General features: G+C 38.2%; 4 protein-coding genes and 1 long non-coding RNA gene across 5 annotated transcripts in view; 2 read left to right on the top strand and 3 right to left on the bottom strand.

Moving 5' to 3' along the window:
- Positions 1–59,328: 59,328 nt before the first annotated feature.
- Positions 59,329–73,223, bottom strand: wnt10a (wingless-type MMTV integration site family, member 10a). Its single transcript, XM_065249051.2, has 4 exons — positions 72,770–73,223; positions 71,457–71,719; positions 68,988–69,361; positions 59,329–61,530 (listed from the first exon to the last, which is right to left on the bottom strand). Exons 1-4 carry the CDS (start codon positions 72,934–72,936, stop codon positions 61,063–61,065), a joined length of 1,272 nt encoding a protein of 423 aa, XP_065105123.1. The 5' UTR covers positions 72,937–73,223; the 3' UTR covers positions 59,329–61,062.
- Positions 73,224–91,398: 18,175 nt separating this feature from the next.
- wnt6b (wingless-type MMTV integration site family, member 6b) lies at positions 91,399–112,018 on the bottom strand. The gene is made up of 4 exons (XM_065292809.2): positions 111,409–112,018; positions 105,866–106,086; positions 96,254–96,558; positions 91,399–93,378 (listed from the first exon to the last, which is right to left on the bottom strand). Exons 1-4 carry the CDS (start codon positions 111,486–111,488, stop codon positions 92,917–92,919), a joined length of 1,068 nt encoding a protein of 355 aa, XP_065148881.1. The 5' UTR covers positions 111,489–112,018; the 3' UTR covers positions 91,399–92,916.
- A 6,732-nt stretch (positions 112,019–118,750) lies between these two features.
- On the top strand, positions 118,751–135,988 carry chpfa (chondroitin polymerizing factor a). The gene is made up of 4 exons (XM_065249049.2): positions 118,751–119,212; positions 121,509–122,073; positions 130,451–130,633; positions 134,017–135,988. The coding sequence occupies exons 1-4, from the start codon at positions 118,917–118,919 to the stop codon at positions 135,277–135,279; spliced, it is 2,307 nt and encodes a 768-aa protein (XP_065105121.1). The 5' UTR covers positions 118,751–118,916; the 3' UTR covers positions 135,280–135,988.
- A 4,338-nt stretch (positions 135,989–140,326) lies between these two features.
- asic4a (acid-sensing (proton-gated) ion channel family member 4a) lies at positions 140,327–257,460 on the bottom strand. The gene is made up of 10 exons (XM_065292807.2): positions 256,421–257,460; positions 154,946–155,090; positions 154,566–154,693; positions 153,129–153,282; positions 149,743–149,796; positions 148,060–148,213; positions 146,118–146,209; positions 145,572–145,651; positions 145,223–145,342; positions 140,327–143,095 (listed from the first exon to the last, which is right to left on the bottom strand). Exons 1-10 carry the CDS (start codon positions 256,994–256,996, stop codon positions 142,979–142,981), a joined length of 1,620 nt encoding a protein of 539 aa, XP_065148879.1. The 5' UTR covers positions 256,997–257,460; the 3' UTR covers positions 140,327–142,978.
- A 14,662-nt stretch (positions 257,461–272,122) lies between these two features.
- LOC135731078 (uncharacterized) overlaps positions 272,123–273,936 on the top strand; it is a 4,358-nt gene continuing 2,544 nt past the window's right edge. Inside the window, exons 1-3 of the long non-coding RNA XR_010526183.2 lie at positions 272,123–272,688; positions 273,292–273,430; positions 273,529–273,602. This is a non-coding gene — a long non-coding RNA (uncharacterized lncRNA). The remainder of the gene's footprint in view (positions 272,689–273,291; positions 273,431–273,528; positions 273,603–273,936) is intronic.

The following is a 273,936-nucleotide window of genomic DNA, read 5'->3' as shown; positions in this document are numbered from 1 at the left end:
GTTATATATGTTTTAACAATGTAACTTTCCAGTTGAAACGTATATCTGAAATGATTTCATTTGATCACAGTATTATACTAGGACAGAAGAGGGCACCATTTACTCAGTGTCAAGAGAGCAAGTGTTTTGTAAGAGTGAAAAATTGTGAGGATAGGGAGTTGTGATGAAAGCTCTTGTCAGCAACACCCTTCAGCACCTCAGGCTTATATTTAATAATCCAAGGCAAAGCTAGCGAAATTAAACACCCATGGGTTACTATCTGTCTAATATTCTGGTTCATGACAGAATCCTGCTTTCAGCTGAGACACTGCTGCCAACAGCAAATCTGTGAACAAACGCTGACTATACCTGCCCAGCTGTTAGCAGAGGAAAAACTCTTCATATGAAGGACAACCATTTATTCAATTTGTCCACATTTAGGTGAAAATACTTAAAACAAGCACCGTGAAATTAAAAGGTGTTAAATACAAAACACTGTTTGGAATTTCTAAGTGATAACACAATATACAGTAAACACAATCCTACCACAATTCATTTTGAAACGTGTTAAAAGATATGTGGGAAAGAATTGCTTGACAAATACATGCCATTGTAATAAATAGAGGCATTTGAAGAACTCAGCTGTGACATTGTTCACAATAAGCTATGGTCAATTCATTTCTGTCTTCCCTGTAAAGCACATAGCACCGTGAAGAAGAATCTGTCCACCTCTTTGTTGTGGGTCACATCAAAAGCAAACAGAGAGATCATGTTACTGCTCTTATCACAGGGTTGTCCATCAGGACTCCAGAAAGAGCTTAGCAGCACAGCCAGGGGCAGGTGGGCGGCATAACACATCACAGATACTGCAGCTGGACAACACTGAGATAATAACACACACGCACGCACGCACGTTCTGGTTTCCATGTTTTTTGGGGACATTCCATAGACGTAATGCATTTTATTCTGTACAAACTGTATATTCTATTCCCCTTACCTGCCCCATTCCCTAACCCCAACCATCACAGGAAACTGTCTGATACCTTAGATTTTCAATAAACATCATTCTGTTTGATTTATTAGCTTGTTTCCTCATGGGGACATCAAAATGTCCCCACAAGGTCACAAAAATACTGGTATTCCTATCTTTGTGGGGACAATTGGTCCCCCCAACGTGATAATTACCCGGCCGCACACACACACACACACACACACACACAGGCCTAAAACACGCACAAATGCACGCACACATGCATGCATGCATGGACACACACACACATGCATGCACGCACGCACACAAATGCATGTACACACGCAAACACACAACAAGGGTTTAATGTTGTCAAATGAAGACACAAAGAGAGAACAGGGGAACATGATTGTTTATATGTGGAAAACAATGGAAAACAAACAAACAAAATGTTGTCTTGTGATATTAGAGACTGATAAAAGCATAGCACTGGTTAATATTAAAAGAGACTCAATATGCCAAACAGGACACTGACTGAGTTTTCTGGAACAGAGACACACCTGCCTTTGATCAAAGTTGAAAGCTATGCACAGTGCGGTGTAAGCCTGTCATGCAAACAAACCTGATGTTATATTTAACTGGGCAGCTATCGTTTGAAAGGTCTGTTTTAATCTGGAGCTAAATGACATCAGACAGCATCTGCCGCTTTAGAAACATTAGGAAATATCAAACATCCCCTAAACTAATACTATACTGACAAACAAAAACTCTGTGTTCAACCAAGATACTAATTTGAGCAAAAAAAATCTTATTATGAATAAAGCACATTTAAAGTTTTTTTTTTTTAATTACAATTATTTACTTCTTGGGGAACTAGCATCAAAATAGAAAAGAAAATGATGTAATGCTATTTTTATTATATTTCTAATTTAATAAAAAATGTGATTTAGTTATCGACAGCAAACACTAATGTCTAGGAAAGACAGTATATTTCGCAAATATTTTAAGATTACCAAAATTATGACAGAAATATATATCAGAAACAATATCTATAACTAAAAAACATAGAATTATTCAGTAACAATGTGACTCAAAGGCAAATACAAAAACCCATTCCATGGTCAATGAGAAAACGTTGGTTCCAATGGTTATTTAGCGAAGAAGGTCATATGGGTTTAGAACAACACAGAAGTAAAGTAATGATCATTTTTAGGTAAACTATTCACGCTAAAAGACCTTTCCATAATTTAAGCAGTTTAAATATTTCTGGAGATATAATGTGGAAATGTAGGTATTTAAACTCACAATAAATCAATAGAGATTTCAGAGGCTCAGTGAAAAGTTGATGTACATATTAACAAAACCATCTGAATGTTTCACTGATGTTTTTTTTTTTTGGTGATGATCTTTTGGCTGAGTTGGTGCAGGTGATGCAGAGTGAGATCACCATCTGCTGCTGTATTTATGAGTTCCTGTCTCACAGTCTAACTACTCACGATGGACTAAACTTTAAACAGCTTAGTCACATCAAGTAGAGCTCTTGCCACAATTTTTCTTAAGATCTCTGAATCTGCGCTTGACCTGACAGCCGAAGCAAGGTCAAGAAGTTCAAAAACAGATGTTTAAGGATTAGAAAAGTGTTAGAAAGGGCTTCCTTTCTGAGGGCCATGACAGGAGTCACGCATAGCTCACAAATTATTCATTGTCTTAATCCTTTAATAGGCTATTAATTCATGTTTTTCTCTTTATAATGTTTCAGTTCTGTTTGAAATGGATGACTTGGACCAAATTATGAAGAAAAAGCAGCCAGTAAGTATCCAGTATAAATGTTTACCCCTTTAATATTGTTTAAAATATGTGACCTCGAGAATCTGTTTGATAAAATGACGTGAGTACGACTTTGCAAATTACAACATAGCTTTGATTTACTTTGCATTAGATTTTATTAACATAATTCTTTACAACTGTGTCAATGCATAATTTTGATTAGTTTACTATTTTTCTAAAATAAATAAATAAATAAATAAATAAAAACTGTGTAAATGTTTTTAAACTTTAAAAATAGTACTAAACTGTAAAAGGACATTTTTAATCAACTTAAAATTTACTTCACTTGCTGGCACCTAAAAAATTAAGTTACTTTAACTTACACGTTTAAGTGAAAAACACTTTTGGGCAGTTTTGTGGACAGGGCTTATCCTAGTCATAGACTTAACTGCATTTTTGAGCTGTCTTAATTTAAATGTTTGAGCTATCTTTTTTAAAAACACCTTGTACTGACATATTTTAACATATATCAGTGCCATTATTTCGCCTCAAGATGCACGCCAGTATTGTTTTTAAAAACTACTAGTTTGTAAAAACTACTTAAATGTCCTAATATAACTAAGGCCCAGTCCTGGATTAATCTAAACCCTGCCCGGAAAACCACCCCTTTATGTTAACGTAACTTACTTTTTTTAGATATTACCAATTTAAGTATTTTTTTAAGTTGATCCAACTTTTCACTTTTTACAGTATATGTAGTAATGCATATACAATTATGAATTTTATGCTTTGCAATGCATGATTTATATAAATATATAAGGGCAGTGGAGTCAAAATTGACTTTCACCAGCAGATGGCGTTATTGTATGTTTATGGCAGCCATGAACATGCTATATATCACTAGACAGCACAGGCCATGTGTTTAGGGACAGGGTCGTGCTGAATGCTGTGCCAGAATCAACAGACGGATCCCTGATTCCATCTAAGTAATGTGGCTCATGAAAGGCCAAACCCCTGAGATAAATCCATTACACACAACTCCTGTTGTCACTGTCCCACCTCTCACTGGCCTCATAAAATAAACCCTAAAATCTTCCTCTCCCAGGGCTGGGAAACTCACTCGGACGTCCGATCAGCCAGAGAAATGTTCAACGCCTCATTTCAGGGCAAATGTATAAATACGTTTATAAGATCATCACTTGGTGTCCTGTGGTCTTTTATGACACCAATGAATGACAAAGTGAGGGCGAGAGACACAGTGAGCAGATTCCTGCGCCCCAGGCCCATTTATCAGCACGTTTGAAGTACCAGATTGACACGGAACGCACATGAAGCAGAACCACGTGTGTCCAGGAGGAAAGGAATTACGACTGCATTCCGATGTACTGTACAGTTATTAGGATGTTATTGTACACATACTTTATTTAAAAAAAAAATGCAGCCTAGCGGGTAAAGTCCTGGGCTGGTAACTGAAAGGTTGCAGGATCACATCCTGTAAACTATATAAACATTGCACCTTAAGCAAACACATTTAATCTCATGCCACTCCTGTAAGATGCATGCTTTGGATAAAAATATTGAGCTAAGTTGATAAACAGTATGAAATGTATCCAGAGTAATTTAACGGAAGATACTACATTAAGAAACATTGTCTTACATAAAACAAACAACTTTATTTTATACAGAACAAAAAGGGATCAACAAGGTTTCTGCATTCCTGCCGACAGGTGATAGAACCAACCGCTGTATTGGTGCTGGTCCCACACTAAGTTCCCTCACAGAGGGAAGACTCGTTCCCTAGTCCGCAAAGTACTTGAGACACCTGGTCCAAAATCAACAGCACATGTTGAAAAGCACCAACATCGCCCTGTTCCACGCTGGGCAATGATGTCACCTGAGCCCACCATAGTGCAACACTTTGACTTGTCAAATTAAAGAGAGAAAACCACAGAGAAGCGGACGCTTTGGAACGCAACGAGGCCTTTCTGTTTTCCTTCTGGGAAATGGAGATTGTGTCGGGAGGCCGTTTTCCAGAATCCACCTGCTGCCAAGCTTTAATGGCGTGATAAACAAAGAGAAATCGTTAGAGCGCATTAAAAACGCAGCCCGTAACTCGCATGTGACTCAGGTTTATGTGAAAGAGGCCGATCCTCTTCTTTCTAAAAGCAAAGAAGTAAGGCTTTTTATACAGTTTACTGTATATATCATTTTACAATTCATACAGGGCAGTAAAGTAGAGAAATTGCACCTTGTAAACAATTTTTTGTTTAGCATCTTTAAGCAATTGCAGGTTAGATTAAACGTTCATGTGAAAGTACCTAAAGTCATGAAACAATATAAAATAAGGCTTTGATTGAGTTTCAATTGAGTGCCAAAATTAGCATGTTCTTAATAAATATTTCCTCCAATAAGATGCTATTTTAAAGGTTAACTTTTGTAAAAAAAATCAGTTTTTGTATAAAAAAATGACAGTTTTCTTTCTACACTCTTAGAAAAAAAGGTACAAGAAGGTACAAATGGTGTCACTGGGTTGGTATCTTTTCAAAAAGTACACTTTTGTATGGAAAGATGCATATTGGTAAAGTATGTACCTTTAACACCAGTTTTTTATTATTTTACTATGTTCTTACCTCAACTTAGGCAAATTAATACATACCTGTCTTTTTTCAATGCTTACATTTAATCTTTGTACAGCGTGTCTTCAATGTGTTAGCATTTAGCCTAGCCCCATTCATTCCTTATGATCTAAACAGGGATGAATTAAGAAGCCACCAAACACTTCCATGTTTTCCCTGTTTAAAGACTGTTACATGAGTAGTTACACGTGTAAGTATGGTGGCACAAAATAAAACGTGGTGATTTTTTAATTGGATTAAATTTTAGTTTGCAGCACTACGACCTCGGGTGCAGTAATATCGACAGAAATTTGAGCAAGAGGGGGAGTAGTCAGGAGTAATGATGTTACTGCACGCCAAGGTCAAAGTACTGCAAACTAAGTGCTCTTCCACCATACAATATAGTTCTCATTTTTATCCGCTTAAAAATCTCCACATTTTATTTTGTGCCACCACTTACTCCTGTAACTACTCACGAACAGTCTTTAAACAGGGAAAACATGGAAGTGTTTGGTGACTTCTATATTCATTTGGATCCTAAGGAATGAATGGGGCTAGGCTAAATGCTAACATATTCACGATGCGCTACAAAGATTAAATGCACGCATTGAAAAAGATAGGTATGTATTAATTAGTCTAAATTGAGGTAAGATAAGATAAAATATTGAAAAACTGTGGTGTTTTCCTTTAAAGGTACATACTGGTATACCTTAAAGCTACACATCTGTACCAAAGTGGTACATACCCTTTTAAAAGGTACCTAGCTAAAAATTTTGTACTCTTTATTCTAAGATTGACAAATTTTATATTGAAATAGGACGTTTGGGTGAGACAAAGCAAAAAAAAAGTTTACTGCAAAACGAATGATCAATACTTTTATTCATATTTAAATATCTGTTTTATTTAGAGCTGGGCATAGATTAATCTAGATTAATCTCATACAAAATAATAGTATTTTTTTGCATAACATATGAGTTTGTGCCTGTAATTATTATGTATATGTAGCGCCCCCTTCAGGTATTGAGTTAAATTCACCCTCCCAATTATAGACGCTAATACCCGGATTCTGTTATTGATGTCTCTCGACGTGAACTTCTGATCTTTGACCCCTTGCTGTCTAAACTGTTTATCAAATTTTACTCTATTATTCACAAAGCACCCCTTTTTAAATGACTACTTCAGTATATCAGGTAAGTAATAACAATTTACAAAATGAAATATGTATATATACAACAGGTTTATTTTAAACCCCAAAAATAAATGAACAAAAACTAAGCACAGTGAATGTAAGTGGAACTGCGTACAAAATACAAATAAAAAGTTACTTTACTATGCAGTGTATCAGTCTCTTTTGTTTATAATACAGGCACTTCAAGGGTTAATTCAAATCAACAGTTATGCAATTACTCTCTCTTTTCTTCACATTTCTTTGGGTTCACATGAAATACACGGTGGTCATTAACAAATTATACCAATAGCATTGATATCTTTACATGAACAGTATGGAAATAACAGGAAAGGCTTTGTCAAGCCAACATAAAATCTAAAACGAAACTTCAAGCTCCAATACAAACTGTACCCCAGTGTTTAAGCACTAAAACACCATAAATAAACCACAATGCTACTTAGTAAAGAAAACTTATTGTGGGCCCACCATACCACACACTCACACACAACACACAAACCCCCCCGTTGCAGGCCTGAGCGTCGCTTGTGTGCGTAGAGGCCGATCAAAACACAACACTGGCCGCTTCACTCTATAAGAGCACAAATAAAAGAAAGGAATGTACCTGATGGTATCCGATAGGAGTCGGCGTTTTGCGTCACCCGTTAGATTGGTATGGAAATCTGTGCTCAACCGGCAAACTTTACGATCTTCCCACAGCGTCCGAGAAACTCCAACACTTTGCAATTATGTGCGTTGTTTGAACTTCACAGCGGCGGTCCTGTCTGGCTCTCACCCCATATAGTGATAGTTCATAGCAATCGCTAAATTACAAAGGATGTCCGTTACTGCGTCGGTGCAAAAGATGAACTTGATCAAAGTCCCCGCCGACCATGTAATGGCAATTCAGCGTTAAACTAACAGTTATTCTTCCAAACCGTGTCGTGCTGACTACGTTGGATTGTCACACTGACTTCACCACGGAAAAAAAACGGTGTTTAAACACTTAAATTACACGAGTTTCATTCGACTAAACATTACATATTATCGTGTTGATAACATCACATCATCCTCTCCTCCTCACTTTCTCTCTCCATCTCCCTTTACAGACCCCCGTCCAAACCAATCATCGAACTCACATCAGACAGAAGGCGGGTTTAACCCGTGTTTTAACCAATCCTATCACACTAAACACACCTTCTCACAGAAACATGTCTGAACATGTACCTTTCCATTTAAATATACTCTTATATTATAAAGCACCATATTGTCATGTTTTCCCCAAAATAAATAAATAATTAAACAAATAAATAAATAAATGAAGAAACTTAGAAAATGAACAAATGTGTATATAGAAATTAACCTGGGTCACATTCTCCCCCTTCTGAAATTCTCACGTCCCCATGAGTATACTACTTTTACATATGAATGATTAGGCTATTCTTAGAACTTGAACTTATTCTAGAACATCTTACACACTTAGATAAATGTTGATCTCTTTCTGAGGAGCAAAGTTCAATTTCGGAGGAATCTGTCAGATAGATAACTATTCCTCTGTGCACAACTGTCACAGTTCGGTCACTGGGCTTGCCTAGTTCATCATAGCTTAACTTAGACACAGGTTTCCGCTCTCTTTTAGGACGTTGTTCCATGGGTTCAGGATCCAAGTCTGAAGCACTTCCTGAGCTGTGTTCTTCCATTTCAAAACTTTCCTCTTCTCCTAATCTAGAATCACCGTTTTCACAGGTTTCCTCCACAACTTCATCTTCTCCTGAAGGTTGAGATTCACTGTCGGTTTGAGCAGTTACTTCATCCTTGTTGACCTCAAAACTATGATGAAAATCAGGAGTTAACGGTGTCCACTGTCCAGACCAGTCTGAAGAGTAGTACTCATGTCTTTCCTCATCACTCTCTGAAGAATCATCCACTGCTTCAGGACTGTCTAGTGGTCTTTTCTTCCCCGATAGTCCTTTGTGCTCTTTTGCAGCTCTAGACCTGGTCTTTGGTCTTTGAGAAACTTCTGGGCTACTTACAGGTTTTGACATCCTTACTAATTCTCCAACTGGTAAAAGATGATCCCTGTGCATTGTCCTGAGTCCACCTATCCCTTCTTCAGGTTTGAGTTTGTACACTGGCAAATTGTTAAGCTTTTCAAGAACAATATAAGGAGCTGAATTCCACTTATCCTCCAATTTGTGTTTACCAGTGAAACTCAGATTTCGAATTAGCACACGGTCACCAGGCCTTATATCTTGAAATCTCACCTTTTGATCATAGAGGCGTTTATTCCTCTGATGACTCTTCAGTGCAGTTTCAGAAGCAAGGTTATAGGCTTTCTGAAGATCTGTTTTCAAATCCTCTACATACTTCTGGTATGTCTGTCCTCGTTCCCTGACTGGAGTAGTGCCAAAACACACATCAATTGGCAAACGGGCTTCTCTCCCAAATAAAAGGAAGTAGGGTGAGTACCCTGTAGCCTCGTTTTTAGTGCAATTGTATGCATGCACTAGTTTGCTGATATACTGACTCCAGTTGTGTTTTTTAGTAGAATCCAAAGTGCCCAGCATGGAAAGCAACGTTCTATTAAATCGCTCCGGCTGTGGGTCTCCCTGAGGGTGGTAGGGTGTCGTTCTTGATTTTTTTATCCCTAGCATTCCCAAGAGTTCTTTTATCAGCCTACTTTCAAAATCTCTCCCTTGGTCCGAATGTATACGAGCTGGCAACCCGTAATACACAAAGAACTTCTCCCAGAGGATTTTTGCAACCGTTGCTGCTTTCTGATCTTTTGTCGGGTAAGCTTGAGCATAGCGCGTGAAATGGTCAGTGATGACCAGGACATTAGCTACTCCTTTGGAATCTGGCTCTATTGACAAAAAATCAATACAAATCAATTCCATAGGCCCATTACTTGTGATGTTATTTAAAGGAGCGCGTTTCCCTGGCAAAGACTTTCTGGCTATGCATCTTCCACAGTTCTTGATATATGTCTCAATCTCAGAAGTCATTTGAGGCCAGTAAAACCTATCCTTAACAAGCTCTGTAGTTCGTTCGATGCCTAAGTGTCCTGCATCATCATGTAGAGAGTACATTACTTGTTGATGGAACTGTTGAGGTAACACAAGTTGTTTTTTCTCTTCACTACAGGAATTGCTGGACACTCTGTACAGTAGCTTATCTTGGATGATCAACTTGGAGCCCTGTCTCTGCAATAAAGTCACCCGTGGGTTGGAACTTGTGCCAGAGGTAAGTACTTGTCCTTTTTCCACAGCTAGCTTCACAGGCCCAATGACTGGATCATTGTCTTGAGCAATCTGAAGTTCACCACAAGTCAGCTGTTTCAAATTCCCTGATTCTAACTGTGTAAGGCAAGCATAAATGGGCGGAACCATACTTGCATCAGCACCCAATTGATCAACCAATCTGGCGACATGTTCCTCATTTTTGTCGCTTGCTACTCTTTGACAGATTGCTCCTGATTGGGGTATTTCCATCCATTCAACAGGTGACTCCTCTGACAAAGGATAGCGAGACAGCACATCAGCGTCTATATTATGACGTCCTGGCTTATACTGAACACTAAAGTCATATGTGGATAAAGCAGCCAGCCAGCGATGTCCTGTGGCATTCAACTTTGCTGTAGTGAGCACATAAGTTAGCGGGTTATTGTCAGTTCTTACTACAAATTTCACTCCATAAAGATAATCATGAAATTTGTCGACTACCGCCCACTTCAATGCCAAAAACTCAAGCTGATGAGTAGGATATCTCTGTTCAGTTGTACTTAGTTTCCTGCTGGCATATGCAACTGGGCGGAGCCCTTCAGGATACTCTTGGTTCAGTACTGCCCCTAAGCCATTCAAGCTTGCATCCACATGTAGAACATAAGCCCTCGTAGGGTCAGCAAAGGCCAGGACAGGTGCATGAGTGAGACAGTATATTATGGTTTTGAAGGCCTCAGTACAGTCTTCATTCCACCGCTCACCAAATGGCTCTGACTCTTTAAAGTACTTCCCCTCTGTTGTCCGTTTTCCATCTCCTCTAGCCAAAGGATACCCTTTGGTGAGTTCAGTCAGGGGTCGCACGATTGCGGAGTAATTCTTGACAAACCTTCGATAAAACCCACAAAATCCCAAGAAGGATCTTAAGGTCTTCAGATCTGTGGGCATCTTCCATTTAGAAACGGCTTCTATCTTCTCCGGATCAGGAGCAACACCATTAGCGGAGACAATATGGCCCACATACTTAACCTGGGGCATGCAGAGTTGGCATTTATCAAGTGAGATTTTCAAACCGTACTCCTCCAACCGTGTTAAGACTTTAAGCAGCCTCTCCTCATGTTCTTCTAGGGTGGACCCGAAAACAATAATATCATCAAGATACACTATAACCTCCAACAGATGCATGTCTCCGACTGCACGCTCCATGAGCCTCTGGAATGTCGCAGGGGCCCCACTAACACCCTGTGGCATTCGTTCAAACTCATAGAATCCCAAGGGACATATGAAGGCAGTTTTCTCCTTATCCTCATCAGCCATGGCTATTTGATAATAGCCGCTCCGAAGATCTAAGACGGAGAACCACTTGCTTCCAGCGAGACAGTCCAAAGCATCATCAATGCGTGGAGTAGTGTACTGGTCTGGCAGAGTTCTGCTATTCAATGTGCGATAATCCACACACATACGTATTGCTCCACTCTTTTTACGGACAATCACGATTGGGGAAGCGTAAGGGCTTCAGGATTCTTTAATAATCCCCGCCGCCAACAGGTCCTTGAGGTGTCGTCGGACATCGTCAATGTCAGCTGGAGCAATACGTCGGGATCGTTCTCTAAATGGTCTAGGGTCACTTAGCCGGATCCGATGTTTGACATCCCTTGCTAATCCCACGTCCCATTCTTCAAGAGAAAACACATTCCCTTTTTCAGACAATTTCTGCCGAAGTCGATCTTCCCACTCTTTTGGAATGGTGGATTTTCTGAAATCAAACAGCTTTGGATCAATGCATTTAGACTTTGTTTGTATGTCAGATGCCACGGTCACTGTATCTGTAGGGAATACATGAGCCACAACTGTCCCGATTGGGATAGTTACATCTTTGCATGTCTCATTTTTGATTAACACTTTGCACTTGTTCTCCTCCACAGCAGAAGAATGTAGTACGACTGGAACAATGAAAAGTCCAGCAGGCAACACATCCCGCGATGGAGTTTCTACAAGGAAAATGTCCTTCTCCAATGGATTTTGCGATTCCACTGTACAAACAGCACACATTTCTCCCCTAGAGGGAATAACACAAGCACCTGGGCCAGCCCATTTCACTCTCCCAGCAGGTAGATCAACAGGCTTCTCACCTACACTTTTTATAGGTGATGTCACTTCCAGATTGTGTAGTTGAATTCTTAACATGTGTGCTACATCTGTTTCATGATCTTCTGTGCAGATCCCTATCAGACGTTTGAAAAAACTTGCATTGGTGCCAATGATTACAGGTACTTGTTCGGGACCTTCAGGATCAGGACAAATCAGTGCAAGGACAGAAACATTCTCTTCAACGCCCATGACCGAAGCAGGAAATTTAACATCTACCAAAACATATCCTTTGTAGGGATAGCTGGCTGTGCTAAGACCCCAAATGGACAAACCAGAGAGAGGCTGAATGGGTGCAGAGGATAGATATTTAGCGTACCACGACTCAAAGATGATAGTGACTTGAGACCCACTATCTAGTAAGGCTTCACAGGGCTGCCCATTAACCTTCATATTGATTGTTAGGATTGGACCTACTAACCCTACAGGAAGACTATTTTCCTCAACCACAACGGTCTGACTTTTCCGTGAAAAACTGGTTTTATCATCCTTACTGCTACTTTGGTCCATTTTGGTACTTTTGGCTTGCCGTAATGACCGCACCAGCTTCTGTATCACGCGAGCATAATCCTCAGGACCTTGGCACTTCGGGGCAATGTGGCCATCCTCCCCACATTTGTAACAAAAGTAATCTTCCTTAGTCTTCTCAGATCTAGCTTTAACAGAAACATCAGCCTGCTTTAGAGGTTGTGCATCTCTTGTCACTTGTGAAGATTGTCTGACACTCAGCGAAGACAACTGCTCTTCAAGTCTTTGTACCTGTTTCTTCAATGATTGAAGCTCTGAATCTCCCCCTGTGTCACCCCCTCTCCTTCCTGGTAAACGCTTTGACTCCAACACCACCTCTGACTCAGGTACTGTAGTAGGTCTGTCCATTACTTTTGTACGGAGCTCTTGAATTTCAGCTTTTAATTCTCTCACCCCAGCCAAACTGAATGATTTCTCTCGCAACTTGGCAGCAGACTTGGTAGTGAACCCCAGAGTTTGCCTGGCTGCTTCGCTTTCTTCAGCCTCCCTTATCTCATTAAGGAGAGCTAGAAAAGTAGGTGGGTTTTCACGCCTTTCTCTCAACCTTAGCTGAAGCAACATCAAATCAGACTCAACAGCTCCTCGAATTAGCTGCTCGACTCTTGCTTGGTCCACATTCCTCCCGAGCAGTCCACCTTTTTGCACCACTTTAGTCAAAGACTTTTCCTGCCTCTTCAAAAAATCAGAGAGAGCTTCTCCAACATTCTGCCTTAACAACCTGAAAGCGAAATATAAGTCTTCGCCTGTTTCAGGTGTTCCAAAAGCACCCTCCAGAGCTTCAAGATACTGTAGGGACGTTGCCTCTGGGTTGGAAAATCTGACAGCCTTCACTACATCTAGAGCTGAACCCTTTAAGCTTTCAATGATGCGTCGGCGTTTCTCTTTCTCCGAGCATTCACACTCCACAACCATCATTCTAGCTTGATCCATCCAGCTCTCCAACCCCTCTTCACTCGCCGGAACAGGGATAGCCCCTGAAAATATCCTTAAGCGTCGGTATGCACTTCCATCACTGACAGGTTTGGCAGTCTTTTCCAGCAGTTCCCCAACTGCACGAATGATCGATTCTGGGGACCCTGCATTTGGGTTGGGTGGAGTAAACATAGCTTGAAGATCAGAAAAGGACTTCCCTTCTTGCTTTAGCAGCTGTGATAGCTTCGCAGCAAACCCAGAAGTTGGTGATTCATCACTGTCTGCTACTATCATTTTCCATGGTTTCCTGCCTCCTTCAGGTATGACTTCTGCAGGGATGCGGGAAGGATCAATCACTTCTTTGCACTCACATAGCACAAGTACAAACCCTGGTTTTGTCCCTGCTTTACAATCTCGAACTCTCACCCTTCCTAACACTTTGACTGTTTGAACAGTCTCTTCAATTCTTGCCACCTCAATGTCTGAAGGCACTCCCAATAACAGCACTGCATGTTTTCGATCAATTACTGCCTGCTGACACCAATCATCAAGCTCAGCTTGCCAAACTGAATCACCAGTTTCCATGATTGCTTGCCCTAGGTGAGTAGAAACTATGAAAATCTTTCTCTAGTACATTGCATATGTTCCAGCAGTTTACCAGCAAGAACACAAGGATCCTGGACGAGCCCCCACTTATGTAGCGCCCCCTTCAGGTATTGAGTTAAATTCACCCTCCCAATTATAGACGCTAATACCCGGATTCTGTTATTGATGTCTCTCGACGTGAACTTCTGATCTTTGACCCCTTGCTGTCTAAACTGTTTATCAAATTTTACTCTATTATTCACAAAGCACCCCTTTTTAAATGACTACTTCAGTATATCAGGTAAGTAATAACAATTTACAAAATGAAATATGTATATATACAACAGGTTTATTTTAAACCCCAAAAATAAATGAACAAAAACTAAGCACAGTGAATGTAAGTGGAACTGCGTACAAAATACAAATAAAAAGTTACTTTACTATGCAGTGTATCAGTCTCTTTTGTTTATAATACAGGCACTTCAAGGGTTAATTCAAATCAACAGTTATGCAATTACTCTCTCTTTTCTTCACATTTCTTTGGGTTCACATGAAATACACGGTGGTCATTAACAAATTATACCAATAACATTGATATCTTTACATGAACAGTATGGAAATAACAGGAAAGGCTTTGTCAAGCCAACATAAAATCTAAAACGAAACTTCAAGCTCCAATACAAACTGTACCCCAGTGTTTAAGCACTAAAACACCATAAATAAACCACAATGCTACTTAGTAAAGAAAACTTATTGTGGGCCCACCATACCACACACTCACACACAACACACAAACCCCCCCGTTGCAGGCCTGAGCGTCGCTTGTGTGCGTAGAGGCCGATCAAAACACAACACTGGCCGCTTCACTCTATAAGAGCACAAATAAAAGAAAGGAATGTACCTGATGGTATCCGATAGGAGTCGGCGTTTTGCGTCACCCGTTAGATTGGTATGGAAATCTGTGCTCAACCGGCAAACTTTACGATCTTCCCACAGCGTCCGAGAAACTCCAACACTTTGCAATTATGTGCGTTGTTTGAACTTCACAGCGGCGGTCCTGTCTGGCTCTCACCCCATATAGTGATAGTTCATAGCAATCGCTAAATTACAAAGGATGTCCGTTACTGCGTCGGTGCAAAAGATGAACTTGATCAAAGTCCCCGCCGACCATGTAATGGCAATTCAGCGTTAAACTAACAGTTATTCTTCCAAACCGTGTCGTGCTGACTACGTTGGATTGTCACACTGACTTCACCACGGAAAAAAAACGGTGTTTAAACACTTAAATTACACGAGTTTCATTCGACTAAACATTACATATTATCGTGTTGATAACATCACATCATCCTCTCCTCCTCACTTTCTCTCTCCATCTCCCTTTACAGACCCCCGTCCAAACCAATCATCGAACTCACATCAGACAGAAGGCGGGTTTAACCCGTGTTTTAACCAATCCTATCACACTAAACACACCTTCTCACAGAAACATGTCTGAACATGTACCTTTCCATTTAAATATACTCTTATATTATAAAGCACCATATTGTCATGTTTTCCCCAAAATAAATAAATAATTAAACAAATAAATAAATAAATGAAGAAACTTAGAAAATGAACAAATGTGTATATAGAAATTAACCTGGGTCACATATATATAAATACACACATATTCATGTATGTATCTAAGAAACATTTATATGTGTATATATATATTTATTTATATATTTATTTATTCCATATTATATGTAAATAAAAAATAATATATAAATAAAACATTTCTTAAATGCAAAAAATACTTTTATTTTGTATGAGATTAATCTAGATTAATCTATGCCCAGCCCTAGTTTTATTTTTTTCAATAGCGTGTCAAGTTTGCCTCAAAGCTAACAGACATGACCCTAAAAGTGGACTGTATTGATTTCATCGGGTCTTTAATAATTCTCCAACAGAGGGCAACACAGGATTCTATATCAGATATAAATGCATAAACCTGTTTATTTTACCCGTATGTAATAAGTCAGTCTCTACAATGCCCTAACAAGAACATCTTAGTGTCAATCACCTCTTATTTCTACCCATTCTCAGTCACAAATATGCATGAAGAACAGCACACCATAGACATGTTCGCCATCAAAACGTGATCCGTGTCAAGTGTACGATATTAAATAAACCCAATAATTTCAGCATCTGTTCTCATTATGGATAAATGGAGAGTAATTGTTTTAAAATTTGAAAAATGTGGCGATGGAGCTCCGAGCTACTGCTAATGTTTCTGTTGTTATTTCGGCGAGACCCAGAGGAGTATTTAGGCAGCTGCCGAGGCCTCCAGCCCAGCCCTGGTATCATCTCCCCATCAGGCGCTCCTTGAAGTGGTTTTATAAGACATGACGAGGGAGCTCGGGCCGAAAGTGATCAGCGGGCGACGCACATCTGAAACCCATTTCCCACAATTAAAGGGGAGAGACTATCAGCTCTAAACATCGCCTGTTTCCACGGTATCGGTTCAAACATTCGCCTCGCACACACATTCCCATAAACAGTGACAGAACATTTCCAAATATATTTGTTTAGAGAAAAAACAGAGTAGCCGTCCCATCTGGGGCTGAGGAGGGGTTCTGTGGATCAATACAGGTCTGTTTTTGACAGGCTTTTGAGAACTGTCCCATCATCCACACCAGGGGTGCAACATATTCAGTGACATGAGCGTGCTTTGTCCAGTTCAACGTGTACTTTCCACTTCGATCCCAGTACTGGTATTTTTTTTTATTTGGATGCTCATCAGACTTCAAACACAATTAAACAAATACCAGACATGCAGCGAGTGGTATGGCAGACCTGATTGCTATCAGAAAATGCAATCAAGCCAACTTGAAAATGCATTGTTATAATTCCAACACGCAAAGATATAGTAAACAACTTTGACTTTTTATTGTTTGGTTCACTGCTGAGATCTAAAAATACTTTGACTCAAAGCATATAAGCATAACTTTTCTGTGATGATAAGAAGAAAGTATCGACAGGTTTGCTAGATGTTCATTGTAATTGTAAATGGGTTTGAGATTGTAGCAAAAAAGCACTTCTGTACCTTACATCACAGACTTTTACATAGTTTGTAACAAGTCCAGTGACTTCTGTGATCCAGCTGTTCTCCGTATTGGTCCGAATTAAGGCGTTTGTGTGTGGGTGCATAATGTGTCATAAGGGGCAGAGAGAGAGGGGGGTGGTTCAGATCTCACATTGCACAAAAGGTTTATTATGTAATAGACAATCAGAAACTAAATTAATAGTAAAGAGGAAACAGAAAAACTTAAAAAAGTCAAAGCATATCATCAGTGGAAATGGGTTTAGTAACCTTCCACTTTTTGTTTCTTGGCAGCAGTTTTGAAAAACCTTTTCATGAAAAATTTAAGATTTAAATAAAAGACAAGTTCACTTAAATGTTTAAGTTAGGGTTTGCGCTATTTCAACTTGAATGAATAAGCAGATGTGCAAAGTATTCAAGTATTTTAATTTATTAAAGTACATTTTTTAAGTATTTGCACTTTATCAGGGTGTTTTTCTTTCACTTTAATAAATTTTAAAGCATCAAACTTTTCATTCCACTACATTTCAAAATAAATATATTTTAATACTAAGTAACATAAAATTCTAGTACCTGAGAATTTTACATTATACATAAGTTAGTACTAGATTTTAATGTATTTAACTTGATAGTCGAGTAAAAAGTATAAAGTTATGCATCAGAATGTAGTAAAGAAAAACTCACTGATAAAGTACACATACTTGAAAAATAAAATAAACAAAGTTGTAATAACTTAAGTCCTTAAAACGTTATTTATTTATTTTTTTTATTTATACCAACTCCTCACTAGTCAAAGAAGTTAAAATTACTTTGTAACTTACTTGTACTTGTCAAGTTGTTTAAACTTAAAAATTTAAGTGCAACAAGGAATTTTTTACAGTGTAGTTTAATATTAAGATTAATTTGTTTTCATGTATAGTATATCATAAACATGTCAATTATAGTAATTTGTATTATAAACATGACAATAATAGTACAGTATATGAGAAATTTTAAATCAATGCAGATTTGTAACTTTTATTGTGTATAAATGAAAATCCATTGTGTCAGTCCCATTCTAATAAAACGCCGAACAAAAGAGTGCACATGGCGTACTTCAGAAGGAAAATCTGAAAAGTTTCTTTCTTTTTCTTTTTCTTTCTTTTTTAATATAATGTAACAGAACAGGGCCTCCCCAAGTATAACAATTCAATCAGTGGATCAAACTTGTGGTTGTAGGACATTAAAGCACTTATAAACAAAAACACAAACTAAACCAATCTGACATGAAAATCGCATAAGTGATTAAATTCATCCTCATTGCTTCAGTCATTTAGATTGAGCATATTTGAAACTTTAGGGCATTTGGGATTGTAAAATCAAGCAGTGCCAGAATATTAGGCGAAGGGAAGTTATTGAGGATCGCTCGGGTCTGGATATGAACTCAGCAAGAGGCTTAAGCTCAGTCATATGAAACAGATTTCCCTGTGGTCAGACATGCTCTCCTCCGTGGAGAGCAGATGTCTCTGTGGACTAAACCACTTGATACTAAGAGACAGAAATGTCAAAAGCACAAATGTCACAGGCAGATGATCCTGGTTCATCTTTGGGGCAAATTTCGCCTGTATGTCTCTCACAAATAGCAGGAGGCGTTCGTTCTTCCGCTACCTACAGCAGATGTACTGTATCCCTTGACACTGTGATGAGCTAGAATGCAGAGAGGATTCCAGGCTATGGTTGCCAATACCACTAATACACTTACATACAAGGATTTCTAAGGCTTGACAGCTTTAAACTAAACTTTCTTTGTGAAGATGTCATGTTTGCTTTGCAGCAGTTGTCATGTATCTCCTGCCATGAATAGGTGAAGCGAAGCTATGAGTTGGAATGTGTATCATGCAAATAAAGATTTGCAATTTTTAACCTAGAAACACAAATCACATTTTTTATATCCATGCATACACATTTACATAAAACTTGAAAAAATTGAGTAAAAATTGTTGTGTCAACTTATATTTTTAAGTTGAATTAACTCATATAAAGCAACCAGGTAACCATCTTTTTGGACAGTAACATACATACACTAGCGAATAGAGAATGAGACGTGGTCTGGTAACCACATGCTCATTTTCTCGTATTTGAGGCGTGGTTTACGAATGTCTAGAGACGTTTATTGTGCGCTACGAATGTCTATCAAACGCATCTGTACGTAGCTCTTAGCCAATCGTTTCAATTATACCAGATGACGTATGTAGAGCGACATAAATTCAAGCTTTAACAATTTTTATCGAGTATGTGTGCACACAGCTGAAAGCTATGCAACTAAACCAGTAGCTGTATATTGATATTGAAAAGCAACACAATTTAGTGGCACTGTGACAACCACAGTAGGTAGGCTACAGGCATAATGACAATATAATATTAATAAATACCACTTACCATTTATAAGTTAAATGGACTTCGTTGACAACGATGCCTAGCAGGTTGATCCTATAACATGTCTTGCCATATCCAAACATCTTTCTTGGACATGAAACGCCAAAAGTTGCTCTTTTTTTAAAAATAAACTTGCATTCAAAACTACTTAGAACACTATCTAAGGCTGCATCAAAAAGCAACTTCGCGTCTCCTGCCGTGTTGGTTAAACAAAACTGCTTCGGTGTGACGCATAGACGTCGTCATCGTCTTGCTGCCCTCTCCCCGTTCTGTGATTGGTTCCCTATTTCAGGGGTAAAATTGGTCCATGGTTTCCATGCTAGACTTGCAGCATGAATACATTTGTGTGCAAGGCAGCATGGGGAAACCCAGGCTATACATACACTGTAAAAATTCCTTGTTGCATTTAATTTTTAAAGTTTAATTAATTTAAAAAGACAATTAATTCGAACTCTCTTGACAGAGTTGTTATAAATTATAAAAATAAAGTTGAAATAACTTGAGCTAATTCAAATTATTATTATTTTTAAATATTTTTTAGCAACTCTTCACTGGTCAAGAATGTTAAAATAAATTGTAAATTCAAGTTGATTAAACTTAACAGCAACAATTAATTTTTTACAGTTTACAGACAGACGGACATATTCTACATTCATTCTTGTGATGTTTGCACCTAAACGACTCAATAAGACACTGTTAAGCTTCTTGGACGACATAAACTGTGCCAACATTAACCTATAAACCGGCCATCACCGAGGCCTCCGGTCGCTGTAAGGCAATATGAGCATCTCAGCAAGAGCCTGCTAGACTCATCCATCTCTGTCCACCAGCATTGTCTGCCTGCTGGCTGGATCTGCATCTGTTGTCACTGTCTCTGGCTGAGTCTGCCTGCAGTCCCATAAACATACTAATCATTAACACAACCTGTTTTAGCCAAGAGTATTACACTCCCACAGCTGCCCAGAGCATTAAAGACCAACATAAATCTGTCCTATGTGAACCAAAAAGGCGACACACTCTCTGGTGGGCACAGGGATAAAGGGCATTTGTTTGGTGTTGGTTACCGGGCTGTGAGAGTTGGGTGCCTCGTTGGGCCATATGGTTTCATGTGTTTATGCTTACATTGAACTTTCCAATGAGTTGCCGAGCCTATCTGTTCCAGACCAAAAATTTGGAATGATACATGTCTTTAAAATACACGCAGATGCTCCAGATGTTGATTATTTTCGTGCTGGACTAAATGATGAAAAATGGGTCAAGGGTAATGCTGCATTTTGCCCCACTGAGAATTACTCGACGCTTTCCCGTTATTTAACTGTGTCCCGTATTTTCAACACCATCACATCCTGTGCCATGCTGGGAAGCCAAACCATCCGGGTAAGGAGCATTGTAGATGCCTAGAGGGAAGAAGAAACACTGAATGGAGATACATAACGGCAAATTATTAACTGCTGGAGAATTGCAAAACAGTGGTCAGGTGGATGATGGTCTGACAGATGTTTTCATGATTTCTGCTGGGAATTGAAATCTATAGTTTCCTTAAAGGAAATAAAGACCACAATCTCTTTGATGCCTCAATTGTTGCTCCTAGACAGCAATGAGATTATATGGTGAACAACGTGAATAAAACAATAAAATAAATATATATATTTTTACAGTAGGTCAGTAGAAAATCACTTGCATGATTTGAGTCTCTAATGCGCTGTGGGAAGCTCTTGTTATTAGATGGAATATAAACTATACCAAGGAATATGTTTCATTCAATGTTTCCAATCTCGACAGCATGCATCAAATATTCACCCAAGTTTAGCTGCTCAGTATTTTTGTATCTAATTTGTCTCACCACACTGTCAGAAAAAAGGTCAAAATATGTACCCCAATGGGACTGTGCCCTTTCAAAAAGTACAACTTTCCACCTATAGAGACACCAAAGAGAGTTATTAGTACCTCAAAGTATCTCAGTATCTCAAAGGTACATAGCCTATACTGATACCAAATGTATATATGTCTGTACGTACTAGGACCTTTTTAAAGGGTAGTGACAGCAGAAAAAAACAGTGCAACATAAACTTTGTTTGCTGAAATTAAAATGTCTCTAAGACCGTGTGTCTAAAATACAATTATACGTTTTTGCAATGTAATGATATTTATGTCCTGTAGAGGGAGCACTTCCAAAAGCTCATTCAAATGATTTTGAAACCCACCTGCCAGCCAGATGTCACTGTGCTTGCATTACATGATTCCTAGAGCTTGTGCTTTTATATTCTCTTTCTACCCTAAACATTGGTGGTATTTATTTTGCCCTCATATATGTTTACAGAAGTGTAGATAACCTTGAAGGAGGTAGCCTCAGGTAAGGTGAGGGAAACATCTCTTGACAGGAGAACTTGGGGGAGTCCCATATGCGTCACTCACACAAGGCTATGTGGTTATGCTACATCAAACTAACCACATCTTAAAACTTTACATACCTAACATCTAAACATGTTGGGTTACTTGTGTATCTTACAGGTTTTAAATCACACCCAACTTGAATATGAAATTTGGAGGTGATCCAAGTGTTATTTTCTTAAGCAGTTACATGAATACTGATAACTAAACATGTAGGGTAACGGTATTTCCCGCTACTGTATGCCTGTGGAGGTGAAAAACAATTTTGTTCTCGTTGGTTGAAGCACAAAGAACAAGCTTAGCGTAATTATCCAATGTTTTCTTACGGAGTCAGCACACAGGCTTTGAAGAACGGCAGGGTAATCCAAGGGTAATATAACTTCCAGCTAGAAGGCACTGCACTATAATTGCTTGCTTACTGTCAAGGAAACATGACAAACAATGCTAAGTTAATTACCTGTGTTAACTTGAAGTTTGTTAGCGCGCAATAAACAGACAAACTGGGAGCCAGGTTTATGGACCGTTAATTGTTATGTAAATGTTATGGAGAACATCATGTTTTGGGGCATATTATGTAGAAATGTTAGTCAGCACGGGCACAATTCCATTTCGAACAAGCATGCTAATGCAAATTTTTGGTGCATTTCAAAAGAGAAAGAAAAGGCTAAAATAATAAATAAAACATGGAAAAGCAGAGGAAAGTCTTTGTGCAGCTGGTAAACAGAACATCTGCATGTTTTCTTGTGTATTTTGAGATTTCACTAGATATTAAATGTTAAAATGTATGAGTCCACGGCAGTTGTTATTTACTTAACCGCAAACTGGCAGGCCTAGAAAGAGCAGCCCTGTCCCTACGAAAGGACCGGTCTTTAATATTTGTCGAGAAAGCCGCAGCAAGGGTGTTCCCCCGCATCGGTGCCCAGCTGTGGTGGCTGGATCCTATAGGCTCTTTGATCCTTGAGCCGGATTCCCTGGTAAAGCTGAACTTCCATCTCCATCCAGAGTTCAAATGCTCCGGGTCGCCTGCTGGAAACGTTAAGGTTCCGTCAGCGGCGGAACAGGCCAGCTGCTCGTGGGTCACCGCTGCCAGAACCACGCCAGATACTCGACATGTGTCATAGCCACAATTTACAGAGAGCAGTGTTGTGTAACAGATATATGATACCACAGTGCTTATACAGTTATTTTTAACACGGTCAGTTTCATGCCAGCTGCAATTAAGTACATCACATCTATGGGAAGCCTGAAGGCCCGCAGTGGCTGATGGGATTGCTGCTGGGAGTCGAAATGGGATGTTTTTGATGACTCAAAAGATGTCTGCTTTCATTTTGGGACAAACAAATGTTTTTCTCGCCCACCCCCATCCGACCGGTTCTACCCTCAAGTAAACACATAATGGGATCCACGTTCCTTCCTCATGTTCCTTTTTCAGCCAATCCCGTGCAATGCATCGCAAGTTTCTTTGTCAACAAACAGTGTTTTTGTTGTTTTTCAGAATCTTGATCGAAAGTTGCAGATAACACGCAATGGGTCAGTGAATGTGGATAGATCCTTTTCAGCGCTGCGTGACGCATGGGGAACAAACACCGTCTATTTACAGATTGTAATTCTTCACCTAAATTAAGGCAAGCTGTATCTTGGGACTGTCTGAGCGTAGAGATTAAGCAAAACAACAACTGAGTAAATTAAAGGAAATTATGTAAGGCTTATAATCGTATGGGAAAGTTTATCGATTGCATCCTGTACTGCGTAGATTATATTTCAATATTACATTGTAAATAGTAAAAAAAAAAACAACAACAACATGACACATGCCAATCGAATACCTCTCTTAAAGAGGAGTTTAGCAAGAAAGGCTGGTCGTCTACACACGGGGCTCTATAGGAAGTGAATCATCCGCTGCAGACCACAGAGCATCTCACAGCGATGAGTGTGTACGCCGCCCCCCTCGTGTTCCCAGTCATCCTCACACAATCTCAGGCCATAGACGTGTGTGCAAGCAGTGCGCTACCACATCACTCTTGGCCCGATCCAGGCTGCCCACATTCCCCTGACACACACACACGAATGAAAGCTGGACGCCCCACCCAGCTGAAGACCAGAAGCAGTAACTGCAGCACACTGTATGCAGCCATAGGAAGTTACAAAAAGCAGCGCTTGTGTCGTGTAGGGTGGGGGCTAAACTGTCTGTCTGTAAAGTAACATAACTGACGATGTCATGGTCTGAGTGTAATATCACAACAGTGTAACTGAACTGATGAAAGCATGGCGACAAACTGAGATGCCGTCTAGCACCTCGTCAGTAGGACACGTCTTGTTGCCAAATTCCACGGGTGATAGTAAACGACAGATCATGAATCGCTGGTTGTTTAGAGGTATAATGATGTGAGAGAGCACATATCATCAGTACAACTCAGATCTTAAGAGCGTACAGCATTCTGGTGTTACTCTCATTTATTAGGCTTGACATTTTGATTCTGGAATGCTTCATTCTGGGACAAGACATGGTAAACAGTTGCAAAATCACTAAATATGCAACTAGAAACATTGCAAATGATAAAAGACAAAATTGAAAAGGTAGAAATGAAGAAACATTAGGGGGCGCTGTGATGCATGTAGCTGCCACATTCGATTTGTGTTCAGGCCCAAGTATTCACAAAAGATTTAAGTTTGAATGTGATCCACGATCGTTTCACATTCATTTTCTGTGCACTTTGAGGACTTTTCTGAAAAATCAACATGGCATTTAACTGATTCTGCCAACAAAGCAGTATTCTGAATGGCCTGAGGCTGGGATTAATTAAGAGGATTTAAAGCGAAAGTATTTGATAAACATGTAATACGTGCTGAAATTATTTGGTTAACTTAATATCTATATCTTATTTTTGATGGAGATGGCATTTAGCGGCTTTTACATCTGAGCTATATATATGTAAATAATCTGGCTTTCTTTAAATGTGATGACAAAATATCTGAGTTAATATTAACGTTTTAAATAGATTTGACTTTAAATTGCAGACGTGACAAATCTCAGTCCTTCCAAAAGAACGCAATGTTTTTTTTTATGATTGTTGCTGGCAAAAATCCTTGATCTTGCGGCACGGTTTCTTAAAAAATGTGATGGAATATGCGGGATATTTATGCAATTTTATGCGATGAAATTGCGGGGAACTTGCAAAAACTGTAAGAACTTGAAAACTGTTTGCAGCTTTAATCACATCACTTCATAAATTTCCCATTGCAACAGGGTACATGGCTGCGCTTGTGTGAAGTAAATGCAAAATTTTTCAACTTTCTGCAAAGATATATGTGATTTTTGCTCTGAAATGCGGGGATTATGAAATCATGCAGGCCCCACATATTTTGTGCACGGAAATCTGCAATTTATGCTGTGAAAGTGCGGCGTATTTGAAAAAATGCTGTCCCCCAATAAATATGCAATAACTTTGGCTGATTATGCTTTGAATCATGCGTTGGAATCATTGTGTTTTCTGGAGAGACTAAAATCTGAGCTCAGCTTGAGCTCCTTTCAAAATGTCCTAATATACTACACTATTTAGGTACAGATATTGGTACAAATGTACCTTTAAGGTATTAATAAGACCTTTTTGGGTCCAATAGCTTTCAGGTTTACAAATATGAACTATTTAGATGCTATTTTGAGCCTTTTCTCTTTATTCAGACAGAACAGTGAAGAGTGAGTAGAGACATTGTTTTTTTGTGTGTGTGTTTTTTTTTTAAATTTGTTATGTACCAGTGAAATACCTAAAGTGACAAATTACTGACTAATAACTTTTTCATTAAAGTGAAATTATTGAACCTACTGTAAATATAAGAGACTGGGAAAAAATGCCATTTTACGAGAAAACAGATGGTTTTGACATGACAGTATGGCTACTTCCTGTATAACTGGTCAATGGTAAACATAACCAGTTAAATAAAGCAATGACTTTATGCTTGAACGGACCTATAAGATTAGCACAATAATGACCAAAGGAGTATCCAGAATGAAATATGTCACTTCAAAGTAGTTGGGGAAACGTGTGTTTCTGGATGTATGTGTTTGTGAAAAAGAATGTCAATTAAATGAACTTCAGAAGAATGATGAACCTCTCTTGAACTCTTTAAGAACAATAGATTTGTTTTTTAAGAAAAAGTTTTGGCAGATTTGTAGTTTGTAATTAAAGTTATATATTACCAACTCAGTCCAACTTAGTGTTAATAGGTATTTTATGAGGCAATAACATGCAGGTGTGCTCTCTGGAGTCTGACAGAATGACACTTTCGAAAAGACTTCTCCTCTCAACTCTTCCCTCATTACGCTTCTGCATGGAGACCTGCCAGCATCGAGACAGCAAACCAAACCGCGAATAATCGTGACAGAGACCATAAATTAAAACTTAATTAACATTAACGTGACAGTCACTTAATTAAATAGAAGAATGCCTCAGACAAAAAGCTGAGCCACGCCATTGTTGCTTTCCTTAAGTCTCTTATGCCCTCTTGATCTGAGACTTTCCTTCATTCAAACAGGTCTGCCCTTAAATGTCCCGCTCTGAGCACAAAGCGCTGCCTTCATTTGATCTTTCTCTACTTCAGACATGACAAAGGAGCTGTATGGTTGTAATTAGTCTGAGGAGGAGAGGACAAACCTCCCTGGCTTTGCTTCACCCCCCAGCTGCCGTCCAGGAGCTTAGATGAAAGCCTGGTTTCAGTGATTCATATCTAAGTGATGTGGTCCAAAGCGGCATTAACAGCGGCAACAACAGCAGGTTCACATACCGGCCCTATAAATTGGCACCAAAGTGCATATGGAGCGTGGCGCTGACTGATGAGTTATAAAAGGCCCCGCTTATCATCTGGATACAATTGTATCATTACAGCGCACTGCTGTCCATGAGTGTGGGCACGGCTAAATATCCAGCCGATAGTGGCCCACATAGACAAAAGGGGTCACACAAGAGCCACACAAGACGGGGATTCGTGGGAAAACGGATCCGTATCGTGAGCCCGCAGGGCGACCTCTCGCGACCTCCACTTCGCCTGTCGAGCGGCTTCGAAATGACAAAATAATTCACACGAACGGTTACCGTAAAATCCACACCCTCCTTCCCCTCCACTGCTAATTGAAGAAAGAGGGAAGTCATTCGCCTCTAATTATGTTTGGACAGTGATTGAAAAGGTGGAGATTGGATTACAGCTGGAATCACATTATTAGTACAGGGACATTTTTGCAAGCATATAAGACAAAGTCTCCACAGAATATTTGACTTTAACATAAAGCAAAATAATGTGAAATTTTATGTTTTATACAAAGAAATCATAGAGAGGCAAAAGTTACAGATTGCAGCTTTAACTTGGGAATGTAGTCAAATAAATTGGTTGATATCATAACTTTATAAAACTTACTGAAAATATGATTCTCTTAAATTAAAGTTATATGGAATAATTGACGACAGGCCATTGAATTATTAAAAAATATTGCACACCCAAGAAAATATTGCATACCCAAGGACGCGAAGCGGAGTCAAATAATTGAACGGCCCGTTGTAATTTATTCTGCTTATACCGTGGTTACCACAGACATTGATCTGGTGGTTATTTTAAGACATTTGACAGGTCAGGTGTGCGTTTATCGTAAAATAATGCATACTCCTAGGACATTTCTCAACCAATCAAAATAAAGCATTTAACAGCCCTGTGATATAAGGGATTATAATGTACAATGCTCATTTATTTCAGCTGAAATCATTTTAGTCTGTGACTCTGTAAAAATAAACATTAAAACTTTTTAAACCGAGCCACTGCATAGCTAGAGTAAAAATTACTTTGGTGTTATTTAAAGGAACAGTATGTAGGATTGTGGCCAAAACTGGTATTGCAATCACAAAACATGTGGCTAAAACTGGTACTGTAATCACACAGCTGTGGCCAATACACAACATGACAACATAAACATCAGTTGAGGGCTGCAACTCCACTTTTTAAATGACAATATCCTGGCCAGACCACTTTTGTCAGTGATATAAGTATTTGAAATGAAAATGAATTTTTAATGTCTAGTGACATATCAGGGCCATTTTATGATTAATTGATATAAATTTCTTACATACTGTTCCTTTAAGGTTTTTAATAGTCTGACTGCTAAGAAGTAAGATTCAGACCGGTGTGACCTTCTTCCCTCAAATGTTTCAAGTGCAGGCTAGAGAAATATCATCTGTTTCATTTTTTATTCTGCTTGGAGAGTTTTAGGTTTCAATTAATGTCAAACTATTATCTTCTAAGCCTGTAGTGTGTAATGATAGTCGTATTACTCTTGCAGTGCTGTGGTTAGGAATCTCACCTGAGCTCAAGTTTTTGTAGGCATTACTTCATCTCAATATACTCGGCTCACATGAGTCACATAGTCACTCATCTTTCCCTGCTACAGTAGTTTGAAACTATTTATTTAGCACCCAGGCTGTCATTTAGACAAGCAAATTCCCTCTCTAAACCAACCTCAATTTAACTAAGACGCTAGGTTGCGGTCGCCATTTGGCTTAATATCAAAGTCTTAGGCTATTGAGGACAACTGACCCTGTTTTTTCATGCAATGACACCTTACCTGTGAAGTCTTAGAGCAGTTATTTACAGTATTTTTAGTGTATTTGTCTCAGCTCAGTTTATTTTAGGACAGAAGGAAGTCTGTGACAAAAAGTTTAATGAGACAACGATTGTGTAGTCTGAATGTCTCATACTGAAGACCTAAAGATTATGTCTCAAAAATTGCAGTGAGATGTTTAAAAAGACTGTTGCTTTTCTTTAGGGTAGAGGAATTCTGTGTGAGCTGACATGTATTTTCTTTCAACAAACTTATCTATTTGTCATTCAGTATATTGACAGACTTGCTTTAACTGATGCTTTTATCCAAGCAATGTAAGGCAGCCTTATTAAAGGACAGTGCTCTTGCTTGGATTACACCTTCAAAGTTTCTGCAAAGCCAAAATGCCACAATTGCAAATGTGGCCAGATTAGACTTTTCTGTTGGACATTAGACTGGATTCACTTTCAGTAATAATAATGTGAACACGAAACACAAGAAAAGGCAAGTGCTGACCTCTGCTGTGTACCAAAGGTCAACGTTGGTTAAATTTGTCATAATTCTTGAATGTAGGACATTCTCTTACTGGAAGGGGCAAGATATTCCAGAGTTTACCACCTATTATTGATAATACATTTTGTCCAGAAGTGGTGCGCCTAACTGATATCACACAGTCCCCGTTTACAGAGGTTTGTGTACTACCTCTGCTGTTAAGTCTTTGGAAGAAAACTTGCAGCAGAGGAGGGGCAAGATTATGAACCAATTTATATACCAAACAAGTATATTTGAAACATTTAAAATTATCAAACTTAAGAATTTATATCTGTCTGAGATACCGCAATGGTGAAATGACAATGCCTTTTTATTAAACATTTTTTATGTCTTTCTTAAATGGAGATTTAATACTTTTAAGAGTAGTTATGCTAGTTAATGAACAGTTTATAAAACAATACTCAAAATGTGAAAAGATATTATTTAGGAAAAACTTAGTGTTAAGAAATTGCCAAATTTTTTTACTTGACGTTTGAATGTTAGGATATCATATTATTATAGCACTTAAGGATAAAATCCACCCTCTCATAGGCTGTAACTTTGAATAATAACAGTGTTACATTCTGAAATCATTAGTTTGATTCTTCACAGGTTTATAAGAGATATTTCTCAATAGTCATGCAGTTCCCTTTCAATACGGTTCACTTCGCATTGCGTCAGTTTGCTGACGCTATGGGGGGAAACTCCTGACCAATGACGTTTGAGCCCGCGCGGGGGCGTGGCACACGTCCCTATATAAGCCGGTGAAATACGTCAAGAGCTCATTACTTTTCTCCTTCAGCGCGAACCTTCTCGCTGCTCCGAAGAAGAAGCCCTTACTCGCCGTCGATCCAAGCACTGCAGCGGACTACAACACATCAGCGTGTTCCCCTGCCGCTTTCCGGTGAGACTAAAAAGAGTTATCTAAAAGAGCAGAAGCGCGTTGAGATAATGTCGCTTCGGCATTGCGGCTCCTGCCGAGCCCCTTTGCCTGTGGAGGATTTCCACAAGGAGTGCGTCATCTGTCTGGGTCCTGCCCACGCCGAGGCCGTACTCGCTGAGGCGGGCTGCGCCCACTGCGAGCTCCTTCCTATCGCGGTGCTGCGCTCCCGCCTCGAGATCTTTAAACGGAAGGCTTCCCGTGCTCTCCCGCCTAAACAGCAGCGGAGCCGTGAAGCTGGAAGACGCCCTGAGACCGAGTCCACGCCGGCTCATCCCCCGCGTGCTCTGTCTCCCCGCCGTCACCCTGTCACCTTCGCCCATGAGGACCTACGCCCCCTGCCGAGTGCTAGCGGCATGGTTTCCTTTGGGTCCGGTGACAACTTGGAAGTGATGTCATCCTCTGAGGAGTTAGAGGATTGGGCGGCTTCGGATGACGACGCCCACGCAGCCGCCGCTGATGAACCTACCGAGTCGCGTCCTCACGACTCTGAGCTCATCCGCATCTTGACGCAAGCTACGGCGGAGCTCAACATTAAGTGGTCGCCGCCGTCAGAGCCTCAACTCAGCCGGTTGGACGAATGGTTTCTGCAGCCCGGGCGCCGTCAATCGTCCCGCCAACGGCAGGCGCCGTTTTTCCCTGAGGTTCACCAGGAGCTCACCAAATCTTGGCGTGCTCCCCACTCCACCCGAGCTCAGAGCGCCGTCTCCCACGTCCTCTCCGTAGTGGACGGCGCCGACGAACACGGCTACTCCAAGATGCCGCCGCTCGAGGAAACTGTCGCCGCCCATCTCTGCCCGTCTTCAGCCGGCGGATGGAGGGCGAAGTTGAACCACCCATCAAAGCCCTGTCGCCTGACATCGACCCTGGCGTCGAAATCCTACGCCGCCGACGGCCACGCTGCATCCGCTCTCCATACGATGGCGGTGCTGCAGGTATACCAGGCAAAACTCCTCCGTGACATGGACGAGGCAGGTCCGGACCCGTCGACCTTTCAGAACCTGCGCAGCGCGACTGATCTGGCCCTTCGCGCCACTAAAGTCGCCACTCAGGCTGTAGGAAGAGCCATGGCCAGCCTGGTTGTTCTGGAGAGACATCTGTGGCTGAACTTGACGGAGATAAAGGACACGGATCGGGTTGCCCTTCTTGACTCGCCCGTGTCACCGTCGGGGCTCTTCGGCTCCGCTGTGGAGGGGTTCACCCAGCGCTTCACTGAGGCACAGAAATCGTCGCAGGCTATGCGGCATTTTCTACCAAAACGATCTGCCTCAGCGTCTGAGACCGGCCGCCCAAAACCGCCGCCAGCTCAACGCCCTAAGCCAGCACCAGCTCAGCCCCAGCAGAGAGCTGAACCGGAGGTCAAGCGCCAGCGTCCTGCACGACCGGCTGGCCCGCCTCGACGCAGCGGTCCCCGTCCTCGGATTACGCTGGACCCGACGCCGGCGCCGCCTCCCTGAAGAGAGTCTGAGGAGGAAAAGAGGCTCTGGTCCCGCTTCGGCCGGCCCGCCCTCAAAAGTTCTGCGTGTTTCAGTCCCCTCGGGCGCTGGACACACCCTCGCTGTAACAGCGAAACAAAATTTTTTACCTTTTCACAAAAAGAGCAAATTTCCTCCTCTGTACACACAAACACACACACACGGCTTAACGTCCATAAGCATATCGACGCTCGCCGTCAAATTTCACGTTTGGCAATCCACCCCCGGTATGCCGGGCTGGATTCTAAACGTAATCCAACACGGTTATTCACTTCAATTCGCCCGGAGACCACCCCGGTTTCGCGGCGTTCTCTACACCACTGTCCCAGACGATCGTGTACAGATCCTCAGGGAAGAGGTGCGTTCTTTATTACTAAAAGACGCGATAGAGACGGTCCCGGCGGATCAAAGCGAATCAGGCTTTTACAGTCGTTATTTTCTCGTTCCGAAGAAAGACGGCGGCCTCAGACCGATATTGGATCTACGCGTTTTGAATCGCGCTCTTGCCAAACGGCCGTTCAAAATGCTTACAGCCAGACGAATCATGGCGTTAATTCGACCGGGCGATTGGTTCATATCAGTGGATCTGAAAGACGCTTACTTTCACATTCCGATAGCGCCACGTCACAGGCCGTTCCTAAGATTCGCGTTCGACGGGACAGCATACCAGTACAAAGTCCTGCCCTTCGGATTATCTCTGGCACCACGCACATTTACCAAATGTGCGGATGCGGCTCTCGCCCCTCTCAGACAGAGCGGCATCCGCATATTGAATTACCTCGACGATTGGCTTATTCTAGCACAGTCAGAGAGGGAAATTACTGCGCACAAGACCGTTGTACTCCAGCATTTGGAGAATTTGGGGTTCAAAATCAACCTCCAGAAGAGTTTGCTCACCCCCACGCAGCGAATCGCGTTCTTAGGCACGACGCTCGACTCATTAAAGATGCGGGCATGGCTTACACAGGAACGCGCGCTCACGGTCAGACGCGAGGCGGCATCGTTCAAAGCGGGTTCACATCTCCCTCTCAAACGATTCCAAAAAATGCTGGGTCTGATGGCAGCAGCATCCCCACTAATACCGTTGGGAATGCTGTTCATGAGGCCGCTTCAGTTTTGGTTGAAAGCGAAAGTTCCGCCCCGTGCTTGGTTGTCGGGCCGCTTATTAATCAAAATCACGTACAGCTGCGTGAAAGCGCTTTCGATATGGACATCCCCTCACCTTTTACTCTCGGGCACGGAGCTCGGCTTCGTGAGCAGGAGGAAAGTGGTGACTACGGATGCGTCTGCGACGGGTTGGGGCGCTCACTGCGACGGCGAGCTCGCCTTCGGTGCGTGGAACAACCAGTTGTCTCAGCTACATATCAACCACCTCGAGATGTGGGCGGTTATCTTGGCGCTACGACATTTTCGACCGAAACTCCAACATCAACACGTTCTAGTGCGGTCGGACAGTATGACGGTGGTTTCGTTCATAAACCACCAAGGAGGGCTGAGATCTCGCTCCCTATCCAGGCTGGCGAAACGGCTTTTATTATGGGCTCACGCGAACGTACGTTCGTTAAAGGCGACTCACGTACCGGGTGTAGCCAATACGGGTGCAGACATTCTCTCGCGCAACGGTCCGCCGCCGGGAGAATGGAGACTGCATCCTCAGACGGTCGAGAGAATATGGACCGTCTTCGGCCGGGCGGAGGTCGATCTGTTTGCATCAGACGAGAACGCGCATTGCCCGATCTTCTTCTCGAGACATCACGATGCCCTGTCGCAAGCATGGCCGGCGTGTTTTCTGTATGCTTTTCCTCCGGTGGCTCTGTTACCACAGGTCCTTCAGAGGATAAGAGAGACGAAATGCGCGATAATTCTGGTCGCCCCGTTTTGGCACAATCAACCGTGGCTCCCCGACCTATGGCAGCTGAAAACATCAGCACCATGGCCAGTACCGCTGAGGAAAGACCTCCTATCTCAGGCGAGAGGGACGATATGGCATCCACAGCCGGAGCTATGGAATCTACACGTTTGGTATCTGAACGGCAACCATCACGCCTTTCAGGACGAGTGTTAAATACTCTAACTGAAGCTAGGGCCCCATCTACCAGGCGCCTTTACGCTCAAAAGTGGTCTATTTTTTCTGACTGGTGCACGACGAAAGACTTAAACCCAAACACCTGTGAAGTGGAGCATATTCTCTCCTTTCTGCAGGAAATGCTGGACAGCGGTCGCGCGCCCTCGACGCTTAAAGTGTATGTGGCGGCGATAACGGCGAATCACGCCCTTATCGCCGGTCGCACCGTGGGAAAACATGATCTCATCATTAAATTCCTCAGAGGCGCTCGCAGACTAAACCCACCGCGACCTAACACGGTCCCGTCTTGGGATCTGTCCACGGTCCTGAAAGCGCTGCGCGGTCCCCCTTTCGAGCCCCTCGAACAGGCTGACCTGCGCGCTCTCTCGTTTAAAACCGCTCTCCTCCTGGCGTTGGCATCGGTTAAACGAGTGGGCGATTTACACGCGTTTTCAATTGACCCGTCGTGTCTGGAATTCGGTCCTAACGATAGCAAAGTGATCCTTAGACCGAGAGCGGGATACATTCCTAAAGTTTTGACCACGCCATTTAGAGTTCAGGTGGTTTCACTTCTCGCCCTTCCGACGGCGGACGGCGAACAAACCCCGAACACGCTCTGCCCCGTCAGAGCGTTAAGAATATACACGGACCGTTCTGCCTCATACCGCAAGTCAGGTCAGCTGTTCGTAAGCTTCGCGCAACATTCCTTAGGTATGCCGCTCACTAAACAGAGGCTATCTAAATGGATCGTCGAAGCCATTGCGTTGGCTTACGCCTCCCTGAATGAACATTGTCCAGTTGGTTTAAAAGCTCACTCCACGAGAGGTATGGCTTCATCTTGGGCTTGGTCTACGGGGATTTCTATCGTTGACATTTGTAACGCGGCCGGCTGGTCCTCGCCGTCTACGTTTGTCAGATTTTATAGCCTGGATGTCCCTGCCTTACAAGCACAGGTCTTATCGGCTTAATGATTCACGCGACTGCGTTTCTGTATGCCTTCACGGTGCGTTGTTAGCTCACCGTCATGGCTACCTATTAATAATTCATGCACAGCTCGCGGCGCGCTCAGAGAACCCGCCGTCTTGTGCTCTATTGTATATGCATCATGGTGCGTTTAGAAACTTCACTGTATGCGTATTACTGTCTCATATATGGTGCTTACACTTGCGCTCGCTAGAGCTATGTATATGCTGGGTTAGGGCCACATGCAGTGTCTCTCCGGTAAGGGCACCTCAGTCCGTTGTGTATGCACGGCGGGATGGGATTACGTTCCCCCATAGCGTCAGCAAACTGACGCAATGCGAAGTGAACCGTATTGAAAGGGAACGCTTAGGTTACTCACGTAACCCCGGTTCCCTGAAATAACGGGAACGAAGCATTGCGTCGCTGGCCGTGCTACAAACGTCTACGCAGCGAGTGTTATTCGGCTGCGCGCTTCAGTCGAATAATAATGAGCTCTTGACGTATTTCACCGGCTTATATAGGGACGTGTGCCACGCCCCCGCGCGGGCTCAAACGTCATTGGTCAGGAGTTTCCCCCCATAGCGTCAGCAAACTGACGCAATGCTTCGTTCCCGTTATTTCAGGGAACCGGGGTTACGTGAGTAACCTAAGCGTTTTGTTGTTTGGGATGGTTACATTTATACACAAGTGAGACAGCTTAACAGTTCACATGTGAGTTCCAGTATTTCTTTCGTAACATGTCTAGTTTAATCGAACCAAACAGACTTGAATCATTTTAATCTCATAAGTTTTAAATTGTTTTGTATCTCATGCGTATCTTTGCATGCACATGTGCCGGATGCTAATTGGCTCAGATCGGAGCTTCTCTAAACCTGGCCGAATGAGGGTATAAGACCACATAGGGACCACAGAGTTCTCTTAGGGGCCTGATGCAGTCATCATCATGGGCTTTCAGAACGCAGAGAGACGGGTGACCTCAAGAGCAGATGTTCCTGCTGCCCGGCTGTGGTCACCCATATTGATGAGAGCATCCGTAACCAAAGTTTTATTGCTTTATTTAGACCTGTGTGAATCCAGCGTACAGTAGCTTCAAAGTCTGCATACATACTAAATCTGATTAGAAATGTAACGCATAGTTTAACATCAAAGACGGTTAGACACGAGTCCAAGAGACATTGTTTCGCAAGTCAAAGTAAACCTTTGAGGTCTAAATCAATCTTGGATAATGATAAGGTCTGGTTCTGAATTTAGACGAAAGCTTTGTTGTTAAGTCTTTCTAATAAATTAGAAATGAACAACATAACATTATAATGTCATAACCTTTAATGTCATAAACTGCAAACCTTAAGCTGTGTCTCTGAAAATAGATAACATTTATATAAAGCTGTAAAAAGATAACTAATTATAGCAGAGTCAAGACGTTTTAGTTCGCAGTTACAATAATTACCACAGTAATTGCAATAACATTAAAGCTGAATCTCAAGTTTTCTGATATTTCCCAAGTCAGAAGTAACCAACGTCAGGTCTAAATCAAGAACAGAAGCCTTTGCAAAGAAAATATACCTTCTGTAAGGCATTTAAGTATGATCCTTTAACATCCCTGTTTTCTATATATTACTGGCTATTTTCTTATACATTTTATATAACATTTTGTTTTTGTGATTGAAATATTAGTAGAGATTTTAGGTTTAACGTCAACAGTATACTAACTTTTTTACTGCCACTTTCCCTGTCTTTCATTCTATGCCTATTCAGAATCTAACCTTTGTTGTCCTTATGATTTTGCCTTAAAGGAATATTCAATTTTCTTAAAAGAAAAATCCAGATAATTTACTCACCACCATGTCATGCAAAACGTTGATGTCTTTCTTTGTTCAGTCGAGAAGAAATTATGTTTTTTGAGGAAAACATTGCAGGATTTTTCTCATTTTAATGGACTTTAATAGACACCAACAATTAACATTTAACTCAACACGTAACAGTTTTTTTCAATGGAGTTTCAAAGGACTCTTAACGATCCCAAACGAGGCATAAAGGGCGATTTATAGTCGTGCGTAGGTCCTACGGCGTAGCTACGGCGTAGGCTATCCGTAGCCTGTGCGTAGCTCTGCGTAGCCTGACGCGCACCTCACAAAATTCCTAACAGCGCGTCGGCTCTACGCGGACCGCAAGCACTGTGATTGGTCCACCAGAACCCCTCCCGTCAGGTAAAAAAACTGCGTCATAGGTATTTCCGGTTGAGACGGTGAAAACAAAGAAAGTTGAGGAGTGATTTAACTCAAACTGCAACATAAGTCGCTGTTTATTTACTTCCATCATTGCTGGTCTTCTCAAATTATACACAACAAGTTGCTATTTCTTCTTCGTTTGTGGGTTAACTTGCTTAGCTTCTTCTTCTCTGACGACTTCTGCTGCTACTGTGGTTACACGCGTGATTACTGCCAACCAGCGGTTTCGCGTGTGTTTGCACGTCGACGCGGACGGCGACGCACAAGTATAAATGAAAACCGACGCGGAACCTACGCCGTAGCTGCTACGCCGTAGGACCTACGCACGACTATAAATCGCCCTTAAGGGTCTTATCTAGCAAAACGATTGTCATTTTTGACAATAAAAATAACAAATATACACTTTTAAAGCACAACTTCTTGTCTAGATCCGGTCGTGATGCGCCAGCGTGACCTCACGCAATACGTCATGAGGTCACAGAGGACGAACGCGAAACTCCGCCCCAGTGTTTACAAGTGTTGAGAAAGAGGACCGTTCCTACGTTGTTGTATGTCAACTGATACTAATTAATGTCTTTGTGTCAGTTTATTGTTTACAATGGTCTGCAAATGTGCGTTTTATATATGTAACACGAGACCTCCCTACGTCACTACGCTTTTATGTTAGGTAGCGCTGGACCGGATCTAGACGAGAAGTTGTGCTTTAAAAGTTTATATTTGTTATTTTTATTGTCAAAAATGACAATCGTTTTGCTAGATAAGACCCTTATGCCTCGTTTGGGATCGTTAAGAGTCCTTTGAAACTCTGTTGAAAAAAAACTGTTACGTGTTGAGTTAAGTGTTAATTGTTGGTGTCTATTAAAGTCCATTAAAATGAGAAAAATCCTGCAATGTTTTCCTCAAAAAATATAATTTCTTCACGACTGAACAAAGAAAGACATCAACATTTTGGATGACATGGTGGTGAGTAAATTATCTGGATCTTTCTTTTTAGAAAATGGAATATTCCTTTAAGGCCGACCACACATTTGAAGATTTTGGGCGTGATTTGAACTACCCAGTAGTCAAGGTTTTTAAATAAATATTAAATCTGCAGATTTTAGATACTGATAGATCCTGATAGTTTTGCTTTTAACACCTTGTTTTAAAGTATTATCTTGTGAAATACCAAAAGCACTGATTGCAAATCTGTTTTCATTGTTTAACAATTCAAAATAATCACACAGTATGAGTTTTGATGTGTTTTTCCACCCCATTTACTTGCCAGGAAATAATCTGCCCTGATCATTAGATGATTTTAAACAATTGTCCGATGTCCGATGGGGGGCGGTTACCTGCCTATAACAATTATAGGCCGATGCATTGGTGCATCCTTAATAAATATATATTTAGTATTCATTTTGCTACCCCTGACTGAGTTTGGGCCTCCCCAGTCCCGAACTGTATTTTGTCCAGGCTGCCTCTGTCACAATACCAGCAATAGCCAATGACAGTGAGCAAGCTTCAACTGGATGTTGCATGCTTTTTTAGCTGAAATATGACCACAATCATGTCAAGAAAGTTGAGTATTGAGCACACCTCAAACTTTCCTTATGTTTGTGATCTTCCAGGGTTTAAACAACGCTTAAGATTTTTAAATCGTCTAGCGTGTCCCATGCCTAAACCACAGTGTTGTATTGTATCTGTCCTTGGTGTAAGAAATCACTTGAGTCACGGTCTAAATTCTGTTGGGCTATTTTTAACCCAGTGCTGGGTAAATATAATGTTGGGTTATAAATAAACCTATGCTGAGTTGAAACATCCCAGCATTGCATTGATACAACCCAGCTTATTTATAACCCAACATGTTATGTCGAATATTTGCATAGGAATTGGGTTAAAAATAACCCAGCAGAATTTAAAATGCACTAACCATCTGTCCCTGGAGACTGATAAAAATCTAACAGCAAGAGATTAAATAGAAAATGATGGAATAACACAGAGATTGAGTTAGCTTGTGTCAAAACATCTAAACAAGTTAAGCAAAATATTTAAGTGATAAAATAAAACCAGTCTGATGAAGGACTGCTACAGGCGTTATCAGCACTGCCAGAGGTCTTACAGTTAGGAACAAAATAAGTAGTTAGAACATTTCTCAAAGCTTTCGTCATACCACAACCTTAACCTGTTTGAACTCTTTCGCTCTCTTTCATTTTGGTCTTTCAACTCTTTCAAGTGAAAGGATTTAGAAATGCAGCTAGTAACTAAATCAGCTTCCTTTTAAAAACAGTTGGCTGTTTCTTACACCAACCACCTGACTGCAGAATTCCACATTGATTGTTTACTTCAACCACTTTAACCAAACTCATTCATCATCTAATCAAATGTAGGCTAATTGCATTTTTGGACTTCTGTAAACATAAATTATGATGTGCATAAACTAACAGTGGTACGATCACATTCCCCTTGTCTGAGTTATAAGAACTCGGCCTCGGGGAGAAATGTATGAGTCATTAAACTTGTGAATGCTCCATCGCTGCTATTGTTACATGACACACTCCATTTCATTATCACAAAACATTAAATGTGCATGGTCAATCAGCTGCCTGTCATAGCTTTGCTTTATAAAGCTGATCATTTGTCTCAGCAGTAGTCTCTCTCTTTCTGTCAGCGCGTGTGCTGTTCTGTCATGAGATGTGTTTACAATACACCACAGAAACATAACAGAGCATGTCAGGAAGCCCTCGCTTTTGTTAAACTGTCCTCTCTTCGGTTTTTCTCAACTTTCTGCGAATTTTTCCTCTACTTACTCTCTCCTTTTCTGCTTTCTTAAGGCTTTCCCGCTTGTCTCTCACTTTCCTTTTTAAGTATATGTACTAGGCTTAAACCACTTCTTGCCATATTTGAACTATTGTTTTTAGGTTTTTGGGAAAGTTGCACATTCACTGATTTGATTTTGGGGGCTGGATGTAACAGAAATCAAATATTTAAATGTATAACGTGAACCTGTCTGTGAAATCCAGGCTAAAGTCTCATAATCGAATTCATCAAAGTTTGATTTCAGTCATTGATTTTACATTGATTTTAATCTTTGACATTACCTTACTCAGTCAATATTAAAGGGGCCATTGCATGAAAATCTGACTTTTTCCATGTTTAAGTGCTATAATTGGCTTCCCAGTGCTTCTATTAAAACAGAAAACTTGCAAAAGAACAACCCAGTAACTTTGTTTGGGTATGTTATTCTTTGCAAGCATGTGAAAAATTAGGTTGTTCAGATTTCGGCTGTTTTGTAAGGTATGTAGCTGGCCAATTACAATAATACTGCCCCTGTGAAGGAAAAATGCCGGCTGTTGCTTGATCTCACATGACAGCATCAAGCTTCTGTCATGCTAACACATTGACCCCAGGGGATCTTATGAAAAACTTTTCATTATTTTACTCAAAGTCAACAAAAATCGAGCAGGACCAAAAAATTTGACAGCTGATCGATGTCAAAAAAGTTCAGCGACGACGTCCCAAGAATGACAGCAGCAATGACTTTGATTAATGTCATTAATGTTTTGATTTTGAATAAGTGTATACCACTAGTCAACTAAATGAATATAACATGGAAAAGATGAATGCACATTTATATATTGATTCTACAGATTATAGCATTTTGAAAAAAAACCTTTTATTGCATTTTTTATTTCATTTTTCGGAAAAAATATACTTTTTTATAATAATTATTTGAAAATCAAATTATGGATAAAATTTTTTTATGTTATCATAACCTAAAGATGCTATGTGAAAGTTTGTAACAGAAAATAGTGGTTTTCATCTGGGCACTTTCTTGGTTTAGAAAACACATTTTTACCAAAATTAGTCAACATGGATTTATTGCGTTTTAGAACCAAACTCTTCAAATATACCCGTGCGACTTACGGTTTTGTGGTCCAGGGTCCAATATGTTTTTATGTTACTTTAACTTACCAAATTAAGTTAAACAATTTCAACTTGTTTTTCTAAGTTATGTCAACTTATCATAAGTCAAAATTTCAAAAAAGAACAGTGAAAAACAGTGTATTTGGTATAATACAATGTGGTTTATGGTTAAAAAACACATTATTTTCCACATACCAGACAATTTTGTAGCTCCAGATTTCACTCTCTTCTTGAAATGCATGGATTTGAAAAACTTTGTGTCCCTGATTGGCCAGCTAATCTGTATGTTGTGATTGGCCTGAATACCTCTGACATCAGCCGGAAATGTGACGCTCCTTAACATATTTGAAAGATTTACTCACAATGCAATGCAATGCTAAGAGGAGTTAACTTAGAGGCTGTTTACACTTGGCATTAACATGCGTTTTCGTCGATCGGATCACAAGTGGACGACGTTAATGCCAGGTGTAAACGGTGTTCAAAACGCTTTGAACGCGTCCACTTTCACCACTTTCAACCACATTCAGAGGTAGTCGAAACCACTTTCGATCGGATCGCTTTGGAGTTGCGGAACGCAAATGTGGTTGAATGTGTTCGAACAGCCACACGCGACCGCTTTCTCTCCGCACATTTATCTAATCTGAGGTATTAAACACTAATTTTACGTCTTTTTTTGACTTCTGCCGTGAACATACGGTGAACAGCGCTATTTTTAGCCTTTCATTGAAAAAACTACTGCGGGTGTTCTCGTAGTTTCGTTTTGAAAGCGTGAAAGTTGCGCGATCCTATTTCATCAATTGCGCTGAAAATTCAGAGAAAGCTCCAACATATAAACGTACAAAACACTGTGCAGCATATATACTTGCTAAACAAGCAGCGGGCTCTGAGCCTCCGACATAATATAAGTTTGCGTCCATATAAACTCATAATTACTCCCGCTCGCGTTTGAATGACAGTAGAGAGATTCGCCCACTGTCTCACAGACCACCCCCTCACAGTATTCCAGACAGATGCGGTCGAAAGTGGACAAAAGAGACGGATTTAAATACCAGGTGTAAACGTAATGCGTCTCTCTCGTCCACTTGTGATCCGATCGATGAAAACACATCTTAAAACCAAGTGTAAACAGCCCCTTACAGACTGTTGAGTAAAAGCAGGAGGAATTATGATAATGTTGGTCTTTACTACATCATTTATCCCAGGAAGTAAACGGTTGCCTACAATCCGTGTGTTTGTTGTAGTCCAAGAAAATAGATTTACATTGGAGATGATAACTCACATCATTGTTTACTTTGGGGTATGTACCTTAGCATATCAAAGGTCTTGTCACACACGCGCATCTCTGTGCAGCTTCCAAACCATACTTAAGCACGGACACATATGCAGTACAAATTATTTCTCATACAATAGATTACTTTACCATAACTGAGACATTTTTTTTTGTATTACAAGTTTTAATTGATTTAAATAAAAATTGCTAAAATAAAATCTCTCTCTCTCTCTCTCTCTCTCTCTCTCTCTCTCCAGTGGAAAGTCCCCTGTGCATTGGGAGTTATGGGGTCAAGGCACGCCACTTGCAGCTGTGTGACCACATGAGAGAGAGCAGAGTGGAGGAGTGAGGAGATAATGAGAACCTCTGCGCTGTCAAATGCAGCCAGCTGCTGCAGCCAGATTATAGACCAGCTTTACAGCTCTCCACACTGCTCCGTATTTCACACTGCTGCTACTGCTGGACTCACTCGTTCATTCATTAACTCTTACTCATCTGCTTATTGATTCATTCGCTTTCCTAAATTCACCCTACATTCATGTTACCCCTCTCCTATTTACAGTACTCACTTATTCACTCACTAAAGATTTGCTTTTATCATTTGCTGATATAATCCACGTCGCTGCATTCAAACACACTCCCCATAATTCAGCAGTTCACTCACTGACTCACTCTTTTATGTCAGTGCGGGAAGCCCCGAGCATCCATCACTCACGGTTCTTTACTGCAGTTCCTGCATGTCTGCTCCGACTCAGTCGTAATTAAACACATTCCAATCCAAGTAATGTTTTCTCCCCTGCGTCAGCATCATATCGAGTCAAATCGAGTCAACTGTAATATTCAGAGAGAAAGGAGGAATGCCGGGACATGTCGTGCTTTGCGGGATGCCAAATATCCTCACAATTCATTTTCCAATACCCGCGATTTAAATCTTCAAATAAAAGTCAGCCACTCCTCACGTTTAATCACGGTCTCATGCAGGCAGGACGTCATTACTGTCTGTTTCTTACCGAACATCCGAAGCATGCACAGTGACTCACTTGTCTTCATGTTCAACCACCGTGCTGGCACGGGAAAACAGAGAGAAAGCATAAAAAAGGGAGGCATCCCCCTCACAAGAAGATTGGACAATTAGCTATTATTGGCAGGCCCTTGCTCTGTAATGGTTTCGGGGGTGGAGAGGCTTTCCATTTTTTAGCACATCATCTGAACAGTTAATAACAGTCATTTCCATGTGTCCAAACCGCTAGATGATGAAACCTGTCGGTGCTGAAGAAAATCGTAGGGGAATTTCTCCTTTCAAGGATCCTCCGTAATAAAATACCAGGGGTGACTTCACCGCCAAGCCCTCTAGACAAAATGCAAAAATGTCAATTAAAACTAAGCGTATCCCATCAGTCAAAAGGACATGGATGATATCTGTGTGCTCAGTTGTGGTTGACACCTGAGGATGAAGCGTATACCTGTGTCACAGTCTGTTTGTAACGCCTTCAAGCTAACCTTTTCTTTTCCTTTGTGCTCTGTTTATCTGTGTAAATGAATACCCTGATGTCATAACCCTTATAGGTGCAGCTGGCCCTCATACATTGTTTCAAAATGCACAGCTCATCTAGTTGGCAGCAATTTTAAGGGAGGAGAAGATCAGGTCAGACTTAAAAAGAAAACAACTTTTTATGTGTTTATCATTTAGGAAAAATTGTTGACCATGGCCTAGGTTAAGAATGATGTCATAATTTTTCACGTTTATGTTATTCCAAACCTGCTTCTTTCTTCTGGTGAATAGAAAATATTAATTCTTAATAAAAAAAGATTACTTCTTCACAGTAACCCTGCCTGTGATTTTGTTATTTACTGTTTTCTACATTCGCCCTACAGTACTTAATGCAAAGAACATTCTGTGAAAATAAAACCTAGATACCTTTAATATTATTCGAGTAAGGCCGGGTCAAAGATTAAAATCAATGAGTGACATCAAACTTTAATGCCGTAATTTTTGATTGCCTATTAATTTTAATAATTAGATTATAAAACTTTAGACTGGATTTCACAAGGTCATACATTTTTTGTGTAATGTTTAAGCACAGCTGCAAAATTACAAAAGAATCATCAACGTATTACATTGGTTGTCTGAACCATAGACATGTAAACATAACTAGATCGCTCATTGGCCGCCGTGGTCAGCTGCTGCGATGGGTCAGTGGCAGTGGGAAGACTAGCCTGCAAACAAATGAGAGTAAATAGGGGGCTGCAAGTTTTTTATATTTAAAACACTATAACTTTTACTTTACTCAACTGATTTCATGATCGGATACATTTGTCCCTAATGTAATATAGCTAAATGTACATAAAATGAAATCAGTTCTTCCCACTACAAATATCGCTTTTTGTATTGTTAACCCCAAGTATTTAGTTTTCTTGGGCTTTCAACAAAATCAGCAAATTCAATTTAAAGAGTGACCATCTGCATTTGTTTTTATAGCACTAAAATTATATCATACATGTACTATAGCATATATGGAAAACAACGATTAAAGAGCACCAATTATCAGATTCACGATTTTACATTTCCTTTGGTATGTAAAGGGTTAATCACACCAAACGTGCTTTAAACGCTTGAAAATGTGGCTTTTTATATTGCTAGGCAACCACCGAGTCAGCAGTCTTGTCAATCAAATATTGAAGGCCCGCCTCTCCCCTCATTCGATTGGACAATGGAAAGACGCAAATGACGTCGGCTGCTTTTCCGCTCTCAGCGCTCCTTCAAAAACGCGTGCTGTGACCGATGATAAAAAACGCAAGGCGTTCGGCACGCATAAACAGCGTGCATATGCTCACTGCCCATAGATTATCATTCAAAAAAGGTGCCTGCAACTGCCATAAACGTGTTTGGTGTGATTGGTCCCTTAGTGGGTATTAATACATGTTAACAATATGCAAAAGGTAAATACCCCAAAGTAAATGATGACGAGAGTTATCTTCTCCAACGCAAATCTATTTTCTTGGACTACAACAAACTCATGGATTGTTCTTCCCGGGATTGGCGATGTAGACAAGACCAACATTATCATAATTCCTCACAGGAGCTTAACATTTCCAGGAGCGTCACATTTCCAGCTGACATCAGAGGTATTCAGGCCAATCACAACATACAGATTAGCTTGCCAATCAGGGACAAATCGATGAGTTTTGTACAAAATCAGTGTGTTTCAGGAAGAAAGGGATAACTGGAGCTACAAAAATGTACAATATGTGGAAAATAATGTGTTTTTTTAACCATGTTTTGAAAATTTTATTATACCAAATACAAAAAATAACTTTATTTTTAGCAATGAAATAGGTGCACTTTAATGTTGTCTTTACACCAACCGTGTTTCAGGTGTCAAAATCGCATCTACCATGCCTAGTTTGCCGCTTGAACAGTTTGAAAGCATTTGCACGTTTAGAGCGAAGTAGACGCGCGGAAAAAGCAAGCATTTGACGCGCGTCAGAAGCCAAATGCGCTTCTTGTGGGAGGGGCAAGTGCAATCGGTTGTCTGTTTAATAAACAGCGCGGGTCGATAAACGTCACGTGACTCAAAAGTGAAATGTGTATTTACAACTTACCAGGTTGCCCAATGCCCGCCAAACGCCTCATCTGCGCCGCGAGACCTCCAGATGCGCGTCAACGCGTCTTCACATTGACTTAACATTGAAATCACTCACACTTCATGCCTCTACCGCAGCTGGTGTAAACGCAGTATAAAAACGTTAGGATTATTTGATGATTTATTTGAGGAAAACTCTTCTCTTCCAATAGGAAGGGTAAGCACATTTTTCTTGAATGTTTCTTGAATTTAGTGTTTAAGAAAAAATTCTAGATTGTTTTGCTTACCCCATTGGCAGATTTTTTTGTTTGTTTTATGCAAAAAAACACTTAAATTTGATATTTTTGGTCTAAAAACTAGACTTATTTTCTTGGGTCGTTTTGCGGCATCTTAATTTAAGAAATTTTAGATATTTTTTACTGAAAACAAGACAAAAATACTAAGATTTTTTTTCTTGAAAATCATTTTTTGCAGTGTATGTTTCTTATAAGGAAACCTAAGTTAGCTAACCAGCAAACTATGATAAGACGGACAATTTAATATAACGCTAATACAATTTATGATACATTTTATTAAAATAATAATAATAATAAAATGTAAACATTGTCAATTATCATTAAGTATCAACATTGATATCTAAATAGTGATATCTATCTCTACTATTAATATTCTTTCTCCATTTGGCCACTCTTTAGTAAAACAGAACTGAGACTAGTTTTAAGGTGTGTGATGCTTTTTAGACCCTCAAACTGCACACGACTGAGACATTTTTAGCTCCAGTTGCTATGAGATTAATGGAGAAGTTGCCACTACCAATATGGTGGCATAGTGACCCAAGATCCAGCAGCCAACGCACGGTTTACTTATTTCTTCTAAACCATAAATGTGCCATATTCCAGGTTTTCTCAAGTCATGCAACAGCTTTGTGTGATTAACTAATTTTCATTAGGTAAAAATAGTGAGCCAAGACATTTAAAAAATTTACTTTGAAAAGTCATACAAGTTTGGATCAACATGATCAAAAGATCACAGCTGATTTTTGTGTAAACTATTTATTTAACTTACGCTGGTTCTGTTTCTGAATCCTAAATTAGGTTATAGATTTTAAGAGCTTTTGAATAGAGAAATATTTAAGATCAGGCAGGTTATAACATTAAAGAACAGTGAGGTACCGGCACTTCCCTTAAGACATGTTCCAATTTGCCTCTTCCTCACCCTTTTTGCTCTCCCTCTTCTTTATATTTCTCTCTCCTTCCAGTTTTTTTGCAGCACAAGATTTAAAGTCTTGAAGAAAAGGTTTGATGTGACACACACATCCTAGTACAGCTCCATAGTGAACTGGGGTCCAGAAGGGTTGCTTGAGTCAGTGGGGAAAGTTAAGCACATTCCATGCTAACCCACATGTAGATAATGATAGGACTAGCTAATGTTTGTGGCCATTTTACCTCTGTCAAAGTGGCAGTTGTATACATGTATACATTTACTGCATTCTTTAAATATAAAGCTACACATAACAGCATCCCATTTGTTTCATTTTCCTTGATCAAATACTGTATGTATTTGATTTTTTTTTTTCATGTTGACCTTGAAAGATTTTCAGCTTTCATCAAAGACTATGTGAAATATTGCTTTTCACAATTAAACAGAACAGTAGGCAGTTTTCAGGTGACTCAAAAAGCAGTAGGAAAAATGCCAGGAATGATTCCGTACGGCAGGTCCGTGCACGGCGCACAAAACTTCTGTTTGCACGAGCTGAAATTGCCCTGAGGCTCCTGATATATTTCCTTATCGAAAAGCTAAAAGTGTAACTGATACCATATATCTGTGAGTTTTCACATTCAGCATTGAACTTTTTAAAGTGTTGGATAAACACACAGTTTTATTAGTGTAATAAAAAACTAAACAGTAAACAATCATCTGACCAAATACTTGCACAAATATTGACTTTATTTTCAATTTGCTACTCTGTAATAGAATAAAAAAATATACAAAGTGAAAATGAAAGAAAAATTTATTTTGACGTTGTAATGTCATTTAATTTCTCAGTAATACTTCAGGGAATTGCACAATGAGTTTTTTTATGAGATCCAAACAAAATAATACCAACCCATCTTGCTTGATGTTATCACAAATGCAGGAACTTTTTAATTTACATGTAAATGTGGCATTTGGCTAAAGGGGCAAATATTTTCTTACAAAGACATCAAGATTTTTCATTTCATTCCTTGCTATCTAGTTATACTTATCACTGCAAACGGGACATTATTGTTTTATTTGGAAGGTAACTGAGGCTTTATTGGATATAAATACATGCTTAATATAGTGCAAATATAAAGAAATTATTAATATTGGGTGTATTGCTTTTAAACATCATTTCATTTATTTATGCTCTCCGAGGCCCTGAAGGACCAGTTCTTTGTTTTAGTTTTCTCTTCTTTATCCCCAGTTGTATGTTGACCTTTGCCCTCTTGACTATCAATAAAACCACTCAGATGCTCTGATCTAATGTAGGCCTGCAGTAAAGCATGACTTGTGACTTGTTTTTGGTAAAAAAAAAATGGACAGAGGACGAAAGAAAAGAGAAAAAACAATTGTGGAATGTAAGATTAAAGGGTAAGGTTGCTTCTACTTTTTATGTTATTAATGTTGGAATTGCAAATTATACTCTTTAGAAGTTTTGAAGGTTGGTTGATGATGCAGCAATTTAGCTCATTTACTGTAGATAACTTTGATCAAAGCCGTAGAGCTCAGGGTCACTGGAAGAGGGTCGAAGCTTAGAGGTAAATCAAGGGGCATAGACAACAGGACTTGATTTTCAGGATGACCATGCATAAACATTTTGAAAGACTGCATTTAAATATGTCAGAATGTGGTGAGATGGTGGGAGGCCCAATTTTCCCAGCTGTCTGCATGCTAACCTCAGAAAAACACCAGATAGATGGATGAAAATATGCGGCTGGGTTGTGATAAAGGTCTGTTTACTGATTTTAGGTCCTTTTGGCACATTATTTGGTATTTTAGGTATTTTAGGCATTAAAGAGCAATCATGGGTGAAATTGTTCAAGCTAAAGGCTTTTGTGGAAGGAACAAAAGAAAGATGAACCTTTAATCTTGCACATTGTAATGATATTTTCTTTGATTAAAAAAGCTTTAAATATAAAGGGGTAAAAATGTGATTACTTTAATTCATCTGGAAAGTTAAGTCTTCAATCGATGGTGAGTTTGTCTACATCTTAGTACACTTTAACAAAATGCAGCAATGCCATAGAAGAACTATTGTTGGGTGCCCAAAAAACTTTTAGTTATTGGTTCTTACCAATTTATTCTTACATTTTTATAGTCTTTATAGTGCTGTTTTCATAACAAAAATAAATATTTTGTGCAATAAAAAGGTTATTTAGATGTTAAACATTCATTATAAAAGCATACAAAATGACAAAGAGCCTTGGAGGATATGAAGAGTTTGGCCATGAAATTTTATATGCAAAATTATTGGTTACTCCCAGGTAATTTTTCTTGCCACCTCATACATATCCATTAACTCTGCACACAATGAAAATCTCAGTCCTAACCCTCTGCCTCCCCAGCACCACCTGTCTTGATCTGCTACACTGCAAAAATGACTTTCTTTCTTAGTATTTTTTCTTGATTTCAGTAGAAATATCTAAAACTTCTTATATCAAATTTTATCAGCAAAATGACCTTAGAAAAAAAATCTAGTTTTAGACAAAAAAATATTTTTTAAATACATTTTAAATTCAATTTGTGCTTAAAACCAGCAAAAATCTGCCAATGGGGTGAGAAAAATATCTTGAAATAAGTGTACCTTGTTCTTTAACATTTAATTTAAAAAAATGTATATAAATTGTATATTTTGGCACATTTTGCTCCTAAAGAAAATAAATCTTGATTAAAGGTTTTTTAGATATTTCTACTGAAAACAAGACAAAAATACTAAGTAAGAAAGTTTTTTTTTTGTTTGTTTTGCAGTGTAGTGGGGTCTACAGCAGCATGTTTTCACTTTTTCATGTCCTGCGCATCTACACTCTTAAAACAAACGGTGCTTAATAGCACTTAAAGTGGTTCACTGGCTAGTAGGGGAACCATTTAATGTTCCATATAGCACCTATGTAGTACCTATGTAGAACCATATTGTGCTATATAGAACCATCTGGTGCTATAGTGGTGCTATATGAGCCCTGGATGGTTCTTCATACTGTAGGTGCTTTATAGGTGCTATACAGCACTAAAAATGGTTCCCCTATGATTACGAGCTTTTACTGCTATATAGCACCAATTTTTTATAGAGTTTAGCAAAAGTGAGAGTAGCAGTGTAGCAGATCTAGTATGTTAAGACCAAACCAATGTCTATTCTATTTTTACCTGAATAAATATGTTTAATAAACTATAAACTATCCTGAGAGTTGTCATGACTGAACCTTTATTTTAAAGTGCGTAAATCTTGTTCCTTCATTCACTTACAAAATATGGAAAGAGTTGACATACTGATGTAAAAATGAAGATGAGGAACTCAAAAAATGAATACCTTAGTAAGCTTGCAACCTGCTGTGTTACATAAAACATGGTTGGATAGCCTAAACTTTGAAACAAACATGTCCCTAGTTTGTAGAAAAAAATGTCCTTTCTTCAAAAACATGGCCTGGTTTGAATTCTGTTCTTTCAGTTAACAATTTAGTTCCATGACAAATGTTCACTGATATTCTATTGTGTGGGTGTAAGAAATATTTGGTCAATAAAATAAAGGCTTTTATTATAATTTTGTACCAGAGTAGGAAGTAAACTTGTAAGAAAAAACTTAAACAATGTAAAATAAATCTTTGGTGTCCCCAGAGTACATAAGTGAAGTTTTAGTTTAGTTTAGGTTTAGTTTAATTTAGCTCATTATTATAAGATGTTAAAATTGCCACTTTGTAGGTGTGTGCTTTTAAATGCCAATGAGCTAACCTCTGCACTAAATAGCAGTGCCATGGTTGGATAGTGCAGATTATGGGGTGGTATTATCCCCCTTCTGACATCACAAGGGAGCCAGATTTCAATGATCTATTTTTTCACATGCTTCCAGAGAATGGTTTACCAAAACTAAGTTACCCGGTTGATCTTTTTCACATTTTCTAGGTTGATAGAAGCACTGGGGACCCAGTTATAACACTTTAAGATTTTTATGAAATGTCCCCTTTAATTCATGAAATGTGGGTTTCCCTTTAATGAGTTATATGTTATTTCACAGTTAATAGTTGATCCCAATAAACCCCACAGCTACTATTTTAATAGTATGGCAGGCAACTTTGGTTAAGACCTTGAGAAAAAACTGTTTGGGTATCTGTCAGGTCTCAGCTCCCCCACTGTGAGTCTGAGGAACATGATGTTCTTCAAGATGTGCAACAAGTGACTTAAGAAGCCCATCTGAAACAGAGCTCATGCAGTATTCACTAGGACTTAATACAGAGTGGGGCACTTAAATAAAGTCCAGATTTGCTGTAAGGACAGGCAAAGGAACTGAAGAGTAGGAACAGGAGTGGACAGACCGTAAGCTAAAGGTTTTATGCAGGGGACTGAAACCAGACCATTGCTTCCAGATAAGGTCAATTTATAGCAAAAGCAAGTGGAAAATATATTACCCCATCGATCAATATTTCAAAAGAAGGCTTCCAGTGTCATTCCCCATCTCTGTACTTGTGAGGCAACTGTCACAGAGCCTAATCTAAAGTAAAGTGGAGCATTCACCAGGGAATGTGTCACTTCACATCTTCCTATTTCGAAAATAGAAGTGAATCACTGGCAATGTTGCCTAAGGTCACCCCAAACATGTTGCAGATGGTGTTAAAAGCATGTACTTGCTGGCCCGCGTTCAATATTTCATACATACTGTGCAAAAAATATTTCTCTTGCTGCCTCAGAAGCCTTCCATGCTGATGCCTATTAAAATAATGATAAAGATCAAACTGTGATGTTAGTACAGATCAAGTATTTGTAAAAAACTGACAGAATGAGGTATGAAGCCTCTGGCGAAGAGATGCACATGGCACAGTGTGGAGTTTTCCTTCATAGTTGTTGTTTAATGAAATTGGCAGATTTCGGATTCACACCCTTGTTGCCTATGTCAGCACCGTGGCTTTGTTCCTGGTTACAACAAATTCAGGAAGAAAGGTATCTTAAAATTGGAAAAGAAACATGGTTTAGAAGCTCCAGCAGAAGATGATTGCACAGAGCGGTATGGTGAACTTAGAACAAAGCACAACTCAAGTTTTTGAGGCATATTGAAGTGAGTTATTACCCAGTAATCCTGATGTATAAGTCAGGGCTTATATGATTAAGATGTGGCGTGTGTGAGTTCTCTTCTGATCATACCATGACGGCTTGATCGGTTCTGACTGTGGCTTATCTCAGAGCTCTTCATCCAAACCTGAACTCTTCTAATCACTCTCAACTGGATCAGGTGCTTTAATTTGCTACAGTCCATTACTAGACACTGTCAACTTTTTGTAATATTACAATTATTATGATTATTGTTACAATTGTTTTACCTTAGTGTCGATTTAGTGGTCGTCTTATAGGGTCTACTGTTAGTCTTTTCATTTGCACCAAACATTTCTTTCTTTTCTTTCTACTAGAAAAATAAATATTCTTATGATGTGAAATGTTCTTTATGGAATCATACAGTCAAAAATAGTTCTTCTATAGCATCGTGAAGCACTTTTATTTTGAAGAGTAAACACTGTTAAAAAGTTGAGCAATTTTTTAACCCAATGACTGGGTTAAGCTGATTAGGTTATTTTATTGGGTTATTTTTTCAGTGTTGGGTTACCCAGCTCGCTGGGTTAGAGGTTGGGTCATTTTCACTGACGGTTGAAAAGGTAAAGTGAATCTTTTAGAAATTAGCCAATAAAAAAAGAAGAAATGCCAATTAGGTGCATTTCCATCAAGTTGTTTGAGCAAATGATGGTGGTACTGGTAACCTAGTAACCAGTAAATAAACAAGGTACGCGTGGAAAACGCGTGGAGACAGGACTGCATGTAGTCACGATGGGGCAAGTTATTCATTTATTAAAAGTACAGCTTGTAATTGCCAAACTGAATAATGTGCACAGAAGAAGGAATGGAGCATTTTGATGCAGGCACTAGCAGCAAGGACATTGCAACGACGTCGAGCCCCATACATGGTAAAGACAAAATCAGCAGAAACAGCTAGAAGATCATTCACGTGGGTTTAATGTTTGCTACGTCAGAATTGATTCGGCAAATGCGTTTCCATCTCCGTTTATGCCCTTTACTCTTTTTCGCAAAAATCAAACTACCTTAAGCGAGCTTAAAATTTTTTAGCGAATTAAGGGTTTTTAATGGAAATTTGTATTTCCATCACTTCTTTTTGATGTGATACTTCAAAATGCACATAAAATCAGTGTGAAGGAAACATGGCTAGTGACGCAGAACCCAGTCTCACAGAATTGCGTATAAGTAGCACGAAGTGTGAAAATCGTGCAATACATACGCCAAATTCAAATTCGCATCTTTTTTTGTCGTTTCTCAATGTTTTTGCTTTTTTTAACATGTTCGCTTGGGTTTAGGGTTAGAACAACTTTTTGTTATATAAAAATGACATCCTAAACCAAACCCCAATTCTAACCCCAACTCCAAGCGACCATGGCTTAAATATAGACAAAAACATGGAGAAAATAAAAAAACAGAAAAAAATTGAGAAACCAATAAATAAAACAAAAAAAAAATGCCCCAGAGGACTGGCGTTTCATATGCATGCCAAATTGTAATTTGGCGTATGTATTGCACGATTTTCACACTTCTTGCTATTTATACGCATCTACTTGAGACTGTGTAGGGACGCATCAATTTGACTTGAGGACAAAGGTAAGATAAAATATACAAAGTTCCCTTCTTTGGATAAAAAATGGTTGGTTTTATTTTGGAGAAACAAGGTTTGTATCAATATTTTAAATCTATCATCTATGTTGTTGCTCTTTACTTCAAACTGTTAAGGAAATAACAATGACTGTGATGAGACAGCAGAGACTCCGTCTCTGGATCAGATCCGCATCGGATCCATTCCGGACCTGCCGACTTCCGGCCTGCAGTCATCTGCAGTCTTGGTCAGATCTTTTAATGCATTGGAAAAATAAAAACTATTTATACTGTAAAACACTTAAGGAACTAATACCACTTCTACTGTAGAATGAGTGATTTCAAATGCTGAATTAATTAATTTAAATTAATTTAAAGATAAAACTGATAGACTTTGCATTGAATGCTAAAATATTTGTATAAAGTGGACTGCTCTTAAAAATAAAGGCTTCCTAAAAGGTTCTCTGGCAGGCTTTATGCTTCCATAAACAACCTCTACCACCCACAAAAATTTTCTGTTGCACAAGGTTTCTTGGAAGGTTTTTTAGACTGTTAAAAGATAAGAAATAAATGGTTATTTTTAAGAGCACCAATTATCCGATTCACGATTTTACATTTCCTTTGGTGTGTAAGTGTGTATTAGTACATGTTAACCACATGCAAAAGGTAAAAACCACAAAGTAAACGATGATGTGAGTTATCATCTCCAACGTAAATCTCTTTTCTTGGACTACAACAAACACACAGATTGTAATCAACAGTTTACTTCCTGGGATTGGTGATGTAGACAAGACCGACATTATCACATAATTCCTCCCGCTTGGACTCACAGCCTGTAAGTTAACTCCTGTCAGCATTGCATTGTCAGCGAATCTTTCAAACATGGTAGGGAGCGTCACATCAGTGACACAGCTCTTTTCAAATCGATGAGTTTTGTACATGAATCAGTCTGTTTCAGGAAGAGAGGGAAATCTGGAGCTACAGAAATGTACAGTATGTGGAAAATAATGTGTTTTTAACCATAAACTACGCAAACATATTGTACAAATACACAAAATAACATTGTTTTTAAGCAATGAAATAGGTGCACTTTAAAAACCTTTACCTAAAATGTTCTTTGGGAAACCAAAAATAGTTATTTTAGGGCATCACTGAGAAGAACTGTATAATTTCCATGATTTGTTGTGCAAAGTATAAATATATCTAAATTTATAAATAAATCTAATTAAATCCAACAACTTCTAAGAAGTCTTCCTTGTTTCTTATTGTGCATCATGTTACAATGCAAATCAAATGAGTCTCTCTCTGAGGTTTTTTTAGGCCTGTTAGTGGTTTATCTGTTTTAGAGATTCTGAAAACCTTTATAGACACCATTAGAGAGACGAGAAATATTTACAGGCATTATGAAAAGTCCCTTTTCAGACGACACTGTTAAAACTAAAGACAAATTACAAGTATTGTTATGAGCGAATGACAACAGCAGATTATAGCCCAAAAGAGGATAGTGATGGGAGGTTGTGCTATACAATAAGGAAAAATCTTAAACAAGCTCTATCCTGCCTCTCCGTTTTCAATGTTCACAAAATGACATGCATCGCAAAACCACATATTTTTTTTGGGGGGGGCTGCATGCAGAAACTGACAATCAAAGGCTGGTAGCAAACTTTTTTTTAAATTAAAAAAATATATATTTTGATTGATATAGTTGATAAAAGAGGAATATGACTGATGTCCTCTCCATTTTGAAGTCATGGACACAGCAATAATCATGTTGACAGCAATGTCAAAGCATTTCAATGATAACTTCTAAGTTATTGCATGCTATTTCATTGGTTTTAAAACAGCCAGTGCGCCCACCGTATCTCTAATCTGTTTAGGAACGGAACATTGGCATTGGAAGAACAGGAAATCAAAATAGCATGATTGACATACAGCTGTAAAATAAACCGCCACCCAGAGCCGGCTGCAATATTCATCCGCATGAACGCATCTTTTCAGGCTAAATTCCTTCCGTACGTTCAAACTGACACCTACTAAAACATTCATGTGTGGTCTTTCAACATATAAAGAAGGTCAAAGTTCACTTGTGTTTGCAAACAGGTAATTAAATGAGCTTTTGAGACCAAAGTCTTACAGAATCATAATTCCTTTAGCACGGTCAAGCAACCATGGCCAAATCGTGCATAGGCCTCAATACACACTCCACGGTCTCCGCCTCTCTCGTGTCATGCTTTTGATTCGGCTGAGAAAATAATAATGACTTATCGCCGACTGCAATAAAAACTGTGTCATTCTGAGCTTTGCGTGGTGTGTACAGTGTCTCTGTCTGTTCTGCTCTGTGCTTGTAGAGACTGGCCCATCATATTGGTTTGACGTGATCCGCCCTTGGGGAAAAAACACAGAACATTTATTTCACATAAGGCATTGGCGCTGAGGTGCTTGTTTTCCATTGGCTGCTTCTGGCCTTTTCTTTCTGCATGTCTTTACTGCACTTCATTAAAGTAGAGCGTATGACGGGTGCCGCACAGGGTATTGTTGATGTATACAATAGGGTACAATATGCAAATAATCTTTCTTGGACACAGCTTGATTTAATCTCTTTTCGTTTGCATACATTTGATGACTGATTACAAAAGAAAGCAAATTACAGGATGAACATAAATCTGTAGACATGTCATATTAATGCGTTTTTTATTTGCTTATGTTTTGTTTTCATTATATTGGACTGGTTATACAACTAATACTCCGATTCATTACCAGGTGTACCTATGCAGGTTTGGTTTAAAGGGACACTCCACTTTTTTTGAAAATAGGCTCATTTTCCAGCTCCTCTAAACATTTGATTTTTGCCGTATTGGAATCCATTCAGCTGATCTCTGGGTCTGGTGGTACGACTTTTAGATTAGCTTAGCACAATTCATTGAATCTGAATAGACCATTAGCATCACACTCAAAAATAGCCAAAGAGTTTTGATATTTTTCCTATTTAAAACTTGACTCTTCTGTAGCTACAAAGTGTATTAAGACAGACGAAAAAAATAAAAGTTGTGATTTTCTAGGCCGATATGGCTAGGAACTATACTCTCATTCTGGCGCAATAATCAAGGACTTTGCTGCCATGACGTGGCTGCAGCAGTCGCAATAATAGTTCCTAGCCACATCGGCCTAGAAAATTGCAACTTTTATTTTACGTTGGTCTAAGTACATGATGTAATTATAGAAGTGTCAAGTTTTACATAGAAAAATATTGAAACTCTTTGGTTATTTTTGAGCGTGATGCTAATGGTCTAATCAGATTTAATGGATTATGCTAAGCTATGCTAATAGTGGTACCGCCAGACCCGGAGATCGGCTCGTTTTGGATTCCAAAATGGTAAAAATCAAATGTTTAACTCTAGGGGAGCTAGAAACGGAGCCTATATTCAAAAAAAGTGGAGTGTCCCTTTAACACATAAGTCTTAAGGCCGAAGTATGTCCCATTTTTTAGGTGTACACAATTTTCATCAGAAGAGTGTACAAGTACTGTACTGTTGTAATGCGCATACGTTGAAGATCTGTGCACACGTACGAGTCAAATAAACTATATCTTGCAAGGCTGTGCTTGTAAAATGTATGTAGAAAATGTATGTAAAATATAAGTTTTGTAAATTTACTTAAAAGTGTTCTTATGTTGATCTCAAACTACAGTGAACTTTTAGCCAATCAAAGTAATGTTAAACTAAACCAATTATACATTCTAAAAACAAACGGTGCTATATAGCACCAAAAGTGGTTCTTTGCTCGTAATCATAGAAGAACCATTTTTAGTGCCATATAGCACCGGTGAAGCACCTGTGTAGAACCATATAGGGCTTTGTAGAACCATATGTGGTGCTATATGGCCCCTATATGGTTCTACAGAGGTGCTACACAGGTGCTTCACCGGTGTTATATGGCACTAAAAATGGTTCTTCTATGGTTACGATCCAAAGCAACATAGCACCGTTTGTTTTTTTTAGAGTGTACAAGATGATTGAATTGTTACTAAATTGTTCAGCTTACTTTCAGTGTTAATTTTTTTATGTAGATGTAAAAACTTTATAGCAATATTTTTTAAATACTAAATTCAATAATATACAACATTATTACTAAATAATAATTATTATTGTTGTTACTACATTATTATTACCAGTGGTGCTCAAAATCTGAACTAAAAGAAGCACATTTCTGGTATGTAGTATGTTGCTTTGGTGATCACCATTTTTTTTTTAACTACTTGCACATTATAAAATGTATTATGCCATGTTAATCAAAATATATTATACTGGATCTTTGTTGAATAGTCTTACCCCCAAACATCTAGGCATTAGTTCAATGCAATTGTCAACTAATGCAAAATGGTTGAATCTGTTGTCATAATCATAAAGCATAATTCATAAACATTTCTATAGGCTTTGATAAGGCCATTGATCCAACAAGGACTAGGAGTTTGCATAGGGTTTGCATTTACTGTAAGAAACTCAGATCCTAATACCATCCAGTCATAAAAGACATAGCATCACCTCATTAAATACCATTTACAAGGATCCCATACCTGATGATGGGAGAAGTCAGTTTCAAGATGATTTACTAAAGTAGTGTGTTGCAATTTGGGATATGGTTAGTTTTTATTGCATTGCAAGGGAGGATTTTCCCGACTTCACAGTGATTCCCCATACAGCACTGCATACAGTTCTGCCTACGGGCTATTTCCTATGTTTACCTGTATGATTTTTCCAAGGTACTGGAAAGGTACTGCCTTTTTCTTTTTTGCTCCACAGTTACATTGTACTGTAATTTGTTGACAGACAACAGTAAAAACATCTCTTGCAAAAAAAAAAGAAACTTTATACTTTTGAAACTTTTTTAAACTTTGAAAAAGTGCAGACTTGTGGATTTTCAGTCAATAAGAAAACTGAGACATGTAACAGTGTACTCTTTTTATATTAACCACATGTTTATGCATTTTGACTGCCTTGCTCGTGAGCAGTAACACAAGGACTTGTCATCCTGATGGCACTGACAGAAATATTTACTTTTGAGCAGATTTTAAATAGTTAGGGTTTTGCAGACAGGCTATATACAAATTGTTTTGAGAAGTGTGCTTTCTATGCAAATACTTTATTAAGGATGAAACCAAAAATAAAAAAAACTGAACATTTTTTTAATTATGTTCCCACTTTATTATGGGAAAATAATAAGTTAATGGAAGCTAACAAGAGCATATGATCAGTATGTCATGTGTGAGCTCATGCTGCAAAGTGGAAAGTTTCAGATTCTGCAGCAATATTTGTTTATTTATGCAGAAACATCAAAATATTGATGTATTTTTATCAAAACTGTTCACAGATAATCTTGTTTAAATACTCTCGCCCTGTGTTTATTTGACACATATTAATATGTTTGTCTGGTAGCCATTATTTTGAAAGCAGTGTGTGCTTTAATAATTAATTTGTGCAACGCTTATCTATCAGCAAAATGTCTCTAATGTGTTTTTTACGAAAGACAATTAAAATGTGAATTTGTGCCACAGCATGTTTATTTAATAGCAGAGGTGATCAGTTCTGCTACTGTATACACAACAAGCTGTCAGTTACGCTGCCTGATTCCCTGGGGGAATCTCTCTGCAGGCTCCAACAACATACACGTCCTCATACTTTTGCAATACTCAATGAAAAAAAAGTTGATTGCTTTTGCCAGAGAACAGAGAAGATGATACTTTTTAATCTCTCTGTCTATTTCTGCTTCTTTGTGAATGTTTACATAAGATTATTCCTTATGTAAGAAATGAAATGTAATTTTGCTTAATGGGTGCCACTTAAGTCTTTCATGTACATACTTTAATAGAATATTTTTGTACATGTTTCTATTGTTTACTTTGGCTGGTTCATATCCCTGCCTTTAATTTCAGCTACTGTATAGCGCATATGCCGGTTTTGGTGGATAAAGCATTACTGCCTAATGTAATACAAAAATCTTACAGAAATCTACTTTAAAAATCTCAGGATTTATAGAATGATTTATGAAACGAACCAACATATAAAATGTTGAAATTTTGTGCATTGTAAAAGTGAAATATAAACACTTGTGTCAAGAAATGTTAACACTCTTCAACTGATTAAAATTAATTTCTTTATTGTTTTACAAATATTAAGTTATCCACAAAATAAAATAACTTATATATTTAAACTTAAAAAATTATACCATTTAAAATAAAAAAATGCTTATTATCGCATTCACCCACACAGTGTTTCCTGTCAGTCTTTTCTCCAGGATATAATTGGTCTAAATGTGCAAACAATCAAATCGAATTGAATGAAACTTTTCTCTGTTAAGCACACCGCAATAGGAACTCTATGAAACTGACAAATGCAAATGACTCAGTATTGATTTACAGATGAATCTTTGATGCGTGTTATATATTGAACATAATGAAAACCTCACACAAATAAATAAATAAACAAGAAAGAAATAACAGAACCAAACCAACTTATCAGATAAAAAACAGACAAGCAAATGAAATTTATTCTTCTTTCATTATGGGACAGACATAAAAATTGCTGGCGTTCCCTTTTAAAATCTTTTGACATGAATGCTGATTTTCTATCATACACTAATAAAAGACGGTATAGATGAGCAAAAGTGTTAAAAAGCTTACTGTAAGATTTCATTTGGTCAAAAGATGTGCAGAAAAAAGCAGAGTAAGTTTATGAAAGTGACTAGTATTCTTAGAAAAACAAATAACATGAAACTTATATGGTAAGTTTCTTACACTGGCCTTGGAGAGTTTTTATTTTATTACTTTAAAATACCTACTACTGTAACTACTGATGGAACAGAGTTAAGTTACTTTAAGGCTTTGAGCAATCTGAAAAGATGTTAAAACATAAATAAAGTGATGCTTTAATGTTAATAGTCACATCGCGCTAGCTGTGTCTCTTCTGGTTGGTCTTGAATTAAAAAAATCTTATTATGACTTTTTTATAACATTTGGTGTTTTATACTGTAGCTACCACATTATAGCTGTGGTGATTAGATATGATGATATAACCAGACGTGCTGATATATTTGCCTAAATATCTGCTGACAAGATCTTGTGAATACATTCCTGTTACAGTGAACAACAGAGACAGACTGCAGGGTAATGTCATACACACAAAACTGTAGAGGTTTTATCCAACTTTTCCCATATATTCAATTTATCTGACCTTTTATGCCCTTGTGCATAATAAATGTCCATATTCATGTAACACGATGTTCTCAGCTAGTCACCAGACATTGATCTATGGCTTGCACATGACTGTAGTCCATTCATCTGGATGTGCTCTTCTCAACATCAAGCCTTTGAATGCCAGTATACATTTTTATTTATAACTCAGATTTGCTGGCCTTTTTTAATTGATATTGGCTGGTATATGATACCGTTTTAAAACTTAAGAGTTTATCTGGCAAACTCTTTGGACAATGGCTCTGTGCAAACATATATGAAACATCATGGATGTACATATTTCTCTTCTTAAAGTACCGGAATCCCACGCAGCTGTTATTAAAATACAACCAGCCATTGATTTAATTGAAAACCAAAATGAAAACGTTGTGTCTCTGTTGACGATATACTCCACAATATATTCATATTCTTAATTTATTAAATTAAAAATACTTTCCGAAATTATACGCAGTGCAAGTCCAAAATCAGTCTGAAATCGTGCGCTTGGACCCGTGCACACATCTGAATTCATCTCAGTCCGCATTTGTGCTTTCCATTCTAATCTTGGAATCGGCAGTCCACTGCATAAGGGTTTTTCTCCCTACATTTATTGTCTTTGATACATTTAATACATAATTGCTTATATCATTTGCAAACGCTCACCCATTCTGTTATCCTGCACTCCTCGCACACTACGTAACAGCACCAGTGGAACTTGCAATTGCAGCGCTCGCTGCGAGTCTGCTGTAAAATGTTGTGACCCCGCCCACAGCACAGGCTCTCACAGTTGTCCATCCCATGGCTGGTCTTGTTACAGATCCGACCCTGCGTCCCGGCAGAGTCCGACCCCAGGTCTCTCTCGCAGAAATCCGGGGACTTCTCGAAGTAGACCAGATCGTGCGCATTGGCCCTCCGCCGGTGGGTGGGGTGTGCATGTTCAACCTGACCTGTGTTTCTGTTGTGGGCTTTGATTAATGTGGCGGCGTTAAAGCGGTCCTTAAGTAGCGAGCCCACCGCCCTGAACTCTGGAGTCACCTGCCAGCAGGTCTTAAGCTGACAGCTTCCCGACGTTCCATGGCATTTGCATTTTCTCCTCATGTGGTCCACCACAACCTGTGGAGTAGCAAAACAGACAAAGAAACTGTTAAAAACTGGAAACCGCAGCACATCTGGACCAGAGCTGCCAATCTGGGCTGAGGAAATTTATGACTAAAGCTATGGTATTAACAAAAAATAACCAAGTCTGTAATTATAAGCTGAATCATGTGTGTTGAAAGGTGCAAAACTGCGACTGCAATCATACAAGCATTAGGTATAGATTTACAGTAAGGCAGCATTTTATAGTTGAGGTATTTGAGCTTCTGACATGTCAAACATTGGTTGTAAAAGATGATGCCCAACTCAGAAGCTCAGACCTCCCATTTTCTCAACAATGTGCTTGTCTGTCATCCGTGTCTATAAACTTTTAGATCCAATTACCGAGAGGAAGAAGGGCCACCCTCACTACTGACAGATGCCCCAGCACCCACCCATATCAACAATACAAGCACAAACATTAAGCTTTAGCAATCCCACATTTCACACCGTCTCAGGGTTCCCAGAGCTCACCGCGGGACAAAACACAGTTTGAAAGTCTTTGGAGATAAGCTGAGTTTTGTCTGTCAAAACTCCGCGGATTGGGTTTCTCCGTACGTGCAGTCATCGCTAAACAAGACGAAACCGCAATATTTCATGTCACTCAGCCACGGCTTGGCTCGTGTTTTCTCTACTGTTTTTCCCTTTCTCTTCTGATAGGTTCGGAAATGAGTCAAAACTACTAGCGACACAGGGGTCACTTTCAGCAGACTTCTGGCGTGCCTGAAGATCGTGAATTCTTCAGGCTACGGTTTGCATGTCGGTGGTTTCTATTTCAGGCCCCTGTAGGTGCACATGCAAATGGTGGAGCTCGGTGTAACATGAATGAACTCAAAGAGTAGAGAGATAGATATCGCACGCTCACCGAGGCCAAAGATAATAACAGTCAATCACAACAATACGCCCACAGTTGCGAATCACGTACTAGAAAATCTTCACTGCTTTTGCAAACATAAACACCAAAATCTCAATCTGATCTCGCTGTGGCTCAGGTGAACACCATGATACTGGTATTAACCCTTTACAGTCTCAATATTTGCATAATCAGCACAAATCGTTTTATAAGACAGCAGACTTCCGAGGGAAAGCCAAATCAGTACCCTGAAGGCTGACGGGATTCGGGGATAGACAAATAAGGATAGTCAAATATTTTCGCTTTGTGTGTTGAGGACCTGACGGGTATTTAAATCTCTGACCTCCAGCGCTGAGGATGTGAACCTGTCTGCTCTTGCCATGTGTGGCCTCTGCTGAGGAAGCTTTATGATGAGATGAAAGATTGGAGGATCTGATTGTCCTCTTTCCTCCGCATGTATTCAATAGCACCTGAGGGTCGGAATGGTCTGGGTGCGTGGCGACAAAGGAAGTGTGAGGAGCAGACAGGAAGCAAGCTTTTGGAAACTGCCACCCAACGTAAGTGACAACAGGATAATGAGTGGAAAGGCGGGGCATCTGTGCCTGGCAAACTGTCTAGCCTGAGGAGCTACGAAATGATGTGCAGGAAGCTGAGCTCATTCCTGTGTCTGCCATGAACCGATTAACATCTTTAAAAGTGAAGCCTGTCAACTCAGAGCTCTCTGGTGGCACAGAATGAGAAACAATAGGCTTTATCATCACATTAGTTTTTATTCAATGTATCCTTTAGTTTCCATAGCCATGGAGATTGTAAGAATCGTAGGATGTATTGAAAATCTAAAGAGGGTGTCAGGAGAAATCGAACCCAAAGACACCTACATTTCGACCGTGAAAAGAACAAGTCTTTCAAAGAAACTTTGGCAGCAACAGATGTACAGACGTAGACATGAAGTGTTGAAGTTATCCATCAGCTTTTGATGTGCATGGAAACATGTGCTGATTTAAAACCTACAGTAACAGAGCAGAAGCCACTATATAAATGGGTTTGCAAGCAAAACATATCAGGGCCTATAAATCTGCACGTTTTCTTTTCAAATGCACAGTAGATGAGGATGTTTTGAAGGGTGTGCTGTGATCTCATTGGTGGAGAGTAAACTAAGAGGCACATCTGGGCCACTGTAATTGAAGAGAAGTGAGACAGGCTTGCCCATAAACTGGCACCAGACTGAGATCAAGCAAAGCACATTGGTAACACATTTGGACCACAGGCAGTACACAACAAAACAGCCGTTGATCTACAGTCCCCATTAACACACGCACACTGAATCAACGATGTAAAACTACACAGTACAGAAAATAAAACAGAAAAACAATGAAAAGTTTCATTTGAATAGTCAAACAGGTTCCAGAGTTCCTGCGGCAATAAGTATATTGCAATTCTTTTTTAGACCACTTTTAATTCAAATTATAATGAAACAATTCAAGTTTAACTTCTTTAACTCTGGGACCCTGTACCGGGTCCAAAATTATCTTATTTTGACTTAATATAAAATATTCCTGTAATTTGAAATGATCTATCATGGACCCAGTACCACATATGAGATACTGTTTGAACGCTTAGAGTCTTAACTTTCTGCAGATATGCATCACTTTGAGATATGTTTTACTGTAAAAAAGTTATTTACACTTAATTAACACTATCACCCCCCCCACAATTTTTTATATGATTTAATATTCACGTATTTCATATTTTTCAAGTATGACAAACATGGGCAAGTCTTATATCAAATGAAAGCTCTCACTCTCCGGAATAAGGCTACAGCGTGATTTTTGTTATATTATTATCACATATTCAACAACCGTCAAATGAATAATGAGGTAAAAAATTGTCTTTTGTAGACATATGGGAAACTTGAGTGTGAAGTGCCTCAGATAGCACAGATAGCCACAAATGATACACCATCTTTTATTTTAGGTCCTACTCTAAAAAATGAGTCCATTCACAACATTTTCTTTGGTTGTGTGCATAATTAATCCCTTGCTATTTATTATATGTGCAAAACAATGTCGCTTAGGGTTGGGGTTAGATTTGGGGTTTGGGTTAGGATGTACTTTTGTGTATTGGTTTCTGCATGTTTTTATTCTGCTTTTAAAACTATTCTCACCTGGAGTTGGGGTCTCATCTCCACTATTTTGTGTGCAGTATGTTGCAGCAGTATTACAACTGAGGTACGCTGGTAAAGTATAAGTGGAAGGTCCACATAAGGTCTTGGACAACATGATGACAGGTTGTCTGACAACATGATCCCGCGTCTAATGGGCTTTGATGAATTGCTGAATGAGAATTGTGCTGTTCCTTTGATGTTTCAGAGGAGGCGTTCCACCAAAACCTCAACGTACCAACACACATCTTCATTAAAGTCTCTGATAGATGTGTGACCAGTCTCTGATCTGCTTCCTCATTTAGGCATGTTTATATAAGATATATACTTAAATTTAAATTATATCTAGTGTCAGGCTGAGGAATCAAGCAAATGCTTCTAATATCCCGATGTTAAAACGATGTCCATACAAACTGTGTCTCTTGCCTTTTCGCTTGCCCTGCTCTAAAAGTAGAAACCTTTCCTGGCTTCCCAGTCAGCCTTCATTGAGTAAAAGCTGCTCCAATGAAAACATGCAAAAAATAATTTACAACCCAACTAAATGTTACCATGTAATCGGCAACTACGGCAAGCATAAAAACATGCCCTGTTTTTTACGCCCTGCCTGTCCACATGATGTGCCCATAAGCAGTGGATGGCGAAAACTAAAACAATACACTTAAATCGATTCTCTTTGTGCAGTTTCCTTTCCCCCCGTGTGTTGCTTTTCAGTGACAGACTGTTTAAAAGTTGTATTTGGGGAAGGAAGGGCGAACGTCTTTCGACTTCCCGCTCTGTTTGATGTCTAAAATCTTTTGCTGGCTTTAAACATCTGTTTCCAAATAGCCAGCAGCCACTAATTAGAGCTTTTAACAAGACTGAGCGTCGTGAGAAACAGAGGGTGGGCATGAGGCGACATGTATATATCCCAGTAAAGTCACTACATTCCTCCACAAGCGACTGCCGTTCCCGGGGAGGGAGTAGTAGGGAGGTGAGGGGATATCGGGTCTTGTTCTGCCCCTTAAATTGTCTTTGGTCTTCAAGCGAGTTATAGTGACACATAGTTATGAAGTCAGTAAGTTTAATTAACAAATGTGTCATTTTGTAACACCACCTGGAGAAAATGTGTCAAAGTTAACATATTTTGCTAGCTACAAAGTTTCTTCATAATTTTTCACAGATAATCTGGTTTGGATTGCCAAACAGCCTTACTTTCCTCTCTCACCAATCTCGCACTCGTTGGCAGCCTGATCAAACACCACACCTCCTTAACCAGCTTCTCAGAAAAAAACCTGAAGTTCCACCATCCTTTATATATCATCCAACATAAATAGCAATTAATCTGTTTGGAAACTGATAACAACACGAATCCTTTGAAGTGTCTACTTTCTAAACGGATAGTGGTAATTATTTTACAAAAATGACACATTAACAGAGAATTAGGAAATATGTCACATTAACAGCCTCTACAAGAATGTACAATGGCAGATGGATCAAACCACCTGCTACAGCTGGAGTTTACCATATGAGCAAAACAGTATGACGTTGGGCATGAGAACTATCTTAAGCACTTCAGATGAAAAACACGGCTATTATCTGTTACTTTTTTTGGCGAGTGTGTTTTGTCTCAATAATCAAGAGAACCAGAAATAAACTGATGAAACGATACAGAGACAAATTGATGAAGAGGAAGCACTAAACAATGAACAATTTGCAACTCTGTTTGTGTGAACCTGCCAGTGATGGTCCATCTCAGCTCTGTGCCGTCCTGATAAAGAGTGATAACAGATCCATCAGGATATCTTACAACCTACGTCAAGAGCGCACACCGCATGAGCTGTCATCATGTGAGAAACAGTATCAAAACATTGCATAGTACATAGTACATACAGTAAGAGCAAAAGTAGGGGGTTAAAGTAGTACATGACTATATATAAAGGTATGTACAATGCCGAGTTTATATGGTATATACTTACCCTAAAGGTGGCTTATCTAAAGCACTTTGCAAGTATAACATATCTATTTTATATAGGTATTTAGATATTATGTTATGCTTGCAAAGTGCTTACATATATTTATAAACAGGTAATAAATTGCTTGTACTGTATCCTCTATTTTATTCTCACCATCATGTTGTGAACTATACCTTTAGCTTGCTGTATAATTCACAAACTTCTGTTTCTTATCTTCATACTTTCAAATAGCATCATCTTCAAAAAAGTGAACATGTGACCATTAACATTTACATTTTCTTCTCTTCCATATCAGTTTAATTATACTTATTTAACATTTTCCCAGTTACACAATGTTTTAAAGGAAAACACCACCATTTTTTTTTATATTTTACTGTTTTTACCTCAAATTAGATGAATTAATACATACCTACCTTTATTCAATTGTAATCTTTGTACAGCGCTTCGTGAATGTGTTAGCATTTAGCCTAGCCCCATTCAATCCTATGGCTCCAAAAAGGGATGAATTTAGAAGCCACCAAACACTTCCATGTTTTTCTTATTTAAAGACTGATGAGTAGTTACACGAGTAAGTATGGTGGCACAAAATAAAACTTTTGTTTGGAGCCATAGGAATGAATGGGGCTAGGCTAAATGCTAAAACATTCAAGAAGCGCTGTACAAAGATTAAAAGTGCACGCATTGAAAAAAATGTATGTATTAATTCATCTAAGTTGAGGTAAGAACATAGTCAAATCTTGAAAAACAGTGGTGTTTTTCTTTAAAGGACAAGTTCGGTATTTTACACTTAAAGCCCTGTTTTCAGATTGTTTATGGTGAAATAGAACGGTTTTGACTGAAATTTCGACATATGCGGCTGCCCTGAGAATTTTCGGATGTTTGTGTTTCACCTCACACCTCTACAATGGGTTTAATGGTGCACTGGAACAATCCTTTCTAAAATTCATTAAACTTTCGTTTACAAAGACGTGAAACTCACTGAGTGGTCAGGGGTGTTCACTGATATGCTCACACAAAAATCACTGCAAAAGATGCTTTCCAACAGCTGTTTTAGCATTCGTTGTTAACTTGTGGACCTATTTTTCCAAACGCCTCACACCGCTGAGAGCTTGAATAATAAACACTCCAGCCCAGGTGGTGGCGCTAATCCGCCATTGCCAATTGCAAGAATAGAAACAAAGTTCCCGGCGCGGAGTAATACCGTACCTCACAGCACAACTAATACAAGTCAATGGAGTTGGCAAAAACTACAATAAAACCTGTTGGAATGCGTATTTTGCAGCGATTTGTTTTGTGTGAGCATACCAGTGAACACCCCTGACCACTCTGTAAGTTTTACGTCTTTGTAAATGAAAGTTTAATGCATTTTGGGAAGGATTGTTCCAGTGCACCATTAAACCCATTGTAAAGGTGGGAGGTGAAACACAAACCCCCCAAAATTCTCGGGGCAGCCGCATATGTCCAAATTTCAGTCAAAACCGTTCTATTTCATCATAAACAATCTGAAAACAGGGCTTTAAGTGTAAAATACCGAACTTGTCCTTTGAGGCACCTTTTCTACATAGCTTACATTTCAGTACAATGTCTTATTATCCATAGGTCCACTTTCACTTAAACCTAAAAGAAAATGATACCTTAAAATATTTGTCAGTAAAGACTAAACTATTTTCTTCTCTGCGGTGCCACTAACCTGCCTCTTATTATCCAATTTGTCCAATACGGGCAAACCGACAACACCCCCATCACATCACACATCACCACCAGCAGAGACTCACTGATCAAAGGACACACCAGGGAAGGCATATTTTGATAAAGCCTAAATGCCTTTTAAACAATCCCAACTCCAAAGATAACAGGTTTCAGAGCATCATGTGTTTGCTTTTGCTTGAGTAGAGTTATTGCTCATATAAGTGTTTTGGTGTTGGTAGGTGGTTTGGGGGGTGGAGAACAAGAAAGATTCATGAGTGCGCGTAATTAAGCGTGGACGGGGCACAGGCGTATGCGTTTGCGTGCAGGCGGGAGCTCGGGCAAAAAGTTCACAAAAACTTTCAAGATGCCATGGCCTCTCTTTTATCAAACCGACAAACACAGGGAATGTACAGACCAAAATGTTAAGCTTGGCAACGTAATCGGGGACGAAGCTTTCAAGAGTGCAGCTGCAACACGAGCATCCTTTCATGCTTAGACAACGTTCGGAACGAATCTGTTGCTTCTGGGTACATCAAAAGGAGGATCTCGACTGCTGTTGTCTCCTTCAGTAAATGTGACACGGTTATAGTATCTCAGTAGAAAAGAAGCGCTCATCTTTGAACACCACTGTTTAACACACCTTAAAAGGGAAAGTTGATCTCCTTTGCACTCTCCGAAAATGTAATCCAACACTCTGGTTCGTTCCAGCTTAGTGTCACCCACCCTTTGCTCATCACACACAGTTAGCATTTAACACAGCAAGCACAACGCTGTCTCTCACCTGCCTGCCAACTCTGTTGTTATGAAGTCTCATCCTGGAGTGAATGTCTCTGTACATCTCACGGGAGTCCAGGAACTCCTTGGAGAAGCGCTCCCCAAACTCCACATTCGGGCTGCAACCTCCCCATTCCCAGGAGTCTTGGGGGCCAAGAGCTTCGGCAGGAAAGTGCTCCATTACTCCGTGGACCATCCCTTTACCCCGGTTCATGGCCTCCAGTTGCAGACGGTTGAGTTTGACCCTAAAAGCCTCTTCGTCTCCCCTTCGTTTCTCATCGCAGCCGCAGGCCTTCAGCTTGCCCATGGCGCAGGCATTGGACACGGCATGCACCACGCCGGCCGCCGCGATGGCGTATGCGAATGCGCTTTCCCTAAAACCTGTCAAGGAGACAACAGGGATTATTCAGACAAGCCTCTTTAAAACCCAGTTCATCCACCACACGTTTGCCCCGGATTTATTGTCTCTGTGCTTTGTGGAGAAGATCGCTATCACGCTCAGCACAGGGGAAACCGCAAGTGCCCTGATCCTTGCGTGCCATTGACAGCAGCACTACTCCTTCCACACAACAAACAGAGAGACCTCACAAGCGAAAAAACTACAACAACAAATCTAGTTAACACTCAACATGCATTCAACACTCAACGCAGAGAAGGTGTGGAGGTTTCTGGCTAACTTGGCTAAGCACAGACATGTGCTCAGCTGTAGACAAGTCCCAGTGCTGAGCTCAAAAACGTGGCTGCAATTAACCTGGCTACTGTTAGTAGTCGTTTGATCTGTGCTAATCACATGGCGCATAGATGAAGTCATCTGGATTTCAGCTCTCATCCACCACGCTTTATCGGAGCTGAAGTGTGGCGGACTTTAAGGCTTTCCGACAACATTTAAGAAATTCCTCAGCAAATAGGGTCGGACACATGAGAGCCACATGTGGAGCGTATCGGTAGCGAGTTGCGCCATTGCCGTTGTATAAGAATATTTAATGACTATGTTTTTTATTTCTTTGGACTTTCCAGGGTAAAGAAGGTTCCTCACCAGAGGTGCCGGCATGCGCCGTAGCCGTCTTGGGAGCTAATGACCTCAAACAATAATAAACTGAGGTCTCATAAAAGCAGACTCCCCTGAATCACTTTCAGGGACAGATGGGAATTAAAAAAGGCCATGCTCAAAAACATGAAAGAGCTGAGGGCGAAACGGTTTATAGTTCCCTGTGCCTCTTAAAATCAAAGTGCACTACTTTAGCATAAAACAGACCCTATTATACATATAAAACTCTTATTTTTTGTATTTAAATTATAAAAAAACTTCCTCAGGCTGGTAATTAAGATTTCTTTTTCAGGATATGGCAAACTGTATGAGGTTTACACCACTGAATTTTCATGCATTCTTTTGACCACTGAAGACCTTTAGATAATTTTAAATGATACTTCTACTGAAACAGAAAGTTTCATGTTTGAACAAGTTTTAAACTAGACATGACCCCATGTCTACCACTAAAAAAGCATGTTTAATGCAGATTGGGGCTTGTCTTGTTTGGCCTGTGAATACAGACCTGCCTCACCTCACCCTTGTGTCCTGTTTTGTCCATCTTCAGTTATTACCAATGACTAATGAGGCTCAAAGACTTAAATCAGGTGTGAACCAATCAGTGTCTTAAATTCACTGAATTCGCTTGGCAGCAGAGCAGCTCATGGGACTGAGATAGTTGAACAACGTTCAATTGATCATTTCAAAACACACACAGAAACTCACACTTACAGTACAAACCCAGCCACCCACAATGACATACACGCTTAAGCAAAAGAGACCTGCATGCAGAAATACACACACATGCACACATAGCCGGTGCAGCTTTTTCCTGCTATCCTCTCATGATTCTATGGGGGGCAAACGGCACTTAGGCAGAAGACACGGACATGGAAATGCTGTTTAGGATTTCCTTCCGAGCGAATGAAAATCCTGGAAGAAATCAATCTAACAAATAATTTAAAGTGAGAGGCACGCCCGGCTGCGCTGATGGGGCAGGAAGTGGGAAAATGAATTAAAGATTGAAGGAAACTGTCACTTTGGGTTACAGAAACTAACTAAACAGGTTTATGCTTTTGCCACCGAAGGTTGGGAAAATGCTGAAAGCTAATTCACAGCACTTGAACTGGCACAAAGTAAAAAGCATTAGCTGGCCGGGGAAGCCCCCTTGCAGGATATTTACATTCGTAATGATATGCCTGATTGATAAAGCATTCATAATATTAAACGTTCACGTGTGTTTGCAGTGTACAAACCTCAGGCAATCATTTTTATGAGCCATCTGCACTCCGTGTCATCTCTGCAATTACTTAAGCATGTTATGAACTTTTCGAGAGTCATTTATCTATTTCTGTCTCTGTCCCAAGTACAAAACATCACATGTACAGTACAGTATGCTCATCTCTCAACTCAAACGAAATATAAATGTAGATTTATTTTGTTGCTTACCCCTGCTAAAGACAATACTTTCATAGGGGATTTTGTTTCTGGTCTCCAGGCTAGAGCAGTTCCAGCGATGTCCTCGAAACTGATGCTGGCACTCGTGGATGGCGATCTGGATGCCCTGTATGGCAGAGGCTGTCACATCTGGATGTCTCATACAAACATCCAGCTGTTTCTTTGTCAGGCCGGGTAGAGTCAAACACACCGTGTTGGCATTCAGAATAGGGTCAAAGGGGATCTTTAGTCCCAGGATTTCATTTGAATCTGCCCTAGAAGAGAAAATAGAGCCCTATCAAGTATTCAACATAAATCTGCCCTAATGCATAATAAAATTATGCATTATATAGAAATACAGAAATACAGTTCTCTGGGGTTTTCTGTTTTGGTTTTATATTAAAGATGCTTTAAGTTTTGAAATGACTTACTACTGTATATATCATAACTTAAAATATAGAAACATTACTTATACATTATTATGTGTGCTGGAAAACGATAACATATACAGCACAGAGAACATGATATATTTTTTTCTAAATATTTATGTCAAATAGCAGATGAAGTGTTTCTTTTCTTTAGAGTTGTTTTTTCATATAAACGTTACAAAACTACGTTTGGGAATAGTAAACTACAAACAAACAGTACTATACATACAAATACTACAATATAGAAATACAACAGCATATGGGAACAAAAACGAAAATATATAGCATCATTTAATATACTTAATATAATTCTTTTTCAACCCCTGACATTGCTGACATTGGCTTAACTTAACACTCTCTTCTATACCTTACATTATTACTACGCTCACTAGTACTTAATCTACTTTGCTGCTTATGTTGTACAAAAAAACTATTTTTTTCTGTGTTTTCTCCTGCATTTATTAATGGAAAGCTGCTTTGAAACAATTAAACAATTGTGAAAAGCGCTATATAAAATAAAATAAAATAAATTGAAATAAAAAAATGAAATGGGTCAGAACTTTAATTATCATTTTCTGGCACTTTAAAATGGTAATTTTTAAACTGTTATTAACACTCCACATGTACAAAGTAGTAAAAGCAAACCTTTTTAATTCAAAACTTCACGTTGTACTACTTTTTCAAAGATGCAACCAACAAAAACTGTGCAAAAGTTGTACAAAGAAATTTATATGAAGATGCACGAGAATCTAACTGCATAAACACGTTGCTTAATTGCAATCCCGAATTTTATTTACTTCAATTGGCAATCAACGCGCAGAAGAGAGTCAACGATATTTTTGTGTGCAACGACATTGTGCATGCAAACAAAAAGTATAACTCAAAGCAAACTCTTACCTTTGAACAAGAAGCGAAACCAAAGCCAACGCACAGAAGACTCGAAATATAAAGTAATCCATACTGTTGTACAACTCTATCACAGCTGCGATCCGCTTCAGATCCTCCACATCTGATATCAAATAAAATGATGCTGGATAGTGCCAACCGATTTCGTGATACCTCATTCATAAACCGGACAGTTTCAGCCAGGTGCGACGATTCCCCGATCACTTCACAACTTTTCTTCCAGAGCTTTCAGTTTGAAGGGGAATGAATGAACATCTGCACAGACAGGATGAAGATCCGCTGAGATATCATCTGTCAGAGGACACTGATCAGTACGCAGACTGAGCTGTCTACTCTCTTTAGTGCTTGTGATGTTTGTCTTATCTTGATGGCACTCAGACTACTCCACTTAACTCTCTGCCAGCCCACCTCTACGTCAGCACACACACACACGCTCACCCATACAGGCGCGAGCGCGCGCTAACACACACAGGACAAGTGCTTCATTACAGAGATCCAGACTGAAAGGATCAAGTGGAAAGTTGGGACAGTACTCCTCATGGAGATGTGTGGGATTGCTGGACATGGTGCAGTATGTACATGTGTGTGGAAGTGATTATTCATGCAGGTAACATGGGTAATGTAAAGACAATTTTATATACAGTAGTCAATATAAAGTCAGACAGACAATATTTCAACACTCTTGCTGAATGCTGATAGTTATTTTTACATATTTGCTGAAAAACAGAACGACAGAACGACAGACAGAACAAATGTGAAATTTTTGATGACAGCTATTATAAAATTTTAGCTGATAGTCAGTCAGACAGACAGACAGATAATATTTTAACATTTTTGCAGGTGGATAGATAGATTGCAAATTCACAAAGATTATCTCACTACTGTTGTGGTTATGTCTTAAACAATTTAAATAATTTAAATAGTTTTGATTCTTTGTAATGTATACTTTATACACTTTATCTTCAGTCTTACATCACCTGGAAAGTCAATTAGAGAAACTTTATTTAAAACAAACCCATGACAAACACAAAATACAACCACATCTTACAGTACATGCTGAGAAAAAAGTCAAGATAAACCCACAGCTTTTTTAATGTTTAAATTCCATGCTCCTTTGTAATTCTTAATTTTAGGACTTAAATAAAGAGTTGTGTAATTGTATCAATAAAGCAAACCACAGAGCGTTACTTCACTGCTGCAGAGAGGTTTTAGTCACAGTGAGGTCACAGGAAGGAGTCGATACAGTTTATAACATCAACCGTAAGTGAGGGTTAATGGCCCCGCTGACTCCAAATGAATTGATAATCATCTGTCTTCAATTAGGCACCCGACTCCACTAAGTTTTTTATTGCTAGTTCAATACAAGTTAGAAACATTTCAATGGGCATATTTCCACAGAAATGGTTAACAGTGAGATGTCGCAACCGTCAGAAAAACAATATTCTGCTTCCATCTGGTTTGTGGTCCTTGCCAAGAAATCTGTGGTGAAGAATTTAACACATGCTGATTTTAATTGGGCCCTATTGTCAACTGGGGAAGCCCTTTCTCTATGATCTATTTAATGATGAAACATTAAGGTAATTTAGCAACATTTATTCACACTTCTGATCATTAGTTGAGTTTCTGAGAAAGAGAGAACATAAGAACATAATGGTAAAAAGGCAAAATCATTACAGTAATTTTGCATTTATTAATCATTTAGCAATTTCAGGTTTTTGATGTAATGACTCATAAAGAGTAAAAGAGTAGTGATAATCAAAAGAGCCCCAAGGCAAAAGATAATGTTGAATTGAAATTTCCCACGATAAAGAGGTGTGCTGAGAGAAGTGTGCACTTTGCCTTGGCAAAACGGCATTGTACATGGTAATAGCTTGTCCTTGTCCAAGTGGCCCCACCAGGGACATTTGTATTATTCACAGTCTGTTAGTTTCATGGTTGATTCAGTGCAGGCAGAGATGTTATGTCACACAAATAGAGAAAGATACAAATATGTACCCACATTTGATGTTTTGATTTTAAAAAGAAATTACAGCCTCATTTCATTAAAAAAGTCATTATTTGTATAAATTGTTCAGTGTGAATGATATAAAAATACACAATTATTAGTAAAAAGCCACAATGAAGTCCGACCCCGCACACTCAATGTCACTGGGATAAAAGCAGGTTAAATTAAATGTCTTATAATCACTACATATATCTTATGACAATTTATAATGAGACAACCTAGCTTCTGTTACTTTACTTAAAGCCGTCAAAGCATTGTGGATTTTTGTAAGATTTAGCATTTTTCACTTTACTTAAAACATTAAAAGACCACTTATACAATGTAGTAAGATATTTTGCAATGTCAAGATATGAAACCTGTATAGTAGCTGTACTTGCACCTATAATACATCATAACTATGGTACCTGGTTCATCATGTGTTACAAATCATCAAACTTCTAAAAGTTATAGTCACACATGATCAATTATAATGTATTGTAACTGTTGTTATGATTATTTATTAGACAATATAACATATTATAACGTTTATTATGACTGCATTATAATGCATTATAAATAGGGGCTTCATAATTTTTTTTTACCACAGAGGGAACTACTTAAACATATAAGACTGAGCGAATTAATATGAATTAGACACCTTGTAAACCGTACGATTGTGTTGGAAATTGTGAAATGATCACAAAAAGAAATTCTGTTAGAAAACGTCCATAAACAAACTATAATTTGTTTCAATCTATACTAATTTTTTATTTACAGCATTACTGAAATTTTTTAATAGTTTTATTCATAGTTTTTTTTTTCATGTTTTTAAAGAGAAGCACAATATTATAGGTTAAACCAGGGATGTCCAATCCTGCTCCTGGAGGGCCGGTGTCTCTGCAGAGTTTTATTCCAACCCTAATTAAACACACCTGATCCAGCTAATCAAGGTCTTACTAGGCAGACTAGATACTTTGAGGCAGGTGTGGTGAGGGAAGTTTTAGCTAAACTCTGCAGGACGCCGGCCCTCCAGGACCGACTTTGGACACCCCTGGGTTAAACCATCCCATGTCTTCCTTTAGTTACTTGCTATTTAAATTAAAGGTCAAATGCTTGAAAAGAAACAGAATCGAGGGTTGAAAAGATTGACAGTGCACTTACTCCAGTTACTAGGGAGGTTTTTGAAAGAATTAGAAGGTTCAATCCCCTGCTGTGGAGCACTGACACATCTGTGAAGAAATTCGTTTTTTGCAGGAAAACCATAGAGGACAAAAAAGATAAGTATTAAACATTCCGGTTTCCAACAGGAAATCCGATATTTTGTCATTACAGTGTACTACGGTAGGAAAGAGCTTTTGGACTGGCATAATGTAGCTGTTGTTGGCTAATCACTGTAAAACATTTGCTGTAATTATGCAGCTGGTTGCCAGTAACTTACTGTAGAAGATAAAGACTGAACATTTTTAATGTTCATTTAACTTTGAACAAACTGTTGCCAGTAAATAAAATGAATGTTAAATCTACAGTAAGTTATTGCCAAGCTAGTTGCCAGTAATACCCAGTAATACTGTAATTTCTACAGAATTTTTTAAAGCTTTCAAAGAATAGCAAAAACTAATGTAAGCATTGCATGAAACTACACAAACAGCTACGAAACACTGCTGCTCTCTGATCTGCTTCTTGATTTGTGGAGATGGTAATCATTGTAATCAATTACTTGTTCATTATGTTGAATCAAAACAATTGGGTGGTTGGAGAAGTTTTGTTGTTGACTGTTTTAGCAACCCAAACAAGGATTGTCATGCACTGTTTAAGAAATTTCCTAAATTGTCTGCAAAAGATCTTTATAGGCCATGGAACACTGCGGTCTGTTTTGATCACAGTTACAGTCATATGCAAAAGTTTGGGCACCCCTGACAATTTCCATGATTTTCATTTATAAATATTTGGGTGTTTGGATCAGCAATTTCATTTTGATCCATCAAATAACTGAAGGACACAGTAATATTTCAGTAGTGAAGTGAGGTTTATTGGATTAACAGAAAATGTGCAATATGCATCAAAACGAAAATAGACAGGTGCATAAATTTGGGCACCCTTGTCTTTTTGTTGATTTAAATACCTGTAACTACTTAGCACTGATTAATTGGAACACACAACTGGTTTGGGGAGCTCATTAAGCCTTGAACTTCATAGATAGGTGCATCCAATCATACATTTTTTTTATTTAAGGTGGCCAATTGCACGTTGTTGTTCTCTTTGACTTTCCTCTGAAGAGTGACAACATGGAGGCCTCAAAACAACTCTCAAATGACCTAAAATCAAAAATTGTTCAACATTATAGTTTAGGGAAAGGCTAAAAAAAGTTATCGCAGAGATATAAGCTGTCAGTGTCCACTGTGAGGAACATAGTGAGGAAATGGAAGACAACAGGCACAGAAGTGGCAGGCCACGTAAAATATAAGAGAGGCAAAGGCGAAGAATGGTGAGGAAGGTTAAAAACAGCCCACAGACCACTTCCAAAGACCTGCAAGATCAACTTTCTGCAGATGGTGTCACTGTGCATTGTTAAAAAATTCAGCGCACTTTGCACTTTGATGCAAAAGAAGCCTTTTCTGCACACAGTGGCTTGAGGTATGCAGGCATTTGGACAAGCCAGCTTCATTTTGGAATAAGGGGTTGTGGACTGATGAAACAAAGATTGAGTTATTTGGTCATAACAAGGGGCGTTATGCACGCCGGCAAAATAACACAGCGTTCCAAGAAAAACACTTGTTACCCACAGTAAAATTTGGTGGAGGTTCCATCATGCTGTGGGGCTGTGTGGCCAGGGCTGGTACTGGAAATCTGGTTAAAGTTGAGGGTCACATGGATTCCACTCAATATCAACAGATTCTTGAGAATAATGTTGAGGAATCAGTCTCAAAGTTGAAGGAACGCCGTGGCTAGATATTTCAACAAGACAAAGACCCAAAACACTGCTCAAAATACTTGGGCATTTATGCAGAGGACCGAGTACATTCTGATATGCTCTGGAATGGCCATCCTAGTTCCAAACCTGAATATCATTGACATCTGTGGGGTGGTTTGAAGTCTGCTGTCCATGCTAACCTGGCGATGTTTTGTTGAGGAATAGTCCAAAATACATTAATTCAGAATCCAGACACTCATTACAGATTATAGGAAGCGTCAGGGGTAAGCAACTTCAGTCCTGGAGTGCCAATGTCCTGAAGTGTTTAGCTCCAGCTCTAAGCACACCTGAACAACTAATGATAGTCTAAAGATTCACCTGAAAAGGTTTTATCAGGGTTGGAACTAAAATCTGCAGGACGTCGGTACTCCATGCGATTTTCCTGTTTGGGGTGCTCAAATTTATGCACCTGTCTGATTTTGTTTCGATGCCTATTGCACATTTTCTGTTAATCCAATTAACCTCAATTCACTGTAATATTGCTGCTGCCCTTTGGTTATTTGATAGATCAAAATAAAATTGCTGATCCAAAGCACACACAAATATTTATAAATGAAAATCATGGAAATTGTCAGGGGTGCCCAAGCTTTTGCATACCACTGTACATGATTTGTGAAATTGTTCATTTGCAGCGTGGTATTAGTGGTTATTCATGTACACCATACTGTAGCTGTTTGACTTAAAAACATGCAAATTAAGTTTCAAAGAGCTAGACAGGAAGTCTTTCCTTTGACGGAAGCACTGAGTTAATTATGAAACTTAAATTTTCATAGTTATTCAACAGCTGAAGTTGATTTCTTATAAATAAACACATCTATCAGTGACTGCGGATGCAATTGCTAATGGTTTACAGTTTACTGATTATTCAAATATTTACTTTAAAGCATTAAACGCTTTTGCAAAATGTGTGTTTTATCTGATCATGAACTCTGTGACATTAACTTAAAGTTGTTTTAATTCACAAATCCTAATTAGGTGGAAAACCACATTTTAAGTCAAAGTAAATGCATAAAGACTGCAGCATAACCTGTTTATGTATACTGATGTGCAAATAATTAAATTCAATTAATGTTTTATCAGATTTGAAAAGCGATATCTGATGCTTTCTCTAATTGGCCGCAGGAGCATCCTGCTCACATTGTTTTTCTAGCACGAAGGTTCATGAAGGTACAAAAGTTATCACTGGGGTGGTACCTTTTCCAAAAGTACACTTTTGTACAGAAAATCTCTACCATAGTTTCATGTAAGTAACCAATTTCGATTTATATTGAGAGATAGCTGAGCGATCAGGGTCAACCACTCATATTGAAAAACAGCAGAGCATTGATTGTTTTTCTAACTGCTTGGCTTACTTTTTGGTATTGGTAATTGAGAAGAATGACACCCGTTTTCTTGTATTGGTGCTTAGAAAATGTTTGGGTTACTGTGACAGATGATATGAGCTTCAAGGTATGTGGACTACAGTATTAGAGATAAGAATGGTTTTGCCATTTGACAGAAATATGCTCAGGGTGTGAAGTGGTATTCTTGATAATAATCACAAAAGCACAACAGTGCAAAAACTATATTTTGTGTCTTTCTTTTCTTTTTTACACTGAACTTTCTTTTACAACTTATACTGTCAGCAGACAAACATTAAGGGGCGTTTTCCAAGACCGGGATTAGACTAGTCCTAGACTAAAATAAATGTAAGAGTTGTCCAAACTGAAAACAACTTGCACTGACATATCTTAAAATACATCAGTGCCCTTTGTTTTGCCTCAAAATGCACACAGGCAATGTTTTTAGTGAGGCATGTTTGTTAAAACTAATTATATTTCCTAATTTAACTAAAGCCTAGTCCTGGCTTAAGCTAATCCCTGTCCGGGAAACCACCCCTAATAAGTGTAAAGTTCCACATTAATATTTATGTATTTGGCAAAGGCTTTTACCCAAAGCAACTTGCAGTGCCTTCAAGCTTTACATTTTATCAGTATGTGTGTTTGCCACATGACCTGTGTGTTTAATGCAATGCTCTATTCGGGGTTCAGGAAGATATTATACTCCAATATTAAAACTGAATGTGTTCACAACAAGCTGCTAAACTGTTGGTTACTTCACATTTTTCACGGGCCGGTCTGAGTATTTTCCTATCTGCTCAGTTACTGGAATTTTCATGCACAATAATTTCTAGGGTTCACAAAGAATGGTGTGAAAAGGGAAAAACATCCAGTATGCAGCAGTCCTGTGGGCGAAAATGCCTTGTTGATGCTAGAGGTCAGAGGAGAATGGACCGACAGATTCAAGCTAATAGAACAGCGACTTTGACTGAAATAACCACTCGTTACAAACGAGGTATGCAGCAAAGCATTTATGAATCCACAACACGCACACCCTTGAGGCGGCTGGGCTACAACAGCAGAAGACCCCACCGGGGACCACTCATCTCCACTACAAATAGGAAAAAGAGGCTACAATTTGCACAAGCTCACCGAAATTGGACCGTTGAAGACTGGAAAAATGTTGCCTGGTCTGATGAGTCTTGATTTCTTTTGAGACATTCAGATGGTAGAGTCAGAATTTGGAGTAAACAGAATGAGAACATGGATCCATCATACCTTGTTACCACTGTGCAGGCTGGTGGTGTAGTGGTGTGGGGGATGTTTTCATGGCACACTTTAGGCCCCTTAGTGCCAATTAGGCATCGTTTAAATGCCACAGCCTACCTGTGGCATTGTTTCTGACCATGTCCATGCCTTTATGACCACCATGTACCCATCCTCTGATGGCTACTTCCAGCAGGATAATGCACCATGTCACAAAGCTCGAATCATTTCAAATTGGTTTCTTGAACATGAAAATGAGTTCACTGTACTAAAATGGCCCCCACAGTCACCAGATCTCGTGGTGGAACGGGGCTTCGTGCCCTGGATGTGCATCCCACAAATCTCCATCAACTGCAATATGCTATCCTATCAATACGGGCCAACATTTCTAAAGAATGCTTTCAGCACCTTGTTGAATCAATTGCACGTAGAATTAAGGCAGTTCTGAAGGCGAAAGGGGGTCAAACACAGTATTAGTATGGTGTTCCTAATAATCCTTAAGGTGAGTTTATGCTTTTCCATTTTTTTAACATTATAATATTTGTATATTTAGAATTTTTAAACTCAAATCTTTCTGATAATTTCGAGTTGAAACTATTGAATTCTAGGTTTGTGGTCTAAAAATGTATATACAGTATGTGTATAGATAGACATTATAATAAACTCTATATGAAGTATTGTCTATAGCGGCCATTCCCAAACTGTGGTCCGCGGACCACTAGTGGTCCGTGAGGGTACTGCAGGTGGTCCGTGTAAAGGCAAAATAAGAATATGTATATTTTGAGAATATGCTGTGTTGTGCTTGAACGAGTTCATTGAACAAAAGTTAAACGTGATCTGAACGTACTGTATTACAGCCTGATGAATGTTACTGTGAACTCGTTGATTCTGGTGCCTGTGAACGGCACGCTCTTTCAGTTTAACGTCGTTCAATAGGGTGCCAGATTTCTGTATTCTTCCAGGCGAAAACCCGACTAAAACACACTGTAAACAGGCCTAAATGTGTAGCGGAAAAAACACCCAATCTGGCAACACCGCCACCAGTCAGTGTTCACCAGTCACGCTGCATGCGTAATCAAAACAACACAGACGCTGTTGATATTCCTGCTGTGCCACTCAAATAGTTTAACATTAAATAACATCATATTTGTCTTAAATTGTTAACGATTAACATGCTAACGCATATTCTGGATCTTGAAATAGACTCTGACTAGCTCACGCTACTTAACGTGCACGTGCGGTTTGCGGTACCTGAGAGTTGTCATACACGCAATGCCTCGCAGCAGCCGGCTAGCCTTTCAAGGTATGTGCAAGCAAATACAAAAATTAAAAGACAGTCAATGCTTATGTAAACCCTGGTTGGATAAGGATTTAAAGTTGGACATGAAGATGAAATCTGACGCATTTAGCTTCAGTGTTAAAACTGATGAAATAATTGCTGTCTGTGGTTCTATATGGGCTATAAAGGCAATCTTTTTTTATAATATGGGAAAAAAGAACTAATTAGTTCATTTTTGGAACTGTGAACTAGTTCAAAATTTTGAAATATGAACTGAACTAGTTCATTTAAAAATTTGTAAACTGTGAACTGAAGTAGTTCATGTAGAAAGTGAACTTTCCCAACACTGAGAATATGGATATAAATAATATTGATATAAGAATATTGATATACATTTTTAATTAAATTGTCAAGTTATTGTGTGATTACTAAAGTAGGCCAGTGGCACTCTGCCGTGACATTCAAGTTCAGTACATACAAAATGGATTGCTGTATGAATATGTGGCAGCTGTTTTGAGCAGAAAACTTTCTTTTAAGAAACATGTTGTACTGATGTGATGACAAGTTATAGTTTTAGTGCTAGTAAGATTATTTAGATGTGCAGATTAATTCAGGACTTTGTGTAGACATATTTTATAATGAGTATTATGAGGTGGTCCGCGAAAATTCTTGATTACAAATAGTGGTCCACACACACAAAAAGTTTGAAAACCCCTGGTCTATAGTGTTGGTTGTCACAGGAGATTTCCTCTTATGCTGGGGCACAGATCCCTGTTTCTGCACAGATGCCTGCTTCTGTTATTCATTCATGTGCAAACCATTTATCCAGAATGTATGAAACCGCCATTCCATGATTTGTGCATGCTGGTGGTTTGTGGAGAGAGAAAAAAAAACATACAATGGAAGACAAAGAGAGAAAGAGATGGCGAGAATGGGGGGTGGAATTAAACTGAACAAGTATAAAACTGTGGGAGAAGTTTCACCTGTGAATTGAGGTTATTTAGATGGTGAAGATAACAAAAGACAGAATTATACAGAGGACATTCACTAAGAACAGCTGGACATTGTGAAACCTTCCAGGATGTCTACAACATGACTAAACGGCCAATGATGCTCTGCATCTAACAAATACACAACAAATAAATCTATCCAAAAGGACTCGGAAGGTGCTGAGTCCAACAAACTAAATGCCATTATGGACAGTAAATCATTACACAGCTGAAAAGCTCATTCATCAGAATTAAAGTGTAGCTTCTGGACAGACATTTTACAAAGTACCCTGAAATCATCTATAACAGTTTGGCAGATATAGCGCTGATGCTAAAAGTCTAAAAACTGGATACCAGATGCAGATGTCCAATAGTACATTCTCTCTACAATAAAAAAAATTGAATAATCTAAAATAATCTATGATCTCTTTTATCCATCTCTGCATCAGTTCTTCCAGCTTTTCCCCCTGGAATGTGCTACAAAACCCTACCCACAAAGACCACCGGCCTGGACAGGGTTTATTCACTACTTGCACAAGCTGTAAACTGTCAGTACTAATATCATGTGAACATTTGAGAGCTGTTGCTTTGTGTTTGCAACTAACAACTGTGACTTCTCTGTCTCATCCATTGTATGCACTGTACCGATTGGAAAAATAGTGTTAAACATTATGTTGCCTACATGGCTTGTTACCCTGCAAACACTGCTTTACAGTATAATGCTTGTATATTACTGTATATATACCAAATTTTCATTATTCTTATATGAAGTAGTGAATAATTCATTAATGGGGATCCAAATATTTACTATTTACTATATTATTTATCAAAACAAGTAATGCACCTACAGTAAGTAGTAAGATTTTTATTCCTAGTGATTTGTTGCTTTTTTAAGCACAAGCATGTGAGTTGCATTTTTTTATAAAAATTATAATAAATATTAAAATATAAAAATAATAAATATAGTTGCATTGTTTTATCATTTGCTATTTTATTAACATATATTTACAGGAAAAGCCCACCCAAATATGAAAATAAATTCTCTCTTAATTTACCCACGTTACTGACATTACAGATGACCCAGATGTATAGGACATTTTTATAATTAAAATAAACAGAAACACCCACGTATAGCCTATTTCTCTAAATGAGCTCAAAATATAACTTTTTCCAACAAATTGTTTCACTTCAGAAGACATTTATTAACCTACTGATTCATTTAGATCACTTTAATGATGGATATATATGAGCCTGCATTTCACAGGTACTGTAGGGTCACATATGTGCTTTTTGCAGCTTCAACATGTTGTACCCAATTTACGAAGATAACATGATGACAACTGAATATAAATGAATAATTTTTTCTCAGTCATAATTATTCGAAAGTCATATACTGTACATCTGGAATAGCATAAGAAACTTAAAAACTACTTTAACTTTAGGTACAGTAACACTCTTTTCATAGCTAACATAACTTAGCTGTGTATCTACTGATCGACCGATAAACACAAAGTCAATCAAAGAGGCTTGAAAACCTTTTATTCAGTGACACAACAGCATCTAAGGGTTGTCTCTTAAGCATACAGACATAAATTGAGACCTCCCTGTTCAAACAGCTCCATCTTGTGTTAAGCAGCAGAAAGTGTGTTTTACACTTGTGTGAGCGTGTATGTGCGTGCAGGGGCTGGCGTCGCCCCTTCAGACCTCATGCCTGCAAACCACAAATCCATAAACACTTTGCAAATCATTTGGAAAAGGCAATCCTGATCTTACTGAGGACAAAGGCTCAATTTCCATCTGGCAATTTCAGTGTGGAGAGCACGCAAACAACATGGTTTATTGACATGATCTCTGTTACTAAGTCGGTCCAAAAAGACAAAATGAGTCAGCTCTCTCATGGAGATATTATCAGCACTTAAACTCCTGACATGGGAGGTTAATAACCCTCTGAAAGCACTAAACTTGGTTTATTCACAGAAAGAAATGGTGCAGGTAATTTTGTTATTTACCGAGCAAAGCCTTGAGATGAGTTTGTCTCGGCCCTCCTCCGAGCTCCTGAACTTCTGTGCCCACACATAAATTTCGTACTTCAATCCCATCATGCACCACACAGACTCGAGTCTAAGTTGTAATTAGACAGATTACCTCCAGATAAAATCTCATGTGAGGCTTCAGAGTCTTTATTCACAGGTGGACTTTTATGACTATGTCTTCCCAAAGTAAGCATTTCTATTTAGATAAAGACTGGTTGTCAGGACAAGGCGGACATGTGGCGGTATTACATTACTGTTAACATTTTATTCACCCAAGCTATCTACCACACACGTGCCCCTGTATACACATGCACAGGCATACACACACACCCAAACTATTTCCTTTCTGTTCATCCCTAGTGGATTTTTACGATAAGATACTTATAGTTTACTGTGAGACTTTGCTATACACTGATATAAATCCTCCAACAAATGCTCCATTACTGCAGCACATAAGGGCACAAAAGTTGAATCATAAATTTATTATTCAAGTGCTAAACTTTCACCTTGGAGTTGAGCAATTCTTAGCAAAAGCAGGAGACTTAAAGGGATAGTTCATCTAAAACCAAAACTTCGGTCATCTTGTAGTCATGTTGTTCGGGAATGTTGTCCATGATTCTTCTTGTACTGTAGCTCAGTGGTAGTGTATTGTGTTAGCAGTGAGGAAAGGAGTCGTGGGTTAGATCCACACATGCTGATAAAATGGATAGCTTGAATTTACTGTAAATCGTTTGTATAAAAGCATCTGCATGAATTCAAATCCATAAATGTAAATGAATGTTGATGCTGTTAGCTTTGTAGGATAGGCTGGTATTAAAATGTTAAATGCGCTCTCAAATTGCTTTGGATAGAAGTGTCTGCTAAATGAATAAATGTAAATGTAACTTAATGCAATCTCACTCTGTTAGTCACAAACATTTTGCATTACATGTCCTTTATATTTACGCATTCAGTAGATGTGTTTATTTAACCTTACTTACAGTGAATTCTAGGTATACATTTGTTCCCTTGGTATATGAACCCATGACCTTAACATATAAGTTGTTCTAACAACAATTTTAAGTTGAATAGACTTAATGTTTTAATTTCTTCTAATATTCCTGCACTCTTAACCCAGATTAGTTGACATTACTAGAAATTTGCAAGGAAACACGTTGCATATAACTTTAGTTTTTACCACTTTATATTACTTTTGATGTTATAAATGTAACACAAAATTAATGCTTGAGTTAAAGTCAATCATGAATAAACGTGATTCTCCACAGAAACACACACAAAACTGTGTTTTTGACATACATTGTCAGTACTGTGAAGAGAAATACAAGTTCTGAACAGGGTTCATGTACGGAAACACTGATCACCTTAACGGGACTTCATAAAATTATGATTTACAACAAAACAACATCAATAATATAAGAGCTTGAACCCATATGACATTTTATTAACAAATATTTAAGTAGTGAAAGATTTTATCAGTTTTTATTCTGTGAAAAAGCAGAAAATAGCCAAAATGTTCGGGCGCAAAGGATTATGGGTATCCATTACAACATGAACTAATCATTTTAAGTTCATTTTAATTGAATGCTTTAGTTTAATGGATTTTGTAAGCTTAAAAGTTAAATCAACAAAATGTTTTCAAGCTTTGGCTTCAAAACACAAAATATTAAGTGATGATTACCTAATTTGTTTAAGTAAAGACAATATCTGGGTTAACAATGAATGCTCTACCGGCTTAGCGTAAGGGATATTCTTGTTAGTTTTTTTGCTAAAGAAAGAAAACTATTGAAACACATAAAGCAACATGACGCTAAGCAAATCATCAGAAGATTGGGGCTCATTCACTAAGCATGAGTACACACAAATTTGTTCGTAAAATGTTTGTACAGACATTTTTACTAACAAATCATGATTCAACAAAAACTTTCATACTAAAATTTATTTTAAATGTATGCAAAAACGTAAGAACAACTTAGACCACACATACGCATTTTATAAAAAAGATATAACACAGATATATTTTATAGGGTTCTTTTTCCTTGTTCATGATTATTGCATACTTGTGGTCTAAGTTGTTTTTAGATTATTGCAAACATTTAGAGGAAATTTTAGTATAAAAGTGTGCGTATGCATGCTTAGTGAATGAGACCCATTCATTTTTGGATGAGCCACCAGAATAGCATTTTACCACCTGTGAATAGGTGACTCTGGTTAATTAATTTGTGATGTAATACAACCAGGACCACTGCTGGCCAAGTGGGTGCCCTAAGCGGACTTTTACTGTGGTGCCCCATTTAGTTAAAAAACAACAAAATCACACACAACTATATTATGTGTGAGAAAAAAACTTTATTAAAATGATATTGTTTTCATTTAGAATTGTATTTTGACAGCAACACAAACTACATTTATACAAATATGCAATTATATATTATAGCCTATATTTCTGCATCTGTAGTTAATGGACTTTAGCTTAATCTAATGTGACAAAGCTAATCTTACATGTCAGTATAAACCCAAACAATTTTGGAGTATTGCTAAATGTCTTTCTTCTAAGTAAATTAAAAGTCAGCTTTAGGAAAACAGCAGATGTCTATTAGCAAAAGTAAAAGTTGGTATGTGGTTTTCTCAATAATACAGGTTTTGATTGATTCTACACTCTAGCATTTTTAAGATTAACAACAGTAACATATTTTTGAAAGGCATTTATATATTTATGTATTTATATATAAAATGGAATATTCCATTTTCTTAAAAGAAAAATCCAGATAATTTACTCACCACCATGTCATCCAAAATGTTGATGCCTTTCTTTGTTCAGTTGAGAAGAAATTATGTTTTTTGAGGAAACATTGCAGGATTTTTCTCATTTTAATGGACTTTAATAGAGCCCACCACTTAACACTTAACGCAACACTTAACAGTTTTTTTCAACTGAGTTTCAAAGGACTCTAAACGATCCCAAACGAGGCATAAGGGTCTTATCTAGCGAAGCGATTTTCATTTTTGACAATAAAAATTACAAATATACACTTTTAAAGCACAACTTCTCGTCTAAATCCGGTCCAGCGCGACCTAACGTAAATGCGTAGTGACGTAGGGAGGTCACGTGTTACATATATAAAACGCACATTTGCAGACCATTGTAAACAATAAACTGACACAAAGACAGTCCTCCTTCTCAACACTTGTAAACACTGGGGCGGAGTTTCGCGTTCGTCCTCTGTGACCTCTTGACGTCATAACGTATTGCGTGGGGTCACGTTGGCGCGTCACGACCGGATATAAACGAGAAGTTGTGGTTTAAAAGTGTATATTTGTTATTTTTCTTGTCAAAATGAAAATCGTTTTGCTAGATAAGACCCTTATGCCTCGTTTGGGATCGTTTAGAGTCCTTTGAAACTCAGTTGAAAAAAACTGTTAAGTGTTGCGTTAAGTGTTAAGTGGTGGGATCTATTAAAGTCCATTAAAATTAGAAAAATCCTGCAATGTTTTCCTCAAAAAACATAATTTCTTCTCGACTGAACAAAGAAAGACATCAACATTTTGGATGACATGGTGGTGAGTAAATTATCTGCATTTTTCTTTTAAGAAAATGGAATATTCCTTTAAGTAAAGCAAAGGTTTCAACCTCAACACACAAATCTCAATAAGGGGGAAGATGAGCTCTTAACTTCATCACAAAAATAATAACCAACAATTATAACAAAAACACCTGCAGTATAAATAAAGACAAAAAACAACACTCATAACAGTAACAGTTAATGTATGCATTGTGCAATGCATAATGGGTAAAATGTTCAAATTCAGAGATTTAAATAGATAAAATAAATTGATTCAACTCAAAATTCCTTGTTTAATAAGATATATCATGCAATTTGTGAAATAAACTGAAACAATTGAGTAATGCAGGAAATATTTTATGGTTAAGGATTAAGTGTAGGCTATTATTCATTTGGATAAATATACAATCAGGGTTATAATCCTAACAAATATAATTTCAATTTCAAAGGCAGGATTCTTCTCCTAATGTAAATGCAGATCAGTTTTGAACTTTCAACATTTATGCTTCACTTTTTTGCTTAAAGATATGATAAGCACCTGTGCACTTATCTAGAGTTCACGGCCTCTCATCATCTGAATCATCAGATGAGAATTGCGAGAGTATCCCAACATGCTGTGCATCCACCTCCAGTGGCTGGCCTTTATTAGTGCCCTATGTGTTTTACTATCAGCAGGCAAAGACAGAACAATCACTTTATCCAGCACATTCCACAGACAATATGTGCGTGTGTTAAAGTAAACACTACAATACAGACACAGCAGCCTTATTGTATCATATACTTTATTTTTGCTTCCTTAAATCTTTTGACTGTCTGTGTCTGTTTTTTCTGTCAATCATTCTCTCTCTCTCTCTCTCTCTCTCTCTCTCTCTCTCTCTCTCTCTCTCTCTCTCTCTCTCCCCTCTCTCTCTCTCTCTCTCTCTCTCTCTCTCTCTCTCTCTCTCTCTCTCTCTCTCTCTCTCTGCAATGCTCCTGGCAAATTCCCTGTCTCCATCTTCTCTATCTTCAACACTGTTGGCTAGGCAGCTTAAATTCCTGGAAAATATGAACTTGTGCTGACTTGCAGGACTCATACTAATACAAAGGGAGTCTTTTCCAACTGCGTAAATAACTCATAACAACATATTTTTTGCTGAGTGTCAAAACAATTGAAGCTGAGGTGCAAAAGAAATCTCTACAAATGCCCTGCTGAGAGAGCGAGATGAAATGCATTGACCCCTGCGTGAAGTGAGACAGTTAGTACAATATTCATGCGATTTGTTTAGAGTCAATGACAGGAAAGTGTGACACAGGTTTCATTAGGCTGTCTGTATAAATATGTCAGCCTGAAATTGGATCATGTCTCCTAGTCAAAACTCCAAGTGAGAATTAAAACATTCAGTTATCATTCAGTTCAACTGGGAGTTGTTTACAAAAAGAGACCATTGATTGAAACTGTTAACAGATTATTTAGTAATAAAATCTTTCCATGTCACGTATATTAAAACAAAAAAAGGTTAGACAGGTAGACAACAGTAGAATCTTTATTTGTACATTTTGTACTTAATCTCACTTTGTCAATTAAAACCAACATGTTGTAACCCTACTGAAAAGACCAGCATAAGCTGGTGAGCTGGTTTTAGCTGGTCTCCCAGCTTGGTTTTAGCTGGTTTTGCTGGTGAAGGAAGCTGGTTTTGCTGGGGTAGCAAGCTGGTCTAGCTGTGTTTTGGTCACTTTTTAAGCTGATCTGGACTTAGCTGGTCAGGCTGAAAAACCAGCTGACCCACCAGCATGACCAGCTTTGTCAGGCTGGAAGGACCAGCGTAAACCATCTAGTGCCCCCTTAAACCAACTAAAACCGGCTACCAGCTTATGCTGGTCTTAGCTGGATTTTTCAGTAGGGAATTTATTTGTTTGTAACACTTTGCAATAAGGTTGTATTCGTCAACATTAGTTAATGCATTAGCTAACATGAACTAACAATAAACAATGATTTTACAGCATTTATTTTTCTAAATTCATGTTAATTACAGCATTTACTAATACATTTGTAAAATCAAACGTTGTCACTGTTAACATTAGTTATTACGCGGCTCTTTGGAATGCTTGAATCTGATTGGCCAGTCGCAACATTTGCAGGTTTGCTATTGTGAGATTACAACCGATTAAAACAAATAATATTATTATTGTTTAATATTACACAAAAATTAAATATAAATATGTCTTTTAATAACATATATGACATTATATTAACAAATTATTAAACCAAATAGTGTGTTGATCTTAAAACAAGGTTTTCTTGAGGAAGGTCCGTATTCATTAAAAATAGGGATGCACCGATGCCACTTTTTTGAATACGAGTACAAGTACGAGTACTTGCATTTCAGTACTTGCCGATACCGACTACTTAAAAAAAACATGATTTAAATTTACAGGTAACAGCTTTAGTCATATAATTAAAAAACAACAACAAAGGACTAGTTTTCCAGTTTGTTGTAAACTCTGCCGCTTTGGACAACACAAGAGGCATTAACCCCTTACACGCCGCTCAAACATAGACATTTCTCAGACCGTGGTATCGATCCCCGGTATCCGGGGACTTTTAACGAGTACGAGTACTTTAGAAAATGTGGTATCGAGGCCGATACCCGATACCATATCGGTATCGGTGCATCCCTAATTAAAAACGAATAAGTAAAATATTTCTAATCAATATTCAATTTTCCTTACCTTACTTATGAGGTAAACAGACTAATAAACGGGCTAATGTAAAGGCAGCCAGTTGTTATCATGAAATAAGACACTTCAGTGTGATACAAGATCGCAGCCTGATCACACTGTCTAGACTTATTTCTGCAAAAACAACAGGCTGCCTATACATTAGCCCTTAATTAACGTACACTAAATTAATTTGAGTAATGGTATTGGCATGCACTTAATAAATGCTGAGAAACTATTTTGCTCACTATTAGTTCATCATAATGTATTAAGTTATGCTAACAAATACAACCTTATTGTAAAGTGTTACCCATTTGTTTAAGATTAATAATGTGCTTCTCTAATAGCAAATAAAATATTAAATAGAAAATCATAATTAATAATAAAGAATAACAGAAAAAATATTTTATTTTATTCATTCATGAGCAGATGTCGGACTCAGTTCCAGTCTCTTTAATTTTAATATCTGAATGAACTTCCTTTCAAATGCATTAAGGTTATAAATATAAAAATACACAAATCTGAAAGGAATAAATGCAAAATGACTTTATAAACAGTTGTTTTATGAGAAATATATATCTTTTCACATATTCCACAAGAAAGACGACCTACACATTTGAATGAAAAGTTTATAACAGGAATTGGATACTGCAATAGTCAAACCGTTTTGTTTTAATATCAAGTACATATATTTTTTAGGATCATTTAAAAAATGCATATGAGTTCACAAAATGAATTATTCCCTTATTAAGGAATTCTATTCCAGAAAGAAAGGGTGTTTGAGATGAAATGATTATTGAAATTCTCACGGCTAATCCTTAGCTGATAAAACGTAATATTTTTAAACATAATGCATGTGTGTGAGAAACTGAATATATTAAAAATGACACTGAAAAGTCCTGAAATTGCTCCATTTTTGAACATGCAGTGATTTGCTGAGCTATAGATACCACAAACATATCGAATGAGACACGTGGACAGGCCTGTGAAGAGTCCTGGTTACCACAGAAACCATATTACAATATTTGTTAACTCTCCATCAAAAGGATGGTAATGTTGAAAAATCATAATGTTAAAATTCATGTACATATACCGTATGTGGTTAATGATCAGTAGGTCTGAGCAGTGTTAGCATACTGAAAGGCATTTCATAGCATATACAATATGCAAGAACTCTTTAATCTAAGAACAAGCAACCAAAACTGAAACAAACCACTGAAAACGTGTTTTACTATAGAGGAAACTAATGAACAAGAGTGATTGGTATCAGTAGAAGTGCATTGAAGCCCTGTAGATTAAATAATAGACACATAAAAGGTTATTTTTACATTTGCTTCTCTTGCATTTGCTTACCTTTGAAAAGTTTAAGAGTGAAATGGTATGTTACTCTTTATGCTCAATAAGGTTCTCATATTCAAAGTGCTTTCGACAGCAAACGACAGGGCATAGGTTAATTCATTACAAGTAGTCATCTTATTAAAATGCTTATAAATAAGAGTCTTTGTTTTGTATCAAGATGTTCATTTTATAGAGCACTAATCAAAATATCCTTTCTTAATGCTTCAGTCTCTTCAGACAGCATATGCATGCACAGCCAATATAGGCACATGCAGAAATCATGTGACCTTGCTTCTCTTATCTCACAACATGGCTGTTGTCCCTGTGTGTTCACAGAAGTGTCTCTGTGAATCGGCTCTGTGCTCACCCCATCAGAGGATATAACCATTTATAGCAATGAACTAACAGAATATATAGGGCTGATCTAAAAAAAAAAAAAACACAGATACTCAAGAGCCCTCTTCACTTTGCTGATAGGAATTTGCAAATGTTTCGACTTCACAGCTGAAAAACCCCCAGTGGTTCTTGTTATTCAAACACTCCTACAGTCTTTTCCAAAGCCTCAGGGTTTGAAGTGTTTGCATGTCGTGCAGTACATTCTGGAGTCAATCTGGAGTCACCCTAGATACTCTTGTTTTTAGTCAGTGCTCTAGTATGACTTCCAGATTTGTTGCTTTGAACCCAGACTTCTCAGTCTCTGGATCAGTGACACAAACTCAGTTCCTTCCTAACAGAGCACTTTTTACACTGCACCACGCAACACCAGTGGAAACGGCAGAGACAGTTTTCCTCCAGAACCACAGTTTCTTGCCGATGACCCCTCTCGCAACACAGCAGGTCACATCCGCTTACGTCCAGAGCCGTGCTGTTGCACATTCGGCCCCGCGTGCCCAGAGACCCCGTCTTCCTGTTGGGCAGGCAGAAGTCCGGCGACTCTGCTAAGTAGATCAGGTCCTGCTTGTCTGGAGGTTTGATGTTTTGGCCCACCGGGATGACAGTTTTACCGTCGTTCCCACCCATCACTTTAGAGGCCCCGTTGAAGCGCTCGAGCAAGCGGTTGCCCACCTCACGGAAGTGAGGCATTTTTTTCCAGCAGGTCCGTAAAGTGCAAGAGCCAGACAGCCCGTGACACTTGCATTCAGTTCTCATATAATTCTTCACCGCCTGCAGTTCAAGACACAAAGATAGTCAAGTGAGATAAAAGGAGAAGCTATTTAGAAGGAATTTACCCTTGTCTCTTCCCTCCCTCTCTCCTCTGTAGCCTCCGGCCGTCCGAAAAGAACATGAAAACAGAGTTTCGTACAGTTCTATACCTGTTTAAATTAATATTGGATAAATACAGCGTTAACACTTTTCTCGCTTCGATTCAAAACAAGTCACTGCGGGGGTTTTAAAGAGTCGTTTTTGAGTAGTCACTGACCGAGAAAAATCTGGCAAACATCTCTATTTGCCCCCAACTCAATACCTGATTTACCTGTGATTGACCCCGTACTTTCCAAACCTAAGGCTATGACGCAGTGACCCTTGTAAGGTGAAGCACTAGAGAACAGCTAATGTGATGATTTGGCCAGTGGATGAAGATGTGTAATATGTATTATTTACTACAGGAGATTTCTGTACATCTTAAGGATACTGAATAAAATAAATAAAAATAAATGTTTTAACCCCTTAAAGTTCCAATGTACAATGGCTGAACATTGTTTTCTTTGACAGTAAAGTTCATGACATACAACGACTCAAAAACAAAAAGCTAAACATGTCACATATATCTTTGGACAGCTAAGAGATTCTTGTGATTTGAAGATACACAGCAGGTACCGCAGGTCCTTTGTTTTAATTTTTCAGGAATGCTAAGGGGATAAAAAACTCAACCTAATCTCATAAAAAAACATGTGTTTTATATGGTGGCAATTTGAATGGGAATGTTCAAAAACATATGAATATCAGGAAAAAAACACCCTTAACCCTAGCGTCACTAAGCCAAAAGCTGGTCATACTATGAATGAGATCATACAAATCATATGAATTTCGGGGCAATTTACACAGTGTTGGGGGCCTTGAAAACAGCGTTTTCGAACAATAATGGCACATTTTTTTGCAAATACACAGATCTGTGAAAACGGTGATATTATGTATATGCACATTTTTTCAATAAAGCACAATAGTATAATCATTGTCGTGTAAATGTGCCCTTAGACACCTTGTAAAATAGATAGACAAAACCGGGAAGCAAGTTAGCATTTTAACACTTCGGTTCCATTGTCAAAGTCAGTGGGTCTCATTCACTAAGCATCCGTACGCACAAATTTGTGCTTGATATTTGCGTATGAATGTTATAACGAACAAATCGTGATTCAACAAAAACGTTTGAATCAAAATGTCTTCTAAATGTATGCAAAACCTAAAATAAAACTACTCGTATGCTATAATCAATTACTCGGCTATAGGTATAATGTGTATGATAATGCTGATATATAAAATGTACATGATTATATTTTATATTATAAAATTTTCTGTATTATATATTATTATACATGATCTATATTATTAGTATATACATTAAATTATACATTATTATAGCCTACTTATTTTTTATACACATATAAAGAAGATGCGTGTAATGAAAAATCTTCATGCTTTCCTTCCTCCCTTTTTAAATCTCTATATGAAAGCGTCTGCTTAATGTCTAATGTAAACGTCATGTAATGCCAAGCCAATCACTTGATCTCCGGTCTGTTTTATTTTAGATACAGAGGCGCGTCTCTGTCATATTAATTAAATGTCATATTTGTTAATGCATCCAATACTTATTTAATGTTACTGGTGTCCTTAAAAGGTTAAAGTAGTTGTTAACAAGTTGCTACATGGGACTACAGATTTTGTCAGGGACTTTAAACGTCATCACGCATGAAGATCTTAAAAACAATTCAACATGGGCACAATTCCCAACAAACATTCATCCACAGAGTATTTCCTTTTCAGGTACCTTGATATTATATGTGTTAAATAAAGTTTGAAAGAGCTGTCAGAAGCTTGGTGGTGATAAAGTTGATGTCGAGAGACTGTGGTGTAGCTTTTTATTTCTAGTAAATGCATTTAGACTTTAAAATTCATAAAAGTTGTGTTCATCTGTGAAGATTATCTGGTTGAACAAAAACAGTGTCATAATCTTTTGTCAAACACAGAGCTTTTTTGCGATAATCCAAAAGTTTGAGGCCTACAAAAAAAGTCATCATGCAGCATTCTATTGCCATGAAATTGTGTAAAATTGTGTAGAAGTAATTGCATACAGTAGCCTTTTAAGCCTTTTTCTAACATATCTAACACAGATTTCCATTGTACAGTATTAAAAGTACATTCTGTTAAAAGTAAAAGAGAGTCAAAGAGAGTGATGTTTGAGAACTAGTCTCAACTCAGTCCGGTGTCTTCTTCAGCCTTTTGCCAAGTATAATTTCATAACATTTCCGAGCTCTTCCATGCTGGGGCTTTTGAACTGCGCCATCTGCTCATTTGAGCTTGACTATCTCTGAAGGGTTGTACAGGCAAAACAGCACACGACTGTGCTTGTAACATCCATGCATTGATGCAAAAAATCTATCTACCGTGATATCTCACCAGGAACATGAAACAACAATCATCTATCCCAAACCTGCATTCAAACATGAGGGCAACAGGTACTGACTAAGGTTTCAGTAAGTCAGCATGACCCGATGTTTATAATGCATGTCATGGTCTTGTTACAGTATGAATGAATCTGATGTATTTTATTAGAAAAAATTCTTCCTTACATTAAATAAAAATGTAGTAATTTGCTATTTTTCTCTACAGTAAACTCTCAAAAAAAAAAAAAAGGTATAGAAGTTGTCACTGTGTACAGTACTTTTTAAAAAGGTCCTGATTTAGGTACAGATTTTTTCCTCCGAGGTACCAATTTGTACCTCCGTGGTACCAATGTGTACTTTTTGAAAAGGTACTGCTCCAGAAAAAAAAGGTTTATTTAGTACATTTGTGTCAAAAACGTATTTCTTAAACAACCTACCAATCGTCCAGCTTCGTTATTGTGAAGGTCTATCAGGGTTCGAATGTCGCTCTTGCCCTTCCTCCGCCTGGCGTCCATAAACTGCTTAGATTTCTCATAGCCGAACTCCACGTCGTCCCCGCAGCCCCCCCACTCCCACTTGACTCCTTCCGTTGGGCCGATATTTGCTAAGCGAGGTGGTGGCCCTCTGCTCCGCGTGGCCTCACAGCCACACTGCAGCAGCTCCCCCATGCTGCAGGCCTGGGTCACTGCATGCGTCACACCCGCTGCGGTGATGGCGTACACGAATGCTGTTTCTCGGATGTCTGCAAAGACACAAACATCAGTGACATCAGAGAGAGAGCCTTCAACTGATGACAACCAGACTGGGTTATACTGGACTCTGATAACCACGGCACTTAAGATATCCCACAGTTGCATAGGCTATTTCTGTGGTAAGGTACACAGCTTACCCACAACCAGAGCACCATTGACAATGTCATAATATAAGTCATATAAATGTGTTACAGAGCAAATACAATAATAAGCAAAACATTCAATTTGTAATAAACTAAAATAGGGTGACGTTTGCACCTCTTACTCAACACAATCTCATGGCAACTATTTTAAAAGTGGTAATTCATATGAATTGTACAATCTCCTTCATATGTTTTAGTACAATCTGCTTTCGCCCATGAAACTGGGTTTGGGGCTTCATTATTGCTTTTTCTAATAATTGTACATACACGAAATCGCCACCCTGTAAAATACTTAAGTTTTCCTTTGAGATCGGCTTGATATGCTTGACAGTAGAGGAATTGTAAAGAATAACTTTTGTCCTGTGTAAATGCTGGACGCAGCGAGCGTGCAGTCACTCTTCAGCTCAGTGCCAATTCTATATAGCATGATTCGGTGAATGGGTTTCATTAAAGCCATTGAAATTGAATCAGTGCTCTGCAAGAGCGACACACACGAAAACACACACATGCATGGATATTAATCCCAGCTGTCCCCTCGCACACCCACTGACTTCTTTATACTGTGAAGAAGTGTGTGTGTTGTTGTGTTCTTGTGACTGTGTGTGGGCATGTGTGGTTGACAGAACCACACCTGAAGACACCTGTAGGTTTTTGAACCGAACAACAGTCCATATAAATGAACACAATGCTGTTCTCTGCATCACTGTCCAAACATGCAGTGTCCTCTAAGAATGAAGAGAACCAGCCACCCTGTGGCACACGTACAGATACTCACATGGATACTTATAAAAATTAGAAACTTCATGACCCCTACATAAAGCTCTCTGCTGGTATACTGTTAAGAGTTGTTGGACTGTTGTGCATTAGTAGATGTATGCAGGATCTGGATTCTGTTCAGGACGCCGCATGTCTGACAAGCTGAATGTGTGCTACAAAAATCGATGTCGCTGTTTGCTCATGAACAATATATAAACTTTATACGGTTTTATCGGATGCATGTGCGGTGACGCGATACGCGTCTGGTTCGAACTTACTTCCAGATTCATTTTTGTTAATGATCTGACTAGTTGCTAATCTGAATTCTTGAACAAATACCTTGTCGAAAATAACAAATATTTTGGTTTCCTAGGTAATCTATGTGTTGTTTATTTTGCTTGTTATATAAATAAAATACATTTATACCATGGTCTGTTTAAATACTCGATTCTGATTGGCTGGAAGGTGTACATTAAAACCGTTTAATGCACAGGTAGTTCCAGTCAGTTTGATTACAGTTAGAAATTAATCCGCTACTATAAACTAATTGGTAAAAAAACTTGATTTAAAAGGTTAACATAGGCTATTGTCTGGTTTCATATTTGTCAGTCAACTTTTCAAAATACATTCAGGGCTAAACTCAAAACATTCGGGGCTGAAGCCCCGGGAAAATCACCTGGCGACGCCCCTGTGCTTAAGAAGAGACGCACACAGCCACAGGTAACTCGCGCACGCATCTCTCTCTCTTTCTCTTTCTCTCTCTCTCTCCCTCGGGTCCTTCACTTTCAGTTCTCTGTCTCTCTCTTTTAATAATGAATTTGAATAAATGTGATAATTCATTTAAATAAAAGCAATACAATGGCACTACTTTATTTAAAGCAGACGGAGTGCGAGCCTTAACTTAAGAAAATGACCGTCATTTTTACCCGTCTGTTAAAAAATTACACTGTAAACATTAATTACAGCTTTAAGCAAGGTATAAGCGGAATAATCCACGGCTAGCCATGCATTAAAGGGTTTTAATACACTTCGCAGAGTGCAATAAAACGCTACGCGTCAGGTGGTTCTTCGCCTCTACGTCGTGCATTAATATCCCACAGTTGCATGGGCTATTTCTGTGGTAAGGTATACACAGCTTACCCACAACCAGAGCATCATTGACAATGTCATAATATAAGTCATATAAATGTGTTACTGAGCAAATACAATCAATCACGCTTTAATGCATGCCTAGCCGTGGATTATCCCTTACTTAAAGTACTTTGATGTTATTATTTCTTATTTATAGCCCTAGTTAAAAATTGTATCATGTAAACACCCAATAAATGAAAAAAATAAATAAAAAAATTGTGCTACTGAATGTAATCACAAACTTGTTTTATTTATTTGCTGCATGATTTGGATACGATAGACGGTTTCAGCAGTAAAAACATAAACAAGCAGCTTTCGTGGTTAACGCGTAACGCATAACTTTATACATTTTGCATTTGTATAAACGCACAAGTGCATAAAAACTTATCCTGTTTACAGTTAAAATCGATTTTGTTTCAAAGGTCACTAAAAATGAAAACTAAAGTGCAAACATTGTAAACAATACCGTTATGTAAACTACAAAAAACGCAGATTTGCAAAAACGGTCTTGCGCATGCGCATTACGTGTTCAGACATTGTGTGATGTTGACAAATACTGGCCTGGCATGCATAATACTTTTTTTATTGTTTTGTATAAACAAAGATCATTTTGACAACATTGTTGACTGTATAAACACTTCAAACTTGAAACACAAAGTATTTTTTTTTCATTTTTTAGTCCATCTTTGTAATGTACTTTAAAAGGACCCTTAAGCCAAACTTAAAATCTACTTTATACATGTATTTCCATTAAATAGTAAGTAGCTATTTCACAAAACATTTACAGTTTTAAATTATAAAAAAGATATGATATTTAAAGTAATCCAAATCAGTGACGGCTCGTGACTGCTCATCCGAGGGGCGCAAATTCAAAATAAAGGGTTTGAAGTGTCATGTGTGTTGCTTATGTTTTCAAAATATGTGTTTGTTGCCATGTGCATCACGTGTCTTGTCAAAATAAGTGCCTGCTGCACAAGCGTCAAAACCGTTTATGATAAAAGAGACGCTTACGTTCACAAAATACACGCAAGACACTCCCTTAAAAGTAAACTCTGATTACACATAAGATTATGCGAGTATCTGGCAAACGGGAGCGTCTCTTTTATCCTAAACCCTTTAGACGGGCACTTATTTTGACAAAACACGTGATGCATATAGGATCTCTCGATGCACAGAACACATTACGAACCACACACATCACGGGCTACATACATGTTGTGACGAACTTCGCATCGAGCGCCCTCGAAAAAAGAAGTCACCGGCCACCACTGATACAAATGTATTAAGATGCTCTGTGTGAATGTTTATGAAACATTTATAGGTACACTCTTAAAAAAAAATGCTAAATAGCACTTAAACTGGTTCACTGGCTCGTAATCATAGGGGAACCATTTTATGTGCTATATAGCACCTATGTAGCACCTGTGTAGAACCATAATATTCTATATAGAACCATATCTGGTGCTATAGTGGTGCTATTTCACCCCCTGGATGGTTCTTTATAGGTGCTATATAAAGCCCTAAAAATGGTTCCCCTGTGATTAAGAGCTTTTAGTGCTATTTAGCACAATTCTGTACTCTATTAAGTGTAATGTGATGAACTACCTGTTTTCAGGTGCTTAACACCTGTGTGACTTCAACTACTGTCAGCATTTTTCAAATGGCATTTGTGCACCCGCTATAGGCCTCTCCACGAAGGGCCCTTCCAAAAGTCTTTTATTGAAATTTACATGCCATGGTCACTTCAAGTTCTGTTTGTGATCACGTGGTCTTGGGTTATGAGTTGCCGCGATGCATTTTGAAGAAAAAATAGTGAGGGGATTTGACTTTACACACAAATCTAAGTAGAATTATTCAGTTTATTTTTATTTTAATATAATACCCAATAATGATCTGAGGTTAAAAGTAAGTAAAGACTTTGTAATAAAGCGATTAATAGTATCTGCTGTGTTTATTAACTAGCTGTATCTACTTTTAAAGCAAAGCAAAACAAATCAGTTTGAAATAAGACAAACATAAACAACATTTGATAAGAAATATTACAAATAATATTTGCAAAAACTAAATCCATGCGCACATGCATCGTTGTCAAGGTAACATTGGCCTGACTCAAACATGAGATGATAAATCCCCTACACCATTCAAAGAGCTCACTTTAAGGACTTTGATTGGCCTAGGGCATAGGGATGCTCACTTCTGTTTGATGCCCTTTCCAAAAGTAAAGTATACACATTACTGTATATACTTATTTGAGCTGATGTAATGTACATCAAATCATATCATCACTTATATCTAACCAGTCCTTACCAGGTGAGAGATAACACCAGTTAAAGCCAGTCATGGTGCTAGAGATAGATTCCACAATTAGGTGAGTGGTGATTTTATAAGTAAGTGAAGATGCAAAGTGTTCGAAACCAAGTGAGACCTATCATGATCAGACAATATTTTGTAAACAATGTAATGTCCTACATTTGAACTATTACATAGACAAAATTGGCCCCTTTAGATCCACTGTAATCTAATCCAATACATTCATAAAACAGAGGCTGTCATGACAGACGGAGGGTAAAATTCACTTGATTTCACCTCCCTCTCTTATTTTTTTCTCCAAGACACAAATTCCAAACAAATTTTGTGCAGCTGTCTGTGTCCGGGCCTGCCTGGGAAAGAGAGCAAGAACTTAATGCCAGAAGGGGCTTCTGTAAGAATTAGCAAATATTTTTTTAATACTCAATCTTTAAGTCAATGAAGCATAGGGCTACAGGATGAAAAGAGATGTGAAGGTAGAGTCCCTCCAGTGCTGACGGGCGGGAATAATTTTGATTGATTTATTTTGCCACCATGTGCTGTCTGCATGCAGAGATGGTTGAGACAATCTCTGACTGCACGGATCTTGTTGCATACCTGGGATCCACTTTTGTCAACTCGAGGCAACCGCATAAATTCACACACCCGTGCACATGATTGGATACTGAGTTATTCTCAAATAAGGACAACATGGTTAGTTTTGTGAGTAGAGGAGAAGCATTAAGGCAGGGCTGACTGCCGCTTTAAACGATAACACGTATTTAAACAGTTCTTCATGCTGAGAACACAGACCTCTGACCTGTTCCAACAGCGGGCTTGGAGATAGAAAGTTTTGGAACGGCATTAAAGAGTGCTGCCTTTACGGGCGTGAAACAAGATTAAGTAGATTCAAATAAGTGCGCATATAATCTTAATGCTTGCAAAAATGGTCTGCCTCCGGGCTCGGGCTTGGAGATGTATTGTAGCGTTGTCTGTTATCTGACACAAGCGCACCATTCTGTCTTTCACTTCATTATCTTTAACTTTTATCAAAAGCACACACACACACACACACACACACACACACACTTACATGCTGAGTTCAAATGTGAGTTCACGATCGCTACGACCAGAATACTGAAGATACCAAACACATCTGCTGAACAAATGGTCGATGTGAAGAAAACAAGAATGTAATTTTTTAATAGCAACTCAACCTCTATATACAGTCTGATATACTTGTGAATAGCAAATTGTGAATTGGTTACTTGATTATCAATTTCATTATAAACTTATTTCTGTTATTACAAACCTGCTAAATTGAATTTAGTCTGTTTACTGTATGTGTGCAAGTTTGGTCTATATTTCCGATTCAAATTTTAGACTCAAAACCCTCTAAAGGGGATCGCACACCAGCCGCGCCGCGCAGCGCCGCGTCGCGTCGCGCCTAGCAGAACTCGGAGGTATTGTAAACCGGAAGTGGACATTAAATAGCGCAAGCTTCGTCAGATAGCGTCTACTTCAAAATGCAAAATATACGTTAGCAGCCAATGTTAATCCTTAATGATTTGGGGCAAATATGATGTTATTTAATGTTAAGCTATGTGAGTGGCGCTGTGTGGCGCGACAGGGATTTGAACAACTTCCTAGTCACAGCTGGGCGGCGCGGACAGGCGCCACCTGGCGGCGCCGGTGTGCGTACACTCATAGAAAACAATGTGTTCAGTTGATTTAGAACGGCGCGGCGCTGAGCGGCGCGGCCGGTGTGCGATCCCCTTTAGTGTCTGCATGTTTTCTTGAATGATCATTTTTTTCAGGCTCTTAAGTTTAGGTTTAGCAATTTCACTTTAATTGCAATGAAAAAGGACTTAGTCATGCCTTATTTTCACAAATTTTACTTTAGTTATTTCATTGGTAGGAGACATATCATGTAAATCTGACTTTTTTCATGTTTAAGTGTTATAATTGGGTATCCAGTGCTTCTATTAAATGTGAAAGAGAACAACCCAGCAAGTTAAAGGTACACTCCACTTTTTATTTCCCAGCTCTTCTAGAGTTTAACATCTGAGGTATACCATTTTGGAATCCATTTAGCCGATCTCAGGGTCTGGCGGTACCCTTTTTTTAGCATAGCTTAGCATAATTCATTGAATCTGATTAGACCATTAGCATCACCTTTAAACATATCTAAAGAGTTTCGATATTTATCAAATTTAAAACTTGACTCTTCCGTAGTTACATCGTGTACTAAGAACAAACAAAAATTAAAAGTTGTGATTTTTCTAGGCCAATATGACTAGGAACTATACTCTCATTCTGGCGTAATAATCAAGGACTTTGCTGCTGTAACATGGCTGCAGCAGGCGCAATAATATTACACAGTGCCCAAAATCGGCTAAATAGATACCAAAACAGGAAAATTCAATTGTTTAACTCTAGGGGAGCTGGAAGATAAGCCTATTTTCAAAAATTGGCAAATCATTCTCTGCAAGCATATAAAAAACAGGTAATTGAAACTTGGCTTCCCTTGTGATGTCAGAAGGGGATCTTATTATAATAATACCACCCCTTAATCTGCAATTTTCCAACCACGGCAATGCCATTTAGTGCAGAGAGAGAGAAAATAATTTACAGCACAATTGAGTTTCAATTATAACAGATCATCATTATGGCGATTAGTGTTTGAATTTCTTCAGCTCATTTGCATTTATGTCCCCTTGTGTCTTGTGAAATGTCCCCTTTTGCATATTTGACTGTCTTTCACTGCAAAACCCTCTAAGTAGCTGCAAGGCTCAAATGTAAAAACTCAGTAACTGAAATCTAATCTACTGGTATGTTTGCCATCCATGCAATTCTTCAGTGCACCTGGAGGACTTTCTGAATGGCCTGATGTTGGATTTAGGCAGATCTTAAGGGAAAGTATATGAAAGTATGTTGAGAGCATTTGGTTAATATCATTGTGGCATTTAGTTGCTTTTGCATTTGAGCTCTTATATAAATTGCTGACCTACTGTATAGAGCAATACAACTTATGTTGTACTTATGTAACAATACTCGCAGGAAAAAAATTATACAGAGAGACAAACTTAGGCCAAAGGTCTTCATAAGCTCTCCCTTTCACCTTAGTGGTGTCTAAGTCAGACAATTAAATGAGATATTGCATAGATTGGCACTTTTCTTATCATTCTAATATCTGTACCCAAGGGGTAACGTGAGTAACCCGTGTACAGCAGACAATGCACCATCACAATGATTGACGCAAGAGTTCTCGACACCAAAAATAATGAGGCGCATTCCTGAGGCAGCAGGTCGAATTACGCACCCACTGCAGCCTTATCATTTCTGGGTTGTCTAATTGACCGCATATTGTCTCTGAGCAGTTTTATCGACTTAATTACAACCTCAGAGACAATGTGTATAAGCAGCCGGCAGCATTTCCAGCGAATTCTGGCATTAAAAGGCCACTCCCCTGGGCCAAGAAAACAATCTCTGGTTTACATGTTTGAATAGGGGAAGAAAATAGCCCCCAGTTATTAAGCAATGAAAGAAATATGTGAGACACTCGGTACAACCCTGTTGCACGGTACAGGAAGTGAACCTGCCTTAGCACGGCTCTCAGTCCTGACACATGGTCATTAGAGTCGAGACTCACGGTAATTGTGGTAAATGCTTGAAAACAGAAGAGCACTTAAGCCTCACCTATAGACACATAGGAATTTATGATTAATTTCCATTTTCTTAGGCAGCCTCCAGTGCTCGGTCTCAGATAGGTCGATGCAGACAGAGGAATCATGTTGCAATCCGTGTGTGAACACGTCCACACTGGAGGCCAAATCCTGAACTCAGCTTCAGACCTGAGTATGACAAGCCTGCATCTCTCTATATCAATGTGATATGGGCGCATTTCAAGACTGGTGAATTTAAGGGAAATGTTTTACTGACCATCTATACAGGTGGCTCTGGGCAGAGTATGGGGAGCCAAAACGATGCCCTCTACTGGTGAAAACCAACGAAACACAGCAAAGCAGGACAACATGCAGAATTCAAAATTTACATCTAAAACTTGCATCATCTTTCATTTATTTGCTAATGCATTGTTTAAGATAAAGACTAATGTACAGTAAGTAGTTGCATCTGTTAATTCTTTTATATATAAAAAAATTATACTATTGTATTATTAAAAATCATGTTTACTGACATCCTGTCATATCATCAGCATTAATGATGGGATTATCTGAAGTGAGGTGTCATGTTAAGATCACAAGACTTAATACTTATCGTTGCTTACTCTACTATAATCAAGTATTATAGTAAGTCTGACTGTCAATAGTGCATTTCTACAATGGCTTTAGTTACCAAAAACTATTGCTTTTGAACAATGCTCTATCCACAGTGCAAGTGCATGTCCAAGACGACAATGATACTGACCAGCCCAACATAAAACATCTTCACAAAAGAATGTTGTGTTCTTTGGTGGACTCTTTGGATAGCTTGTCAGGTAGTTTGGGTAGTTCATCAGATCTTTTTAAGAAAATGTTTACAAAATATCATATAATGACAGTTACTTTAGCATCCACACCTTTGTTGTGGGCTACAGTAATGGCCTTTAATGAACAAGTTTATCAAATGTAGGGTAGGGTGGAGGTGAACCCTAAAAGAAAAGCTTAATAATTGTAGAGGCTACATTAGTTTATTACTCTTCAAAGGACTAAAAAAATGTGGCAGATCAAGGCAATTTGGGGAACATTTTTAGAGAGCAATTTAACACAGAAGAAAGCCACTGAAGTGAAAAAAAAAATACAACCGCTGTCCTTGTTCTCTCCTGAACTTGGATCAAACATGTCGAAATGAGGGCACAGGTCTCTGGGTCTGAGGGCCAAAGTTCATACCCTCAGAGAGACGTTGATGACCCATAATCGAGACATAGATTGATTAAGTTTGAGAGAGTGGATTCTTTCACTCAGTCAGGACAAAGACTCACCTTGCTGGAGGACTTTGCCAAAGTACTTGTTCTGGCTGGTACAGTTCCAGCGTCGAAAGCGAAACTGGTATTGGCATTCTCGCACACCCAGCTTTGCACCCTTAGCAACTTCGTTTACGATCTCCGGCTGGTTCTGGCATAGCTCGGCCTGCTTGCCCGCCAGGCGTTTTGTCTTCCTGCAGATGCTGTTTGGGTCCATAACCAACGGACTCCCCACTGCCCTAAGACAGACAAAATGAAACGTTTCATCAGATGACTCATTTGAACCACACAAAGTATCAGAAGACAAAGTGCGATTATCTTTGCAAACTGCGCGGCACGCGAACCACTTTACATGATGTAAAGCGTTATAAATTTAACGTTTGGTGAGGTTCACTTTAAGGTCTAAGCAGATCCTCGTTCATTTAAGGTTTTTCCTCAGTTTGAAGTGTACACGTTGTTCCTAGCAAATGACAAAGAAAATATACAGAAAAAAGACAACTACTTGAGTCAGACACACTATAATGTCGGCGGTAATCGTATTACCCCCTTTGATAATAAACAGATAACGTTTAAAGAAAAATGCTGCATCTTAATTGCTCGGTTTCGTCAACAGCGATGACAGATGTGTGTTTACACTTGAATAAATTGTTTATTTCAACCGCTAATGGGAAAGGAGGTCTGGGGTCCAGAGCATGGAGGGCTCTGCCAGAGCTTCCCGTGACAGTCGCTATGACGTAATGTGAGAAAGCCACAATCCTCTGATTCTTTCTTTTTAATAACTCTCGCTATATCGAAGGAAAGTTCAGCGGCCGTGATCCGTGCAGCTGAAGTCGGTTTTTATCATTACGTTGCCGTCTGGGGGAGCAGATCTTTGTGAGAATACCTCATTGCTTTTCATTCACCCCTGTCAAAGCTAATCTTTCAGTCTAATAACATTCATCTGCCGTGCGAGTTTGTTTTAAAAAGTCAAACTAACGCTCCTGCCAGTCGCCTTCCATGGCGGTCCGATAAGAAATATGAGAGGGGAGATAACAGGCTTTACAAGTGATGCATCCCATCTTGATAGGCCTAATATTTCATTTGCATACGTCTGTTCAACAGAGGTTTTAAGATGCTCTGCAGCGTGCGTTTGTTTCAGACTCCTTTCATTTCCACATTGCAGAATGGGATATCCTATAGCTAATGTTTTGCAGTGGCAGAGAGTGGAAGTTTTACTATTAGTAAGCTGATACGAAACACTACCGCCATATATTATCTTTACATTTATGCATTTGTCAAATGCTTTAATACACTTTACCTGAGATTGAACCCATTAGCTTTTGCTCTGCTAAAATACTCTACTAGTTGAGCTACAGGAACATTGTACAGTATTATACACTGTCAGAAAAAAGGTACCGAACTGTACCTTTGTTGCTGGGGTGGTACCCCAAGGTACCGTTTTGTACCTTTACAGGTATATAAACATAATACAATGTTGTACCTTTTGAGGTACATTACTGTTCCTTAAGGATCTATTGTGTACCTTTAAAGGTACAGTTAACTGTTTTGTACCCCTAAAATTTAACTGGTACAACATTGTTCCTTAAGGTGCACAATTGGTCCTTATGGTATAATATTGTACCACATAAGGTACAACATTTCAATGTGTTGTACACCCCTTAAAGGTACAAAAGATACCATATTTGAAAACCATGAATCCGCACTCTCTCGCTAATCTCAAAGTATTGCAGTACCCTTATTTGCTGGTAAGTGCCCCCCCAAACTCCACCCATTTTTTTATATTGATTGACAAATGCATCACTGCTCAAACTAGGCAGAACTTGTGGGTAATGTAATAGTGGCTGACCTATGCCGATCCAGAAAACATATTGCTTACATTTGCATCCACCAATGTGGATAAAATCGGTCACATTGATGATAGCACTTTCTATCTATCCTATCCTTAAAATTTTAATTTGGGTTCGGCAGGTGGTCCACAGGTTGACCAGCCCGCCAATAAAAATGACTACCATTGTTTCCATGATGACAGAAAGAGGTTGATAACATTGCATTGATGTCTCTATTATAAACTCCAACAGATGTGGATCTTAGATACACCCCTACATGTATGCAACTATGATGTGCAGATATAATGTTTACAGACCGCCTGCTCTCCTGCAGTCTTTGATTATCTACAAACCCTTGACCTTCTCAGTCCCAGGATCAGGTCTCAAATAATGGAACCACATTTTACAGCAGGAGGTGTAGACTCGTAAAAATGCAAGACTCTATCTTTCCAAATCCTATTTTACTGTCAGAAGGGATGAGGCCAAGCACTGAAGAAAAGTATCATTAAAGTGGTCATAATATGGTTTGGGTGATATAGAGAAGAAGGTATTTGACTGTGTCTGATCAACAATCGCTTTCTTAATCGAAACCAGCCAGAGTCAAAGACATAATAGCAGACAATAGCAGACAAAGAAAAGTCGATGCTGATGTTGTGCTGACTAATCTAACATCATTTTTGCCATATCTCATGCAATGATTCATGTAAAATTTCCGTTGGGGGACACTGATCCTAGGTCAGCTCATGAGGATGATATCTAACCAAGCAACTACACAAAAGAGAATGCCACTCTTTCCTCCTTTATCTAGTGAGACTCTTAAATACGATAAGAGAGAGATGGGGCCCAATCATAACATGGAAAAGGATGTACCCAAGTCATGCAATCAGGAATATCCAAAAACACAGCCACACCATGATGTACGAGCAAGATAATACTGACGGGGAACAGGGGGAAACTGTGATTAAGAGAAGTTATCCAAATAATCAGTGCGAACATACGCATGCACATTTATCTTTTTTTTGTCCCGTAGAGACCTCAGGTTACATTATGAATTGCATGGTTACAGATAAGTCTCTTTGCTTTTTTTTCACTTCGTAAAGAGCGAAATTCATCCCTACTTAATCCCTCAAGTATGCTGGATATGAAGTCAATCACGACAGGGCTGGAACAGCACAGAGTGGCTCGGGTTCACTTCTGTGGTGCGTGGCGCTGAGCCATGGCACAATCTCATTTTGGAGCGCCGCACTAAATCAAGTGAGTGAAACCTCAGCGGTGCGCGACTCTATCACGGCGACCCTGTCTGTCACATGCAGGCGAAGACAGGAGAGGGACAGAACCAGGGACAAGAAACCTCTCCCTGAACGTCTGGAGCACGGTGGACGCAGACACAAGCTTGGAGGTGCGTGGCCGGACCAGCCAAGCGGTTGTCATCCATTCGTTATCTGATCCATCTCTCAAGGCCTCTTGATTGGATATCTCTCCATTCTCCAAATGAGATTCACTTCTCCCAGACTCTGTGCGAACATTTGACATTGTGTAGTCTGGGACACACTCGTATAAGTTACATCGGTTAGGTTGATGAAGACATTTGTGAGTGAGAATGACAGGGGTGCACTGCACACACACACAGAGGTCACATTTTAAAATGTTACCTTGTTAAATTGATATTTATGCACGACCCCATGGGTTTTCAAACCATTCATTGACATTTATGCATTTGGCAGGCACTTGTATCCAAAGCAACCATTCAGGCTATACATTTTATCAGTATGTGTGTTCCAATGGGTTCGAACCCATGACCTTTGCATTGTTAATTCCTTTCCAGAATTGCACATTTTGAATGTCTAACTTATTTGACACACCCAAGTCATGGAGTTTTTCAATAAGCAAATGATGTGTTAATTCAGGTGTGTTAAATATGACAGACATCAGAATGCAGAACAAGAGAGGCTTTTAAAAGCCCGGGGTGTAACTTAATGTTGGTTAATTTAGGCACATTATACAATACACTATACAGCATACAGTATTTTCTTCAAGCTCAATAAGTAGAGCATTAAGTAGCAGTGTTAAAGGTCACAAGTTCGATTCCAGTCGAAACATACTGATGTGTAACTTGAATACAATGTAAGTCACTTTGGATAAAAGCATCTTATAAAAAGCATATATGTAAAATAACATTACAGTACAAGTATGGCAGCACACAAACATGCTGTACACTAATAATATAAGCAGTGTATGCAGATTTGTTGCAGGTGGGATTTCGCACACACACACACACACACACGGTTGAAGGTGGATGAGAGGTCACAATAGGCGTTTAAAAGCTAAAATGTCCAAAGCTAAAACAGACTGTCTTTTAATAAATACAGTTCAAATTAAATGGAAATGACACAAAGTTGCCTGAGAGTCTCACACAGATGCACACATTAAAGGGAAAGGGTACGGCGCGTGCACAGACACACCTGTCCGACAGACTGCTGGCGGGCTGCCAGGCCATGACCCCAAAGCCTCTCTTCCTCAAGCACTCAGCTCTCAGCCCTGAATCAGAGCACAATCAGAGTCCTGAGAGCCAGTTTATCTCCCTCTGTTTCATCTCCTCTCAGCCTCACCATGTGAATGGCCCGACGTCTGTCAGAGCCCCCCGGCTCATCCCAGCAACAGACGAGAGGTTTGTGATGGCATGCCTCGTGCCCCAAAGAAAGCATCATTGTCTTTTGGATTTTTTTGGCTCCCAGGTGTATCAGCGCGTATGTGTGTGCATGAGGGGAGCTTTGGGAAAACAGCGTGCTGACCTTGTGGATACAAATGAGGTGAAAATTTGGAAATGGGAGAAGGTAAACAACCCCCTTGTTAAAGGTAATTTGGCTTTAATTGGATTGCCACTGTTTATCAAACAATCTGAGGCTTGTCAAACTCGTGCATTTCACAGTGTTAAGCAAAAGCGACGTTTATGATGACACCCACAGCCTGGAGGTCCACCTCAAATTCCAACTCTGACCCCCAATGTTTCTACCTTTGAAACTTTAGCTTAACCCTTGGTAAACTTCCCATAATGAAAACCAGCACTGATAATGTACTAGAATAATAGTTATATATAATTGGCATTGCGATAAGCTAAATGTGTGTGCCCAGATTTCAATTTGAACAATTAAAGTGAGCCTTTATATTTTTTTCTAAAACACCATTTAAAAACAGATGCACCATTATAAAAAATAACCATGGCTTTATTATAATAAAAGTGCCATGTAACCATATTTTGATTTTGGCTGATTGATTACCATAGTTCAGATTTGTGTAAGCATAGTTTTACTGAAAATAACACGGTTAAACTAGGCTATATATTTTCTGTAGTGTGACATCGGTACATTGTGGTTACATGGTTTAATTAAAAATACCACAGTATGATTACTGTTATTAAATCATGGTTCATTTTCGTTAGGGTATTAGCCAGTTATATTATTAAATACAGTATATAAATGAAATATATCACACACATCATTCCTGTGAATAACTCTTATTGCATTTTAATTTCCTGAACAGTATTTAGTGGAAATTTATGGTTAAATAGTTCACATGGGCGTTCGCGCATTATTTTTACATATCTGATGTCCCGGACAGTTTTATGATAGTCAATCTTATTCATAGGAAAATCTGACATATATTTTCCTACTCTATGACACAAAGTTCCCACTGATCAGAGCTGTAAATAGATATCACTCCTGATGTATCACTTACCACCAGAGCCCGATGATATTGACCGGACAAAGCAGAATAAAGAAGAGGGCAAGTTGCGTTCTGGAAAGTGGGATCGACATGGTGAGATGCCTTTCAAAGTAAAACCAAAAAAATAAGTAAAATAAAACAATTAACTAGTCCAAGGATGAGGATGGCTTGTCCTGCGAGAAACTTTGTAAATTTGTAAGATTCAGCACCCCTAAACGATAAAGCGCATCATCATCTGTGAGGAGGGTCGCAAAATCCGCTTGGACAGGAGTCAGCAGTTTCAATCTTTGAGAACTTCATTCAACCAGATAAAACAATCCAATAACGCGGCGATTTCAGTCCTGCAGAAGAACATTTATCCTGAGGTTGATGGAATGCGGTCAGACCTTCTAAACTAATGAAACAGTTTGGCTTTAGGAATGCAAAAATCCCGTTTTTCTTTTAACTACTAACTGTTCCTTTGAATGCCATGTGTTGAACCTGTGCGCGCGCTCCCGGGCTCCTCCGAGTGCTCATGATGTTCCACGCAGGTAGAAGACGCTTCATGCTTTTTCCCAGCCTTCTGCTGTAAGACACAGCTTATCAGGCACTCAGTGACGCCGCCCGGGGCTTGAGTGAGGAACCTTGTCATACAGGAATAAAGGTTATAATTTACCTCTGCCACATGATCAGGTAGTTCACAGCACATCTTGAATGATGTATGTTAAGCGGTTTATTTGGGATAATTGTTTGTTTGTAAAGCCCGCCTTTGAGATTGAGAGAGAATGAATTGTGAAGTATTGAACTAGCCATGCACTCTGAAAAAAAGCGTTTCCAAACAGAACAAAAAAACATCCTTATTATGATGAGATGCTTTAAGATTCATAAAAAGCATTCACTGTTTATGATGGGCCTAAACTAATATACTAACAATCCAAATTTGAAGGACATGCAGAAAATAACAAGAACTGTATAAAACACTGTACTATTAAAAATTATTTCTGCACCTAACCAAATCCCTTTTGGATACATATGTTGTTTTTAAGAATGTAGCACACTAAAGATTTTGATATTTAATGTTTTGCACATGCCCTACTATTTTTTGTTTTGTTTTGTTTAGTATGTCCCCTGTATTAATAAAAAGGTTGACACTGTTAAATACATGGTCCACCTTTTACTACAATACAAAAAATGTGTTCATGCACTTGGTCTTGGAGTACAAACATGTTTTACACAGTCCAGATTAGGTAAACAAAAGGGGCCTCGTTTTACTCTCTTTTTACATTACTATGTATAAACACTTTCAGTTCCCACTTATCTTATAAATTTTCTTGTACACTCCAAGTAACTCGCTGTCATGCAAAAGAAATATTGTCAAATATTTTCAGATTTATTTTGTTGAATAAAGTCAACCTGAAAATTGAGGTTAAATTCCATTCAGCTTGTGTTTTTGTGTTCCAGCCCCCATTGTTTAAATAAGGATTTATTAAGACATCAAACCATCAAAACACATTCAGATTTAACCTGTAGTGCATTTAAAACAAACCTATATATCTTATACATTTGGCTTGTAATAGGTGTCCTCTCATCTATCATACTAAGATCTGCAATATCACCCTCACTGACTGTCCTCCCAATGTAATTTGTGACTCTCCAGACAGTTCTTCAGTTTGATGTCTTCATTCGCTGCTCTACCTCATCCTGAAGATAGCCAGAGGGTCCAGAACTGAAATTCAAGACCTCCTTGCTTAAGTCTCCTACTAATTTACTATTGTATTCCGATACGGTGATCTGTAAGTCACTTTATAGTCAAAAACATGCAGGTAAAATCAAAGATGTCTGTTTTCATAACTGGAAGCTGAAAGAGATGTGATAGCCTATATCTGTTATCTTATAAGGTCAGGTCTCTTTGATTTTCACTCTTTGTTTTCCCCCTCAGCTTCAAAGCAGCAAATAGAAGAGTCTGAGATGCAGGTGTATAACAGTAGTAAATTTTCAATTTATCATTACATAAAAGAGAGGAGATAACCCGTCTTTGTACTAAGATAGGTTAATTGCAGAGGAACACCAATCACGTAATTTCTAGTCTAAACACAAATAAATGTTGATATAGGCACTTATTACCCTATATTATTTTTTTTAGGATAAATACCCTATACTAATGGTTTATGTTATTTCAAACCTGGTTCCATATGGTGTACATACTGTAGTATGTTTATTCTAGAATGTGAAATGAAAATCAGATGTACTTTCTTTCAATAAATACCATCTAATTGCACATACTAAGACAGGGGTGATCCCGGTCCTCCAGCAGTTATGCGAGATGAAGAGTCTTCTTTATATTAAAGAACTTTATGAAAACTACTTTATCACATCCTATCTATATATAACTTCTGCATTGTTGAAAACATGGCTTTGACGAACCAGACTGGGTTATGCTGTCTTCTTTCTCCTTTATACATATGTGTGCCTTTGTGTGTGTTTTGTTTGGGAGGAGCGATTCTTCATACTTGGCTTAAACTTTATGGACAATAAAGATCCCATTTCAAAGTACAGCAGGGTGTTGAGCCTGGGGTCTTGGCTGAACGTTCCTGGGAACAGCCCTCTCAAGACAAGAAGAATATCTTCAGTTGACACACCGCGCTGAAAATCCCCATGCAGAAGATGTGTATCCACCACCCAAGCTCTCTCTTACAGGATTAATTTATTCTGCACTGAATACACACATAATCTGTCAGGTAAAACTTGGGACCGTGCTACCTAAATCAAAATGCGTTGTCCAGATATGCTTTTAGTGATCGCCCTTCTTTGTCCCTATTGTTTAACATTCTGATGTCAAACAGGGAGGGAGACTACTCCCAGTTACGTTAGCATCCAATACGATTAGAAGTCCCATTGCACACAATATTCTTTAAGCATAGTTAAAAATTACGACTAAATCAAAACCACATGACGCTTATTTGCCATAACCTTTATAAACAAGCCACAGTCGTTTCTGGAATCCCCACGAGAAGTCAAGTTTATGAAATTCCTTCATCACTGACAGTAGAGTTTGTGTTATAAAATGTCAATATTGCCACACGCTTCTGTGTGTCTGTATTAAGAAAGAATAGTGTCAAGTCATAAAATGACCTAAACAACAGAGAATTAGATGGGATTCGGTGTGAATGAACCACACGTTAGGGGAGAGTAATCACAGCATATTTCATAATAAGCCATTTATTGCTTGTGGTATTATAATTTATGCAAGAAAAAAGGATGCTCACCGATATTTGACCTATTGTTGATTCTAAATGTTTGTTTTTTTCTCTCTTGGTGCATGTGCATTTCACAGTTAAAAATTTCAGCCTATCAGCAATAAGCGTTTCCGCTCAGAATCAAGCCAAGACATAAAAATAATTAATTCCAGAATCACATTCTTCATATGCATCACTGTTATTAATATTTCACTTGTAAATTCAGCTTCATTATCAGCTTTGGTTCAGGGGATGGTGGTAGTATTGTTTTTTTTTTTTTTTTTTAGAAATGAAAGCCCACTGATTTGACTCCACGGGGAGCCATGAATAAAAAAAATAAAATAAAAAAACATTAAAAGCATTCTGATGAGTTTACCAAGTACTCTGATTCATTTATTAAACTTAACAAGACAAACAGTTGAGTGATGGGACATTTAAAGGGACACTCCACTTTTTTTGAAAATATGTTCATTTTCCAGCTTCCCTAGAGTTAAACATTTAAATCTTACCGTTTTGGAATCCATTCAGCTGATCTCCGGGTCTGGCGCTAGCACTTTTAGCATAGCTTAGCACAATCCATTCAATCTGATTAGACCATTAGCATCACGTAAAAAAAAATAACCAAAGAGTTTCAATAATAATCAAGGACTTTGCTGCTGTAACATGGCTGCAGCGGGCGTAGTGATATTACGCAGTGCCTAAAAATAGTCCCCTGCTATTTAAAGTAACCAAGGGGACTTTCGGGCATTGCGTAATATCACTACGCCTGCTGCAGCCATGTTACAGCAGCAAAGTCCTTGATTATTACGCCAGTTTGAGAGTATAGTTCCTAGCCTATCTGCTAAGAAAATCACAACTTTTAATTTTCTGTCGGTCTTAGTACACGTTGTAACTACATCAGTCAAGTTTTAAATAGGAAAAATATTGAAACTCTTTGGTTATTTTTTAGCGCGATGCTAATGTTCTAATCAGATTTAATAGATTGTTCTAAGCTATGCTAAAAGTGCTAGCGCCATACCCGGAGATCAGGTGAATGGATTCCAAAACTGTAAGATTCAAATGTTTAAATGTTAGGGGAGCTGGAAAATTTGCATATTTGTGGAATGTCCCTTTAAGCCATTCAGGACTGATTAATAAACACTAAAGGATTTATTTATAAATGAACCCAATATATAAAAATGCAGCATTTTTGTCAAATCAACATATATTTTTATGTTATTTTAAAAATTAAGTTAAACAATTTCAACCTGTTTTTATAAGTTATATCAACTTATCACAGGACAAAATTTAAAATAGTAGGTTGAATTGACTTGCAAAACCAAGTTGTTCTGCATTCTGCATTTTTTTACAGAGTGTGTTATTTGTGTATATTAAAAGGAATAGCTTTAGATTTTTGTTATCCTTAAGATCCTTATTAGCAGAGTACAGTATAAATCGGTTTATATTCACTAAACATGATTTGTGTCATTAAAATGACACATTGTTAAATTGGAGTAATGCAGCATGGAAAAATGTAGTCCTTGCACGGTCAAAAGTTAGGCTTTCTGGTGAGATACACATTTGCAAGGAGATGAGCCGAGGAGATATGGGCCACACACTGATTACTGATGTGATAAACTCTCTGCATGCTGTTTGAATCAGCAACTCTTTATCATAGCGCTTGAGTAGCTTTTCATCTGATTCACTATCCTGATGTTTACTCAGCTTATAAACGTCATCAAAAGGAAAATGAGAAGATTTAAAAAGAAACATTTATTGAAAACTATAAGCAATTTTGAGCCTCTTGGTAGAGATAAATATGATGACATGAGACAGATCATATCCCTGAAACATCCTATTTATTTTATATGCACATTGTGGTAGGAAACAAAATCCTACAGCTGGATGTGATTTCAATAAGCCATACATTTTAGAGGGAGAATGTTGAACTTTTGAATATCGAATTATGGAATGTGTAAGCGTGTAGCGCCATCATGTGTTACGGGGTAGGTTATTTTTTATGCCAGATTTTGTCACAGTTTGTTGATTTGGCTCGAGTTTCAGGGATTAGATGAGTGTGTTGAAAACTGAGCATTATGTTAATTCAGTATAGTTCGGTTTAGTATTCAGTTTAGTTGATTTTGAGATGAAGCCATCAAAATGAATGTACTTGTTTAAATCACACCTGTTTGCACTAATAGAAACACATGCCAACTCTTAAACATTTCCAGTAGTAATAACAATCGAATTTAGCCAAGGAACACCTGTTGAAAGAAAATGTCAACCGTTTCACACAACCATTGCAGTTATTCCAGCTGCTTGACATGAATATGTTCTAATAAAATATCATTGCTATTTGCAAAATCTACGCAGCCTGCCTATGCAGGCAGTAGTGGGAGGCATTTTTCTTTATGTATTAAAGCATAAAGACACTTCTCAATTGTATTTTTTAAATTATGCCTTTGTTTTATTTTTGATCATGGTGTACAATCCAGTGTTTGCAGTTTAGCAGTTAAAAGTGTCTAATAGAGCATGTTTTTCAACTTTAATATTATTTTTAGCCATGCATATTATAGTTGGTAAATATTTGCTTGGTTACAAATTAAGCCCCGGTTTTTGGTGTTTCAGGCTGTCTGAAATCAGTCTGCTTAGGAGATGCCTACACATACAAAAATGTCCCAACATTTGTCATTGACCCAAATAGGCAGTAAGAAAGACAGCCCACGACTGACACAACTTTTTACTTTCCAGTTTCTATAATACAGGAATAAACAGCAATCACCAAATATTCAATACCATAACAACTGAACTGTTACAATAAATGACATTTAAATTAAATAATCACTAAATTCTAATTTAAAATGAAAGTCTCTCCCTCAACAAAAATTGCCACATGTTACTTATTTCACATCTAAAATGTCCCTTCAAAGTTGCATAGAAAGAGTAGAAATGCCAACATGTCCTTGCAGAGACTTGATAGGTTTAATCTGGACTAGGCTGATCATGTTTCTTACTCAGATCAGCAGAACTAGGTGAAGTATTGTAATTCCAGTGGTAAAAGCTTTCGTTGTGAAGTGCTGTCCTTAGGTAAACATGCAAATATGCTTTATAGCATCTCATAAACCCATGATTTATTAGAAGAGCTCAGGGCAGAAAATATGCCCTTCGGGGTTACTATAAAGGACCATAAAGAAATTACATTCACTTGTGTCAGTTTATGTGTGATTTGATAGATTCAGATAAATATTCTCAAAACTCAAACTATTTTAAATAATGGGAATTTAAAAAAATACTGTACTTACCAGTAATTATTAGAAATAACAGAAATGCATAGCAAACATGAAAGTTTGTTAATTTCAGATTCTTCTTTTTTCTTTCAGTTAGCTAAGACAGACAGTTGTGTAACCATTTAACAGTTAAAATCGTGCAGTCATGAAGCAATTATGTCACTGCTGGTAAAGCTGCATTACGTCAGAGGAAATCATGGGGCACAGTTTTTTGGAACAGACAGATCTTTCCTTCAAAGTAGGATTAAAATACATGTGCAACCTCAAATGTCAATGTATTTATGAAAATTAGCTTAATGACTTGTTCCGTGGCAATTATATTTCTTATTCTTATGACTGGCCTTCAACTGCTTTTCAAAATCACGGGAAAGCTATGCTCCCCAAATGAGTGTCATAAAGTCAGTTATCATTTAATACGAGCACACATCGCCCTCTAGTGAACAAAATAGCATTCGTGTAATAAACTGTACACATACTAAACATTAAAACTGTACATAATATGTTTATGACAAAAAATTAAATCAGCGAGTGTTTAGACAGTAATTTTATATAGTCAGTAAAAGGGAAATTTACATTTTATTGAGGGTTTAACTGTAGTTTTATGAAAACCCTACGCCCACAAAGACAGCTGCGTCCAATTTCATTGGCGCTTTAACGGATCCGTTCCGCCCACAAACAGTTAAAACGCCCCTTGTTCGACTTTATGTGGCGCCGCAAGAACTGACAGGCGGATGATGTCAAAGTACCGCGAGAGCGATTCGAGAAATCACACGGAGAAGTCTATTTCGACTCGTTATCGCGATACTTTACGTCATCTTTTGCAATGACGTTTTCTGGTGGGCGGAGCGCTAGTTTGAGTGGGCGGATCGACAAAGCCACTGACACGTACGAATGCTTCAATAATTCCGAGGAAGGTGAAGCGATAATGCGATACATCCAATCCAGGTTACGTTAGTATTAAAACTGCTTTTTTAATGTGCGCCTTTCTCTTCAAATCACGCTTAAAGTGTGCGGTTTATACACCAATAGTCGGAATACGATGAGGTTTTCTATGTTGATCGGTCTGTTAAGGCCAATCGGGCCGGTTGTTATCGGGATCTCTTTGGGATTTACTCTGAGTTTGTTGAGTGTGAGCTGGATAGAGGAAAGCTGTGAAATAAACACTGTAGGAGATGAAGGAATGATTTTATCCCAGGATGGAAATCTGAAAGGAGCACGGAAACCCAACTCCATCTCCACTGGAAGCGATGGTGAAGAAGATGAGGAGCAAGATTTTCAGCCGAGAATTATCCCGTACAAACCAGTAAAACAGACTCAGCCCAAGAAACTTTTCAGGTAAGTAGACAGACCATTCTGCCTGCTTCATCTAAAGTTAACTTTATGTCTCTCGATGGTGTTCATGTGTGCCGTGGTTCACTCCAAAGATATGTCTCTAAGCTAAAACCTAAACTATAATTATCATAGGCCATTTTTTTCCGTTTACTGCACGTGAGTGAATTCATGTAACTGTAAAATTTGAATAACTTAACAGTTACATGTATTTTTTAATCAGGGGTCCCACTGCCCACTTAATGTATATGTTGTGAAGACGACTGAAAAACGTCTGGCGTTACAAGGGAAATAAATAATTAATAGTAATAATCTATATTAAACAATAAATAATTTCCTAATTAAAATCTAATGGGATTATGGTAACGTCCCAATGCTACCTCCCAAAACGAAACGCACAAAACAGGGTTTTTTTATTCTTTATGAACCAGTTAGGTGCTATAGGTTAAAGAAGCTTGTTTTTATGAATTTAATTTACCTTTATATTGTATATATATTTATATTTTTAATTTTTTAGAAGTTTATCAATAATGTTTGCATATTTCCCCAGTTTCTCAATTAGTGTACATTTATATAATAAAAATAATAATACATATTTCTCGCTGTCAAGATGAGAGACATATTTAGTAGTTTGCCATCAGGCTTATTTAGTAGTAAGCCTTGTTTAACCCAGGTTTTTAAAGTTTTACTCTGTTTTAATCAAGGTTTTTTTTTATTCTCACAGTGCCACTGTTACTGTAACTCAAAGCTTTGAGATCTGTTTCAGCTAAAACTGTATTAACATGTAAGACACAAACATCAAGACCTTATATTAATGGTTGTTTGGTCTTGGACCATTGTAGATAAACGAAACATTCGCTTTTGCCATTGCACAAACATGTACTTGATAAGAGTCAAGGCGCCTGGCTCTTTGCTGTTTTACGTACATTGAAAAATATTTTCAAATATAGATGGAGCCTAAAGCTGTAACTTGCTTTTCTCCCTACAAATAAAACTTTGATATCTTTAAAGTTTGTTCACATGGGGCTACTTTCTCCATTTCAGTTAAGCAGGAGAGTTTATTTTAGAGGGGTTAAGAAGTACTATTAATAATTCGCTGAAATGAAAGGGTCAGTTATCTTCTGTTATCAGTTAAGTTCACTTCAGCCTCATACTATATAGACGGTTTTAGCAGTAACAACATAAACAAGCGGCTGTCGTGGTCCGCACGTAACTTCTGGTAAACTCCGCTTAGAATAAATAGCAACAAAGTTCTTTAAACGTAGTTTATTTATATAACAAGCAAAAAAAAACAATACATAGATTACCTAGGAAACCAAAACATTTGTTATTTTAGACGAGGCATTTGTTCAAGAGATCAGTTTAGCCAGTTTATCACTAGTCAGACCATTAAAAAAAAAAAACGAAACCGGAAGTAAAGTTTGGATCGAGTGTATCACGTCAGCGCACGTGCGTCCGATGAAACCGTCTATAGCCTTATCCTCACAGACTGTTGGCTAAACATCTGATGCATAAGGCACACAAAATTGGAAACAATTTAATGTGATTGGTTGAAGTCTACAGGATATCCGGGAGATGAGTATGTTGTGTTCTTTAATGGTCTGCCTGAAACCTTTTCAACCAATCATCTTAGTTGTTTTGTGAATAAGTCTCTTTGCACCTCTAAACTTGATCCTGAACAAAACAAACCATCATTGGCAGCTTTACATGCCAGCCAGATGCCCCCTTGTTCAATCCTTGGCCAAAAAAAACTGCTCTGGAGTCCTTTTACCATCACTCTGGAGGTCTGTCTACACAAGACTAGTCTCATGTTAGCCTTTCAAATCTTGACTGAATTAATTAGGTTGTTGTTATGCCTACACCCAGGCATACCTCTGGATCTATTGGATTTGGTATCTGGTTTTAGTATACACCAATAGTCGGACTAATGCCAGGCTGCAAAATTTAACTGTTTGATGTCGCTTAACGAGAGGTAGCGAAAATTGGTTAAACAATTCTGCTCTTTAAATATCTGTTATGTGCCACGTTTTCTGTGTTGTCATGGCTTCCCAAAGTTCCGTTTCCTATGGGAGAAGTTAAACTCATGCATTTACACTTGACTTGACAGAATCTTATCATGTATACAGTAAAATCTTGACTTACATTTACATTAATGCATCTAGCACAGGCTTTTTAACAGGCTAAAGTGATTCACAACAGTGAAGTGATTCATCTTAAGGAGGCAATAATATGAGAATTGTTAAAGTTTCAACAATTGCTAGAGAAAATCATGTACTGATTATTTCCCTATCTGTTCCAACAGGGCAAAATACATCAGCACAGAGCTGGGAATTCGAGAGCGTCTTTTTGTGGGAATACTTACCTCCAAAAGCACCATCAACACTCTGGGTGTGGCCGTCAACCGCACCATCAGCCATCATCTGGACAATGTTGTCTTCTTCACCGGCACCCGAAGCCGCAAGACGCCCCATGGCATGTTTGTGGTCACCCACGGTGATGAGCGCCTCATCTGGAACATGTTCCAAACCATCAAGTACATTCTAGAACACTACATCACAGAGTACGATTGGTTCTACCTCGCTCAGGATGACACGTACACACAGGCAGATCGGATCAAGGCTCTGGTGGATCACTTAAGTATGGACCGGGTGCTCTACATGGGCAGCCCGGAGGAGTTCATAGGTGGTGAGATGCAGGGGCAGTATTGCTACGGGGGTTTCGGATACCTGCTGTCTCGCAGTCTTTTGCTAAGGCTACAGCCCTTCCTGGAGAACTGCAGGAATGACATCCTCAGTGCCAGACATGACGAATGGCTTGGGCGATGCATCATTGACTATGCTGATACCAACTGTGTGGAGGAATTTGAGGTGAGATTTTCATTTGTTGGAAGTGTACATAGAAAGGGGATCATGCTTACGAAAAAATTTATACAGTAGAGTTGCAATTGCGGTAAGTACATTGTACTTATGTTTATGATATCTGCATATATTTACACTCTTGACCCCACCCCTAAAACTACCCCGATCAACACACATATTCAAAATAAGTACAATGTATGAGCTGAATGTTTCTTATGTAACTACACAGTAGTAAAAACATCTAATACAAGAGGGCCAGTAGAGGTAAAGGAAAAGTTATACTTTTTTTGTATTTTACTATACACAACAACATCCAATGCTGTGTTGGGTTTATGGTCTGGTGCAGTTCATAGTGAACTACTACTACTGCCACTGTGTTTGATATGTCCTGTTTAAAAAAAAGCTTTGGTTTACAGATTGAACAAGCTAAGTCCTTTCTGTTATTTCCATAACTTAAATGAAAGAAGTAAATTCTGCTTGTGGTAAACTTGCTTTGTATGATGACAGGGGACTTGATACAAGTAATGTGTTTCATTTTGACAGCGAAAGACCCCAAAGAGCTTTACTATGATGAAACTAAATCTCACTGCCTTTCAACTTACCATCATACGAGTACATCAACAAAAAACGAGATTCAGATGCCTGCTTTGAAGTTTGGTGTCGTTCACCAATTAAAGGGAAGGTCTCCAGTCTGGTGCTTTACTCTGTAAAGCTAGGGCCACACCAAAAGATTTTTTTAAATATTAACAGATTTTTAAAATGTGAGAGACATGATGAAACATAATAGAAGATTTAACATTATTGTTCCTATATTGTGTGTAGTGCCGCTATGTGGTCATGACAGCACACCACACACCATCAGATTAACTTCACAAACAACGTCTCCATTGTGAACACAGGAAATTTTGCGGAGGTCTCACAATGTCTTTAGCGGACAAACTTGGCTTCAAAGTAAACAAACATAGCAAACAACGGGCATAAAGATATGGCATTAATACAAATGGACTGCTTTTTTGCATATCTGATGTCTATCTCACTTTGGACTGTGCCTGCAGCGCCATGACTGTAGTTGTTATGGTATCGTCTTCATCAGCTTGCTTTCTGATTGGGTATCGTTTCGTTTCATGTGACAATCTACAGCGTGTGTGTTTATGTTGTCCTCGATTTCCACCCCCACAACAGAATTTCTGATTTGCGATCGGAGCGGCCATGGTGGGCTTCAGAGCAGATTCAAACACTCTTACACACCGCACACCACAGGAAAATCTGATAAGATAATCCGTTTAACCACAAAGATAATCGGGATACCTAGCAGTGTTGGGGGTAACGCATTACAAGCAACGTGCATTACGTAATAATATTACTTTTCTGAAGTAACGAGTAAAGTATTAACGCATTACTTTATAAATGTACTCATTAATATTTGAGTTACTTTAAAAAAAAAAAGTATAGCGAGATATACAGTTTAATTATTTCAATTTTAAAATAAAATAATGTACTGAGTTAAACTGAACACATTAACGTAGAATTACACACTCTGTGCGGGAACAGTTTGAGTCAGAAACAGAGATAGCAGGTCAGAGCTTGACATTTTTGCGATCATAAAAACACCTGCAAGGCCTGAAAGAGATCAAGTAAGAAAGAGCCTCAGCCAAGTAAGAAAAAGTAACGCAAAAGTAACTTTAAAGTAACGTAAGCATTACTTTTCATGAAAAGTAACTAAGTAACGCAATTAGTTACTTTTTTGGGGAGTAACTTAATATTGTAATGCATTACTTTTAAAAGTAACTTTCCCCAACACTGATACCTAGGATTGTCATAAGAGGCAAAAGAGGCCCAAATTCAGCCTGAGTATCTTTTGGTGTATACCAGTACAATGTCTGAGGTTTATTATGCCTTTATTCAGATCTTTACAGTTGTCACTTTTGAGATTAAAGATGGTCTTTCCGCTGTCATTGGTTTTTCCAATAAAAATAATTTGGCACACCAGTGTCTCTCCTACCTGAAGTAACTTTAACTCTTTAAAAAAGTTTGCCAGCCAGCGTCAGCATTTTTTATGATTTTCACAAAAGGTTGATTTCCAGAAAATGTTCTTCTTTAAATATATAAACATACAATCAGTGTTTCCCATACGTTGATTTACTCGTGGCGCACCGCCACAGAATCAGCGCTGGCCGCCACAAATAGATTTTTCATGATCCCCATTTATATTTTACTGTTTAAAAACGTCTTAATTCATTGTTGCAAGCACCCAGCGCGCCCTCCCTTTCTATGTTGCATGCAGCGCGCGCCCCTCTCTCTCTCTCTCTCACATGAGCATGAAAAGGTGGCGGTGTTTCAATGTCCGTTCCTCCGTATACTTTCTTTTTCGCATAAACGTCAACAGTCACAGATTTTACTGACAGAGAAGACGGCGATAACTTGACGAAAGGTTAGCATTAGTGTTTCCCACACACACACACACCCGTTCTCTCACTCTCTTTATGATGCGGTATGCCAGCGCACGTGTTTTGTAGTAACTTTGTGTAACAGTTACTGTGTATTCTCATATTTCTGAATTTGCACCCAATTGTCTGCGCTATACGCGACAATAAAACTCACATTTAAATAAAAAGGGGCTCATAACAAGACATTGATGAGAAGAGCAACAGCAGTAAGACTTCAATGTAAATGTATGGTGATTTATATACCACCTGTAAACATACACGTACGTTTCGTAATTTCCTGTTATTTTGCGGGTTTCTTTCAAATATAAAAGCGCTTAAAGTGTGTGTTGCAGGTTCTTTTTTTTACGAATTTGTGCAACTTGCTTGTGTGTAATAACCATTTAAAGTGTTATCCATTGTATTTTATGTTGTTGGGTATCACAAAACCCGAAAAAGTATTTGCAATGATTCTCCTTTCCCCCACAACGCACTGTATGACGTCACGCTGGGGAGAGAATTTACCAAAGCCGCATTGAGAGCATTGAGAATGACTATAGAAAGACGAGTAAAGTACAGTTCTGATAGCGCAGATTATAGATAAATAGATAGATAGACAGACAGACAGACAGACAGACAGACAGACAGACAGACAGACAGACAGACAGACAGATGGATAGGCTAGTATAGAGAGATAGGCAGACAGCCAGATAGCATAACGTTAGCATATCTTCGTGTAGAAAGTAAACAAACAATTAACATACTCGTGCATGCTGGCTTGAGGGGGTCCATGATCCTGCCTGAAATGGGTGTAACTTTATGCGATCTTCAGCACAAACAGTTTTGGCAGCATGTCTCTAATCCAGGAAGGTGAGTGAGGCACGTCACATCTGTTCGCGGGGACCAGCGACCCAAACGCAACCACTTTCTTACAGCCAGTAGCGGAATGGCAATCGAGAGAGTCGGGACTTTCCCGGTGGGTCGATCTGATAATAGTTATACATTTCGAGTTAACAACACCGTCTGGCGGCGTGATGTGCGCCGGTTCCCGCAGCCCGCTGGTCAAAGTGCAGCCTCTCTGCTCAACAAAGTATATGAAAGTGCTCAACCTGTTCGGCAGGTCCAAACATGTACAGGATTTATAAAAATACGGTGATCAATGAGCGGTTCCTCCTCAAATGGCATAGTCTGTCGTGATGTAAAAAGCCGCCGAACGCCTGTTTATTACAGTATGTATGCGGTCGGATCCGAGTGTGCTGCAGCTGCTGACTGCTGCGTATAAAATGATCGTGTGATTCGTTATAATCGCATAAACAATATAACAAAGCATCCTTTTATTTCACAAAACAATATATTTGAGATATTATTTGATAGACTAGTAAGTGTGGATAAAGGATGTTTAAAAATCTCTAGCCTGGTGGTCAGGACATGAATGGATCAAATCAGCAGATTTGCGAAGTTTTATTTATCTCCACAGATATCATAAATAATAATTAGCATGGTATCTTTGCAGTATAACACATTATATATTTCCTACGATGTATATATGATTTCCAAATTGTATACGCAAGTATTAAACAGCAATAAATGTCTCATCTATCTCTATGGCTCTGGCTGAGGCTTTCTCCACTTCTCCCCAGCGTGACGTCATCGCAGAATTGCGTAAAAAACCGTTAATACCAAAAACGTTAAAAAAAGTGTTCTTTAAGACCATTTTTGAGACATTTTAAAAATTATACACATATCTTGAGTGATTTATGTACCCATTAATCGACAGTGGTGGTTAACCTGCAACACGCCCTTTAAGCATTTACTTGAATTCTAGGCGAAAAAACAAGTCAGTGGCAAGTCAGTTCCTGAATACCACGACACAAACTTTAAAAAGTCAAATTCACTTCTCAGAGGCACAGAACTGTTCCTGAAACTGACGTTCTCCCCAAACTGAAATTAAACACAGTGTTTCGAGTTTTTCTCGTCTGTGTCATGTTGATATCAAGAAGCAACGTGCACATGACGACGAGAGAGGTGACCTGCTGCGCAATCGAGTTACCCCTCCCACTTCTGAATGTTTAACTGAGATTTCTAATCCCGTCCGAATTGACCATCAATATTACAGACGTCCTGTGGTAAAATTACATTACGCCATCTACAACCGTAAAACTAATCCCATCCGAATAGGGCTATAGTCTACTCATTTTATGTCTGACAACAGAGCTGATAATATGTAAATAATAGCAATCAGTTGTGTTAAAATGCAATATAACGTGACAGATCAAAGAATAGAAGTGAAACATATTTCAGGTGCCAACACTCGATCAAACCGGATCAAACGCAAACACGTGATGACGTCACATATATGCTAATTAGAGTGTGACGTCATCACCGCCACAAGTCTCTCAAAATCCTGTGGGAAACACTGCATACAATATATCAAATGAAAGAACAGACCCTCTGCTTTCAAAAAAAAGTTTTATCCTACCCTCATTTGATCTCTTTTTATCACCTCTTAAATATGGGTGTTTTTTTTCAAAAACGCCAAATTTTGAGCAAAAGGCTGAGATTTTGGTAAGCATTTTTGTGAGGAACTTTCACAAAAATGATTATTTAACACGATTACTAACTGATTACACGCACATTCTGGTTTCCACGTTTTGTCGGAACATTCCATAGAGGTAATGCGTTTTATACTGTACAAACTGAATATTTTATTTCCTTTCCCTAACCCAAACCCTAACCCCAACCATCACAGAAAACTTTATTGTACCTTAGATTTTCAATAAACAACATTCTGTTTGATTTATAAGCCTTTTTTCCTCATGGGGACCTCAGAATGTCCCCACGAGGTCACAAATTTACTGGTATTCCTATCTTTGTGGGGACAATTGGTCCCCACAACGTGATAATTACCAGGTACACACACACACACACACAATTTAATGCACAAAACTTAACAAATACATAAGGAATACTACTTTGTGTTCGGACTTTGGACAGATGCGAGACCACTTGCAATAGAGAGAGAGCAAGACAGACAGAGAGATAGAGAGAGCAAGAGAGAGAGGCGCGCAGCTGCATTTAACCCGCTGGATTTATAAAAGCCTGTGTGACAAAGTCTAGGAAAATTACCACAAGGCTTGATGAAGTAGTTCATTATAACCGCACCAGGCCTTAAACCCAACACATGTACTTTCTATACAATGTACATTTGAGTTATTAGGAGTTTTTGGATGTTTATGTGGCTGTGATTTCAATGCAAATCGAGACGGTAGCGTACTGCTATCTTGTTCTTTTAATAGCATGATTAGATTAGATTCACTTTTCTTTGACTGCAGTTTAATCGGCTCAAGTGCTTAGTGACTGCACCTCACCAGCCATTACCATCCAGATAACAGTTCAACACTGGATTGTCTTTATATTTTACTGCCGTTATTAAGCAGCAAGTAATATAAAGCAATAGCCACGAGAGGTCATTACAGTGATTCACAATCTCTTGTGGCTTGTTGCAGTATAAAATGGGGGAGCAACAGCAGTATGATTAAAAAACACCAACATTCTAGGTTTAGGTAGTTAGTAAAAGCTAGGTTTGGTTGTTATAATAAAAATTACCTGAATAAACAATTCTGGAGGAAGTTTTGACGCATCCAGCTGTTAATTTCATCAATGCTCTGATGTAGGGAGTCAGGTGGGCTGTAGTCGATGGGTGACAGGGCTAAGTATATCTGGGTGTCAGCTGCATAGCTGTGGTAAGCAATTTGGTTCTTTTTCATTATTTGACCAAGTGGCAGCATATACAAATTAAACAGAAGCGGTACAAGAAGAGAACCCTGTGGTACTCCACTTGTCATGAATGTCCTCTCAGACTTATTATTACCGATAGTAAACTCTCCCTTTTAGGTATAGCTTAAACCATGTAAGGACCATCCCAGGGAGCCCTACCAAGTTTTCCAGTCTATGTAGGAGTATGGTGTGATCTACTGTGATCAAAGGCAGCACTAATATCTAGTAGCATCAGCACTGCTATTTTGCCTAAATCAGAGTTTAATAGAATATCATTTATTATAAGCACTGTCTCTGTGCTGTGATGCTAACTGAAACTTTAATGTTACATAAGAGAGTTGGGCAGAAAAATGTATAAAAGCACTATTCGTAATTGCATAGCAAGCTACATAATGATATATGAGATCCTAGCATACTACATTATATACATATATAATACTCATAAGAGACGAGTGTCATAGCTGCATACATACTTTTTATCTTTGCAGGTTTATTATCTTTCCCTTTTTCTAACCTGTTCACCTAATGGCTTAAGCCTATTTTTCTCATCTGAAATTCAGTTTGTGTTGCATTACATCTCTCACTCTCCCTCACTACCTGGTGACAATGATATGATTTGACGCGAGGTACAGATGAGCGATTTAAATCCAGTCAGGCATTTTGTTTTCCTCACTGTCCAGGAGAGTGTGGCTCATGGTTGCTTGGCTACGAAAGACGCCACAGGAGCGCACTTCGGAAGGAAGAAGCGTGATGTGATGTAAACGGCCCATGGGATGCTGTTATGTTTATTGAAATATATGAAACGTGTTTAGAAACCCTATGACCATTATTGAAAAAAATATATACAACGAAATATATTGATTTTGAATTATTGTCCAGCCCTAAATTTAAGATAACGTGTTATAAAAAACTTTCTTTTGGCTGTTTTTTCTCTGTTTTATTGAGCTGTGGTGCATTGACCCGGGCAGAATCGCAGCTCAGAATTGATTCTTGCTTTTAGAGACTAAACCATATATCACACTTGTTTGGAGAGGTCTGGGGTGCTTCGTTTAATCTGTTCTTGAAACAGGTACTGAGACCTCTATTAATCCATCAGAATAGCATTAGATGGATGTCATTCCGAAAGGTACTGGGAAGGAGTCAGTGAATCAGATTCACTAGACATGATGTACTGTCTTCGTTTTGACATTTTATCCCATTATAAATCCACTTTTGCCATTACTGTCAAAGCACTTTCTCTCTTTTAATGGAACAGTTGTAGTGCAGGCCTGAAAGCGGAATCATTTACTTAGCTTTTTTCACCCAAAAAGACAATTCTGTCACTCACCCAAATGGTGTTGGAAACATGAATCACATCCCCCTGTTGATTACAGAGGGTATATTTTTGAAGAATGTCATGGCCACCCTTTTGAATGTAATTAAAGTGAAAGAGAAGCGTGCCTGTCGAGTTCCACAGTATTTACAAAAAGCATAAACGGCACCATAAAAGTATCATAAAAGGGATTTATACTGTGTAATGTACATTTCATCTTCTCAATTCGTATTACGTGTGAAGAACAGACCAAGTTATAAGTGAAGTATATTCTCCTTGGCACATTCATGAGAAAAGAACCAACGTCAGTTTCATAAATGGCTTGAATCTGTATTAATCCAGTTTATTATTTATCTTTTATAAATCTTGTACTCATTGATGATCCGATCGCAGTGGTTAGCAGCAGACTGTAGAGAAAGATTGTTCTTCTCTAGCTACAGTATCATGTTTCTTCAGATAGAAATTCAATTCTTACTGCCATTCTAGTTCACCTAACCTACATGTCTTTGAACTGTGAGAAGAAACCGGAGTATCCGGGTCCTAGATAGAGTAAACCGTAGATAGATCTTCTGACCCAGCTAAAGCTCAAACCGAGGACTTTGTTGCTGTGAGGCAACAGTGCTATCCACTTAGCCACTGTGCTGCCCCAATGGACATTGTATAGTGTACATATATGGGTCATTTGAATCACTTTATGATGGTGCTGTCTTATAACGTTGAAGCCCAAGTACTTATTATTTATGAAGAAAGACACTTTTATGACAATGTTTATGTTTTGACGACTTTCTTCTTTTAAACAAAAAGTAGAAATCACTGAACCATTAAACATTTCTCCAAGAACTGCCTAAACGCCTTGTATATGTATTTATTTCAGGGGATGAAGTATGACTATTATGAAATGGGCAAAAATTCTGACCCCAGTAAGGAAGATAATGAGGATTTTAACAATGCCCTGACCGTCCACCCAGTGTCTGATCCTGAACAGATGTACAGACTACACAAACACTTCACCGAGATCGAGCTGCAGAAGACATACCAGGAGATTGAAAAACTGCAGGTAAGGTTTTTAAAGAATGTTCAGACTAATAGAATAGCTACATTAATGGTTTCTCTTGACCTTTTGAGTGTGATAAGAATAATTCATTATTAGTAGTACATTTGGAAAGAGAATGTGAAATTGCTAGCTTTTATTATCTCTGTACTCTTTTAAGTACTCTGGTTAATATGCAGTGTCAAGAATTTTCAGATACAGAAAATGTCTGCTCATCAAATAATAGGGGCGCATCGATAAATGCCGATATGCACTAATAATATGTGGCCGATAACTATTCTGAATTTCACAACCGATATTATTCACAGCTATTTCATGTACGATGGCTTTTGATCAGTAAGTCCCTATCGATCTGAAATCACTGTTAGTTTGAGTTAGGGCTGGGCGATATGACTCAAAAAATTATCGAGAAAATGTTTTCCATATCAGTCGATATCGATAATTATCATGATAAATAACAAATCTTTACTCCTGTCAAATTTTAAGGCAGATTTTTGCTCCTGAATGAAAATTGTAAAAACCAGACAGTTAATAATGGTTTTAAACTACTTTTTATTCAGAACATGACAAATACAAAAACTAAAATCTTGTTTTAATGCATCTGTATTAAATGTAAATCTATTTGTTATGAAATCAACACATTTCTGACACAAAAAGCAGCAGACTACTGTCACTTTAAGACCCAAGACAGACTGCTTTAAGTTTCAATATACTGAGTAACAGCTGTTTATGTTCACTTAAACAAGAAAGAAAACTTAGTTCAGTGATCACGCGTGGCGTGTGTTATACATATACGAGCTATACACGCTGATAAATGGATGTCAAGGGTGTCACTTTGCTGTGGGAGCGCACATACCCAAACACTATATTCACTGCAGTGGTGGATCTGCTGCTTTTCCTCAGTTTCCTGAATTTGTGAATGTCCTGTAAATATACTTTTAAAGCTGGGCGGACGTGTGCATGCGCAAGGCGGACGCTGAATGAAAGTAAAGTATACTGCACGCACCTGTGTCTGCTGTGTTTGACGAACCCTGTTTGCGCGTCCAACATTACACACAAGAAAATGTTTCCGCGCATTTGGATTCCGTGATTCCGTCCGCGTTATCCGCATCGCGAAAATCATAGGTCTCTACTAATAAATAAATAACTTGCCTCATCTTCCACTCCTTCAAGTCTGACTGTCACTGTGATTGTAAACCAAGAGCGCGTGCCGCATCCGGAAGTGCTCGCGCAACATTACGCACAGTGCTTAAACATTATCGATCACTTATCGAACTGTCCTTATCGTTTTATCGAAAAAGTTTATATCGGTAAAATTATCGTTATCGAATTATCGCCCAGCCCTAGTTTGAGTAATTTATAACATGCATTTGAAAAAAGCAACACTTGTCAAATATAATCATTATACATATTCTTTATTATTATGAAAATATCAAAAAAAAAAAAAAAGGTTTGAAGAACAGCAATATAAATATATCCTTAAGCCAGTTACTAGAGCTGTGTGTCATAGCTGCGTGTGTATGGTTCTTCGTCTCCAGCGCATATTGCGTTTCTGCACGAGAGCGCCCTCTGGCTTTTGGATGTAGCGGCATTTCACCGTATTTCATTGAGAAGCATAGCAGGCATCATCGGCCGATATATCGGTGCACCCCTATCAAATACATTAAGGAAATATTTAGCACAGAAGTACCTGTGCACATTGACTCAAGCACTTAAACCAGCTGTTGCACTAGCGATTGCACGCAAATTCATACACGATTTAACGCAGCGTATGCAAGCGCTGGATTTAAACAACAGTTGCATCTAATTCAAAAGTGAAAGTAAAATGCGCACGTCTGTATGTGCATTTATAAGCCCCTCCCACCCGGTGAAACCGGTATCACCAGGTTTGTCACGTGCTGATTAACCGGTGGGAAAATTCTGTCACGCAACAACCCTAATAAGTGTACTCCCATCAGGATTTTTGTGGACGATCACTGGAAGCAGTATCGGTCAATAGCAACCACTGATTACCGATCAAAGAGTCTTTTTAAAGCAAAATATATTTATGATGTGGCATGATTTTTTTTTTATAAGTTTTTAAAAACAAAGTATTATTAAATATTAAAAAATAAAAGAAGCATGATTTGAAAACTGTTTATTTATTGGCAGGCAACATGTGCAACATATTTCGCTCCCTCTCTTATATAAACAACTTAAACCATAGCAGCCTATGCTTGGTTATTTGGAACAGCTTAGATATTAACAAATACAGCTTCTGTCACTTCTCAGTGCAAGACTAACAAACCAAACCCACTTCATATTCACTTCTGGTATGTTAAGAAATGAAGCTGACACTTCAATTTTACAATTTACTAATGCTATGAGATGTAATGTTAAATTATTGGAAATGATCATTAAAAATCTATTATAAAAAAAATTATAATAAATTGAATGTAATTTCATAAATGTATATAAATGATAAAGCAAAGCATCATCAGGAGTGTCTTTAAACTGAGGTGGCTCAGAGGAGCATTTCAGATGAAAATAAGCATTCAATACAGCTCAAGAATCACAGCAAAAATCATTGTTGATCATTTCCCTTCATATTGTATGTAATTAATGTCATAGTTATTAATGTCAAATAACAGAATAATAGAATGTGTGTGTATATATATATATATATATATATATATATATATATATATATATATATATATATGAAAATATATTTCTTTTTTTTTTTCTTTTTTTTCTTTTACACAAACAAAACTGCCAGATCTCACGTGAATTCATTCATATTTTAGGAGTTGGTTGATTTGTATGAATCCGTGCAATGTTAAACGTGCAAAAACATACAATTATCTTAAAAAAGCAATAACTAAACCCCACCCTAAACTAAACTTTTTTTACATTTTTTTTTAAATGTGGTCGTACAAATTAACCAACTTTGTTGTTTATGATGAAAACGTGAGTGCGCACTTTTATCAAAACACCGGGGTGTTTAGCGGACTGCTCTGGTGATTTATTAAAACGCATCTGATTGGCCATTCCATTCCTACACTGAAAAAATAAAGGCTGGATTTACTTAAAAATATAGTGCATCATTTTTGCATCCACTTTTTTAAGTAAATCCAGAATAATATTAGACAAATATCTGATGCGATTTGAGAAATCTAAATGTGTAATGCTGTAACTACCATGTTTTGTCCACTTTCACAATTTATTGAAATCACATAATAGGTCAGATTTGAAACTTGATCAGTGATTTTGTTGACCTTTCCCACCCTGCTTGCTTTGAAAACTGCTTGTATTCCTTTACGTGACTAACCTTCAAATTTCTAAAATAAAATTTAAATTCGTATTTGGGCAGCAGAATCCATAAACACCTTGTTTCTACTTTTTACCAGGCTGAAATAAAAAACGTGAGTCTGGTGGCTTTTGAGGGCAACCGTAGTGCCATGTGGCCTGTTGGAATTAATCCTCCCTTCGAGCCCAAAACACGTTTTGAGGTTCTCCGGTGGGATTACTTCACTGAGGATGAGGTATTTTCTTGCACTGATGGGTCGCCGAAGTGCGAGCTCCGTGGAATTGATAAACTGGACGTAGCCGATGTCATCGAGACGGCTATGGGTGAGCTGAACAAGAAGTACAAGCCTGTTCTACATCTAAAGAAACAGCAACTAATTAATGGATACAGGCGCTTTGACCCGACCAGAGGGATGGAGTACACACTGGATCTACAGCTGGAGGTGGTGAACCAGAAAGGACACAGTCGATCCATCACCAAAAGGGTGCACTTGGTGAGGCCACTTAGTCGCATTGAGATCATCCCAATGCCTTATGTTACCGAGGCAACCAGGGTCCACATCATCTTACCTGTTACTCATCAAGACAGAGAGCTTGTTCACCAGTTTTTGGAAGTGTACGCCCAAAATGCCTTTGAGACCAGTGAAAATGCAATCTTAACGTTTCTTTTTATCTACGATCCAATCGAGGCCCAGCAGGTCAACCAGAATGACATCTTTGCCAGCATCAAAGCGCAAATCAACGCCTATGAGCACAGATATCCCACAGTTAAAGTCCCCTGGATCAGCGTTAAAAGCGAAAGTCCCTCTCAAATCAAGTTAATGGACATCATCTCCAAGAAGCACCCGGTTGACACTCTGTTCTTTATCGCCACTGTGCAAACCAACATCAACTCTGAGTTCCTCAATCGCTGTCGGATGAACTCCATTAACAACTGGCAGGTGTTTTTTCCCATCCACTTCCAATACTTCAATCCCAGCATCGCTTATCATAACCAGCCTCGTCCCAACACGGTTGATCTGATCAAGGAGACTGGTCACTTCGATCGTAGCTCCTTCAACGAGGCGTGTTTTTACAACTCAGACTACATGGCAGCACGGACACGCATGTCCTCGGATGTCCAGGAGAATGAGGAGATCCTGGAGAGCCTGGATATATATGACATGTTCATAAAATACTCTAACCTGCACGTTTTCCGAGCGGTTGAGCCGGCCCTTCACGAGAAATATAGTTACCAGCCTTGTAATCCACGTCTGAGTGAAGATATCTACCAGAGGTGTGTACAGAGCACCCTGGACAGCCTCGGATCACGCTCTCAGCTCGCCATGCTGTTGTTTGAACAAGAGCAGGGCAACAGTACTTAACACCAAAACTCAAATATTGAGCGAGTACTAGGAGGTGATAACTCCTCCACCTCATACAATGGACTGAAACTTGAGTGGAATTTGCTCTGAGTCAGAAATACTTTTGGTACCAAAGAGCGGCTGAAGAGTTACATTATTGTTTATAATTGTTTTTTGTTTGATTTGCAGCAACTCGCTTTGTCTTGGCTTTTAAACCAGACTGTTTAAAAGATCACTCCCGTAACATACCATAACACAGTGCTTCCCAATCCTGGTCCTCGGGGCCCCCCTGCCAGAAAGTTTTAGATGTCTCCTTATTTAAAACACCTTATTTAAAACATCTTTCCAAAATGGTTAACATGTCTCCCTAACAAGCTGATGAGTTAAATCAGGTGTGTTAAATAAGGAGACATCTAAAACTTTCCGGGAGGAGTGCCTCGAGGACCAGTAATGGGAAGCACTGCCTTAACACATCACTGTGCCTTTAAAGTCAACTCTTATGCCGTGTTCTTGTTGTCATAGATGGTACACATTTGCTTGTTTGTTTAAGTTAGCTATTTTATCTATGTTAAAAATGTTAAAATTAATGTATATTTAATATAGCAGGGTTATTACGAGAGAGAAGGAACCATAGCCAGATTCTGTGTTATTCCAGTGAGTTTGTTGTTTTTATAAAGCGTTGTAAATGCTTCATACACAATTTATGAACCCTGTTAGTGTTAAAAAAGTACTTTTAAGATACTATTAAAAAGAAGAAAAAAAATTGGGGGCCAAGTAACAAATTTATTTTGTAAACTTTTTTACAAATATTTTAACCAGGATAGCTGTATTATTAATTTATGCTTTGTTGTGATTTGTTTTGAACATGGATACCTTTACAAATACATGCACATGTAAATATTTATCATTAAAACAGCCTCAAAGAGATTTTTCAGATGAAGCAAAGTTTTTTAAAGTCTTGCACTAATAATTTCATCGGACATCTGCCTTACGTCAAAATTTTTTTATGTTTCAGTATACTTTTTGCACACATTTTCACAAGAAATAAGAAATAATTTAGGGTGAGTTACATGGGTTTAGTTAGTTTCTGTGCTCAGGAGCTCAGTACCAGTGCAACACTTTACAGATTTAGTCTGCTTAAAGCCTGCTGAGGGAAACATCCCTAATGAGTATAATGCTGAATAAAACACTGTAAAATATTCCTTGTTGCACTTAACATTTTTAAGTTTAATAAAAAAATGATTCATTCAATTTACTCAATTTTTAAGTGGTTGCTATCAATTTATTTAAGCTACATTTAAACAAATGTTTTTTATTTTATTTTATTTTACTAATTTTTTGTTTAAATGTAGCTTAAATAAATTGATTGCAACCATTTACCTTAAAAAATGTAGTAAATTGAATGAATCGTTTTTTCAGTGTAAATGAAAAAAAATGTTTACTTAAGCTAATTCAACTTTATTTTTATAACTTATAGCAAATCATCACATGTCAAAAATGATGAATGAATTGTGAAGTTGATTAAACTTAAAAATTTAAGTGCTACAAGGATTTTTACAGTGTAGGTTTCAAATATCTAAGATGCACTCACCCGTTATGTTTCACTACTCATTTAAACACTTTTTCTGTGGCAACACTATGGGCTGTATACAGTTAGATTATTAAGAGAGATGTTTGCTTGTTTGTGGTACATGTGTTTACTATATTTATGTTGTGTTAAGAGATTTTAATTTAAATCAGTCATAAATGCAGTACACTGACTAGGATAGTGTTATTCAATATTACAATGCTGGAGATGAAAAAGTGCTGTGAAATAGGTTTTAAAACTTGATGTTTTGTATCTTTATAAAAACGATACATGCACATTATGAGATTGAATGCACAGAGTGTCACAGACTGAGCGCAGATTGAAGCAGCTACTGGCCTTTAGGGGTCAGCAAAGGATCATGGGATTTTGCCTGCTCTCCGATGCTTTCACAGTACTGTTACTTAACCTCACCTTTGATATTTTCTTGATGAATATTCTCTATAAATTTACTGTATTTTGTTCTGATATTATTGTACAAATGTTTAATAAAGACGTTGTATGTTATAGCTCAGATAAATGTGTAGCAGCCTTTTCTTTTGCTATCTTTTACTTACACAGCATATCCTCTCCTGGACGGCCACCGTTCTGCAAAGTTTGGATTCAACCTTAATAAAACACATCTGAACTAACTGACCCAAGGTGGTTGGGTTTACTTAACATTTTTAGATAGGTTTGTAAGGGCAGGGTTAGGGTGAAACCTCCAGAAGCGGATTTGAATACAGCTGTATATTGCATTTGCATTGGCATTTATTTTTGGGTCACTGCAGCATGAATCAAAGGCTAGCCAATAAGATGTAGATTAAATGTCAGTCTTAATGAGAAGCTGTAAATTTTGTGGCATTTCATGGGCATGGTTTATTGGTTGTTCACCTCTATTTATATGCCCTCTTTTTTAAAGCTCTTAACCACACATGCTGGCTTTGGGCACAAAGTGAGCCCACATAAGTACCAGTCAGCCAAAGTCAGCAGTATCTAATTATACTGAAGTCATTTAATACTGCTACATTTGTATGGGATCTGAATGTATCCTCAGCAGATCACTCTATCATTTTTTATACAGCTTGAATCGTTTTAATTTCAAGCAAGTACTGCACAGTAGTTGTAATATATCACTATTAGTGGGAAACTGGCAGACTTTACTGAACAAGATTTATACAGTAGACGTTCTGTGGTATTGACTTAATGTTGAACGTTGTCCACAGTAATACCACACATATCTACGTAAACCTTTCCCGGACATGGCTTATCCTATTCCCAGACTAAAATGCATGTTTGAGATGCCTTAATTTAAAAACACCCTAACATATATCAGTGCCATTGTTTTGTCTCTCAATATGCACACCGGTTTTGTTTTTTTAAGGTTTGTTTGTTAAAAGGACTGAAATGTCCTTAACTAAGGCCTAATCCTGAATTAATCTAAAACCTTTTTGGCGAAATCACACCCAATTTGATGCTGTATATTTCCGATTTCAATGGATAGTTTACCCAAAAATAAAAATTTTGTCATGATTTACTCACCTTCAAGTATAAATTTCTATGTTCTGCTGAACCATAAAAAATACAACAATAGAAAGATATTTGTAATCAAGCCGGAAACAGGAGCGCTATTGACTTTCAAAGTATACGGACAGAATACTATAGAAGTTAATTGTGCTCAAAAACGGTTTGGTTACAAACATTGCTCAAAATATCTTCCTTTGTGTTTAGCAAAACAAAGAAATGTATCCAGGTTTTAACAACTTGAGGATGAGAAAATGATAACAGACTTTTTATTTTTGGATGCACTATACATTTAACATTTGTTATAACAGCATATTTGTTCATAGCAATGTCATTGCAATGTATTTCTGGTTGTTATAATAGAATAACAGGCAAGTCAGTGTTATATTCTGCGATATTCATATACATGAGCTTATAAAGTTTATACAGTACACACAGCTTGTCTCAAAGTCGTGCCACAAGGCCGTGTTTGTGACGCCTCTGGACAATTACATCAGTAATGCAAGATTAAATTCCTATGTACTTGAATGGAAAAAGTCAGAAATTTCTAAAATCTTCTGCTAAAATCAACATATTTAACATATTTTATAAATATCACATCAACTGTACCTCAACTTTTGTTTTTTTAGGCTCAAGTTGCACTAAAAACACCTTTTGATGTTGTTTTGTTTACTACAAAGAAAAAATTCTTTGCTGCCTTATGCTGGGTACACACCAAAAGATAATCATGCTGATTTTGGGACGATTTCCCCCCTTCCGACGATCCTAGCTGTTTCCCGATTATCTTGATGGTTCTACGGATTATCTTATCAATGGTCCCGTTGTGTGAGGTGTGTTAAGAGTGTCCGAACCTGATCGGAAGAACATCGGAGCCGCCAGATTGCGAATCGAAAATATTAAACATCTTTAATATTTATGATCAGAAATCCTGATGTGTGAGGGGAACCCAGAGGACAAACGCATGCATGCTCTTGAGATTATCCATGAAATGAAACAATATCCAATCAGAAAGCAAGATGATGAAAGACGGAAGCAGTCATGGAGCAGCACAAAGTTGATACAAAGTAAACTTGTACAGACCATGTTCCCGCTGTCTCCACGACTTCACCCAAACCCTTTTCTTATTTTCCCTTGAATTTTCTGTGAAAATGATTCCAAACACTATTGAAATTAATTCCTGCATATCGTCCACCATGCTTATTCTGAAGTCTTGCGAGATTATGAAAGATTTCCTGTGTTCACAGTCGAGTCTCTGGTTGAAAATCTGTTTGTAAGTGGTGTGCTGTCTTTGACACATCATGGCACACCACACAGCAAAACGTTTAAATCTAGAATTTTTATCCTCATGTTTGTGGTCTATCACATTTTGAAAATCTTATAAGATGTAAAAAATCTTTTGGTGTGTACCCAGCATTACATTTTTAAGTTGAGCAACTCAGATTTACAAGTCATTTTAACTTACTATTATTTATCTTGACTAGAGATGAGTTGCTATAACCTCATAAAACAAAGTTGACTTATATCAACTATATTTTATGTTATAATAACGCATCTCTAGTCAAGATAAATAATAGTAAGTAAAATGACTTGTAAATCTGAGTTGCTCAACTAAAAAAATGAAGGCAGCAAAGACATTGAGCACCTAACGTGACTATAAAAATCCCTCTTCTTGAGAATCATCAGTCTTTACTGATTTTATGATAGGGCCTTTTAACTGGAAGCGGGACTTCCGTTGCCAAAGCGGTCATATTCAAAGAGTTGTATTGTCCTCTATTCACAGCATTAGCAGTGCTTAATCTTGTTATATCCAATATCTTTGCTTATCTTCAACCGGAAAGGTTCTTTTAATATGTCTTATAGGCACTCACTGAGAAAATCAAATGATGTCAAATGCACGGTGTGAGCGTGCTTTTCTCATTACCACGAAATGAACAAAGCCAATGCAGTTAATTTATCAAGATTTTATTATAGGACTTCAGTACGTACCATCGTTACATTTATAAAATGTGTTCTAACGGAAACCACGGTCATAACAGCAGACCTTTGTACAAACTGTATTATGTGTTGTAGTCTTGTGCACAGTCCATTAGGCTCTGGAGTGTAATGGGTAATTAGCCTGATTAGTCCTGATGCCTTTAATCGTGTGGAAATCTCAACAGTCTGTTTACACTATACGCTGCTTCCGTGCTTCATTTTACGGCCCCCTCTTGGAGCTAAATGGTGGTCCGACTGCCAAAATCGGGTGGAAATGAGCAGCACTTCAAAGCTGTAACAATTTTTAAAATACACACAAAGCTAAACATCGCTTTGAGTATTAAACTGGAGTTTGAATCTTAAACAGTAGAGGTGAAGGAATTTTAATTGATATAAGTCAACTGAGAATTAAAATTATTTTAGAAGCATGTGTGAGCATTTATTTGGGCAGTGTAATTTTAATGAAAAGTATCTGAATTCACCGTTTGATAAATTGCACAAAATTTCTGGCATGTACTTTGTTGAAAACACTGTTTCCAGAGAGTACAAATATAGTCCTTTTTAAAGGACCTCCGAGTTGTGCAAACGCAATTGCATTTCAACATTCGCAGGAATCCCTTCTGCACATGTAAGATAGGCCACAAGTGCAGAAATATACGACTGTACTGCATGAGGTTGATAGATAATGCCAAATCAAATCTGAGTGATTTGTTCCACTGCAGTTCTTTGACATGCACTGGTATGTCAGCTATTTTGCATTCACCGCTGAGAGCAGAGTTATTTATGACAGTAAACTGTATTATTATGCATAACCGACTCAGGGTACCATCAGACTCTGACTGGGAACCTTTAAAAATGTCACTGTGATGCAATTTTATGAACGTTTAAAGCCTGTATTAGCCATGATTACTTTGTGACTATGAGTGCATGGTTTTGATATCCATAAATGAAATGCATTCTTGCAAAATGCACTGAAAAAGAGTCTTTCTTGCTCATTGTATCTACTAAAAAAGTATACAGTACGTATCTGTTTCACTAAGACTTATAATACTGTAGTGCCACATTTATAAAATTTAACATGGGAGAGGAAATGAAAACATGTTCTATATAGCAAAAATGTATATAACGCATTTACTTATAAAGAAATTGACATAAATATATGGTTTTACTGATTTTTGTTTTTAAATCGTACACATATTATAAATATGAATCAGACAAACATACTATTGTCATTACTACACTTCAAATGTCTGACTACAAAATTAAATTTGTTCGTTGAAACCACTGCCAATTCCACTTGTAAGCATTGCTTATGGATCGAATATGCTGGAAATACATTTTTGAAAAATGTGCATAACTATTTGGAATGTTGGCCAAGACCGTGCATGGAATTTCTGGAGGTGCTACACGGTTCACTCATGGCAATATAAAAAATATATTTGTAAACACAAATGCATTACTGACATTAGATGATATGGTTATACCGGCAGCACATGGGAAAAGTGAAATATGTCAGTGCTTGCTTATTTTCATACACAGAAAAATTGTAAGCTCCTCATTAATATGCTTCTCACATCTGGCTTTTTGTCAGAGATAGTGCTGCACCTTTGACTACTAATACAGAGGAAAAACAAAACTCAATGACTAACTTTCAAACATCTAGCGATTACTCACAGTTCGAAAGTGTGTTGAGCAAACATCGTATACCATTCTCCGTGGGGCTGTTTAACTCGGTCTCATTCATAAGATAAACTAGGAACATGAGGTCAGTTTTATTAAACATATTTGGGAGGTCTGGGAAAGTGAATCCATCAGCCGTTGGATGGTTGAAATAAACATTGTCCATATGGTTACCACCATGTCATCTGGGTTTTACTGTACACATTCTGCTCTCCAAAGAGAAATAACCTTACAAAAAGATTATGTTGTTGCTGCTAATGACACCCATTACCACTCACATGTATCTCTATAAATAACATTACAAAATTAGTGGACTATTCAATATACTTTAAGTTAAATAAATCACAAATCATTTGAGATAAACAAAGCATTTACCAGACATACCCAATACCCAATTGGATACATTTGACTTTTTCTGACACTCACTATTCTACACCTTTCTCATGATTTACTTTATGAGAATAAAGCGATTGGATTCTAAGGGTTGATAGCCATGATTCAAAATACATCATTTACATTTGTAGATTAATTTGTATTATAATATTTCACAAGATGAGAATTCACTTAAGAAAAATCTTAACAGCTGACAAAATATAAAAAATGTAATGTTTAAACAGTATCTGAAGAATAAATAAAGTGGATCTATGTCATGCAATCTATGCCTTGATATTACAGAGGACCAATACCAAAGTATTCAATTTAAAAATCTAAGATTTGTCAGTGATGTCACTTCCATTGAGAGGAGGGGTAGAGAAGGTGGTGTCAGACAGGTCTCCCGCCGGAACGCAATGTGTTGTCCGATCCGTGCCTGCGTTCGGTTAGAAGCAAGGGTTTCGAGTTCGACTTTGGCTGTAGCTTTAACTGGTGACAGTAAAAGAGATCAGCGCTGAGGTCTGAGGGTCTATCACTGAGCCCAAACTCAGTACACAGAGACTCTTTCTGTAGTCGTCAACAGCACTAGAGCTGCCGGGCAGGTTCCTAGCAGGCAAAGTCTTCAAACACTCTGCGATGGGTACGATGTTGATGATGATGATTTGGGAGGACGGTGTTCGCGTAAGCACCCTCCGAGTGACTCCGACTCATCTCGCCAGAGTCCTGACAGGAACAACGAGAGTTAGATGGTTTCTACAAGGATTTTTTTTAAACTCTCACATCTTACACACGGCTCTATTCTGAAAAAAATGCCTTGAAGGAATGTGACAGAATGTGACTCACTGTGATAACGCATAATTAATGCATATGGCGAATTTGCTATGGTTGGTTGCAGACAAACTCCCCAAACTACAGTTTGGCTAAAACTGAACCTCTGGTATGTGGTCTGGCTTATTGCTTGCATTAAATGATGCAACAGCAAAATAATTATGATCACCAATTAGTAAATAAATAAAAATCATACAAAATTATTTTGAATGCTGTTAATTAAAACTGTAAGCTTAGCTTATGTTCTTCATACACAGCCAATGAATTAGACCACTCCCATGCTTTCAACAACTTGCCCACTCTGTAAACTAAAGACCCCACCTATAGAGGTTTAAGCAGTAACAACCTAAACAAACGGCTTTCGTAGAACAAATTTAACTTTTGGAAATCTCTGCAAAGAATCAAAAACAATAGAGTCCTTTAAGAGTAGTTTATTTCTTTTAACAAGCAAAATAAATAATAAGTAGATTATCTTAGTTCAAATCATAGCTAAAGTGTATCAAAAACTATACTGAGCTAACGTCGCTGTGTAAAATTAATGCATACAATTAGGGATTCTTAACGATTAATCGCGATTAATCGTTAGCAGAATAAAATATTTTGTTTACATCATATATGTGTGTGAATTGTGTATAATAACTTTGTATAAATAAATGTACACACATGCATGTATATGTTTTAGAAATGTTTACATGTGTGTAAAAACTTTTATTCTGCTAACGATTAATTGCGATTAATTGTTTAGCATCCCTACATACAATGTTACAGTGGCGGCCGGTGACTTCTTTTTTTCTGGGGGCGCTCGATGCGAAGTTTGTCACAACATGTATGTAGCCCGTCATGTGTGTAGTTCCTTTTTTAAAATATGTGTTCTGCGCATCGAGAGATCCTGTGTGCATCACGTGTATTGTCAAAATAAGTGCCTGCTGCAGATGCGTCATTTGCATAAAGCTTTGTATAGTTAGAACCCCAGCATGTTTTGAATAGTTGTGCATCATTTCCTCAGTTTCCGCTGAGACAGGAGAAATACAGATTTCAGTGTTGCACTTCCTTCTTTCAATGATGTAAAAATCATTGAAAGAAGGAAGTCCAATATCTTTGTTGAGGGAGTGAGACTACAAACACCCCTTTTTGCGGTCCAATATGCACCAAATTCTAAATGCATGTTACATTTTGAATACAAATATGACACACTTTCAATAAAGATTAATGTTTCTACGGGTGAAATGCTCCTTTAAGGGTTTATGATAAAAGAGGCACTCGCGTTTGCCAGATACTCGCATAATCTCATGCGTAATCAGAGTTTACTGTTAAGGGAGTGTCTTGCGTGTATTTTGTGAACGTGAGCGTCTCTTTTATTATAAACAGTTTTGACGCTTGTGGAGCAGGCACTTATTTTGACAAAACACATAATGCACATTATTTACATGACGCAACAAACAAATATTTTGAAAACGCAAACAACACACATGACACTCCAAACACTTATTTTGAATTAGCGCCCCCGGATGAGCAGTAACGAGCCGTCACTGCAATGTTAACTACAGACTGGCTGCCAAACCTCCCTTCGCCAAATATTAATCCATGATCACCGTCTCCCCTCGTCTTTAGGAAACCAAAAAATATGTTATTTACGATGAGGTATTTCTTCTAGTATTCAGTTTAGCCACTAGCCAAACATTAAACAAACAGAGACTAGAAGTTAAGTTCGATGAAACCATCTATACCCATAATCATTGAACATTCTTAAAAACTATTTTGGACCATTTGCTATAAATAAATAATTAAAAAATCAGAATAATACTGTAATTTTTAAGAATAAAGCATAGTCATGAACAATTTCCCATGAATTGAACTCTTAATCCATAATTGACATTTTTATCAGTATGTGTATGTTGGGATTTGAACCCACAACCTTAATGTTGCTTATACAATGCTCTACCAGCTGAATTACTCTTTTTTTATTTCTTTTCACATATTTAATCTATGCTGTCACTGTTGTTAGATTAACATGTTGCTCACCTTAGCTTTCATTTCCTCAAGATTTACTGTGGCGACCGTGCTGGCCTGTTGCTGCGGTTGGTTGTGTTTCTTGTCTTCTCGCTGTGGTCTGAGTAAACGCTTCATCCTGTGTTTGATCAACTAAGGAAGCAAGCAGAGGAAAAGGGCAGAAGGACAAATGAGGGGTATAAAGTGAGTTTTGCAGTCTCAGCTCTTATGTGGCTCAGCTCACTGTATCTGCTCTTATCCAGAAATACTCTTTACAATGTAGAAAGAGAATACAGAGCCTGCCTGGGCTTCCTTCAGAACTATTGGGTGAAAATAAATGCACACAGGACAGATGCAGTAGGTGAAAACAATACACGATTACCTCGTATACGTAGTCCAGAATCTCCAATATGGTGAGAATACTAGCCCCTATAAAAAGACCCATCTGTCCACCAATGTCACCTGAAAACAAACAAGACAAAGCGGTTAACAACTGTTCTTCCATTCTCAAAGTCGTTTTCTAGGATAGAGATGAAAAGCATTTTTATGTACAGAAATACTATTTTATTGGTAACACTTTACAAAAAGGTTCATTAGTTAACATTAGTTAGCTACATTAGTTAACATGAACTAAAAATGAACTGCACTTATACAGCATTTATTCATCTTTGTTAATGTTAATTTTAACAATTACTAATACTTTATTAAAATCTTGTTAACATTAGTTAATGCACTCTGAACTAACATGAACAAACAATTAAAGCTTACATTTTTATTAACTAACATTAACAAAGATGAATAAATAATGTAACAAATGTATTGCTCATGGTTTGTTCAAGTTAGTTAATACATTAACTACTGTAAACTAATGAACCTTATTGTAAAGTGTTACCATTTTATTTATATAATTAATTACTAGATGACTCACCTAATAATCCTGCAACGTCGTATGCTTTTTTCTGTTCTATTGTTTCATAGTTTAGAGCTTCAAAGAATATGTCCAAGACAAGAAAGTTGTCTCTAAAATTAAACAATAAGACTAAGTTAAGCAGAAAACTTATTAATAAAATATGTTTGTGAATATTATACAATAGATTTAAATCTATTTTAACCTAAAACAAAAGCTTCTTTTAACTCAAATACACTGTCAAAAAAAAAAATAAAAAAAATAAAAATAAACTTTTCCCAGACTGTTACTGGGGCAGTACCCTTTTAAAACGTCCTAAGCTCTACATGTTAATATTGAGACATTTTTTATCGGACTCACGTGCGTTGCCATGGTTATGCGCCTGATCCAAAGTTAACTTCTAGTCTGTGCTTGTTTATTGGTCTGACTAGCAACTAAATTGACCTCTGGAATACATTGTGAAAACAATTGTTAAGGTTAAGGTTTCCAAAAGACGAGAGGAGACAGTAAGCATGAATCACATAGAGACCTGGATTTGGCAGCCAGGCAAGAATTTAAGGATCTGTAGCTAAAATTGTATACATTAAATTACACAATAACGTAAGCTCAGTGTAATGGTTGATACGCTTTAGTTATGATTTAAACTAAGTTCATTTACTTGTTAATTATTTGTTATAATGCTTGTTATTAAAAAATAATCTACTCTAAGGATCCTGTTGTTATTGATTCAATGTGTAAGTCTACCGAAAGATAAGTTTGTGCCACAAAAGCTGATGGTTTATGTTGTTGCTGCTGAATAGTCTATATAGTTGGTACCAATATGTACCTTTAAGGAATTAATATATACCTTTGAAGTACTAATATGCATTATTTAGGTGCAAATGTGTACTTTTTGAAAGGGTACCATCCAGTGACAGCTAGAGACCATTTTTTGCAAGATTCAAATTTGAATATTCTCAAATGATACTGGAATGACATGGATTTTCAGGTTTTACAAATATATGCCATCCATGCCAGCCTTATTGTACTGTACACTCTTTTAAAGTGTTTTCTTCACAGTGATGGCATTAAATAAAGTCTATTGAATCTTTCTTAAAGGGGACATTTCACAAGACTTTTTTAAGATGTCAAATAAATCTTTGGCGTTTCCCTAAGAGTACGTATGTAAAGTTTTAGCTCAAACTATCATATAGATCATTTATTATAGCATGTTAAAATTGCCACTTTGCAGGTGTGAGCAGAAATGTGCCGTTTTTGGGTGTGTCCTTAAAAATGCAAGTGAGCTGATCTCTGCACTAAATGGCAGTGCCGTGGATGGATAATGCGGATTAAGGGGCGGTATTATCCCCTTCTGACATCACAAGAGGAGCCAAATTTCAATGACCTGTTTTTTCACATGCTTGCAGAGAATGGTTTACCAAAACTAAGTTACTGGGTTGATCTTTTTCACATTTTTTAGGTTGATGGAAGTACTGGGAACCCAATTATAGCACTTAAACTTTAAAACTTTTTTCATGATATGTTCCCTTTAAAAACTGTGGATTCTTTATGAAACCATACAGCCAGACAAAACCTTTATTTTTAAGAGTTTTAAGCTGTAATTGAAGTATACATATGTTTATTTACATTTTGTAGTTTACATGTAGTCTGTCTTAATATGTCGTTTTGAACCTTTCAAATAAATTATATTTTTCAGTACAGAATAAAAAAAATAAAGGGGCTGAAAAGTTCTTTACAGCTTGCCATAAAAAAAAATTGGATCCTCAAAGAACCAATTTTTCCATGCTTTTTCTAATCTAAAGAACCATTTATCACTACAAGGAAACTTTAATGAAACAGAAAGATGTTAGAGGTTCAGATGTTAAAAGTTGTTTATGGAACCATACAGACAAAAACTGTTCTGCATCGTGAAGCACCTTTGTTTTTAAGAGTGTGTATATGTCAGGTGGAAAGGCTTACAGACCTGATATACTCTTCTGACTTGTCGTATTTCCTGGATAGGTAGCGGGCAGAGCCTTTGCTGGGGATTTTGACCATGGAAAGCTCTTTACCATAACGTGTAAGGTTACATGGAGTTTCACAGGAGCATGTGTCACCTGAACTTTTCTGTAACAGCGCTGTAACACAGACAGAGGACACAGAAGATCAGATTAAAGCAGAAGATTTAGACGAACAGTGTGTGTGTGTGTGTGTGTGTGTGTGTGTGTCGGTTGGTCTTTGTGGTTTACGAGGACTTGAATAGTGTATAATAACATGTTTATTATGCTATAAAGGTGGTTTACGGGGACACAGAGAGTGTCCTCATAAACGGAAAAGCTAAAAAAACATACTAAATGATAGTTTTTCATAGATTAAAGACTGGCAACAGGTTTTTGTGACATTGGGGTTAGGGATTGGGGTAGGTAAGGGGAATAGAATATAACAGTTTGGACAGTATAAAATGCATTGCGTCTATGGAGATGTCCCCGTAAACCACATACACCAACATGTGTGTGTGTGTGTGTGTGTGTGTGTGTGTGTGTGTGTGTGTGTGTGTGTGTGTGTGTGTGTGTGTGTGTGTGTGTGTGTGTGTGTGTGTGTGTGTGTGTGTGTGTGTGTGTGTGTGTGTGTGTGTGTGTGTGTGTGTGTGTGTGTGTGTGTGTGTGTGAGAGAGAGAGAGAGAGAGAGAGAGATCAGGTGCTCTGGCCCACACCTGCACACATATTCTTCATTCATCAAACTAATGTGGAGAGATAACATCAACGCTAAACAATCATTCATAAGACGCTTGAAACACACTCGGCGTGTTGTTCAGATTTAATTTAGTTTCTGAAGGGCATCCAGAAAAGAGCACACACACAAATATGCAGACATGCTGAGAGGAAAGACACAAATTGCATTAAACATTTAGCTGGCGTTCCCTTCTTTTGGATGAATATGTTCACTCTAACCAATCAGTTAAACCACTTTTAGTATTAAATAAATGTCAACTTGTGAATGAACATGTTTATTTTTGTATGCATGGATAAGTTTGGTTGATTTGTGTGAAAAAGACTCATTCCACCATGAAATGGAATTAAATCACTAATGTTACCAATAAAGATGAAGAATTTAGTTATTTTATTTGAATAGGCCAATACAATGTAAGTACTGTATAAACCCTTCTGTAAAGATACATCTAGATTTAGTTCAACTACCCGTTAAATGGGGTCAGGGCTGGGGAGATAATTACATTTCTGCCTTATTAGATAAGGACTATAATATTTGTAACAATACATCTCTCATCATCAACTTTTCATGAGCCGCTCCATTTACGAGCATCATAAAATCAGTGGAACAAGACACCTTCAGCATGTGATAACGCTGTGAGGATATCAGCGGCTAATGCACCGCGGGGATCTCCAGCTTAATGCTGTTCCATAAAGGATGTCAAGGTTCTGTGAATGCGCCGGAGAAAAGACCAGAAACATCATTCTCATTCATGAACTGAGTCTACAGCTCCCATGAAAGAGAAATAATCACCGGTGTAATTCTGCCTCTCCTACCCAGCCGTCCCCCAAACCATGCACAGAAATGTCTGTTTATCTGGTATTTAATTATTGGTGTCCACTAACTCCAGAGATATTACACTCTGGGGTGTTTGCAAAAATGAAAAATGCTTGCTTACCAAGTGCTTTGTCCACACATTTGATTTTGCTGGGAGTACAGATATCGGCATCTCCTGAGAAACAAAACACATAATGACTCTGATCAATCAAAAGCCAAAAATGATTACTGGCTTTTTACAGCCAGCTGAGGATGAAAAGGCTTGAGAGAAAAAAGCAGTGCATTAAAATAACAGCTCAGCTTTGTTATTCATCCCGAAATGATGGAGGGCAGCGTGTGCTTGCGGAAGTGGTGTTCCATTTTCTTACGCCTTCCTCGTGACCATAAGTCTGGATCTAATTGCACCCAAAACGGACAGATCCTGGCCCTCCCCGAAGATGCATTTAGAATGCCTTAAAACCCAATTCCCATCAACACAATGCCACATGAGGTCCAACTCGCCATCCGAATCCATCAAAAGAACAACCGGTCTTAAGAAATATGTGTGGCAACTAAGTGAAAATGGCCTTTGAGTAAATGCTTCTGGAACAGCCTCTCTTTTCAATTTGCATTATGGGAGATTGATTTGGAAACATTAAAGGAGAAAGGCAGAGGTGCAGAGCTTCCATTAGAGCTCGACCACCGACAGTCAGACGTACACGGGAAAGCCTTATAACAACTCAGGTCTGGTGAAAATAATTAGAAAAGAGGTTTCTGGGGAAAGAGAACGTCCCTCAATCCACAAGTTGTTGGTTTTCCAAGAGAGGGCATCAATAGAGAGAATAAATACTCTGACAGCGTATTTTGGTTTTGCGGTTGGGGAGTGTTAGCTACGATATTGGCAGGTGCTGGGTCATCATATCTTTCATATATTTAAAGGGACACTCCACTTTTCTTTTTTTTAAATATGCTCATTTTCCAGCTCCCCTAGAGTTAAACATTTGATTCTTACAATCCATTGAATCTGATTAAAGCATTTGCATCGCGCTAAAAATAACCAAAGAGTTTCAATATTTTTCCTATTTTAAACATGACTCTTCTGTAGTTATATTGTGTATTAAGACTGACTGACTTTGCTGCCATAACATGGCTGCAGGAGGCGCAATGATATTACGTAGTGCCTGAAAATATTTCCCTGCTTTTGAAAGTAACCAAGGGGACTATTTTCGGCTGCTGCGTAATATCATTGCGCCTGCTGCAGCCATGTTACAGCAGCAAAGTCAGTCGGTCTAAGTACACAATGTAACTACAGAAGAGTCAAGTTTTAAATAGGAAAAATTTTGAAACTCTTTGGTTATTTTTGAGCGTGATGCTAATGGTCTAATCAGATTCAATGGATTGTGCTGAGCTATGCTAAAAGTGGTAGTGCCAGACCCGGAGATGGGCTTAATGGATTTCAAAACTTTAAGATTCAAATGTTTAACTCTAGGGGAGCTGCATGGAAAATAAGCATATTTTTAAAAATGTTTCTTAAAGGGATACTGTATGAGAGATTGATCTGTTCCTTTAGCTCAATTGGTACACTCACAAAAATTAATATCCCTGTCGGAGCCGATGGTGTAGTGGACGGTGCTCCGACACATGGTGCAGACGCACTTCTGGCGACCCGAGTTCGAATCCCGGCTCGAGGTCCTTTGCCAATCCCATACCCCTCTCTTCACCCTATACTTTCCTGTCGTCTCCTTAATTACTATCCAATAAAGGCAAAAATGGCCCAAAAAATATCTTTAAAAAAAAAAAAAAAAAATTAATATCCCTAAAAGGTTCTTTGTCAGGCTGTATGGTTCTATATGGAACCTTTAAGATCCACAGAACATTTATGTTGCACAAAAGTTTCTTTGTAGTGGACAAAGGTTTTACAGACTAAAAGGTAAAAAGAGATGCTTCTTTTAAGTGCCATTCATGTAAAGCTTTTGTGGAACACCAAAAATGGTTCTTCCATATGTAACCAGCCCTACTCGAACCCGCCCCAAGTGGGACTCAAACTGGCGATTGGTCCAGCATGGGGGTCGGGACCTTTAACAAGGAGACTACAGGCCATGGCATCTAGTGTCTGTCACTAAAGCACCTCTTCAGATTGGAGAGTGAGGTTTACTAACTCCACAGCTCTCTCACACAAGCTACCCATCATTACACTCACCCCCTAAACCTTACTCCCACCCCGGGTCACGGCACCACTTTTATTTCCAATCTTACTTTCAACCGCCCTGAGTGCGACTCATATTTTCCATCAGTCCTACAGTATGGGAGTTGGGCGCTCTAGAAAGGAGGATAAAGGCCTCTAGCGTCTGTCGTTAGAGCACCTCTTTCAGGTCGGGAGTGAGGTTTACTTATGCCGAGTTCAGACTGCATGATTTTCAAAGTAGTCGGGTCACAGATCTTTTCATACTGCATGACTATCTGGGGTAGCATTCAGTCACTGCTGTTTTTACACTTCACAACAGATCGGCGACAGGGGGTTTCACACAGCATGACTTTACCATAGTAAGAATCGCCGACAACTTTGTCCTGTTCCGCAAACTACGTCTCACAGCCAAACGCACGTGAGAAGTGACAAGGAAACAACGCGAGGTCGCGCGTGCAAGGCCGGAGTTCTCACGTGATTCTGCGGATTATTATTAAAAATGGTAGCCCGCAGGAAGCTTGCCATACAAATTGCATGTGCGCTCATTTGTAGCAAAAAGAAAAAGAAAAGAAGCCCTTTTCTTAACCAAATCCATGCTTGCTGATATTATGGGATGTACCTTCATAACTCCTCCCTGAACTTTATGCTGCTCTCTCATTGGTTGTAGGTCATCGCCAATGTTATTTTCAGTCAAAACAGGTCCAGATATCTCACGGGTGTCGGCGACTTGTCTGCAATTCTCTCCGATCACGTTTTTGATAATTCACAACGTGTGATTGTCACTTGCGTGCACGAGCACCGATTTGCCTGTGATTTCGGGCATTTGTCGGCGATTTTTCAAAACCTGTCGGCGAGTCAAAATCAGGGCTAAAATCTTGCAGTCTGAACTCTGCATTACTGTTTGCACAGCTCTCTCACACTAGCTGGCCTCCGTTACATGTCATCGCTGCAAACAACCTTTCATAGCACCTTTATTCTTAAGAGTGTAGAGCAAAGGTCATGGGTTCGATTCACAAAAAAATACAAGTTATATAGTAAGTGCACTGTATTGCTTTGGAAAAAAGTAATGTATGTAACACATAAATGTAATTTAATATTCGAGGGAGGCCTGTCAAATCATGATTATCTAAATTTGACCTCCAGTCACTTAATGAACAGAGTTCCTCATATTGTGTGACTAGATAGTAAGTTAATTTAGAGACCTGCGTTAAGCTTTCAGCTCCACTGCCTGGAGCAAATTAGATGAAGAAAAGTTTATTCATTTAGTATTTTGGCAATTAGCAGAATACATTAGCGCACTGATTAGGTTGAGTTGGGAATTGAATGCAGCGGTGTTGAGTTACCCGGCATGTGCACCATCCTGCACTTGCACTCACGCAGAACCTCGAGAGTCTCGCAGCGCAGGCGGCAGGCGCTGATACTGTAGGTATCGTAACCTGGAATCATCTGCTCGCTGGTGGAGCGGCAGTTCCCCCAGGGCTGGGGCAGGTAGGTCAACTACAGAGAGAAAGAGAGTAATAAATGGAGAGAAAGTGTGTGTGTGTGTGGGGGGGGGGGCGTGCAGTAAAAAGAGAGGCAGAGTTTGTAGGAGAAGGAGATACAAAACCAAAGAAAATATGATAAGGAAAAAAACATGCTTTTCATTTCATGCATAGTATCAATAATATTGCAAACAGTGGTTCTAGAGATGGTGCCAGGGTGGCCCCAGTTTTTATGACATTTTTTAAAATACATTATTTTATCATAACTTCAGTACAATTAAGCCTCACATAAATAGACCATCAGCTCTATGTGTCCTTTATTGTTCTAAGTTTGAGTTTTTTTTTGTGAAATGATGCACCCTACACAAGGGGTGTAAATGCCCAAAATCGTGAAAACCACTGATGTAACAGAAGTGTAGGAAGCAGTGAGAGTTTTTATTACCTCTAATTTTGAAAAATTTCATATTTGTCTAACGTGCAGATTTTGCATTGCATATTGCTGTTATTCAAACTTGCATTGGTACTAATGCGCATAACAACAATAGCAAAATAATAATCTCACAAAACAAACTAATGCACTTGGCTTCCTGCTTCCCATGTGCAAAATAATTGACAGACCGAAAGCATTTTTATTGGCTAAACAGGTCTGGGATTTACTCCACCCTTTTCAGAATTTCAATAGAGATGGTTCTAGTGTCACAGACAGACAAACAGTTTGGAGCTTGGATAGGTTTAAGTTTGGCCTGACAGTATGAGTAGTCAGCTAGTGATGGTTAGTTAGGAAGATTTGAGTGAATGCAGACATCAAATATGCATTATTATGTGATATATCTAGCTTTTGCATGCAAGGTAACTTTCCAACTGCTTGGCACTTAAAAGACTCTAATTGAGTTTTATAATTGCAAAGAATTTCCACTAATTGGCTCATTTATTGGGACCTATTTTTATTTACTATTATTTATTTCTTACTTAAAATAACAAAGAACAGCATGTTTTTCTTAAAATGAAGTATGAAATGTTGTAAAAGTTTTCAAAAATTAAAATATTCTGATCAAGACAATACTTGACAAATTTACACAAACAAGGTATAATTTGTTAATGCTCTGCAGAAATAGGGGAATAGCCTCAATCAAATAAAACTGGTATTTACGTTGTTTATAGTTCTAATGGATCTTAAAATATTTATATTTGTTTATTGCTGAGAAAATATGAAAAAACATTTAGACGAATATAGTCAATATAATTATTTGTCTTGGCTTTAAAAATTTGAGCCACTGATATCTCAGGGATGGGTCATACCCTTTGCTCCTGACAGGAAACAAAAGTCTGAAATCCTGGAGAAACTCCAAAGCCCAGCTGATGGATGTAGGGCGGCTCATCCTGACTGTGGATCTGAACACGTATTCCTGCCTCTAGAGATGTTTCATCTGCACAAAACAACAGAATATTAACACAACAGGTGTGTAAGGGAGCACAACATAAAATGTGAATGTGAAGATAAACCTCACATATCCCTCCATCATTACAAATGGGAAAACACAACATTGGAAATAACACTGGAATAGAATTTTTTTATCTAAACAGATACAAAGCATGCACACGTTTGAACCAGATAATAAGGAGATAATATGGGATTATGTTGCACTTGCAACTCATCTCTATGATGCATTATAACTCACTCGTCTCCTTCCAGATGGGCAGATATTCATCCTGTTGGATATCCAGCATAATCTCGAGCCCGTTTCCCATCCCTCCTTGCTTCGTCTTCCTGGAGTTTGTTTTATTCCCATTGAAAGTATAACATTTCCCATACCTTGTATAAACCTATGAGAAAAGAGCTATCATTAAAACAAACACACTAGAATCACTGGAAGCCATAATCTTTGTTTCTCTAAAATTTTATATTTAAAGGTGAACCTTTTGATCCCTCAAAGAGATGCCTTTTAAGACATTACTTTTAGGCTCACACAGGCAAAGGTTACATTAAACATCAAAAGTTTTAAGTCTTCTTTAAACTTAGCTTTCGTATGAAAAGATAAAGACACATTGTTAAAAAAATACTGTGTATTAGTCTAACATGAGCATTTGTATTCTGTGGCATTGCAAACAACGCTTTCTCATCTTATTCGTGTCATATTTATTTGACAAAAGAGTGCAACATTTTGGTCTGTGCTACGTTATCATGAAAAATGTTTATTCTTTATACAAGAGGAATATCAGTAGTGCTCATCCACAGAAACATCTGCTTCCACCACAAAATGATCACATCAAAATAATTGCACCACATGGGGATTATTGATAAAAGAAGACAAAATCTAAAGCAATAACGTTTAAATTTGGACTTGAAATATGAACTATTCTTCCATAAAACACAACTAATGAAAAAATAAAAGGTAGGCCTATGCTGTTTATTGTTTAGAGTCCTTGTCTCCTTTCAAGTTAAAGTGACTAAAAGACCATTATTCACATCCTCTGTTGCATGACGCAGAGTACTCTGTAATGAAATACTCACAACAAAAACAATTGTGACAAATAAATGTCAGGAGGGAATAGATCAGCAATAATGACAGGTAGATGATACAATAATAACAAGAACTTTAAATGGGTGTCCTGCATCCATGAAAACAGACAAACAAATCCAATAAATTCAGTCATTGTTGAAAGGTTATGGATTTTGTACTCTAGTTTTAGAGGTCTTTTTTATGATCTTTTATTCTGAATGCTTTAATTAACATTGCGCTTTTAGTTGCCATACAGTAAAAACACACAAGCTTTATTTGTTGAAATACTGACAGTTCAGAATTGGAAACAAAGACATGGGTGACCTTAAAATATAAGACCCACCCACTTTTTAAGACCAATGATATTGGACCCATTCACTTTTACTGTGTTTAATTCCGCGCATATGCCTGTTCACTTATTAAACTTCATTTCACATTTTAACTACACACTGCGGATTCCTCATATCCATTCCACTTGGCTCATTCAGAATAGAGGTCTTCTCCGGTGCAAAGAAATGTGCCCGACCCAAAATTATCCAAATCACTTTTTACCCGAACCCGGCGTGCATAAAAGACCCGACTTGAGACAAATAGTCAAACAGTGGCATTTTTTTTTACCCGGCTGAACCCGAATGTAAACGGCACAGACATGTGTGCAGTCTGAAACCCTGGTGGCCTCCCAACCAAATTAGTCCTCTGCTCTTTTTTTGTTATCTGACAATGACACCAAGGTAACCGCTTACAGTGTGTATTTAAAATTTATTGACAGGTCTGACTTAAAGCAACACTATGTAGTTTTTTTAACCTTTAAATAATGTCTCTAAAATTATTTCAGTGATAGAACAACTTTTAAGTGGACAAATTGTACTGTTGCTGCAACCTGAGCAGCCTCCTAGCTGCTACAAGCACACTCTGAAAGTGACGGTGGAGGGTAGGAAACACAGCCCCTCCCCTCACCCTGCCTGCAGAAGAGTGTCTGATACCAGGCACTGTTGCACTTTTTAACCACATGGGGGAGCTGTAAGTCATTTTTACATGGAACTACATAGTGTTGCTTTAACAAAAATTAACTTACCGCCAGCCAAATGTTGTCAGAAACTTTCTTGGCAAACGGGGACGGGGGTTGGGGGGTTGGAAAAGGACTTGATGCACACATGCGAGATAGTTTGGGTCTTCTTGGGTCTGTTCAGCAAAAACACATTAACTCTTTCCCCCTTCATTGACCAGTTATCTCGTCAATTAACTCTTTCGCCGCCATTGACGAGATATCTCGTCAATCAAGAGAAAACGTTTCCCTGCCAATGACGAGATTTTCCGTCTTTCCGCAATACCGCTATTATCCGCTATTACCGCAACTTTTTAAACCCGGAAGTATTGCCCTATGGCAAGCTGCTGCATGTCCGTGTCTGTTTTAAAGATCGCTCTGAATGGGATCTCTATGAAAAGTCCATCAAAAAAATGGAATTATCTCTTTTTTTGCTCAAAATGTGGTGTTTTTGCAGAAACCTACCCATATTCAAAAGCTGATTACAAAAGAACAACTGATGGTAGTATGAAACGTTTTTTTTTTTTTTTTTTTTTGAAAGCAGAGGGTCTGTTCTTTCATTTGGTATATTGTATGTTTATTTATTTAATGGAAGGCATTAAACTTTGGTGAAAATCATGAAAAACGCTGGCGCTGGCTGGCAACTTTTTAAAAAAAACGCTGGCGGTGAAAGAGTTAAGAGAAAAAGCTTTCCTGCCAATGACAAGAATTTTCGGCTTTCCGCAAATCTATTATCCACTTTTTATACAACCCAAAAGTAATGCCTCACGTGAAAGAGAAAGAACTCTGTGTATGTTTTAGATCGCTCTGAATCTGATCTCTATGAGAAGTCTGTCGCAAAAATTTAATTATCTCAGCGTTTTAAAAAATTTTTTGTGTTTTTGAAGAAACCTTCATATATTTGAGAGGTGATAAAAAGAAAACTAATGAAGGTAGGATTTTTTTTTTGAAAGCAGAGGGTCTGTTCTTTCATTTGATATATTGTATGTTTATAAAGAAGAACATTTTCTAGAAGGCATTGAACTTTTGTGAAAATCATAAAAAATGTTGGCACTGGCTGGAAACTTTTTTTTAAAACGCTGGAGGGAAAATAGTTAATTTTAAATTACCCAAGACCCGAGGCCGCTAATATTATACCCGACCTGGTCCCAGGCACACGTGAAACTTTTAGACCTAAACCTGCTAGGGTCTCGGTACAGACCTCTGGTTTTCTGATCTAAGTGGACCTCTGAAAACCTCTTATCAATGTTCATGTAAATTAAACTCTATTTCATGTTTTCATTACTGTACTGTCCTGAATTTTAGTGATACAACAAGATATATTCATGCAGCTTCACCGTAACTGATAAACAGTATGATTATAGCGATCCACCAGCTACACCTGCACCAGCACAAAACCAGCATAGACCAGTGTAGACCACCGTATACATGCTGACCTAAGATGATTTATTTTAGCGTGGTGACAGACATAAAAAATGGCTGTTATAAATCAAGCAAATCTCTTGGTGATGAAGAGGGCCTTTGAGGGGTCATACTGTTCATTTAGCAGTGTGTGTGGAGTCTGATCTCAGCTGGCTCTGTGCAGAATCAAAGCACGACTCTCTGTACAATATAGGCGTGCTGTAATTGCCAGCTGCAGCACACCACACAGCTGTAATTACGGTTGAAGACAGACAGCGTTTTCATAAACAGGATGGTGGTCAAACAGGATAAAAGAATGAATAAATGTAAACTTCAATTTATATAATCAGACTGTAAATACACAAGCACACCAGCACTTGTCATGGCAATTCGTAACTGTTAACAAAGTGGATAATTCACATTAATGTGTGCTATCTTGTTCGAAACATTTTAGTACAATGTGCTTTTGCCGCAGTGATGTTGGATTTAGGGGTGGATTTCTAAGATTTACTTTGTGCAAATTTTAACAAAATTGTTACATTTTCATGTATATCTATTGGCACAGATGTGTAGGATTAAATACAGATGAAGTGCAGCAAATGGCTAAACAAATCATCGGAATGAGTACTGTTTAATTACTTAAAATTTTTATGCACGTAATAGCACTAAATATAACATTCATATTACAATAATACAGTCAATTAGTATTGCAAATATGCAATAGCACTGCCGTAGATCAGGATCACACTGTAGATCACTGATTTGCACACTAACACACTTAGTATGCATAAAAACTACCTGTTTGACTGACACTAGTGAAAAGGGCTTACAGCAGCAACCTCAGAGATAGTGGTACAGAAACAATCGATTCGGTCCTGTTTATCATGATGTGTTTAAGTTACCATTGCTGCTCTAATCTGATCCAATAGGAAATCAGAGGAACTTCAAAATAAAGTCGACCAGTGGGAAAGAGCCAAATTACGAAAACATCCCACAGTTCTGCTACAAAACTTCCAGGGGACAGACGGCTTTTGTGTTCGCAAATGATGTTTCAGAGGGGAAATGCAAGCTTTCCCATCATGCAGCAGTGCAAGTGGCTCCTGGCACAGTCTCCTCTGCCTCATTTCTCTGCTGTAGAGCCCAGAGCGACTCTGATTGATGGACCATTTTCTCTACCATCTCCCCCAAAGTCAGCAAAGGTAAACAGTCCAACTTTTGTCTGTTCCCAGATGGAGTGTTACTACAGTAAATCTACCAGGCGCACACAAGGCTTTGCCTGATGATGAGTTATGGGGTTTACATTTTTTTCTGAAGAACTAAATCTGTACATATGAATATACAAATAAACCAACAGTATCTTACACCAACCAGTAATCTTTAAATATAATGCTTCAGTAAATAAAAATAACAGAAAATCAATTGCAAATGCACACCTTTGCATCATCTCTAAATCGTGAATGCAATGAATTTGCTGAAATTACAGTAATGTTGCACATTTCTGCCTGTAGGAAGAAAAGAGTAATTTTATTGTCGCAAATGTAATATTTGCTTGCCTTTGAAAACCTATCATGGTGGACCCCTAACACGGCAGCTTTCAGCCGCAACCTTTATTGGAGCAACGCCTGACTGCAAAGCTTATGAATAAATCTTCTGTTTCCACTAACATCCAACTTAATTGGGCTTAATGTCTAGCCATTAGCTGTCCTCAGCGAGTTTTTTCGCTCCAAATTGCTTTGTTTCTTTAGCCTTCCACTCAGTTTGATGTGTCTTTCACCGCACTGGATTTCTGAAGTAAAACCCGGAGCATCTCATTTACTGCAGGCGTCTTGTGAAATCCACCATATGCTGTTTCTCAATTATCCAGGGAGGCTGCATGAGAACTTCAGTTCTTTAACATGCAGTCTATGAGCTCCTTAAACACTCCTAATATAAAAAGCACTGGTTGATAAGGAGTTGAGCACCGGTGTTTGAAGGATTTGAACTAACTGCCTCATAAGGATTTTCAGGCCATTCCCTGATCCTGAAAATTGTGTTGTGGTTAAATGTGATGCTTTTACTGATGGGATGGTGATTTAATAATTTTGTATAACCAATCAACATGATCTCATGGAAATCCATATTATAGTCACGGAAAATGTGTTCACTTTATCCGTGTCCATGTCACAGAATTCAGCTTTTCCCGTTCCGGGGGCACAGATGTCTTTTCTGTGTCACTCCTACGGATTTCTCGTGTCATTTTATGTATTGTTTTTACATAGTTTTTTCCTATTTTCAAATCATTGTCGCCTAGGTTTGGGTTAGGACCGTGTCGGCGGGTGACTTATTTTTTCAAGGGTGCACGATGCGAAGTTTGTCACAACATGTATGTAGCCCGTCATGTGTGTGCATTGTAATTTCAAAATGTGTTCTGCGCATCGAGAGATCCTTTGTGCATCACATGTCTTTTCAAAATAAGTGCCTGCTGCAGACGCGTCTAAAGGGTTTTTATGATAAAAGAGACGCTCGCGTTTGCCATTTACTCGCATAATCTCATGCGTAATCAGCAACAAACACATATTTTGAAAACACGAGCAACACACATGACACTCCAAACACATATTTTGAATTTGCGCCCCTCGGAAGAACAGTCACCAGCCGCCACTGGTTAGGATGTACTTTTATGTATTGGTTGCTACAACGCTTGGAGTTGGGGTTATAGTTGGGGTTTTGGTTAGGATGTCTAAAAATATAGCAGAAAGTGATTCTAACCCCAACCCCAAGCAACAATTGTAAGAAATCAGGAAAAAACAATGAGAAAACAATACATAAAATGACCCAAGAAATCAGTGGGAGTGACATCCAAGGAAAAGATATCCGTGCTCCCGGCACAGAAAAAAGCTAAATTCCGTGACATGGACACAAATAAACTGATCAAATTTTCCATGACCATATCACAGATTTTTGTACAATAGCGTCTACCTCCCCCCCAAAAATGACAAACATTTTCTTATGTATAAACCAAAATAAAACTTTCATATTGAAAAATGTGCACTATTTTTTTTATGTTTCAGTCTCGGTAATAGCTTTAAGTGCTTTCTTTTGCTAACATATAATAATGTTCTTTGTAACACCTGAGACTCTTAAACAGTCAAACTAAACAGTTTAGGCAGAAAGTAAGTGCCGCACAGCCTTATGCTCCATTAGTTCAGCTCTCGTGGGCAGACACTCAACCCTGTATCTACGGTGTTTCTTTGGCAGGCTATCAAACACATTGCATGTATTGTATCAAGTCTTGACTTCATTAAACAACTGACTGGCAGTATCCTTTCATAAGTAGCTTATCCCTCATGCATGCCATTCAGATAAATGGGTCATGTCTCAATCGCTGCTCTCCTACACTTGTTTCGAGGGGATTATCAGAGTTCTTTATCTTGCTACATTCATCTGAGATAGAAACGCTCACAGATCTGACACTCGGCTGGGTAGAAGGACAAAAGCATTCTCTCTGGTGAGAATACCCCCTCTGTTATGGCTCTTCATAAACTGAACAATATGACAGAAATATATTAAGTAATTACAAAATAAAAGAGTAATCAGTCAGGTGTCCATGGGAGCATGGAAGTGTGATGAGAATAAAATGAGACAATCCCTCAAAGACAACATCAAAGATTTCCATTAACTTCATTGGAAATACTGGCCCTGTGCATGTGAAGTGTGTATGACTGGCATACAGCCAACAACAATTTATTTAGCAATCAATTTCATGAATCTGTTTAAAGTATTATATAGTTAGAGGCCTGCATGAAAATGTTTTTGCATTTAAAATAGTATATACAGTACACTCTAACTCACTAAAAGTGTTTCACTGGCTTGTAATTATAAGAAATAACATTAAGTGCTATATAGCACCTATGGAAAACCATATGGTGTAGAACAAGCCTACAGTACTACAAGCTATGGTTTTGAGTCATGCCTTAGTTTATAAAAACAATACATTGCACTAACATTACTTGCAATGCTATGTCTATGGGGCAAGATGTTCCGTCATGTTTGAAAGAAGATAAAATTATATCGTATTTTGGTGAAATTATATGAAATATATGAAGAGTTTGGTTCCAAAACGCGATAAACGCCATTTTTTTTATTAGTAACCACCAAAATCAGTATTGTATCAGGTAAGTTTTAAAATGTAAAATCTCAACAGAGATGAGTTGTCACAACTTAAATATAGTTGAGAAAAGTCAACTTAATTTTATAAGTTATAAAAACTCACCTGTAGTTAGAACAACTCATCTATAGTCAAGATAAATAATAGTAAGTTGAAATGACTTGTAAATCCGAGTTGATTCAACAAAAAAAGTTTAAGGCAGCAAAGTATTTTTTACAGTGTAGTTTTCTTCATCTACTTTGTACTTTGTGATCAACAAACAAACAAAAACAAAATAATACTTTTGATGAACCTGTGGTGGTTTTCTGTGGCGGAGAAGAAACGTAAGCCACTCGGGCGATGGAAAAATGCCGGCTGTTGCTTGTTCTCCCGACAGCATCAAGTTTCTATCATGCTAACACATTGACCCCTGGGGATCTTATGAAAAACGTTCTATTATTTTAATCGAAGTCAACAAAAATCGAGCAGGACCAAGGCATTTTACAGTGACAATGTCCCAATTACAACAGCAGCAATGACAGTGTTATATAATGCATATTGCATTTTGTTTTTATAATAAATCTTCTAAATCAAATAATGGATTTGAATTTTTAATGTTATTATAACCTAAAGATGCTACTTGAAAGTTTGTAACAGAAAATAGTGGTTGTCATCTCGTCACTTTCTTGGTATAGAAAACATGTTTTTACCGAAATTAGTCAAAATTGATTTATTGCATTTTGGAACCAAACCCTTTATATAATGACAATGTGTGTTATTCAAACTGTAAGCTTGTCTAACCAATCCTTAGAGTAGTGGGACTACTGTTATTCTGTCAGGGTGACAGGGTTTAACTGCTTCACTAACAGGAGATAAATATTAGATGTGTAATGTGTAATGTTTATGTCTATACTTTGTTTAAAGTGTATATTTATTTCAGTGCTTTATCCCATTGATTTTCATGTTTTCATGCTTTGCCCCATTGATTTCCTTTGCAGTATGCACAGTTTTGCTATAAACACAAACAAACTGAGGGATGATCTGAAACTATTATCTGTGCAAATCGACAACATGCCACGGATGCTGTAGACGGAGCTTAACTTGTATTGAGCCCAGACAATGAACACATTTTAAACTCTAGCTTAAAGCCCACTCATTTTGTTGCCTCCCGTGTATTCTTAATGCAGAGGGCAAATGTCATGTACAGTGAATGTCTGTGTCACACAGTTCACAGCTAGCAGATATGAGTCATATCATATGACTACTCTACAGTGGAATTACATGTGTTTTGTGCCCTCCTTGTTTGACTCCAGCACTCTTGTTCAAGGTGGCATGTCATCACAGCTTATTCTCAAACTGTCGTTGCCCTTCTCAACAGCATCGTTCAAGCCTCAAGAGGGACAGAAAGAGAATAAATGAAAGAGCGAAGCCATCGCTCTGTGCTGTCGTACCATTAAAAGTCACGTACTGATAATCTCAAGAGAACTCCAGGTGAGGAAAGTGCCCCCTGTGCCTCTCTCTCTCTCTCTCTCTCTCTCTCTCTCTCTCTCTCCATGTTGGAACATCTCAGTCTGTGATAGAGTTGTGGATGGCAGCAGTATTTCTAACCCTTAAAAACAAATATAAACTAAAATTGATTTCATACCAGCAAGACCAGCATATGGTGACCACCAGCTAAACCAGCACCAAACCAGCATGGGATTTATGCTGGTCTATGCTGAATTTTTCAGCAGGGGCTAGCCTCATGTTAATTTCAATCTAAATCATGCTGGCTTTTTCATGTGACATTCGACAAAAAGCCAATTGACATTCATATTTTTATTAACCGTCCGCAATGTTGGCCTGTTTCATTAAAAGTTGACTGCACCTGCAAAAACTGGAGCTACATCAAATGCCCCACCTGCTATCCGGACAAATGTTTGGAACCTACTTTCTCATTTCAGTTTTAATTAAGGTGCCTTATTAATCAAGGTAAGCTAATTATTCCTGCTCTGTCAGTATTCTTTCTGGACAAGCATTATGTCAACAAATTTCAGTCCCATGTCCATGTTTGACTCCACAGTGCACAGATCATCTGTATTCCCTGCATAGTTGTGTGCTCCTTACCTGCGATGCCTGAGATATAGCCAAAAAACACATTTTTTAAAAGCCAAATAACTTCTATCAGCAGTAAACCATGACCTCATTAAAAAGGATTAAAAATTAAATACCCGGGGTGTTCATGGTTTGATTGCTTCTGGAATCAAACAGCGTGCCAAACACTACACAAACAATTTGAACTTTATCTCGCCTACAGTGTTTTGGAAGTGCTCCCGCACCAAACCCATGTGATGGAGTCATGAGTGTCATGTGCATAAATAAATGATGCATGCGGCACTTGATTTATTCACAAGGTGGTGCAGTAGTCACAAAATAACATACAGACACAACAAAAACAAAAAGCTTACACTCTTAAAAAAAATGCACAAATGGGTCGCAGTGATGCCATTGAAGCAAAAAACAGTTGCCACTATATAAAGAAACTTGTGAAACAGAAAGGTTTTGTAAATGTTGAAGGTTTTTTATAGACCCATCCAGCAAGACAAGGATGCTTTATTTTTCAAGAGTACCAAATGTAATCAAGAGTAACAGGTGAAACATAAAACATGGCCTTATATGACTTATAGTTTTAAAAACCTTTAAAGTGAAATTTCACAAGACTTTTTTAAGATATCAAATAAATGTCCCCAGAGTATGTGAAGCTCTAGCTCAAAATACCTCACAGATAATTTATTATAACATGTTAAAATTGCCACTTTGTAGGGGTGATCAAAAATGTGCCATTTTTGGGTGTGTCCTTTTAAAGGATAATTCCGTTATTTAACACTTTGAGTCTCATTTCTGGTTTGTTTTGGATGAACTACAGTGATGGACACTGAAATTTTGACAATGGGTCATGTCTTGAATTTTTGACTCGTTTAGAAGCGTCTCTTGACTGCTTCAGAATGGAAGTCAATGACCATGCACAAACATGTCATTAAAACAACACTTAACATTCATTTTCAAAACTGTACTACTCACCGAGTGGTTCGTGGTGTTCGTTGATGATTAAAAACAAATATATTGGCGCAATGTATGATTTCAATCCGTGTTATTTGCTATAGTGGAACTATTTTTTCAGATACCTCACATCCGCTTATATACTTCCGCTCTATATTTGAGTCTGAAGCGTTAGCACACTCCCGACCACTTGATGGCGACAACCACTTTGCCATACAAGTACGCTCTGTGTCTAGCGTATAGACAGTCACAACTGAGCTCAACTTCAAACCTAAGGCTGGTCACTGAGCCATCAAATATGGGAAAAATTTATTTAAACCGAGCGAAAAAACTACAACCACATGTAAACAGACCCCTTTTCCGTTTCCAGCGGCGGAGTGATATATCAGCGAGCAATGAGTCTTCCAAGAGTAGTCAATGGAATTTTACAAAATGCCAAATGTCAAAATTTCAGTGTCCATCACTGTAGTTCATCCAAAACAAACCAGAAATGAGACTCAAAGTGTTAAATACCGGAATAATCCTTTAACATGCAAATGAGCTGATCTCTGCACTAAATGGCAGTACCGTGGTTGGATAGTGCAGATTAAGGGGTGGTATTATCCCCTTCTGACATCACAAGGGGAGCTAAATTTCAATTACCTATTTGTTCACGTGCTTGCCGAGAATGGTTTACCAAAACTAAGTTACTGGGTTGATCTTTTTCACATTTTCTAGATTGATAGAAGCACTGGGGACCCAATTATAGCACTTAAACATGGAAAACGTCACATCTTCATTATATGTCCACTTTAAAATATCAACAACAACCTGTCTAATCAATTATTATATTATTCAGTGTTGGGAAATACCACTGTACATTCTCTTTTTTTTCTTTTTTTTTTAAAAGAGTGTATTATCTAGAACTGTTGTATATTATTAGAAGTGTAGCAGAGCCGTCCTTATAGATATTTGACATGTGGACTTTAGGCTTGCCAAATTGGGATTATAAAACAGCAGGGAACTCCAGCGAGGCCACTCCGACTAGCCAACATCGAAAGTGGAGGGTCAATACTTTCCCTCCATAAAGAGCAACTAACAAGCTCAGCTCTCTGCAAAACACGTATACAAGTTCCACACTGCTGACTTGCAGCCTCCTAATTTGCTATTTTAATTACAAAACATGTTTAAATAGTTTCCCCCTCTCCTGCTGAATGACTGGCAGATGTAATATGGGTGTGTAAGGGTGTACTGACATTATGTGAACTGTACCCATGTACGTTTGACCCCAAAGTATGATTTGTATGGCTAGTGGGAACGCTATACTGTAGGGTGCGGTACGCTTAAGGGTGTTCTTACATTATGTGGACTGTACCATACCCGGGTGTGTTTGACCTCAAAGTATGTTTAGTTGGGCAAGTGTGATCGTGTACCAGGGTGAGGTGCGCTTAGGGTGTGCTCACATCATCCTTAACCCAACCGAACTGCACCCAGATACGATCGGCCCCATGATTTCAAACACACCAAATAAACCATACCTTATAATGAACTCCATTGCGCTTATCTTCAAGTTTTATTCAAAACAATTGCATCTCTTAATGACGTAAACGTACTCGGGTATGTATCAGAAAATGTAGTGTGAATGCAGTGGAGTGCGGACATTCGTACTTGGGTCAGTCCAGTTGGGTCCTTTAAGAGCTAAAGTGCAAGACTCTGCATCAGGGCCTCTTACAATATTACAAGTATATTAAGCAATTAATAGATGCTTGCTGAATGTATAACAAAAATGGAAGATAAAGTTTGTATTGTGTTCTTTATCTTATTTGCTTACAATATCAATCTGCAGTAAACTAAATTCTCATTAAATTAATGTAAACGCAGCAACAGAAACTTTTCAAACAGGTTTCAAAACTTGTTTTTCAAAAACATTTACTATTTCTTCTCTTTTAACAGTGTCAAAACTCATCGCTACTCCAGTCAAACCCACGTTTGATTAACATGTGGTGAACTATCTCTTGTGGGGAGGGTATCAAATAATGGGCATCTGGAAAAATTGCCTGTTGCTTGGCATTTGCATTCAGCACAAACATCATTTGAATTTTTCATTTTCTGAAGGTTCTTTATGATTTTGCATTTGCAATCTGAAAGTTAAATTAATTTCCTGGCCTGGTTAGCCCTGACTCTAGCTGTGCCCTGACCTATCTGAAGGTGTAAGAGTGACACAAATGCCTTCACTGATAACATCGACCCATCTCCTGAATCATTTTTTATATGTAAATACAAATTTAATGGGTACGTAAATAAATTGATTCACCTAACAGGTCCCAAAGAAACATGTTTTAATATCTGCCCTTTCATCTGGACCGAATTAAATTAAGTCTTTATAAATTAAGCTGACGCGCCACTCATATTTATAGTTGTGAGTCATGTCCATATTGAATTCCAGGGTCTGATTTTGTTTTGATTATTTTTTTTCAATCAAATCTCAAGGTCGTGAAACAGGGGGCAGGAGAAATGGAAATGCATCCGCTGGTACTCACTACCCACAGCTGATGGATTTTCGTTTTGGCTATTCACAAAGCGGAACCTAATCACATCAAAATACAAAGTATTGCATTTCTTCACTAAATACATTAAGAATTCCCAGTGATGCACATTTTATATGTAAACAGCTAAGGGTGCTGGTGGTGAGATAAGAAAGCGCTGCAAGTTAATGCTTTGAGATTGTTATCTTGATACAGGTTCATTATATGTAAATACCAAGGGCATGCATTTGTAAGCCAGGGGTGTTTTGTACAAGTAGCTATTTTGTAGTTGTAAAATGTTTAACCATATCAATTAGTCTCTGGTGAATCTCTTTCTCTGTATTCTTCTGGATCTGTTTTGACTGGTGAATAAACACAGGACTGTGGTCTGGATATCCATAAAAATGTGATTTAGGAAGCGAGACAAATAAATTACCAAGCTGTCAGACAGATGTAGGCTCTTCTCTTTACTGACCCCCCCTCTCTCTCTCTCTCTCTCTCGGTGTGCATGCTTTCCTGTAAAAATGTAGCAGGCAGAATATCGCGAAATGACAGTACTGAATTAAGTAAAAACTATGAAAGATAAAAAATCTTTGCCATCTGAGACACCAAGAAAGTTCACCTTGCAGGCTTAAAATGTTAGTTAATTATGCATTTGAGCAGAAATGCTTTATTGAAAAGGTGCCACATTAATGTTATTGTTATAAAGATAGACATGTCTACAAAAAAACAAGATTTTGCATTAGCCTTCACTTCCAGAAGAGCAACAAAATAAAAGAGATTAATAAAATGTGTTTAATCTGTTCAATGTTTTCTACTGTTCAGCAAATGCAACTATACACTTTTATTTTATTTACAAGACATGTACGAATAAAGAAGTTTAGTGCAATATCTTTAATTTACTAGAGCCAAAAACAGGTTAATTTACTTCCTCAAAGTCACAATGAAATTAAAATGATAAAAACTTACATGGTTTGAAATATTGTGGTATATTTTTTACAAATGACTTATCTGTGAGCGTCAATTTCTATTTTCATTGCCAATAAAAAATACGGCCAATGGAAAGTTTGCATAAACTCCCATATATCACCAAATAAGACAATCTCTACTTTAGTTTCATTGTGACTTTAAAGGGACAGTAGTAGGGTTTTAAGTGTTTTATTAATCAAAATCAATGTCTTAATTCATAAATATGTCCTTGTTGGTATCAAACGACCTCTGCCAGTGATCTGACTTTTCTTTGTAAGCTTAAGATTTCTTCTCTCGCATTTCCACAACGCGTTTTCATTCAGAACAAGTGAACCAGCTGAAACGGACAATGAGATCAGTGAGTACATAACAGTTACTGTAGTTGTTACATGCATTTGGAAAAGCGAGGCGCTAGAGAGCACTGTTCGTTTGAATGCAAAATACAATTTCACCACTAGATGGGGGTAAATCCTACTTATTGTCCCTCTTAGTCAAATTAAGATATTTTTTGATCAATGTCTGTTTTTTTTTTTTTTGCTTTTTTGTCTTTTTGGTAAAATATTTGTTTGTGAGGTAAAATTTTCAATTTTGTTTACATTTGCAGAACGTACATCTCACATTGTTGTTTAAATAGGATGGCATGCTGGCTTGTTGTGTGAAACACAATGTAAAATCGCATTAAAAAGCAAATGAAGATTTGTTGTTTTAGTGTGGTTTAGATTTGTCATAGTGAAGTAACATTTCTTAAGGAACAATGAATCTAAGAGGGCCACATTTGGATATATCAGCCACTGTGATATATTGTCTACTGCTACAAAAAAAAATCCTTATCTTTGCAATTCAGTTTGCCCACACTAGTGGCACAAAATGACACACTTCCACTTTAAAACCGCCAATCATCTAATGTAGATGTAGACTGCACAATGAGGCTATTACAGAACCTATAGCTTCAGAGGATGTGTGTCTATTGATGTTGTGTGTTTGTTGGGTGGTCGGCTGTGGGAGATGGTGAATATATAAATCAATGAGGTTAGATTTTCTGAGCTGCTCTTTGTCTGGTGGCAATGCTTTGTGCAGAGTTGGCAACTCCAGGCTTGCTCCAACCCAGGGGGGTAAAGCCAGACATCAGATACTAATGTCCAGGAGCTGTGCTGAGCCCAGTGATAAGTGTACCAGAGCAATGTTACAGGATTTTTCAAGCAACCACCTTCCCCAGCCAGCCACCCTCAGATCTGCTTGATGGGTCATTTTTAAACACAGCAGGGCCCAAAAAATACCAGTGAGACCACCTTTGTTCCATCCATCATTTACACACACATTCTCTTGCTTAGCAATAAATCCTAAATCATCCCCTGATGTTTCGAAGTTTATCTTAATTACTATCCATCTGTTATGACCACATTTGTAAATTTGTAAACTTTTTTGTAATGTATAAAATGCAATAAGTGTAAAGAACAATTTATTTGTTTGTAAATTTCAATTCACAGGTATCTATTATAATCGGCACAATGCCACTACTGTCTTATACTCATTCTGCAGTTTATAGTGATAACCACAGAAAAAGTTGCATCAGTCTTACATTCTGAAAATGTTAAGTTTGACCCTTCTAGGGAAATCTTCAGAAAGGAAATTAACTTACAAAAGAACAGGTTCGAACAAGCTCTTTCCCCTTTTAAGACATCTGTGAGATTTCAAAGAAAATGAGTGGTAAATTGGATAAGAGATCACAGACCGCCTTCATGGATTTTCTGTTCATTCAGACAGTAAGCCAACATGAACAGAATCTCATCATCCAAATATCAGTTTATATCTCATACAACATTATCCAAACCACCTGCATCACTTTCCAATCACAATCATTCATTAAATTCATTTTGTATCAATTATTCTGGCAGGTATCAGTGAATGTAACAGATTGTAACCTGCTATTAGCCTACTGGCACAGTTTTTTGTAGGGGAATTTCTATTGAATGTGCAGTTGTGCTGTTCATTTTGCAATGACCTCTCACATTAGCACTGAGCAAATCTCTGTAAGCAGATCAGACTTGAACCTGAACCCTTCAAAATCCCAGTTTAATTAAAACTCAGTCTGTCATACAGTAATTCAAAGTTCTTTATTAAAAAAATGGCAATCTAATGAAACATTTTAAAAAATGACCTCTCTTGAGAGTCCTCCAGTCAGTGGGAAACTGTTCGCAACAATACAGCTTAATTTCCCACGAGACCTTGGGCCTAGCACGTATTTAACAAAAGGAGGGACAAACCTACAATGTGTAAGCAAAAGGTAAGGTCTTTTTACCTCCCTTCCGTCACCTGAGAGCCATCTCTGTGTTTTACTGCTGGATTGCACTTTTGTTGACACCTGACTGTTATAAGCACTTTCGTACAATACAAGCCTTGTCCCAACTTTAATCTAATGGGATCCTTTTTCTTGGGGCACAGAGCACAAAATCAATCTGTTCTGCTTTCTAAAACATGCGCAGTGTGCAAATTTGCTAATGTGTGTGTGTGAAATCGCCTCCTCTGTGCTCCTTACCAACCCATATGTGGTCAGAGTAAACATAGGCTTTATGTGGGGAAAATGTAACATGGGGAAATAAGTTCTTATAAAATACATAAAATATGCAGCAAGGCTTTGCACCTCATGCACAATGGATCCTTTCAAGACCTGACAGAGTCTGAGAAATAGACTAGAGGGGTGACTTTGTGCCCAATATTATTGTAATGAACAAATTGACAAAGATCCATTTTTGTATCTACTGTATATTGGCACACACACATTGAAATGTTATACCTTTTGGTGTACAATATTATACCCTAAGGACCTACCAGTTAAATTTTAGGGGTACAAAAACTTAACTGCACCTTTAAGATGCACAATAGATCCTTAAGGTACAGTAAATTACCCAAAAGATACAACATTGTATTATGTTTCGAATACCTGTATCAGAACATTACAAAACATTAGGGTACCACCCCAGGGACAGGAAAAGTACAGCTTTGAACCTTTTTTTCTTATAGTAGCAGCCAGATTTGCACAAAACGTATGTAATATTTTCTAAATGTCGATAAAAACCTTTTGTGAAATGAATGTTGATAAGTCATTCCAAACATCACATCCACTGATGTTGGTACGTTTACTTATATATCACATTCACTGCACAACCTATTATTTTTAACCGAAGGAGATGTGGGAGTGTTATCCAAACATTATTACTAAGTAAAAGTGAATAAACTGTTTCCATTGCAGTTTTGCGAAATACACCTTTTCCGAATTGCCTAAAAAAACACCCCATGCAATTTGAAGGGAGATGGAAACGCAGCTTGTGTACATAGATAAACAACGTTTTCACAAGTGACTTGTTTGTGCTGTGACTTGGTTGTTCGCACCTGCATCTAGTTTTCTGCTATACGGTGTTGGATTGTCACATGGGCTTTATTACACACATGTAGGTCTGTTGTGAGGTTGTAGACCCCTGTCACTATTGATCTGGTGCTGAGAGTTGGTTCTCGTGTTTGGTGATTAGTGTCTGTGCGCTTTCTCAGTTCTGTCATTTCTAGCCACTGGAGGGATTTTCTAGTGTCAGTCACTTTTGCTATCGGGGTCTCACCATGACACCTCATGTTCTTCCCTGCCTTCACTCACCAGATCTTCATTTAAGGTGAAATTCACTCAAACGTTTACCTTCTTTGATCATTTAGTCTCTCTATTTCATATTTTTCTAAACCCACATGAGTTTCTTTTTCTTTGGAATAAAGAGGAGAATTTTTAACCCTGTCTGTATATCTTTGAAATGACCTTACTAAGTCAATATTAAAGATATCAAGGTTATATTTTCACAGAATATTTTTTTTACATTATGCGTGATAATTTATGTAAAACAAAAAAGCACACACAAAAAGAGTTAGCTGGGTTTTCACACATTGGTTTAGATATTTTTACTTGTTGCTTTTTTATGCAAAAACAGTAAACTTGTACTTTTATGAATTTATTTTATAAACCGGAGGCACTTTTAGAAACAAATTCAGGCTAGAGCTTTGGGAAAGATTAATGACTTAAATTATTTTCTTCACAAAAACCCACTGAATAGTTTTGGCAGTAATAAAACACTCCAGTCGTATTGTCCGCTTTATGGTACTTTTTTTGGTTTCTTTTTGCATTTCTAAAAGTCCCTGCACTTGATAATTTTACCCAGTATTTAAAAGTGTGGTCATTATATGGTGTAGTAAGAGATACCTATGTGATTAAAAACCTACTGTATTGGTTTAAAATTATATATTGGTATACTCTTAACTTATCTCGTCAATAAGAGATTTGCATAAAAAGTGTTCCTGAATTTTTATGTTAATCTGTAATACCGCATTTATGCACTAGATGGCACTTACCCAATTTATAAAAAAATGAAGCCAAAACGTTATTTACTCATTTTGAACTCTGTGTATGTTTTGAAAGTTGTTCTGAATCTGATCTCTAACAAAATTCCTTCACAAAAATGTAATTATTATATTTTTATGCTAAACAAAATTTTATTTATAAAACGGGCAGTTCTGGTTCTTCATTCTGATTGGTTGAAACGCGTTCTAAGCCGTGATAAAATACACCGGTAACCTCACGGTTCAGACCACATTACATAAGTATCACTGCACCACTGTTGCTGCGTACTGATTTATGAAAATAAACACCACAGTCTTTAATCATATTTTTAGTTTGTCTACAATTGCACAATTAATGGCGATATCCAGATAAATGTCAATAAATATTGTTGAGTCATCTCGTCGATAAAGAGAAAACGTTGTCTGAGGAGTTTATAATTCAAGTTCATACGTCCGCTATTATCCACTGGGTGGCGATCTTACCCAACTTAAACACTGACGCATTCACTCAACACTGAAAACAGCGTGTAAGTTTTGATGGCTCAATCTGATCTCTTACAAATGTTATTCACAAATATGGAATTATCTCCGCTTTTAGCTAAAAAATTTGAGAGGTGATAAGAGAACAATGAAGGTAGGATGAATGAAAGTTTTTTTGTTTGTATTTGTTTGAAAGCAGATGGTCTGTTATTTCATTTGATATTTTATGTTTATTTAAAGAAGATAATTTTTCTGCAAGGCATTAAACTAAAACTGGGTGGCAACTTAAAAAAAAAAACGCTGACGGGGAAAGAGTTCAGCATGCTTCCAAACATATTTGATCATCACTTCAACAGCACAATATAAATGTTAATGTATAAATTAGATAAATAACAACTGCGCTCTGTTTCAGTCACACTTGATTCTGAGGAACTACTTTGTTTGGCGGAAGAGTAATATTTGTACTAATATAATTACAACTTATTTGTGTTTTATTTTATAAAATCCCGCTAACGTTATGCATATGAAGTAACCGTTTTATAAACGCAATAAACCCCTTGAAGCGTTGGGTTACCAGTGCATTTTATAACAGCTAAGGGGGTTTTAGGCACTCCGCGAAGCTGTTATAAAATGCACTGGTAACCCACTGCTTCTCGGGGTTTATTGCTTTATTAAAAAATACCCATATTTAAGAGTTAATAAGCAGATAAAAATATAGATAGGAAGTAAAAAAAAATCCTGTTTTGTTTGTTTATTGTTTGTTTGTTTGAAAGTTTGTTTGTCTGTCCTTTCATTTGATATATTTGTATGTTTATATTTTTTAGAAAAAAAATTCCTGGCATTCCAAGGCATTTTGTGAAACTTTTGTAAAAATCACAAAAAATGACCCTTTAACATCCAAAATAACCTTCTGTTTCATAAAATGTTCTTTGTATAGAAAAATGTTCTCTAGACTATAAAAAGGTAAGAAAGAAATGTTTTCTAAAAAATCTTGGACTAAATGGTTCTTTGAGGAACCCAAAATGGTTCTTCTATGGCATTGCTGTGAATAACCTTTTAAGCACCTTTATATTTAAGAGTCTAAATATGTAGCGGTACATTCACATGGGGCGTAAGCGTTAACGCTTCCCATTAACTTTGAATGGGTGACGTCATGCATTGCCGAACTGAATTGTGGATCCATCAGTGTTGCGACACTGCTGTTGCTCGCGGCAGAAGTTGAACATTTCTCAACTTTTCAAGCGCCAACGGGTGCATCAGCCAATCAGATCGGGGTATGCAAATAAACTGCAAAGCCAGCCAATTACGTTTATGCAAGACCAGAGAACAGAGGAGCCTGTGTTGCGGCCACTGTGATTGGCTGTTGGTATTTTGGCAGGTTTTTAGTCAGAGTAAAAACATGAAAAACACTCAAAGTAGCATTTAGGTGCTAAAAGAACAAGTTATTTCCTACCGTTATCTAGTCTAAACACATTTTTCCACTACAGAGAACCATTTGTGAAACAGAAACGTTATTTGTATGTTAAAGGTTCTTCATGGAACCATACAATGTTAATTGAAAATCAGCTAATGTACGGGGCAGGAGGGGGTTTGATGTTTAATACTTAGATTTGAAATCTATCTTCATTAAGCAAGAAGAACATCTTGTAAGATAAAATACCAAGCTGAGTGCAATATCAGCCCTTCAGGAGAAATATTGTTTTATTTAGAGTGGCAAAAGCTTTTTGTTAGATGCATCAATTTGATGAAGAGGGCTGGACTCCTCTGGGCCTCCTCTGCTTCTGTTGAACAGAACGGTCAATTATGAAAGACTCAGCCTGGTGCATTTTTTATTAATGCGCAGGAGCAAATATCAAAGTAAATCGATCAAAAGGCCTGCGTCAAATGCAAACAAAACTTCATAGATTGAGCCTTTTGAAGACTTCCTGCAGGCTTTCAGCGCAGAGATGTGTGAAAGATACAAGCTAAAATTCAGGGAATTTGCAGAAGAAAGCTTGACCGCGCAATATCTTTGCTTTTCATGTAGCAGTTGTGTTTTGATTCATCCTTTCGATTTTGTCTATTGACAAACAGCAAAGAGGAAGATATTAAGCACTTTATCCATTCAATGTGGATCTTTGGTAAGAGATCAGGGGATTAGTGCCGCAACCATATCTGACAAAAAAGATGATCTTGCAAAATATATCTGAAACCTGTAAATGTTTGATCCTTTCTTTATAGTCCCTTTCAAACAGAGATTACAGAAAATGCATGGAAAATGCATCCGGGATTTGTTCTGGGTCGTTTGAGTTTTGGTTCATACACACCCCCAATGATTTTCAGGAATCTGTGCGTGATTTCACACACATACCGTAAAAATCCTGTAAAAACTCATGACGTATTTAAAGTCTTGCAACTGGTAGGTTTTTTCCACATTGTCTGAAGTTTGCTAAATATCCGTGATTTCTGTCTTGAGAGACCACGCCCGTGCATGTTTCTTAATAAGAGATTATAAGGAGCGTGTGATGCACTTTTCTGTCATGATGGTGAATGATCGGATAGTAAGTGATAACCTGATCTCTGCTTCAGTCCAGTTTGCCGACTTTACTAGTCATGAATGTTGATCTGCGTTTAAATCAGGCCCGGTACTAGGCTTGCTGGACTGGGGGGGCAGTCAGGATTTTTGGGTGGGCAGCCATTTCTCGACTAAAATGATTCATACACTAAAATTATGGATGTTTCAATCCAATATTACTTTGCATGTCTTATAATAAAAGGGTATTTATATGTCATTTTGCACGTTCACATTTTAAAAGTAGATGCAATTAGATTAATGATTTATAATGTTATAATGATTACACTAGTTTGACACATTTAGTCACAGTTAATGAAATCAGGCAAGCAGGTGATATAAATATAAAGCTGTACATATAGCTATATTTTATTAATGTTTACACTGCATTTAATCTATTATTTTACTTATAGATAAATTAAAGCCATTCTTATACCTACCCTACCCAACATATGCCTTTATTCTAAATAAACACTTGTTAGTAACTTTATTTCCACTTCTCAAACATTTTCTTCATGTAAAATAATGTATTTTCAATGTGATAAGCTGTATTGTCATTAATTCCTGACCCTATCATTGCTGCTGCAGCAACCTCAAATATCACAACAAAGCACAATGCTTTAAATAATATATTGTTGCATCATGTAAGCAATTTGACATGCATGACAAATTCGTCAAAGGTTATCCTGTTTGCCTATAACAGCACCAGACAAAAGCACAAGCCCTAAAATACTGTAAGTGTGATTTGCGACGAGACCAAAGATAAATCACACTGCTTTGTTTATAACACAGTAGGGTTGCCGCGGTGACAGAATTTTCCCACCGGTTAATCGGCGCGTCACAAAGCCGGTGATCCCGGTTTCACCGTGTGGGAGGGGCTTATAAATGCGCATTCAGATGTGCACATTTTACTTTCACTTTTGAATTACGCAACTGTTTAAATGCAGCGCTTGCGTAAGCTGCGTTAAATCGCGTATGCATTTGCATGCAATGTGAGTGCAACAGCTGGTTTAATTAAGTGCTTGAGTCAATGTGGGCAGGTAATTCTCACAGAACCTGCCAGTCCCAAGCAGAGCAACCGGCTACTTCTCCATAAAGCGCGGCTTGAATGATGGGTTTATTATTTTTCTTGATGAAAAACACAACAACAAAAATGATCTCGCTTATATTAAACATCATATATGTATATTATAACAAAAACGAGTAAGCACGCGGCTTCTGTCATCATCTGGTCAGTCAGCTTGTCTCGCAAACTCTGACAGAAATAAATGAAATCTGACACCTGCTGCTCTGTGACGTGATGCGCGTTCAGCTTCGCTAAATTCAGACAACAGACACATTCAGTTGTAAGTGTTTGCTCTCTCTAACGAAACTAAATGATTTAATTACACGAAAATATCAAAACGACGGTGAAAGACGGTGTCGCGGTGGGCAAGTGATCTAACCGGTGAGAGGCTGAAGCACCGGTTATCACCGTTTCACCGACTATCGCGGCAAGCCTATAACACAGCAAATTAGATATTATAATACAACGCAACATTATAAAATACAACGTTTTACCTTACGATGACCTTGCGGAGTGAAAGCTCCTCTTGAACTTAAAAGTCTGTAGATTTTTGCGTGTGAAGTTTTTCTCAAACGCGAGCTGAATGAGCTGATGAATGACGATGACAAAACCGCTAAAATTTGATTTTAAAACTGCACTGCACGCGATGCTCAGCTGTTACAATACTGTATATTTACTGTATAACCATCTTATATCATTTATATCTACTATATAGTATGCCACAACCAAACTGCATATTCTAATTTTAATAAACAGAACTACGTCTAAAACAAACACATTAAATGCTGCTGGAGACTTGCCATTGGCTGTTGTATTTGCATGAATAAATAATGAGGTGAGTCTAAGAAAGGATAAGGGGCTGTTTTGGGCATGTTTTACTATAAAAAAAGTTTTAATTTAATATGTGTTGGGTTATTACGTTTATGTAATACTAAATTGCATTGTTTTTGATATATATTTTAAAGATGCGTTTTTTTTAGTTACCGTCATAGAGAACAGTAGTACTTTTCCTATGACTTAAATACTGCTGAAAAGACCCCCAATGTTTGAGTAAGCTAATCAGACGTTAGTGGGCGGGAGCTGTAAACGCTAGCACTTGCCTAAAGAAGACGTTTTTTGTGTAAAGAGACTCCGTTATTTTAAGGTTGGCTGGACATTTTTGGGGGGGCACAAGGAAAATCTGGGGGGGGCAATCCCCCTGTAGACCCGGCCCTGGTTTAAATCCAAGAGCTGAAAAATGATTTCTGGTTGCAATGACATACACGTCCTCACTACGGCATGACCCTTACGGCATTGTTTCTGTGACTTTTTTACACACAATGCTTTCCATGTATGTTACAAAAATGTCTTTCCGGGAGCAATCCCAGAACATTTACAGGACGTGATTGAAGACAGAAGCCTGCCTGCCAATTTTACAAAACTTTTCTAGGACCAAAGTGCTGTGTAAATGAGGTTTAAGTCAAATGATGAATAGGATGTTTACCTATAGGGAATGGTGGTGGCAAAGCAAACCAGCAGTGCATAACAAGGAAATGGTTATGTTTAAGCAGAGACAGCCATTAAGTTTCACATAAGATTCAGTAAGTATTTTACATGTTGTTAAAAAAATATATGCTGAAAATTGTTTGTTTATTCTGTCTTAATGTTGTGCCTTGGCAAAATGACTATCCTTAAGAAAGAAAGAAATCCTGAATTATTACAAACATAAAATGTCATCATTTGTTTTATTACGCTTGTTTATTTTTTAACACGCAGGTGCAATGTTTGTGTAAATGTGAAATCAATTCAAACAAGAAACCCTTTGAATTTGTTTTACCTGATGCTGTTACCAATCACTATGTTTAACACTCTCTGGTTTCTCTTTCCTGCTTGTATATTTACTCAAAAGTCATTGGCAGAAAAGGTCTTAATCTATGTGTAATATACTGTGTGCTGTTAGCATTGACATTAATCAATACGTTCTTATAGCACATTCTAATCCTTAAATATCCAGTGGGGCATTTATCCTGACGCTTTCTCTCTCACCGGCATGTGCCAGTGACTATAGAGTGGACATCTCACTCCCTTCAGCTGTAAAGAGGGATTAAGTTATAGATTTAGAGCCTTTACAAGCCCAGCCAAAGGATCTGGAGCAAAACGAGACAAAAACAGTTTTGCGCTGTTCACTGACATTTCCGAAAACAACACAGAGGTGAAAAAAACACGCAGTGTTGGAGAAAACATACTGTATGCTAGATGAAAAGCCATCTGTTAATGCTGAAGTTTTCCGATTGCTGTTAATATTAGAAATTCTACTTCTGTTTGTGCACCTGAATTCATGACAACAATCTGTCACAGGATGTGAAGAGGCGACACAACTGACTTTAATTCCTGCATAACATCTGCACCTTTACAGTAACTCTGCCAGTCATAACTATCTATCTTTCAATGCCTTATAATGTTCAAACTGATAATTATTATGCAGCTCACATCAAAACTTTTTCTTGTGTATAGCAAAGAGGTGCATTTCATATGTTATTAATGTGAAAGTATTGTGTAATACTAATGAGCAACTTTTTTGCTTTATTGCTATTGCAGTTAATTATATTTGTAACATAGACACTATAGTGTGTTTTGATACTAAAAAAATTAAAAAATGCCAAATAGAGATAACATTAATTAGACAACAAATAAACAGCTCAGATGCAAAAGCCGCTTAATGCCACTTCTGTCAAAAACTAAATATTAATTTTAACAGAATGCTCTCTATACTTATTATGCGTTCATCAAACACTTTAGTTTCAAACCTATTAAACCCGGCCTCACCCCTTATTTACACTGCATGTGTCAACATCACGTTATGGGTCCGACGCAGTTTTGTCTTCAAGCGGTGCCCACTCACACCAGAAGCATTTCAGGAGCGAAGCAACATGAATCGCGAGACAACATGATTTGCCTTTCCCATACTTAAAGGTCTACCCTTTTGCGATATTAAACTATATTATTACCTCAACCTAGACGAATTAATACATACATATCTTTTTTCAATGCGTGCACTGTACAGCGCGTTGTGAATGTGTTAGCATTTAGCCTAGCCCCATTCATTCCTATGGTACCAAAAAAAGTTTTATTTTGTGGCACCATACTTATGTATAACTGGTATAACTCCTCATGTAACAGTCTTTAAATAGGGAAAACACAGAAGTGTTTGGTGGCCTCCCTGTTTGGTACCATAGGAATGAATGGGGCTAGGCTAAATGGTAACACATTCACGACGCGCTGTACAGTGCACGCATTGAAAAAAGATAGATATGTATTAATTCGTCTAAGTTGAGGTAATAATTAGTTTAATATGGCAAAAGGGTAGACTAGAGGCGTCATGCCCATTCAAACTGAGGGGGCACGTGCCCCCTTGGTTTTTTGGAGCCAAATGGATTTTGCATGCAACCTGAAAATCAAGCGTCCATCAATCGGTAACTTGTCTTTTAATCTGTTTAATATGCACAATATTATTAATTATATGCTCCATCCTTGTCACTTTTCAGAGATTTTTGCCATTATGATAGTGTTTTGAACATGTTACATTACTTTCTGGCGGCAGGCGCTGCAGTCAGCGCAGCCACAGACGTCATCAGCGTGAGCGCGCTCACGAGCTTTCATGTTGCTGCTGCATTTGGCTATCTGAGGAATTAAAACGTGCAAGAAACGCTCACAACATTTTCAAACCCCAGTACGGTAATGTGCAGTTAACCTCCTCTGTGTAGAAAATGTATGGTTTAAAATGTGACCGTCTCGACGTTATATTAGTAGAAATTTGTAGATTCATCTTCTTGGCACAACGCCAAAGTTCACTCTGGCCAGAGTTCACGTGGGCGCGGGATCACACATGCTCACATGTGAGGTAAAATTTAATGCAAAAATTCATTCCTCCAATCATTTTATCTAATCATATTTTTAAAATCATTATTGAACATTAAAATCAATCACGTTGATATAGCTTATGTCATTTTCGTTGTTTATATACTTTATGGATTTAAAATGACATTAATTTCATAATGCAGTTGTTGTGCAAAATGCATTAATGACACAATTAAACAAAACTTAAATAAATAAAACATGTCGTTTCTGTTTTAAATATGATAATATCATGTCATTATTCCGATTGAATAGTATTTGATATGAAAGCGAGTCAACACTTTTATTTTGGAGTTTTTTGCATGAAGGCAGGGGCGCTCATATTGTTAGAAATGTAAGTGCCATGGAAAAGACTGAAAGCTCTATGATATAATTTGTTTGATGTGTATACACAAATTTCTGTGAACTGTGCACACTCTGCCCCCTTAAAAAAAATTGGTGCATGACGCCCCTGGGGTAGACTATTCCTTTAAGTTGGCCAAATATTAATGTTTTGTTCGGATAAATTCTGTTCATTGTTTTGTTTTTTTGCTATGTCGTATTTTCTACCCTGTCTCAAGAAATCATACCTATATTCACGTACCTTTTTATTCTTTTTTGTGATACTGTCACGAATTTCTGCGTTTTTCGTGATCGTATCACAACTTTCTGTTTACGTGTCATTGTCACGTATTGGTTACTCAACTGCTTTTTCCTATTTTCAAACCATTGTTGCTTGGGTTTAGGGTTAGATTTAGTGTTTGCATTAGGATGTCACTTTAAGTATTAGTTTATACTATTTATATTTTTAGTGGGGTGGTGATGTTGCACTGGATAAGACACATGCCTTTGGTGTGAGAGACCCGGTTTCGAATCCACTGCGACACACCATTGTGTCCCTGAGCAAGAAACTTAACCCCTAGTTGCTCCAGAGGCGTGCAACATCTTACATATATAGCAATTGTAAGTCGCTTTGGATAAAAGCGTCAGCTAAATGAATAAATGTTAATGTTTTTTCAGATTTTTTTTATATTTTCTGATTTTTAAACCATGGTCGTCTGGCATTAAGGTTAGAGTTGGGTTGGGTTAGGATGTCACTTTTTGTAAATCTAACCCTAAACCGAAGCGACAATGGTAAGAAAATAGGACAAAAATGACACATAAACAGAAATTTGTGATACTTTGTTGTTCTGTTCACAACAAAGTTAATCAACTTAAAAGTTCAGCTATGAAGGACAAATAAACATTTGTAGCTGTGCATATTCGTCTAAAACACATACTAATTTTTTTTATTTCACATACAGTGTCTATGACCAAGATGATGTGAAATACGGTAGTTGCACGGGCTGTTTATTTTAAAAATGAAAGGATATTTGAGTTTAAAATAGACTAGGTGTAAATGTTGCAATAGTAATGCTCAATGTACATCAGGGTAATTGTAAATTTATAGTTCAGCATGGAATTGGACAGCTTTAAACTATGTCCTAAAGTTAAAATCCCAAGTCCTACATTTCTCAAGAAAAACATGAGACGAATGGGTCGAGGGACATTGTCGAGGGAAAAATGGGTAAAATGCGTGTAAAAATTTCATTTCTCTGAGTGTACTCAGTAATGGACAGGCAATGATGAAAATGTAGCCTTTTCCTAGATGGATAGGGCTTGAGTTGGGCATTACACCCCACTCATTTTGCGTCAGTAATCCTCTTAGGAGCACTTATGCCACATTAGTCCTGTTTTCAGCCCAGGAAACCCAACCTACCAGCTCCTTCATTTCTCTTCTATTTCAAGAAACCTAAAAAGGACAGAAAAATAAAAGACAATGAGCGACATTGCATTATTTCTCCATCTGAACACCATGATTTTAGGGCGCAATGACTCAACAGTGAACTATTTGTGGGAAAAATGAGTGGCAAATAATTAAATCCAAATGCACGAAGCATCTCCGGATTGCATTTAGAAACTACTCCAATCCTGCAGAATTGTAAGCAAGTCACGACCCTGGCAAACCCTAAGTGCTGTCCAACGTCAAATCCTGGTTGCCTGCTTGTGTGTCTTTCTGTCACAAGCAATCCAAATTCCCCAATCAGCCGGGTGGCAAACGACATGATCCCTGACAACTTTTCGCATCAGTCGGGGATTAGGGAAGAGGGGTTTACGCTGGCCTTGCCAAAATCAAGTATAACATTTTTTGATTCAGCAATTTAAACTAATTTCAAGGCTGGCTCCGCAGCAATTTTCTGGATCAATGGGATGTCATAGTTGGCTTGGTCACTAGCCCTCTTATCGCAGGTGACTGCAAGAGAGCTTGCTTATACTAATAGCTGACGTTTAGATAGTGAAGTGTGGTGTATTTAGCGCAACACAAATTGTCCCGATTCGAAGAAGCAGAAATTTGAAACTGTTTTAAATTATGTCGGGAAAGATTATTCCAATCTTTTTAACCAAAATATATTAATAATGAAAGCCTATGCACAGCTGTGTTTAGATTTTTCATTTCTGTGATTGCCATTTTGAAACTAATTACGTATACATATATTCAGCATAATTTTGCGCAATTGGGATGTCTGTTAATCGCTGGCACAGTTCACAGTAAGCTGCTCTAAATATCCAACTGGAAATAATTTTCTCATTAAGAGCATTTAAAAATTATAAACACTCAGAACCTGTGCAAGCTAATGTTAAACAAGTTACAAAGTCTTGACCAATGAATGGTCTGAATGAGATGAATGGGAAGAAAAAAATGCTATTCACTTTGATATTTTCCAACATCCAACAGTTAAATGCTTCTACTGTGGCTCTTTGTGGCAGAAGCACAGACTTCCTAGGGCAACCTCTGAAACTGAACCATGTAAATAACAAAACTTCATTTGAACGAATGCATTTACTTCAGATAACATTTTGCATAGCGGAGACAAGAGTGAATATTTTTTGAAAAAGGTTGAGGGTATGGTGGAGAGCCTTGAGGCTGTAAAATAAATAAATATCTACAAATCATTTCAGTTGAGTGGCTTCGGGGTGGTACAGCTGAGGACAGTGTTATAACATTCTCAATTTACTGGAGCTGCAGGCACCTTCATTACTTTGAACATGAATAACTCAAACGTTCGGCAAAATCTTCCAAGTTATTGCATTCTGTGTATGCGGAGTCGCGGACGCAAGATATCGCTCCATTGTAATTTGGTAATGTGTCATTTTAGATTCATCATCTGTTGTCCAAGTAAATTTTCCCCCTAGAAAGAAATTGAATAATTTTTACTTTTAAACAGCACATGGTTATGAATAATTCGGACCTTTTTTAGGACTTAGTTTTAGATCAAATTAATGCATATTAGCAATTGAAGAACACATTTTTAGCAGCATTATATTGATATCATTAACAGTAACAGTAACATTTTTAAGCATTAAACGCTTCAGTTATTTTGTAAAGATAAACATGATATGATCATATAAGATCAAATCATATACAGTGGTGTTAAAAAGTGTTGGCCCCCTTCCTGATTGTTTTTTTTTTTTTTGCATGTTTGTCACACTTTAAAGTTTCAGATCATGAAACAAATTAAAATATTAATCAAAGATAACGCAAGTAAACACAGTTTGCAGTTTTTAAATGAGGGTTTTTATTATGAAGGTGAAAAATCCAAACCCACATGGCCCTGAGTAAAAAAGTTATTTCCCCCCATTAAAACACAACTTAAATGTGGTTTATCACACCCAAGTTCAGTTTCTCTAGCCAGGCCTGATTGCTGCCACACGTGTTTACAAACAAGAAATCACTTAAACAGGACATGCTTGACAAAGTAAAGTTGACCAAAAGATCCTCAAAAGCTATTTGTCGTGTTGAGATCCAAAGAAATTCAGAAACAAATGAAAAAGAAAGTAATTGTAAAGAGTCTGGAACGGGTTATAAACCATTTCTAAAGCTTTTGGACTCCAGCAAACCACAGTGAGAGCTATTAACGCAGCTTGGGTTCTGCACCAGGACAGTGATCCAAAACACACCAGCAAGTGCACCTCTGAATGGCTGAAGAAAAACAAAATGAAGACTTTGGAGTAGCCTAGTCACGTCCTGACCTCAATCTTCTGGCATGACCTTAAAAAGCCGATTCATGCTCGAAAACCCTTCAATGTGGCTGAATTAGAACAATTCTGTAAAGACTTCTCCACAGCGCTGTAACAGACTCATTGCAAATGCTTGATTGCAGTTGTTGCTGCTAAGGGTGGGTAAACCAGTTATTAGGTTTTTAACCTTAATTTAAAAACACTGAGTGTTTAATTGTGTTATATTTGATTCATATTTATATTTTATACCATGGGGCTTTTGAATGCTGTATTTTTATTGGCTGAGAAATGTTCCGGAGGTATGCATTAATTTCTGAAAACCGCACACCTAACTTGTCAAATGTCTTAAAAATAGGCAGCAGAGCAATGTTTGTGTTAACCGTGGTATAAGAGGAAAAATTGACTCCGGTCCTTTGAATTATTTGAAAATAATGCACACCCACGGTGTAACCTTGTGTGTGCATTATTGTCTTGTATTTCAATGGCCCGTCGTCAATTATTCCTTACATCATATATTATATTATAATAATATATATAATATACTATATTTAATTTTACACTTTTTCACACTACTGTATATTTATATTTGTATATATGCCAAATGCCCCCACAAAGATAGGAATACTAGTAATTTTTGAAAGGTCCCCATGAGAAAACAAGCTTGTAAATCAAACAAAAGGATGTTTCTTGAAAATCTAAGGTAGCAGAAAGTTTTCTGTTATGGTCGGGGTTAGGGTTTGGTTTAGGGCAATGGATTACGCCTATGGAATGTCCCCACAAAACATGGAAACCTGTATGTGTGTGTGTGTGTATATATATGTATATAAATATATATATATATATATATATATATATATATATATATATATATATATATATATATATATAGAAAGTGACGTTTTATAAAAGCAATAAAGTAGGCTATTACTGTATTGTGAATGTCATGAAGGGGTTGCAGTAGACTTCATTTTAGAGCCCTGCATTTTAGCCAGATCCCGACGGGCTCTGACTTTTTTTGCCCCTCAGGCCGCGCTTTGGGACAATTTTAATGTCATATCTCAAATGCAAACTGGGCCTCTGGGTTGTTTTAGGCTTCTCCTTCTTTTTATGTTTTAGACATTGTTTCATATAAAAACTTTGAAGCTGATAATTGTGAAACAAATATAGGAAGACATTTTATTAGAAATGAGTCTGCTATGCACACATGCACAGTGGCACATATACATATCAATGATTCACAATTGCGCCTGTTGTCACAGTGTTTAGGGTCTCTGCAAGCAGCAGGAGAAGTGGGAAGAATTAAAAAAAGATGACTGGAATAAAACCTTGGATGTCATGTTTTCTTCATGATAATCTACAGTAGAAGAGACTGTTCTTCTGTCTATAGCAATGTTAGATGGCTGTGTTATTTTTTCCTAAGTTTAACTGTTGGAAACAAGAATGGCATGTTTTGTGGTGAGGCTTTTAATAAAAAAAAATGTATGCATAGTGTAGGTGTAAGGTAAGGCAATGTTCATTTTGTTTCATTTTTTTATAACATTGCATGCTTTATAGGATCTGAGAGAATGGGAGCTGTGAATATTACAAAACATATATTTTAATTTAGACTTACAGTACAGATGCAGTAAGTCTCTGAATACACCAAATAAAATAAGTACTTTGAGGTAAACTAAACCAACATGAACCAACAAATAATGTGTCAGGACCATAGAGTTACATTTTGTATATAAAATGAAATAAATTATTGTTTAAAGCAATAATGAAAATGCTTGTATCAATACATTTTTATGATGAATTAGATGTGTTTCAGGATAATTTCATCAGTTTAACAACACAATGTAAATATATATTTAAACCTACCAAGACCATTCATTTTGTAAACAAATTTAAAATGATCAAGCACTGACTGTCACGTCACAAAGTAAACAGAGATATAATATCTGTAGACCTGGATTCTGTGTTGGTCTGGTAATGGTAAAGTCAGACTCTGGCCGGACTCGAGCTGAGAATTCTGATAAGGTGTCGGACAAGGACCGGGCTAGGGCTTAAAGGATTACTCCACTTTCATAAAAAAATCCTGATATTTACTCACCCCCATGTCATCCAAGATGTTTAGGCTTTTCTTTGTGCATTTGGGAAGAAATTACGTTTTTTGAAGAAAACATTTCAGGATTTTTCTCTATTTAATGAACCTCAACAGTTTACAGTTTCAATGCAGTTTAAAATTGCAGTTTCAATGCAGCTTTAAAGGGCTCTAGACAATCCCAAAAAAGGCATAAGGGTCTAATCTAGCAAACCGATTGTTACTGTATTTTTGGCCAAAAAATACACATATACGCATTAGCCTTGTGACGTCCCAACGTGACCTTACATATTACGTATTTATGTCGAAAGGTGACGCATGACGTATGTGAGACTACCACTCCAGTGTTTACAAGTGTGCAGAAAGAGGACCATTCCGGCCTTGTTATATGTGGAATTATACAAATTAATGTTTTTTGTCAGTTTATTGTTTAAAATCGTCTGCAGGTGTGCCTTTTTACATATGTGACACGTGACCTTTTGATGTGATAACATAATACGTAGGGTCATGCTGGACCTTCTCGACTGAACAAAGAAATGCATAAACATCTTCGAGGACATTGGGATGAGTAAATTATACTGATTTTTTTAATGAAAGTGGAGTAATAATTTAGGCACCTTGGGCTAGGGCCTAGATTTCAGGCCCGTGCTGGGCTCTACTTCGCTTTGCATCATGTCTAACAACGCGTAAAATCTTTCGCGTTGCTCACGTGAAACTATCGCCTCCCCCATGGGTCAACACAATTGTATATATCTTGCATAGTATCTAATACAAATAATGTAACATAGTGCCATCTAGAGGCTGTTTTATAAATAGCAAATCACACTAACACATGGGCACACGAAAGGTTTCTCGTGTGCAAGCAATAGTCTTCGATTTTTTTATTTTCACAATAGGGCCCCTCCATGGCTCTGATGCCTTCCCTACCTTATGGCATATTTATAGTTACAATAAGGGTTAGTGTTCATGACATTATGACAGAAATTTTAGCTACCATGGCAACTGTTTGGCAAGAAAGACACAGATGAGCAGATTTGATTGTATTCAGTACTGTAAAAGTGATATTTTTGAAATGCCAATTTTCACATTTCTATAGTTATTTTAGTTTTTAATTAATACCTCAACAATTTGATAGAATAAACAAAAAAATGAGAACGAATGCTTCACATATTAGATGAGGTACGCACACAAATTCATTTGGAGCTTAAAACAAGTTTAAAGCAAAAAGGCACACACATAGGGTAAGTGTGGCGTGGGCCTGACAACCTGGGTTTCTGTGTATAATGCTTTTTGTAATGCATTATACACTAGTTGACGTAAACATGTTCTAAGTATAACAATGAAATCAGGCATAAAAACGCAGACAGGGTAAGCATCCCGGTCGGGATGGGTATGGATTTTGGGCCCCTGGGCCCCGCAGCACCTCACCTTGATAGCCTGTTGCAACATGATGCTGGCGGGAGTCTATCCTATGCCATGGCCATGAGGGGGATCTATTATTGAGGGGGACCTCAAAATGTCCCCACAAGGTCACAAAAATACTGGTATTCCTAGGACAATTGATCCCCATAACGTGATAATAACCAGGTACACACACACACAGACAAATCTTACTGGCTGTTTTGTATGTTTTTTTCTGTAAATTTTGTAATTGTTTGTTTGCATAATAAAAAAAATGAGAATAAATGAATAAATCTTAAACAGCATAACTTTGCCCATCATTTCGTCTGTTTAAATGTTGGATGGCAAATGTTGGAGCACAGAGGTGAGGGGCAGATAAGGACTGGTGGAGGAAGGAGAGGTTAATCCCCCAGTTTAATCTGTAAGGGTATGGGGAGCTCTTATCTCCTTTTTTCTGGTGCCGACACACACTTTCTGCTCACTGTGCCTGACTGGCTTCGATCACCCAGCAGAGAGGCAGGGGAGGGCTGACGGCCAACCCTCATGATAAACCACACCATGAACAACCACACCACTGATGCTATCGGCTGCCCCGCAGGCTAAAAGCATGGTGTATCTCTCTCGGGCTGTTTGTTTTTTAGTAGGAATGATGAGGCAGTATCTCAGGAGGTTTCTGACATTCTATCAGCTCGCACGTTGACTCCAGCAGACAGAAATCAGAGAGAAGAATTAAGCAGCTGCTGCTGGATGATACAACGGAAACCCTTTCCGAAACAGAAGTGTATAGCCCGTCAATTTAAAGCTTACAGAATGACAATTTCAGCTCATTCATTTAGTGGCATTTTGTGGTCTCTAATGAACAGTTCCACTCAACGCATAAATGGTAATGCCAAGAAAAGGCGTTGCGGCATTTTTTCTTCCGGTTATATCCTGGAACGGGAGAGGGGAATACATTCATCTCCCCAATGAGATAAAAACAAAGTTTGTGTTGGAAAAGAAATACTCAGTAGGTGGAAAAATGAGCTTCAATTCGCCGTGTACCTGTTCATTTGTTTTCATCTAAGGAAAGCGTTCCACACTGACGCTAACCTTACAACTTTGATTAGTGGATGAGTATGAAATATGAGCACAACAGTGAGAGGGAGATAAGGATATAGGGAGGGAAAGCTTGAAAGGAGAAAATAAATAAAAAGAGGAGAAAAATGGAAGTGTGTGTGCATTTGGTTTGCTCATCAGGTTAATACAGTAGATAGCCTGAGAGAAAATGTCACATTAATTCCCCAGGAAAGTCTAATAAGGTGAGTATTACTGTAACAACTGCTAAAACCAATACCGCTGTGACGATCGCATTGAGACATTCCACTTGGCAGTCTTCTATTGTCACAGGTTTGATGCCAAACACATAAGTTAACTATATGGTTATTTCTTGGTTTAATAATCAAAGGAATAGTTCACATAAAATAAAAATTCTGTCCTCATTTTCTCACCCTTAAGTTGTTCCAAACCTTTTAAAAAATTACTTTGTTCTGCAGAATACAAAGTAAGATATTATAAAGAATGCTTGCAACCAAACAGATCAGGAGCACCATTCACTTCCATAGTATGGATAGTGTGGATAATATTTTTCCTACTACAAAAGTCAGTGGTGCCCCAGATATGAAAGCCCTAGCACAAGTTCTGCCAGTAAGACTTATGGCGCTTTTCCATTGCATAGTACCCCACGGTTTGGGTCAGCTTACTTTTGTGAGCTTTTCCACTGGGTGCAGTGTAGTACCCATTACTTTTTTAGTACCACCTCGTCGGGGTTCCAATTAGCAACCCGAGCTGATACCAACACGTGACGCGAAAACACCGTAGATCACTGATTGGTCTGAGAGAATCGTCACTACCAGCGTCATTGCTATAATGTAAAACATTAGCTTTACCTTCATGCTAGCTCGCGCTGTCTCGAGCAAACATGTTGTCATCTGTGCTCTGCTGTGAGTTCCCAAACTCCCTTTAACCGATGAAAAACGTCTACAGGTTGAAAATCAGGAACTCCATACCAATTTTTTTCCAGACTTGCAGTTTGTTGCGGCAACTTAAATGAGGCTCAGCGGAGCGCATCAACTGACACCACGGGTGTTTGTACAGAAACTGTCATGTAAGACAGAGGTAGTGATAACGCGATGTGCAAACATCTATTTGTGATGGTCAAATTTAAATTTGTGGCGGACTGAGAAATAAATAAATGTATGGGAATGTACAACCACACTCTCAGTAGTATGATGTCACATCAGTAGGCAGCGCAAATATAACTTCACCCCTATAAACCCTCCCACTCCAAAGTGTTACTAAACTCGATGGAAAAGCTAACCAAGCCAAAGTGAGGTGAGCTGACCTAACCTGACCTAAACCAAACCGTGAGTTACTATGTGATGGAAAAGCGCCATTTATACTACGTCATAGACCTTTTACGCACTTCCGCATTTTTCGACTGGAAATACGTCAACAAAGTGTATGGCAACTTCCTGTTATCGTAGCGGCAGATACGAAAAATAGCAGAGTCAACGAGTCGCCGTTTCTGTAGTGTTCAAGGCTGTTCGTCTTCCAACCAGAAACAGCCCTACCTTTATAATAGTTTATAATAGTATATAATAGTAACAGTAAGTGAAAAAAAGTTCTGCAGCAAGAAGAGTGAACACGCAAGAACGGGAAACTTTTGCCAACCGGCATTCTGTCTATATTAAAACCTCAGTTTGTGAGGCTCCTCACTCTCTCTCATTGACCTGAAGCATCTACCTCTCACTACTACCTGTCCCTGTAGTATATTTGTTACTTAAACCGCATGTAGCAAGGAAACATTGCATGTTATCTCATGTAGAAATACACAACTTTGCAGCAGACTGCTAGTAACATTTACCTAGTACAGCAGCTACACCAAATTACTGGTTGTTATGTTAACCTCATGTCATCTCACTTAAACATAACTTACACACGACATATTCACTGCGATGTGTTAAATCTTATATTACAAATTCACAACCCCTAGATTTACAATTAACGTAAACGGAGTTATAGCCGGTTTTGTAGCTAAAGCTTACCTTGATAATTGTGGATAAACTCCGCGCGGAAGAATTTATATCCCTTATCCAGTTTGTTCCCTTTAGTGGACGAGTGTATACCCACACTCTTCACCACATCGGCGCTGGTGAACTTCGGTAGACAAGTTAGGAAAGTCGGAAACACTCTAGCTGCCATTTCTCCACCAACAACAAAGCTTATACCGGAATTGCGTTTACGCGTTGTTTACGTATTTCCGGTTTTTGCGTAAATGGTCTATTCATTACCTTTCAATCTAGCCAATCATCACTTGATTGTTGGAGTATTTAGGCACCCTACTCAACCTCTTTTTGCAGATTCTGACCCTGACCTCCTGAAGGACCACAATCCTCCTGCTCTGAGCCATGGGGGTTGCCTTCGTCTCAGGCAGGAGCAGCAAGGATCTACAGCCCTCCGGCTTTGAGCTATGGACTGGGTCTAGGCCAAAGAACTATATCATCACTACTATCTTTTTGCTGACGAATTGTAAAATAAATACCATTCTAATGTAATTTGCCACCTGAGTCTTTCTGGTAGAACTGCTAACATTCTTCAATCTTGCGTTGTGTTTTCGGAACAACTTAATTTTAATAGATTTAGAACAACTTAAGGTTGAATAAATGATGACAACATTTTATTTTTTGTGAACTATTCCCTTAAGTTATACTAAATTATAGACAGTATACTGTATCTGCAAAGTTGGCAAGGTAAAGTCATGCATAAAACACGCAAGAGTCAATGTCATTTCACATCACTGATGTCAAACCTGCCTCGATGCACCTCAAGGCAGTGCCACACTTAAAAATATTGTATGGCTTGAGAAGACTAGAAGAGTTCAGATGCAAAACCTGCCAAGTACATCTGAAATGATTTTTGTTAATTTGCATTTTTTACCACACTGTTAATAGATTTCTGTATACTGTGGCCTAAGAGCGCGATTACATGGATTTGATGTGGAAGAATTCGATGAAAAACAGTATATGCTGATTAGATTACAATCATTATCTCATTTTTGCCCGAGAGGGCATTTGCATCTGAACTCTTAATTTATTTACATTTATATAAAATACATTTACATTTATGTATTTGGTTTTTATTCAAAGTGACTTGCAGTGCCTTTAAATATACATTTTAACACAATGCTCTACCAATTGAGCCACACACACACACAAAAAAACATAAAACTGTATACGATTACAGAAGAATTAAAACTACAGTGCTATAAACATTACAATAAGCATAATCCCAGCAGGCAATTTGGGCTAAAACCAGGCTAAATTTGGGCTGTCAGTGAAAATCTAATAGACGTCTACCATAGCCCAAGAATAGACGATACGTATAAGTTTAAAACAAATGAAAGCAAACACCTTGAACACCTGTTGACTTTGCCTACATGTTGGAATATCATACATCTTCAAGTTATTTTGGCAAAAATGGCATGTAACCAAATTCAAGGCTATTTAGGGTAGAAGTGGGTTACTCATAGCCGGTCTATATTGGGTCTATAGTTAGCCGTCATTTCAATGTCTTGGTTTTTGCTTGCTGGGATGTATGTCACATAATAAGCATATCTCAATGGGAAAACATTTATGCTCTTATTTGGACAATGAGTTCCAACAAGCCACCTGCTTTGTGAAAAGCAAACAGCGAGTAAATCAGGTTTGGATTTGGTTGGATGCTAATGAATTTTGATAATGAATTACTTGATATGCTCAGTAGCTCAATTTAAATGAGCTGAGAAAATTGTTCCCAGTTAAGCTAAAATAGCACGCTATTAACTTTAAAAGGGAAATGTGTAAAATAAAAGGAGGAATAAAATTATCCCCTTAACCTAAATCAAATATAATGCAACATTAAGCCAAAGCAAACGTCAAAGACGCCTTTACTCATCACAACTTAAGTCCTCAGTTAACCCCAAAAAATGAGTTTCTTTATTCTGTTTATTCTTTTGTGTTGAACAGAATAAAGAATCTCAAACAGGTTTAAAGCAACATGATTGTGAGTGAACTCTCTCATCACTCCATATTTAACATATGGAATAGAAATCTGGGGGAATACTTATAAAGTTAGAACTACTCCAGTTTTTCTACTACAAAAAAAGGTTATCAGAATAATTACACATTCTTCATGTAATACTCCAACGAATCCTTTGTTTATTCAGTTAAAAACATTAAAATTCTATGATTTGGTAGATTTGTATACAGCTAAACTTGTGTATAAGGCAAGACAACATACTCTCCCTCAGTCCTTGCCAGCTATGTTTAGCTTGAGAGACAGTATTTATGATCTAAGAGGGGCTTACATGTTTAATATACCATATTGTAGAACAAATTTAAGAAGAAACTGTCCATCAAATAAAGGTGTTCAGCTTTGGAATAGCTTCCCGGATGAGTTAAAAAAGGCCAGGTCATTAATACAATTTAAAATACTTTATAAAGGATTGGAATTGAAAAGATATATTGAATAACGATGATAAAATTAATAGTGAAAATAATAACAATAATAATGATAATGCATGTACTTCTAAATATATACTGAAAATATTTTATTTCGCCATATTAAATAATAAAAATTACTGCTGCTTGTATGGAGTTAAGGGTGGGCTTAATAAGCTTTTGCTTCAGCCTACACCTTTTGGTCAATAAAAGTGTAATGGAATTTTTTATTTTTTATTTTTTTGTATTAATATTCTTTTTTTTTCTTTTTGAATGATTTTGTATGTGTATATGCATAATTGTATGTATGTACTTATACGTTTTTATGTTTTCATGTGCAAAATGATGCAAATGGAATTTTTTTGTTGACCAAAAAATCTAATAAATAAATAAACTACCCCTTAAAGCATCTGCCCTGTAAGTAAACGTCTTCGGTATTCCTCAAGAATCCCGGGCAATTACTCTTAACACACCCACAAAGCCTAATGGCTGACATATTAAGTGATCATAAGCTTTTAATGGCCATTTAGTTTCAAAGACTTGGAGAGATCATCTATTTAAAATGAGCAGCCAGAAATAGCTCGAACAGCTGTCATCTTGCCAATCTGAGAGACAGCCATAAAACTCTAAGACCAAATCTCTGCACTTCCAAATAATTTACGTTATTAATACAAATATGAAACAGTATGATTGTTTAATGTGAGGCACTAACACAAAGCTCAGCTGTGGACAATACACGACTTATTATTTAAAATCACATCTGTTCTGCAGACTGTGCCAAACATAGATGAATCATTAGTACTAAACAGCATTTGGATTGGTTTGGATTTACGAGGGTTGTTAACATACACTGTTAGGCAAGCACTTGTTTGTGTCTCCTCCTGTGAAAGACAACACTTCCTTAATCTCAAAGGTCTCATCAGATGAAGAGACTTAAACTGAACACACGCCTACATACAGTAGTGTAAGTTCAGCACCCCCTGTTGAGAACTGTGTGGATTACTGTCTCTCACTTACCCATCATGCACTGCAGCAGACTTCAAAACCGATTTCTGCAACCGATTTAAGCTACAAATGCTTTGGATAGACAGGATATTTGAGAGAACGAGTTCAAGGACTTTGAATAATATAAACATTACAGCATCCATTTTCTTGTCATTTGAGTAACAAATTCAATACAAACAAAGAATAGAAGAATGAAATGGCTTAGTCTATACAGTAGCTAGTTTGTCTATAATGCATATGTAGGCTAGTTAAGGATTTTTGTAAAAGTGCTCACTCACTTTTGTCCACCCTCTTGATACATAAATAAAGAGAATAGGACATGGCTGCCCTTTTAGATCTAGCACTAAACCATGTTAAGCTGTTTGGATTATGATAAACAAGACTCAAAGCGTTCGGGAATCAGGACACAGAACGTTTTTCTGATTCATTTGGCACCGGTCGCAGTTGCTGAGACCTGTTCAAGACTAGCAAGGTTTCTGGGGCAGAATCCCATCTTGTGACTTTCAGCTGTCAATATGCTTACTTTCCTGAATCAATTCATTTCCTTTTTCTTGGCCACTTCACACATTTCATCAAGCCTCATTTTAAATGCCAGTGGTTTCATTGATTTCCAATAGGGTGACTCATGTCTCTTGGCCAGAGTCTGGGCTGGAAAATTTTAACATTCACTCCTAACACACTCCATTGCACTCAGATATGCCACAACTGTACACAGCCCTGCCAGGTGTTTAATTTAACGGTTACACGCTGTCTGGTATAAAAAAGTCCCACAAACAACCTCCAGAAAATCAAAGGGTCGGATGTGAAGGAGGTTTAACCATCTTGGTGATCTAATATCTTTTCATGTCAATAAAATCTTGCCCTTCAACCTCCTGGCGCTGTCTGGATGAAGCAGTCATCATAAGACATGTGGAGTGCGGGGTCAATCTTATGATGAGCGCTCGACACAGAAGCTCACCCGACGGCTCTCAGAGCGGAGGCCGTGTCCACGGGACATACTTGGGTGTCAAACTGGATCACATCATAGTAAGTAAGAGAAGGTCAGTCATTGCGCGAGCATCCAGATGCGAATGTCTGCGTTAACTGGGAGGGGTTTCAACGAATGGACTAAGCCAAAACAATCAGTCTGGATGATTAGAGAGTGTTAAAATAGCCAGCAGATCTCACCCCAGATCCATCAGACCCTTAGTGGAGAGACTTCTGTGCCACTGCCTCAATATAATAGACAAAGCTTCCCACACCATTGATGTAATTGTCAGATTGAGAGCTTTACCGTAATTGGCCAGTTGGCTACAAATTTTCAATAGAGTCATCAAAGCTGCTGATTATTGTGTTATGGTCAAATGTTGCCATGGCACATGAACATAGGAAACAGTGTCTTAATGCTGTCTCCATAGCAACTAACATGATAATATAGATCATCTCATTGTCTGCTTTTTTCTACTCAAGTTGCTCATTTAAAATGGTTATTTGAGAACTTAGGGGTGGTTTCCTGGATGGGGCTTATCCTAGTCTTGGACTAAAATTCATGTTTAAGCACAAAGACTGCTTAGCACAGAGACTGGAAGTGAATGGCTCCAGCTTGAAAACTGCTCCCAATAAGTGACAAAATAACACAAAAATTTTCCTATTTATGTGTTGTGGTTTGAATAGTCACACCATGTACAAATAACAAGGTCATATGAGACACAGCCATCTTTTAACAGTATACATACTGGGAACTATATTCTCAGAATGCGAAGCTGTTAATACTGTGAATAAGCTAAATTCCACAAATGTGACCAGTCGTGGAAAGTATGGACACAAGTCAGATTTGGGCCATTTTGAGTTATTCACAGATTTTGAAAGTGCAGTTTCTAAGCTTTCCAACGATGTGTAACATATGGAAATCTGATAAGATTTGGAGAAGTTGTGGCCATTTGAATTTAGGAACTCAAAAAAAAAAAAAAAAAAAAAAACTCAAACCGAGAAAACAGTGACGAAAGGGACTCTCTTTTTTTTCAGCTGGGGGAGACAATAGGGCTCATTTACATTTCATTTAGCTAAGCCATACCCCCTGTAAAGCCGTTTTGAGATATACCTGTTATAGCATCATATGTAGTATTTTGTGACAGAAGGCCGGATGACAACATGCAAAAATAAACATGACTTTTTACCTTCTTGTTGATCACAAGTTGAATCCAGTCTGTTTCAGATGTGTGAATCATCCAATGACCATTTTTGTCCACAAATGCGTATAATCCGTGAAATATAGATATATAGTATATTGTTTACATCAGATTTCGCATGAACGTCTGGTAATAGAATATAATGTACAATCTAAGGACTATTTCCATCGTAACATGTAAGGGTATATCAGATTACACTCCGTTAATTTACGTTCCGTTAAACACATGAACCCGCCTTCAAAGTTTGTATTTAAAATAGGGAGGTAACTTAGTATAATAGATAATCCAAACAGCGCCTTCGAAAACGTGACGTCCTTTACGGATGTAACCAATCGCTCGCTCGTTCCTTTATCAGCCAATGACTTCATGGAAAATATTGATAGACAAAACATTATATGTGTTTGACTTCATGCTGCGCTGCAAGAACTGACAGACAGATGACGTCAAAGTACCGCGAGAGCGAGTCGAAATTAAACTACTCCGTAGGATTTCTTGAAGAGCTCTACTTTGACGTCATCCGACTGCAGAGCTGCATAAAGTCGAGCAAGCCAGTGACGCGGCTGACGTACGACGTGGCTGACTGTTATCTGTTCCGCCCTAGATTCAGATTCTTTTTTCCTTTTGTTTTGTGCGCCCGAGTTCGTGTACATTCTGGGGAGACGCACGCTGTAAATTTGAAAAAAAAAAAAACTTAGCAAACATGTCTGAGGGACAGGTCAGCCACGTCCTTACAGTCACGTGACTTCACGCGGTTCACAATAGAACCGAAAGAGAAGACCATGCTGAATAAAGTCGTAATTCTTGCTATTTTTGGACCAAAATGTATTTTCGATGCTTCAACACATTCAAGCTGACCCACTGATGTCACATGTACTACTTTGATGATGTTTTTATTAACTTTCTGGACATGGAAACCGTAACTAGATTTTCAATGGTTGGGACAAATGCTCTCGGACTAAATCTAACGTTAAAACATCTTAAACTGTGTATATGTAAATATACACAGACAATGACGCCCTCCGCTGCACGCTAGAATCTCCGGAAAAACAAGCCGATTTCAACCACAAAATTTACGCTTTTAAATCTACAAAAACTGCTCTCTCAACATGGAGAGGCTTCTTCGTGATCTCAACTAACAGATTCTGCAATAAAACAAAAATCACAAATTTTGAAAAAAAACTTTCTTTCTCATTTTCTCGAAAGTTGTGCTGCCGACTTGTGTCACTGGTTTCCGTGACGGGTCACAAATGTGGGCGTGTTCCTTTAAAAACACGTTTTTATTTCCTGTCAGACATGACTGTAAGACTATACCCCAATAAGTCATGTTTAAATGCTGTTTTCAAAACTGTTAACCAACTGTGAAGCAACTCTCAAGATTGAGTTCAGCTGAAGGTGGGAGGTGTGTGCTGTTTTTTGTTTCCCATGTGAAAAGCAGCTTGCGTGGTGTCTCCTGCATCTGCCATGCTATCTTTTAACTGGCTGAAGCTAGCTAAGTTAAAGGAGGTTGACTCGCAGCAATCAACACGTTTTTTTCCCGCTTGGCAAGCCGACCAAACGTGACTTGGGGGAGTGACAGCATCGATGATTTCATTTTTGTATTCAAAGTTCGAGGTTGTGACTGAATTTCGATCAATTTCGATTTAAAATCACAATCTTGACACCCTTATTAATATAAATCAACTATGCTGATTTATGCCAATTTGGTGTGTTACTTTTTATGAATTATGTTCAGTCGTTGATTTCTTGGTAAACCTCATGTAAGCCAAATCTGCACAGTTTTAGCATAAATGCTCATCATAGTGATCGTGGCCTTTATTGCGCGGCATCTGCGCATCTCTGGCTGGCTTGAACACACCCGTCACATTGCACACAAAAAAAAAACTTCTTGACATCGGTTGCACATGATTGAATAAGGTTTTCTTAAAATTAAATTAAAATTATTTAAAATTAATTTCATTTTAAGAAAACTTTACATAATTAAATTACGTAGATCCAACAACTTAAAAAGAAAACTTAATTCAGTCATCTGCAACCGGAGATTTTTTTTCAGTGAACAAACAACAGTGCACTAGACTTGAATATAATAGTGTGGAGATTAGCTGCGGTTAGTAACGTGAATGGCTTGACTCCACAACTATGATGTATTGTGAGGATTGCCGGACATATGCATTGGAAAAGTTTGTTTTGATGTTTTGTTTGATGTTCATTGTGTGTTGATTTGTTCACCTAAAAGACATTTTTTGGTGAAAAAGACATGGATGAAAGAGGAAGGGAGGAGATGCCAGCATGACAGATTTTTTTTTGAATAATACGAAATTAAGATTTTATAATAAATAATATATACAGTCTTGTTCAAAATAATAGCAGTACAATGTGACTTACCAGAATAATCAAGGTTTTTAGTATATTTTTTATTGCTACGTGGCAAACAAGTTACCAGTAGGTTCAGTAGATTCTCAGAAAACAAACAAGACCCAGCATTCATGATATGCACGCTCTTAAGGCTGTGCAATTGGGCAATTAGTTGAATAAGTTGAAAGGGGTGTGTTCAAAAAAATAGCAGTGTCTACCTTTGACTGTACAAACTCAAAACTATTTTGTACAAACATTTTTTTTTTCTGGGATTTAGCAATCCTGAGAATCACTTAACTAATATTTAGTTGTATGACCACAGTTTTTTAAAACTGCTTGACATCTGTGTGGCATGGAGTCAACCAACTTGTGGCACCTCTCAGCTGTTATTCCACTCCATGATTCTTTAACAACATTCCACAATTCATTCACATTTCTTGGCTTTGCTTCAGAAACAGCATTTTTGATATCACCCCACAAGTTCTCAATTGGATTAAGGTCTGGAGATTGGGCTGGCCACTCCATAACATTAATTTTGTTGGTTTGGAACCAAGACTTTGCCCGTTTACTAGTGTGTTTTGGGTCATTGTCTTGTTGAAACAACCATTACAAGGGCATGTCCTCTTCAGCATAGGGCAACATGACCTCTTCAAGTATTTTAACATATGCAAACTGATCCATGATCCCTGGTATGCGATAAATAGGCCCAACACCATAGTAGGAGAAACATGCCCATATCATGATGCTTGCACCTCCATGCTTCACTGTGTACTGTGGCTTGAATTCAGAGTTTGGGGGTCGTCTCACAAACTGCCTGTGGCCCTTGGACCCAAAAAGAACAATTTTACTCTCATCAGTCCACAAAATGTTCCTCCATTTCTCTTTAGGCCAGTTGATGTGTTCTTTGGCAAATTGTAACCTCTTCTGCACATGCCTTTTTTTAACAGAGGGACTTTGCGGGGGATTCTTGAAAATAGATTAGCTTCACACAGACGTCTTCTAACGGTCACAGTACTTACAGGTAACTCCAGACTGTCTTTGATCATCCTGGAGGTGATCATTGGCTGAGCCTTTGCCATTCTGGTTATTCTTCTATCCATTTTGATGGTTGTCTTCCGTTTTCTTCCACGTCTCTCTGGTTTTGCTCTCCATTTTAAGGCATTGGAGATCATTTTAGCTGAACAGCCTATCATTTTTTGCACCTCTTTATAGGTTTTCCCCTCTCCAATCAACTTTTTAATCAAAGTACGCTGTTCTTCTGAACAATGTCTTGAACGACCCATTTTCCTCAGCTTTCAAATGCATGTTCAACAAGTGTTGGCTTCATCCTTAAATAGGGGCCACCTGATTCACACCTGTTTCTTCACAAAATTGATGACCTCAGTGATTGAATGCCACACTGCTATTTTTTTGAACACACCCCTTTCAACTAATTCAACTAATTGCCCAATTGCACAGCCTTAAGAGCGTGCATATCATGAATGCTGGGTCTCATTTGTTTTCTGAGAATCTACTGAACCTACTGGTAACTTGTTTGCCACGTAGCAATAAAAAATATACTAAAAACCTTGATTATTCTGGTTAGTCACATTGTACTGCTATTATTTTGAACCAGACTGTATATATATAGATATATATATATATATGTTTATAAATTAAGATGTGACATGGTTAATTGGGTGACTAGTAGAAGTTCTGTAATGGCCAGTCATTTAAAAATGTAGTAGCCAAATTGGCAAGGGGGAGTGGAAAAGTTAATTTAAAACCCTGCACACCAGTATTAGTTTTTGTAAGGTATATAATAAATCGCCATCAGCTGCATTGAGATGGAGCGGCATTTACTACACAGAGCCATTCACTGACAAGCGGGGAAATATCGCATTCATAATCGCAGATGAATCGCCTGCGATTATGAATGCGATTTAATGCAGCCCTACTGACATCTGATATATTTAACTGAGCATGAAAAGTAGCTCGTTTTTAAAAACATCTAATGTGTAAATGAAATAGAGCCGCTCATCGAATAGTCTATTTTAGTTTGACCTTTTGAGGTTTATTAAAAATTTTCTCCCAATTACAAGTGGGCTCCAATGTACTGCCCATTTGTTGAAAGATGTTACTTTTAATGAGTTTTATGGCCCAATTTTACTCTCTCCATCAAATTACTGTACATCTGCATTATAAAAAAATGCATCTTTGAATTTGATCTTCTTATCGCCTGTGTTAAACATTACACCCATGTAATGCAAACAGTGATGAAAAGCAATCATAAATGAAAAGTAATCCAAAACTGCCGAATTTTATAAATGCTCAAACTGAGGGTGTAAAATGTGCTGACTGATTCCAAATGATATAATATCATTAACAATAAAGCATCTGTCATATGAATGAGAACTGGACAGTTTTGGCATACCTATGCACCTGCTAGGGCTGCTGAAGTGACACAGATGCTGACGTTACCCTCAAGAGAATCCTCGTCACGGCTTTGCCTGAAATGCAACGGTATAAGCAGAACCTTGCTCGTGTCAGCAGGAACTGACCAATCCTAACACATCATGTAGAGATTGGATGAAAAGCTGGCTTATTACGGATGGTGCCTTTCTCTTTGAGTCAGCTGGTTCATGTTATGATGTTTTGGGAATAATTGTGTGAAAGATAAAGACTGTGAGTTAATGATGAGAGTGAGCATTCCAGCTGCTGCAGCTAATAAAATATTATTGATTTTACAATAAACACATCATAAAGCAAGCAAACGGATCAAAGATTCAAAACACAAGCATTAAAGGGTTGTGATGATCTTTTCCCTTGAGAACTGTATGATAAAATATAGATTTTTGAGTTGATTTTATCTTAGGGAGCACATAATCACATCCCAATGCATTTACACAAACAATTAGAAATGCTCTCCTGATGAAAACATTGCTCTTTATGTGAGAAGCCCAACCAGCCAAGAGCAACATTAGCTGACCCAGTGGTCCTGAAACGTTTTCACCGTGAGGCCCCCCTTGTGTACGGTGCATCCCTTCATGCCCCCCCCCCCCCCCCCGAAAGAAAATGTATAACATAAAACATTCCAAAGCTTAATATTTCAATTAAATAAAACATTAAATTATACAATGTAGTGGTGTTGGTTAATAGTCTTATTTTTTTAATTACACAGAAATTATAATAAATGAATGTATTTTATAAAAAGTCATTAAACTGGGGCCCCCCTGGCACCATCTTAGGGAACCCCATGGTGCCACGGCCCCCAGTTTGAGAACCACTGGCTTAACCAAAAGAAGGAGTTTGGGGCAGGACTGACCAATAACATAGGGGTACATAATATGTATGTATGTATGTATATATGTATGTATAAAGAGTTACCTCACAAATAATTTTGTAGATTACCTGACCTACTACAGTGGCGGAGCCAGAGGGCAAATTGGGTGGCAATTGCCACCCCAGACGAAGTCCTTGCCACCCCTGTTGCCACCCCGCTGAAAACATTACACTGTTTGATTTTTACGAAAATTTCTCCAATCTCCCAGCAGACGTGAATGCGCGGCACGCACAAGCGTGCTGTTGCTGCTACACTTTTCATTAGGCTTGTTTGACTTCATGCAGGGCCACAAGAACTGACAGCCGGTGACGTCAAAGTTCCACGAGAGCGACTTAACAGCAAACTCCTCCGTATGATTTCGCGAATCGCTCTCGCGGTACTTTGACGTAATCCAGCTGTCGATTCTTGCGGCGCCGCATGAAGTCGAACAAGCCTATTGGTTAAGCTGACACGCAGCTCCCTCGTGCTCCAAAACATAACGCGGCAGCACACACAGGATCGATGAAGAGCGTTTTGCTGGTATGTACGGCTTTTATTGGTATTAAATTAAACAATGTACTGGTTTAACGGCGAGTAAGGGAGACGTTGCACTGTAGTGCTTAGCATTGATACTTCAATGAGCATTACTAATCTTGTGAAACTGACTAATACTGTCACGCCTGCGTGAAGATGCTTAAAACAATAAAAACATGTCGTTAGCAAATGTTCAGCAACAATCACAGACATTAGGTAGGCTTATTCATATTGGCACGTGTAATGCAGCATATTGAACTTAATGAAACCATCGTGGACATAGTACAGGGATGTAAACAGCGCGCTTTTTGGCGCCTCACTATTTTTTCACGCCAGTTTGGGTGACTTGGGTCTAAGAGGGTTGGATTATAATTTCACAAAGTCATCTGAAGCCATCAGTGTTCGAATTATGTCAAAGCTTATGGGGGGTCCCCTACCTAAGCCCCACCCCCTGGCCAAGCCCCACCCCCCTCATTATAGGGTCGCTGTGATTTGACAAGGTAAGATGTGATCCTGGATCAACAATAATCTGATCCTGGTTTTAATCAAAGAAACCCCAAATTACCCTTAACTCAAACCCTAAACGTTTTTTACCCCTCACATTAGTGTGAAACACTGGCAAGGCGAGACATTTTAAACAGAATGGGGTAAAATAGGGTGGACCTCAATGCCTACCCTCAAATTACATATTTTTACTAGTAGTGGTTAAATGGATTACATTGCGTTTTTTAAATCATAGAGCGAATAATTTTCGGATCAGCAAAATTGGGCTATGAAAATAAAATAAGAACAAATTAAGAAATGATGAGCATATAAAAATAGAAAAGAACAAAGTTACAAATAAAGTAAGATCTAACAGTAGTATTTAGGTATAAATAGAATCAAATAAACATTAACACTGTCTTCTTTATTATATAAATTAAATATAATTAATCTTTTTAAAGATACAGAAGTGATTTTCCTTTGTTTTCTGTTGTTTAATTAATATAAATTACAGAAACAAGCAGATAAGAACTGCTGCTTTCAGACCAACACAAAGATTTGATTTCTTTCTGAACTATTTGCACTCACTTTAATACATAACTGAATGTTTTTATTAGAATAGGTGCGTGTGGTATTTCAAAATAATTTTGTGTTTGCATGCTTTAGAATCGCGCGTCTCCGTGCGTCCGCTTATTGCCTGTGCACACACAAAACAGCTCACTTTAACATCTTGCGCTCAAATTGTTTAAAATCGCTTGCATGTTAACATTTGCAAGGTTATAAACCACACATGCAAAAGATAAGCTTTCTATAAATAGTTATTTATTTCTGAATTATGCGTATTTGAGCGATTCGACTATAGGCTTATTTATTATCATTTATGCGTGATTTCTTCTGCTTTCCCAATAAAATATTTTGTGTTTCTTTTGACTTGGTGGACCAGCTGTCAATTTGTGTGTGTAGCCTCGCCACTCTTAATAAAAAAATTAAAAAGCCCTAACCCTAAAGATTACTAAACATTCTTACCGTCACTGAGGTGAATATAATCCACACAACACACAGACAGAGACATTAGTCCCTTTCACACATACAGTCTTTACTGGTAATTTACTGGTAAATTGCAGTTAACAGATCATGTGTGAACAGAACCTTTCCGGTAAATCAGTGCTCCCAATTTACCAGTAAGACAGGTTGTAAGATTACCAGTAATTTACCGGTAAGCGCTATGTGTGAACGAAAAATATAGGATTACCGGCATTTAGAACGGACGACGTCAGACCGCGCTGACAGCTTCGGGCCAATCATAATGATTTAAAACAGATGACGCGTTTACGCCCAGATTGTTTACGGACGTTTCCACACATGCGGTGCTTGAAAGTCGAGCACACCTGAAGTTTACGTCCACATTTCTTCACCAAAGTTGTTTAAAACATCTTACCACCTACTTGTCGAATTGCCGACGTCCTTAGCACGCCCTATGTGAAGCCTATTGTGCAAAAAGTACTGTTGTTTAAAACGCCATCGGTTTGACGTCGCCTCATGCAATGTTGTTTGGTCATGAGCAACTTCGCGACTGTCAGAGTTTACCACAGACGTGAAAACAACAAAATACGGACCGTGGATATGAACGACGTGGATTGTTTACAAATACAACACTGAGCTCGCCGCGCGCCACAGGTACTTCCGCTTTCTCAACGAATTTACCGGTATTTTGATACTGATGTGTGAATGATGTCTTACTGGTAAAAAGACGGAATGTCACTGCGTGTGTGAACAGCAGATTTTTGTATTTACTGGTAAATTCATTCTGTTAAATTCATGGTAATTTACCAGTATTACTGTGTGAAAGAGGCTATTAACTCGTCTGTCAATTCCTCCAGAAAACAGCGGGAGGCGCACTTGCGAGTTTTTTATATTTATTTTAGACTGAAATCATTTGAATGAGTTTATTGCAAAATTGGAACAAATAACGGACAGCAGCCTATTGCTTTGTGACAGCGCAACATGAGAATTTTAAATTCATGTTGTATTTTAATTTTAATAAAAACCAGGGGACCCCCCTAATTTATATTTTTGTGGTTTATGGGGGGTCCCTCGAGGCTTATAGCAGGTCCGGGACCCCCCCAGACCCCCTTCAATTCGAACACTGGAAGCCATTCCATAGCTTAATGTGAGGGACAGAAGTCTATTTACATCATTAAATTAATGATTAAATTAAAATAATCATTAAATTAATCCCTTCTCCCTTAACATAACATGTCTAGACGTCTTTAAGCAATTTTCCTTGTGTTGTCAAATAGGCTAGACCTCAATACTCAGATCTTCGTAATGTATTACTTTAGTATTTGTATTATTCGTATCGGTGTACTTATGGTAAATAGAAACAAGCAAATTGTTCCAAATTTTGGTTTCTTCATGAGGTGTGTAAACAAGTTTTCCTTTAGGGACAGCAGAATGAAGAGAAAAAGCGATATTACCAACTTCTTTCTAAAGAAGCAAAAGTCAGGTACAGATCAGGGCCAAACAGACCCCAGTTGTTCTATTTTTGCTGTATACTTAATACATTTAGGCTATAATTGTGTACATTTAGGAAAATAAACAACTTTAATTTAATCTACATACATTTTGTGGAAAATAATTTATTTTTATTGTAATTGAACACTTTGTATATTGACCCCCCAAAATAATACCTTGCCACCCCTTTGCCACCCCTGTTTTAAAAGTCTAGCTCCGCCACTGACCTACTACTTTTAAACATAAGCTTAAAAAATGGCTGGATTATTTTTAACCCATAATGGGTAAATATTGGTCAGAACACATGCTCGGTTAAAAATGACCTGCTGTCATTGGGGTGTATACGTGTTTAGAAGAACTTCAAATAAATAAAATACACTTGCTCACTGAATGTTAAGTGTGACCTTTTGAGGTCTGTTAAACATTTTCTGAAGCTTATATGCACCTCCTTTTACTGACCATTTATTACAAAATCAATAAAAGTTTTAGGCCTCATTTAAAGCATATTTTAAATTATACCAAATTATAAGCATCTTTCCAAATAATATTTATAGAAATATTAAATGTCTCTCTTATTTTTTAGATTTTTGACTGTTGTGCATTATATCTGTATCAGCATCGTTCACAAAGGTTACAAAGGAAAAAGTCCCCTTTCTGGTCCCTCCTCATGCCACTGATCTTGGAAAACAGATCTAATTTAAAGTAGAAACACACTTCATTAAATTGTGTCACAAATATAAGTTAAAATGTGTTACATTTGACAAAAGAAAATTAACTACACAACATTTTTTTCTGCTAAATAGCACTAAAAGCTCCTAATCATAGGCAAACTATTTTTAGTGTTATATAGCACATATATAGCACCACCATAGCACGCATATGGTTCTACATAGCACAATATGGTGCTACATAGGTGCTACATGTACTGTAAAGCGTGTTTCCAACCGGGGGTCGCGGCCCACAGGGGAACCTCAGCAGATTTCCTAGGGGGCTTAAATAAAGTTGTTTCTAAAGCAAAAATAAAGTTGTTTCTAATTTTAAGTAGTGAATATACATTTGTCTAGTCTTTCCAAGTTTTATTTAAGTTTATGTGGAAATCAATTAAGTGAGTAGGGGGCCTTCAAATATTGTTGTAGGCAGCTAGGGGGCCTTGAAGTGAAAAAGGTTGGGAACCACTGCTACTGTATATGGCACTAAAAATTGCTAGTGATTTTTAGGCTTGGCAGTATGGTAAAAGCCCATATGTGGCTCCCATTTATTATTACATTTATGAATTGAACTTGAAATAAATGTGCTTATTGTTTACATTATAAAATAATCTTTATTTATATTCTGAGATGAAGGGGCTGGTTAATGTTATAGACAGAGGGAGGGGGGCTGGGGACTTGCACTTGTACTCTCAAGGCATTTCAATAGCTTTCTCATCGTTCACAGATCCACCGGCCAAACACAGCAGCCAGTGGAAGCAAATGTTAATTAGCGCTTGTCAGCAAAGGCTTGCCTGTAAAAGGGGCCATGGAAAAGGTCAATGTATTACATTATTATTTCTTCTGCTTTGTGACACGGGAACTTTCCTCACGAGTTTACGAGTTAGTAATGATCTAGCGAGCCATACCAGTATTTCGCTGTCCAATTAGCTAAACTCACATGGCCATATGGCGCACGTGGCTATTAGAGACGTACAATTGAGGTTCTTTGGTGTGATCTTTGTGTGCTGAGAGTTATGAAGCTAAAAGTAAATCTTAGTTTAGGAATTTGGCAACACAAGTGTCCTCAGAGATAAATCAAATGTATAATATCATCTTCTACTTTTAGCTGACCTTTAGAAGTCTCTCGTATAGGCTTAACATCAAAAGTGAAACATTTTAGCTTCAGTAATCTCAGTGTATTTGTGTCCATGTGTGTTCATAGGTGTGTGTGTGTGATACTACCGGCTCCATTAAGATAAACTCTCTCTTCCCAGCTGCATTACAGTGAAAACGAAATTAGATCCATATGGAACAGGTGTTCAAATTCAACACTACGCCAAACAGAAGAAAAAACATGTGCCTTAATGCATTTATCAGATTTACAAACCAGCCGGGATCTTAAAGATTCCAAATTGCTACATTTATCTAATTTTGAAGTTGTCAACTGAATTATGTGAGTCCTGTTTCACCATACATTCTCATTTTAATGTCATAACATCAATGTCTCTTAAACCTCTGGTGTGTTTCATGATAAGAGTAGGGGACATGGTTTCACTTAAGGTACCTGGATGAGTTCTTGTTTTACATGCTATATTCATACAATGTGTCTATTTGAGCTCCAGCAGTCACCCCAAAGACATTGTTTTGCATCAAATACACTTGAAGATAAATAAATAGTGTATGACATTATTTTAACATCTGGCCAAATAAACATGTTTTTGGGTGCCTTTTGATGTTTTAAAACAACGCGGCAGCACAAACATGTAAAGAGGCAATGGCATGAAAATCTGTCTTTTTCCATGTTTCAGTGCCATCATTTGGGTTCCCATGCTTCTATCAATCTAGAAAATGTGAAAATGATCAACCCAGTAACTTACTTTTGGTAAACCATTCTCTGCAAGCATGTGAAAAATTAGGTAATAACAACTTTCTACTGGCTGTAAAATATTGTCTACGCTGATCCAAGACTTATATATGCAATACTAAGGGTGCACTCACACTATCCGAACCAAACCGCGCTCGGGCACGTTTGACCCCCAAAGCCTGGTTTGTTTGACTAGTGTGATCGCTCTGTTCCGCGCCCGGGCGCGGATTGGTTAATCGCGCCGCGGCCGGGTTGCAGAGGTGGGCCGGAGCGCCATTCACTTGGGCTCAGGCGCGGAAGGCTGTGGTGTGAGCGCAATCTCGCCTGAGCGCGATTCAAAAGGTGAAGACGTCAGTTACAGACTTGAGGCTGTAATTGCTGCCAAATGTGCTTCAACTAAGTACTGAGAAAAAGGTCTGAATACGTATGCTAATGTGATATTTCAGTATTTCCTTTTTCATACATTTGCAAAAATTTCTTACATTTTTCATGGGGTGCTGAGCGTAGACTTTTAAGAAAAAGAATGAAGTTAAATGATTGAGGTATCAGGCTGCAACATACACTGCAAAAAAAAAAGACTTATTAGGGATCAAGCACCGAAGGTGCTGAGACACCTATTGGAATTGTTAGTATTATTATTATTATTCTGCCGTTTCTTAGTCATAGGCGTCTATGGCAGCCCTATGAACCGTACATAGGAAAATGATGAAATTTGGCACAGTTGTAGAGGTGGTCATAAATAGTCATGTGACCAAAAATGGGGTCTTTAGCAGTAACTCTATAGCGCCACCAGTAGTCCAAAAATTCAATGTTCAAACTGTTATAACTGGTGAACCATTTGATCTATGAAAATTCTACTTAGTACACGTGATTGCTCTCATCCAGCTTATTGAATTTGATACTTTACAGTAAGACTCCACCCATTACAGTAACGGCCATTTTGAAATGTACAGTATTTAGTTTTTTCGCTACTCCTCCTTCAAATGTGGTTCAATTCTTATGAGATTTGGCACAGGTGATCTTTGGAGTGAGCCGCATAAAAATGACTGAACAGAATTTTGATATTTATCTTTGTTCAAAAGTAATAAATGCGCAAACTTAACGAGGTTGACGCAAAAATGGTTCTGAAGCTGTAGCTCGGTCATTCTTTGATCAATTGAAATGAAATTTGGTACACTTCATGTCGACCATGAACTTGGGGTCCATGCCAAATTTGGTGACAGCGCCACCTATGGGTAATGAGATAGGAAAATAGGCTATTTTTGCCCATAACTTCTGAACTGTTTGTCAGAAAATTATGATCTTGATGTCTATGGATTGCTTACCTCATGCCGCATCTGTCGATGTGTATTATGCCGGGTTTGACCAAACCGCCTGTCCGCCATTTTGAAATTTGACATAAATTGTTATATTTTTTGAACTATTGGACATATCTGCGCAAAAATTGATAAGGAGCTTTGACATGATATCCTGAAGGTACCTGAGAAGTCAGAATACAGCGCCACCTAGGGTTTATAAACTAATTTGACATATGTTAATCCTTGTAGCTTTCTAATCTCTTTTCTGCTGCCTCATGAGCTGTGTCATCTGAGTGGCGCATCAAGTTAATCATATGTATTGAGATTCTGAGTTCCTGGGTTTGAATCCCACCTGAGTCAGGTATTTTGTTCTTCCTCATCAGTTCTTCTCAACCTGTCTGTAGTTCAAATGTGTTCTATTTTTCCATGTTTGCTGTTGTTGCTCTGCATTGTGGTGGTTCTTGCTGTGCTTTCTGTGCTTTGTGTGCTTTGTGTGCATGCTGTACTTTGGGAGTTTGCTGTGCTTTGTGTGCTGGTTGTGCTTTGTGAGCTTGCTGTGCTTTGTGAGCTTGCTGTGCTTTGTGTGCTTGCAGTGCTTTTTTTGTTGCTATGCTTTGTGTGCTTGCTGTGCTTTGTGTGCTTACTGTGCTTTGTGTGCTTGCTGTGCTTTGTGAGCTTGCTGTGCTTTGTGAGCTTGCTGTGCTTTGTGAGTTTGCTGTGCTTTGTGAGCTTGCTGTGCTTTGTGAGCTTGCTGTGCTTTGTGTGCTTGCTGTGCTTTGTGAGTTTGCTGTGCTTTGTGAGCTTGCTGTGCTTTGTGAGCTTGCTGTGCTTTGTGTGCTTACTGTGCTTTGTGAGTTTGCTATGCTTTGTGAGATTACTGTGCTTTGTGTGCTTGCTGTGCTTTGCGTGCTTGCTGTGCTTTGTGTGCTTGCTGTGCTTTGCGAGCTTGCTGTGCTTTGTGTAATTGCTGTGCTTTGTGTGCTTGCTGTGCATTGTGAGCTTGCTGTGCTTTGTGTGCTTGCTGTGCATTGTGAGCTTGCTGTGCTTTGTGTGCTTGCTGTGCTTTGTGTGCTTGCTGTGATTTGTGTGCTTGCTGTGCTTTGTGAGCTTGCTGTGCTTTGTGTGCCTGCTGTGATTTGTGTAATTGCTGTGCTTTGTGTGCTTGCTGTGCATTGTGAATTTGCTGTGCTTTGTGTGCTTGCTGTGCTGTGTGTGCATTGCGCCGAAGGTGCTTGACCCCGTGTTGCTGCTTGCAGCTATATTTTTGTCTTGTTTTCAGTAGAAATATCTAAAAATTCTTAAATCAAGATGTATTTTCTTGATGAGCAAATGACCTAAGAAAATAACTCTAGTTTTTAGACAAAACATATCAAATTTAAATAATAAAATTTTGTTTCTTGAATTTACTTAATAAATTTACTTAAAAAATATTTTTTTATTCTATTGGCAGGGTTTTTTGCTTGTTTTAGGCACAAATTTGCTTAAGTTTGATATGTTCTGTCTAAAAACTAGACATATTTTCTTAGGTCATTTGCTCATCAAGAAAATACATCTTGATTTAAGAATTTTTAGAGATTTCTACTGAAAACAAGACAAAAATACTTAGTAAGAAAGTCATTTTTCGCAGTGTAACAAAATTGAAAAAAAGTGAAGGGGATCTGAATACTTTCTAAATGCACTGTACACTGCAAAAAATTATTTTCAAGAAAAAACATTCTTAGTATTTTTGTCTTGTTCTCAGTAAAAATCTCAAAAAATTCTTAAATAAAGATTCTTTTTCTTGATAAGCAAAACGACCCAAGAAAATAAGTCTAGTTTTTAGACCAAAAACATCAAATTTAAGTGATTTTGTGCATAAAACAAGCATAAAAAAAAATCTGCCAATGGGGTAAGCAAAAAAATCTTGAAAATTTTTCTTTAACACTAAATTCAAGAAAAACTCAAGAAAATTTAGCTTACCCCATTGGCAGATTTTTTTGCTTGTTTTATGCACAAAATCACTTAAATTTGATATTTTTGGTCTGAAAACTAGACTCGAATTTTTTTATATTTTTACTGAAAACAAAACAAAAGTACTAAGAAATGTTTTTTCTTGAAATTTTTTTTTTGCAGTGTATAAACAATGAACAAAAGTCACTGCATCACAAACCATAAACAAACAAACTATAAGTACAATGTCTTTCTTCTTTGGTGAAAAAAATCTTTCGGCAGTCTTTATTTCATAGTGGCTCATTAATCAGGTATCACTCTTGTTCAATAGCAGCCAAATAGGAGGGCAGAGATTATGCAGTATTATCGTCTCCACCTTCATCATCGTGACATTTGTTACGCCTCACATAAGGGGAGCAAATATTCCTTTGATGTGATGCAATGCTTCAAAATCAACTTGCTTAAAGAGAAAAAGGCTCATGCGGCATTGATGGGTGGCTGGCGTAGAGCCGCGTCATTGCTGTTTAAAAGTTGCCCATGCACTGAGAGAGGTGGGGGTGGTGGTTTATTACCATGTCAATGGCAACCAAAACAGCCATGCTTTATATTCACTGCATCCACTTGGCCCAAACACAGAACTCCTTAACTCTCCCTTTAACCCGTCCACACATTGGACCGATCATGGGTCATATATCCACAGTGTCACACTTTTGAAAATGACATTTCTAATCTGCTGCCTCAAGCCAGGTGGGATGATATACAGTACTGGGAGTCTACATGATGGAACATTACATAAATCTGTGATGGGATAAATATAATAAATCTGACTGGCTCATAACTTATGAACAAACACGTGTAACTCATCTGGTGAAGCGTCTCTAATTTTCACAGGGGCATCTTTCAGTTTGTATTTTATAATTACAATACGTACAATATTAGAGTATATACTACAGTGTTTTGCAAAGTATTGCCACCCCTATATTTGACGTTTGTGTGTGTAATCATTTGTGTGTTTCGGATACAAGACAGACCAACTGCAAGAACATAACACATAGTGGTGAATAATTGTGCTGGTAGAAGTGAAATGGTTTACAAAAATGCCTAAAAAACACAAATATTTAATGTCATTTTCATTATATTGACTTGACAGACCTTCAACCTATAAAGTACTGAAATGTTTAATCGACCTTGCAAGCTTTAATTTAATAATCAGTTACATTCCTTCTCTTTATTTTATTTTGTTTATTTTGTCAAAAACTTGAAACAAAATACAGTTACATGATCAGCAAAAATGCATAAAATGTTTTAAAAAGGCAGCTTCATAATGAAGGAACAAAACTTTATCTTCCGTATTTTGCATATTGTAATTAACGTTTAACATTTTTTTTTTCATTTGATATGTTGTAACATACTACTGTTTTGTGATATTTTATATTACTTTTTGTTCCGTAGCTGTATCCTATTGCTTAAAGTAAGTCTAAAGAGATTTCAAGTTGTGTGTTGATCCTTTAATCTCTTGAATTAATAAATTCATGAAACTATGTCTGTAATAAATATGCTATGAAACATCATCTCTTTAAGTGCACCTATTTCATTGCTAAAAAACATTATTGTGTTTATTTGGTATTATACAATGTGTTGGTGTGGTTTATGGTTAAAAAAAACATTATTTCCCACATACCGTACATTTTTTAGCTCCAGATTTCATTTTGCTAAGGAAAGGCATGGATTTTGTATAAAACTCTTTAATTTGAAAAGCGCCGTGTGTCCCTGATTGACCAGCTAATCTGTACGTTGTGATTGGCCTGAAACACAGCCGGAAAAATGATGCTCTTTACCATGTTTGAAAGATTCAGTCACAATGGAATGCTGACAGGAGTTAACTTACAGGCTGTTTGTCCGAAGTGAGAGGAATTATGAATAATGTCCGTCTTTGACACGTTACCAATCCTAGGAAGTAAACTGTTGCCTACAGTCCATGTGTTTTTTTTAGTCCAAGAAAAATATGCATAATTAAATATAATATAATTAAAAATAATATAATTAAAATATGCACTTTTAAACCACAACTTCTCGTCTATCTACGGTCCTGTGATGTGCCAGCGCGATCTTAATCCGTCATCGCGTCAAGAGGTAATGGATGACGTATGCGAAACTACGCCCCAGTGTTTACAAGTGTGGAGAAAGAGGACCGTTCTGACGTTGTTGTACTTGGACTGATACAAATTTTTGTCTTTGTGTCAGTTTATTGTTTAAAATGATCCGCAAATGTGCATTTCATATATGTAACACGTGACCTTTCCACGGCATTACGCAATTCTGTGAGGTCGCGCTTGCACTTTACAGGACCGGAGATAGACGAGAAGATGTGGTTTAAATATGCATTTTTTTTTGTAAAAAATGTCAATCGTTTCGCTAGATAAGACCCTTATGCCTTGTTTGGAATCATTTAGAGTCCTTTGAAACTCTGTTGAAACTGCAATTTTAAACTGCATTGAAGTCCATTAAAATGAGAAAAATCCTGGAATGTTTTCCTCAAAAAACATAATTTCTTCTCGAATGAACAAAGAAAGACATCAACATTTGGTTGACATGGTGGTGAGTAAATTATCTGGATTTTTTTTTAAGAAAATTGACTAATCCTTTAACATGTACTAATACACACTTACACACCAAAAGGAAATGTAAAATCGTGAATCAAACCATAGGTGATCTTTAATAAAACAGGCAAAAGGGCAAAAAGGTATCTGAATCCTATTTAAAGTACTACACCTCTGAGCGTGCTGGATTCCTTTTCAGCCAGTTAGTCATTACAGGCAGCAGATGGCTAATTTAAGGTGCATGCTGTGATGGTTGTAGAGTATGTAATGGATCATGAGTACAGGCTAGGATCGAGGGGACGACCGTGGTGTAGCAGATTCATGCTGTTACACGGAGCCCAGGCACACTTGAAGGAATCTTCCCTTGGGACTCAAGAAGAAAGTCATTTACACCTCCATCGTTCTGAGTGTCACACTGAGTACCTCCACTATACACATATCATGCATTAGGGCATATATATGCAGCTGCAGTGGCCCTCTCCTCACCCCAGAGAGACCTTCATTGCCACTCAGAGATTAGTACACATCCTTCTCCTCATACCACACAACCTGCACGAAAGTGACGGATACATGCAGCGCTAGCAGCTTACGAACACCCTGTATACACCCAGTGTTAAGATCAGATCACAGACAGTCGGCCAGCACTAAATAAGGTCATTGAATCACTCAAATATTATTTAGAGATGGTTTAACTTTTACACATAGTTTAACATTACAGTTGTTGTGTAAATGTTAACGTCTTGATTGGCTTCATCCACTATGCTAAAATGCTAAAATACTGCATGCTGCTCTAAATGCCATTGACAGAAAAGTGCAAACAAAAGTTTTTTATTTCTTAAATGCTTAACAAACATACAGTGATATGTGTGTGTGCCATCATTTGAATGGACTCTTAAAATAATCCACATTGCTAATCAGCCCAGCGATAGGTTACATTAGACAATAAGCCTTGACAAAATTGCCAAAACCACCCGAAAGGAATTCATATGTTGTCTAGGAAATATCCAAAACCTGGTTAAAATACAAGTTTATTTACAAAAAAAATAGCTGTCACTGAATCTTCTTCTGCATACATGTTTAATTAAATCCCTCCTAAAACGTGCTAGCTTACGCTTGTCAACATTGCGTCCACCCCTCTTTTTGCCTCCAGCTAAGCCCCACCCATCCGGAGATGTTGCAATGTTTACAAACTTTTAGGGGTCTATCAATCATTAAACCAGAGCTGCCTCATTAGACATGCTGTTTTGGTTCTCTTGTTAATATCACATCACAGTGATAAAGCACCACCCACAGCCACTGACTGACTGGTTAACTTTACCCAAAAACGTTTCAAAATGTGTTTGTTAGAACATTGTAGAACTAATGCAGCTAGTGCTACTAGATACTACTGTCCCAAACTGTATTTACAAAAATCTGATTATATATTTTTAACCGAAAGCAGTAGCTCATTTGCATTTAAATGTACAGAACTTTTTTGCTCCCTCCCAAATAGGGGCATTTTGGGCATGACTTAATAAATTATCTGTGGGGTATTTTGAGCTGAAACTTCACAGACAAATTCTAGGCACACCTGAGACTTACATTACATTTTGCAAAAATGGCATAATTTTGGCCCTTTAATACAGTAAATGATTACATTGATGCTTAAATTTAAAGGTACCATTTTGTACAGGTATACACAACATAACCCTAACCCAACATCTTAAGGATCTATTGCATAGCTTTAAAGGTACAGTTAACTAAAATTTTAATCTGTTTTCGCTTTAGTGATTCTGGGTTTAGGGGCGGAGCTTCATAATCTTTTATTTCTAATAATCATACAAATGTGTAGATATTTCTATAATACAATAGCACGGCGCATAAAAGATGAAGCTACTGTACTGTACAAAATAAGACACCATTCATTCAAAAGTTGAACACAAGTAGTCAAATTTTATATGGTAAACAATGATGTGTCTTGATAGACTATATGTAAGCACATCACCCTTATACCAAGATTAAACAGAGCCAAGAAAATCTGCGACCACCCAAGAAAGATTGACCAGAATCCCCATCATCCAATATAAATCCTAAAAAAGATATCACATCTACTCAGTAGGCAGCTGTGTTAAAATGGCCATCGGGTTGCCGAGGCACATGTGGCTGCGCCAGGTCAGAAGCGGGTGGAGGTTGTGCTATGTACAGTAATCTGTTCTATGCTACTAGTAAAGGTCAGGCGTGTTTGTGATGTGCACTTTATCTGTCTCACAGGCCGGCTTTTCTTAAATTACCTCATTATGTTCATGACAATATCAAGTGAGCCCAGGAGCCCCATGTGCTGTGCTACAGATGATGTTGCCACCTTGCTTATGCACGCTCACACATTTCACCTGCTGTGCATTACAGCCGATAAGAGAGCTGGGTCACGGGGCCTTGCGGCCGTCAGCACGTAGCGCTGTGAGCTTCTTAAATCTCTACCATTTGCATCATCCCTGTTTTATTTCATAAGATGTGTTCGTAGGAAAAGCTTTCCAAGTGGGAGAAATTCGATAGGACGGAATTAAACCTTTTGGGGGAAGTGTAATTTAAATTATGCACACTGAATGTATGACTAAAGGTCGGCAAAGCAAATTTGTTTAATTAATAATGCATAATGAATAAAATGATGTGGGAACTTAAGGGAGGAATTTAAAACGCTACCGGCGATCTGTTTAAATAAGCAAAAAACTAATTGACACCATTTAGACGAAACCATGTGCACAATAAATAGTAGGTCTGTAGCTGCATGCACTACAAAAAAGTCCACATTAGTATGCATTTTGTGTCAATAAAGCGTGGATTTTAAACAAGATGTAGTGTATTATAACAAAACAGAAATGTAAAAGCCTTTCAGGAAAACATGACTTGCCTCAGAAGTCATTTCCACACATGTTCTGCTCTATGAGAAACGGATACACAGCCTTATTTATGGTATTTGAATCAATTCAAAGGCTGAAAATACGAAAGCACCTCCTGAGAGTTAAGACAAGATTTTACAAAAACATCAATACAGAGGCCATTGATTTTTTTCAGGCGAAAAATTGGCTCTATTATTTCAATATAGGATTATTGTGTTTGCAGCCAAGTTCCTTTATGCCTGAAATGGTGCAAAACACAGATGCTCTTGACCTATGAAAACACAAAGAGATCATCTAACCACCCCAGAGAACAAGCAATAATTACAAGGAGCAAGAGTCCAAACAACAGCTCACTAAAATCTTATCAGCAAGTGATGTTAACTACCACTCATGCAATGATTATCCTCTCCATGACCCGCATTCAGCACCACAAACCAAGGGAATCTGGAGGATTAACATCATATTTATACATGATATGTGTCAGAAATCGATCAAATCTTTCATGTAAGAATTTAAAATGTTAGTATGACAGTAGGTCTTAGTAACCACACATCAACCTCAGCATTTTAAAACTAACTGTATGACGCAAACCTTTCACGTTAATTACATTTCAAAACGTCAGATGCTTTTGATGATCTACTCGAATGCATTAAAGATTTAAGCACTAGCAATATGAGCATCTGCAAAAACAAATGCAAACCACTTCATGGTCAAAAATAGGTTTTAAGGGACTATGAGAAAATGCAAACAGCTCATAATTAACAGTTTCACTGGGATTATGATTAAAACGCCAGACCACCCACCCACACCTGTGAGAGGTATCATTCTCACACCAACCTATCAATCTATTTCACACTACATGTCATTATAAAACACCCACTGGCAGGTCCTATACATAATTGCGAACAAATATATCTAAACTTAAAATGCTCTATAGTGTTTTTTAATCTTACAACCCTAAACAGAGTGAGAGATGTTATGTTTTTTGTTTATTGTACAGTAGGTGGGAGTTTTATAATGTTTGAAGAATATCTTATAGCCTGTAAAGGTTTTTAGTTTGTAATAAAAGCAGAGCAAGACTACTGATCCCTAGACTAGAAAACTTTTTAGGGTTATTAAAGAGCACCTATGGTCCAATTTCACGATTTTACGTTTCCTTTGGTGTGTAAGTGTGTATTAGTACATGTTAACCATATGCAAAAGGTACAAACCCCAAAGTAAACGATGATGCAAGTTATCGTCTCCAACATAAATCTTTTATACGGATTGTAGGCATCAGTTTACTTACTGAGATTGGTGATGTAGACAAAACCGACATTATCATAATTCCTCCCGCTTCAGACTCACAGCCTGTAAGTTAACTCCTGTTAGCATTGCATTGTGAGCAAATCTTTCAAACATGGTAAGGAGCGTCACATTTCAGGCTGAGGTATTCAGGCCATTCACAACGTACAGATTAGCAGGCCAATCAGGGACACAGCGCTTTTCAAATTGATGCGTTTTGTGTGAAATCTGGAGCTACAAAAATGTACTATATGTGGAAAATAATGTGTTTTTTAAACCAGGCGAACACATAGCATACCAAGAACACAAAATAACGTTATTTTTAGCAATGAGTTAGGTGCACTTTTAAATTATTGCTCATAACACAAATTTTGAATATTAATAAAATGCAAGCTAAATACTGCAGACTAATACTGAGTAAAATTGACTCACACAGGTACGCTTTAAAAGATTGACGCACATGATGTCAATAACAGTGCGTGACCTCTTCAGTTCTTATTAAAGGATAAAATACATCTACAACACAGTGTGAAGAACAAACCTTCAGTCACAGCACGAAACAAACAGTTTTTTTGTGAGCAGTTGCCAATAACAACCATCTTGTTTTTAAAGCAGAATGTCTAATATATCAGAGAATCTTATTGTTGCCATCTTTAGACTGTCAATTAGCTATATTACTTTTTTCAGCTGTCTTTTTCCATTGCATACCCCACGGGTCAGGTCGTGTCAGCTCACCTTACTTTGGCATAGTTAGCTTTTCCATTTAGCACTTCGCAGTGGGAGGGATTATAGGCGTGTCATTATATTTGCGCTGCCTATTGCTGTGACATCATGGGAGCGAGCATCAATAGAATGCAGTGTTTCCCATACATTCATTTATTTGTCAGTCGCCAACAAAATCAAAATTGACAACCACAAATAGATGTTTGCACATCCCATTTTTCACTACCTCTGTCTCACATGACATTTTTTGAACAAACAGTGTGGCGTCAGTCGACGTGCTGCCACAAACTGCAAGGTAAATACTGGTATGGTGTTTCTGATTCTCAGTCTCTGGATGTTTTTTTACTTACTTACTTATTCATTTAGCTGACGCTTTTATCCAAAGCGACTTACAATTGCTATATATGTCAGAGGTTGCACACCTCTGGAGCAACTAGGGGTTAAGTGTCTTGCTCAGGGACACAATGGCTTGTCACAGTGGATTCGAACCCGGGTCTCTCACACCAAAGGCATGTGTCTTATCCACTGCGCCATCACCTCCCCTTTTTACCTTTAAAAGGGAGTTTGGGAACTTACAACAAAGCACAGATGATAATCTAGCGTTTACAGTGAAGCTGGTAGTGACGATTCTCACAGACCAATCAGTGATCGACAGTGTTTTAACATCACGTTTTAGTATCAGCTCAGCTGGCTTGAAACCCCAACCAAGGTGGTACTAAAAAAAGGTTCGGGTACTACGTACTGTACCGTACCCAGTGGGAAAGCCCCTAAAAGTAAGCTGACCCGACTCAACCAGTGGTGTACTATGCAATGGAAAAGCGCCATTTGAGACCTCTCTTATTTACACAGGGCAGCAGCAACAAAGCTGTTCTTACTGTGTAATGTGCATTTTGTTTCTCCATTTAATCTTTTTTCTTTCAGCTCTCCATCCCATTGACTATAAACCAGATTCAAATAAAAACAAGACTGTCATGGGTTTTGTTTACAACCATGGAGATCTAATATTTCTGTCAGCTTTGGAAAATCTATACTCTTTGACACTGACATCATCATATACATCTAAATCAACAGCATGTAACTGAAAGGGCTGGCTTAATATGCTATGAACAGGAGAACAGTCTAGCCAGAATATCTGGTTGAAAGCTAAATCTGACCCTGCATGAAGCAAAAAAACATGAGAGACGGTCTGAGCGCATATGCATCAGTCTGGGATTCTCAGAGAGAGGTTATTTAACTGAACTCGCTCCCTTCTACCCCATGGCGTTTCTAGCGTGTGTGGTTTGCCTAGGGCCAGCAGTACCAGAACAGTCCAAAGTTGCTAAAAATTGTGTCAGAAATGACTGATGCCATGAATAGGTCAGACTGGTCTCCCTAGACATCTGCAGATGTCCCTGGAGTCGCTGGTTTCTGAACTACGCAGTGGTCAAAGCTGAAACTGCAGAACATGACGCATCATCCAAGTTTTAAAGACACTCAAACGTTAACTGAATTTAACATCTGACTAGTAATTACATTAATATACTTTCTTCTTGGGAATAACTCATATGACTCATATGAAATAAAAAGGGATATGAAAAACACAGCACAGCCAGATATCCACAGCCTTGTGGTTAATGCACAAAAGTACTGTACAAAATTTTGGATCATTAAAATTTGTAGCCAATTTGTACCTAATTTACCTAAAGGTTATGTTACAATGTCTATTTTTAAAAACAAAAACATGCCATATCGACACAATATTTGGCCAGTTCTCCTAGATGTCTTAAGATGTCTTACAGCAAAGGTAAGTGCATACATTTTTAACCATAGTGAGGTTAGGATGTCATAGTATCATTAGCTATAGCATCAATAGCACTAATCAAACAGCTCAGTTAAAATGTCTGCAACATGTAAAGAAAAGACAAATGTACAAATATCCTCTTATAATTTCAGTTTTAGGTGTTTTATAAGTCTCCACAATGAACTGATCAAATATCATAAATGTTAAATGTAGTTTAGATGTTTTGTAAATATTTTGGAGCTTTGCTTAAAACATATATCAAACTTGTCACTTTTGGCATAATCTTCTTCCATAAAGAAATAAATAAAACCTTTAAAGGAATCTTGTCCATTTCCGATCTTTCTCCTCCCATAGACCCTAATCTTAAATGTGTCTCAAACTGTTTGGCCAATTTATAAAAGTATAATAGGTAAGTAAATATCCTAAATCGGCGCTGCCCAGGTAACTAACAACTAGATTACAGTTTTATGACTGCTATAAATCATATTATGCTTTGTGTGTGTGCTTAATGGAATCCTGAGAGTCTAAGCTTTCAAACGATGTGCCTCATGACTGTATATTGTGAAGATTTAACTAATATTAACTTTAATCAATAGATTATCAACATTGATTAATCATTTGTAATGCTAGTTAATACCAAAACAATTGTTTATTGGTTCATTGTGCATTAACTAATGTTTTTTATAATGTATTAGTAAATACTGAAAACAATACTAAAATAACTAAATTGATTAAATGTGTAGAAGTATTGTTCATTGTTAGTTTAGGTTAGCTAATGCATTAACTAATGTTAACAAATAAAACCTTATTACAGCCTTAGTGTTACCATCATATCTAATAAATGCTTTTGTTATTGTTATTTTTTAGGCAAAATAAGTTTTAATCAAGGTGAAACTGAAACTCAAGGCATGTCAACACAAATTCTCCCCACATTATTGAAATTAAACATTACATTATGTAACTGCATAACTTAACGCCAGTTTACAACCTACCAAACACATTCTTCCTTAAGAATGAGTTACAAACTATTTTCATTCAAATTTAAATAAATAAACAAATTAAAAGTTTTTAAACAACTTTAAAGAACCCACATCACATTTTTTTCCTAATTTATACAGAAATCCAGATAAATCCAACAGTTCACATGCTTATTCTTGCAGCTCCTGTAAAGGTGTAAAACTGTCTCCCCTTATTGTTTGATATTCTAGTTGAGAGTGGCATCTCAGTAAACACATCAAAAGCCGCAGTTAAAGTCGCCTCATGCCCGTGCTCAGTGACTGACAGCGTGGTGACAAGATACAAATTCGAGCGTTCATCACTCTGGGCACACATATAAACACTTGCCACCCTCAGGCTGCACTTTGAATTGCTAATTCATTTGCCATAAAAAAAGGATGAGACATATTCGGAGGGGGACAGACATCATTTTAAACTGCTTGCATTTGCACACACCCTACAATGTCATGAGTTTGGGTTGTTTTACGCTGACTTGCTGCCAACAGGAGGACGGTCAACCATTAGCTGTGGGTTTGATAAGCTTCAGTTTTGCACAGTCAGTAATGAGAGAAAGGATGATGATCAGTTCGAGATGTGAAGCAAGGTACACTGCAGAGAGACTTTGATTGACTTTCCACCAGGAACGCAACGCAAACTGTGTTTGAGTTGAACAGTGCTTTCAGCATTGCTTTAAGTAAACCAGGGGAGATTTATGATTAGAAAAATACTTTTAAAGAGGTAAAGTGGCTTTGTTTAGTGTTAAATATGGACAGGATTCAGTCAAAGGAAACATGGAAACACAAGCCAAACTCCTGCTAGGACCTAAAATTCAACTCTCTTCATTTTTACATTTTGAATAGCACAAAAATGTTTTCATTTGCCAGTAAAAATATTTTTTTATTTAACAGGAAACAACTTTGGATAGGCTACAGTAGGACATTGTTTCATCCATAAGGAATTGACTGCATTGATGTGCAGTATTAAAGATTAATATAATTTTTTTCACCTGTGCAGCCTTGGTTACTAGCCTGACTACGTCAGACTTTGTAAGTTCCGCTAAATTTCATTACGCTTCTGTACTCAGTCTGAGATACCTCCCATTCAAACCGTTTTCCTACGGTCTCAAAACGCCGGTCCAATCAACAAACAGAGGGTGGGCTGAGAGCCGTGACGTAGACGCTAAACGCGAATGTACGGTTGTTGTTTGTGGACATGGAGGCACAGAAAGCTATTTGCTCTGTTGTGGAGAACCGGCACTTTCCAACTTAAACCCGAACAAGAAGAGTGTTTGTTAAACATTTTGAATGGACATTATGTTGTTGCCCTACTCCAGACAGGTTTTGGTAAAAGTTTAATTTATCAACTATTACCGATCGTCAGCGAGAAACTGTGTGCAGCACTGCTTGATGTGCACAACGATCGAGAAATCATGGAAGGGAATTTCGTTGTTCACAGTTAATGGTGGAGGACGCGTGGGCAAACATTCTTTGGTGACGTTCCTGATTAACCAGAAAATAAGGTAGGAAGATTTAATTTACATATGGTTATGGCTGTTTGGTGGAAGAGTTTGAGCGGAGAGAGGGGCGTTCCTCCACTTAGACGTTAGTGGAAAGACACTGTAAGGATCGTGTTCTAGCTCTGGCCCGATTGACTTTACATAATCTGCAAAAGTCGTTCATAACCATGTTAACTCCGGTATTTCGCTCGATGGGTTTGTTTTCACATCATACGTGTGTTTACTGCAGAAATTCGATCCGGCTGAGTCGGCGCATACTGTAACGCACATCATGTCCAAACGTTATGTGATTGACTTACGTTTAGACCAATGATTTTAAACTTCAGAAAAGCCCCTCCCACGAGAAGGAAAACGATTGTCAATTATGCCCAGCCAGACTCTGTCTATGAAGCGAAGCAAAATAGCAGAGGATGGTATTACCAGGCTACTTGGTTACATTATCAGAGACGTAATTTTAAAGATGAATTCAGTGTATATATTTTGACGAAATATTATGAAATCAAAACTTTTTTTTATCATAAATAAGATTAACAAGTAAATTGGCAAGTTGATAATACAAAGGCAATGCATACAGAAAAAGCAATCTGTTCAATTCTTGAATCTTTTCACTTTGTGCTGTACACGTGTTGAAACAAGATTTTATAATTGATGCAATACCTACATGTGTACGTTTGAAAACAGATGGCTTCCGATAGTCTGAAATAGATCATATTAGCCAGAAAGCAGACTTTTCCTTTATGAAGAGATCTTTGTTTTCTGGCCAGGGTCTGTCTGGGGACTTTTTCCTTGGCTTGTGGGGGTAACAGATGGGTTTGCCCATCTGATCCGCACCCATGCAAAATTGGCTCATATAAATCTATTCATCTTTTAAACAAGTTTGGTAAAAAATCAATTTCGGGCAATTCAGTAATAAAATGGTTGGGTCAGGAAATAAAGATATGAATTGGATGTTAATTTGCTGAAAGGCCTTTTGTGCGCTGCATCAATAGCGCATGGCATGAACTTCTGAAATGAGCCGAGCTACAAGGGTTTGGTATTTTGCATTAATAAACGTCTGGTCATCAGAATCCCCATCCATTCAAAGAACAGCTTCGTCGACATGGACCGTTTCAAGCATGTGTCTGAGAAATTTATGAAGGAGAGATTTTCATCTGCTTGCCAGTTGTGTTCTTCATCGTGGGTCCTTCTTGCGCTGTACAACATGCAGTGATAATGCATAAATGATAGACTCAAAAGCCTGACAAGAGAACAAAGCATATTAGATATGACTTTATTGCCAATTTGTACCAGACGTTCCTGGTAAAGCATGACACTAGGATTGACAAGGTCATAGTTTGACCCCAAGGGAATGTTTGTTCTAAAAAATCAAGTCTGAATGCACTTTAAGTAAAAAAAAGCCCTAAATGCATAGAAATGTAACGTAAAATGCCCATACAATGGTGTGGCCCAAAAGACTATGATAGTTTGTTTGATGCAAGACAGATTAAATAAGGTGACCATACGTGCCATTCTTCCCGGACGCGTCCTGGCCAGGATTTTGGGTGTGTCTTCAAAAAGTAGTATTTGTTGACTGCATACGCTATCAAGGTTCTTACAGTTCAGTTAAAAACATAAGACATACAATCGTAGTTTCATTCTTACCTTAAAATGTAATGGATGCTTTTCTGAAATAGAACCTGTAATAAAAAACCTCAATGACGTAAGTAGTCGACATATATGACTTCCGGAAGACGCACCCAAAATTCTGACCAGGACGCGTCCGGGAAGAATGGCATGTATGGTCACCCTAAATTAAAGGGACATTCCACTTTTTTAGAAAGTATGCTCATTTTTCAGCTCCCCTAGAGTTAAACATTAGAATCTTACCATTTGGGAATCCACTTAGCTGATCTAAGCACTTTTGCATTGCTTAGCACAATCCATTGAATCTGATTAGACCATTAGCATTGCGCTAAAAAATAACGAAAGAGTTTTGATATTTTTCCTATTTAAAACTTGACTCTTCTGTAGTTACATCGTGTACTAAGACCGACGGAAAATTAAAAGTTGCAATTTTCTAGGCAGATATGGTTAGGAACTATACTCTCAAACTGGCGTAATAATCAAGGACTTTGCTGCTGTAACATGGCTGCAGCGCAGGCGTAGTGATATTACGGACTGCCCGAAAATAGTCCCCTTGGTTACTTTCAATAGCAGAGGATCTTCTGTTGTGCTAAGCTATGCTAAAAGTTCTAGCACAAGACCCGGAGATCAGCTGAATGGATTCCCAAACTGTAAGATTCAAATGTTTAACTCCAGGGGAGCTTGAAAATGAGCATATTTTCAAAAAAAGTGGAATGTCCCTTTAAAAAAATCCCCAATAGCCACTCATAAAGTCTGGGAAATATGATATAGGAAACATTATCCTGCACCTAGAGATCACATTTTACCGACAGGGATTACGGACTCTACTATAGATCACATATGTGTACCCTGTGATAAACTAAAACTCAACATTTAAGAGCCACTGACAGGCTTTAAAGCATTTTAAGCAACTGCAGGCATGGTCTGAGATCCTACAGAGAATGCAAAATGATGAGCCCTGCTCACACACTCCATAATCTCCATGACTCGCCATGCTAAAGCTGATAAATTGTATTAGATTTAGCTTTAATGCACAGGGCCGAGCCAGTCTCTGAAGTTTGGGCACATCGCTTTTCCCCCGATGAAGCATCTGCGGTGACATGAAAAATTTAACTCAACCTCTGATGGGAACACACCAATCAGTTAGATATATTACAGGCTTGTCTTGATCAAGAGATTCTGCACAAAGCCGTTCTCAACATCCAATTTCTATTAAGTGTTTTTTTACACTGACACATGGTTCTCGCCCTTTCAATCTATGGATGAAGGAAGACTTTTGTGTTGTGGATTTTTCATAGCCACAAAAAGGCAGGTTTACTTTTGCGAAGGTTTACAATGATTCAACGAGCACACTCCGTTCAGCACAGACAAGATACAGAGGACGGCACAACATCTCTCAAGTGCATCTATGTCCACTAACAGGTAAGCTGATGAAATTCAAAGCAGGTTCCAGGCGAGCTCGGAGTCAGCCGAGACGCTGCTTAACATTCAAATCATGAGGCTTCTGGCTAGTTTTAAAAAAGAAATGTCAGGTCATTATAGATTGCAATTTTTGCCTGAGTAAAATGAATACATGAAATCTTTATTACCCACCAGACATCGAGGAGGGGTGGAGCGACAGCTTCAGAATAACTCGCCTTCGTTTCTGTGCTGCCGTCCCTGGGCACATCAGAGAAAGTTTCCCCGTGCTTCTTTTACAAGTTCCCCGGTCTGTCATGTCAGGGTCAGTCTCTAATCACGAAAGGGCTTGATCAAAGCACCAGGAGTGAGGGAAAGAACACAGAGCCTAATTTCTCACAGGGCAGGAATTAATATCGTTCCCCTGTCAGATCAGAACCCCAGCCCACCCCTTTCAGCCTCTCTACCCAATCTCACCGGGCCTGACGGCTCTCGCACCTGTTGTTATCTGGAAGATTAAGTATATAAGAAGAGTCCTGAATATACTCTCTTCAGATAACGGATAGAGGTGAGCTTGTACTCCCCGTGTGTATAGGGAAACTGATTAAAACGCTTCTAAAGTTTGGGACCGTCTGGAATACGGTTTCTCTAAATCCCTAAATCAGTATGTTACGGATCACACTCTTTTATCTTGTCTTGCGAGCTCAGGAATGAGGACCTTTATCGGTGTTGTGAACGACTTGTGGAAACCTGCCAGGCATGATTCAACAAAAGTAGAAACTAAACTGTTAAGCACTAAATTAAAGCAATCTTGAAAGAAGAAAAAAATCTAGCCATGTCCAGGCATGCAAACAGCAAAAATAGTAGCTTACAAGACCTACAATTCACAATGTTCCTAGATTTTTTATTTATTTTTAGTATTCGCAGTGGAAGCCTTTTGTTGTTATCCACACAATTCTTTGCATGCTACATTAGCCAACAGATTTGGTATTTTGTAAGGCAGCAAGTGCATATTTAACAAAAAGGGTTGATTAAAGGGTTGAGCTAAAATATAGTTTCTGCAAGAACAGATCTATTTGTGACAAACACTAAAGACTATGTCAAGTACACATAAATATAGAAATTTAAATAAAATGTATACTTATAAAAGTGTTAACCTCCTAAGATCTGGAAGTCCACATACGTGGACATTAATTTTTTTGTTGTTTGCACCATAATACTTAATTCACAAACACAAACAAACATGTACACAAACATGGACAAATACACTGCTACATGTTCAAAGAAAAATATTTGGTTATTATATTTATTGGTTCTTCATAACCCCAAAATAGCTGTTGGAAAAAGAAAAAAATCTGGAGACAGACAAACCAAAACCCGGGTCTTTTTATTCATTTTAAATATGGGGGCAGTTCTGTAAATCTCATGATCACAAATAAACTTGTTTTTGTGGGATATTTTAAAGCTGCAAGCATATGTGTCAGAGTGAACGAGCCATAAGGGTAGGCACACATTGTAAACATAACAGATAATCCCTATTCATTCTTTATAAATATTTGAAAAAGTAAATCCTTGATGAAAGCAAAATCAATTAGAACTACATTAAACATTTATTTTAATTTTATTTTAAAAATAATAAAAATAAAACATTGGTAATAGGGACTTCTCCGATTTAGTTATACTTCAGAAATGAAAGCCATGCTCGAAAAACTGTTGTGTAGTAATTTTGCAAAAATGCTAAGAAGCAGGATGTACACTACTGGACTGTAAACAATTGGCAATTCTATAGGAACGAACACGACGGAAATCCACAAGTATGTATATGTTTCTGCAGAAGAAATTTTATTACAAGTGAAAACATGCAAATAAATAAATGATAAATGTCACCAAATAATTCCTAATGCAGTTCACATTAACTGCATCTGCCATATCAAGCATTTAATGGAAAATATGATGCTCTGTAAGTCAGTGATATTTTTGTAATGATTATTTATATTCATGATCTTTCCCAACCACTCAACATTATGAGAGGAACGCAGCAGGATAAATCGACCACATGTCAGAAAACATGTTTGGGAAAGTGCATTATTATCTCTTGATTCACCGTAAAAATTCTTTGCTGCCTTATATTTTTATGTTGAATTAACTCAGATTTACAAATCATTTCAACTTACTATTATATATCTTAACAAGAGCTGAGTTGCTACAACTTATAAAATGAAGTTTTTACTATATTTTATAAGTTATAACATCTCATCTGTACTGTATCTCTTTTAAAGATAAATAGGTCACAGTGTAAAAAAATTCTTCTTTTTTGTGCTAACCAACATCACACATCAAACAAGAGCTCACAGCTGACAATCAGAAAAGTGAGAAACTATGTGTTGTTTTGTTTGTTTCAGCATTACTTTGTCATTACACTTCTTAATGTGCCTCAAGTTTTTACAGAACTTGGGAAAACTGCATTTTCCTACCACATGCTGTGGGCATGTAATAATAATAGATATATTTGTGTCTATTGTTGAGTTTAAATGCATTATAAGAGAGTCTGTGATGTTTCATTTAAATTTTTATTGTGTAATTATTTATAGTAAAATGTACGTATTGTATTGTCTTACTGTAAAATTGTGTTGGCTGCTACCTTGGCCAGGTGGTCTCTCTTGTAAAATAAGTTTTAATCGCAATGAAACTTCTAAGTAAACTAGATATGCAATTCCCAAGGAATTACCAGTGCATGAAAATGCAAAAAGTTGATTGCCAGAAATGTAAAAGAAATTTAGTCTAGTAGTTTACCTGGCTGTTGACATGTTTTAGTGTGAAGCTAGCATGATTTAAAAAAGTTATCATGACGAAATATGATGTTAGCATGATTAGCATGATTCAGCATGACGTTAGCATGATGCTAGCATGATTAGCATGAAGCTAGCATGAAGCTAGCATGACTAGCATGAAGCTAGCATGATGCTAGCATGACTAGCATGAAGCTAGCATGATTAGCATGAAGCTAGCATGATTAGCATGAAGCTAACATGATGTTAGCATGATTAGCATGAAGCTAGCATGATGCTAGCATGATTAGCATGAAGCTAGCATGATGCTAGCATGATTAGCATGAAGCTAGCATGATGCTAGCATGATTAGCATGAAGCTAGCATGATGTTAGCATGATTAGCATGAAGCTAGCATGATGCTAACATGATTAGCATGATGTTAGCATGATTAGCATGATGCTAGCATGAAGTTAGCACGATGTTAGCATGAAGCTAGCACGATGCTAGCATGATTAGCATGAAGCTAGCACGATGCTAGCATGATTAGCATGAAGCTAGCACGATGCTAGCATGATTAGCATGAAGCTAGCACGATGCTAGCATGATTAGCATGAAACTAGCACGATGCTAGCATGATTAGCATAAAGCTATCACGATACTAGCATTATTAGCATGAAGCTAGCACATTGCTAGCATGATTAGCATGAAGCTAGCACGATGCTAGCATGATTAGCATGAAGCTAGCACAATGTTATCATGATAAACACGAAGCTAGCATGATTAGCATGAAGTTAACACGATGCTAGCATGATTACCATGAAGCTAGCATGAAGCTAGCATGACTAGCATGAAGCTAGCATGATGCTAGCATGATTAGCATGAAGCTAGCATGATGCTAGCATGATTAGCATGAAGCTAGCACAATGCTAGCATGATTAGCATGAAGCTAGCATGATTAGCATGACGTTAGCATGATGCTAGCATGATTAGCATGACGTTAGCATGATGCTAGCATGATTAGCATGAAGCTAGCATGAAGCTAGCATGACTAGCATGAAGCTAGCATGATGTTAGCATGATTAGCATGAAGCTAGCATGATGCTAGCATGACTAGCATGAAGCTAGCACGATGTTAGCATGATTAGCATGAAGCTAGCACAATGCTAGCATGATTAGCATGAAGCTAGCACGATGCTAGCATGATTAGCATGAAGCTAGCACGATCCTAGCATGATTAACATGAAGCTAGCACGATGCTAGCATGATTAGCATTAAGCTAGCACGATGCTAGCATGATTAGCATTAAGCTAGCACGATGCTAGCATGATTAGCATTAAGCTAGCACGATGTTAGCATGACTAGCATGAAGCTAGCACGATGCTAGCATGATTAGCATGAAGCTAGCACGATGCTAGCATGATTAGCATGAAGCTAGCACGATGCTAGTATGATTAGCATGAAGCTAGCACGATGCTATCATGATTAGCATGAAGCTAACACGATGTTAGTATGATTAGCATGAAGCTAGCACGATGTTATCATGATTAGCATAAAGCTAACATGATGTTAGTATGATTAGCATGAAGCTAGCATAATTTGCATGAAGCTAGCATGATGCTAGCATGATAACCATGAAGTTAGCATGAATTTAGCATGAAATTAGCATGATCCTAGCATTATTAGCATGATGCTAGCATGATTAAGATGATGCTAGCATGATTAGCATGAAGGTAGCATGATTTAGCATGAAGCTAACAAGATTTAACATGAAGCTAGCATGATTTAACATTAAGTTAGCAAGATTTATTATAAAATTAGCATAAAGCTAGCATGAAACTAGCACGAAGCTAGCATGACTTAGCATGAAGCTAGCATGAAGCTAATATGACCCAAAGACCCGACCCCCATGTCTCTATGATGTCCGGATCCAGAGATATAAGGCTTTGTTTATTATGTTGCTAGGCTGCTCATATTTGGTTGCTAGGGGCGTGGCTTACTACCTCAATAAGGATGGTGAGAGACTGATTGGATGCCTGAGTAAAATGAGCCCACCCCCATGTCTCTGTGACACTGTGCTGCAAAGATATCCATCTGGGCATTTTATAATGGCAGTCTATGGGAGATGTTGCTAGGGTGCCCAAAATGGTTGCTAGGGGCGTGGCTTGATAGCTCAATAAGGATCCTAAGGGACTGATTGGATGCCTGAGTAAAATGAGCCCACCCCCATGTCTCTATGACACTGCGCTGCAAAGATATCCCATCCGGGACGTTTTTAGTTCCTTATATGGGCATGATTCCTGCCCCATTATAAGTCTATGGGGAAATTTGGGGACCTCTTACACCCCAGGGGTACAGCTTACACTCCATTGTGAGGTATGTTCTTACAGAGCCTGCCAGCCTCTTCAAATGTGGCAAGTCACAAGTTTCTGTGAAATCCTAGGTCTGAGCTACGACTCGTCAAAGTTTGTCGCAATGTTAAGTCTATGGGATTTTTCGGCTGCTTTTTCGCCCCTGGGGCGAAGACCGTACCCCCGATCGCTTATAAAAGTCATAGCACACTATTCCCGAATAGTCCGCACGTTTGAGAGTTTGAATGAAGTTTCTAAGTTAAACGGTTCGAGCCGTATTAATTGCGGAAATTTGGTTGGAAGAATAATAATAATAATAATAATAATAATAATAATAATAAAAAGCCCAGTAAGAACAGTACAGCGCATTTTCAATGCACTGTAATAAATAAATAGATTATTGTACAGTATTATTTTAGAGGACACCCCACATTGATTTGACAAAGTAAAGGAGTTGATACTGCCAATAGCTGGACAAATCCACTATTACACACTCCATCATGCTTTATTAATACAGACATCTCAAAATAGCCACACTGGAGGGACACATCATTGTTTGGCTGGTCAGCATAGCTAAGCAGTCCAGTGAGTAACTATCTAGAAACAAATAGGAACAATCTTCGATATCCATTCTAAGAATATTTTATAATATGGGCTTCTTTAAGCGTACATAGTTTTAGCCGTCTACTTTCATGTCACAATTCAGGGCAGTTGCTTGTGAAGGGTTTAAAATTGCTTTTGTTCTTTTGGTGCCAATCAGCTTTGTCTAGAACATTATTGTCCTGTCATTTTGAGCAGGTTGACAACTTCCATTGGGCAAATCATTAAACAAGAACTATTAGTAAAAGCAAAAAGCCACTTATTCCACCAGCTGTAGAAAGAAACACTACATCTACAGAATCCACAAATTTGATTGCTGAATGCTATATTAAATCCAGAACTCTAATGATGGGCAGCTTACTGGATCCTTCTGAACGTACATACTATACAACAATGTCAACAAGCGCCTGGACTCTTTTCGTTTACTGCTCCATTGAGCAGCCACACTTATCAGTAAGAAATGAAACTGAGGGTAATTGCATGTTCAAGACAGAAACACACTCTACCAGACAGCGGGACGCTCTTTTCTTTGGCCAAATTATCCCGCTAACAGTCTGTTTCCAACTTGCTCTTTTTACTATGTCTAAAAAAGACTTTCCTCACAATGACTTTACAATTTAATATGAACCTCACTCTTATTATGTATAATACTCTCGCCCTCTCTTTTCTTTATTCTATTTTACGAACAGACAGTAAACAAACACAGACACCCAAACTACTCCTACGGAAATATGCACAAAACACAGCCACCGGCAATAAAATACTTCAGATCTTCTACCAAAAACGTATTAATAACACAAACCCAGAACAAGCTAAAGTTAATTTTCTGATTCAGGAACCTGATGGACATCCCTAAACATACCAGAGGTTGTGTTTCTATTCAGTGTGAGGTAAAGACACGGCATGTTTAATTCATGGTGAGCTTTTCAAACCCGAGTTCACGAGCTCTTACATATTCCAAGCAGGAAAACCACCGTGGTACCACTTTTGCTCTGTGTTTCGCACCTTTTGTCTGCAAACCATCACACTTCCATTGTAATGAAATGCTAATCCCAGGCAAGTTATTCTACTGTTTGGGTTGGAAATGCTTTTATTTATGCAACATCAAAGTACATGTTCTGTCTACAGAGATCAGGCTCCTCACTCCAAGAGCTGCATTCATAAAAATAGCAAAAAGAGGAATAGAAAGAGATTGAAAGATTTGGGAAGAGAGAGAAAGGTGACCTCTTCTGAGCTTCATAACACCTGCCGTATTGCCGCCTTTTCAAGTATAAGCTTTTCACAGACTTATATCAGAACGGTTTCATTATTTGTTCAAAATGTGTGAAAGGACTTTGTGAATGCTAAGTGACATGTAAATGCAGCCTGAAATCTATTTTCCACAGTATAAACTGACAGAGAAATTTGCAGTGGCCTTCAGGCTCAGAAAGCATGGTAAATATATCTCTGGCATTGGCCTGAGGTTCATTTGATTTATACTACAGAGAAGATGTTGTGATCTGCATAAAGATGGGGCAAACTCGTGTTCAATAAACAATTAAAATCCCAGAGAAGTTGAGAAAACTTCTCTAAAAAAAAAAACATTTTTGAGTTTTAGTCTATGTTTGTTTGCTTTGAACATTTTTACGTGCGTGTGCTCCTAGAAAATTACTTAAATAAACATTTAAAATGTACAGAATTTAGTAATAAATAATATTGTTGAGTCATACTGCACTTTTACACATTCTGTCCAATGATGCTCTGATGAATAAGAATTCATGAATGAATGATGAATGAGAGCCCCTCCTCCTATTATAAACTATTTCTGAGAAGAAGTAGGTAATATCCGAGTGTGCCTCATACATCTTGAAAAGTGAAGCTGCTGGCTCTTTGATCGCCCTTTGGTGGCATGGCTGCAGTACAAGTCATACAGTAAACCCCGCCCTCTCCATGCAAACAAATGACTTGAGTCAAAATAAATAAAAACGTAAACTTCCAATAAAATCTTCCAAAAGATGTTTTTGGTCCATTAAGGTGGTTGTTAAAACGCTGATATATTTTCAAATGTTCATTTTTCTGATTCGTTTCATTTTAGCTAGTAATTTGATGCTATAGAAACATGGCGTGTCGTTATGATTGACAGCTTCTCTGAGCGGACTCTCTGAGCTTTGAGGGAAGATTGAAGTAAAATATAACTACATTACTAATTATTAATTTTCAATTTCTATGATATTTCACACCAACAAAATTAGTTGTATTTAACTTATCTTATTTTAGCCAAGCCAGAGGGGTGGTTGAATTGGGCAAGCGCTTGGATGGAAGTTTGCTACCGCAGCTCCAACTCCGGCACTGACGTTTTTGCGTAACGTGTCAGCACCCATCGTCTGAAATTTTATGTTCAGTTCTTTAAAATGGAAGGAAGTTGCGTCACGGCTTTCATCTTTTTTTACAGTCTATGTTAATATTACAATAGACCATTCCTTTTAACTTCCTATTTCAATCAGAAATACAAGAAAACTGCATTTGTCATGCCAGCTGTTGAGATTAACAGTTTCTATTCCTACAATTCCAATTCCTACAATTCAAGCCTGAAGCCAAGGACCAGCTCACAATTATATCAACGATTCCTATTCCTACAATTCCAATTCCTACAATACAAGCCGGAAGCCAGGGTCCTAATGCGGATTGTTCAGCTCACATTGTGGAACCAGACTGCCGTGCTATAATATATTACCTTCAGAAAACAAGCACCCGCTTTGTACTTGGCAAATGGGATTTTTGGGGCCCTTTCAAGGAGCTTATGCATATAAACGAAATGTTAACATGTTCTTCATTTTCCCAAGAATAGGCCACGAAGGTCAAAAAGGTAGAAAAGGGATGAAAAAATTGCTCTGTGATTTGTGACTGCACAGCTGTGACATTTATTCCTGGACTTAACGGATTTTTCCTGAGGTGCTCCATTAGCTGTCCTTTAATCCCGACTTGAATGTCAAGGGCAATTGTAAACACCAGTTCACGTTCTATCCCTCATTAATAGAAGTATTTAGCCTAAATTATGCCCTTATCGTACCCGGTGAAATGACATGGAGGAAAATATAAATTGAGGGAGAGACATCGTTTCAGTTTTCTTGCTCTGGATTTTTTCATTGAATATGAAGACTGGAAGCATACACATAATAAAAATGCTTGGGAAAATAAGCAACATGTACTGTATGATGCACTTCCATTCTGGCATCTTTATGTGACCAAGCATGCAAATCTAATCAAAATGGCACTTATGCGGCACTCTGTATTAAATGGGCAGAAAGACAACATTTCATAACTTCGGTAAGTGGAATTAAGCAGCCAATTTAAATAAATCTAATTAAGGACTAGACGTCTTTTGTTTATATGATTTCAAACTGTAGAGTAAACAGCTTTACAATAATTAAAACAACTATAAAATCCATGCATTTCTTTTGATTACCACAGACATGGCAAAAAAGACCAACTCCTGATACATTTATGCTGTTTGCTTGAGCCGAGCAGCTGTTTGCAAACTTTAACTTTTTATATAGAGCTCATAAACGTAGCTCATTTCGCTGGGAAAGGCCAAGAACATCTGACGATATTAATAGCCCAGCATCACCCCCTCCCTCGCTCTCCCGGGACAGAAGTGTTAATCGGAGCCATCAGGTCTTTCCTGCTGGATCAATGTCAGCACAAATTTCAGATTGCTTTCCTGATGCACGCCAACTTATCTGTGATTCAACTTTAATAGGTTATTGAACGGCACCAGCATTTAGGGAGCAGGGCCGTATTTCAAGTTATTGACAATCAAATCCACACAACTTTCTCATTACCATACATTAGGACAAACAGAATTAATCTTTGAGGGCACTGTCAGGTTAAAGGATAACAGTATGATTGAAAGAGGTCAAATACCTGGCTGAGAGAAAATAAATGGCTAACCCTAAATATCCAGTTTGTAAGATGATATCTTTCTAACAGTCTTGCAAATACAAGCTGTCTATTTTATTTTATATTTACATTGACTCCAAAAGACAGGGACCACATCGAAAATCGAAAGCGAAGGTAAACCTGGAAATAAGCAGAAAGTTTAGGATTTTAAAACAAGAAAGGGAATCTGTGATTATTAACCATGTTAACTTGTTTTCTTGCAACCACTGAAGCACGCAACATGCCTTTTGGAAGATTGTCAAATCATGCTGGGATAACATGGATCATCAGGTTTTGCACAAATTTGTGGATCCCATGCCATCTGGAGTGCATGTTGTCAGAGCAAATACTTTAAATACGGCATCAGTTTTTTTTCTTTTTTTGCATTGATAAAAATGTGAACTAAAACAGATTTATTCGAGATTCAGACTATACAGTACTGTGCAAAAGTCTTAGGCCACCACCACCAGACTTGTTGTTTTAGAAGTTTAAATGTCCATCCATATTTATTTTTAAATTTATTTTATTAAGATACAAACAGAAAATTCAGGATATATGTACAAATATAAAAAAATAATTTTCAGGACTAAATGTCTTAAGCATCATCAGTGCTGACCTCTCTTGGCACTAAACACATCTTGAGCATTTTTGAGAAGAATGAATTAAAAAGTTTTAGCAGTTTTCTGCTATTGCTCAAGTGGAAAGGGGAGTTAACACAAAAAAACTTGACACATCAGTTTACATGTTATACAGTTTTCAATACTATATACACATTTCCTGTATTTTCTGGATGTATTCTATTAAATAGACTAAGAAACAATTATATATGATCACTATATCATTACAAAAACAACAAATCTAATTCTGTCATGGTGGCCTAAGACTTTTGCACAGCACTGTTTATATTGTAGATATACCATTCATAGTATATATCCACACAGCAAAATCACCAGTGTTAAATCAACACTGCTGGGGTATATATGGGGACCACCAGGTCTGGTGTTACTCATATAAACATCAGCAGTGTTGATTTAACGTTTTATCAGACTATTATGTTTAGGTTCAGTATTTCCATTTAAATATTGACTGTCTTTCGCTGCAAAACCCTCTAAGTGCATGCATCTTTGTACAAGAGAGTTGCAAAATCACAAAAGATGCAACTAGAAATATTGCAAATTATAACAGAATGTAAAAATAAAGAAACTGAACCACACATTAGGGGGCGCTGTGATACATGTCACTGCCACATTCGAGTTGTATTCAGGTCCAAGGTCTCACAAGGGAAACAAGTTTGGATGTGACCCATGGTTGTTTTGCACGCTGTCATTCATCCAATTCATCTTCTGTGCACTTAGGGCACTTTGCTAAAAACAACGTGGTATTTCTGAATGGCCTGAGGCTGTGAGTATGTGGATATTATTATATTAATAATTATTATACGTGGCGAGAGCATTTGGTTAATGACTTAGGTGGCGTTTAGCAGCTTCTGCATCTGAGCTTTTCAATGCTGCACTGCAAAAAAAATGACTTTCTTACTTAGTATTTTTGTCTTGTTTTCAGTAAAATTATCTCAAAATTCTTAAATTAAAAAGATGGATTTTCTTGATGAGCAAAATGACCTAGGAAAATAAATCTAGTTTTTAGACAAAAAATATAAAATGTAAGTAAATTAGTGCCCAAAACAAGCAAAAAAATCTGCCAATGGAATTAATTTTTGTTTTACTTTTTTCATAAACACTTAATTTAATATATATTTTTCTATTATCTTCTTATTCTATTGGCAGATTTTTAAGCACACTGCAAAAAATTATTTACAAGAAAACATTTCTTGGTATTTTTGTCTTGTTTTCACATAAAAATATCTTAAAATTCTTAAATTAAGATGCTTTTTCTTGATGAGCAAAACGACCCAAGAAAATAAGTCTAGTTTTTCAACCAAAAATATCAAATTTAAGTGATTTAGTGCATAAAACAAGCAAAAAAATCTGCCAGTGGGGTAAGCAAATTTTTCTTGAATTTAGTGTTTAAGAAAAATGTTCAAGATTTTTTTGCTTACCCCATTGGCAGATTTTTTTGCTTGTTTTATGCACAAAATCACTTAAATTTGATATTTTTGGTCAAAAACTAGACATATCTTCTCGGGTCGTTTTGCTCATCAAGAAAAGCATTTTAAATTAAGAATTTTTTCATATTTTTACTGAAAACAAGACAAAAATACTAAGTAAGAAAGTAATTTTTTGCAGTGTGAAAAAAGGTACTTCAACTAAATAAAGGATGTGAATACTTATGAAAATGTCATATTTTATATTTTTCCTTTTATATACATTTACAGACATTCCTAAATTACTGTTTTCATTTTGTCATTATGAGGTACTGAGTGTAGATTAATGACAAGAAAGTGATTTCATAACGATTGCAAAATAACAAGATTGAAAAAAGTATATGGGTCTAATTACTTTTTGAAAGCATTGTATATAGAGTCTGATCTTTCTGTCTGGCTGTCTTTCTCGTGTTTCTGTCTGTGTACTTGGTCTATAAACATACCAAATGTCTCCACAACATTTCATAAAAGTATAGTATAAAAAATCTTGATGTCTATGGATTGTCCCCACAAAGTACAGTATAGAAATCTACTCTAAGTGCGTGTGTGTGTGTGTGTGTGTGTGTGTGTGTGTGTGTGTGTGTGTGTGTGTGCGTGCGTGCGTGCGTGCGTGCGTGTGTGTGTGTGTGTGTGTGTGTGTGTGTGTGTGTGTGTGTGTGCGTGTGTGGCGCGTGCGTGTGTAGACATTGGAGTCGAGAAGAGACTAGCTGAATATCAAAAAGTTTCAACATTGAAAAATGTTCTCTTTGTTGCTTATAAATGTGTCAGACACACAGGGTGGCCGTTCAGTGGGTCTCAGCAGTTCTTACACTGCAAATGGCCTTGAATCACACAGAGGAAGTTTCACATCAAAAGCAACAGACTTCAGATGCAGGTACCCAACTGAAGGTGCTCTCTGCACTGAGGCAGAATGTGGGAAACCTCATTCTCACAGGGAGAACAGTACATCAGGGTAGAAAATCCACTCTCATTCCTGAAAGAAAAATGTAGTAGTACAAATATATTACCCATTCCTTCGCACTCTGTCAAGATTGGTTGAATGCTAAGAGAAAGAAAATAGGATATGGTAGGTACCCACAATTATGATGTACATATTCACATCAAAGCTCTGTTCAGCACAAACAGCTTTTGCCTACGGCATGAATGTGACTACAGCTTACTACAGTACAGCACCTTTAGCCATTAGTGCTCTAAGGTCATAAAAATTTCACTCAGTATGTCAGCTCCCTTATTATCAACACTTTTAAACAAACCACAGTGAAATCCTGCCAGCCGCTAACTCTATCCTAAAGGTCCATTATATGCCCAGTCACTCTAATAACTAAAATCATAACTCGCCTTTTCGAAAATACGAGCTGAAAACATAAAAGACGGCCGTTCGGGAGGCTGCAGAGGTACCGGGCTGACCCTCCTTTGTTTATTCTGCTAAATTACAAAGCAATTATGCCCAATGAGGGCCACGTCTCATTTCCAATGCAAAGTCATGCATTTTTCATACGATGGGCCTTTAAAGAACAACGCTGAATAAATAGACGCTGCATCGCATTTCACTTCACGGCATGATGCAAAGTAATCTTGCCCTTTCTAGTGGCTTCATTACAGTCTAATATGTTCCTCAGGACACTTCATAACAGAAATGTACTTGGATGGGAAAATGAGGGGTGGTGCATCAAGCAGAGCTTGATGAATTAGATGACATTTCCATGCATCTGAAGGTCGAGTGGTTTTTCAACAACATCGACGAAACCTTGAGATGAATGACTGCCTAATGTGATGCATACCTTGGTGTGGTTGCTGCGGACGTCATTGTTACATTGTTCGCCCTGATGAATCCTTATAGGGAGCTTTAATGAGGAAAATTGAAAGTGGAATTAATATTGTGTGAATGTTTTGCTGTGTATTGTATGTGTTGCATAGGATTTTTTCCAAGTGTCGATTCGAAACTCATAATGCGGGACCATAATATGATATCAATTGTGACCCAGTCTGTGTAAACCCAGCTAAAGGTGTCTTTTTTATTTAATGTTTTTTATATAATGTAAAGAACATTTTGTGAAAATATAACCTTGATATTTTGTTTTATATTGACTGAGTAGGGTCATGTCAAAGATTGAAATCAATAATCAAACTTTGATGCTCTTAATGTTATTATGAGTTTATAAGACTTTACCCTGCACAGGCAGGGTCACATTTATACATGAAAGTGTGGCTTATTCTAACAAATACACCTGCTGAATAAAATTACTGCAGAGACACTGTACTGCAGCTAAGTTTACGATCCCCATGCCGAATTGCTAAGAGACCCTTAACAAATATCCAGAAGATCTATCTATCAAATACCTCTTAAACTCTTCTACCCATGGACCAATGAAAGTCCACGAAAGCTAAAATTATTGTTAATTAGCCGTATTATTTTTTGTTAATCCAAAACGTAAGCATTTCATTGCAGCTCTTATGAAAACAAAACCACACTCCCTTCAGCAAGCTTATGTTCAAGAGCCTTCAGCTTTGCTATCTGTGTTGAAGAGAGGGAGGGTGCAGAGGTGCAGCATTCTGCTTCAGTCTCCTGAGGGAAGGATTAAAGCAAAGAGGTTTGCTGCTCAAAACCGAAATGAACATATTTGCTCTTTGTTTGACTACAGAAAATTTAGATTTATTGCGGAAGCTCAAGACAGATATGTAAATATTCACTGTTTATTTGACTGCGGCAGACTTGGATTCAATGTCTAAGTTTTTGATGAATATTTTGGTAGAGTGGTCAAAATTTTATAGTGATCTTGTAGTGTCACTAGCAATGTCATAGTATCAAGCAATGTCAGTGATCCTGTATAGTTTAGTGGTACAGCATCAAAGTCCCTTTAGGGAAGTCGAGCCACCAGGCGGCCATGTTTGCAATGCCTTCAGGCAGTTATTTCAGTCATGAAAAACTAAAGTCTTGTCTACTTGAATGGGGAAAAACTGAAATTTCTAAAATCATGTGCTAAAATCACAATTAAACAACAAATTTATGACTAACAATTAAACCTGATATCAACTAACTTTAGTTTCTCCCTGCTGAAAAAAGACAGCATCAACTTAAAAAAATAATTCAATTTACTAAAATGTTTGTGTATCATATGTGTGAAAATACACACATACATAACAGCGGACCAGCCACTTTTTAGTGTTTGTTCCTCCTTTGAAATGTAAACAATATATGCGAATCTCGTCCACGCGTCAGCTTGTACAGTCTAAATGTTGCTCACTGCCCAGCTCCATGCACAGAGGGAAGACGCACATTTCACCGGGACAGCGACATCCGGCACTCATGGCCGTGGGTCAGTACAATCGACACACTAGCCTATCTGTACAGATGTGAAGCCAAGATTCATCCAAACAGTCGCTAAGTTTGGCTAAATGGGTCTAAAAGTCGCTAGATGTAGCAATATGGTCGCTAAGTTGGCAACACAGTCCCTGAGTTGGCAACATTGCTTCAGCCAATCCCCTTTTTTTGAGCAAGTAAACCCCACCCACTGATTAACATTGAATTTGCATACAAGTTGAAAATAAAAAATGAACATGAAAATTAAAATGAAAACCAAAAAAAAGAGAACATAAAATTAAAACTGAACTTTACATTTTAATTTTGTCCCTATTATTGCTTGGGCATGAATAAAAAGCCTTTTAAAAATGTATTTACAGATTCCTTTTCAAGTTTACCTTTTTATTTTAATATTGGCTGTCTTGCCTCAAGATTATATGGAAAATTAAATGTCAAATCATCAATTTAATTTAATTTTTCAATTTGGCCAGAATGATGCTTCATCATGTTGAAAATGAAATAATTTAATTTAATTTAATGTTTAAATTTTTATTTTAGCATTTAATTTTCGAATTTGGGACATATTTTGCGATATATTTTTAATTTTATCATTTAATTAATTAATTTAAAAAAGACCAAAAATACCTTCCATATAAAGGTAGCTTAAATAGTTTGATTGCAACCACTTACCTAAAAAAAAAATGAGTAAATTGAATATTTTTTTCAGTATATACCAACATAATTCCCATGCTGGATTGGTGATAGTTTAGTTGGTGGTCACCAGCATACCAACACCAAAACACAACATATGCTGGTCTTGCTGGTTTGACCAGCATGGAATGCTGGTGCTGGTAAGCTGATGACCACCCGCTAAACCAGCACCAAACCAGCATGGGCCAGCGTTGAGCAGCAGCAAACCAGCACCAAAACACAACATATGCGGAGTCGCATATTTGTCCCAAATCATTAACGATTAACATTGGCTGCTAACATATATTTTGCATTTTGAAGTAGATGCTATCTGACGAAGCTTGCACTATTTAATGTGCACTTCCGGTTTACTATACCACAGAGTTGTCCTAGAGGCGAAGCGGCGCGACGCTGATCTGCGCGGCCGGTGTGCGATCCCCTTTAAGAAGAGAAAGCAAAACTTGTAGAGAGGATTTTAGATGCATTTGAAAATTTATGAAATATGTAATTTAATAAAGCTAACTAAAAATTTTTGATATTATCAGGTTTTATTTACCAGTTCAGGTGTATCTGGAGCAGGGCTCCAGACTAACTTTATTCACTAGGAGCACAGTGGCCCCAACAGAAAATTTTAGGGGCGCACCCAGAAAATTTAGGGGCACATACCGTAAATCAACATGTTAACCAAATATTCACATTTCTACTAAGTAATACACTGTATTAATAAATACTTTGATGATAGATGCAGAAAGTACAATATGCTGTTTTAAATTCAGTGTCACATCACAAAGAAAAAGGTCAAATTAACTGGTCGCACATGTGCGACTGGATGTAAAATTCAGTGGCAAAATGCCACCATTTGGTGGCAAAATGCCACCATTTGGTGGCAGTCTGGAGCCCTGTGGAGTTACAACTTGAAACACATTTCTCAAATCTCGATATTTCCTTTTAAACCTGAATGTACAGAAAGCTCTAAGTCTCAACAAAAATGTGATGAAACAGAACACTCAGCTCCATAATGCATGCAAGTGTACAAACAAACCCCAAAGATCAGCAAAAGCAGGCGCCAAGTGTGTGACATTCGACATAATTCAGAGCCCTGGCTAATCGTCCAACCAAGCGCATTCGCCAGCCCTTCATGCTTTGCTGGCCCGCAGACCCAGATACAGCGAATGACATTTATGTTCTTTTATTTCTGCTTTTATGTTGCTTTACCCTCTCAGCAGTGACATTTCCATGCACTAACCAGAACAAAGATTTTCACTCGCGAGATCCATTTGATATTTAAGCATATGCTGCTTTTTCACACGGTAATTAAACGATGGCAGTAGAGACCGGAGTGAAACACGCATATATTAACCGACCCGGTCCAGTCGCAAGGCCTGATAAATTTTTTACGTGTGTTTGTGGTGATGTATGCGACGCACGGCTTGGAAACTGGTCAAAGTATATCACCGGTACCCAGATTAAAATCCAGTCAGATAGTAAAGACGGACGACTGCTGTGCTTCTCTTCTGGGCTTATCGTCTTCTTATTGCCTGTAAGCCATGGGAAGAGGAAGTTTGGAATGAAAAATAAGCTTGAACCAAATTTCTAGCAGCATATGTAAACAGTATATTCATCTTGTGGTATTCCACTGCATAAGAAAAATTGCATTGCATTAGCTTACTTTATTGGTGAGACTGCATTAAGCTACAGCTCTACTTGCATACTATTTTTTTTTTTTAAACAAGAAGGGTCATATAGTTGCTTTTTGAACATTATAATTCAATTTACACATTATTATTATTATTCTGTTTCAAAGTTTACACATCCTTGTCTCCTAATATTGTTTTATCGCCTCCTTGAGCGTCAGTGACTGCTTGTGAGTCTCAGTTTGTGCTGTAAAGCTGTAAAGCTTCACGCTGTTCTTGACAAAAATCCACCAGGTACTGTAAATTCTCTGGTTTCTCAGCATGCTCTGCACAATTCACTTCTTCCCCACAGTGACTCACTAAAATTCACTAATTCCTGATTTTACTATAAAATTATTATTTTTTTTAGTTATTTGTGAAGACCTGACCTGTGGTCTGCCAGGACCTTTCAAGCAACAGTTATTAAAACGTGAATTCTGATGGACCACAGAAATTGTTACAACATTTTGTAAAGTAAAATTATGGTGTTTTACTTTAGTATTCTATAGAGCTCATGCGTATTATCATTGAGATAATAATGTGATCTTTCGCCATTGTTATTTTATATTGACGTTCAGGATTTTTTTTTTCTTTTTTTTGCAGACCTGACCAGTCGGTTATTTTTTAGTCAGAATGTACCAAATTGTTGATCTACGGGCTAATTGTGTTTTTGAAACCTAAATCTGGTCTGTATCACTTGCATGGAGATCTTCCTGAACCACATGATGTGGGTTCACAGCCACAGCTTCCAAATGCAAATGCCAAACTTAAAATCAACTCCAGAGCTTTTTCATGCTTCATTTATGAGGAAATTATTTAACAACTAGAAAATACAAGTCCATAAAACAGCTTTTGAGTCAACTGTCCGGCCTCTTTAAAAAGGGGGAGCTTCATATTAAACGGCTGTAATTCCTAAATCCTTAAAGCAGACATATCATGCTTTTAAATCTGTCCTTTTTACATATAAATCATCTATTTGTGGTCTATATAAAGCGAAACTGCAATACTTGGGTCTGAATTCCTCATTATTATAGCCCCACATGCCCCCTTTCTACCCCTTTTCTGATGTGCATCTGAGAGCAACTCGTTTTGGTACTGTCTTTTTAAATGCACGTCATACCCTGCCCCCTCTCCAGGTTGCAGAGGTGACACTCGGTTAATCTCCACCCCGTTCCGCCATTTTTGTAGTTTTATAGCAGAGATACGATTATCTAGCGGCACAGAAACTTTTTATTTACTCGTTATTCACAAAATGTCAACAACGGAAGACTTGTCCATCCAGCCTTATATGTTCGCGCCAGAGTCGGAAATGGAGCGAGATGAAAATGAAGACGACGAACCTGCAGAACAACGTCTTCATATGGAGGTATCGCAATGGTGTGTTAATGCCGGCTGTCTTATTTCAGAATATTAACAATTATATAGTTGACTATCATTCTTAGTTAATTGTAAATTGTTGTAATATGCTATAACCTAATCCCGGGTTGATGACCAAATGCGACATCCGCATGCTGCAGCCTTCGGATTGAGAAACAGCACTGCTAAACCATGACCACCGTGTACTTTACTGTTTTTAAAGTTATTTACAGCTTACTGAAGTGCTCTGCTCGTCATCTCCAAAGATAGAAGTAATTGACCCCTCAATCAGACGAAGTCTATCGGCAAATCCTACTTTATACTGGTGGAGGTTGGTGAAATAGTTATCCTTGAAGTGCTTCGCGCACTAAAAAATGACATTTCCGTGAAAAATAAAACTCAACCAGGCACAGGTTCAACAACCGAACATTTTGATTTGCTCTCTCGTAACTTCTGCATCCTTGAGCTTGGACTACAATATCGCAGCGAGAAATTGAAAATGGCGGATTGCTCATAGTGTTGGGCTGGGAGTCGATGTCCTTATTTGACAGTTCCGCTGCAAATACTGTGATGTAATTGTTCAAAAAACGTAATAGATAATAGAAAAATCAGAACAGGTTGGAAAATATGACCAAAACAGAATATAAAGATATCAACAAAGCACCTGAAGAGACTAATTTCAACTTTTATGTACTTCTAAACACTACAAATATACAACAAAATGCATTTAAGAGCTAAGAAAGTGAATTTAGCATGATATGTCTCCTTTAAGACAATTTGGATGTGAATACCCTCTAAGAGTGTGCACTTAAAGCCAGTATTCAAACTGTAGCTGATTTAATATTGGTAAACAGCTAAAATAACACAAAATGTCCAAATATTTATGGAGCTGACTGAAATGTATATATATTTTGTAGCCCTGATAGTAAGTAAAAGTGAAAATGAAAGTGAGATAATGACCAGTGTACAGTATGGTAACACATACTTAAGAGCACACCAGATTAAAAGCGCTGCGTCACACCATGAATCTAAAAACAGAACACATTATTTTCTATGAATGTACGCACACCGGCAGCACCTGGTGGTGTCTGCCCGCTGTGACTCTGGACACTGCTCAAATCCCTGCCGCGCACGGTCACCACTCACATAGTTTAACATTAAATAACATCATATTTGTCCCAAATCATTAACGATTAACATTGGCTGTTAACGTATATTTAGCATTTTGACGTAGATGCTATCTGACTAAGCTTGCGCTATTTAATGTGCACTAGAGGTCTTCTCGAATACAAAGCAATGTACCCGACCCGAAATTACCAGAATCACTTTTTACCTGAACCCGACGTGCATAAATAATAAAAAAAGAAACATCCGACCCAAGACAAATCGGAGAAAATTAGACCCGAGTCTGACCCGAACCAGTGACCGAATGAAGACCCGAATGTAAACAGCATCGGCAACGCAGCAGCAGCCACACAATGTCGCAAGCACTCTTAGCAAACAGAGGAGAGGTTTGAAAAGGACATTGACGCACACGCGAGAGAGTTCGGGTTTTCGGGTCTGTTCGGCAAAAACACATTCATTTTAAATTACCCAAGACTCAATGCCACTAATATTATACCCGACCCGTGTCCGAGGCACACGTGAAACTTTTATACTAGAACCAATTGGGTCTCGCGTTGGACTTTGGGTTTTCAGATCTAGTTGAACCCGTGAAGACCTCTATGTGCACGTCCGGTGTACGAAACCTCAGAGTTTTCCTATAACCAATGCATCGTTTCTTGTCTGGTGTGCGACGCCCTTTAGAATGTGATCTCAGCATTTAACCAATCCCAGTGAGAACACAAACACCCGGAGCAGTGGGCAACTATCACTATCACCCTGCCAAATTATCACTATTACTGCCCAGGATGAAATATGGGACAGGTGCTTTGCTCAAGGGCACCTCAGTTGCAAGTTGCCAGCCGTGAGACTTAAACTCTTGGGTTACAAGCCCGACTATAACGAGTTAGAGCATTTACACCACTCATGTGAGCAGCATTTGTGAGCAGAATGTAGAAAGTAGGGCTGGAGCGGCATCCATACATAATATCTATGGCTCGAAAGCTGTGATTGGTTACATGTTTGTGACATAGGAAACCGAGGCGATTTCAAACCACGGTTTTGAGACTGTCTTTGGAAAATTCCAGTTTTATGGAGAAGATACTCAGCAATGATGCTGAATGATGAACCCTAATTAGGACGGTACTGACAAATGCAAAATGCAATTTTTACGATTCCTCTTATGCTCATAAATATTATGTTATGTTGCGAGGTGCATGTAGACTTATGATAATAAAGTACCATTGAGCACAACTGTAGAAACAGAAATACAGTTTCAGTTTTTCATTATTAAACACAGCAGACGATCCCGCCAAAAACAGAGGAACAAGATAATTAGTCACGGCAGGCTAGGGCCTAGGAAGCAATCTGACAGAGGAATATATTGATTTAGGAGGGAGGGCGAAGTAAACAGCTAAAGTTAGGGGTTGCTATCAATCTTTTCCTCCAAGTCTATCAGTATATGATGAAGCATGTATGTGCGCTCACACAAATACACTCATTCCAACAAGTCGCCGGACAGCTTGTCAGAGGAAGACTAATGTAAGTGGGAACTAATGTCTCCAAGGACTCTGGAGGGAGTTTTCAGCCTCAAAACATTAGTGCAATGTTTGTTGGCGAGTTTAAAGCAATCCCTTGAGCTGCAGACTTTCGTAAGGTAGTTGGCTGGCTATATCTGAGGATGATGATAGAAAGGGTAACATGGAAAAATCTCAGATTGTGAATCGCCGCCTCTGCATTTATAACACAGGGATCAGACACAGGTGTGGGTTGTCTTATGGAATGCTGTTGATGTGTTTAGTGTAAAGCGTGCTGGTTTATTTGCCCAGGAATCAAATAGCCCCTACAAAATTTGCTGTTTATATGTGTTTTTCCTCTGTCTATTCCTGTCTCCTTCACAAAAACGTAAACACTCACAAAATGTCCCCCAAAAGCAGGCATGGCTTGAGGATAACTATGTTTACAGCTATGCCTCTCACATGCAATTGCGTCTCCGTGCATCAGCAGACCGGCTGAAGGGGAGATAAACTGTTATGCAGGCAGACAGCACGGCCGAAGGCTGAAGCTTTGAGAGTGGGATTTTAATGTATCAGTACTTCAGCGGTTCAATAATCTGTGGAGGCCCGCGACTGTGGAACTGGTCGGCTAATTGACGGGCTGTTTGGACAGAGCCGCAGGAACGCGGTCACTTTCACGGTCCCTCAGTCCTGTGTTTCTGTCAGGAAGACGGAAAGAGCCGAGGGAAGAGCCAGACGCTGAGCCCGCAGGGGGACCTGATGTCATTCACACAGGGCTGAGCTCTCGGGCAGCTCTCAGAGAAAAAGACATCCCTACCTCAGGAACGACGAGTGCCAGATCCTCACTAACACAATGTGAAACACCTGTTACTGCCAAAAGCTCTCACATGTCTCTTACCTCAAGCAGACACGACATCACTCAGCCTCAGAACTTTTAGCTGCTTCTAGCACACTCAAATAAATCGCCAATACAGCACACCCTATTTTCATTTTATTTAGTGATTTATTTTATATCGGGCTTTATATTTCAGTTTATTGAGAGAGATGACAGGAGAATTACATTTTACAATTACATAAATGCATTTGGCAGACACTTTTACTAGATCCCCGGTTAAAGCATCGTCTGGGTCAGAAGGTTTGTATGGAGTTTGCATGTTCTCCCTGGGTTTGCGTAGGTTAACTAAGCAACAAGAGTAGCTAGATTCGAACCTAACACTTGCAAATAAGCATCAAAGCACAAGGTCTATTTTCAAGAAACTATCTATCCCTCCTGGTTAGGGTTAGTTTCTCCCAAGGTTTTTGTTCTCCACTTCTGCAACATTGGAGTTTTGGTTCCTTGTCTATAGATGGGTTTCCATCCAAACAAACAAATGAAGCAAATAATTTCAAAATTTGAAAAAACAGAAAACGAACAAATTTTAATTAGTTGCCTTTCCATCTAGTTGTTTGAGCGAATAAGGTGATATTGGTAACTTAGTAACCAACAGTAAATGAAGCAAGGTACGCTTAGAAAACGGAGACAGGGCTGAATTTAGTTATAAACATTTAGTTGGGCATATTATACATTTACTAGCTTGTAATTGCCAAACTGAATGCTGTGCACATAAGAAGAAATGCAGCATTTTTGATGCAGGCACTAGCAGCAAGGGCATTACGATGATGTTGAGCCCCATATTGGAAAGACAATGTCAGCTGATACAGCTAGACGATAATTCATGTAGCTATAATGCTCGCTACATTAGAATTTATTCAGCAAATGCGTTTACATCTCCTATTATTTGCATAAGTCAAAAACCACCTCAAACGAGCATAAAAAACTTTTTCTGAATTAAGGGATTTTTATTTGCAATTTGGTGTTTTCACCACTGGTTTTTTATGCGATACTTCAAAATGCACATAAGATCAGGGTGATGGAAACACAGCGGCTGGCTTTCTCACTGGCAGACTACTGATGCATACTGTATCAATAAAGTATATAGTATACTTTCCTAATATTGAATACAACAGTTCGATTGCCATCTTATGGACAATTCATTGTCTTTATTTTAGTATTGTAAAATTATTGCACTTTCATGTACTGTATATACATCATAATTCATGTATACTTTAACAACTTAATAAGACTTTCACATCTAGCACATCTAGGGGCGGTTTCCCGGACAGGGATTAGACTAGTCCTACACTAAAACATTTTTAAGAGCTGTCCAAACTGAAAACAACTTGCACTGACATATCTTAAAATACATCAGGGCCCTTTGTTTTGCCTCAAAATGCACACAGGTAATGTTTTTAGTAAGGCATGTTTGTTAAAACAAGTTATATTTCCTAATTAAACTAAGGCCTAATCCTGGATTAAGCTAATCCATGTCCGGGAAACCACCCCATAGTGTATTGAACACTTTTTGAGTTCAACTTAAAAATTTTGGATTGATTAATTGATTTTTACACATTTTTTTGAAGTTGAATTAGCTTTGTAAACTCGGCAACCACAATGTAAAAAATGCAGCATTTTTGTCAAATCATATAATTTTTGTTACTTTAATTTTACAAATAAGTTTTTGTTAATAAGTAGAAATTTTAATATTTTTTAAGTTATGTCAACTTATCACAGGTCAAAATCTAAAACAGTAGGTTCAATTAAATTGCAAAACCAAGCTGTTTTAACTTCATGCTGCATTTTTTGCACTGTGCAGGTAACTAACTTTTTTAAGTTGAACCAACTTTTTTTACAATGTAGACAGAAGAGGACTGCCTCTTCAAACTGAACCTGACCTGAACCTAGATTTTTATAGCACCTTAAGGAATATATCACTTTTTTGCAACAGTTTGATGACCTTTTAATTATATTCTTGAATGTTTTTATATTTTCTGGATTTCATCATTTTTCTCTGCTTTACAATGTTTGCTGTAAAGCATCATTACAGTAAATCATTGCTGAATTATTTTGAAAATAATTAAATTAAACAAATTAAATTAATGTATTTAAATAAAATTTTTGTATATTTAACAATAAATAGTTGCTACTCACTTATTTTCAGAAGAGAATGTGTCGTAAAATATGCCTTTTACTCCTATAAATGACCAAAATCTATGTCTACAAATTAACTCCTATTTAGTTCAACATGCACATCGACACAGACTCCTGGTGTCTATAGAAACATGAAATGCATTAAGCTGAAATGTTTGCCACCATTTATTAAGATAATAACTAACTGCGGACATGCACTCTTTCATTTAGAATAATCCACAACAAAAAACCTACAGTATTCATGAAAGCAAATGTTACATTTAGATGTTTTTTTGCAAAATACTTGTACTCAATTATAAGTGAACATAAGTGAGACAGAATGTGTCTGATTCATATGTGATAGCTGCAAGGTCACACTGTTGACCAAAATAAAGAATAATGATTTATGAAGAAAGTAAGTACAAAATAAAGCAACACAGCAGCAAAACGCACATATACTGTACATAATCCTCGCATATATGCACATCATGGAAAATCTAGTCTAATTTCCCCCAACTTGACATTTTGAAAATCCTGAAGTGGGTTGTTTTATTAGACGCTTGTCATCATACCCCAGGAGCTGTACGCTCACATATTCAATTATCTATTAAAGCTCCTGTTCCATACTGACATGACAAATGCTAACAGGGGTCCTATAATAATGTCTATCCTCACCCTGAACTTCCGATCAATCTGGGTCAGTGTCACTTGGTTATCCGTAGGAATATATGCACAAAGAGTCTGTCCTTGCTTTAAACAAAATCGGATAATACGTCTGCAAACAGAGCAAGAGGAAGAGCAAACACACGCTGAAGAATAGGTTTAAAGAGCCAAGCACCACATGCACATGCTGAACTTAACTAAATCACCCATTATTCCTTTCAGTACCAGGAGATGACAGTCAGGTGGAAGGAAAACTAGACGCACGGCTATTTATATTCAATTATGCCTAAACATCTTATTATGAGATCTATTGTGAGTAATTATCACGAGTCAATAACAGTTGAGTGTTTTAATTATATGCCATGTCGAGGGAAACGGGCAACAAATAAAGATGCAACTCACGCACACACAAACACGCGCACACACACAATCTCTTTGAAATACGATTGGGACCCTTGTTAACCACAGACAATGTCAGTATTTCAAAGACCTATTCATTTTTAATTAATTAAAATTTAATAAACAGATTCATGAACTCGTGTATGGAGTCTATGGATCAATGCTGTAAATAAGTTATACATGTTGCTATAGCTCATTTGAAAGAGGACAGCGTTAGGAATTCAAAGGTCATGGGTTTGATCCCTCCCAAGCAACACAAATACAGAAAAAATGTAGAGACTGAATGCACTGTAAGTTGGTGTCGGCCAAATGCATAAATGAAAATATTTATATATAAGGAGCGGTTTCCCGGACAGAGTTTAGATTAATCCAGGACTAGGCCTTAGTTATATTAGGACATTGAAGTAGTTTTTACAAACAAACCTTTCAAAAAAACAATACTGGTGTCCATCTTGAACAAAACAATTGCACAAAACAAAGGCAGCTCAAACATGCATTTTAGTCTGGGATTAGGATAAGCCCTATTCGGGAAACCGCCCCAGTATATATATATATATATATATATGTTACGAATATCAAAGTTGATATCAACTTTACTTGTTGAGCTATCCATAATTACATAATTCATTCACCTTAAGAAGAAAATATTTGTTAACATTAGCATGAATAAAAGACTACAAATTACGTATTCATGTAATGAATGAATATCAAAGTGAGTAACATCACATATGAAAATCTTCTCTTTGATTTGTTTGCCCTTTGGTTTAAGCAGAAGCACTCTGATGATCTACTATCTAGACATGTAAATGCACTTCTGTTCTCTTCATATAGTAATTATTATTGCAGTGTTTGTGAAAGAAAAGCTCAATGGGGGAAGAACCGTAGGACATGGGAATGAGCTGTAGGGTGTGGGAATGACAAATGAACAGCTGATATCATGAGTGCAACTGCTGAAACCAAGTGGTGGGGCACAATGCCAGGGATATGATTGATTGAAAATATACAACTTTCCCTGCTGATGCATGCATTAAATAAACACAGCATCTGGAGCCGACCAGATACCAACATGCTGTGTATTTTCTTTCCCCTCAGGCTAGCGATGTACACATATCTGGAGGCCAGCAGGCTACAGCTAAGGTCATCTTTTACACTTGTATATGCTAAAAATATCAGTTGGTCTGATGACAAAACGAAGCTTCTGGGAGAGTCGTCATGAGCCTGTTTCCTCTTACATCTAAAGTTAAGTCACAATGGATAGGCTAGGATTCGCAAAATCATTCCTTGTTTTTTGCGCAGTTTTTGCAGTCCGCGGGACGGAGGAAGCAACCTGTCATGCGTGGAGACGGCAAGATGTCCGTAACTAATCTAAGTGACAGCTGCTGAGACACAGATCAGAGGGCTGATGGGAGAGAACAGTGGAACAAGGAACTTTCCAACCAGATTAATCCAAAGTCATTTTGCCACTTATGGTGGACCCACGCCTCTCAGTCTGTCCTGACATGGAATGGCCTGTGCCAGAGCTTCTAAAACAAATTCCGGATAATGTCTAATGGAGATACTGAGGCTACGTCACATGATTTTTATAACAATAGGGTTGTTGATAGAATTTCAATGCCAGTGAAATCTCACCACCTACATATAAGTACGTCAAAAACTAATTTCTATTGCTAACAAACCTTTAAACATATCATGAAAATCTGACTTTTTCTATGTTTAAGTGCTACAATTGGGTCCCCAGTGCTTCTATCAAACCTAGAAAATGTGAAAAGATAAAAACCATTAAGGTAAACAATTTTCTGCAAGCATGTGAAAAAAAATAGATCATTATAATTTGGCGTTCCATGTGATGTCAGAAGGGGACAATACCGCCCCTTAATCTGCACTATCCAAGCACGGCTCTGCCATTTAGTGCAGAGATCAGCTCATTTGCATTTTAAAGGACACACCCAAAAATTGTACATTTTTGCTCACACCTACAAAGTGGCAATTTTAACATGCAATTATAAATTATCTATATGATATTTTTAGCTAAAACTTCACATACATACTCTGTGGACACCAAAGATTTATTTTACATCTTAAAAAAAATTTAAAATGTCCCCTTTAAGGGATTTGAAAATTGAAAATTATTTAGTTCTGTCAAGTTATTATAATATTATAATTATAGTTATAATTTCTTTGTTCTGCTGAACACAATAGATGTTATTTTATGCATTGTTTGTTACATTATATATATATACATTTCATACTATGGAAGTAAAAGGGATTACAAATTTATTTATTTTTAGCGGGAAAAGAAGGTTATACAGGTTTGAAACAAGATAAGGGTGAATAAAAGATGACAGATTTTTTGTTTTTGGGTGAACTATCCATTTAATATGAATAATAGCTAACCTTCTCGATAGTATTTCTCAATAAAGTAAACATTTCTTAACATTTTAGAAATTTTAGCTTTTTATATCAATACTGTTGTTTAATAAAAGTCTATTAGGCTCAGTTACGTTTCCGTCAACACCTCAAATTGAGATCAAGAAGTCTGTTCACACACACCCTGTCAATCCCAATTAAGTCATAATTTGGTACAACCAATAGCGATACTGCGAGACTGGTACTGTTATCTTCTTTATTCACAGTGGGTACTGACTTTAAACAGAATTGTCAGTATTTTTGATCTTTTGATCTTTAACATTTAACAGAAAAAATACGAAGCACAAGCCTTCCTGTATACCTGTCAATTTACCTATCTATTACATTTACCCATCTACAGTGTTTTTTTCTTCAGTTTTGCCTTTATTTTTTTCTGCAGAAGCATGACATATCTCATCCATGGCCAGTGGGGAGAGAGAGAGAGAGAGAGAGAGAGAGAGAGAACAGAACAGAGTCTGCTGTCACTCCTCATTTATTCTGTCATATGAATGTTACTTATGATCAAATTGTGTATTTTCCCAATAACACATCAAAGTCTGAATCTATGCAATCTCCTTGGTTAGACTGAAGACTTATCCATCTGGATCTAACACATTACAACTTATCAAATGTTCTTGATCACCACCAAAACAATATCCCTTCAACAATCAGTGTACATACATTAATAAATATGACATAAGAGACACACACATGACCTTCCGGAGTGGACACGGGCAGCTTATGGAAATTGTAAGAGCTAAAGCGAAAGAATGAGAAGTGTGAGGGAGTTTTATAAAAGCAATATTGTTGCCTTGTTTTTTTAGCGACTGACACTGGTGGCAGTATAAAACAACAGATGTCTTAGTGAAGTAAATATAAAAATGCACCCTGCTCATCTCCCTTGAGAGGAACAACAGAAGCCCCCGCTGCTGTTGGTACATTATAAGAAATCATGTGAGTGGGGAAACAGGACCACTCCTGTGAACAATGTCTGTGTCCTATTTACAAAACTATGTCCAAATGAAAAGTCACCACAGCATACGGTGAAAACCTGAGGTGAGATCATATCTATCCACATCAATGCTCAGACACACTGTTTCCTCTTGTATAGAGATACTATGAAAAATTCAGTTAGTTGGAAACACCTGCAGACTCTTCAATATCAACTTACAGCAGAATATTTTCATGCCATGGGGCAGGCTAAAAGTCTAGAGACATACCGGACCAATACAGCATTTTACAGATTGTTAAAGACTATTGTTGGTGTTCTTTTTAATAGTAATGGTCTAAAACTTTTTTATCGTCTCATGTAAGAATGAATTCACATGACAAGTTTGAAAGGCCATCAAAAACTGCTGTCAAGAAACTTTCCTCAAACTTACCACCGTGAAGTCTTCAGCTGAACAGTTCTGCCCACTAAAGTTACAGCTCTTCAACATCTCATCCAGCTGGTGACCCGTCCGGTTGAAGATGTCCTGCATGTCCGGCGCCGGATACTCCAAATCTGTGGGCTTGTGTCCATCCTTGTTTTTTGGGGGCAAGCCGGTGAGGTTGGCCAGGTGGTAGATGTCGGCATCGGTAAGGGCAGAAAAGCGGAAACGGTTGATGTTGCAGATGGTCACCGCGGGGAACACCATTTCAGGGGTGGCCTCCTCGTTCAGCGCAGTGACGTGAGGATGCTCCAGGTAGGAGATGGCACACTTTGCCGCCTGGTACAGAAAGAGAGCCAGGGACACCACGAACGCTAGAGCCCAGAGGGTCTGTCTGACACCCAGCCGGCCCGAGACGAAGATATGGTTAATCCCGTGGAGCGTGCAGGCATTTGCAAAGCCGGCCAGGTCTTTGGCTGGGGGACTGCAGCTCTCCTCGATTAGGCTCTCCTTGTCCCCATCCTGGTTGCTTTTTTGTTTCTCATCCTCCTCTGCAAATTTGATTTTGCAAACAAATTCGATCGGCATGTGGGCAGCCAGGTCTGCGCTTGGGATGTTTGGTAAGTAGCTTTTAACCCCTGTTCCACTCACTCCCCACGTTTCTCTTCCTGCGCTGTGACGAACAAGATCTCAACTCCAGAAAGAACAGAAGAGAAAAAAGGCAGGGAGAGAGGGAGAGAGAGGCTGTTGCTGCCGCGTGGAGTGGAGGTGACTGCCTGTCTCTCAGTTCCAGCAGTGTTGCTGCTGCTCCGGGTTCCTCGCTCAGACTGCTCATCTGAGCACTTGTTCGGCACGCTGAGTCCTGCTCGCAAGCAGTAATACACCTATGAAAACACGCACACACAAAACAACAACCTCCTGCTCTGCTTCACAGCCACGGATGAAAACGCAGCATTTTGACTGGAGCAAAAAAAAAGAGGGGGGCTTCTTAATAATTCATGAGGAAGCAACACTGTGATTATTTCCTCCTCACCGGCGCAAGGAGCCGTAACTCAAACACCCCCCGCGCTCTCCGATCTCACGCTTTCTCTCCGTCTCCTCGGCTCTCTCACACACGTACGGACACGCATCCTTCTCTCTCACTTCCTGGGTCACTCACTTAATCCACTTGTTTGAGATGCCTTCCTACCACTCGACCACAATAAGTTGTCATCAGGGGTTGTTTGACTGATCATCCAAGACTAGATAACAATAGCAGGGGGTCAGTGGATTTTAATGTGCCCCCCACCCAACCCACTCCTTTAGTTGCCAATAGCATCCTAATTGCAGCAATAATGAGTGGAAGCCAAACACCTCACAACTCAAAGCCATCGATCCGCTCTTCAAGCAAAATAAGCAAGGAAATGAGGAAATAAAGAAAGAAAGGCCATTGATCATGCAGAAGCATCAGTCAGAGATTAAAGGAGGCAGTACAACGGCCCTTTCTTATCAGGAATTAATGGTGGCATCACCGAGCCCCGGCACGAATTTAAATTAGTGTCCGTCTCCTGATCCAGGATCAGATGACATAAGAGATGTGGAAAAATTGTAAGGATCTCGATCTTGTGTTGCTAATAGCCTTTTTCCAGGTTGCCAAACAAAATTAAGGAAATGTGAAACGGATCTCACTAACGCATTATTTTCTGCTATAAACACGTTACTGTAGATTAACAGGTAACTTATTAGTGGGCATAGACATTTAAAGTTAAGTGGTATTTTGAGGCAAATTAAACGAATAAATGTATGAATAATACATTTCATACATTTAGGGTATTACAACTAAAGCATGCATGGCAGTAAAACAGTTGACACTTTACTTTTGCTCAGCAATTAAAAAAAAAAACTTAGATTTTAAGCCTTTTTACATTTATATTTGGCAGACATTTTTCTCCAAAGCAATTTATAGTGCATTACAAAGTAAAGTTTATCAGTTTGTATGTTCTCAAAATATTGAACCAGTTATTTTATTTATTTATGCTGCTTTTATTTCTCTTAAAAAACTTTTATGATACATGACTTTTATGAAGTCAGCTAGACTCGATAAAGTTATGAGTAACCCATTTCTAGATTAAATAAACTTGGTTACATGTTGTTTTTGCCAAAATAACTTAAGATGTATTATATTACATCATGTAAAAGCAAAGTCAGCAGTGATTACAAGTCAAGGTTTCATGTACATTTAATTTTAAGCATTTACCAGACGCTTTTTTCCAGCGACTTACAAAGATAAGTAAACAATAAAGTGATTTTTCATATAGAAGAAATAACACAAGAAGTGCATATACCAAGTTACTAGTTTCGCACTATTTCACTAAAAAAAAAAACCTGATGCGGCTTCGTTTATTTATTTATTTTCATTATTTTTTTTGCTTTGGTTACATGTCTATTAAATATTCACGGACAGCCCAATTTTTGCCTTGTTTTAACCTAGACCTCTGCGCTGTGATTTTGCCTGGCTATAAGACTTCTTTCAAATGCAAAATTGCTTGCTGGGAAAATCAGGACAAAATTCGAGTGATGGATTTAAAGAGCACCTATTTTCCAATTCACGATTTTACACACCCTTTGGTGTGTAACAGTGTATTAGTCAGTGCATGATAAAGGCGGGGTGCATGATTTTTAAGAAACGCTTTGGAAAAATGAAGTCGGGCCGAGTATGAAAACACACTTGTAGCCTCTATTCTATTGGGGAGGGGCGTGTTTGTTAAGGTGATTTCAAATGTCACCATTGGCTTTCAGAGATCATGCACCCCACCTTTAACGATATGCAAAGGTACAAATTCCAAAGTAAATGATGACTCGAGTTATCATCTCCAGCTTTCAATCTCAATTCTTGGACTACAACAAACACACGGATTGTTTACTTCCTCTGCCTGTTGACGTTGACACGACGGTCATTTTCATAATTACATCCACCTCTGACTTACAGCCTGTAAGTGGCCTATGTTTTTATATTTATTTACACCTGATTATTTAAACCATGACTCAAACATGAGTTTTTTGCATTGCAGAGTAGTTTGTAGTTTTTAGGATCCAAATGCAGACATGGTTTTATGTTTAAGTAGCTAACCAATCTGTTACGTCCTGCTTAAGCTGCGCTGATAAGAATGATCTATCAGCTTAGTCATCTGCATTTTCTGGATTAGATTCGGCTTGTGTTGATAGTAAAGAGGATATTAACTTCTATCAGTATTGCATTGGGAGCTAATCTTCTAAATATGCTAAGAAGTGTCACATATCCAGTTTTAAATATACATATATATATATGTATATTAAAACTCTAGTCATTCATGGCTCCAGACTAATTTTTTTGTTATTAGGAGCACTGTAGCCCCTGACTGAACATTTTTGGTAGCGCCAGCATAAAATTTAGGGCACACCTTAAATCAGCCTGCAATGCAATTATTCATATTTTCCCAAAATAACTGCATTACTAAAAAATACTTAACTTTATGCTGCACATGTCATTGTGCACAATTGATGAAACTTTCAGAATAGGAAGTTATGAACCAAATAATTACCTTAACTAATTCTAGGCATAAGATAAATACAAATACAATAAGTTATATCCAAATAGCTTACTGTAATGAGATAAGTGGCATGGCAATATGCATACTTGCATCCTTTACACGTTTCTCATATTTTATCCAGTTTTCCTTAACTGGGCACTGATGTAGACCTTTATTTTCATCTATAACCTTTTTGGTGTTAATGTAGGCTAAAAGTATAATTTTAAACCTGCGCGTGCGGTCTTCTCGCGGTTCTGAGTGAGATTTGTTGACTTTATGCTGGGCTGCGTAGACCCATCAGTAGATTCAACTGAGCACATGGTGATTGACGCGTCATGCAATTGAGCAGTTAAAACCTGATCGCGCATTCCGTATTTTTGTCACGGAGCCCTTGGTGCCCCCCTACTGCCTGGTGCTCCAGGGCACTCGCCCAATCCCATCTGTGGATAATCCGGCCCTGAATGTACGCTATGTGAAAAACAATGTGTTGGTAATGCAAGTATTGGTAAAAACTACCTACAGCATTTGCCTGGATGACCATAAACCTGTATAAAGACAAGTCTGTCTAAAGGGTGTATCTTATAAAATGCCTAATTTTAAGAAGTTGTATAGCCAAAGTATGATTATTCTATAAAGAATACAAAGCTTTCTGTTCTTGGAAGAAAAAAAATAAGAAAAGATGATGGTACCAAAAATTGGGCTGCGCATGGATTTGATGTGCGAACGACTGATGCCGAAAATTACTTTCATGCGGGCAGAGTATACTTTTGGTTTAGTGGGGTTTGTGTCCATGATGAGCAAACAAAGCTTACAAAAGCCCTGAGGTGTAGAGTCTGCCTCAACAGATGATGTGCATCCATGTTCCTGGACTTAAAGCTCTATCACGCTGGCACAACCCTCTGCGCTTCCCGCCAGTCAGCTCAAAGTCAGACTAGTCATCGCTCATCACAAACCTCCATGAAGACTCCTACACCGAGGCTGTGTCTGTGACTAGCGACCCATATGTTTTTATTAATGGTTGATTCCTTAGCCAATACTGTAACTAAATAGCAAGGTTTACATACAGTAAGTAAATGTAAAAAAGCATGTTAATATCATGCAAAAATAAACAGCAACATGTGTACACAGTAGTTCACAATTTAACATAGCCGACCGTCCTGCACTGGTCCTGTTTGATAAACCCGCACCCGTCCTGTTGTAATTAACAGAATACCCGACCCATTATGCGATAGCAGCATTCATTTAATTCTGTACCTGACCCGACCCGTTTAACATAAAGACCGCAACCCGCAAATCGTGCTGTAATTAGAAAACTTTAACAATCTCCAGACAGAGCTTGAACACAAATAAGCATAAGATTGTTTCATAACAACTGCCTATCATCATGTACAGAACTGAGTCAAAATGGTCTTTAGATCTGTAGTCTGCCGGGCCTATTGACCCTAATATTAGCCCACCCACGAGCAGGACTCTGGTTAACACGGCTTGGATTTTAAGGAGTAGTTCAATCCAAAATGAAAATTAGCCCATATTTTACTCTCCCTTAAGTCATCTGTGTTTACGAATTTCTTTTTTCAGCCAAACAGAGTTGGAGGTATATTAAATAATATTCTGGCTCTTGTTAGCTTTTTAATGGGATTGGATAGTACCCCATTTTTTTAAGCATATCCATCCATCAAAAACGTATTCATACAGTTATAAAATGTCTTCTGAGGGGAAGTGATTGGTTTTTGTAATGTTGGGTAAGAGGTCTGACTTCCGCCTAACCTCAAATCTCTTATTACCATATGAGTACCGCCACAGTTTATAAAGAAATATAAATGTAAATATAACTTTTCCTTACAAAAACCCATTGCTTCAGTTCAGACAACATTAATAACCCATTAGTTTTTAATGTATAGATGGGCGTTTTGGAGTTATAAAGCTGTTATAAAGCTGAAATGCAAGGTTATTTTTTAGTATACATCTGACTTATCTGAAAGAACCCTTGATGATTTAAGGGTGAGTAAAATATGAAATGATTTTCATTATAGGGTGAAATATTCATTTAATGCTTTCAGCCTCGTGTGCTACACATTTGTGAGGCTTGCCTTTTTTCATTTAGGACAGTTAAAGTGAGAGGAAACTATTGAGGGTATAATAAATCACAAAGGCAAAACCATGAGCTAGACGGGGCTTTTAATGAAACTGTTTTGTATTGTCTAGTGTTGTCCTAACAATATAGCAACTGTGGTTGGTCATTGCACATGTCATTTAGACAACTGTTTCACATAATATACACCATCTGACAAATTTTCCAGTCTGAAGAATCATGTATGATTAAATTAAATTTGAAATGTTTTGTTAACTTCCAATAATGTTCATGAACTTCTGCATTTGTATAACAGTGGTATCCTCCATTTCTAAACCTAGGTCATCACTTTGAAAACAAGATCACATAAACAAATTAACATGTAAGATCAGGTCAGGTCATTTAGTTATACTTGCATTATTGTACAATGTAATGTGATTGGGATAACTCAATTTATCAGTCTGGAAAAATTGCATAGTTCCTCCTCTAAACTCTTGTTATTGTAAGACTGCAATACTGCAAGGCTCTTTTAAGCATTTCAGCCAGAGAGATTAAGCCTCTTCATATCATCCAGAATGTGGCGGTGCAGCCAGTCTTCAATCAACCAAAATGGGCTCATGTCACACCCCTTTTCATCTCACTCCATTTGCTACCTGTAGCTGCCCACATCATATTCAAGACAGGACTAGCACTGAAACAGCACCTTTATACATCATATCTCTTAACTTTATTTCAAATTTGTACTTTTGCTTCAGCTTCTGATATTGCAGTATTATTGTAGTATATAGTGACATGAACAGTTGTTTGATATTTGTTGGTTAGGTTGAGTAATATGCATATCATATGCCTTTAATTACATGTGAAAATTTCTCTTAACACCAGCATAAATTGGGTATTAATGCAATTTTCCAATAAATAAAGTGACATTTGGGTTCTCAATTTGTAAGATCCCAAATTAAGACATGGAAAAAACATGAAATATACAGTATTATGTAAGAATACAAAGATGCATACTGTAGACATCACTAGCCCAAAAAACTTTTGATTAGCAATGTCAAAATGATATATATTTTCCGTAGGGCATTAAAGAAAGGAGATATAGCAATGGCTGGTCCTGGAAGTGTGCCTGAGACTCTGATTTTATTATCTTTTCTTTCCCACAAGTTTCTTAGTTTATTAGTTTTTGTCACTAATAAAACCAGTCAAGGCTGCAATTCTGCCCCAAACTCCTGTCATATGGTCATATAGAAAAATTTAAACCGTTAAAAAGTTTGGGCAGATCGGGGTGAATGTACCATTTTGAAAAAAATAATAATTTTGAAACATAATGTTTTAGACAGAGATTTATTTTCGCTGTGGTCCATGACTCACTATTGTGGTCCATCAATAATTTTGTTCAAATTTTGTACAAATTTATAACGACTTCACGATAATTTCACTTTGAACATGGGAAATTCTCGAGAAATTAGGCTTAAGAGGTGTCATGAAACATTTTGATAAAAAAAGTAAATGCAAAGTAAGAGTATCAAAATAAGAAGCATACAGTTACAAACATCTCTTCATGTACTATTTTGCACATGATTTCAAATGACATCATACAAACCAATTTTGTTGTTTTTTCCACATTTAAGGGGAAAATGTTCATTACCGCAACGTGTCCGTGACTGGATTTGGGTTCTTTGACATGAACATATTTATAATTTAAAAAATCTAAAAAATAAAAAGCTTCAGTGCATGTTATACTATAAACATTTACAGTAAAGAAACATGTGGTATTTGGTGATCATTGGTAAATGTAGAGGCAATAATAAGGAATATAAGTGTGTCCAAAACCAATTTTCTCATCCTCCACAAAAATTTTAAATCATTGTTTAAGCCCTCAAGGAACTAACATTTTAAATAAAAAATTGTTGGAAGGGACATAATTGACTGTGACACTCAAGATGGCTACCAGGTAAGCAGTTCTTATTTTTTCTCTACGGATAAAAGTTGAAATTTTGTTTGTCATAGTACCTAGACAACTGTAATATCATGTTGCGGTAATGATAATTTTTGATGATGATAATCATTTTTTTTATTTTTATAATTCTATTGAAAATATTTTTTAAATCCTCTAAACATAATGGTTATAGTAAGTTCAGACCTTAATCTTATATGTGCAACAAAAAAATAGCTTTAAGGGCTTTTTAAACATTCTGATTCTCGACACCTTCTAAATCTGGATTTCGTGAGAATCACCCAAGTTCACGAAAGTAACACAACAGTATAGTACAAGATAGATTTTTTTGCGTTACTCCTGTTTTTATTAAATATACCTGACCATTAGCTGTTAATATGTAACTGCAAACATATTTTGTCCTTTATCTTTTTTTATTAAATTTTCATTTTAAATTTCAGTTTTATCAAATGTTTCAAAAGTAACCTGACAGTACAAACTTGAATAAATGCCTAACATAATGCGCCACATTAGCAGCGGGACAAAAGTAACAAGTGTTACTTTCGCTCCGTCAGGAACTCCTGACATTTAAACCAGATTTACTTTTATACAAGAGAACTCGTAAAAGGCAAGCTTACAACCTGTGGATTGATCAGTACTGTAAAAACATGAAACAAGAAACACAACTTGTAAAAATCAGCTTTAGTAATTTACTTTTCATGCTCAAAAAAGCTTTCAACAGAAGTTATCTGATCACCCTATCAAGGGTTACTGTACCTGCTGAACGTGCTGTCATACAGTCGCTTGGAATGCAAAGTAGTTAGGGCTCTGAGTAAATAGCTTTGTTACTTTCGACCCATGTTACTTTTGACCCCGCTCTCACCTACACAACTTTTTTATTGCTTATTCTTCACGCTGTCTCAAAAAAGGTACAGAAACTGTTACATGGTGCCCTTTAAAAAGATCCTATAGGTGCCATTTTGGTACCGATGAGGTACCAGTATGTACCTTTGAGGAACAAATACTATTAAAAGTGCACCGCCCCAGTGACAGTTTCTGTACATTTATTTCTGAGAGTGCAGAAGAGTAAAAGCTCATTTAACCCTTATGTGTTGTTGGGGCCATTTTTGCAATTTTTTTGTCTTAATTTGGCCACAACTTTCTCTGTGTTTCAGCAAATGGAATGATTTTTGGTGACAAATCTTATATTTACACATATTTTAAGAAAATGCTTTGAAATTTTTCAAAAACTTAACAATATACCGTGGGCAAATTTACTACCCTTACGTGTTGTTAGCGGCCAAAAAAGGCCACTAAATTAAACTGCTGTAAAAATTTATCGGATGAAATTTTTTTCACATTTTTTTTGCATAAATCTGTTAATCAACCTCAGTACTGATCAAAACTACCAAATGTTTGCAAAAATTCCATGATTTTAACTCTTTCATTGCCAAGTTTATAAGTAGTGTCACTGATTTGGGGAAAAAAAACACACAAAATGACAGTTCCCTTTCAATACGGTTCACTTCGCATTGCGTCAGTTAGCTGACGCTATGGGGGGAAACTCCTGTTTACTCCGTGACTGAAGCCTATTGGTTAACGTCTGTACAAAGTACAGACCAATGACGTTTGAACCCGCGCGCGGGAGGAACGCGTCCCTATATAAGCGCGGTTCAATCGTCAGGAGCTCATTATTTTCTCCTTCAGCGCGAACCTCTCGCTGCTCCGAAGAAAAAGAAGAAGCCTTACCTCGCCGTTGACAAAAGCCCTGCAGCGGAGTCCAGGCCTAGCGTCTTCCCCTGCCGTTTTCCGGCTGAGAACCGAAGATAGCAGAGTCCAGGTCTAGCGTCTTCCCCTGCCGCTTTCCGGCCGAGAACCGAAGATAGCCTTCGCTTGCCGTGGTACGAGCCCTGTGCAGCGGACACACGCCTGACGAGGTCTCCCCTGCGGCCGCCCGGTAAGATCAATATTTTTAATATAAAGCTATAAGCTAAAAGAGCAGGCGCTGTTGTAATAGCGTCCAGCACAGCGGCTCGGTGAGCCTCTCTGCTATGAATTTCCTCCGAGCGCGTTACCGGTCTGGCACCTCCCACGCCGGGACCGCGCTTATGCTTTGGTTGTCTTATCCATGTTTCGTGCTCCCCCTGCTGTTCCTCTCTCGCCGGGATGAACACACGGCGAGCCATGAGACTAGATGGATGCATAGACAAGCACACACGGACTAACCCCCCCTGTGTTCTGTCACACCGCAACCGTTCATGCTTACAGAGTCCCTTCGCTCCTCTTACATTCAGTGGCGAGATCTCTGGCACATATATTAATCCCCCGAGTGCATCGGGTGATACCGTCACGACGCATGGCTGTTCTGTCTGTGTTGCTGCTCCCCTCTGCCGTTCCTCTCTTGTTGAGATGAACAAGCGGGGAACCGTAGACCTGGATAGATGCATACGACAAGCAAACACGGGCGGTCTGCCCCTGTCTCTGTCATAGCACAGCCACTCGTGCTCCACGCTCGCGGAGTCCCTCGCTCCTTTCCCCACAGTGGTGAGGTCTCTTAACGGCTTAGCTAGCACGCGGTATTACGGCTCGCTGCCTCTAAATGCAGCTGTCCAGTGTTCAACGATTACAGAGCTTCATGCCCCTCCCCTCCTGGAGCGGCGCGATCTCATTCGTCTGCTCGATAGGGCCGATTCGCCGCTATTGGAGCACCAAGAACACTCATTATAAGAGAGCTTCATGCCCCTCCCCTCCTGGAGCGGCACGATCTCATTCGTCTGCTCGATAAGGCGGACACGCCTCTATTGGAGCGCTAAAACACTTATTATAGAGCTTTACTGGCCTGAGCCGATCTCACTTCAGATAGCTCATTCTTTGTCTGCCTGGTAATTTCTCTCTGGTTTAGACGGAATCAGAGGCAGAACGAATTTGTTTATAATATACTGAGGCCCGAATACCTCCCTTTATTCAGTCCCGTCCTATATCAGTGCGCTGAATATTGGTACATTCTTATATATATACCCGGTTTTTCTGCCCTTTTAATAAACGGCAAAACCGCGGGCCTCACGGCAGACTTCCTCTCTGCGATGGGTTCAGTCTGACATTAAACCACCTAGACATACTACCCTGCTCCGTGAGCCGTTCGGTCACCGTCACTACTGAGGCTTGTGCACCTGAACGGCTGAGCTCTGGTCTCCGCAGCACAGCTGCATCAACAGAGAACGAAACTGTCTGGGAGAAAAGGGGTTATGTCGCGCCTCGGCTGGACTGCCCTGAAATGTTTTCTGTGTGCTGTTTATCCAAACATACTGTGTAATACTGTCGGCTATGCGACCTCACTATAGTGGCGAACGGTATTTAATTCCTCTAAAAAGAGTAATTTCCGTGCTTACTATACTGTGTTTTGACACCCACGGTTGTACGGTGTCTCTAAACACTTTATCGCCTTACTGACAAGCAATCAGTAATACGCACACACGGCCCGCTGTCCATAATTCTATCGACGCTAGCCGAAAAAACCCCGGTTTGGCCATATACTGTGTATTGACACCCCACGACTGTACGGTGTCTCTAACACCTTTCTGCCAAATTCGCTCGCAGCCCACCTCAGTTTCTCCGCTACGATGCTGATGGCGCAAACGAGCACGGTCTTACGGCTGTTATTCTCTCTTCCTAGAGGAAGGACAGCCTCAGACTTTTGCATGGCTCCAAGCGTTTGAATCGCGCCCTCTCCGGACGGCCACTCAAAGGCTTACAGCCAAGCGGTTTATGACGTTTTTCGGCCATATAGCTGATTTATATTAGCGGATCCGAAGACGCTCACACCTCCGCTCCAATACTCGGAGATATTAAGGGTAATATCAACCTCAAGTGAGCTTGCTACCCGCCACAATAAGTTTCAAAGCTTAAAGCGCGCGCACAGTCAGACGCGCGCGGCATCTCGTTTAAGACGGGCACACGTACCCCTCTAACGAGCCTCAGAAAGCTGAATATCGTGGCATTCTGTTCATAAGTCCACTTCAGTTTGACTAAGCAAAGGTCCCGCCCCGAGCTGACGGCCGGGAAGCTTGCTTAAGTTACACACGGCTGCATGAAGTGCTGTCATTACGAGCTAGCCCAGCATTTGCTGTGCGCTGTGGGTTGAACACGCTTTACGACGGCAATCAGCCTTCGGCGCGTGGAACGCCGTTTGTCTCATATAAATCACCTTGTACTGTGAATACGGTACATTAAGAGGATGATTTAGCACTGCAGCACTCTCGACCGTGTTATTGTGATAATGCGGTCGGGCAATCTACGGTGGTTTCATTATTTACCGAACCAGACTGAGATCTCGCCCCCTGAACAAGCTGACGAGTCATCTCCTTTATAAACTCATTGCATCGCTTTATAAGCTATGTTCAATCAGAGTGATACGCATCTCATGCTTAACTACCAATATTAACCCATTACGATGGGCGTGCGGAGATGGCATCCGTGGGACACGACCTACATTACGTGCCTTATGACACATTGACACAAGCTGCTAGGACCCCTTTCACGAGGCGTCCTTATGCAAAGTCTGATCCATTCTGTCTAGTGACATTTGAAAGTCAAAACCCCCCGCGAATCGCCGGTGGAACACTTTTCTCCTCACTACAGAGGCACGGCGGCTCTCCCCCCTACCTATATCTATGTGGCCGTGATAACAGCGAACCACGCTTTTACGACCGACCATTCATTTAATTCACAAGCCTGTCATCTCTCAGATGCGGACGGCGGCGGTAACAGCGAACCATGCTTTTACGGCTGGCCATTCACTTTATTCATAAGCCTGTCATTTCTCAGATGCGGACGGTGCCCGAGGCACAGCGCTCTGGAACTGTCCAAGGTCCTGTATGACACATACGTCTGACGTACATCAGACGATCAGCTGTTCATCTGCGTCACAGATCACTCACTAGAGCACCTGTCAATACAGGCTATTTATGGATCGTTGACGTTATCACCTCCCGTGACAATTATGCTCACTTGTCTTAGAGCATGGGCATGGTCTTAGAGGTTTCTCATTGACAATTGTGACACGGCCGGCTGGTCCCCGCCGTCCACGTTGTCAGTTTACAGCTTCGACATCCCTGCTTCGCGCACTACAGAGGTTTGTTGCATTAAAGGTGCGCCCATTAGCTCACCTGTATGCACGATATGGTTTTTAATTATATGCGTCCACCGTGCGCTTAGAGAAGCTCACATGTACACGCTATAACATTTTGGTATACAATAAGATGCGCTTGGGAAAGCTCACCTGTATACACAGCTGTGTTATGCTTTGTGACACATACATTGTTGTTCATCTGTGTACGTTCACGGTGCGTTGGGTGCCCACCGTTACGTTCATCAATCATATCTGTACACATTCACGGCGCGTTCTGTGCACTGATTTATCTATACGCATTCACGGTGCACTGAAGAGTTCACCCGTGTGCGCACAATTTATTATCAGAACACATGACGGCGCGCTCGAGAATCTTGCCGGCCTGTGCATTATAACACTCTGATTCATCTATATGCATTCACGATGTATTCAAGTGTTCACCTGTGCCCGTGCAATTTATAGTCAATACACATTTACGGCGCACTTGGAAAGCTCACCGATCTGTGCACTATAATACTACCTATATGCATCCCGATGCGCTCGAGGGTGCACCTGGGTTCACACTATTGTGGTATCTGTATAATCCCACGCTACGAACCGTTCTGCCGCATATTATAGTCAGATCGGCCGTTCGTGAGCTGCGCAGATCACTCACTACGTATGTCTGTTGCTAACAGTGGTTATTTAGATGGATCGTTGAAACCATCGCACTGGCTCACGCCCCTCTATGAGCTATGTCCTATATAGAGCCCACTCTGTGCGAGTTTGGCTTCTTCATGAACTTGGTCTACAGGGGTATCTATATCTATATTTGATATCTGCTACGCGGCCGGCTGGTCTTCGCCGTCTACGTTGTCATATTGTACAGCTTAGACGTCCCTGCCCTACGAGCGCAGGTTCTCTCGGCTCAATCATGCACGCTCATGCGTTTTATGTGTACACCACGGTGCGCTCAGCGAGCTCACCAACGTGACTCTGAATTTACTTATCTCGCACAGCCGCGGCGCGCTCGGTACCTCGCCGTCTTGTGCTATGTTATGTGCCCCCGGTGCGTTTAAAACCCCACCGTGTGCGCGTCAACAATTTATATGGTGCTTACACATTTGCTTTTAAAGCTGTGAATATGCCGGGTATAGGGCCACACGCAGTGTCTCTCCGGTAAGGCACTTCAGTACGTTGTGTATGCACGGCGTGATGGGATTACGTTCCCCCATAGCGTCAGCTAACTGACGCAATGCGAAGTGAACCGTATTGAAAGGGAACGCTTAGGTTACTCACGTAACCCCGGTTCCCTGAAATAACGGGAACGAAGCATTCCCAGATAGCATGCACTACCGGGCCTCATCTGGGCCAACTATGTCACATATGGCTCAGTTCCGGTGGCGTCAAAGGCCATATGGGCCATATCTGGCCCACACACATCAAGCCGTTTTTAGTGTGAGTTGGGGCTTGTTGTGTGTGGGCCAGATACGGCCCATGTGCGACAAGCCGGTTTTAATTTGAGTTGCGGCTTGTTATGTCTGGGCCAGCTATGGCCTGTGTGCAACAAGCCGGGTTTTAATTTGAGTTGCGGCTTGTTATGTGTGGGCCAGATACGGCCCGTGTGCGACAAGCCAATTGTAGTTTGAGTTGTGGATTGTTGTGTGTGGGCCAGATACGGCTGAGTGCGACAACCCGGTTTTAGCGTGAGTTGTGGCTTGTTGTGTTTGGGCCAGTCCTGGCCCTTGTGTGACAAATCGGTTTAGGATGAGTGATGGCTTTTTGTTGTGTGTGGGCCAGATATTACTGGTTTATGGTTATGTTGACATCAGACTGTTTTTATGTGTGTTTCGGTTTATTTATGGGCCAGATATGTAATATGCTGCATGGTTAGCTTATTGGTTTTAAAATGTAAAGGAAGGCAGCTGAATTTTTTCCATTGTAATTTTTCTTCTAGATCTGACAGGGCTAGGCTTCTTCATATTCGGCTCAAATAATTCAACCATATTTATCATAATCAGACAGCTTTGTCTATCAGATCTTCTTGGACTCTGGCACAGAACTCAAAGAATTCTAGGCGACAATTTTTTGATAATCCATTAACACAGGGCTCAACATAAAGGACTGCCCTGTGGCCCGGGGCAAGTGTGAGAGATGTTCGGGCAAGTAAAAAGTATTGTCACTTGCCCGATCGGGCCAGTGCTTCACCCTCAGTCACTAAAATATATTTTCATCAATGTATTTAGCATCTTTGAAGCAGACATTTACTTGGGTAAAACACGATGAAAGAAACTATGCAATATTTCGCACAATTTGCTGTCAGTTTACAGGTAAAGCAGAAAAGTTGGGAGCCTTTTTTTCATTGGAACATATCTGTTTTATATGTATACAATATTTGACTTTTAAATTATTATTTTTAAATATGTGACACTGACATTTTTTATTGGGGCCAGTGAAAATTTTGGCAGGGCAAGTGAAAAATTTGAACCACTGGCCCGACCGGGCCAGTATAAAAAATTATTTGCGTTGAGCCCTGTAACAGAACAGCTTGTTTTAGTCAGCTAAAAAATTTACGTTTATGTGCAACATCTGGTGAAAATTTAATGTCAATAACACCTTTAGAAATATATTGTAACTGAGGAAAAATGGTGACGAGTTAAATTTTACCCGCTGCATATTTAATGTAAATTAACTGCTTGCCCTGCATTAAAGACTTGTAAATGCACAACGCTGAGGCAAAGAACCCCAAACCCCATTTAAAATCCTTTAATGCACAGCAAGTCATTGATTATCCCACTTATTCCATGGTCATTTGCCAAGTTATAGACAAGTTAAAACTAGTTTTGCTCTTTGTAGCTTAAAATTTGATAGAATGGGTAAAAATAACAGTTATTTCCAGGAGCTCCTCTTTTTTGTAAACAACTGATCTGTCTTTTATAAATCTGATATAAAAGACTCTTCTGAGATTTGAAGGATGCACACTACTATTCGATAGGTAGGCTACTCAAGTTTAACCAAACTGTTTGTGGACCCCGTTTACTTCCATAGTATTACTTTTCCAATTCCTGCTATAGAAGTGAATGGGATCCAAAGACATTTATGCAGGTTTGTAACAACATGAGGGTGAGTAAATGATGACAGAGTTTTCATTTTTGGGTGAACTATTTAACCTTTTACAGCTTAGCAGAAAAATGTTATGTGACCTTTAAGAATAGGATAAAGTACATCTTTAACAAAAGCAAAGATTAAAAAACAAATTGTAGAATAAATAGAAAGTGCTACACAAGTGTAAAACAATACAAAATCGTCCCACTATCACATGCAGATGTGTCACTTTGCAATGGGGCAATGATGAATAGTACACAGAACAACCAAATAAGTTTTTACGATTTATAAACAATTTAAAGATATTTTAAAGTGTTCTGTACTGTTCTAATTCCAGAGATGTTTATTTATGTAAATGGTGTGAGGCTTTACCATGTATATAATAGGCCAATGGCTATGCTGTGCACGCGAAACATGTCCTGCCCCTTTAAATCACGAAGGGAGTTACCATGGAAACTGAAGGAGCACGAGGACAGCTAGCTCCGTCTCCCGCGGTTTCTTCGCTGTTTTCAAGTAAGTTTAGTCCATCAAATCACACAAATAATACTAAAACCTGTTGTTGACACGCTTTTGTTATATATTTACCTCATATAAATGGCTTGTGTCTTTGAGAAAAGTTCGTTACCATCCCAACATGTTTCCGCACATGCGGTCGGAACTGTGCTTCCGGTTTCTGTTGGTTTACTTGCTAAACTGATCTCTTGAAAAAATAACTCGTCGAAAATATTTTTTTTGTTTCCAATATACGTGTTGTTAATTTGCTTGTTATAAGCTAGGACTTTGTTGTTATTTTTGCTTAGCAGAGTTTAACGGAAGTTACGTGTTTTCCACAAAAGCCTCTTTACTGTATGTATGTTACTGCTGAAACCGTCTATAAGCGTAAGCTTTTGCTCTTGTTTATGAACGTTTGGGCTTTTGAAAACATAGATGAGAGGTTTCAAAGTCTTTGTTAACGTTGTCAGTGCATGACTGGAAGTAGGCAAATTTATTTAGTCTAAATATGCGATGTACTGTAACGTCTAAACCTTGTTAAATTGCACGGAGTGCTGAAGCTACTAACGTTAGTACGTATGTTTTATCGTATACAAATACAGACATGTTGTTCTCTGATTTCAGGAGTGACAAAAACCCTCTATAATAGAAGAGAAGCTCAAGATTTCAACATTTTCTGAAGGGAGTTGCAGACAGGTGTAGAAAACTGCTTTTCAAATTTTCCACATTTATCACAGTTATTTTAAGATGTTGACATCTAAACGTGAGTAGCATTGTGTGAGCAATATTAAATAAGTAAATCTTACACTGCATATTTTATATATTGTTTTCTCTGTGACAGATTGAATGTTATGTTTGTAGATTTGTCCATGCTAATGGCCGAGCAGTAGGGTTGGAACAGACCTGTCAGAAAACATCTCTGAACCATATGACTAGTAAGTAAAACCTCAAACTTATACACTGCTATTCAAAAGTTTAAGCTTGTGATTATTTATTTGACCAAAAATACAGTAAAAACAGAAATGTTGTGAAACATTATCACAAAGTAAATAAGCTGTTTATAATGTGAATATATTGTAAACTGTAATTTGTTATTGTGATTAATGTTGAAATTTTAGCATCATTACTCCAGTCTTCAGTGTCACAATATTCTTCAGAGATCATTCTAATACGCTGATTTGCTGCTCAATTAACATTTCTGATTATCAACAGTTGTGTTGCTTCATGTTTTAGTGTTTTTCAGGATTTTTGGATGAATAGAAAATTAAC

Source organism: Paramisgurnus dabryanus, chromosome 15 (genome assembly GCF_030506205.2).
Source record: "Paramisgurnus dabryanus chromosome 15, PD_genome_1.1, whole genome shotgun sequence".
NCBI classification, from domain to species: domain Eukaryota; kingdom Metazoa; phylum Chordata; class Actinopteri; order Cypriniformes; family Cobitidae; genus Paramisgurnus; species Paramisgurnus dabryanus.
The sequence above is the reverse complement of the archived record's forward strand: the minus strand, read 5'-3'. Positions and strand labels throughout refer to the sequence as shown.

Coding starts and splice junctions, on each gene's coding strand:
- wnt10a (XM_065249051.2), bottom strand. CDS start 72,936: ATGAGGTATCACGAAATCGGTTGGCACTATCCAGCATCATTTTATTTG. Junction 69,362..71,456: donor AAGTATTGTCTTTAGCAGGG/GTAAGCAACAAA, acceptor TCTCCTTGACAG/GTTTTAGGGAAAGCGCATTC. Junction 61,531..68,987: donor ACAACAGAGTTGGCAGGCAG/GTGAGAGACAGC, acceptor GCTACTCCACAG/GTTGTGGTGGACCACATGAG.
- asic4a (XM_065292807.2), bottom strand. CDS start 256,996: ATGCCGATCGAATTTGTTTGCAAAATCAAATTTGCAGAGGAGGATGAG. Junction 155,091..256,420: donor CAGCTGAAGACTTCACGGTG/GTAAGTTTGAGG, acceptor CTTTTCTCATAG/GTTTATACAAGGTATGGGAA. Junction 148,214..149,742: donor ATGTGTGGACAAAGCACTTG/GTAAGCAAGCAT, acceptor TCTGTGTTACAG/CGCTGTTACAGAAAAGTTCA.
- chpfa (XM_065249049.2), top strand. CDS start 118,917: ATGAGGTTTTCTATGTTGATCGGTCTGTTAAGGCCAATCGGGCCGGTT. Junction 119,213..121,508: donor CAGCCCAAGAAACTTTTCAG/GTAAGTAGACAG, acceptor CTGTTCCAACAG/GGCAAAATACATCAGCACAG. Junction 130,634..134,016: donor AGGAGATTGAAAAACTGCAG/GTAAGGTTTTTA, acceptor ACTTTTTACCAG/GCTGAAATAAAAAACGTGAG.
- wnt6b (XM_065292809.2), bottom strand. CDS start 111,488: ATGTCGATCCCACTTTCCAGAACGCAACTTGCCCTCTTCTTTATTCTG. Junction 106,087..111,408: donor AATATCATCGGGCTCTGGTG/GTAAGTGATACA, acceptor TGTCTGTCTTAG/GGCAGTGGGGAGTCCGTTGG. Junction 93,379..96,253: donor ATAACGAAGCTGGACGATTG/GTAGGTTGTTTA, acceptor CTTGAACTGCAG/GCGGTGAAGAATTATATGAG.